Source organism: Pieris brassicae, chromosome 11, assembly GCF_905147105.1.
Source record: "Pieris brassicae chromosome 11, ilPieBrab1.1, whole genome shotgun sequence".
Lineage (NCBI taxonomy): Eukaryota > Metazoa > Arthropoda > Insecta > Lepidoptera > Pieridae > Pieris > Pieris brassicae.
Genome location: NC_059675.1, coordinates 6,490,501 through 6,778,858, shown reverse-complemented (window position 1 = coordinate 6,778,858; position 288,358 = coordinate 6,490,501). Strand labels below are relative to the sequence as shown.

The following is a 288,358-nucleotide window of genomic DNA, read 5'->3' as shown; positions in this document are numbered from 1 at the left end:
GAAAAAAAAGATAAAGAACTTAATTTAAGATACAGTAAAGTTTATCAAAGTAAATCCACTTCCTCATACATTATTTATCAGCTTCGCCCATTAATTTTATATCTAAATTGTTATTAGAGGCGGGGAAATATAGTTTCGCTTGGCGATTTTACCATACGCTGAATCATTTCATGAGATTATCAATTGTATTATAGGGCAACAACATTTCTACTATTCTATTTCCAGTGCATTTTCGAAAAAAAATACGTAGTGGTTGTATTGTATATTTACTGTATAGACCTGTATTTCCCGATGGGGCTGAATTATCTATGCGTCAAAAAGTTCAAACCAAAAACTATTGATTCCCGCGAATCTCCGGTTTGTATACCACGCCGTGTGAAGCACTTAGCCAGTGAGGCGACTATAACAAGTTGAAGTCGACTTAATTAATTTTTAAATAATAATGTTTTAACCGTGGTAAAATCCGTGTGAAATTAGAAAAGCTGTTCATTCACCAAACAATCTTTCGTGAATTATTATCACGACACTTTTAAACGCTCGGTCACACTCAGTTGCAGTTTTTCCTCACGACTTTCATTTATTATATTTTATTTTTTAGTTGGTTTTGGTAAACGAAAGCTAATTTGTTTGATTAAAGTATCGATTATTAATGATACAAGCGTTCAGGACATTATATTTAATTTTGTTTTATAGAATAGGGTACAGACGGCCAGCTGGCTCATCTGATGTTAAGAAAAACACCGTCTATGGATACCAGACGGCACGTAAGTGTGTTGCCAGCCTTTAGGAATTGGTATGTTCTTTTCTTGAAGGACCCTAAGTCATATATGTTCGGAAATACTTTAGTGGAGTAACTGGTTCCACAAAGTGGTGTTAAGCCGCAAAAACTGCCTGAAAAAAACGCTTAGTTGTGGAACGAAGTGTGGTCGAGAAGTTCGAACGTAGTGTCGAAGAGAGGAGTAGTGACAAAGGGTATTTTCTTTATCGACCATTTTAATCGATTTAATTAAGTAGTATAATATTGTAGATATTAATCGAAGATCATGGCACTTTCTTAGTTGATACAATATTTCCTGTACTGTATGTTTTTTATTGAATACTTTATGCTCAGTATCAAATATTGAAAATTAGTCGTAGGACATGCTTGGTGCCTTATGCAATCAATTTCTTTTGATTCATATTGTGCTACGTATCACCAAAATTTGAGAACAAGTTGCGAGACTGAGACAGACTCAGGTAAGCTTGTTTATAGGTATACATGCAATAATTATATGTGCAACTTTTTCTCGGTAAAGCAATTACGAAAGTTTCTCGATGTGTTATCATTAAACTGCATTCATGACTTGCTACTAACATTTCCTGCACTGAGATCAAGGTATTTATATTTACTTTATGTCTTTCATAATTCTACAATAACATTTCATTGTTTGGGTCTAGTTTAATTAATTCATAATTTACCATAAATTCTATTAGTTTTTAATAATAGATTTTTTAATGTTTTCATTAACACTTGCTTCAATGTATTTAGTTTAAAGTAATTAAATGATTGACTTATCCTCTACATAAATTGTGTATGTTGTATATAGTTTTTTATCAATACATACACGATTACAGATTATCTATCGTCACTTTTATCTAATTTCATTTTTTTTAAAAGAAACGCTTGTAAAAATATCTGTGAAATCTGCAAATTTTTTAACTCCCATTCAGAAGTTGCGAAATTATAGGAAATTACAGCTAACTAAATTTTGCATTTACACAGCGGCGTTTATGCAAAATTTTATTCGAGTTCGAATGAAGTTGGAATATGGTATATAATCAAGTTGCACTTCACTTGTAAGGCGACAGTCGACGCAGGGCGGCGCTTGCGACCTCTCCTGACACGGAAGCTTCGTCCACCATAGCCTCCATTCCTATGTAAATTAAGTAAAGCGTCTAACAGATAAAACTAATTTGCATATCCCATTTGTCTCTCCTATGTCTGTTTCCTGGCAAGGCGAAATTGGCGTATCACAACCATATGAATGTCAAACGAAATATAGACAATGGGTTATTGAACAAAGTGATTTGGCATTCATTGTAGGCTGTGGCAAGCGGGTAGCGGTACGGGAAGATGTGTACGTACTGTTGAATGTGACGTGGATGGAATAATTTAGGTGCCTGGCACAGATAAGATACTTACAAAGCGATATCAATCACATTAATATTCAATTGAGTTCGTTTTTATGGGGTAATTAACTTAGACTATTGTACGTTTGGGTTCTAATTTAGGGATGACCCATTCTTGGGGTCATTTGCGTAATTGCGGTAAACACATAATGTAATACGCTACTTTCAGACATTCTTAATTTAAATTGTTTGAATAGAAAAAAAATATATATTTTTTGAAATATTGCCTTATGCGGCGCTTCGATCTCATAAGCTGCAATTAGTATTAATAAAAACATGTTCTCCATAATATTAATTTAAACGTTTTTAATATTACATGTTATATAATTACACATATTATGCTATTATATATCTTACATCGCATGCTATTAGTCTAGTTGGTCAAGGTACTTAAACTTGAACTAGAGTTAAAGTTTTTTCACGGATGCACCATATCGACTCATTAAGTCTTCTTAAGGCAGTGACCAAACCCGTCTAGAAATTACATAGAATCAATTATATCGGCTGTCAAGTTGCACCAGCATCCGTTGGCTTCGGTGTCCAGTTTTTATAATACGTGTACCTAGTATATTTTTTTCTTTAAGTGTTAGAGTCCAGCCGTAAACGAGTTTACTAGCTAACTTTTAAAGGCGTTAACTTTGAAGGCTTAACTTGGAAAATCTGAGAGACACTTAAGAATATTTGGGCGTTTGAAATAATTTCCAATTTGGAAATAATATTAGTCGCTTCGAAAATAAATATATAAGTGTTGATGTGTTATGTTGTTGTATTGATACTACATTATAGCCAAACGACTTTAAAAGAATTAGCGAGATTCTTAGGAACAAATTTAAAGGAGCCTTTCCCATTGTTTTTTGGGTTATAATGATTCTGTTCACAATATATTATTTTATTCAAGTATTAGGTATATAAAAGTAAAAACATTAGTTTCTGCGTGTTTTAGTTTTTATCAAAATTATTTGAAGAAACAATGTTTCAAACAACAATTTGGAAGGGAAGGCTAAATTAGCCTCCAAAAAGCTCGGTGTGCTCCGCAAGGCGAGACGGTACTTCACTCCGGCCCACCGCTTGCAACTCTATAAAGCGCAAATTCGGCCCCACATGGAATACTGTTCTCACCTCTGGGCGGGAGCTCCCCAGTACCAGCTCCTTCCACTTGACCGTATTCAACGAAGAGCGGTTCGAATCGTCGACGACCAATCACTTTCCGTGCGGCTTGTTCCCTTGGCGTTGCGTAGAGATGTTGGGTCTCTCTGCATCTTTTACCGCATTTACCATGGGGAGTGTTCAGAAGAGTTGTTCGGTCTAATACCCGCAGCTGAGTTTCATTATCGGACGTCAAGGCAAAATACAAAATACCATCCGTATCACCTCGACGTCCATCGTTCCACAACTGAGCGTTTTCTAAGGCAGTTTTTGCCGCGCACCACCACTATGTGGAACCAGCTGCCCACTGAATTATTTCCGAACCAATTCAACTTAGGGTCCTTCAAGAAAAGAGCGTACCAATTCTTGAAAGGCCGGCAACGCACTTGCGAGCCTTCTGGCAATGTGAGTGTCCATGGGCGGCGGTATCGCTTTACATCAGGTGAGCCTCTTGCCCGTTTGCCTGCTATTACATTAAAAAAAAATAAAAAAATGTTTGACATAACATAATGGTACAAAAAAGCTCAGAATCGTCCATTCTGTTACCGCTTCTGTGATAAAGGTTAACGCACGTTAACGAAACCGGAGCAATATTTTTTGTCAGTCACACAAGGAATATAGGTAAGTATGCTTTATTAAATTAAATAATAATATTAATAAAAATTATGTATTTCTATTCTAATTAATAACAGTTGATGGGATGGATGAAGTAATGTCTTAGTGCTCCACACGAAAAATTACTAACATAATATACATAATATACATAATAGATAATCTGATCTGCAATAATGTTAATTAGGAACAAAGCGTTAGAATACTACAACCATATCATTGGCTATTGTCCAGTCTGTGTAAAATGTGAATTTCAAATTCCAAACTGGATTAGTCGCTGTCGATCCACAGATAACTGAAATAACTTTAGAAGCAGTATTGGCCTGAATAGTGGCGACCTTGTTTACATTTCCTGAACCGAACTCGAACAATAAATGAGTATCTGTTTACGTGATGAGATTCATAACGACCGCTTTTATTCTGAGCTGAGTGACTCGGAATAACTGTTCAATGCACCCGCAGTTGGCGTATTTTCGATAGCCATTATAATAGTTATATTAAATTGTGTTAATTGTAAATATTACCTTTTTAAAAAATATCATAGGGTCTGAACGCTAGCGATCACTTTCAGTCAACCCTTTCAGGAATTAAAAAAAGTAATGATATAAAATATTTGATTTACTAATATTTTTAAAATATTTATTAATTATTAAGCAAAACGCTGACACCACCGCAGGGTAATTGCGTTAATAACAATTCTCCCACTCATGGTGACATAAAGATTCATTCCTGAAATACTGTCCAAAATTTGAAAACTTAAGCAACTAAGATAAGCAAACTTTAAAGCGAAGTTCAGATCTTACGAATCTCAAAGTCCAACGCTATATTACAAAACAGAACTATCTTACAATACCATATGAAATGTAAAGATAAGGTTGTAAAGGCAAAATTTTTCTCATCCTTAAGGTCTCTACCCATTACACCATATCATACCATGCTAGGAACCACCGTGCTAGGAAATTAGTATTTCTTCTCAAAATGACATTGTGAATGTTATTTACAGTAATATATTAAATTGGAACTGAGCTATTCCTTCTTAAATAATGGCTAATATTGGTTTTCCGTTCTTTTAAAGAATCGTGAATCCAGTAGCGTCAAGTTTTCTTCTTCTGCATCCAATATTATGTTCTTTTCTGTTCTCTAGCGGTTTATCTAATAGCCATACGTACTTATTTTGTGACATGAAAGACGTCTGCATGCATGAGTCTGATATGCACATGAGAATTTTCCGTGTCTGATACGTGCATAGCACGTTCATGTTACGATAGGGTTTTTTTTAAAATGTAATAGCAGGCAAATGGGCAAGAGGCTCACCTGATGTGAAGCGATACCGCCGCCACTCACATTGCCAGAAGGCTCGCAAGTGCGTTGCCGGCCTTTCAAGAATTGGTACGCTCTTTTCTTGAAGGACCCTTAGTCGAACTGGTTCGGAAATAATTCAGTGGGCAGCTGGTTCCACATAGTGATGGTGCGCGGCAAAAACTGCCTTATAAAACGCTCAGTTGTGGAACGACGGACGTCGAGGTGATACGGATGGTATTTTGTATTTTGCCTTGACGTCCGATAATGAAACTCAGCGGCGGGTATTAGACCGAACAACTCTTCTTTTTTTATATAAAATAGGGGGCAAACGGGCAGGAGGCTCACCTGATGTTAAGTGATACCGCCGCCCATGGACACTCTCAATGCCAGAGGGCTCGCGAGTGCGTTGCCGGCCTTTTAAGAATTTGTACGCTCTTTTCTTGAAGGACCCTAAGTCGAATTGGTTCGGAAATACTTCAGTGGGCAGCTGGTTCCACATAGCGGTGGTGCGCGGCAAAAATTGCCTTGAAAAACGCTCAGTCGTGGAACGTCGGACGTCGAGGTGATACGGATGGAATTTTGTATTTTGCCTCGACGTCCGATGCTGAAACTCAGCTGCAGGTATTAATCCGAACTACTCCTCTGAACACTCCCCATGGTAAATGCGGTAAAAGATGCAGAGAGACCCAAAATCTCTACGCAACGCCAAGGAATCAAGCCGCACGGTAAGTGATTGGTCGTCGACGATTTGAATCGCTCTTCGTTGAATACGGTCAAGTGCAAGGAGCTGGTACTGGGGAGTTGCCACCCAGAGGTGAGAACAGTATTCCATGTGGGGCCGAATTTGCGCTTTATAGAGTTGCAAGCGGTGGCCCGGAGTGAAGTACCGTCTCGCCTTGCTGAACACACCAAGCTTTTTGAAGGCTAATTTAGCCTTCCCTTCCAAATGACCGCGATACTGAACGTCGATATATGTCATATCGAATATATGTCAACGCCCAATATTCCGATGTTAGCTGAGGCTTTAAGGAGAGTGCCTTCAAGGAGGGGAGTAGCGACAAAGGGAGTTGTTTAAGCTAAAAATGCGCAGACTTGTGTCTTCTTGGGGTTAAATTGGACAAGATTTAGTCTACCTCAGTCCGAGACTCCACGTAAAAGAGTTTCGACGTCAGACACAAGTTTATTCCGGCACCCAACGACAACAGCCCGAGAAATACCTGCCCGGCCAGTGTAAAAAGTATCCCCAGTGCTGTCGTCCGCATAGCAATGAATGTTGCCAAGTTGCAACATATCATTGATATGCAGAATAAACAGGGTCGGGGATAGGACACAGCCTTGTGGGACACCAGCATTGACGGGTTTAAGGTCGGAGCATGCTCCGTTGATGACGACCTTAATGCTCCGATCAGCGAGAAAGCTGGAAATCCAGTTGCATCATTTCTCGGGGAGCCCATAGGCTGGAAGCTTCGAGAGCAGTGCTCTGTGCCACATCCAATGGAAGGCTTTCGCTATGTTCAAACTTACCGCCAGCGCCTCCCCCTTGGACTCAATTGCCTCTGCCCACCTATGTGTAAGGTATACAAGGAGGTTACTAGCTGAGCGACCACGACGGAAGCCGTACTGAGAATCGCTAATCAGCTGGTTGCCCTCTAGATACCTCAAGAGCTGGCCGTTAATAATGGTTTCCATTATTTTGGAGAACAAGGAGGTTATTGCGATTGGGCGATAGTTGGACGGATCAGAGCGATCGCCTTTTTTAGGGTAAAGGGCGCGTGAGCGGCACAATGCTCCGTACCACACAATGATCTGATGAACCCAATGGTGGGTCAACAGAGACTTGGTAGGTCTCCGGATGTGAAGTCAGCAGAAGGTGCAACAAAGAAGGTTTATGACCATCCACATCTGGTATTTGCGTAATCGCAGTGACCATTTGCGTCAAGTCGTAGGCTAAAGCAAAGTCGTGAAAGGATCTTCCCGCGTGATCGGTGGATTCAGAGCTGAGCCAATCGGCATGGTGGGCGTTAAAATCGCCAAGTATCACGATTTCAGCGGTAGGAATCCTTTCGAGCAGGGTGTAATGGTTGTGTACCTTAATTCAAATTACTTTATGATAGACGCACAGACTGCTAATTTTCTCACGTTTCAGCTTTATAAAAGATATTTTCTGACTTTATAAAAACAACATAAGTAAGTAGAATGAGTCATGAGATTTCTATATTGCAAGGAAAATGTTATTTTATTTGAAGTAGTTCGGAAGCGAGTGACTCAATTCCCTTCGAAGATAAATCACTTTTTTCCACAAACACGCTGAGCGACGCAAAAAGTAATTGATACCAACAATTTATTACTGAAAGCTGTGAGCGACTACTATTTCGTACGAAAAACTTTTCATAAATGGTGTTGTGGCTTACGAAATGTGATTTAAATTTAAAATTAAAGTTATGAAATATTTGTAGTACTCAAATAATCCTTTCGACGTTGATTTACCCAAAAGTTTGCAAAATTCTTTGAATAACGTTTAAATTTAAATTGCATCAAGTAAGAAATAAGTTTTTCTGCCAACATAGAGTCAGTTTAAGTTGCAATGAACTTGTTCCAAGGGCGGGCGGTGAAATTTGCCGCCCGCCCAGTATTGTGAAAGCCGCCCTCCGCAACTAACGTGTGTTGAGTTCGGCTTGATTTTACTCCGCTAACGTAACATATGGTAACTATAATTACCAAGTGAAATAATATGAGCGTATTAATTAACGAATTAATTCTATCTGCAGGACTAAGCCAAGTATTTGGAAATATTTAAAATAATATCTAAATCAATAAAAGTTTGTAAATTAATTGTTTTATATGACTTATTTTTTGCCTCAACGTCTTTAGGTGCATTAAGGCATTTAAGGTAAGTAAGATTAAAAATATAAACTATTTTTGTTACTTATTAGTAGCTTTGTTAGTTTAATTATGTATTCCTGTGCCATTCCTACTCGTGCTACATAATTCCACAAGTGAACTGGGAAATAACAGAAATTAACATTATAAAAATGGTCCAATTACAGACATCTTGCAAAATGTTTTGCCATCTATATTATTTCCCGGAAAACATTTTTTTTAGTTCAATAAAAATAACCTATCTGCTATAATAAAAAATAGGCATTGATCGTAGAGGGATGACAATTAAGGGTTGTATGTATTTTTGTATGCTGAATCATAAAAATATAAAAACAAAATAGTCTATAAATTAAAAAAAATTGGGGTGGACACCCCTTATAACTTAGGGGTTTGAAAAATAGATAGTAGCCGATTCTTAGACTTATTGAAAAAAGTCATAAGCATCGGTTGAGCCGTTTCGTAGGAGTATGGGAACAAACATTCTGACACGAGAATTTTATATTATAAATTAATAATGAAGAAACAATCAAAGTACTATGCCCAACATTTAACTACAAATATGAAACCAGCCTACTACTACAGTATTGCAAATATTGGTAAATGAGCTTTATCATACCGTATTCAGCGGTCAAATGCTCCCCACTCGGAGTGTTGTGTCTCACTCTCCGGACTCAAGAGTCGTGGAAAAACAAATAACCCTTGTTAACGACTACTCGTCCCTAGCTAAAATGTCAAAAGTCGAGTAACGTTCCTGTAGTATCTTTCATATCACGTTCTAAGATGTTATATGAAAGATAGCCGACCAGGTCAAGTCCTTGGCCTTGAATCTAAGTTGTTGATTCAAGTAACATAACATTGTATGTTTAGGATTATGGTCATTAAACATCCTTTAAAAATTCTCACGTAAATTAGTGTCCATAGATAATTATGACCGCTTTGTTATTTTGTAAGTTTGACATTGAATTAGTAATTTTGGTGTTGCTTAATTTAATGGACGTAGTCAGTATATCGTGGGCTAAATTCCCATACTGACTAAAAATCAACTCGGGGTATTTGGAAATAGTTATTAAAAGTTTATTAGTTCGCAATAGTATTTAAATACATAATACAACGTAGCAACTGTCTATAATTTCTAACATTTAAAAGTGGTTTAAGTTCGTTCAATTTCTCATCAATTAATAAATAAATACATAAATGGAAAGTATTCACTTATTACTCAAGTATACTTTTCTATGTATTTTGAAGATAAAAATTCGTTTTCCAACGCGTTCTTCCATACTTAAATTGGATAAAGCTATCGCCCTCTCAGCCCTCTCCCTATTCAAATGGTCGCATCAACCGTGTCCATTTCCGTTTAGTAACAGTTTCCTTCCAAACCTATAAGCTCAGTCCCAACATAAAGCGCATTTGAACTCTTTTACAAAATAATGTATGCATGGAGTGCTTGTAAGGACTTAAAAGTAACAACTTAAACCGGTTCTTTACCACGTCGACCACCGGATGAAAAGTCTTTATTTCTGTTTCTTTTCGGTTCAGTGATCTGATCAAAAGTATCGCGTATCCCATAGGAGAGAAAGGGACAGAATGTTTCTATGACACAAAAACGAAGATAAACGATGCCACCCGATGCGCCAGCGCTGGTTTGCTTGTCTCAACTGAACTAGAGTTTCTACTATCAGGCTTAGTTATAAGGAAACAAACGTTATAAATTTAATTGTGACGTAGTTCATTGATGTTTTGAGCTATTGATTTTTTTATCAGCGCCTGAGCCAATATATAAAAACTGACTATGTCGTGAAATGTGTTGTCAACTTTTTGGAGACTCTTTATTTAATAACGTAAAAAATTATAAACACTAAGTAACTTTCGAGGAATTTGAAAAATTGAGTCAAAGGGAGAATGTAAAGGTTGCACGCTATACACGACTAACATTGAACGTGAAGCAAGGAGGTGAGGTCCAATTTACTTAATTTTATAGTCGCCTACAGCTCTATTATAAACTATTTTGAAGTAGATTCGTTCACCGTAGGTGTAGTTTTTTAATTAGAAAACTGTTTTCAAAGTTTAAATTATTAAATTAATGTGATTTACGGTCTTTACGATTTGAATTAGTGTTTTGAAAAATGATTCTGATATTTTATATTTGTCATTGATAACGAAACATTAGTTAAATCGGAGTCTTTCTTTTTTTACCAAGAAATCTTTAGAATATTTTAAATATGACAAAACTTATTCATAATTTAACATCCTAACCTAAACATTAGAGAATATTAGATGTCTTTCCAAACACTTATTACATAATAATGAAGGAAGCTAGACATTTAAGCGCTGTCTTGTTTCATTGGAGTAGGCCAATAGACTACGGGAAAGATGCGCTGTGACCCGCAAGTCAAGACCTCAAACCTTGCTATCATGACATTTATAAAACAACCTTAATTATCTCGAATTTATACGACCAATAAATTCATTTCCTGAATTTCGTTGCGTAATGCGTTATAAGATTATGTAGGTAAATTGATATGCAATCGCTTACGTTTGGCCATTGGCAAATAACAATTCGCTTTTATTACTCTCATATCATTATATTTACCAATGGATAAATTATACGCTGAGTATCGGCGATCAAACAATTGAAGAGCAACTTAACCAATTAATTTTCTTATATATGTGTATCAATAACCAGCATTTTTATTTAAAGGCACGAGGTATAACGGAAGTTATTATATTGTTTTACTTGAAAAATATTTTTATTATTTAATCATAATCAAAGCTTATTTTAAAAACACAATAAAAAAAATAGTAATGTTTATGCATAGCTTACGAACTTACTAAGGAAATAAAAATGTTTCATAATAGTTTTAACTAACTAAATTTTATATTATAATGTGGGAGAAAGGTGAACTTGAGTAATAATACCTTACACCAAACCTTGCATTTACTTCGCTAAGCTGAAAATGTAAGCCACTTGTATAAATTCGTTGCATACAGCTTTTACTCTGACATTTAAGTACTCACTATCCGTGAAATGCACATTTTGTTCATGTTGCACTTGTAAATGTCGATGGGATTCGCGACTGTAGCAGAAACACGTTCGGTTAACTGTTATTCCGCGATCATTAATCTTAAACAGCATTCGCAACTATTACATGATTATGTAACTATGTCTATTACATGTTTAAAAACTACTGTATATGATTATATACAGTAGCTGAGGATTGTTGGCTGTGTTGCTCTGGTAACTAGACGAGCGACTCCCAATCATCGTGTGTTCGAATGACTGCGGTGCAGTTGTATTAAAAAAAATCATCAAGAAACGAATACAGAATGGATTATGCTGGTACATATAAATGTGTCTGTCCCATTGTGGGTTCTGTTTATACATAAGGAGGATTAGTATTTTAACGTCATTGATTTAAAGTCTAAAGTGGTTGCCTCACGAAGTTTTTACTTCAATAGACAAGCAAATGTTATGTGCAGTATAAATTGGTTGAGAATTCCACTAGTTAACATTTATCATTGATGATGGATTAATAGACTAATATATTAGGCCCATACACAAAATAGAAATGAGCATAGACGAAATAATATAAAGCTTATTTTCATTATAGAGTTGAAGTAATACCAAGAACTAGCTAAAAAAAATATTTTTCTCCTCTAAAATACCAAGAAGCAACAACATTAAAGATTTGTGAACACGATTCCGTGCTATCAAATATATGCATTAACGATACATCGTACACGTCTATCAGAAATCTGACCTCTCGGCAAACAGCATCTTGGGACGTGACGATATAATAATGACTACATGCAGTGTTGCAGTTTCTGAATGTGGATTCTAGATAGTTCTCAAACACAATAAGGACATTTTAGTGGTCGGAGACGCTGCGGGACATTTTCTACAAAATTCACGACTAAATAGAATCCCGAATCGCAATATTTTATGTATTGGCTTTGGCTGTCCAACCGACTCCACTTCGGTTTAACATATACTAGACTGATTTAGATTTTAAATTCGAGATAATAAATATGAATTTTAAGACATCGATAAGTTTGAATGCAGATACCAATAAGAAATAAAAGTACCTGTCTCATCTGTCAAATGGTTCTAGTGGTCTAAAGTAGCAGTGTGACGAATTTTGACAGTTATGCCAACTGTCAACTATCAGTTTGCACTTAGGGTAAGATTCAGAGAATTAGCGCTGAGAACAAGAAAGTAACGAATTAGTTGTTGAGTTACGGAAGTCATAGTCTCGATTCTAAATCGAGCCGTACTCGTCGTCATCCATAAAATTATCTTTAATCATGAATAAATATGTTTTGTTGTATATCTAAAAAACACTGCAACTCTGCTACAAAATTTAATCACTCAAATACACATAAGAATTCAACAAGCGAGACATATAGGTTTGAGTAAAGGTTAATCAAGATATTTATAAACCATATTTAATCATAATACTTCAAAATATCCGTATAATACAATAAACGACCGCGAGTTGCCCCAGGATTACACTTAATAAATTAAAACAATGTTTCCGGTTTAGCTAGTTAATAAATAACACAATTAAAAACATGAAGAAAGATTTGTATAAAATTAAAATATTTATGTTTAATTTCAAGAACTATAACAAATATACCATTGTTGAATTATAGATGTATTCTGTTTCTCGTCCTTTTTAGACAGCAGAGCAGCTCAGATTTAATATATTTTATTCATATAAGTTTCAGAGAAGTCAGTGTTGCCTTTCAAAGTTATTTAATTAATATTTATGAGATACAATTGTCATGTCTCACAAGTCGTAATAAAAGCAGTTGAACTTGGTCTTTACCTTTCTAATAACAACGCTACAAGATCTATCATTTATTAAGCGTTTCAATTCCAGATTATTTTAAATCGAACACAGATTTACAGCGTTAAACCTTTGTTAAAATATATTATATTCAACGTTGTATATGGAATATGATTTATTGTTACTTTTTTTTAAATTTATTATTTGTCTTTGTTAAAGGTACATCGCCACCAGGGACCAACCTTTTTCAATTTCATTTTATTTTTCTATTATAGTTATTAATATTGTGAATACTCTAAAAAAAGTCTTACGATTTAATTATAGAATATTTAAATATCCTGAGGCTAAAAATAAAGCAGATAATGTTGTTATTTTATAATAAAACTATATAGAGGTAAATGTTTTCCTTTATTTAATATAAGATAAACATAACGTACATTTTTCATCCAAAAGTAAGACAGACGAGGTCATGGATGTATTTTTTTTATAAGACCGTAGGCAAACAACGAGGCGGGAATCGCTTAGAATCAAGTGCTTCCCACCACCTGGCTTGCAAGTGCTTGCCGGCCTTAAAAGTACTACGCTCTTTTCTTAAAAACCCCCTACCTGGAAACGTGGGATGTTTTATTTCATATAATGGTGCGCGACAGTGTCCTAGTGCTCTATCGTGGAACGCCAAACGTCAGGGTGGACTGGGTGGAATTTCGCATCCTTTCTTGACGTTCCATGGCGAAATTATTATACAGTACTATGTAATGGACACACTGTACAGTCGTTACATAAACATTAATCTATTTGTTTGTCTCTTCAAATACAGGAGCATATTTTATCTTTTATACAGGGCAATGATTAGTTATATTTATACTTTACGTATCTTCGTCGTTTAGGTTGTCATATGTTGGTTGATCCTCAATGCCAAATTAACTTATTCAAGGAAACCCCAAAAATGTCTCACCGAATATACAATTGGATATAATGAATTCCAATGGTGAAAATTATTGTAATCTGGGTAAAGCTTATGAAGAAGCCTCTTCAGTAACTATACCTACTTAATTTTGTTATATTACAAGTACGATGAATTGCAAGTATGCTGATCGATGAACAACATAAATCTTTGCCCGATAAACCCTTTTTTATTTATGAAACTATTTTTGTTTAATTGTCTCTGTACATACATCATTTAACTTAAGTATAACTAAATTTACAAAAAAAAATTATTACATAGTAGAAAGTGTCCAATAACACTACATGTGTGTGTAGCACTGAAGACTTATTTAAGAGTCACATTAATTCAGTAATTCAAATGGTTTTGTCCTTTTTAATCTTCTCTCTAGGTTCGTGGTGTCAAAAAGATGAATAGCCTCGACATTCTAGTGTTGGTTGAGCCTTTTTTCGTGGGCTCTAGCAATCTTTTTGATTAAGGTGACAACGTCCTCTACATTAAGGCCCCATGGAGGTCATTTAAATAAGAAAACAAAGGCAGATAGACTACTTATTTTAAACACTCATTATGTAAAATCGTTTTTGACACATGAGTAATTACAATAGTTAAAGTATTTCAATTGTCCACCAGCGTATCCAGTCTGTATCTTAAAAATATTCGCTATTATATTTTATGTAACTCAATAGCGAGCACTTATTGTTTCAAAGTTTCTCATTGATGAAGCAGTATTTATATACAGTTGTGACTAGTTTTATAATATTTCAAATTAAATATTACTATGGTCAAAATTGTAAAGTGTATAGTGCTAATTTAGTGATACCGCACTTTAGGGCTAGAGTCCTTATGGTTTTTCCTTATGGTCCACTTGCCTTGCAGTCTTTTGTCTTTACTTTAAGTCAGGTGTATCTACATTAAACAGGGGACATTACAAAGGACGAGAATTATTGTTTGACTTTGTGGTTAGCAGAGAGGCACTGGCTTTTTATTATGCACTAAGTTAGTTGAGGGAAAATAGCTTTATAAACTGTTCTAAAATTTTGTTTCTTAGTTTTCTAAAGACTACAATTGCTCAGGACTGTGAATATAGAGATAAACTTTTTCTAAATACCACCAACAAACTATCATCGCGCTAATAAAAACGTGATTAGTAAAATAGATGTAGAAAATAGATAGAGCAGTGTTGGCCTAGCGGCCTCAGCGTGCAACTCTCATCCCTGAGTTCGTAGGTTCGATGCCCGGCTGTGCACCAATGGACATCCTTTCTATGTGCGCATTAAACATTCGCTCGAACGGTGAAACGAAACATCGTGAGGAAACCGGCATGCCTTACACCCAAAATGACGATGGCGTGCGTCAGGCACATAAGGCTGATCGCCTACTTGCCTATTAGATTAACAAATGATCCTGAATAAGATACAGAAATCTGAGACTAAGACCTAAAAACGTTGTAGCGCCATTGATTCATTCATAAAATAGATGTAGGAACATCTACGTTATGGTATAGTATAGTAAACAGCATATGTGTACTCTAGTGTATACATATATACTGATTCGAGACTTATCGAAGCGAGTTAAAACCAAGAAAACATTTTGAATTTTAGTTTTTCTATGTAAGCTTACGAATAGGAATTTGTTATGTATTATGAAGCCAAATTTATTTAGGTACAGCATTGGCCTAAATTAAGTATAAAATATGTATCGATGAGCTTTTAACATACTATTATGTTAATTAAGGACCTGCTTCTTGACCTACTTAGAACAATACTGTTGTCTCCAAGCCTACGTTATGCTTGTCGTGGTAACTTTACGCCAACACATCACAAACTATTTTCTTGTTTGGGTGTCATGTAATTCTGATATATTGAGGGGCTTATTATGTAGATTATGATAATTAATTCATATCTGCATGGGTGTGGTCCTTTATGGTGACAATGTAGGGACCAGAAAATCTAGCTTTACATTTTAGAATGCAAAGTTTACGATTAACTGAACTTAATAATTTCTTAAAATGCATTCATTATTTCTACTAACATATTTACAAACAAAAAAACGCTTAAACAATAATAGTTTTTTATTCGATATTTGTGTCAAACGTAAATATTTCCCATTAAAGTGAAATACATATCAGTCAAACCTTATCGTATCATCTCTGGCTTTGAGTCTTTACCAACTTGAAAGGCAGCTTTGCCTTTCGATATTTTTTTTTTAATTTCTTTGAATTATAAAATCAGCAGTCGTCTGAGAGAACTTTTATTTAATTAGAAGATGACTTCTAATAACTTCATTTAATGATATTTTTACGTATTCGAAATCATGTTTGACCAAAAGTTTTTACTCAAAACTATAATCAGCCATAGGCACATAGTGGGAAAAAGTCATATATTATACGCCCTATGAACGCACTTAAAGTACTGGTATGCCTTATCTCCAAGCTTTCCTGAGCATGGCCATCAAACTCGAGAAACTGCTCATTAATTACACCATGAAACACATTACTTAAGAATTCATTTACGTCTCGATAATAACTCATATCATATTTGAAAGGTTAATGTATGTCTATGTGTTACGTTTTTGATAACTATTAGTATTTTTGACCCAAATTCTAAGGCTGGTGATTAACATTTTCATAAATAATATTCTGTCACCGTTGGATCCTATGTTGTATAGAAGAACCTACATTTGTGTATATAGGAAAATGATTAAGTTAACAGATATAGAAGTTAACCCCAAATTTGCAGCATTTGTTTTAAATAAAAATGTGCATTTATTTCTTAACAACATCGGGGTTTTATTATGTACAAACAATGTGTTTTGGTTCGAATAACACAATGGCTACTTATGTTACAGCGAAGCTTCTTTGTATTTAGGTCCAGGCAATGGCAATTTTCAAAAGGATATTTGCTTTACTGATGATAAAGTCCAGAAATCTTATGTACATAATAGAATCGTTATATAATTTCATGTACGCTATCTTATGTAATTTAATAAAAAAAAATTATTTACTCACAGTGGTTGCCTGGAAGAGATCGCTCGAAAGCGATAAGGCCGCCAGTTGCCCTCCTTTTGATTTAATTATGTTCATTTTTTTATTTTCTGTATTGTAACGAAGTGTTAATAAATATATAAATAATTTAACGGTTGTGAATTGCACACTAAATTGTTTCTAAATAATCTTAAATATTCTTTAATATTATTAATTTTAACTTTAGCTCTGTCAGTAAAAATGGATTAAACACCAAACTAAACATACAAAATAATCAATATTAATTTATTTAAATGCATGAAGTTGTTTCATTACGGCAACAGCCATCCAAACATATCGCGCGAAACGTTTTTTTTTCGGAAACATGGAGTCGGAAATCGACTACCAAGTCGGTTTGGTGGACCAACCCTAGATTTCAAGTTATGTGGTATATCATTTGGACTTTTGAGTGTTTTGGATTAATCAATAAATAGTAGTGGCCTATTGTTATCGCTGATTATAGAAGGTCTATTATGTGTCAACTAGAACAATGAGCTCGCGTGACAAAGTCTGCACAAGAAAATAGAAACTGAGTGCGATTTACCATGATTTATCGTGCCGCTATAAACCAACCTGGAAAACTTTGAAATAAAATATAAAATGGCTTTTTGCTATTGCGGTTAATTACTTGCTTACTTAAGCTGCTTAATAAATACTTAGTGCTTTCATTACTCCCATTTTAATACTGACTGTATTTCAAATATTTTTATATTATTTTGAAGACATTGAAATATATAATTATACCATGTTTAGTAAAGGTTTCGTAAGCAGTTTATTTAAATGGATAAAATAAATTCTTTTAATTTTTCTGTAATTTATGTTGTTCTTGATTGATCGGTCCATACGTACATGAATTGTTGTTTGATTGTAATTGTTCAACAGCTACTATAGTCCTGTATTATACCCGTTTTTTTAACATACACGCTCAAACTACTGGTGCGCATCAATCAACAATATAGATAATTCACGAATAACTCAAAGTTTTGTATACGTATCACATATCTCCATCGCATACATAGTTGAAATAAATTTGTACAATAAGTTTCATCTATAAAAGGAAAATTAAGTCGTAATAAATAACCCTTAAGTAAATTCAACCGTAGGACACTGAACTGAGCAAATTTACCTTATGATGGCAAGCAACTACGAGTTGCCGTTTGGAGATACTGCTCCCATCCAATTAAGAGCCAAGATCGACTGGATTGCTTCCAGCGTTTTGTCGTTTTTCTAATTGTCTTCTCATACCTTTTTCAAAGAATAGTATGGCTTTGTTGTATTCTTGGCATTAACCAGGTAGATAGTAACATTTATGTGGTTAAAACGAGTTAAATATAATTATATTTCTGTTTATAATATTCTTTTGATAAATATAAAATACATAAATACATTATTAATTAAATCGTATTGTATTGTTTCATTATTTACGTTGCTCCTCTCACTGGGACATTCCTATGTTGTATACAATGAAAAAAAACGTATGTATTACTTAAATATATGCAATAGAAAACCAAATGTACAGGGATAAAACACTACATAAACATATTGTTCAGATATTTTTATTTTTCTTTAACTTGTGACTTTTTCGTACTTTTTGCGTAGCTATTATTCATATGAATATAATCGCTATCGTTTATAAACGAACAATTTAATATTAAATAATTCGATAACTGTTGGTCTTGATCTACTAACAACCATACGGAAGTGCTTTAATTATGACAATTAAAAACGTAAAAAGGTCAAACAGATGCCAAACACAGTACCGTTATACACATATAAATATAGACATCATACTAATCGCCCTGGAGTGGCATGGGCAGATACGTTAACACTGTTTTAACAATATTGAGTCAGAAATATATAATACCATGGGTAGTTTGATGATTTTCTTTTATTCTGATATAATAACTATTGGGTAAATACGTAACACGTTACTGGAAAATTTTGCAAATATTTGATAGGATTAAACCATTGTCAAAAATATATATATATTTTATTTTTTTAGCTCTCTTTTAGAATATATTGGTTTTACTTTGTGTTGACTTTGAGCAGTGTTGGCTTGTGTGTTGTGATTTCAGCTTACGTGTGCACCAATGGATGTGCGCATTTAACACTCGCTCTTACGGTTAAATGGACAAAGTGAGGAAACCGGTATGTCAAAATGTCGCCGGCGTATCAAGCACAGACCACTGATATTATCTAATTGCTTATAAAATAAAACCGATGATTCCGAAGTAGATATAGAAATCCGATGCCGATGCCTAAAAGGTTGTAGCGCCACTGGTTTTTCTTTAATCACTAATAATATAACAATATTTTTCATCTATAGATAAAAAAAATGAAATTTAGTTACCTTTCTCCAAATACAAACATCGGGTCTTTACTCTTTTTATAACGGATAGCGTGATATATGTAGGTTTAGTATTCACTTTTATAAGGTCTTGTGGTAGCTTTCAGTGCGAGTGTCATGTAAGGGCGGTATTAGGTACACGGTAGCACTGAGTGGAATATGTAAATGAAGTAGAATTGTAAGTGATACCGTCGTACGTTCGCAGTGCACGACGGGTGCCATTGTCGACGTTAGGGTTGTCACCCCCCTTGTTCAGGACCTCCCAAAATTAGGAGACCCACTCGAAAAGCCAGACAGTGTTTTTGTTATAGGTGACGAAAAATTTTTATAGGAAATTTTACCGCACTTTCTGTAGAATTTTTCGTAGGTATTTCCTAAATTTCTCTGACACTTATTGACAACTTAGTTAAAGCTGTGGTAGGTATTTAAAACTGGTCATTACTTATTATGGTTTTTTAATTAATTTATAAAAATACAACTACTTACGTAATTTGTGTTACAAAATTGTTTTTTGGCCATTTGTGTCTTAAAAACCATGGTGGTCTTAATTATTAAATTAGTATAATGAACTGCCTGCCTCAAGTATAAAAGCTAATTATACTTATTACACTGGACCAAACGGAAAGCATTGAGCTACAAAGATATTCTATTTCTTGTTAGTAAATTAAAATGATACTCAGAGATTATTGTCCGAACGTTAGTACAATACAATTAGGCACTAAACGTTCGTAATAACTAGTGAGAAGGATCAAATGTAATTCATACAAAGGATTGACGAACGCAGTAGCCAGTATTGGAGCGTGTACTGTTCAAATAGTTATACTTATGGAAGTCATGACAATTTGGCATAATAGCAAATAATGCTTAAGAGCTTTGTTGTATGCATTTATCTGCAGTCAAAAACCGTTAGAGCCCGTGCCTAGTCGTGCCAAATCTCTTCATTAAACTAGTCGGCGAAGGCGCGCCGTTGGCGGTTTATCCCGTTGTTTACATTACAGTGCTCTCCGACCACTGCTCTTGTTATCTATGGCATCCTATTGCCGTGACACTGAACTTGCCATTCGAGCTTAATCGGCGTAAAATGATATCAACCTGGGTTCCTTTACCTACGTCGCCGCTTACAAATATTTATAAATAGCATTTAATTATATTCTAAATGTATTGTAGCATATGAAAAATTTATTATGTTGATAGAAATCAACACCGTGGGTCACGTATACATTTATAAATATTTAATAGTACGCAGCGACTGCTTACAAAACCATTTTAATTCTTAACAGGTTAGGAGGTGAGTACATAAGTATGCGCCGTCTCACAACGTCATTGTTTTTGAGCATATTACCATCGAGAACATAAAATTAAAGGCTCATCCGTACCCTAGAGGGGTGCGTAAGCTGATTTGGATGCCGTTCGAGGATAGTGTGCGCCGTCACAGGGACGGCTGCGTGGGGAGAATGCCAATGCGTAATTATATTTAGCGACCATCACGATTACAACTTGGTGAATTAAATAGAATCTATGTCAGAGTCCCAACGTGGCGTCTACACTTGTCTGGTTATTAGCTTACCTCCAGCTGAGGTATAAATCCAGATGTTTCCTCATCTGAATTGTTTAACTATTTTTTGTTTGAATTTTACTTATTTAACATGACTGGTTAACATTCTTGTTACTTTATTGTTACCATGAAAAAAAATTCTTACGTTTATGGGCTGATAATACGTGAAGATCAGTCAGGCCGCTACACAAACTTAAGAAAGAAATGTTAAATGTAACAAAAACTACAAGAAAGTTTAAGACAGACCATGTAGATTAGAAAATTTTAAATTGTAAAATCAGTAAATTTAAGTAACCATTGAGTATAAACGGCATAAAACAAAACTAATAATGTTCCGAACGTTGCATTTGCAAGTGAACTTGGCAGACGTCCATTTGTAACGAAGACAAACTGAAGAGCCGCCGACCAATATCGTACTGTAGTAACGACCTCAAACACCTCGGGATTCGGAAACACAGACACGTAATGTACACTGTCCTTGCTTATTGTTTCCAACTCGATTAATATAATAATATTATAATCAATCATTTACGGCTACTAGAAATAGTGATTTCAGAGGTAATAATTGAAAGGACTGGAATTGGAATATACATATAGGGCATATTATATATAATGTAAGAGAGTGGTGACGTAATATACTCATAAAGTCCTTCTGTACATAGAGGAGGCGACGTCCAGTAAACGCACTATCTGTTACCCTGTAAATACGCGGGTTTAACGTCCGTGCGTGGAAGCCAGCCAAGTAATAAAACTTCATGTTTATTGTGTCCAATGTCTGCTACGTTGTTTATATATCGGTTCTAGTACAAATTATAGGTAGGCGCAGCCTTCGGGGGACCGGTTGGGAATGTTGCAACTGTCGAACAATATTAAGCGAATGTCTAAATGAGATCATAAATCGAGTTCGGACTGTCTGGGTTTCAATTTTTATTGAATAGCCTTACAATAGGCGAAGGGTTTGAGTCTGGTTATTGTTACAAGTAATTAAAGTCCGGTGCCGTCGGTGAGCCGAATTAAAATGGATGGTATCAATTATTATTAATACTCCAGTTAAAATATTTAAACTTTAAGTATTGTCTTTTGTTAACATAGCGTTTAAATATTGAAAGAAAACAATTTTTTTAACCGGATTAAAGCTCTTTGTAAGTTTCGCGTGCTTTATAGCGTGCGTGGTCACGGTGACCACGGAAAAATTTAAATTTAAAATTATATAAAATAATTATAAGTTAATTACAAATAGCCTTAATCCGGTTAAAAAAATTGTTTTCTTTTAATATTTAAACTTTTTAAACAAATTGTTTTCAATATTCAAGAACTTCCGTAATACTAATTTGTGATGAAGCCGTACGAGCTTAAAGCAATATACGAAAACCATATTTTTAATCGAATATGATTCATTGTATAATTGAAAACAATATTTCTGTCAGTGGTCACGGGTGCGTGCTTTCCCGATGGCATGGCGTGCGTGTATAATTCGAGATATTATTTTAATTACTATAAATGCGTAGGTAATATCTGATACAGATGGATTAAAAAATACGCATGAAGTGATCTGTATAAGTCGACTTTTAATTACAGGTCATTATATGATTCGATTTTGAACTTAGTAAGTAAATGCAAATGTGTAGCAGAAATATTTGTTTTAACGAAATTTAAATATATTTGTTATCATGTATATACCTTGTATTTTTATATAAAACTTTTAAACTTCTTAGCCTTCGCCATAATACTCTATCACCATACCAACTACGGCGAATGAAACCAAATGATTAATTTTATGGAATAATTTTCTGTTAGACTGTGCAAGCTCTTCTATATGGCCTTCGCAATTGTAGCTGTTCTAAAATATAGTACAATTTTTATGTTGATAACCAACAATTTCCTTTGTCATTTATCGTGCATGTAGGAAGGTCTTACATATGAGCTGCTGCATGAAATACACGTAGTTTCACAGGTTTGATATAACAAGCTTTTACCGGCGGTTTCGTAGGTGCTAAACAAAGTAGACCTTTAAGTGTGTTTAGTAAAGCGATTAGCCAGCGTAGGTGGTCATTGCCCGTAATTTGTAAACTGGAAATGCAAAACATGATGTTTTCAGCGTATTTGCTTAGGCAACAAAGGACCTCTAATAAATCATTCCGGTCCCAAATGAGTTTTCACCGTATATTTTTACACATTGAGAGAATACGTTTTTTAATATGTATTCTTAGGGGAAGTCTATTCATCACGCTACATAATAAATGAACGTATAGCTCGATTAACCGGTAATGATGTATAATGTATTATTTACGAAAGAATTCGAAAGCTTCAATAAAAGAGTATAGGTACCAATTTCTTCATAAACCCGGTACTCTCTCGCAATGTTCTGTGAGTAAAAGTATTTGCCCGCTAGATATATAAATAAAAAGTAATCTCCGGGCTGCTAATCGGTCACAGCAGCTAATCCATTTTGAGACTAACCTTGTATTATTAACCAGAAATTTATATGAATGAGTAATATTATAGCATATATTGCTTCACTTTGTCCTAATCCTTTAAGCACAATTATTTTGTATAATGGAGGTCCTGAATAATCGCGATTCCTTGTTGTCGTAAACACCACCACCACACCACACAGCCCCTTGTCCGTCACTTTGAATTCCCCTAACGGTTCATCTAAAGCTTTCACTTTGATTCAGAATCATTAAACCCAGTGATAATTAATTTAAAGTAAACTATTTAGTCCGTGCAATAACGGTTGTCGCGCTGAGTGAGTTTTTAAAGCATGAAATTATGTTTAATTTAGAAATTATTAATTAAAGTTTATTTTGTTGTAACTAACGTAACGTTTCAAACTAAAACTAGTTGAGCCCGATAGGAATTGCAAAGGCGGTTCCTGAATACGTGTTTTTTATATTTATATTTTGATTGAGGTTCGATTTTAACGGGTTGGGTTGGATAATATATAAAATATACCCAATAAATATCTACGCTTAACTATAGTTCTAATAATAAAATACTAGTCAATCCCCATCCTGGTTAAATCGTAACTTGCATTATGTGAGTTTGATTCGCGGCGAAAAATCGAAAATGTGGACACAGAAGTATATCGACTATAAGTGAGTTATAAAAACTATGGCGATATGTCAGTTCTATCTTCAAAAATGCATTCTGCAGATAAAAAATTGAGTATAAAATATTGTTACAAAGTTTGATTCTACGATATTTCAATGTTTATTTTTATTATTGTCCAAAACTCGAAGGCTAAACACAAACTTGTTTCGTACTAGGTCATCAGGTATCATCATTTGATATTACAAATTATGTTTTTGTGTAAGGTTGATTATGATAAACATGAAGGTTACCTATTCACATGCTAGTCTGCGCCTGTTATTAAACTGCAGTAGTATTTTATATCCATAAATTTGTACTAATTCCATATTAAAAATTGGTGGACTAAGGGTGAAAAATAAGGGCTATATATATTTTAATACAAAATTAAATATAAAAATGAACATAAAAACAACAATAAAATGTTTTGGGTTGGATACCCTTAAATGTATAAACATTTCCTTAAACGTACAAACAATAGTTTACGACTTATTCTCAGAACATCATAACAAACACAAAACAATTAAAATTTTTATGTATTTTCTAATTTCTATAACTCTGTATATAAATATTAAATAAATAAATACATTTAAAACTAAATGCGTTGGTGTTAAACAAGATTATCTGTCTATCTAAAAACTTTTAATAAATATGTATTACTAAATCTTTAAGGTATTCATTAAACCCTAACCATTCACCTACAAAGTCTTATTATATTCATCAAATACTAATGAACGTTGTGTCAGAACAAGTTATTTACAACATTGAAAATAAGCCACGTCAGTTAGTACTTGGTAGGTATCAATACTAATATAATAGTTTTTGATGTGGAATGCGTTGGCTGATGCAACTGGACACCTGCACAAACGACGCCACGCGGTCTTCTAACGGCAATTAGTTTCATATCTAGAATTCCTCTAAGGAATTTAAAGTAAATGCAGTATATGTTGAATGATCTGGGAAGGCCTTAATTATCGGCATGTGGTTGTAATGAAAATAAATGTTATTTCAAGGCCATACAAACGTCACTGATATTCTGAATATTTCTTTAGTACCAAATAATAATGTGTATATTTGCAGGTACCTTTGTAGATATTGAAATTAAGATTAAAGATAATGTAGTTATTAGGGTGTCCCATTTTTGTGATTTATATCATATTTGTACCCTTTATTGTCTGATGCCGCTAACTGCTATAGAGTCAAATAGTTTCAGGTTTCTCCGTTCTATCACAAAATTTACTCGTTTCTATACTTATACTTGAATATAATTTATTACACGCCTTTAATTCACATACTATTATACTTACTGACACACTCACAAATGTTCAACACCCACAACCACTCATGCTTTAGTTATATTATGTTTGTTATTTTAGCTTAGTACCTATTTATTTTTCTCTGTAATGATGAGTATTTACTATCCGCGGTGGAAGGGGTAACCTTTTACCACAGGACTTCTATAGTAGAAAGATAACCAGTACAAGTATTACATTTTGAATATATTCAAAATGATAAAGTGATTATTATTACTAATCCTGAACAAATATACAACCTATAACAGATTGGCAAGCAGTAACGCAAGGTAGGCGAAGATAGCGTTTTCTGGTTTTGGAGACGACTCAATTTCGGTCGCAGCGTCAACGATGAGGCAAAACAACAATGTTTAATGTAATTCACCTCCTGTATACACAATAGTTTGTTTAATTGTTTCAAATTGTGCAAAGTTTATATTTCGAGGAATAGGTTTATGAGAACTTCCTATAGGTTCAGTTCCATTGTTTCAATATAGAGTGATTAGTTTATTTAGTAGATGTAAGTCAGACGCTAACTATGAACGTAATCTAATATTTACATTTTTCGTTTTCTATTATGCACTGCTCTATTTATTGGTGTTTATTATACAACGGTTATTGTATAACAAAGATCGGTATAGTAAATAACAGGTTTGCATTTTATCGGAGATTATTTTGATTTAACTGTGAGTGCGCCATTCAACACAACGGGTCCTGGGTAATAATCATCATTTATATTGATAAAGATTTAATAGCCGCTTTCCCATCGCCACTCAAATTTGGCTCTTCTATTGTTATATTGTTTAAAATTTATTGACACACGAAAAAGGCTGCGAAAAAAATTGCTATAGCGAGATTTAATGGCGAAGTTATCACAGGTCGTATAAAAAATTAATCCATGTAATTGTTCCTTATCAGCATAACCAATAAATACACATATACGTTACATATATCTATATATATATATATATATAGCCCTTGACGTTGAATAATAGGTGCGTTTTAGGTCTGCATTAAAACAGGGGCGACTTTGTTACGCATTGATACAATAAAAGGATATTGGCTGGATATCCCATTAAAGTAAATCTAAGAAAATGATAGAAGTATTATAAAATTACGTATTTAAAGAATACTCAAATTTTGGAGAAAAAAAACAAATTCCCCTAAATTGCAGATGACTTGGGTGTGTTTAACCTTATCTGACGGGTCGAAATTTAACCGCAGCGAAGTCATATCTTTTTACTGCTGATTGTGCTCTCTGAACACCTGTGCCGTCTGATTCAAGTAATATAACCACGAGGAAATTGTGTACATGTACATGTATCATCGATTCACACTATGTGTAAATATTTCTTGAAATGTAACGTGTTATTTTTTATACAATTGTAGTTGTCTAAAATAGTTATTATTTACGGATTATAATTAATACTTAATGTAAACGCGCATCTAGTTCGTAAGTTGTGTTCGGTGCAAACGAGATATCTATGCCCAGGGAATCCCCACGTTTTATTCAGTTTGTTGTCTCTATCACTCGCTTTGTCCCCGAGTATTTCTTCCCCTTTTAAATGCTACCGCGCGTAGTATTTTTTCGAAAACAAATAAAATAAAATACAGCTTTACAAAAAATCTTATTAATTTTAAATGTTACCAGTTATTTATTTTATTATAATTTAATTATTACTCTTAATTTTAATGACTAAAGCGTTAATGGTGTTCAAAGATTGAGACTGTTTATATTTTTTAATAAAAATTTAACCAAACTTGATTTTTAGATGCAATAAGTAGTCAAGTCAAAGTCAAAAATCATTTATTCATATAGGTAACACAATGTACATTTATGAACGTCAACCCCATTGAATGCTTCTAATTTTACATTTACTGTATTTCTCATATCAAGGGCGTAGAACGGAAGAGATTAAATCGAGAAGCAATAAACTCTCCGCCACTCTTTTTAATCGCCAAGTTTTTTTTGTATTACACAACGTTTGTAAGGAGCTGCAACCATTACACCATGTTCCACATGACATCAGCAGGAGGCATGGTGAAATAGCAGCAAGCACTTACATTCACGTGGGAACAACACGCAAAGTAGTATCGGTATCGGCGATATTTCTATAAGAATATCGGCATCGGTATCGTATCGGTAAAAAGGCGTATCGATTCATCCTTATTTACAACCTTAAAGGTACAATACAAACCTTATCCAACTACATAACAGACTACAGTAATAAATACAGCAATGACATGCCTTTATAATTAGGTGATAAGATTAACGTTTCGAAGTGTCTTGGATTTCTTTTATATGTTAGCCCAAAATGCACTGTATAATTTACTTACCTTGTAATACTTAAACTTAAGATAAAAGTTAAAACGAAGTTCACATTCAAATAACAACGATTTCCATGCATTAAGCTTACCGTGTAAAGATGGCACGTAGATCCATTAGAACTTCCTTTAACGGCAGGTGCGCATTCGAGTGTTGCGCTCTCCCATTGGCTAGTTCTCTCAGGATGCGCGGGCGCTGATTTAAAGACAGCTGCTACTTCACCGATGCAAACGCGCTGGAATTATCGAGGAAGTCACTATTTAGATAACTATAAAAACATAAGAAACATGATGTGTACACCACCTTGCATTGGACTACAATGCTGTTACACTTTATAAACTGTAATCAACTATTTTTTGTGCTATGCAATGTCTGCTAACATAAAATAATTTACATAAAAAATTTAATTAAAAATAATTACCTTTAAGAGCAACCTTACAGGAAACTCGTTCGTTGATAAGACGAACATTAGAACGAGTCGTCAAGACTTATCAGATCTCTTAACAAGCAATTAGACAAGCCAGAGCCCGATTAATTGACTGGTGAAGCGTTTCAAAAAGGTATGGAGGGCGAGGCTGGCGTGACCAAAGACATGACGAGTCGAGACATAAGCGCCCTGGCACCAATAGTACCGGACTCTTTCCGGCACGCGACGTCGCATGAAAATTGGACGAAAACTGAATTTATAGAACCCTGGAATGACGTACATTTATTAATAATATTTATTGTGCGAAGTTGTAAATATCAAATAATATTAATGTCAATATTGATTGATTGTGTTCCTTACTCGAAACGATGGCTTTAAAATATCCTATTCTAGATTATATGACATACAAATTTTTACTGTGATCGCTATAATGTAATTAAGGCACTTTGTCTTTTATGCATTAACTGTACAATTATATTAGACAAACCAACATTACAACAAGTTGTAACACAACATTTCTGACAGCAGAGATTAGGACTTATACATATTTCGAAGCATCTTATAATCAAGATTTATAACTTTTTTTACAACAAAGCTTGATAACCCTTTTGCTTCATAATTTAATGAGTGTCATTAGTTAAATCTGATGCTCACAATTAATCTGTTAGACATTTACATCTATTTGATAAATGTTGATTACAACTTGACTACAAAACTATTTTATTTTTGATGACTAGAACTTGGAGTATTATTTTCTAATGAATGTCTACGTAGAATTGATATGTAGGTCTATATTCGAGTAAATGTATATTAAATTTTATGGAAATCCCACGATTACCTATAGGCATTCAAATTACTCTAACAGAATTACGGTTATATTATTGTAGTCTGACACGCCATTTTAAATAGACTAGATTTTGGTATTAACCAGCTTCATTAATTTGTTTGTAATGAAGATTTATGAGTTTAGTCTTTGAAGGAATCACTTACGTTCGAAAATTAATTTCAAATGATGAAAACTCTTTTAATAATATAATATAAATAAGCAACATTTACTTAGCATTTTCACGTCGTGTATTCCGTTGGCGTCTCACGACCTCATTTCATTTAATTTCATAATTAGGGTTAGTCTTAAGAGTCGCTGCGGGACGAATAAAGAAATTATTTATACTTTATTTATGTGAATAGACCGTACTTTCTAAGAAAAGACTCAGAGTCAAGACTAAGCGGGAACTATGACACCCAAATGTCAAAAACGTGATAGATTTTGACGTGTCATTTAGGATAATAACTAGGTTTTTAACAGATTCGTTGCATAAACCGTGCGCAACAGGCCAAGAAAGGAAAAAAAATAGATTCGTTATACGCGTCGTATACGTTGACTCCTACCGTAAAAATACGCAGAACACGTATTCTACGACGAAAAGTAGTTTGTATCGTTTTGTATTCCCCATAAGATTAAATATTGGGTTCAAAATATCTTGCTTAAAAACATCCAATGCGTTAAAGTAAACACAATTGCAATTTCTTAGCTAAGTAAATATATAATTTCGAAATTAAAAAGTAGGTTTGCAAGATTGCGAATGAAGGTTACGTAAAAGTTATCTTGGTTAATAATCGTGAGGTGACCCAAGTACGGTTCACTAGTTTGTCACAAGTCACAACTCAACAAAACTTTTTTTATTATCTCAAATTACCGTGAAACTCGATTTACCGACCACAAAGCGCGTTGAAATGAAAACGACAGTTGCTTCAAGCTAAATTTCGCAATACTACATGTAATTTCTCTTTCATTTCATGTGTTTAGTATCAGGTATATTGTTTTTAAGGTGATATTTTTATTGGCCACAAATATAGTCAACTAAATTATTACAAAGTTATGTTACTGTAGTTCTCATATACATAACTTTGTCTTGTTTCAACAACAGCAACTACAAAACAACCGAGGAAAAATTGTACATGACAATGCTAACTGATGTGATTCAAATTGAAATTGTAGAATCAAAAAAATTTAAACAAAAAAACGAAATAGGCTGAGCGATCATACATAGAAAAACATTATACCCCGACGATTAACTAACCCTATATAAGGTCATACATTCAGGCTTCACTTTATACTAAAAGCGATAGGCAATTGTTATTAACATCTTTGAAAAAAGAATATGACGTGTAATTACAAACATCTTTACACCAACGAGATAAAAAATAATAAACAAGCACATCTTGAAGTTATATAAAAATAATCATATCTCACCTGCCTCGTTAAATATGTTAAAAGTATGAACCTATATTAACCCAATTGCCGTGTAGGTGGAAAAGCCACCTGCTCGTTCATGTTTACTTCTTGTGGACCAGCCCACGCAAGCTCCAGTCCCGACACCAATAAAATTATTAGCATTACTTCCGCCGGACAGTAGGCGTGATGAAGATTTCTTTACAAATTGTCATTTTGTTGTTACAGTTCAGTTGATACGTTAGCTGATGTTAATGTACCAGATATAACAATGATTCTGGACGACGCTATACTAATCATAAATCATCTGTTACATTCATATAAGTTCTAATATGACCACTTAGGCTAGATCAGTGAAGAATCAGTACTTTAAAAAAGTAAAGCATGAAAATGTAAATACCAATTTATTCCTTGGTTTTACATTATCGAAGTAATAATAACGATAATAACTTTGCACTCCATGACACGTAACAAGAGCAGCTCTAGTCAGTTGTATGAAAACCTCAAGAAATAAATACAACATATATAAATCTTTTATCCAGACTAGATCGTGAATTATAACTTTGGACATTATCATACCTATAAATTTTTAAACGGCATATATTCAGAAATGTCTTTTTTATGTAATAGGAACGGGCTCACCTGATCTGTCTGATCTGAAAGCAGGAACTTTCAGAATAAATCGAGGATTCGGGTCACTCCTGTCACGGCAAAGACAAAAGAACATTCCAAATATGTATAGTGTTTGATTAGTATATTGATGGTGATTAATGTTGATTTGCAATACAATAATTACGTGCATAGAATGTTTCCACGTGCAATGTTAACTTTAAATTGGAATGTCTCAAGGCAAACTGACATCATCGCTTTTGGAAAATATTACGGTAATCTAATACTTAAGAAAATATATGAAATTTATTGTTATTATTATGGAAAATTTGTTGTATTTAATAACTAAATATTAGGTCCTTACATATGAAATTGGCGTTTTGTATGGGAGGAACAAAAAGACGAATATTTTTAAATATAATATATTTAATTAATCAAAGTATGAACCATTGTTTTCTATGCATTTTTGCCATCTCATGGGTAGTTCATTTATCCCTTTATTAAAAAAAACCAGTCGGACGGGAATCAATAAAATCTGTGAAGGCGATTTTGACTGCCCCATCAGAGTTACATTTTTTCCCTTGCAAGAAGTTGTCCGAATTTTGAAAAAAATGGTAATCTGTTGGAGCAAGGTCCGGGGAGTACGGAGGATGTCTTAGACATTCCAATTGAAGCTCTTCTAATTTGGTAGCCGTCTGTTGTGCAGTGTGTGGTCTAGCGTTGTCGTGAAGTAGGTGTGGCGTGGAGCGATTGACCAGCCTAGGTTGTTTAGCCGCTAGCATTTCCATCATGGTTTGCAATTGCTGACAATAAACATCAGCCGTAATATTCTGGCCAGATTTGAGAAAACTGCAATGAACAATACCGGCACTGGTCCACCAAACACTTACAAGTAACTTTTTTGGGGTTAATTTTCGCTTGGGGCAGGATTTGGCTGGCTGGCCAGCATCCAACCATTGCGCTGAGCGCTTCCGATTATCGTAAAGAATCCATTTTTCATCACAGGTAATGATTCGGTTTAAAATACCTTCATTATTGTGCCGGTTCAGTAATGTAACGCAGCAGTCGACGCGCGTTTGCCGGTTTGCTTCAGTCAATTCGTGAGGTACCCACCTTTCAAGCTTTTTAATCTTCCCAATTTGCTTCAAGTGAATTAAAACAGTTTTATCACTAACACCGCAGCCTGCAGCTAACTCGGACGTGGTTTACGATGGATCCGCTTCCACAATAGCCTTCAATACTTCATTATCAACTTGGGTCTCAGGCCGACCACGGGGCTTGTTCTGCAGGTCGAAATTTCCAGAACGAAAACGTTGGAACCAAAAACGAACTGTGTTTTCTTTTGTAACATGACCGCCATACACATCATTCACCCTTCGAGTCGTTTCCGCAGCACTAGTGCCACGGCGGAACTCGTACTCGTAAATAATGCGATACTTTAAGTTTTCCATTTTGTAAAATGAGTGACGCAAACAGAAAAAAAACAGAAGAAAAAAACAAATGAATGACGGTCATCGAAGCACAAATACATGAGTAAATAGCTGTACAAATTTGAATTTGGAATTCCATACCAAAGAGAAGAACATCGTGATTAAAGTGGCCAGTACGAAATACGCCAATTTCATATGTAAGGACCTAATATTAAAAAAGTTTACCAAGTATTACCAAGCCTATATTAAGTAGGTAAAATAAATTAATAATAATAATCGTTTATTGGTACAATGGTGGTACAGTGGCTAGATCGATCAACTACAAATATCCGCACAATATCATATAATTTTTTACAATGTATACAACTACAATAATAAGTTTTACAAGAACATTTATAAATAATCGTGTGCGGCGGATATCAATACGTCAATTCAGTCCAGTTGTGTTAATGGTCATTTTATAGAGCTGTTAATGGCTAGTCAAAACATTCAACTGAAAAACGTTTTAATTAAACAAAAACAACTGCTTTTTAATGTTACTTTAAAGCGGTATTTAACCAACTGCAAATTAACTGCCGAATTATATGGCGCTGAATTACAAAATCAACTTGAAGCATTGTTTCTACTATGCTACGTAAATATCTTATCTGTAATTTGCTTTTTGATACTGCTCTACTAAGTTTCTTATGACTTTATACTAATTAAATTAGTTTTTTTTCTTATAATTTTAAAGAAGAAAGAAAATTTTTTTATCATATTGTTAAATATTGTTTATATAACAATGTCCTTATAGATGACTACTTCTTTTTCCTATTTTTAATAGGTAGTTTTTACTTTTTTAATTGAAATACTAACATAATTCGTCTATATGGTACACACGAAGTTTGTAGTATTATTATCTACAAGGATTATTTATTTAACTACAATAAAATATATTTGATATATTTTACCTTTTCTAGCTGTAATTATTCCATATCCAATATGTACAATATGTAAATAATTTAAAATTTGCGAAACATCTGCCGATGCACCTGCAATAGCATATAGGGCGAAGCGACCTCCACCGACCTTTGTCCATCTGGCTTGTACTATTAATATTCTAAAACAGGTTACAAATAAGTATAATGTGTTTAAGGGTCTTCTTTACATAGTAAGATCCAATTAAATAACGCTAAATATAGCGTTATTTAATTGGACCAATAGGTCTTTGCCATAGAAATGAGACTTCCTCAAGATTCCATCGCAGATAAAAAATTCTATACATAGTACAATATTTTCTGATCATTGCGAAAAATAAAAACGCAAAATACAGTTAATTTAAAAAACCTACCTTTTTTAGTTGAAAATAATATAACTTTCACTGAATGGGGTGAAATAACTAGCTAATTATAGGTAACATTTAAGACGTATTATCTTAACATTGTAGCAGAAATAATTTAGAGCGTCGCTAACAAAATACTTGCCTATATACTAATTTTAATTAATTAATTTTATTTAACAGTTTTAAAAATACTTCTGATGATCCAAACTAACGGTGTAAACAATAATTTGTAATAAGTCTCCGCTGTTTAAATATGTGCAACAGTAAATTGAGAATTACTCATCTACAGTCTGAATATTTCAACCAAACAATATTAATCATTTTATTCTACCGCCACCGCCACAAACTTTTATGGATATTTTTTATCTGTTTGGCCACGAATCTATGGATTGACACACTGTTTCCAATTTCAATTTCGCGACTTCTTGCTCTAAAGATTTTTTAAGAGACTCAAAGTCCGGAACGTTGGTTTCAAGCCAGGCTCGGGTAGTTCGTGCGTTGTGACCAGAATCCTACTGGAAAGTCCACGGTATATATTTAAAAAGTGTATTGCTGAGTGGTTTCGCAACATGATCCAATACTGTATCTTGATACATTTTGGCTAAAGTTTTCACTCTTTTTTCACAAAAATGTAGTTTTGTGACTTCTCGTGTCTTACACGAACCATCATTGACGCAGGACGATGACCACGTTCTACCATTCCGACCACTCGAGCAGCTTGTTTAGTACTGTGACCGTAAACTTTATCATTTTGCTTGTTGTAGTGTTCTTCAATCGTGAAGATCCTCACCTGGGCGTCGCGACAAAAGGCGTTTTGATGGATCCACTCTCTTTAATTGTAAAAATTGATTTAAGGCATATCCAGTATATCGACGATAAGCACCGAGATTTAGGTCTTGTTTTATAATACACTACAGAATCCTAGCGGGAATCTTAATTACTCGAGATAAGATTTTTGCCTTCCTAATAGTGTTTCGACGAATTCTGGCTTTAACAGCATTAACTACCTTTGCAGTTCTAACAGCACGCGACCGCCCCGATTATTCTGGTCTTCGACAGACGAAGAGTTGTATTATCATTACCACCCCATTCCATAATCTAATTTTATAATGAACACGAAAAAATATGTGAAATGGTAAAAAAAATAAAGAAGTTTTTAAAATAATATAAGTGTTCCAAATTCAAAATAATTAAAAAGATGAAAAAAAAAGAAAAGTTTTTATGTAACAGTTTGTATTTATGGCCAGACTAGTTATATGTATATAAATATAAATTCATATTGTAATGTTAAATTCTAATACATTATGTAGTATTTTATTTTAAGGGAATATTTGTAATGTCAAACAAAGTCCAGAGTGATCCATGATTATTTTCCCAAAGGCTGACCCTACTCATATTCTTAATTCCCACTGGTCGTACTTACGTGACCTCTTTGTAATTTGTACATACATACTGACATGCTGGTCCTTTTAAGGAGACTTTCTTGTTCCCAGCAGACATAAGGGTTGCTCCTGAATATCTGAAGGTAAGCAATCATATTATAATCAATTACTTAGTAGTTGTGGGAGTATTAATCCAATTTTGCAATTTCTATGAATTTGGTAAAATTATTCTGTTTTAAATAAACTAAATTGAAGTTAGTAGTTACTACTGGAGAGTATAAAAGTATAAAATCGTAACACATCTAAGGAATTACATACAGATTTATTAAATTCCATAATAAATACAAATAGAGGGACATAAACAGCTAGTAATTTAAATTCACCTTAAAATTCAATTAAAACCTCCTCCAAAGTTAAGTATTTTTTAATTTAATCATCTGCCGAACAAGCATCTGGCCGGCCTCTCGATATTATACCTCATGGACCCGCCAGTCTTGTAAATGGAGTAATATGTTATAAGTGTAAGCTGTTTCTCATCCAACATCATACAGTTCTACTAAACAAGTTAATGTGTCATTTTTTAATACCATATTTAGTCTAATTTATACCACGGATATACCGTATATTCATTACTGTGCCTGTTTCCACGCAATTAAGTTTAAAGGGAAGTAATATAATGAGGGAAAAGAGCTTTAATTGTTTACAAAAGCTCCATTCTACAGAATTGATGTAAAGGACAATAAAAGAATATTATGGAAAGCATATTTACGAAATACCATCCTTGAACGACAACTGAAATACCAAGGTCTGACACGAGACCTTAATGAGTTGGTAATTTATATGTGTTTATTTATTTAATTTATATGTGTAGAGTGCAAATATTTCCAAATATTTGTATGCACTGGACATAAATACTTTATTTATATATTGGGAGATATACTTTTATTAATTAATATACTTTCATATCATGCCGTCGATTCTTGAGTCTTAAATATATCGGATTTCGTAATGATATTTTCTTTACCAAGCTATACATATTAAGAAAACACTTTTTAAATGGATTGAAGCTATGTATAATTATTATAAACTTATAATTATTTACATAATTTTAAATTTTCCGACGTTTCGCGTGCTTTACGATGACTGAAGACAAAAGGTGTTGAATGTCAAAAATATCACAGCTGTAGAGTAAGTTGTGTTTATTGTATTTATTATTAAATAAATACAGATATATATATAACAATTATCGACTAAAAGATGACGGGTTTTTGCAGAAATGACTCAACATAATTATAAGCTTCAATCCGTTTAAAAAGTGTTTTCTTAATGTGTAAAAGCTATGTTAACAAAATACAATACTGAGCTATACATATCTAAAGCAAGAAAGGATTCAAAGAATTGTGAGATTCAAGAAACGGTGAATTGAAAATGGTTGACGAATATAACATTCACATATTATTCTTATATGTAACTATAATAATTGTCTTAGTAACCGGTTACAAAACCTAGTTCCGCAATAATCACTATGAATAACATCAGACAATGTTTCACAGTGACGTCAATAAAATCGTAAAACATTCGTGGAAATGCACATTTGCGATGTTGTTTCAGACTGTTAAACAAAGATCTAGGAATAAATGCAGTTCAAGAGCGCGAAAACTTTACTGTAAGAATATCTAGTTACTAAGTTATTGTTTCAAATACACTTCTTCAAAATATTTGGTACCTTATCAGTAATTTAAAGTTTCCTATTTACGAAGTAGTGAGTTTTAAAACAACAGTAGAATCATTCTACCGTATTTTTTTATGCATGTGTTATAAGACCTCATGGAACATTACGATCCAATCTAACGTTCTTGTGTTCTATTATTTCACTTCCTACTGTTTAACACTTAAGACTAACGGCCACTTATACTAATTCAAATGGGTTTGTCCTTTTCAGTCTTCTCACTAGGCCCGTGTTGGAAGTTGAATAGCCTCGACATTCACCTGATGGTGGAGCTTATATTCGTAGACTCCAGCAGTCTTTATTTTTGTGGTGACGTCCACGACATTAAGGTCCAGATGGAGGTCGTTCTAGCGAATGTACTAGGAAGCATGGACTATTTCCCTGAGCACTTTGTTACTGAATCGTTGGATTATTTGGATGTGGCTGGTACGGCTCCAGAGCTGGCTACCATAAGTCCATACAGTACTGTCTGTTCTTGTTTGTAGATCAATAATTTATTTTGTACTGATAACGGCCTAGGTACTTCATTCAGGTCATTCCTAGGTACTTAGCTGAATTTTATGTATTTCACAAATAAGTGGCGGAGATCCTAAACGACTTTCCTAAAAAGGATAGGAAAAGAACTGAGAGGTGGCATTTCCAAAAAGCATGTATTAGAAAGGCGTAATATGTATATAGGACCTGAGAATTTAAATTCATTTTTAAGATATGCAGGAGGATTGAAAATAATTGAGTATAGAGAAGTTGAAGGAGCTGTGTCACATCGGAGTCGAATAGGTGCCACCCGAGCTGCCTGCGGAATTCAGACACATGGTTAAACAAATATTATACTGCCCAATTAATTCAAATCATTAATATTGTTAATGATTTGACTACTATAATATCATATATAATATAATGCTTTGAATGTATTAGTACATTTTAGATATTTTAACCTATACTTAAATAATAAAGTTGATTTATGTTTGAACGCCCTTATACCTCAGTACAAACCAGATCCCATTGCAAAATTAATTTTAAGTTTCATATTTTTTATTCAAAAAAATTGGTTATACGAAGCACACAGCAGGTACAGCATCTTGTTTTTTATCAATAACAAGTTAATTTTGATGTATAAAAAATCAAATCCGTTATACTGTTTAGGCGTGATATTTAGCAGACGAGTCAATTTCAATAGGAAATACCGAAGGATATATATTTGTTTTATATTTAATCAATAAATTCGTTATGTAGTTCATCAACATTATCGTCAAGACATCGCTAAAACTACGATACTTATTTCATGCTAACTTATATTTACCTAAAAGTTTTATTTCAAATTAAACTTATTGTTCTAGGAAATTATTAAGTAATTGCTTTTTATAATCGATGCGTAGAGATAATAATTAATATTTTATTAATTAACAAGTTCTTCATCTGTTATAAGAATACAACTTATTGAAACAGACATCTATACCAATCACCAATATTGCACTTAGAATCCAATGTTTCTTTACATTAATTCAAAGAAAAGACATCTACGTACATCTAATTACAGTGAAAATAAAAGATAAAAATACTTTTTTGCTGTTTTTCTTAATTCGCTAACTGGTCGCGTAGCGTACTATATGTATATATATTTTATTAAACTTAAAGTTTGTGTGCACATTTTATTTATATTAACAAGCCCTTCATCTATTCCAAGAATACAAGAACAAATAAATACTTTACTACATCTTGATCTGAATACACTTATGAGCTATTCGTAGAAGTGTAATTTTGAATTATCATTATACTATAAGATACGTCTCTGTTCATTCTCAGACCCATCTTATCACTTAGACCAGTTTCGGGACGCCTGTATAATCTCTGAAGCGCATTCAGATTTCTTGGTCATACTTGTGCAATTGACTACTATATGATCGATTCTATAATCATAATCTATGGTCGTCTCAAGTAGTAACGTGTGATATATTTAATGGCCTGAGACGTGAGTGAAAATATCCATTAAGACAGGTAATGGCTGGTGACATTAAACTGTTGAGGTCGAAGTATATTTTATTATTATTGGCTTTCAGTAACGCGACTTTATTGTTTCACCATTACGGTTATGTACCATTTAATGTTTCGTTGAAAGAGAAAAGTTTTAGGCAAGAAGCGATACGGTAAAAAAAATTATATCGAGTTTTACGTAACGTCACGTCAAGTTACATCGGCAAGGTCGTTCATGTTAACCTAAATTTAATTATCAATTAATATTTTAATAGATAAAACACAGAAAATTAGAAAACATTACATGAAAAATTCGAATAATTCAATAGACACATTGTCACAGCAATAAATTGTTAAATTGTAAAAAATATTTGAAGCTGCTTGATAAAAAATAGTCTTTTAAATTACTACAAAATATTGTAGTATCAGCGTTCTTTTGTTTCTTCAAAAGTTAAAAAGTTCTTAATAAAAACCTAAATTTATGCAGAACGTGGATTCTGCTGATTAAACTGTTTATTATGTTTTTAAACAAAAAGTGAATTGTTTCAGACAATGTTACAATTTATATTGTGAGAGAGCATTGAACGGAGCGAAAGTTTCTTAAGCTATATTTGCAGTGCATGTTGGAGCCGCGGGCCGTTGTATTCAAAGGAAACTAAAAATATATTATTAAACACTATCTTGAGTTTCATTACTGAATAAATGTAAAAAATTAAACAATAGAATCTCGTTCTGTAGCTTTTAGTATTTTTTAATGCAATACAACAACAGAAACTGTAAAATAAGTCAAAGTTTTACTGTCTTAATATTGCTTTGAATCATAGCGAAAACTATTACATTTCTTAATAACACCCAAAAACATTGATTCTGTTTAAAGATTTGTAGACAGTGTCGCAACATTAATAATGTCGTGCGTCTGGGCACATTTTCAATCTATAAAAAGATTGCTAATGCTCTAGTCTAGCGCGGTGTCTACCATCAACTTCCTTTTTAATTTAATGTACCACTCTTGGCACTATATCAATATGTTAATATATGTGTATTAAAAAAGTTGTACGCAAATATTTCTTTTAACTTTTTCGTTCATATTCACAATTCACACTTTATGAAGTTAATTCTATTAACTTATTTTTTTTAAGCAGTAATTGAATACACGTACATTTTTATAAGATATTACTTCATTCAATAAAAAATTTAAAAACACTTTCACCGGATTAAACTTCAATTATTTATTTAATTTAACTCTCTATAACTCTGATGGCTCTAACCCTCGTTCAGAGAGATCGCGCTGAGATTGAATCTCATATGTCAAAAACTTTATAACTAATTTCGGGAGTCATACTTAAGGTCTAAGTATTTAAATTGTTATACATTGATCCTGATGAATATAAATTCCATATCCTTTAAGGTTTATGTACCAATGTTTAGCGTATATGAATTCAGAAGCTTAGCATTTTTAATGTCTACAGATCAGGTATTAGTCTAAGTGCCTAGCATCGGGATCCTAACCGCAAACAGATTTCTGTATCCGTTTGCACACAAGTGTAATATATTCTCTGCTGCTTGCAATATCTTATAGCAACAATTACGTTATGCATGTACGTATTTCTTCAAGATATTCCTGTTTGTAACATTTTAAACCAATATAAAAGGATGTTTTTTGTAATTTTATAGTAAATATTTTTAAAGAAAACTTTATAAGAGATAAGATTATACTAGTTATAAACTAGATTAAATTGAAATAGTTACCAAAAATGATTTAATGCGAAGAGCTAGAGTTTATTGAACTGTCTAAAAAGGGAACCTAATAAGATATTTACGTCACTCATCAGACCGTAAAACCGGCAAACCTTGAAAAACGGGATCGGGAGCGTAATAGTGAATTTGAACAAGTAATTGCTATTTTAAAGAAAGCGCAAAGATAGTTAACTGGCGCCGTCTGGCCGCGTGACTCACTGGACTCTCCACCGAGTTCCCCTTTACAATTTACCCCATAATTAGTACCCACACATATAACCTACCCTCATTTATGTAACGTTATCGATTTCGTGCTGAGATAAACAAAACGTTCGGCTAAAACAATACGTAAATTGTGCAAGCGACTTTGCAATTTGTCTCAAGGTAAAGGTGCTTGTGAACGTTTTAAATCTTAAATTCACGAACGTGATTAGATATACCGTGATTACACAGTTTCAAAGAAGTAAATCCCACCCATATACTCCTTTTTAATAATAAGTATATCAGCGCAAGCTTATAAAGTAAATAGTGGTTCGTTTTCATCACGATTTTAATTCATTTTTGTGTTTTCAGTAACCAATTTTATTTTCGTCTTTTTTAAATTTTCAGTTTAGATTGCTTAAAACTATGGACATTACTATAATAATTACCTTACCTTAATTACCTATTATTAAAATAATTATATATATATATATATATATATATTATTATATATTATATATATATATATATATTAAATAATTATATATATATATATATATATATATATAATTATTTAATATAGCCGAAATAACACAGCCTTGTATCGTCAATATTTTTCGATATAATATAGAAAAAAGAGTTTCTATAGAATTTACTTTTAATAATTATTTTGAATACTGTTATAGAACACTGTACACATAAACATGCCCCTTTAAATAGAGGCAATAGCTATTACATATATATGTATATTATACTCGCATGACGTACCCCTCCAGCTTTACACGCAAACAGATTTGGATTCTCAAGTAATTACTCCGAATAATTAATTTCTGTATATTCATAATTATTATTAGTAGAAAATCTGTGTAAATTATTTTAATACCATGACGTACTAAAAATAAGTTTGTGTTCTGTAATACGTGTTCATAAAAAATACTTAACTAGAACTTTTTAATTTATTAATTATAAAAATAATATAATTTTTTTTATTGCCGATTGGCGTTTGAAAGTATTGAAGTAAAAAATACACTATTTCTTATAACAACAAATATATGCCATGTTTACTTTCATCAAAATCAGTATTGGTTTATTAGTATAGGAAAAATTTACTTTTATTGTTTACACCTTATATATATCACGTACAAATAATTATTAAATTAAAACGTTGCCTTGTTCGGCAACAAAATCGAGGTCTGTTTTGCATTTAAATTCATCTGAATTACTTTCGAAAACAAGCTAAACTGAAACAGGTCTGCGCGCGTGGCTGACCAACTTTTTGCAAATGATACACAACAATACATTGTATTAAAAGTACTATACACCTGCCGAGACCATGTGACCTTTAGTTGACCCCAGTTTTAAAAAGTACGAATAGGCTCAATCAAGTGTATATTTCGGACTGCTTGAAATAGGGATCAAAGTATATCTTCAAATTTCTGTCGAAAACGTCCAATTTCGATATATTAAAGGCTTGTTGAATAACTCAAATGGAGATTAAATTTTTCAATGACGGCATTTAATTTTTAGGTAGTAATTAGGTTTTGAAGTTACTACCATTATTAAAGGTACACTTAGGTACACTGTTGATCCAGAACAAAAACACATACGAATACCACCCAACCATGCCAAAAAAATAGCTTAATAATTGGAGACAACAAACAATTTTGCTTTGAATTCGACACCAGGCGAATGTTAAAGGATTTTCGCGTTTTAACATCGTTATTTGACAGTTATTTATATGCGGTGTATAATTGCGTTTACTAACGAAAGTTTCAAATAACGCACGCCATTCCCCGGAGTAACCACTTTTTATAATACACACTGAACGATTACGTTTGACCTTCAACAGTTTGACAGAATAAAACATTTTAACGTGCTGGTTTTTGAGAAATGGGACGTTTTCGTGGTAAGACGATTAAGAATATATCCAATTCTCAAGATAGTTTTATAAATATGATGAGTTATTTCTTAGATTACCTCTCGTTTTAATAAATGGGGATTCAGTAAATGTAGGATAAAAATAATCAATATGTTTAACGGTTTTCCTTAAAAAAGCTAATCAAAACAAGAAATTTCTGTTGAACTAGTTTACAGAAGGAAAACTTAAACTAAATCAACTTAATTACACAATCCAACCAAAGTATAATTCAATTTACTTTCAGGCGAATGAGAAAATACACAAATATTTATAGAAAACTAGGTTAAATTGGAAACAAAATCCATTTGCTTACGGTAAATATTTCGCCATGAATGCGTATAACCGAAAAATGGTTTTCTTAACCGTGATATTTCCTTGGAGAGACATAGCAATTTTCTTCAAGAGATGGCCTATCTTCGAAGACTCCTTAGAAAGACAATATAATGTATGATAATAACTTATTGTGTTAAGATAAACATTCTGTCAAAATTATACTTAGGTACATAGTTTCTACCATTTCCATATGCATTTTATACACTAGAAATCCTTTTTTATTTTTAGCAGTAAATTTCTTTATTTAAATACGCATGCTGATGATTTTATTTTAATTAAAGCTAGCCTATGCTATATATGCGACTATATATGTAAGTAATATACGTGTTACTAAATTTACATAGAATGTATATAGTACGAGTATGTATAGTAAAATAACTGTCGTTGCTGGTAATGATTGTTAAAACAGTTGTATAATAGATACTTATATAGAAAACGTTTAATCGTGAACATTTAATCGATTTTAAAACTATACTATAAACGAAATAGAACAAATTCAATATACAACAAACCCATCGTATTAACTGTATTGCCTTATATGTGATACTGTCTAGGCTAATAACAGTTTTCACATTTTAAGCTACTTTAAACGGAGCTAGTTTTCTAGAAAACAGTTAAACATTTAAATTCTACAAATGCAAGGAATATTTAAATCAAGCTTTTAAATAATAGAGCGAGTAAAATGTCCCGTTTGAATTGTTAGTGTGAAATATGGCTATGCAACATAATATGCCATAATAAAAATGTAACTGGCTACTGTTCCTTAAATGTACCATACTGTTATAACCATTATTTGACGTACGTAAATTTACGTTTACGTACATATACGTATACGTCCGTTATATTATACGGACGTAATATATTTTTGTTTATAAGTCTGTATTGCCTCTTTTGTTAAAATCGCAATTTTTATTAAAGTCAGACGAAGATATATATAAAATGTGGCTCAAGTAAAGCCTACATTTCCCTTTGCGATAAAATATTAACAATGTATAATGAGAAATATCCCACAAAGGCGTGGGACGTGAAAATGTCCTTAGATACTTTATTATGATTTAGCACAATAATATCGTTGTACATAGATGTTACATAGATAGGAAATAGTTAGTTACCAGGACGAATCGATGTGAGAATTTTCGATTAAAATTTAAAATGTCTGCTTCCTCAGGTGTTTTAGCCTCTATTCAGTAATTAGTCTCGTACAATAAAACTGTATAAGACATCGTAAAACCTTAAGCTAGTGAAAATCCGATAGCCAACGTAAGAACTTTTAAACTTTATAAATCATAAAAGAATATTCACACAGTAAGTTACTTTCAAACTGGTTTAAACGCAAGCAAGTTTCGTGATAGAGATTTGCATGTCGATAGAGACTTTTGATAGTAAAAATAGCTCACAGATAGCCACTTACTCTGTCTGCTCCTGGGCACGGCCTGCGATAGTCATCTATAGCATTTTTGTGTTACTAGCTGACTTTTTCATATTCTCTTTATTTACGCAAGTACAGCTTGCGATAGGGGAAATAGTAGCATACCCGTACCGTATACGTCTGGGAAGATGATACAGGTTGATAGACTTTGATGCAGTAATGCGAACGACGGCGGTTTGATATATTTGAACTTATTATGTGTTATAAAAATCTGATGCAAATGTTTATAGGAAGGAAAATAAACTTCTTTAACGCATCAAAAGTATCACTCATTTAAAGATAAATTTATACATAATTAATTTAAAACTAGCTTTAATAAAAGTGAACTTTTATCAAGGCAAACAACTGTTTTAATCAAATGCTTTTTAGATATTTATGAAACGATCAATTCAATAACAGCATTTCTATCTATTCTAAAATTTGATTATTTGTGGAACCGAAATCCTCGTTGGAGTATTTTTAATATTAGTATGACGATCAGTATACTACTTAATGTAGGGTAAACTCAACCAAAACCGCGAGAAAGTTTTTTTTTAATTTACAGTATTGATATATACATTTATTTCATACATTTTAAGAGCTTGGATATCAATTTCATTGTCAATCCACCTATTTCAGCTTTACGTGGATTGTGAATTGTGGACAGGCTTGACAACACGTCGACGTCGACTAAAGAAGTCTTAGCAAAGATAGCCTTAGATTTTGAATCAGAAAACATAGCATAGATGACTGAAATCATTAATTTAATTAATTAATTGCGAATTAATTAATTAAATTATATTAAAGAGTCTTAAGCTAATAGCTATTATATAATTAATTTTGATTAATGTCGTGATCCTAAGATTCTATCCTGTTATATCTATTGGAATATGTGCGAATAGCTTTGAGTATCAAAACGTTTCCTTAAAAGTAATATTTTACCTAAACGCAATGCAACCTAACGTATAAACAATAAACGTAATTTCCTCGAAATATTGCTACGTCTTACAGATAAGATCTTATTGTTTGGACTTTGGGAGAGGACATGGCGCGGGACGCTTTTCGCATATCGACGGGCACCAAATAACCGCAGTATTCAAGTCTGTACGAGATAAGCTGAATTAAGGGTGTTACCCGCATAGTAACGTTCTATTGTAGGGTATTCCCCAAGGGAGAGCTAAATCAGGCATTGTATAACCACATCGGTAACAAACAGCCTCGAGAGTGTCACGTACAGAGCAGCTATCTGCAGTGCACTGTCTTGACGTTATCGTGAGTGAATTGCTAAATATTGCTCCAAGGTAACTGATATTTATATAACTAACTTATAACTCATATTCAGCCTCCGTAATTGCTTAGGTTTTGTATAAAGTTATACAATTAAAGAAAATTAACCAAGTAAAAAGTCGTTTTACTACCTCAATTTTGAAATTGTTTATTTAGATTTGTAAATCTATCTACAGTAGCGAGCATCACCACGAGTTAATTTGAAGACAGTTTGATAAATTTATTTGTTACAATACCAATTTTCCATTATAATGAAATAATCATTATAGTAAAATATATTATAATTGATACCTATATGCCAACTAAGCCGAGATGCGAGCGTGTTATTATAAAATAATTAAACGTCAAAAGCAGAACAATAGTTGATTTAATTAGCATATGTAAATTAATTAATTGACAAAGCCGTTTATTAAAATTAAAGTAAGTGTGGCGTGGAACTAGGAAGATTAATGATCCCTTGAACGCGAAGTTATGTAAAGCGCAAATGGAGTGGGGCTCGACAGGCCCCATCTTGGCATCATTCCAATATCACTTGTCTCCCTTTATATCGCACCCAAACATAAGCTATAAGTAATGCTGAGTCAATGCTTCAATTCATACTTTTTATCTTTAAATTATATATTTGGATACAACGCGATCACTGATACAAATGACGATATAGTCTGTGCACCTTGTCCTATATGAACAGGTGAAAATATTGTTGGGATATGTATTATTCACGATAAATAATGAATTCACAAGTATGAATTTACAAACGTGGAAGACCGCATTGCTTAACAATACTAACATACTAATGTATTATATGCTCTGTACTATGTTTACACAATTTATGCCTTACTTGAGGCGGTGTACTTAAAACTACATATAGTTAGTTTGTTACGCAAAATTTTACGCGTCCTGCCAACAGTCCGATTTTGGCATATGTATATTTAACAAAAAAGTTTTCTTAGTACCCCCACTAGATAGTCCTCTGAATGGAGGCTAAATTTATGTGCCAAGTAGTCGAATTATCGTCGATACGATTTTAGCTTATACTTTACCTATTATTATAAATATCAAGTTTGCGTCATGCAATAAATGTTTATTTCTTATTGTTACAGCGCATCTGGAGCTCGTTCTAAACACAGGTGGGAAGGATTAACAATTCCTGAGAATTTTGTTATTTTGCTACAGCTTTTGCACGTGAGTACCTATTTAGGAATTAGCGATCTACCAGGTTTAAAATAAATATTTCTAACTACGAACTGGGGAAGTAACTTAAATTATAATAACCTTAAATCGAGTTGCAGGAGACGTAGTCCAAAATAGTTTTAAAAGGGTTTAAGATATCAAGTGACAAAAGAACATTCAAATTATTAACAAGGTATCCCCATAGTAGATGTCGTCAAATGAAACATCGCTCCGACTGCAAAGAGACGACGTGCAATTCACAATACACTTGTTTCGAGAAAACTTGGTTAGTCCGCGCTTCAAGTTATATTGTTCCCAAGGGAGTGGAGTAAATGGGAAACAAGCAAAAACAATAAAAATAGTTCACGGCATCCGTTGGCTGGGGACAAATTCCGACCAAATTACGTGAGGAAATTAGACATTCCGGGATATTGTCGGGAATAATTGAGAGTCCCCGATGCGACTCATTTGACAACGCAAGTACCGTACAGACAATACTAAGCTTTTAAGTATACTTTGAATAAGCTCAGCATTAGGCTTTCGAGCGTTTGCTTTTTAGAGATTTTATTATATTTTATATGCCCCTTGCATATCAGAAAGAAATCTGATATACTTTAAATATATATAAAATTTGTCGAATTGAATATGATCCAGTCTCGAGTTGTTTACCTAAGCTAAAACAGTTCTTTTAGTTAAAGATTTATGTAATAAACAGCCTTGTTACTACTTATATTCATTGCCTAGCTCTGCGTGTATACCTTTGTGGTATAAAAGTAATGATCTAGAGTACAGAAAAGGAAGTTGCATTTATAATCTTTTTAAACATAATTTTACATTGTATTACCTCATGAGTAACAGTTGTCTACACTGAAACATATTTGTTTAAAAGTGCTAAATTAAAACGTGTACAATTTTTTTATAAGAAACATAATTGTATATAATATATGCCGTATGATAATGACTATCTGTGACATTTTCTGCAGGAAATATTAACTATAAACATGATAATAGCTCGAATAAATATTGGTAACCTGTTTCGAAATCTCGTTTTGTATAAAGTGGTTATAACACTCATTGTGAAACCAGTCTTGGCCTCAGTAAGCTGTTTACATACAGTATGTAGATAGGTACAAATAATTAAGTAAGTTAAACAATATATAACGATTTTATGGCTTATTTGATAAACTGACGGCAGTGTTGGCGTAGGGGTAAAAGGTTCGATAGGTACTGTGCCCTGAGGTTGAGTGTTCGAAGTCTAGATGTGTGGTAATGAATTTTTATCTGATCGTAGGGCGAAGACAACGTGAGGAAATCATCAGTTTGAGGCTCGAAAATCGGCGATGTGACATAAAAAGCATTCTCTTTTCTTTTCTTACTTCATAACTATATAAGATAAATTGTCAATGAAACTGTGGTTGAAATAAGAAGCAGACACCCACAAAAGTTGGTGTCACCACTATATTATTACTCAATTAACTTGTAAACAATATCCTATATAAAGTATTGATAATCAAAGTCAAAGGCAAAAATCATTTATTCATATAGGTAACGCAATGTACACTTATGAACGTCAAAAAAGACACATACATTAAATGCTTCTAATTTTACATTTATTGCCAGTTCTCAAATCAGGTGCATAGAACGGAAAAAAAACTGGCAATAAACTCTCCGCCACTCTTTTTTTGTCAGATCCTTATTAATTAGACTTCTGTATGATATGAAAAATACAGTACTTAAACTAATTCTATGTTACTCAATATTTATCATAGCTAGTTTGATTTATGATGTATCATACAAAATAAATACAAATCTTGATTAACAATACATAAACTTACTTGACAGTCATCTTATTACTTTAATTATATTTGCTACCTCTACGTATTATTTCCATGGGAAATAACATTTTCATGTCCCAGACTATAAAATTACCAGAGTTTTCACGTCTCTGTTCAGTAAAGCGTGTCCTACATGCTTGGCCAGGCTTGAACTATCAAGTTCTATTGCGTGTTCTCAACGTGCCATGTCATGTATCCACTAACAACATCTGAAGCTTTGGAAAATTCACACTGCTTAATTTTTCCGAGTCTCATATGGTTAAGCTTATATTTTCCAAGATTTTGTGTTAAGTTGAGATACAAAATATACGCCCATTTGAAATATAAAATATTGAACGTAAAGGTTATTGTTTTAAGTAACAATTTTGTTTTAAGCACATATACTAAAATTGGTTAAAATGCTAGAAAACAAATCTTACAATATATACATTGCTCGTGCAATCTAGCAAATTAACTTTAACGCCTCAATTTTATATTACCTACTTCAGGAAACGTAGTGAAAACGTTAATATATTTATTGTCAAAGGGATGTCACGATTCACGAGTCAATAGTCTTTACAAGTTTTTTTTACAATAACGAACTCTCGGAAGCTCTTTAAGAGGCATGCGTTCAAGTCACGACTACACTCCAAATCTAAAATTGATTACAAAAAAGGTACCCTACACCGGTCCTACAAAAATCAGGCCCACTCGCCATTAAATATAATTTATTCATGGTAATACTATTCGAGTCTAAAATAATTGCTTCTACCTATAAAAAGCTCGAACGATATTCGGCTGAATTCGAAGAACCGTGTTGAATAATTAACGAAATATACACAGTGCGAATATTTTTATATTTACATCGAGTTTTACAAATATTTTGTATGGACGCAAACAAAAGATATCCTTAATAGGCAGGAACAACCAATTAACTGCGCTGGCGCGTAAATTTATGTTGTAAAGATGGCAGGTTTCTGTACAAACACTGTACAGATGTGTCTCTTATTGTGATTGTTAAGTATAGTTTGTAGTAGAATTATAGAAGGACGCCCCAAGAGTCTCGTGATACAAGACTATATAAATAATAACATAACCAATAACGAAAAGCTTTAGTTACATAAATTTAATATAATAATAATATAGAATTTGTCTAATACAGAACTCTAGACAACTTTTCTCACACTTCTTACCGCACATTACGTTAAAATAACTCTGTTAGAACTTTGCGGTTTAAAGCACTATAGCATAACTCGTCTTTAATTTATTGTTCGACTTTATTTAAAAATAAATATCCTTTACATTCATGATAATAGTTTAGAAACGGCATGATGATATTAAAATAATGGTTAAAAATATTACACTACAATAAGCGTGATAATCGAAAACGTACACCATTCACGATCTTGATCCAAATAAATAACCTTGAATTGGTTCTAATCGCTAGGCAATTATCACACATACTACAGCTTAAATGTTTTTGCATTTGATTACGTAATGTCTTTGCATGTCAAAAGTAGGCTATGTTTCATATAATAATCACATACATCTACCTAGAGACGATCAATTAACTACCGAATCCGCAAAACTACCTTATGGATGAGTTTATGCTAATAGTTTAATAAATTTAAATTACAAAATTCTATCTCTAATTATCTCGAAGTCATTGACGAAATCTATTATGGAAATAAAAGTCTCGAAAGAAACAAGTTTTCCAGTATCAGCTAGTATTCATGAGGCTGAGGTTGAATCGTTAATGAGTGCATAATGCTAATGAAGTATTGCAACAATAGTGATCGCAAACAAGCTACAAAACCGTCAAATTGTTGGCCTCGACAACTCAAAACTACCTTGTCCACCGGCCTACCTGTCACCCGATGTCTCCTTGCCTAAATGCCTTACGTCCTAGTCAAACTATTGTTTTATTTACCCTATTGTTCAGCTACAAAAAACGGTGCCAATGTCAATAAGTCGTCGGCTAGACGGTGTGCTATAACACTCGGAGCTGGACTCGCTGACATCCAATTAACCCACTCCCCCGCACCCCATTCCCTTCCAACCCGCACTTCCATTTATCTTTATTCGACAGAATCTCCCTTCGACGCTCTTTATCCCTTCTAGTACCGATGTCGATTGATCCTGATATAACTCATACAGGACTTCACAAGTGTCAGAGACATTTCCGAGTGCGGTTAAATAACGCCTATTGATATGGGTTATGATCAATTAAAAATATCGTTAACATTATTCAACGGCTCATAAATTATTGCGGAATTGTGTTGAACTTGACAAAGGGTTTTATATATCTTATTAAAAAGTCGCAGACAATAAATAGTTTTTGTATTTTTTTGTTAATTTATGCTCACTGAACTGACAATACCACAACCTAATTTGTGGCCACACTAAAAAACGTTTAGAACATAATTGTATTTTCAATGACTTTATTTGAGTTCATTTACAGCGATATTTGCGTCTGCAATGAAACAACTACACGTTATTCAGTGAGCTTGAACGAGTAACCAATCTACTTCTGATTGTCAAGGTTATTTGCTATTCTGAGAACATCTTTTAGCGCTGCCCATGAGTCAGTATAAAGCATGGCTTAGCCATGATTCATTTACAATTAACCACCATCTTGGTGAAATACCTACAATTCTGGCTGACTTGACCAAAAACCCTTCATTACCTTGAAAAACATTTTACTGCACGTCACAGGTGTATGACGGTCGTTAAATGGTTTTATTTTACTTGTAGGTATATAAAACCTGCTGCTTCGGATTTTTAAATTCGATGAAACGTAGCTTTCATATGACGTGAATATTTTAATGTGCTACATGAAAATACCATTTAAAGAATACTTTTAATGTTATATTCTCATACTGTTATTTGTAAGTAGACAAAGTCATTGTATTCAAAGTTAACGATTGTTTGAAGACAATACCCCTTGAAATGTCAGAGTGTGAACATCAATAGCAATTATGATTAATTTTCACAAATCATAGCAATAAGTGTCGGGTGCATACAATAAAATCTCGGCTTGAACAAGCATTTATTAAAGACGTCTCGGCCTCGAAGTTGACATTCAGCGTGACTGCAATAGAGCGTTATGTAAAGTGGGTATGATGCAAACGGAGTGGTAAGACGGTAACTGGTAACATCTTCATTGGGAGTATGTCGTCATGCTATTCACGTCCGAGGCAGCCGCGGGCTCACGAGCTCAAATCTTAAGTCTCATGTCTCAGCGTTTGCGATAGTCCGCCGAGATTAGAAGTAAACGAAAATAGACCGTTTCTACGTGCAAAGCCTTTGACGCTTTCATTTTCAGAATAAAAATGAGTAATTCATATCTAATTTTTCCATTCGCTTCTTTCGCCAAGTAAAGAGATCTAATAACTTTCAAAAACATTGCATTATTTTGTTGCCTAGTTATTTCAGTTATACAAAAATGTAAGTAAATTACGAATCTAACTTTTAATTAGATAGTAAATAAAGGAATAAATTAACTTTTAATACCTTAATTGCTTTTAGAGGCTGAAACCATAACATATTTAAACGCCATTCTACAGCATTATGAACCCAAATACGTTTTCAAAAAGTTTGTTTTCAAATAAATGGATATTCTCTAAATAGGATGAATCTCGAACGTAATCTGGCGAATAATGGAGGAAGAAAAGCGACTGATAAATAATGGTCGGTTGACTGATCGCGACATTACTGATATCCAATGAAAAAGAATCTGTACGTTGAGTAATAGCTTCCGCAGTAGGGCGTTGAGCTATTTTAGTGACTGGCCCTAGGCGACAAGAAAGTGCGTGAGCGACCGCGGTCAACCAGAGATTTCAAGGCTAAACCGAACCTAACGCGGTCAAGTAACAAATAGCCAAGCTCAATTGAAACGTCCTCTTTGAAGAGCCCTTCTTCGACCCATCATTAATTTTAGGTGCCATTACTATCTTGGGTAATCATCAAAGAATCCTTTGAATCTGGGACATTTAGTTTAAACCTTTAGATTAATATTCTATTCGAGAAGGCAGTGTATATGAATTGGGCCAAGTATACTTCATTCGTCAGTTGAACTCCGCACAAGCAGCATAATAAACCCAAGTCAAACAAATGTCGAATAAACAATACTCGTGAACGGCAATTCTCTGAATAACATCCACTTGTGAATAACAAATAAGAGTGTATAGTTTAATGTCAGTCTTCGGCCCGTTACCACTTTTATAATTATTATAATTTATTCATAACACACTTACAGAGGGTAACATACATTTAATATCAATTCATAACGCATTCATATACTCAATGTGGATTCTTCATTTTCATACAACAATAAACATTTTCCAAGAGAAATATAATAAATTATGAGAGACTAAGTACTGCTCTTTACGCGATCCACTTCCGTCGACACTACATAGTACATCGTTTTAATGCCAAGATATGCAAACTCCGGTGCAAAGTAGGATACTTTAAATTACATTAAAATTCCTTCTTTGTGCACATGGCTTATGAATGTAACATCAAGTTTGGAAGCTATTGTCAAGAATGAAGGCAATTTCCTCAAAAAAAGAACGACACTGAATAAGGTATCGAGATCGTTAGCGGCGTGACCTCACGTATCCCTAGAAAATTTGGAATCCATTTTCTGTGTACGTGCGTGAAAGCAACTATGTGTACTTACTAATATTGCCTGTATCCCAACGGGGCTTGATCATTATAATCATACTGAAAAAAAAGCGCATGAATAAAGTTCCTTTATGGTCTAAATTTTGAGAATTTTATTTGAAATTTACATTGTCTTAAAATTAATATGAATTCAAAAAAATATAATCCTTGCGTCATTAATTTATTTGGCATTTTCACTCACATGTTCCATGTTTAGACTAAAAATATAACCAAAAACTGAATTACGAACAAATGAGCTTGTCTGAACAAATGATAACAATACTACTTTGGATACCATAGTTCACATAAGGTATACGAGTATGTGAACTTATTTCCTAGAACCGAGCACCCGGAGGTACGAAAAGGTACTTCCTCATCCAATATTAATTTTAATCTACAAGGGCGACACTATTGCACGTAGGTATATTACGTGAAGCTTAAAATGTGTTGAGTAAAATACCAAAAAAAATTCGAATTTTAATAAAAAATCCCATGTGTATTAAATTCTCATTTCATATAATTAATTTATAAGGCTATTATAAACAGGGTACTTAAAAACCTACTGTACCACAAAGAACAGTTTGGTGGCCGTCGATACATAATCTTATACTAGAATAATAAGTCCTGAGTACATATCTTCTTACCAGGAAGAAAGGCACACAATATCAGCCATAAGGATTTGGAGAAATTCTATTAGTTTGGGAACAAAGAAAGGTTAGACTGATGCTAATACCTTGCCTCACGATAGTTACATAGCCTCAAAAACGCACTAAACACTGACTATAAAATTCTAAATAGTGGACGTAACTATTATCAATTAAAATTAACAAAAAGTATATATCAAAATAAAAATGTGTCTAACGTAACCCTAGTAAATCTCAACAATGACTTAACTAATAAAAAATAAGAAAAAATGTTTGGGATCATCAAAAATTATTAAATTGGAATTATGTATTTCGAACACCTACTATTCAATTGACTTCAATGCTAGATGACGATATGAGGGCACTGCTGAAAACTTACAGGGCAGGATTGGTAGATAGTGAAACATAATAAAAATACATAAATTTAAGAAAAATAACAATCACCATTTCATTAAATGGGTTGATTTTAAAATGTTATTTGTAGTTTTGTAAATGTTTGAGCACAACATAACTGTTTCATACGTTTAAACAATTGTTTTACGCCTATTGGTAATATTTTAATGCGACAGTAAATCATTAAAAAAACACAATATATTCAGAAATAACAAACATACTCAGTGAGCCAGAGTGAGAGGGAAACATCACAACTCGTTTGATGCATAAGTGATCGAATGGGCTCCATTCATTGCGGGTCGATGGTATATTGCGTAAAGAACCGTTACCTATCTGTTTAAATTGGAACCAAATTGGTTTCTTGGCCCCAACTAGGCTTAACTATATTCTAATAACAAGAGACATGATTGGTCAAGAATTAACTACGTTCATGTAACAACTATCTTGATAATAATGGAATTTTACAATTTAAAAATATAAAGGAAATTTGATGGACATTTTAAATCTACTTTGATTGATATTATCGCTTACTACAGCGATTTTATAGTGAAATCCGTTCACAATTTGGCAGACTATTGTGAAATCATTATTATATTTGTCGTTCTTAATTAATACGAGTTATTTTGAATTCTATATTACAATGTGTACCAAAAATATTCTTGTTTTCCTCTATTATTCAGAGAGCCGGATAACATTACCCACTGAAACCAGCTCGGGTAGGTAACTTACAACACTACTAGAGCAGTCTTTTAAATCTCTTGGGATCGCTTAAAATTCTACCAGACTAATCAATTTCATCTTACACAACAAAAATGAAAGGAAAGTTGTCTTGACTATTTTGTTAAAAAGCCTTTTTGCTCTTATTCATTTCTATCTTGCGGTTCTAGTCCTTTGATGTTTTTTATAAATAAAATCTTATTTCTTTAACTTGAAGACAAGAATCGCTTAGGTTGTATAAAAGACAATAATCCAGTGGCGCTACAACTCTTTAATATGCTTTATTCAAATTCCAGTACTGTTTTGTAACTCACATTAATAATATACAAAATGTACGTTCTATGAAATAATTCTAAACATTTTCAGAAACTATCAATCTATATCATTAATGAGATTCAAACGGCCAGCGTGATTACGTCCACCAATTTGCGCGTCATACCTACCTAATCCTAATCCCTACCGCATCTACCTAATGAAATGCCATAAACTCATGTTCACCTTTTAATATTGGACAGGCTATTTCAGTAATAACATTTTATATCGACCCAAAATTAAGCGCTGTTAACGAAGGACGTATCTCTATATGTATATCTTAGTCCAATGCAAACAATTAAATTTTCAAATGTTTTTTAGTAGGTAACCATATAGGAGTTTAGTTTCTGCCGAGAAGAGACGGCTAGAAATTTGATACTCTTTTAAGCTAAACTTAGAGTTGGGCGTTGGTCAGCTATAACGCAGTTTGCTTACTCCATGCATATAGCCAGAAAATTACAGGTGTGAAAAACAAAGGATTACAATTTGAAAAATATATATCGCACAGAAGTGTAAAGCCTAGAGGAAATCGCGTAATTGGAGTCATATTTTCAGTTTATTTCTCAAAGAAAATGATCTAACCGGAAAAATTTAAAGGTAGAATTATCCAGAGGAAAGTATAAACTAATGGCAAGCTGGCCCTTATTATTTATATGACGAAGTTGTAACTTATAACCTCAGCTTTCTCCAAGTCAACGTCATCGACCTTAACTGGCGAGCAATAAACATTCATCCAATATAAATACAAATTTTCAGCGCATCAAAATTGTCACTACCTCCATCAAAAAACATTGAAATCGTAAAACCCGTATAGTTTTATAGCTAAACGTAAATAATGCCAATAGAACTCATATTGCCGAATATTTATAATATTTATAAACAACAGTTGCAACAGATAAAATAATTTCGTAAAACATTAAAATAATCACATGTTAGATTTGTTACAAGCATTTATCACAGCGAAATCATGTTATGTATACTTGTAATAACATCACAGTCGTAACATTGCTGATTCATTTGCAAACAATAGGAACACCGGAAACATTAGTACTTTCTCCAAATCATTTTGACGAAATAAAGAAATCGTACATTGTCTCTTGTAGTTTTTTTTATTATAAAATAGAAGGCAAGCGAGCTGGCTAATCTCATGTAAAGCGACGTCACAATTATAATACAAAAATAAAAATCTGCTTAATAACGTGTAATGGAATACCTTTTTCAGACTACTCGCTTCAATATTCAATCCAGTCAGTATATTCATAATACCATTGCTGTATTATGTATACATTTATGTTGTACTTCATTGGAAACATATGTTTTGTTTGTTTGTTAAAAGCCTAGATTCATAGGCTAATCAGAGAATTTCAATTATACTATAACCTCCAATAATCATAAGTTTCAATTTAAGCGTATCCTGTATTTCTGACATCTCAATTGCTCTTTTACAATCATCTATTTGTGCAGGCACTCGAAGAAAAGCTTCCGTCGCACACATTCAATAACAGCGTGATTGAATTCCTTGCTATTTTTACTACCACAACGTTATTGGTGATTATGAAATTTGGTTTCATAAAGCGATCTAATAAGTAATGTATAACGTAGCCGTCTTGGCGGCGTAGTGCATAAACATAATAAGCTATTATGTATATTATGACATCAACCAAATTATCCATTTATTGTATACATATTTTTTTAAATAAACTAGACATAGTTTTCCTTTCCACCAGGACGTCGATTAAATGTAAAACTTGTATACTGAAACCAATGATATATTAAACATAAAATTATTATTATTATTATTACTATGTTGCGTATAATACGACGGTACATTATTACTAAGCCAATATTTATTCATAATAGGTAACCATGCAAGGACCTGTTGGAAATAAAAACGAAATCCTTATAATTACACTGTTTAAATACACTTTGACAGAAAGAGAAAAAAAGGGTACTTATATAAACGAAATTAATAAGGGATTTTATGAAATAATATAAGTCCAAAATGTTCGTTTATTACGCAATAATATTAAAATACTAGAAATTATACAAAAGGCATTCTTTTAGGTGATTGAACAATAGTCTTCAAACTCAAACAATAGATGTAACTGTCACGTTTATAATAATTTGTGACGTTATATTTTTTTGTAAATTGTTGACAAAGTAAAAGTATGTGTTGTATGAAGAAATTCCACACCCATTATGTATTACAAATAACTAATCGTTATACGTCTGAAACCAGTGTACTCTATTGTCTGCACGCAGCAATTTGTTTGGCCATTGCAATCGCGGTAAAACGATTCTGTTACTAATTCGTTCCCACTACGTAACTAACATTAAAAGTGCATTAAATTCTATTTAAGCAACTTCAATGTTTAGCTTGTTAAATTGAAGTCTAGTGCAATGCAAAATTTCCTACATAATGCCTACTTTCATTTTTACTAATATAATATATATTCGAAGAGTTTGTTTATTTGAATCGTTATTTTACTAAAAATAATATAAAGGTTGAGTAGGATGAAAACAAAATCGAATAATTTATCAGTTTTGAAAAAGTGCAAATCATAAAGACGGGACACTAGATTTTTACCTATGCACAGATAAAATCTACACTAACATAGATGCAAATTATAGATGTTAGTAGTAGTAGTTAATAATAAACCTAGTCAAATTGTTTACAAAAATGTGTGGTAATCTTTTTAATTTCTTAATTAGATATTGTTTCGAATTCATTATCATCGCCCTTTGAATGACCCTTTTAAATAACAATCTTGTAACATTGTATGGTATAACAATGCATAATAATTATTCTTTTATGGAGTAATTACAAATATCACAGTTGACGGGAACAAAATGCTGATAGGTCACGCAACTCAATAGATCGATCACGGCACACGTGCTTGTGGACTCAGCTCCGACAAGTACTTTGATAAAAGCCTTAACTTTACTCTTGTTTTTCTAACGTGTTTTTGAACCCGTTTTGGAAGTGGTTTCAAGCCGTCAATTGCTTTTAGAGTAAAGAGCGAGAAGTCTAGAGTTGAGATATTAATTCCAATGCGTTGTAGGAAAAATAAATAAGTTTATTACTACGTTATTGAAAACGTTCACTTGAGAACATTTCGGTTCTTTTAATAAACGCAACACCGCAAAAAGTGATTTTTCTTTTTAATTTTTATATTAACAAATTAAAATCAATTTGTATCGTTGCGCGTCGCATCTTCGTTTATTGTATACAATTTTCCTTTATAGTGGAGATTATAGTGTCACTGAACTAGGAATAGTGCGTTAAAGGATTTATAGGAATGTTAAGAACCGGTTCTTATTTCCGATAGCAGAAGCTACTTGCACAGCAAGATGCGTTAAAGAAAACTAGCTAACTTCATAAAAACATATTCTACCTATAACCCAATGCCGTAAATTGTTAAAATTGAAAGGAACAAAACAAGCAACATAAAAACAAGTCTTTAATGACAATGTTTTGAAAACAAGCCCTGACGATATTTTAAAAATATCTTCCATATGCCAAAAAATATTTTGAAAAGGAAATGCTGCAAATAGAATCAATTTTCATGACACTAAAGTTGATTTTCCATTAGCAAGCTTTTAGTGCTAGTGGATGTATTTTGATCATGACTAGTACTGCAGACTGTTCGATAGCGGATGCCGGCGATTGTAGATTATTTTTGTCCCGGAAAGTAGACGCATGAACTGCGAATGTAGTCTGCAACTCTAACCCATAAGGAAGAGTCTGGTAACAGCTTACTTTATATATTCCACGAACTATGTTACACGGCTATCGCAACGTTCTTCACGGAATAAATAAATGTAAAATAATTATTGACGATAGGACCGCTTGTAACAGTATATTTTCTCATCTTAGTTGGTAGGGCAGTATTGTCTGGCTTCAGGGTGCGCTTCTCATCCCTGAAGTTGTAAGGTCAATTCCCGCCTCTGCAACAATCGATTTTCTGTTTAAATGCATGTTTACCGTTCGTACGGGCGAGCGTGAAGAAAAACGTGAGGAAACCAACATGGTGTCTGTGAAGTTAACAGAGCACTTACCAGCAGAGCACAGCAAATTTAGAGTTCTCGTAGCACACACTAGTTCTAATAGTTCTATCATTCCTGATAATTTTTAGAAATGACGTTTAAGTCCAGATAATTGGCATTTTTTTCACTTACATTTAAAAAAAAAATAACTTTAATCTATTTTTTTGTGCTCTACTGGTATGTACTTTGCTAACTTCACAGACACACCAACAAGGTCCTAAAAGGTCGACGGCGTATGATTGATCACCTGCTTGCCTATTAAAAAAAAAGTATCACGAAACATCTGAGTCAATACTAAGTTTTTTATATAAAACACCTTTAATATGTATAAAGTATATATTATGAGTAAAATATATATTGTACAGAAATAAATGTACGTATGTACCGAAAGAAAATAATTGTTAAAATATAGTGAAAATTTACAAGAATAGTAGATCATATTAAAACGTTATCTAAGAAATCGGTAATATAATTTCTGTTAAGGAATTTTCCGTCTAAAGAAAACAAAGTTTTAAATTAAATTAATAAGACAGCATACATTCATCGCACGCTCCCAAAAAATACAACTGCATCGCTATATTCATTTCCTAAAATAACTAGCAAGAACGTTATACGTCGAAGTACTTGCAAATACTCAACCGGACGTATAATACTTGTATCAGAATATAATCTAATACAAGTTTAATTTAGCTCTTTTGGTGCCAGAATACATAGTTTATATTAAAACACGCAATATCCGCAACGGAAGTAGAGCACGTAATTAAAAGCAAAAGTAAATATTTGTTATAGCTTAAAACACTTTTTGACTAACAAAATTCAAATTTATTAAAATAGGCAAGTAGTGTATTGAGTGAAAAATAGCCTCGATTACATTTTTATTAAACCGAATGGGCCAATATTTTTGCACAATGAAAATGTTTTAGCCTACTTTAACGGTTTGATTATGCAGTTGTTGCGACGCTATGGGCTTCCGTTGTCAATAGAAGTAATATTGCCAAATGCCACAAAAGGACCACGTTCGCGGATGTCCAATGTATGTTCACTGTATGTAGGTAATTAGAGCCGTGCGTGAGATCGTTGTCGCTAGTTAACACACTTTCAAATTAATTTTGCGATTGTTGAACCTGCATCGGTGCCATTACGTGACATATAATTAGATATTACAAACGAATACATACGACTTTCACTTCCTTCAGTTTCTATGCTGCTTCATTAAGCCGTGACTATATATTATTACGAAGCTATTGATATGGAAAAGAAAATCGAAATAAAATTTGTATGAACGTTATTTTGGTAGTACTGAAGGTAACTAAAGTAAGCGTGCTATATTTGCCTGAGATCGTATGTTCGTTTTTAATTTTAACAGCGCAATTTATTTATACTCGTTTTAAAAACAGCGAGTGTCAGGACAGATTCTTAAGCTAATAAATTATTCTTAAGATATTATAATAAAAATATATCTGATAGTGATATGTCTGTCACATAGGCATAACCTACCTAAAAACAAGGCGATATTATATAATACCACTTTATAATCTATAGATCTAATTCACACTTGATTCGGGAAATATATTAGGATTAGCAAGAAGCCTTTTAAAAATCTGCCTCATACTTCAAAAGGGTAAACAAAACAATTGCAGCTAACATGACTATTGTACAAAATCCTTCAAAAAAACCTTAGCTTTTGATTTCTGGGAATATTCTTATCTCAGTCCTAGCTGATAATTAACTAATGTTGTATCGTTGACAAAGAATTTCCCAACAAATATTTATAGCTTGTGGGAAAATGCATTTTGCGAGCTACTTTTGTTGTTGCGACCTCACGGCCGTTGACTTTGGTTTTTTCTCACGCTCGCTGTTTAAGATTGATTATACGCGTCTTGTTCCTGTGCAAACGGAAGCCGCTAGATATTGTAATTAGATTTTATATTTTATTTATTACAGTCTACCCCTTATATACATAGCGGATTTATGTATATGAACTATTTTACGAACATGGTAAAACAAAGATAAACAAAAATATGATACGAACACCAAACAGCAAAGCAATTATCTCGTTTTACTGAAAACAAACAAATGAATGATTATGTTTCTTGTTTACTTTAAGACTTGAATATCAATTATCAAATCTGTAGTTAATTGGACTGCTAGACTGACTTAATCCTTTGAACTAGATTTCAAATAACATACAATAATAATTAAAGCACTAGAATACACATGCCTAATACAATTTACACAAATACTTTATTTTGCGAATAAAAGTTTATGTTTTACAATTGAAAAATTCCCAATTTTATTAAAAAATTTAAACGGATTTAATATTATTTATTTTAGAACACAATTATACGGTACATATGGCAAGTAACCCAGAAAATAAACAATAAACTGCAAAACACAGATTTATGTATTTGTTACAATAACTGATGAATCATATGAGATATTCTTGATGTAGTTAAGTGTCGAGATACCTCCTATTTAGAAGTATTTGGATATGACCCGCGTAAATTAGTAAAGAAGGCGACAAAAGGTCCCGTCAGAGCGGGTCAAAGCGATTTAATTGTTACAAGAGTCGTATTCTGTGTGGGAAGATCCGAAGTATAGTATCATTGAAATTATAATTACGTTTTTTGTTCCCAGAGCTATTTACCGCGGAAATACTGTATGCATTGACGGAAACACAAGAATGAGATGTTTAACACGATATATTTGCTTATTAAAACGTTAATATTTTCAAATAAATTTGTTATTATTCTGTCCTGCAATAGTTAGTTCTACATTTATATAATTTTCTACACTACTATTGAAATAATTGAACATGAGCTTATAACTAAGATTACATTAGAGGTAGTAGGGGTTGCGACGCTAGATTAACAAAAAACTAACTTGAGTTCGTCAATCTAGTAACACTTATTTGACATTATCGGAAACGAGAATGTTAAATTACTTTTACGAGTGTGGTAAAAACTAAGGGGCTCATATTCAAGTGTGCGATAATTTTTTACTTTTTGTGTACGCTTCTTATTATTAACTAAAATATATATATATGTACATTAACTAATTTTAGGTAACATAACTCTCGGCAGTGCTTAAACATGTTTAAGAACTATCTAAACTTTAATTTGAGTCGGTTCATTCTGATTGCGCCATAGGTGAGCAGTGCCGAAAATAAAATTGGTTGTTAAATAGGATATGATATCTCTGAGTTATTATGTGATAAGTAGCAGTAGCCAACGTTTAATATTACGATGAGCACGGGTCACCGCGATGTACAATGAGCAATTTCCTGTGGACATCAACCAGAACATGAACAAGGACGTGTGTTAATAATATCTATCTGATTCGCACCGTATATCATCACGAAACTAATGACCTAATGACTTTACAATTTAGATTTCATTCATTTAGCCGAAACGAAAATAGTGATACTCCATAAATCGCTATCGATTTGGCCCGAGTTAAAAAGTATTAGAAATCCAGGTGAGCCGTATGACCGTTTGTGACCTCGGAACAATTACCCGGCCATTAGCGAAACGAACACAATGCTCAGCCATTAAGCGGATGTCCAGCTAGCTACCCGCACCAGCTCAATTTGCATTTGTTTGGAATTAGAGCGTCAGCAGCAGCGGACACGAGCCGCGCTTTGTGTCACCTGTAATATCTCTCAACATAATGCTTTGATCCGCTTAACTGACCTCAGATAGATCATTACAACGCTCTATTTCAGAAATTCACGTACAATTTAGACAGGTATTATCTAAATTAGAAGGAATGTTGCCATTTTCGTAGAAAGATAATTTGAGCGAACGGCGCACAACGGCGTCGTGAGATGGTAATGACAAATGGCGCACAAGGCGTCTTATCTCGCTGAGAAAAGATGTAGCCGAGGTTTCTTGGCGTGCTTGAATCACGGACGATGTCGTTAGGAAAACCCCGTCTTGCTGATATCTCTACACCCCTAATTGTCAACGATACGGCCGGAAATAACTATTTTAGCTTATCGAAGTCAACACTAACTACCTTGCGCTTAAAATGAACTTACATTTTATCGTGAAATATAATTTATAATCTTCAAGTTTTAGTTGTTTTGGTATTACTGCTGTAGTTTTTATTTATAATAGTTTAATCGATATGTACTTTTAAGTGTATAATAAGTTACATAAAATGTTGCCTAATTTAACATATAAACGAGCATTACAGTGGCGCCTTGCAATCCACGCTTAAATATCTAAACGTAATGGCAATTCGCCAGTATTCTGTACTTTTCTTGGTACTATTTTGTACTGGGGGAGATAGCTACGTCTTCCTCTAAAATATATTGTCCCCTTTAGCTTATAGCGAGCTCGGAAACCGCACCCGCCGCTGATATGCAAATAGGCTGTATAGACTGTCTATGAGCCGTAATTCGTAAATCGTATTAAAGGCAACTTGATACTTGGAGCACTTTAAAAATTACAAAAAATATAGTAAGATTATACTAAACAGAAAATGCCAATAGAGAAACTCAGGAAGATGGTAAGATAGCGTTGAAAAGAATGGTGTGTAGCTAGGTCTCGTTCTTTAGATATATAAGTTGCTTGATACACAGTGAGTCGTTAATGTGTTTTTATTTTGTTTGCAGTGGACGAAAAGGCTGTAAATTATTAAAAGGCTAGCTTCTGAACCACACCGAACTATGTTTACTAGTAAACAAATTGTAACCGCTGGCGTGCTACTATGCATATACACTAAGATCATATTTTATGCTGATAAAATGTATCCTGTTAATACGCCTAGGCCTTGGATCGTCTTTGAACCGATGTATTTCACAATGTAAATATAAGAACCGGCTTTGATATTCTATTCTGTAGGATAGTTTTAAAGATTGTCAATTGCTGAAACGAATAGTTAATAAAACTCTAGTATACCCAATGCTATAAAACAAGAGTATTTGTTGGAAGACAATAAGTTACGCAGTTTTAAATACCTTTAGCATAGCAAGTTACTGCTAGTCATGTTTTATTTGATCACTGTCACAATAAAGTTCTGATATATAGCATTAATCAAGTTTTATATTAAACCATACCTTAGTTCTGTATAGGAATAATATTGGCGGAAACCTATGCACAGAACAGTAGACGTTACGTCAACGTTATATTTCACGTTGGGTAAGCAATGAAACTATATCAAGCCAAGTTTGCTTTTTAAATGTCGTTGACTGATAAGACGACAAACGGGGACGCTAATTGTTAACATGATTTTGTTTTTGGCTGATATGTGAAATATAAACACCCGATAAATTAGTAAAATTAAACAAAGTTTTGCTAATTAGAAGATAAGTAATCTTTAAAAGTTAGTAAACCACGCAAATAAGACACATTTTTTATTAAGATAGATTTTATCTTAAATCAATATAGCATTGGGCCATTCCGTGGCTTCGACTACGAAGTCTCTTTTAAATACTAATACCACAACAATTGTGGTTATAACATAACGACGTTACCATACATAACTTTATTGATTCCTGAATTATTCATTGTATAATTGCCGACCACCCAGATGTTTAAGTACACATTTACTGATATACCAAAGTTCTCTTATGACATAATGTATCTAATTACCAAATAGGCGTTCGTTCTACTGACTACACTCAGCAATAGAGTGCGTTGCTACCGTACGAGTTCAAACAAAAACTGGTTTTGACCCACATTCACCGCGTTGTAATCTGTTCAATAAAACCTATGTCTTGTCGACACTTTGTATTTGTAAACTAAAACAACTGTACGTACGTATGCCTTTTTATTATTTTGTTATGAAAAATGTTGGTTTAGTGACTTGAGCTTGCGACTCTTATCCCTGAGCTCGTATGTTAAATTTCCGACTGTGCTGAAATGAACTTTCTTTCAATGTGGGCATTTAACTCGCTCGTTCGGTGAAGGATAACATCACAAGGAAAACAGAATGCCTTAGACCCAAAAAGTCAACGACATATCACGTCACACCTCTGAGGCCTAGACCTTAAACGTTGTAGCGCTACTGGATTTTATTATTTGTGATAGACTGGACTTGAAATTGTTTAACATTGAATTATATCATTCATTTAACTTTCATATTTTGGCCATGTTAATTATAATAATAGGCCTTTAAGACTGACACACAAGTATAACTTCTACATATGTGAGTTGATTTTACAAAACGAATTTAATTTTGCTAAGCCGTTTGGGATTATGGCGGATTAAGGAACTAATTTAATTTCAAGTTTTTATATATTTAACCAGATATTTTGTTCTTTTAATTAAACGACGAAAGGTTAACAACTCTTTTGTATACATTATGTATACATAAAACATTTTTCTTTGCGTTAAAGAAACCAGCTTTACTCAAGCGATCGCCTATTTTAAACGTGTTCAATAAATAATCTAATTCTGGCATCTCATAAAAGTAACATTAAGATCGAGCAGATGCGTCTTATAAATGGCAGGAGCACTATCTACTCTGCAATAAAATAACAATTTTATCACTAAATAAATGTATTCATATATTTGATATCATTATGTACACAAATCTGAATATGTGAACGTTTCAATGATAAAATTGAAACCTTCACATATTATGTTTTCCATTTCTTTTACTCGTTTAGTAAGCCGAGTACAAAAGGTTCATTTTAATAAATCCAATAATAATACTAAAGGGTAGGAAGCAGGTATGAATCCATGTGGTAGCACCTGACACGTTCCCCAATATCGGACCCGGAGATAAAGCGCCCCGTCTACCTTAGATAAGGGATTCGAATATCTAATGCGTTGTAAGCTTGTGCCGCATTATTTTTCTTTAAGATATTTCACTTATATATAATTATAATACCACTTCAATTCCATACTATAAGAATTACAAATCAAATGGGTATTAGTTTTATTATTATATACTTAGTCTACGTTATTATATATTTATTGTTATTTCTATTACTTCGTGTTCTGTAGTATGGATCCCTTTTAGGCAATGGCCTCTAACTGAACTTTCCATTTGGATCTGTTCTTTGCTTCCTAGATCCTCTATATATCGTAATTTGTATTAAAACGGCAATAAAATTAAGTAAGTAGAATGCTTAGCGAAGTAGTAGCCTGTAGACGTATTGACAGTTTAATCGACACATTTTACGGTAGAAAGTTTGAGGCAGGTCAACCGGAAGAGCAACGCGTAAACTCAAAGCTCTGCTCATAAAAGCTTTATTTGTATAAATATTTCACACAAGAAGTACTTGAAACCTAAAATACAGTTATTGACTTCCCTCAGCTCGTACAAAGGAGTCTATCTACATTATCTTGTCTCTCTTAAAGCATTCGACGAAATACATTTCTATTTTATGGGTCCATTTAGAAGCGTCAAAACAAAATAAAAAATAAAGTAGAACTGGCAACACTACGAGCTGAAAGGTAAACGTGGCAACGGCGCACGCGCATGTTGTTAAAGAATAAAAGAGATAGAAAAGCTAGTCGGGCGAGTTAAGATTCGAAACAAAGTTACACAGGAGAGCGGGGAGCCCGCGTCTCTCAGACTTCAAACGAACTAAGCGCACATAGCGCTGTATCCGTATTTATTATAATCAAACGACTAGAAAAGAATATTAAATTTATAATACAAAATAGCTGCAACAATTATTAGTTTATTTAAATATATATATTTAGCATCTGATTAATGGTTAAAGTTTTTTTAGTATAGAATAAAATACAACGTTAAGAAGTTGCATTTTTCGACATCACGTGGTACCTACAAGTTCCATTATAGAAATGATAATCTCTGATAATGAGTTAGTACTCATTATATCCAACACGCGAACAGTGATATGAATATTCATGTCACAGTTCGCGTTATTATAAAATCACATAATTCGCTGTATAATACACGAAAAATCAATACATAATAAAATATAACCCGTATACTATATTACTGACGCGTTTTCTTTGTAAACTTATTCGTGGTGTTTACTAGCATTCAAGCGCTTGCATAGCTAGAAGTGTTAATAACTCACGCTCGTAGAGTAGCGGGCAAGCCAGTGCCGGTTTTGTGTGCGTCGCGAGTGTACGTTGGTGCGTTCGTAGCTTGAACCACGTCGACAGCGCGTTCAGTGTAAACAACACAAGCTAAGTCTACACCTACTTAAGAACCGGTTACTACTTTGTGATCTCGGAGCTATACGAGTTATATTGATGTGGTTGGTGAACCATTTATATGAAAAGAGAACAGTGTTAATTTGTGCGAGTGATAATTTTACTAACGATGCGATGACCTGTGAGCTAAAAACAGTGATACAGTTGTCTTTGGATTATTTACAGCGGTGAATTAAAAATTCAAACGGTAAGTCCACATAGTTCGTCATAAATATTGTAGAGTGGAGCAAGACACGTTACAAAAAGCCCTAGCTGTAGGGTAGCAAGGAGAGCGGGCATTGTTGACACTGGCTAGGTTAACACTGATTTATGGATTCAATGGATATGTTTAATATTATGTAATTTAATACGCCGCGGTTACACAAAAAAAGACGGAGTAACATGTATAGTCCACATCGTGTTAATTATTTATGTAATTACTATTTCGTACACGAATTATCCAAAAGGTTAGTTATAATATACTTCATATTGTTTTCAAAGGAATGAGACAAATCATTAAAAAAATTACTATTGTGTAAATATTAAAAAATTATTTCTTATCCCACTTTGATGACAAAGAGCAAGCAAAACTTGATTATTTTTTATTATTTTATTCACCCATGACAAAATATATACCAAGTCCGTAATGGTCATATGTTATGGTCACCTTACAACAGCAATTGGGCCCGTTGCAGAGGGACGCATCACGCAGCGAGGCGCAGTCAACGCTCCACGGGGTAAACCGAACAGTTTGAAGCACAAAAGTTTTTGTTCGACTTTAACTATTATAGGATACCCTTAGCCTTTGCTCGTGATATTTGTTTTCAAGGATTTTACTATTGAAAACGTAAAGTTAGTGAACTTTTAGTCAAATTTAAATCCTTTTATGTATAGAGAACATTGTATCAGCGACAGAAAAAGAATACTGTCACCATGACTTGTAAAATAAGCGAACTCCGAGTAAAATTTTAACCTTTAGCTGTCTTAATCCTGTAATATCTTTGTAAAGCATTTTCAACGTGATAAGGTGTGGTTATATATATGTATATATTTAATCTGTTGGCTTGTAAATAAAAACCGATGAATGTTATAAAAGCTGTGCCAGCATTTTTATTGTAACTTGAAAGACACGAAGCATATATATCTTACTACATGCCGTGTTGTAATTTTGTTTTCCTTATATGTATGTTCCATGACACGCGATCGTATGACATAAAAAGTTACCAATGTCGAAATATCAACGTGCCTATTTCTAAATTAATTAGGCCCTAAATGACAAGGTATCCGAGTAAATAATAATTAACACTCATTCATCCAAATGCTTTGGTTTTTGCTATAACACTCCTTTAAAGGCCGACAACGCACCCGCGAACCAAATGGTATTCTGTAGTGTCTATGAGCGACGTGACTTAATTACATGGTCAATACAAAAACGATTTTGATAGATACAATGATGTCGTCAAGAGTTTGTTGCTGTTTACTTTTCTATTACTAAATATGTGTAGTAATTTTACCTACTGAAGTACGTAATTGGTAGGTAATTTAAAATGACCCATAATGTCTGTATGTATAGCTATGGACTTATCATTTCTGATAAGTGTTATTCAACTGATAAACACATTTATTGCATTATCAGATTGTTTTTATTACATTTATGACGAGACAAAGAAGTCAAAATTTTCGAAATTGGGACCATATTGCATTTGGCTTTATACAACAATGTTACTGAAATCATATAAGTAACTATTAATAACCCAATATGATGTCAAGAATATTGCCTTATATTGTAGTATACTTACTTCTACAAGTACCCTAGTGGCTAGGTACCACTGGTACTAAAAATGGATACAGAAATGTAAGTCAAAGACCGAGGGGACGAGCCACTTTTTTCCGACAAACTATTTCGTTACAAATATAAAACTTACTATACAGATTTAGGACAAGTTGTCTATATTTTACTTATAAAAGCTCCCTGTCACTAATGAAACCGAGTGAAAGAGTTACTAATTGTGTTCTATTTCAGGGATTTTCAAATTCGCAATTCTCTAAAAATATGGAGCACATAAAACGCTCTTATTTGCATTATATTTAAAAACCAAATAAATGTAGTGTAAAATAGGGTAGTGGTTCATGTTTGTGACCTGCAATTATACTCTTTTCAAGCGTCGTTCTATTTTAAATGTTAAATAACGACTTAACCTCACAGAACTTACAATTAGCATTACTTTCACTTAAAATAAGTAATCGCCCCTAACCTATTGATCAACTGTTTCTATTATATTCGTTTTATAAAATCAAGCTCATATATAAAAAAATTTAATACAATAAAGACGTCGTGTATTTGATACGATTTTAATATTGATGATATGAGAATTGAAAAGTAATTCTAGCTGAACTGGAAACCATTTATGTTATCTAAATATTAGACATTTATAACGAGCCTAAGCAGATGTCTATTCATAGATGCAGCATTTCAAAGACAATAAATCAAATAAAACAAGTTCCTCTGTTATAAATGGAAGTTGTAAAATCATTACGAACTTACATCTTAATGAATGAATGACATTATCTGATGTCCTGCGCAACGCATGCGTCATGCGCTCACACAAAACACTATATACTAACTATACTATATACTAACTAAATATTTAATTACTTCAACTTTTGTCTTTTGTTAAAATAGCTTTTACACATTAAGAAAAACACTTTTTGAACGGATTAAAGTTATGTATTATTATTATAAACTTATAATTATTTACATAATTCTAAATTTTAATTTTTTCCGACGTTTCGCGTGCTTTTCAGCGTCCGTGGTCACGGTGAGTTTTTAATAATAATACATAGCTTTAATCCGTTCAAAAAGTGTTTTTCTTACTTCAAGTCTCTTATGAGATATTAAAACAGTATTCTTAATTACTTTATATTATTTATTACTTAGCACGTAAATAGAATTAAAAATCATAAATTAATTAATTTGTATACATCTCTTTTTCTAATCAACTTCAAACTCGAAATGTAAAGGTTATGTTACTGGTACGTATAACATTATTCATGTTAAATTATGGATAACAAATGCCATTATTAGTAATAAATTATAGAATTAAATTTGTCATGCCATTACCCTACCTATTAAACTAATATGTTAACAATAATAATACTTAACTAAAAAAATCTATGACTAATTAAATATGCGTAACTAAATTCATTTGAAAATTTAGAAACTAACAACACTTTACAAATCTACATTTGAGTAATGGAGTGTGGTAATTTGTATACCTATTACCGCATTATGTATTTACGTAATTTCAACTTACGAGTGGACTGCATAAACTATAACGAGTTACAGAAAATTATTGGGTTTAATTTACCATTTGTCTACCTCAGGACCGTATTCCAGAACATATTTAAATTTCTATCTGTACACTGATAGGTGACGTTGACAGGCCATGATGAAACGTCAAACTATGACCACATCAGATTTGACTTATTTGTAAACAAGCTATTTATTTTATTGTTTAATGTTAGCTTAAAAAATATGCAGTATATTTTTTAAGCTAACATTAAACAATTTTTTTTATACACTACACTTTTTACCATAATTCCCGGAAAATAAAAGAAAATATGTATAACCGCAGCTTCCCGAGTCTCGTGGGATTTTGTCGACCACTACGGCTAGCCCGAGGCTCGTATGTCAACCGCATCTACGTAATAACAGCCCTATCTGGAACACGCTACACGCATCCTTACGAATCCGATTAAGAAGCCATAATGACGTATAAAACAATTGAAATACAGTTTCGACGACGCGGTAGAGAGAAAAATAACTTTTTTTACAATTATCTGCGGACAAATTTATTAATACCTATTGATCGTTAAGAATGTGTTGAATCTTCTGATAGGATAATTTTTTTTATATGTAGCTATTGTAGACATGCGTAATTTGATTAAGCTTTTCTAAAATTTATACATAAAGGGAACGAAATAACCAACCTTAATCAAAAAGTTATTATATACCTATAATAACTTTTTGATTAAGCATACACTTAGTCTAAACTCAAATATCCACATCGGTAGAGAAATATAAAAGATATATTATTATATTTTTTGTACACTAGAGATCAAAGTATCCTCTAAGATCTCTAGTGTACAAACATTACCTGTCCACATTGTATCCCTAACTTTCGTACAAACTGATCTAAAATTATCGTGATTCAAGTGCACTTTTTCACACTGGTTGTCTGGAAGAGATTACTCAAAGCCGCCGGTTGCCCTCCTTTCCATTTAATTGTGTCAATTGTATTATGTTTCTGCAACGCAGTGTTTTTAGTAAATAATATTGATAATAATGAAATATGTACACAGTACAGGTACAAATATAGACACCTAGATATCCATTCTATTTTATTCGTTATCATTATGTATTCGATGCCAGTAAGCGAAACGTCGTATATTTTATTAGTTTTACTATTACGCTTCATAGCAGATGTCGTTGTCTGCAGAGAACTCGTTGTAAGAATAATTAATTTCATACAAAGTTATTATGCACCAACTGTATTATTCTATTATTTTATGAAAATTTAAGTAAAGTGGGAGGTAAAGGATACAACAACAAGCTCAAATACTTGCAATTCTGTGCTTAATATACAAGTGTAAAATAATTTTCATACCAAGGAATTTGACATAAAATTTTGTTTAACTATATTTGAAACATAAAAAAACCTTCAAAACTTTTTACCAGTGAGAGAAAAGACCTATTTAGCAGCTATATTCCTTATATACGTTGACTCTTTAAACGTATGATATTCTCTATACGACAAAATGTTTTTAATTATAAATAAACACACACCTATAAGCTTAAAGGGAACTGAATGTTCAATAACCATTCGTTTATTTAACCAAGTAATTTGTGCCACCAGATCCTTCGATAAATTACAAGTTCGCGGTCGTCGGTATTTGTAGGCGACTTACCTAAGTACTGGCTGTGTTAAGCTAAATTATAATCAGCTCGTTAACGCCTACTCTCTCGTTAGTTTTAACCGAGCACAAGGCCAAAAAGAATCGTGCATGTTACACAACTCATTCCCCTTCCTATATTCACCGGCTACAGGTGCTTCAGTCGCGACCGGTGCGCCCTTCTATGTGAGAAACGTCGATCTCCACCACGACCTGGAGCTCCCTACCATAGCCCAATGGATGAAGTTGGCGTCCACACGCCACTTTGACAAGGCTAAACACCATCCCAATCCGCTGGTGCGTAATAGCATCAACTATTACCCCTTCCCGACAAAAAGGGCTCGTAGGAGGCCCCGACACATTCTAACGGATCCGGACGATCCAATTACTGTAGCAAACAATAAATTAAATGCCGCCCGCGCGGCCAATAATAAAAATAGAAATTCACAGATTAGGGTAAAAAACCGCCTTCACCGGGGAAGGCAAGGACCTTTACTTCGCACTTCGCTCACTCCAGTGAGCTTCCGTCCTGCCCTTCAGGCGATTGACCACCCCGCGACGGCCCAAGCCGAGGTTCGAGTCTCACAGGAGACGCCCTTGCGCTAGCCGCGGGATAAAACGCCATTCTGGCCGAGCTACGCTCGCCAAAACAGCCCGAGCTGAGCTGTAAAGGCCCTTAAGGCCAACAGCGAGATTCCATAAAAAAAAACAACTCATTATATAAATGACGGCATTAACCATTAGGGATGTAGAAAGACCTACAGCATTAACCGTGAATCTGGCCTCTCTGCACCTAGAGAAAATAATTTCATCTGTGTCACACATCTTCTACCCTTCCACTACATATATACTATATATATTCGGAACATAGATTTCACCTTAATAAACCTTTAGCGTCGAATAATAATAATAATCTGTGCTATAAGACTTTGCCATTTACAAAAAAAAAACAGATTGAAAACTCCAAATATATTACTTAATAGTTTAGCTTAAAAGGTATTTCTCTATAGTATGGAAATCAACCCTGCACTATAATTTTGGTGTCAACATCTGTGGGCTAACGCCCGAACGCACGCCTTCTGTTACGGTTGTTTCCCTATCCTTTCTATTCATAACAAACATTTTACATTACATTATTGCATTAGGGAGCATGTGACCTTTACCGCACACATTATTATCATTTACTGTATGTATGATTCAGTACGTAAATATTGCGCAGAACGGCGTCATTAAGTCTGACCCGACGTATTGATTATAATATACGCGATTCTGAATACAAAGAATATTATATGACTTCATAATCATGACATATAGGGCCTCCAATCACGCTTAATTTCATAACGTTACTGCTAACGATGAAGAGTAATATCACAAAGCAGTAGCAGGTAGAAATTCATATTAAATTGAAAAAAGCGAGCATAGGTTCTCACGATTACAAGAATAGATGTAAAAAAACTCGAATGCGAATCCTGACTGACGTGCTCGGATGCATATTGCGTGCCTCATATGGTCTGATGGTAGGTACTACGAAGTTGATTTCACATGGTAATAATGTACGCATTATTATATGCGTTATTAAAATAAGATCTGCGTCTTTCGGATGACGTAAATGAAAAACGATTCCTTTAAATATGAATGTTTTTACTTAGAGTTATAATTACTTTTCGCGTTAACAAAGAATTATTGCTATTATCATGTAATAGTGGTATTCGTGTTCGCGTTCTGCTAATGATAAATACTTATCATAACCCACCTGCTTGATATATTCTGATAAATATCAAATTTTAGTGCGAAAAGCACGGTGATTTATGATAAAATATATGGAAAAGTGGAAATGCATTTTCAGAATTATAATATCAATTCCTGCGTTCCCTGCTTAGTATAATTCTAAAAACTGCATAATGTATGTGAGTTTCGATCGAATGAGGCGTAATACATTCAACGAAGGATAACCCTATCCAGCAAACATCAGAGGCAGTCTTTGAATTATTTATAAGACAATTTCATGATTAAACCTTCAGACATTTAAAAGGGTGATACATTTGTTACAGACTGTTCAAAAAGATGGAGCCAATAAGATCTTCTTACTAAACCAAAATGGCCGTCGCTCGCGCGGTCTTGGTTCTTCTAGCGTCCTCAGCACAAGCATGGATGCCCGATGCAAATGCCCGAATCCATGTCAAATATGGTAAGTTCTATTTATAATTGAACGAATTTGATACATTGAAATTCACATATTACGAAATATTGTCTATTTTAAAACATACATTAAGCGAGAAGCTTATTACGAAAATAAAGTCACAACGGGGATTCAAAATGAAGAGAAAGAATGTAGAAACCAGTACTAATGTTCCGCAGTATTTGAATGTTTATAAAGTTATCATGATGACCTACATTATACATAGGTATGAGTTAAACCGATTTCTTAGGACATACACTAAATTTAGTAGATAGGACATGAACAACCACACAAAATTCGCGCCTCGCCTATCCAAATTGTACACTACATAGTATTCCTTATGTAGATAAATCATTTTATTATTGCATAGGATAAACATATTAACTAGAATATCTCTGATTGACACGTGAGAACTACACCCAATTGTTATGAAATCGAAATCTTTCATTGTTATTTTAACGCCATACAATGGATGTATTGTTACTGCCGAGACGTGGATAAGTGGGGTTTTTAACCTATATAAAGTTATCAACTCGATATACTGAACTCTTTCAGAGATTTAATAAGAGACCCTATGAATTTGTATTATTTATTTGAAGCAACATTTTGTGTAGTTTGTTGCGTTCAATTACGTAGTCTGAAAATACATGCCAGATACTTTTAATGACCTGATATATCATATGATTTGACATTAACAAAAACTAAAACCATTAAATAAAAACCATTAATTTAAAAATGTATATTCTTCGTTGTTAAATAAAAACTTTAAACTTTACCAAATGTGATTTTGCAACAGTATTGGCACGTTTTATTTGGATATGAACTTCCAGAGCAGTTGACTGTGAGGGCAATAAACTATGCGTGCCAAATCAATGAGGCGTAATATTGGCAACCCTAAGCGAAACATGCAATACTGTAACTGAATCCAAATAATATGGTTAGACTGTTGCAGGCCAACTGGACACACATGGTCTATTAACTTGTTCATTTACTGAGCAAATAATTCACAAGCATTGTAGGAATTTCACAATCATTATCAATAACTATATAATAATTGGTGGTTAAATTCAAATCAAAGGTACGATCATTCTACAATTTACTTAATTAATCACTTTGTTACAGGTGACGAAACTTCTGAACAGTTTGCGGGTAATACAACTGGACCAAACCACTTCCGCATTTTAGACAGAGATGACTTCTCACTATTGGTAGGAGGAAGGTGAGTTTATCAAATATTACCAAGTAAAACTGATATATTATATTGTTCGGTACCTACTCCAAAATTTGATAAGTCAAATTATAAAATGCATGCACATTTTGCTTATCGGGAAGTTAAGGTGTGGTTTCCCAATGTTTTCAATATGCCCACGAATATTTCAAATACCAATGTCTATTCAAAGACTAAATATTATTCTTACCGAGCAGCTGCGCGAAACCACTTTTGTGCATCTGTATTGAAATGTTCTCGTTGTTTTTACATAATTGCCTATATCGAATGCCTTTATTGGAATTTCTATTGAGTTGATTTTAAATACACGATATGGTCAAGAATGTTCAACATTTTACTAATTTTATAGTTAAAATTTTATTATTTCTTTTTCAGGAGTACGGTGTATAATTTAAGCTTATATGATCTCTCTGAAAATATAGATCAGGTATGTAATAAATAATTGTCATCAATTAATATATAAATGCTAGTTAAACAAATACACATAAGCATCATGGCATATAGTAGTGCAGTAGCCAAGTACTATGACATAATATTATTATCATTTAGACTTCAAAGGCTCAAAGGCTGACATTAATTTTGCTCAGTTTGCAATCTAGGTGACAAGTAAAGCCGGCACTTAGCTGCTGGTTTATGTCTCTAATCTTGTGCAAATACAAACAGTAACTCCGTGTATCCTGATATCACCGAAGTTTATTCTGTATCGCAAGTCATACTGGTGACTGTGTGACATTAAGTTTATTTCCGGTGTACAACAAAACGTGCGTACTAAATATACAAAATTGCTGAATTTTTCAAGACATTCCTGTCAGCGTATTGATAAATAACACGTTTCACTTGCGATAATTTGAAAATAAAAGTTTTATTATAATTTTACATTATGTTAAAATTTCCTTTCATATTACAGTGGCCGTATCTCGACTCTATGATTTTACATTCTTTAGCGTCCCACACGTAGCATAGATCTAAACGCGACGCATTCAATATAATAGATTATAATACGGAACGTTAGAACTTGGAACTGTCCTATAGAGTAAAGAAGCGATATCGCCATGATGCCTGCGCAATCATTGATGGAATAACCGAGTCACGTTATATGATAATGATTGTTACACTCCATGAAATTGCACAACCGTCGCAATAGTTTAAGGAATTTCGACTTAACGTATCGACGCATGTGATAAATTTCACGTTTGGTAAACATTTGGCACAGGTCCATTCTATTCAGCAGTTAATTTAAAATACCTGCTTAAATCTATACTATTTAACTGATTTAATTTCCGCCTCGAGTTAAACTTGATTTTAGCAGTTATACCTTAACATCACCTCGCGTCATTTAATTTTAATATAACTAATTAAATGATTTTATGAATAACAAATAGAAACATTTTTTTTAAAGTAAGTAAGTACATTGTAGAATAAAACTAAAATCTGTTTTAACTTTCACCGTTGTAAAGTGATTACATGCTACAAAAACACTCGCTTCGTGTTAGGCTTTAATAACGAATACAAAACAGGGCCTACGTAATTTAATTTATTTGTGTAATCCACGCGAAAATTAGCTTTTTATTTCAACTGACCATATTTTATTATTTTTTGCAGCGACTGGAGTGGCAATCAACAGATGCGCACAGAGAACTATGTCAGTTAAAAGGAAAATCAGCTGATGAGTGCCAGAACTACTTGCGAGTTGCAGCAAGGGCCCAGGGTAGGCTGCTTGTATGTGGGACGAATGCTTTCAAACCCATGTGTCGCAGATACGCGCGGCATCCACCAAATCATCATTTAGAGGAGTTCGATGGAACTGGCCGCTGTCCATATAGTCCACAGCACAACTCCACTGCCATATTTACAGGTGATTATTATAAGTTAATATGATTGGTTGACTTTTATATAGAACGAAATTCGAACGGAAAATATGACTTTGTCATACAAATACGGCGCACTAAGATTAATTAAATATTCATTAAAAAATTACAGATGGTCAACTATACACTGCAACGGCAGCAGATTTCTCAGGAACCGATCCATTAATTTATAGAGAACCAGTACGAACCGAACATTCCGATTTACGTTTATTGAATGATCCCTCCTTCGTTGGAGCTGTTGCTTCAACAAGCCATGTCTACTTCTTCTACCGCGAGACAGCAGTAGAATTTATGAACTGTGGCAAAGTAAGTAAAAATTCCTAGTCCAATAGTATTAGTATATCTGTAATATTATACACGATCTAATATTTCGAATATTTTTAAAGGCTGTATATTCAAGAGTAGCAAGAGTTTGTTTAAACGATAAAGGTGGACCACATACATTTAGCGATCGATGGACCTCATTCCTTAAAACTAGATTGAATTGCTCGATTCCTGGAGAATATCCATTCTACTTTGACGAAATACGTAAGTTAATAATAGCAAATCAAATATGATCACTACACTTTTACTTAAAGATGGATAAACAATTTTTCTGTTACTTATTTTACAGAGGCTACAACTGAGATTATTAACGGAATCTATGGTAATGGCGGAAATAGAAATGATATCTTATACGCAGTTTTTACTACACCCCAAAATGCGATAGGAGGCTCAGCTGTGTGTGCATTCGCCATGAGAGATATATTAGACGCGTTCGATGGGTCATTTAAAGGTCAGGAAAGCATGAACTCAAACTGGCTGCAACTTGAAAAAGAAAAATTACCGCATCCTCAACCTGGTGCATGCGTAGAAGATAGTAGAACACTTGCTGATTCGACCGTGAATTTCATCAAAACGCACCCCCTTATGGATAAAGCCGTTCCATCGTTTTTGGCTCGACCAATTCTCATAAGAGTAAGCCTACAGTACAGATTCTCTGCTATTGCCATACATCCCCAAGTGCAATCTATGAACGGAAATAAATTTGATGTTATGTATGTCGGCACGGACGACGGTAGAGTGATTAAAGCCGTGAACGTAGCGTCAAACGAGGGAGTGTTCGATGCAAGTGTAGAGGAATACAGCAAAAACCCAGTTAGGACTGCTGTAATATCCGAAGTGCAAGTTTTACCGCCGGGCGTTCCTATTAGACAAATGCACGTTGCTCTTACAACGGAAAAACTTATAGTCGCATCCGGAGATATTATACGAGCAGTCAGCTTATCACATTGCACGAACGTGCAGTCTTGCAGGTAAGAAATTCAACTTCACTATTTAAATATTGAATTTCACACGTATAGAACCAATTTGCTGGTTGACGGTCTCACTTAAATGCATACTTTTACTCTACCTACTCCGATTAAAATTTATTTCAGACCCGCGTCCTTTTTATTTATAACTCATATAAAACAATGAAAACCAGATATAATAAAGCCTTTCTAGTTAAACATATAAAAATAGGTGAAAATTGATTTTGTTTATTATTCACAGGGAGTGTGTGGCTTTGCAAGACCCGCACTGTGCGTGGGATTCAAAGCAACAACAGTGTTCATGGGTTGGAAATAGACAATTTCCCAATCCGGAGCGATTTTTACAAAATGTAGAGTATGGAAAGACTGATATATGTAATAAATTGCCAGCTTTGCTGCCAAATGATAGACATAGTAATCGAAGTCCGGCTACTAAAAAACCGACACAATCCGAATCTAATCTGCGGCACAAACCAGACGACATACAAAATGAAATACTCATAGAGGTCGTCGAAACGAACGTTATGTCCGAAGAAAAGAATGTTAATAATAATAAACATGAAACAGGTAATAATACAATTCAATGATTTTATAGCTATGTTATGATTTCAAGTTTATAAATAAGTAATGCAAACCTAAAATAAAAATTGTAAGAAAAGCAACAGGTTTTCGTAATCTAACTCTATAGCTCTACAAACTTTTTTTAATTTAACATACTGATTGACTGAAAACAATTCAAGGAAAAAGATTTTTAATTTCATTTTCAAAGACATCCTTAACAAAGTAATATCATTAATATATTTAAACCTGTATCAATTTAACAGATCTACTAACGGTAGAAGCTGCCGAGGGCAACATTTACAGCGCACAGGCATTGCTGACGGCTGTCGTTGCGTCTTGTCTAGTCACGCTGATGGTTGGATTTGTCATCGGTTACCTGTTCTCTCGGAGATTTCGCCACCCATTTTTTACTGACACCTCGCCCTTCAATGAACAACACAATCATTTAAATAGGTAAATATGCTATAAAAATAAAAACAAATATAATAATTTCTGGACGGATTAATTTAATTTTCAGAACGAAGCAAACAATTTTAATCAAAAATATAAAGTTAAAATTCAAATGTATCGTATTTTTACAGGTTGAATCCCTTGGAGACTCCTCTGAACGTGAACTCTGGATATATGCCTCCGCGCTCAAAAAACGTGAACATGGTTGCGAACGTGTGTCCACTCGCAAAACAAGACAATCTACACATCGAACTCGGAAAAGACCGAGCACTAGATCTACGAAATTCCACAGAATCCCTCGATAAGGATCTTAAGTGCGGCACCTTGCAAAAAGTTAAAAAGACTTACATATGAAATATACCTCAGAAGACAGTGTATGGAACTATTTCAAAGTGATTGTTATGTGTGCTAAGTCTTCCGAGTAGATCGGCTAGGACTACGAATGATGTTGATCGCGGGGATTAGACTTTTGTAAATATTATATTTTATATTGTTGTACAGTATACCTTGTAGTTCTGTTTTCGAAAGCTGCAAACGTAAACATTAGTGATATTACTTAGGTAGTTTAAATATTAGCAGCTCGAACATTTCAAAGGTCCATTTTAAATTTTAATGTACAATAATTTATAAAGCATGACTTTTTTTTAAATATTAAAAATTAAATATAGTAAGATGTTTCAACTTTCACATGTTTATAAAATGAGATTATGTAAAGGATAGAAAAAACGCATGATATAATTTTGTATAACCTGTAATCGATTGATCGACGAAGATGATCTTGCAAATATTTTCTTTTCAGTATTAAGAATTTTATAACATTATTTTTCACATTCCACCTTATCATTATCGTTGTGTAGTCATAACTTCACTGCGCAGCTATTTTTGTAAATATAAATATGTATATAAAGGCTAAGAAGTTACAGAATTTAGAAACATAGGACTTCATAAAATATAGTATTTAGAAGAAAGTAGATAAAATATGATACAAAATAATGAATAGGTACTATGCTCCATAGTAAATTTAAATAATATTTTCGTCAAAAAATAGGACAAGCTATAAGCAATGCATAAAATGGAGATCAATGAATTTGAAGGAAAACAAGTGTTATTGTTATTATAGGTAAATTGCTGTGCTAAGTGCATAGTGCCTTGTAGGTTGCCAATTTAGTGCCTAATATATTTTAGGAAGCATTAAATGATATATGTTTAGTCACCCGTTAATGATTTGAATGTTTGTAAAGCTTATAAGCTATTACTTTAGAGGTCCTAATGTTTTTTATCTCATACTCATTTACAAATACCTGACTAATTAGCAACTCCTATGATAGCTTTTCAATAAATCTTTAACATAGACTACTTCCCTCTTAGAGTGGAAAATCTATATTGAATATTTTGTTAATTGTATTATACTATAATATAATAAGTGCTATCCTGTGAATGTATTTTAATATTTTTTTAAACTGTAGTAAAGGCTTAATATACCACCTGAAAATCAGAGATCTATGAAATGAAGTGTTCCCACCGTGAATCTATCAAAGTTTATTTAAATATACTGAACTTTTCCCGAGATACATTTTGGATTTTTTTTCTTTAGATTTATCAAGTTAGATAAATTATTAGTATCGATCTTAGAAAAATTCTAAAATTATAAGTAAATAAAATAATTTTGAGAGCTTTTCATATCAATTATTATGTGGTTTTTACATTGTTAAATAATCATACTACATTTTTAATGAGTTGAAATGACTGCATACTCCAAGAATATGTATTATTTATATTCTTTTTATTAAAGAAATCAATTTTAAAAATTACAAACATTCTTTTATTCACCCTAGAACGGAAAAGATTAAATATGAAAAATGCAGTACAAATGGGACTTACCATTTTACACTGCACAGAAGCAAAATTTTAAAAAATATTGAAGATACTGATGAAGATAAAAAGATCTTTAGTTTGGGTTAAGCCTTACAGTATTTAAATCTTCATAATATTTTCGGAGATTATTAAATTGATGATGGTTAAGATCAAATAAAACACTATGCACCATCCATGTAATTAATATAACTACATAGAAATTTACGCTTTTCTGCAGCTGTCTTAACTAAATTTGGATCTATGGTGACACCATCATTATTAATGACTGCCTCTTCCTTTAAGTAGTTACTACCTTCATGTAATAATACAAAGTTATGTAATACACATGCTGCACAAATCAAGGTATTTATAGCATCTGTCTTGTTTATGTCAATGGAATTTAGTTTCTTGAATCTATCCTTAAGTATCTCAAAGGCATGTCCAATATATGTGCTAGCTTTCCAGTGTATTTCATTGAATTTTGTTTCTTCACTTGTCAGTGGAATATCACTTGTGAAGGGAGTAATCAAATTTTTTTTTAGCTTGTACTCTGAATTTCCCAATATGTGGTTGTCAAAATCAATAAAATTTTTCATTTCATGAGCCAACTGGCTTTCTCTATACACCCTATTCTTATGTGTACTTCCAATCTGTCCTATATGGATATCAAAAAACATAAGTGTTTCATCACATACTGCTTGTAAAAGTATGATTTCTGGTTTGCCCTTCTGATTGGTTTTTGACCTGACTCGTAGGCGACAAGCATCTATGAAGCCAACACAATTGGGAAAACCAAATCTACTATTTACTTTGATCCTAGTCACATGCTGTTCTTCCAAAGAAGGCCAATTTATAAAGTGATATTTTTGTTCAGATAGCAGAGTGGCAAGTTCATGAAAGATATAGCTTACAGATGATTTGTGCATGCCAAATAATTCAGCAACATCACTATAAGAAGAATCAGATGTGAGAAGCCATAAAAATATGTGAACTTTCTTATCCAATGGTATAACTGATGAGCAAGGTTTTATATATTCTCGAAGGTGATTGATTAGGGCCTGTAATGATATAAAGAAAGAAATCAGTAGTGTCAGAGAAAAAAATGTACAAATTACTAGGGTGTGAGCCATACAGGATTTTTGATATGTTTTAAAAGCAACAGCTTTATACCAAACAATAGGTAACTTATAATAAATATTATTACCCACATCCACAAATAATATTATGCCTATAAATAAGTACTTTTTATTTGGCACTTAGGTCTTCTATCAGAATTTAGATAGCAAAAGAAATTACATAGTTTCTTTAAAAGGTCTACTTTAATTATGCCAATTTTATTAAACAATGAAATACTTCCATAAAGAGTTAAAAATATATTTCCAAATAGTAAAAAACACTTTTGTTTAACATAATGCTTCTTAAACTTTCCCAACCAGAACCTTATTACTTCGCATGAAATCTAAGAATATGCAAGATATGAAGTATAAAAAAAAAGTTGACTGTTTATAGTAAAATACAGAAATCTGCCTGAATTTATTTAAACTATTTACCCATAACTGTCAACATGGACAGCGAATGAAGAGTATGTCTGGCAAGTGGAGATTTGGGGTCTCTACCAACCACTTTGAGAACAAGACACGAGTTTATAGATAGATCATAATTAAATACCTGTATAGTAGTCTTTTTCATCTTGAATTTTTCAGCATAATCTTCATCAGTATACTTAACTACTATATCTTCATAAAAGTTTTTACTCCTATAAGAAAGTGAACGCCTAACAAATTCTCTGGTTTCAGTCTTTATTATTTGATTAGCATCTTCTTTCATAATTATTTCATTCATACTAGAAATATTTTCGTTATTTTCGTTAATAACATTGGCAGCAGCTACGATCAATCTGTTTATATTTGACACATTATCATCCAGAAACAGCTCCATCAAAAGTTCTTTATCAAAATCCATAATTTTTGCTGTGTAAAGTTTTTATTCAAAGCCAAAAATTTGTCGACAGTCCTTCTTAGAGAAATATAAACAAACAAATCTGAATAAAATGAAATAGTATTACTGTCATTCATTATTTTCACTGTACACATTACACTGCACAGACTAAAGACAATTTTTTTATATTATGGCAATAGTTTTGACTTTATGCCAGTTTCAGGTAAAAGGTTGGGAAACTACACGCGAGAAAAAATTAACAGAGACATCAAAAGTAAACAAAGGTATAAGCTAGTAATTATATTACACCCGCTGGTGCACCCAAAAAAAAATTATTACGAACTAATTTATTATAAATTACAAATTAATATACTGCTCTTAAGCGCGATGCTTATAAGAGTGCAATTCTATAAACTAAGTGAGATATCGAAGCGACGCCGGTGGCCTCCTTCTTCAGCAGAAATCGTATATTGTTAGGTGCATGGCTGGCACAAAACTTAGTTATAAACAAATTATATACATGAACATATTACATCTTAATATTATTATTGCTTATGAAAGAAGATAATACATTATAATACAATAAAGGAATTAAAGTACTTTATCTTCGCCTGTAATTTTTTTAAATGTTGATGATAATGATAACTTTACAAGGGACAAAAATCGTCACAAAAAGGCGGATCTGGCGGATACTTAATTTTTTTAAATAGAATATGGTCAAACTGGCAGGATACCTGATGTTAAATGATACCGCCGCCCGTTTACACATAATAAGAGCTTGCGAGTACGTTGCCGGCCTTTGAAGTATTGGTTCTCTTTTCTTGACGGACCCAAATATGTTCAAAAATACTTCAATGGGCAGCTGGTTCCACGTAGTGGTGGTGCGCGCAAAAACTGCCTTAAAAATGCTCAGTTGTGGATCGCACGATACGAATAAATTTCGTATTCTGCCTCGACATCTGCTAATGAAACTCAGCTGCAGGTATTAGACCGAACAACTCTCTGAACACTCTTCATCTGACCACATCTCTACACAACGCCAAGGGATCAAGCCGCTCGGAGAGGGATTAGAAGAGATTCGAACCGCCCTTCGTTGAATACGGTCAAGTGGAAGGAGCTGGCACTGGCGAGCTCCCGCCCAGAGAATGAGAACAGTACTCCATGTGGGGCCGAATTTGCGATTTATACAGTTGTAAACGTTGGCCCGGAGTGAAATACCGTCTTTTCTTGCTAAGCACACCAAGCTTTTTGGAGGCTAATTTAGCCATAATCTTAATCATGTTTACAAAAATATGAGAGGGTGTGATGTAAGAACCTAACAACCCGACGGATCCCTAAAGGGTAGGATCAAAGGTTCAAGGTGGTGGAATTATCTCAAAGCAGGCTCATCACGATAATTAAGGGCTTGAAGGTGTCTTCGCCACTTATAGGAATCGAGAAATTAATAAGACAGAGCAATATTCAAGCACCATCTTAATCACTATATATGAATTATAAAAATTATACATACGCGTATACGCATACATCGTATTATTCTTGTAAGCTGCTGGGGTAATGCACATCTTCAGCTGTTAAAATTTAGATGAACCGCGTTAGCCACCTAGCCAATGGCGAATGTGCAAATAATATATATTTAAAGAAGTGAAGAAGCTCTTGTGAGCTGTCGGTGAATCACATCTTCAGCTATAAAACAGACACGTCAGCAATTGGTTAATCTTTAAATGAATTAATCTGAACATTCTCAAACTTATTTTACAAGATTTATATATACACTTAAAATGTAATATTACCTACCTGCTTTCACAGATTTGATTATGTAGCAGTGTTCGCAGCCATATGATAATGTCATAACTTACGTACGAGGATAGTAGCATATCATCCTACTTATAGTAAAAAATTGTTGCCCTGATACGATAGAGGCATAGATTCAGATTGTGAACATGATTATGCAATTAAATCTGTTCAGTTTATTAATTAACAATAACTAATTGCACCATTATATGTTTCAAGTTTAAAACAATCACATTTTTAACCTATACTTTATTTAATCAAGGTACATTCCAATATGCAGAATTTTCTATATATTTATGGATAACAATTTATCTAATAAACAATAATCTATACAAAAGTCAGACTTCAGTACACTGTTACAATAAATGTAATTTCTTTACCATAAAATGTGAAAACTTACATATATGTTGTCAATAATGCCAATACAGTATGGCCCAACATTATACAATTATGTCAGACAATTGGTATTTCACATAATTATTTAGCACATCTAAATAACTTTCAAAAAATCTGTAATTTTTACAATTTCCATTAATCTTTTTTCCATATCAATGTCAAATTGTTAGCAGGCATCTCTACTGTATCAATAAGAGAAACATTATTATTTTCAGCCAATTTTATCAAATCATTTATATCTCTTAGGCCCCAAGATGGGTTTCTTGCTCTTAAAGATGTATCAAAGTCAACATTGCTCTGTGGTGTAATGATTCCATCTTTACTGTAAGGTCCATAAGTAATCATTAATGCCTCGGACTTTAAATAATCACCAGCATTTTGGAATAAGCCTACAGTACATTCATAAGGGCTTATGTGTATAAGATTTGCCGAGTACATATAATCTAATGATTCTTCTTTAAACCCATAGTTGGAGAAACTTTTCCTTATGTCTATTAACAATGGCTGTAAAATATTCTTAGTTGGGCAAGCTGAAGCATAGTAAGAGATACTACCCAATAAATTACTATCAACTTCACTAGGTTGAAATATGACATTAGGAAAATTAGGTGCAAAGTGTGCCAAATGTTGGCCAGATCCTGAGGCAATTTCCAAAAATAATTGATTTTCATCTTCATTTTGATCAAAATCAGACACAATAAATCTTTTTAGAACTTGCAGTATAGGGTCTTGATTTCGAGTTGCTGCTGGATAAACAAGCTTTTCCCCAGTATATCTGTAATAGTTTTGTAATATATATAATTTAAATTTTTAATTTTATTCACTTCGTAATTTTATAGCGTAAAACTCAAATTGTATAAGGAAGCTCTTACCCATCATTTTCGTGGAAATTCGAAGAAAAGTCTCTGGATTTAGACATAGTGTTCAGTGCAGCCCAAACACAGGGCTTTATTTTAAACACTCGATGAAGGAAAATTTTTTCAATCTTAGTGAAACGGTTTTATACCTTGCTATTAGACTTGGTTTACTTGCTTTTTTCAAAACGTTGTAAAACCACTTTCGGATGCATAAAATAAAGTATAGCAGGAGATAATTATAATACTTGCTAACATGTATGAACCCACTTGTATTACCTAATAATTATGTCATAACAGCACAGCGTTTAATATTTTTAAATTATTAAAGCGCTAGCCGGTAGAAAACGATTAAAAGAGACACAGGTGTATTACTTTATTTTCCGGTTAAGAATTTGACTTTTGGTGTCCACAGAAAGACATACCAAATATAGATATGTCATTATTTCATGGGTTATCATAGGACATGACTGACTGACCACTGAAATATGGAGGCACAGACTAGAAAGGTATATCTAGATTTATATTCCACATAAATCTGGATATTTCCCAACCTTTTACTTGAAACTGGCATAAAGTTAAAACTATTGCTATATTTAAAAAAAAAATCTGCATATAACAATATCGTTAACAAAAGTATGGCTTCCAAGCAAGTTTTGAAATACGTACATTATGCTTTAAAACTTAGATAGTGTGTCTTATTTAGATTCAATATGATTACATTCAGAAAATCCCTTGCTGTGTTTCATACGTAATGGAAGTTTTATGATTTTGAACTTTAGCCAGCTCTACCTGTAACTTGGAATCGTGTCTCAAGATTCTATAAGCAGAATCTGAAATTTCCAAGGCTTATTAGTTCAAAGAAATTTTGTCTAGTCCATCGACAAAGGACCAATTCTTAAAACGCCGGCAACGCAGTTGCAAGCCTTCTATCTAAGGGGCTTTATTTATATTCAATCTTATAAAATATTGTATTTTAATAACAACGCTATTTTTAAACACCCCTTTATCAAACCTTGCGACAGCGAGATCCTGAAACTCTAACTAACTCTAGAAACTGAACATGTTCAGGCTTGAACTTCGTAAGCGCTTTACCGGACTTCACGCCGACAATGACTCAATAGACGGAGAACAGAAACGCATCAAAGTGGCCTACACAGAGACCAGCTTTTCGTCTTAGGTCACACTAGGCACACGCGCGAGGATTGGATGTAACAAGCTACTTGGCAGCTGATACGTTTATCAGCTGCCGCAGGGTCGTTACCCTAGGGAACTCCACCTTAAACTGTTAAGAACCAACGACGAGCTACTATACCTACCTCAGGCAGCAGTATCGACAGATTCGTAAGAAAATCTATCGGAAAAAAATCTTGGCAGGAAAGACTTCTCTTTAACGAACTGAACGTAAAAAGCCTCTAAAATCAAAAGTTGGTCAGCTTATCGTAACATCAGAAGGGCAACTACGACGCTGGCGTGAACACTTTGAGGAAACCTTTCATCCCACAGAATTAGCCACATGTGGTGCCATGCAAGACACATTTCCACCACCCAGGCCACTAGACATCGTTATCGAACCACCTTCACGTGACAAAGTAGCGAGAGCAGTCTTAACTCTGGCACCAGGGCTTGACTTAATAGCTGCAGAAATGTTAAAAGCGGACTTGGCTACTACCGTCGACACGCTGACACTTTTGATTAGCAAAATTTGGACCACCGAGAAGCTTCCGAAGGACTGGAATAGGGGCCTTCTTATTACTGTGACCAAATAAGGTGATCTAAGCCTTGCTCTCGGCCCCTTCCAAGGTTTTCTGCAGAACTATCTTGGACAGTTTGTCTGCAGCCGTCGAGCCTCTCCTTCGCAAAGAACCAGCTGGCTTCCGGCCTAACCGCTCGTGTAGCGAATTAATACTCTTCGTATCATACTGGAACAGGCATCAGAATGGCAGAGGGAGATTTATCTTACCTTTGTTTACTTCGAAAAAAGCCTTCGATACGCTGAGATGGAGTAGCATAAGGTCGCGACTATCTAACATTGGTGTCCGGCCAAAGATAGTTAACCTAGTTAAGGCCAGCTATAGGAACTATTCTTGCAGACTCACGATGGCGGCGAGGCGGGATTTACGGGACTCAAAATCAACACGCGGAAAACGATAGTAATGCGTGTTGGAGTTGAGAATCGCACGCCATTGCGGATGGGTGTAGAGGACGTAGAAAGCATTCAAAAATTTGTTTACCTCGGAAGCATCGTGTCTGAAACTGGAGGTACATAAGAGGACATCACTTCACGCATTGCAAAGGCCCGAGCAACCTTTGCACAACTTCGGCCTGTATGGCAGTCACAGATGTTAACGCGTCGAATCAAGGTTAAAATATTCGGATCCAACGTCAAATCTGTGCTGCTCTATGGGTGTGAATCGTGGAAGGTGACCAATAACATCTCGCACTGACTCCAAGTCTTCGTTAACCGCTGTCTTCGCCGTATTTTGGGCATCTACTGGCCTAAAACGATCTCTAACGAGCAACTTTGGGAGCGCTGCTGAGAAAACCCAAACAGCCAGCAGATCAAGCGACGTAAATGGAATTGGATAAGCCATACACTCCGAAGGAGTCAAATACCTATATAACTCATATTCCCAAGCAGGCGCTTGATTTGAATCCGCAAGGAAAACGGAAGCGTGGCCGTCCCAATCAAACCTGGCGCCGAACAGTTAACAGAGAGCTCAAGACCGAACGCGATGGACTCACTGTGGACGCCCTCTGCCCCATCTTGGGGTTATAAGACATTAAGTAAGTAAGTTTTCAAACCTTCCGATTCTATGACCATAAACATTTTACATACTTGCATTTTAATTAGAAAACCTACTATGCATTATTTAAATGATTAACATCTCCTTGTGTGAATAGACTCTCATACTTTTATATGCCTACAGATACAGGGCCATTGTGATTATCTGTCGGATAAAAGAACTTAATAAAAAACAATATATTTTATACATATTTCTTTCTATTTTTAAATAATTTTATAAGTAATTGAAATATATCGACGTATGTTAGTAGTTTTGCTAGCTGATTGATAAGTACAATTATCAATGTTAATATTTGTACTATGACAAATTGGGATATAGATGTGCCGATTTCAAGCCAGCTTCCAGTGTTCGTTACACAGTACAATAATAACAAACCCATTATATTTGAGTATATCAGCACAATTATGTGTGTATATCCAATTGGTGCCTGTAACAATAAATTCAATTCTACAATAATATTTAAACAATTTGATTAATTCCCTAACAATGAAAAACTTTGTTGATGGTTAATCATTTTATGATTAAGTTTATATTTACATACTATTGGTTTGGCTAAGCTTTCAGATTATCAAATTTTATATTTATTGTTTTCTTGTGCAAAGAAGTGTCAATAAATAATCTGTCAATAATAACAACTATTGAATCACCACTTTTCACTGAGTAATATAAAAAACCATATTACTGAATAACATTTCATTGAATCTCATAATTAATGGTTGGAGTTGTAGTCTCTTCTATGATAGTTTAAATAGTACGACTAATACAGACTAATAAAGACGATTAATCAAGTAGTAAGCTATTAATATACATCTCTCATATAAGGTAATTTACCCCACAGTTGCAAAAAATACATGGGGTATTTATTACAACTCCAATCAGAAAGAAACAACACGAACGAAAAAAGTTACGTTATTTTTGTACTTTGGTTGCAATTCATATACCGAGTTCAACCCACAAAATTCTTAAAAAACCAAAAAACTTAAGCCAACCATTTCAGGGGCTTGAGACAAAATTACTTTGTGACAGGCGTGACCCACTATTGCTAAACGAATGTGTATTGTAAAGTTCACGTGCTAAAACGTAAGCTAATGTTTCACACATATCTTTGGCGGTAGTGGGTCACGCATGTCGTAACTGATTCCGTCTCATAATGACTGAGTACATACCTTAGTTAAGTTTTGTATAGCTCTAAAACAGCAAGCAACACTTAGCTGTGTCGACAATGTCTTCATGACTATTAAACCTGTGATTAGGAATGGTTGGAACGAAGTTGTAAAGCACAAAACCCATCTCACTTCATATGAATTTAACGAGTCTATGTTCCCTGTGCCAAAATATGACAAAACAATATATAATAACTGTATACATTTAAGGAAATGTGTTTACTTAATAAGTTTCCTAAAATATACGGCTTTTGTGGCTTTATTTATAACAGAAGACATTTAAAGTAATAGACCATAAATGTTCGTATAAAAATAAATATACTGAAAGTTCAAAATACCGTTCTGGTTATAGTGTGATGGCGGTACAGATATGCTTATTTATCAATATACAGATTTTATTTTACAACGAATATATATCTAAAACATTTTTAAATTCATAACATCATATACCCAGAATGTTCAACATTAGTAAATTTAAAAATACTCTACAGGTATTGAAAAATTATTGATTTCAAGTAGGTTACGAAGATTTTTAGACGAATTTAAAGTTTCCACAGCGCACGGGATACAGATTTTTTAATGGATATTTTTTTCTCACCTTGGGTTATATTATTGCATTTTTATTCGGTATCCGTATTTATTTTTTGAAAATATAGCAGTCATTCAGTGAGATGAAGCTTTCTAATTCTGAATGAATTTTTGAAATCGTAGCTTTCTCCAGTAGATTTTGTGTGAAAACATTACAAACATACACGCAAACAGTGGCGTAACTATACCATCTGGGGTAGATTAACTAGAGAAATAAACCTTATTAAATTGAGATATAAAGTTTATTAACTTGAGCAATAAACTTTATCAACTTGAACAATACACTTTGCCAACCTGAGATATAAACTTTATCAACTTGAGAAATAAACTTTATTAGCTTGAGATATAAACTTTATTAGATTGAGATATAAACTTTATTAACTTGAGACAAACTTTATTAGATTGAGATATAAACTTTATTAACTTGAGAGAAACTTTATTAGATTGAGATATTAACTTTATTAAATTGAGATAAAAACGTTAACAACTTGAGATACAAGTAGCTTAACAACAGGGTAGCAGAGCTGGCAAAATGCCACGGGCCCCCGACCCAAGACCCAAGACCCTGCCCAACAGGACCCGAGCTCAAAAAAATGGTATTTTTATTTCATTATAAATGTATGCAGGGTTCCTCACGTTTCCTACACCGAAAAGCTAGCGAATAAATAATGAATGTATTGAGATGTTATGTGTTATGGATGAATGCAATACGCATTGGGCTAGCGTGGGGACTACAAACCATTGCCTCTCGCCTAAGAGAGGAGTTATTATTGTGGAGTTAGTAGGACTTATACAACGTGTATTACGTACGCTGAAAATCTCGAAGTTTATTAAAATTAAACTGAGTTCAACGTGACGATTTTCACTGATAAGGCCCCATCAAAATTAAACCTTTTTCTTTAAAAAAATTGATATCTCTCTATTATTATTCTTTTTTTAATTATTTTTATTTTTTGATTACTGTTATTTTATGTGTTTCTGCGTGTGTATTTTGCTAGTAATAAATTGTATGTCTTTGTCTAAAAAAATTGCCACGGGCCCCAGATGGTATAGTTATGCCACTGCACACAAAAACACAAATGTTACCTCTTTATAACATTGGTATAGATAAAACAGCTATTAAATTTTATTTGGTCGAGCGTTTCTTTGAGAGGTGAATTCATACGTCTAGTTTTGGTTAGAATATATGTTATAAAGGATACGAAGAAGAAAGCTCTTCTAAAATCATCACTGCTAATACTCCTTTCGAACGATGTCAAATGCTTCTGATTTCTTTTTTCATCTGATTCAAAATAGCAGTCTATAATCTGAAAATGGAATAATTAATATTAAGAAACTTCTCTCACATTAATAAGAAAATACACCAAACTTAAATAAAGTTTCAAAGGCGGTCAATCCATTTTTTTTTTCATATGACATTTGACACATTGTCACATTCAAATATTATCAGGATATCTATAATCTATATCCTCCTTTGACTAAAAATAAAAAGACGTGGGTCAGAATCAAAAGGTAATAATAAAGCAAGGTTACCAATGAAACAAATACCTACAGGCCAAGACTAAACGGTACTGGCGCCACTGGATACTTAATAATAATTATTATACGTCGCAATACGATTAATAATAATGATATATGGTTTGTTCAAAGTACCAAGTCATTGTTTAGTGAGACATCCAAAATTAAAGTTGCCATGATTATCAACAACGAATCAAAGACGAATTATATGGACCTTTAAAAAGTATCAATTTGTCCTTCATCCTATCCTATCCTATCCTGTCCTATCATTTTTAATCCCAAAAAAGTTAAACGAAACTAGCAAATTGTTAGACCTCCCAAAATCCATTTATATCATGTTTCAATTAAATATAAAATAAAACAATGGCGCTATAAGGTCTCAGACTTTGTTATCTGCTTCTTGATCATTTGTTAATCTAATAGGCAAGCAGGTGATCAGCCGTCTGTCCTTGACGCACGCCGTCAACATTTTGTGTCTAATGCAAACCCATTTCCTCACGATGTTTTTCTTCTCCGTTCGAGCAAATGTTAAAAGCGCAAAAAGACAATTGGTGCACAGCCAATCCAACTTACGACTTCAGGAATCCTTCAATGAGTAATATTAAATCAGGAAGAATAACCCGCAGTTTTCTACAAGATAATAACCCACACAAAACCGTGTTCACTTGGCATGGGACCGTGTACCAGAATCTTCAATCGATCTTGAGTTAAAGTAAACAGCTTACAATAATTAAAATTAAACGTCGGAATACGATTAATAATAATAATTATATAGCACAAAAAATATTATTAGTCTTAAAACATGAATGATACCTCTTTATTGCCGATATCAAGTAATTTAAACTCGATATACATCCAGCAAGTGATATTAAATATTAATGCGATGATAAAGAGTCCTTCATGCGCCACGGACATTAGCAAATAAAATATTATAGTTGACGAATTAATTCCAAGAATACGGTTATTCATTTTCCTTGTATACATCAGAGGTAATATGGGTAAAAGGGCTAAAATAAAATACATTAAACATTGTATAAACGGTATTTTGGTTACAAAACTGGATCGCCATTTTAATCATCTTGTATCGACAATTTAAGGCGTATAAAGAGATCCCGAGCTTAATAAAATCCATTCTGAGAATTCTTCAAAACTTAAATATGAAACAAAAATTTGTAATAGTGGTGTTCAATATCCATTGCTTTTCCGTACTGAACATTTACTACGTGACTTCTTAAAACAATAGCGATTTCTAGCTCAATGTGTGTGTTTTATTGCGCGATATCTAGATAAACGATAAGTGCTATTGATATTGAAAAAATGATATCGAATCGCATAGGTTACGCTACAATTTATAATTTAATAAAGCATTGCTACACATATTTATAATACTTACCACCAATAAACCAACAAACTGTTTGCAAAACCTGTGAAATGGGAGCGCCATGAGCAAATCTCTTTGACTGGATGTATATAATCTGTAGTGCTATAGTCAGTACGACCATATGGACAATACTAAGTATTACATCTCGTATACCATGTTCGTTATCAGTATGGGGGCTAAATATAAACCATACGTGATACAAAAGTACCAGTAGCCAAAGAAATCCTCCCAGAAATCTGCAAATAAATACATTTATGGTTGTTCAGCATCATAATCTTGATATCAAATAAATGAACAAGTTATTTAAACCTGTAACATTTGTGCTCTTTAAAATTATAATATTATGGGGATGTAAATTACCCCCTTATTCATAAAAATAAAATCTAGTCTAAATATAGTACAGATAATATACAGAAGTAATATTTTTCTCTTTCTGTCAAAATGTATTTACGGTGTGATGAAAGAGACAACTGAGTAACTTGATTAAAACAATGGAATTGCACTTATTATTTTTTATGGGTGTAGGGTATTTTTTTTTAATATTTATTATTTTTAGTTTTGTTTTAAAAGGGATTGTGATGTTGTGACCATTTTACCCCTGAATTTATATTTGGAAGTCCAGATAAAACTTAAAAAATAAGTAAAATTTTTCCTAGGTAATTAGGATGTAAAATCATAATATTCGCGTTATAATATGCAAGGATACTTACACTAATTCAATAAATACATCCTTTCCTACAACAGGACTAAATGAAAAAATGCTCAATAATAAGCATCCAGTGGGCCACGACAAGTATAGTATTGTTTTTATATTATGTTTGAATCTGGAAAATGTTGGCCATAAACTTATTCCCAAAAGTGGAATACTAAGAACCCATCTGTAGGAAAAGGAAAAGCCCTGAAAATAAATAACATTACTCTATTTATGAGCTCAATTATATTAAATTGACTTAAAATTATGATACCAATTTATAATCAAATAAACCCCTTGCCTTCAATCAAATAATAGGACTTTACTAAAATCGACACATCTAGGCCAAATTTATAATAATGTTTAAGGTAACCATACAGACTATAGAGGTTTACCCTTTTACTAATTTTTTTAGGTAAGCTTTATTTAATTTTATGAGGGCCTCAACAAGTTTAAAGCAGTGGATTCAAGCAGTAGTATTTTTTTCTAACTTACTATTGCAATTGATCCTATTGTATAGCATAGAACACCAATAATCAAGGTCCAGAAATGCCTCCTCTGAATAAACATATTATATGTTTGTATCCACAATTCTATGGGCGATAATGAATGATACCAAAGAAATATTGGCAAATTAAAGTATATATAATACTGTATAGGTAAACTTTGTGCTAAAACAAATGAGCCTATTTAAAAAATAATGAATTCAGAGTATACCTATGTCTATAGCAGAACTGAAGGGAATCCTAATGTCATCTTTCACGCACTTTTTGTTTATCTGGTTATGAAACATTATTTCATATAATTAAAGAAGAAATTTACTTACCATAAATTATAATACTGGATAATATAGTTGTAAATATTGATAATCCTAAAATACTCTTATCTACAGTCTTATAGACATTAGCTGTCACTTGATATTTTTTATTTGAAACATCAATTTGTGAAAATACTGATTGTTCCATCAAAATCCTCAATAAATATGTTATCCATCCTAGGAAGGACACTGTTATTGTAATCAACAATGGAGTTTGATAATAATTGTGGTAATAAATAAGTCCCAAAAGACTAAGGTTCATTATCTCTTCACTAAATATAATCAATTGTTCATACTCTTCATGTTTTAACAGCATTTCTGTAAAATGTAATAACTCATCAACTTTTCGTCCATCCAGAGGTTTGTAAGGATTATATAAAATAGATAAGGCATTAGCTTCAACATCAAGCCTCTTTTGATTGTATTGTGAAAGGAGCTGTCTACTGTTACTATAGACTGCTTTAGCTTTATTTGATAATGTTAGATTCATCAGATTTGGTTTAAGCTGACCCTAAAAAAAAACAATATTTTTCAGTAAAACATATTTAAATAAAAAATATACAAAAATTATAATTGAGTACATGTACACATTTTCTACTCTATATGCACATTGCACATATTATTTCAAGGATATGAGATATGTTAATAATTTACTTTCAAGTAAATTTTAATAGATGAATTAATAAAAAAAATAATTCTGTACAATACAATAATCTGACTTTACAGTGAGTCATAAACTAATATTTTAATGAGTCAGTGAACTTACAATAGAATTGACTGGAACTGGAATAGAGAGAAATGTAGCCATTAGTGGTGTCAAATCAGCTTGATTCAGATCAAATCTATGTTCATAAAACATTGTGTTAGTTTCTTGATCTATATTCTTCTCACCCCATATTTTTTCCACTCCTGATCCCCAGAGAACATAGGGTGTTTTAGTCTCATGTTCATATCCAGTGCCATGAGAACCTAAGACATAACATAATTATGCCACAACACAATTTTAAAACATATCTAAATATTTTATCTTTATTCTAATATATTACCATTTTAGGAATTGTAAACATTTCCATAATCAAACAAAATAATTTATTTGTATTAAAAACAATACTCTCAGCTCATCTTTAATTTTCGTTTATATATTAGTAAAATTGTTAGGCCATGTACTTTTTTTAAATATCCATACATTTTAATTACTATTATTTATGTACTTTAAGTACATATAATTTTGGTATAAGTAAAATTTTACCCCAATCAGTCATTCCATGATCAGCAGTCATAAGAAATGTGGTCCTTCCATCATCCTTATAGAAATCTCTGATTAACTTTTCTATATCTTTAATTCCTTCATCAACATATTTTAAAGTAGTCAAGAAGTTTCTGTAAATGATAATAATTTATAAATTACAATGAAAAAAATAAACTAAATTATGGTATTAGGAAATTAATGGTTTAATCTTTATTTATGATAGGTACTTACTGAGTCTTGGGTTTGTGTGTATGACCAGCTGTATCAGTACCTAATAGATGCAGAAAAAATACTATCTTATTGCTATGTAGTTGTTCCATAAGTTGCCCATTATGTTTTGCATTTGTAAAGAAATGTTTCACAGAAACAAACACCCATTTGTCTAAAAGGGTTGTGTTTTTATCAGAACTATAAGTTTGGTCATATGGATCAAACTTTTGAACAAAAATATGGTCTTCTAGCTTTGGATCCTTTGTAAATATATCCACAATATCATATGTACCCCAGCACCAGGTATAAGAGCTTTGATTAAATATGGAATCAAAGTCTACTGGGTTTTCTTTCCAGCCTTTAGCTACAGCTGAGGGATCTTCATAGAATCCAGCAATTATTGCTACATGGCCTGGCCTGCTCTCAGTTGGTACTCTAGTATTTGAAATTCCCCAACGCCCCTTATTATTAGCAACTGATCTGAAATAAATTTCCAGTAAATAACATATATCTTTCTATCTTAAAACAATCAAAGCCAATACTACCAAAATTTTACGTACCTCAAATATGGCATTGTCGTATAGTTAAGAAATGATTCCGCTCTTAATCCATCAACCACAAATAAGACAAGTCTATCAGAGAGGGGTTCATGTGTTGGGTGGTAAGGTCTTACATTTTTAACAATAGGTGATTTAAAATAAATGTCGAAAATTGAATAGAGAAATACGATATGTATAAAAATACCCAGCAAAAACATTGTTTTTGAGGAATTATACAAACATTAATTTCCTCTCATGATTATCGCCTAGGATGCTTCCACCACAAATCATAATGCACTAAATAATAAATAAATTCGCTTGTATTGGAAACCGCAATAAAGATACAAAAAACTAATTTTAAAATTTTAACTTTTTTATTATAGCAAAATTTAAAGATTAACACCGCCCTGTTTTAATAGTGTAATATACAACCTTAAACCATAAATATTATTTCTGTATTCTGCAAACTTCGCCCACAGACTACTGGAGATACTAATGCATAGACTACAATTACTACTCCTTGTTGTAAGTATTAGGTTTTACGTTATAGACTAGCCGGAGACTACAATACTATGTAGGTACGTAAAACAAAGGTAAAATTTATGGTACCGTTATAAAGATAATCACAACGAATACTGTGAATAACCTATAACCTGACCTACAGTCGCGAAACATCAACAAAGTATATGAACCGTAGCGTAATAGTAAGATGTCGACATATATTGAATACAATTAAGCGAAGAAAAAAATAAAAGTTAAATGTTAGAGCTTTGATCAGACTTAAAATAATCGCTACTGATATCAGGCGCTGCTCCAGCCGAGAGTAAATCATACATTTCTTCTTCTTGGCATATTTTCAATTTATCGAGAACTTCATCACATGACGTTCTTTCCTCTAAAACTTCGGAAAACTGTAGTCCTAAAGTGGTATAAAGTCTTCGAATTTGTCCTGCGCTTAGCCAACCTCGATTACATGGATCAAAACTTTTGATTACTGCTTCCAGATGTCTGGAACCATTTAATATATTAAAATACATTTAATTTACATACAAGCTTTACAAAAGTTTAGGTATATTTCTATAACCTGGCTTCATATAAAACTGGCGCTGATCCATGTCCTGATCGAAACAACATACAATCATCGATTAGCTTCTCCAAAAATACAACTGGTTTTTTTGGAGCATGAGATATTAATTTAGTAAGCAGAAATCGTATAATCTCTGGAATACGACGTTCCCTTAAATATTTTTCTGTTCTTGATACTGTACTAAGCATATATTCCTTGCGCACTGAAATCAGTTCATGTTCAGAGGGTGTACCGGGTTCAAGATAACATTTGCAAATAGGATACGAGGTAAATTCATTGTATTTTTCATATACGCTTTCTTCTTCCATTGTCTTACAAAAAGTTTTATAATACAGGCGTATATTCAAGATATCTGAAAGTAAACCTATTTTTGATAAATAATTAATTTTGGTATATTTTTATTGACCAAGAAAATGCATTGAAAACATTGTTTATATAAGTGTCAATGTCTTATATTTAGTTTTCTTATTCTACGTTCAAAATAGGTACCACATAATAATTACCTAATCACATATAGTGTCGATTTTTTATTTTTTTATTGTCCTCGTAGTTAATAATTTTATTTTCACAATTTGTTAGAAAAATGAGGTGAGATGGTAATAATGATTTCAGAAACTCTACATAATATATTATATATAATAATAAATTTCCCAGTATGTTGAGAAGATTAAAAATGAGTATTTTTTTCATTATCCGTCTTTATCATAGAGTATTTATAAGGTTTTCAAAATGTTTATTCAGGATTTAGGCTTTAACGAAATGCAACCTCTATCGAAATTAATTCTCAGCAAATTCAGATTACTTCAAATTGATAATAAAATATTGGCCAGTAATTACTAAATGTAAAATGACTGATGTCTTAATAGCGTAGAGATTTAAAGCTAATGCCCGGTTCACATAGCATTCCAGCGCTAGACTGGAATAATGTGAACCTGCACTGGAATGTACCATTCCAGTGATCAATCCAGTCCAGTTGACTGGAATGACGGTCTATTTTTCATTCCAGCTATCCCAATCCAGCGCCACTGGAATAGTGTTGTAGGTGATTAGTACATGTCGTAATGAAACAGTGAAGTGTCCTGACAAGGACAGTTGTTAAACGTTATCGTCATGAAACAATAAAATGTTCTGAAAAGAACAGTTAATTGGCGTTATCGTAAGACCACGATATGGAACTGTTCTGAGAAGAACACGTTCGTACCCTTCGACGGTTGCGCGCAGAAAACGACAACTTTTTGCCGCGGCTCGATTTTATCGTCTACGCACCCTTCGCATTTTGGTACCACATGTTACCACTAGTGGCCAGTGTAGGATAATTTTTGTATATAAGTGTACAGTTTTTAAAAATTAAACACATTCCACATTCCATCTTCACCTCTTCTCAACGAATTATTAGGAAGTTTTATTTTAACCAAATAAGGACCAATCAACCTAAACCAAACGACCCTAAAGTGTGAACGGCCAATCCAGTGCTTGAATATTCGTTTAACAGTGAACAAACATTGTTGTTATTTTATGGAATTTTATAGGTAATTACGAACAATGAAGTTAACTGAAAACCAAACTCTTCAATTTATTTCTTTATACAGAGAACATGTGTGTTTGTGGGATATCACTTCGGAATTTTATAAACACAAAGGCATGCGCCAATCCGCCCTGCACAAAATTTGTGGTGGTATGCAAATAGAAGGTTTTACAGTAGAGGATGCAAAAAATCAAATCAAAATCTGTATTCCAAGGGATCTTCTAATTTTAGCTGTTGCAAAAGCATTGCTGAGCCTCCTTTTTCATTTCTTTCGCTTATCCAAGTTCTCACCCAAATCCGCTTTTTTCTTTTTAGTTCTTCTTCCACTTCATCAACTACTTCTTCTAACAGTAATAATTGAACAGTTTTAAAACAATTCCTAAACTTCTTTCTTGAAAGCATTGTTACTGTAGTGTTACCGATCTAACAGCTTTTGAATGACTGGAATGACTCACTGGATTACTGGACTGGAATAATGTGAACCGAGCATAAGGGTGACTCTATTAGGTATGTCATAAACTGCTTGGTTATTGGATATTGGAGTCCAACACTACATGGAGTGATATTTCCTGCTACATGATATCGGCTCTGAAGCTTAGGTTGAATCGAAAATAAAGATTTTACAAATTTAATATAAAAAAATGTTTCGAATTCCCAATTTTAGCTGCTGTCAAATAGTCAAATACTTTATATTTGGTCAAATGACCAAATATGCATACTTAAAGAAATCATTATCCTTCGTAATATGTTTGTATATAATATCGCGGTCTCCCTTTCCTTACTATTATTATTTTAAACAGTGACTGACCGGATATAGAGCGTTGTTATTATTTTGTCAATGATCAGTTTGCTTGAGTGTTTGACATTGATGTTTTAAAATTTAATTTTGTAACCGCTTTTCAATTTCGGCTAGTAGGTATACTACCGCCTGTTCATTGTTAGTAAAATGATTGTTTACGAAAAAAATATATTGTTTTCTTAACAACAGATATGTGATATTTTTTCAATTTAATAGTGAGTGTCTTCTAAATATTTAGTCTAGTGGTGATATGTTAAAATACTACCGTAATTTAGTTTTGCTGGATTCGTTATAAATGTGTGTTTATTTAAAAAAAAAACATCTAAAATAATTAACACCATCAAATATGGGAAAAGACCTTAACGAGACCCTTATAGGGAAAATAGACGACGGTAAGTTAATATCCACTTGTCTGTCTTCTTTTAAAGATTTGCGTATTAATTTTTGCACTGACATTTAGAAATCCTAAATATCGAGTAAAACTTATAAACTATGTATAATCGTTATTTCAAGCAATCGATAATGATGTACGCAAAACTGCCCAGGAGATGGATACTATTCGGCAAAGAACAATTGCATATGAATATTTATGTCGCCTTGAAGAAGCGAAAACATGGATGGAGGCATGTATTAAAGAAACACTTCCTCCTGCTGTGGAATTTGAGGAATGTCTTAGAAATGGTGTATATTTAGCTAAGTTAGGCCACTTTATTGCACCTGATGTGCTCCCTTTTAATAAAATTTATGACATTGATCAACGCAGATACAAGGTACTAAATTTCTTAAAATTGTTGTTGAACGTATCCAATATTGACGTACATTGAATGTAATGAAATGTCATAAATATTTCAGGTACTTGGGCTGCAGTTTAAACATACTGATAATATTAATAAATTTTTACAAGTACTGAAGTTAACAGAACTACCTGTGGTAAGAGATAGTTGTAGATTATCTATTCCATATAAAGCCAAACTTAATTTTAATAATCATAATATTTTTCCAGACTTTCCAACCAGAAACAACGGATATTTATGATAACAAAAATATGCCAAGGGTGATCTATTGTCTACATGCATTAAGTTCTCACTTGTTCAAAATAGGCAAGGCACCCCTTATTAATGATGTTTTCGGTAAAGCTGTTTTTACAGGTATGCACATAACTTTAGCCAGATAAATAGTTGATTTCTATGTAAACATTTTTAAATTTATTTTCGTTTTAGATGAACAACTTGATTTGGTTTCTAAAGACCTGCAAAAGTTTAAACACCCTCTGCCAGCATTTCAGAAAATAAGTGGACTCTTATCTGGTAACAATAATGATGGTAGTATTACCTATAAAGCACTAGTTGAACTTAATGATATTTTGGACTCTGAAAAACCTATAACAGCAGCTTTGTTAAACCCTCAACTTAAGTTAAAGCACATCCAAAATAAGTTAGTTGATGAATATAAAAATGTATTAAAAACTGCCAAGCAACAAAAAATGCAAGTTGCCCTTAATCATTCTTTAAATGATAGCTATGTCCCTGATGAATATAATGAGATATTGACATTAGTTGAGATACAGGGATACATAACAGCAACTAATTTTAAATATGCATGGAAGTCAGTATGTAAAGCATGTGAAAGGAATGATATCAACAGTTTACACAAAACATTTAATGAAGACTGGATTAAATTAAAAAGTTACAGTCCTGATAATCTTGATTTTTATTGTGATGTTATAAAAGAATTAACCGAAAACAGCAAAGATGTTGATGTTGAAAGTATAACAAATTGGCACAAAATATTTCAAAATATTATTAACGATGGCAACAGAAAATCACTTGAACATGTTGGACATAAAACAGCGATCGCAGATGTAAACAATGCTCTGGATGAAGGAACAACCGATGATTTGTACAGATCATTGACAAATCCCCATTTGGGACTAAGATTTAAAATAAACAGGTTTGCCATGCCTCTTTTATATGAAGAGATGAGGCTAGAGAAGTGTGAATTAGAAAAGAATCTGAATGAAAGTGAAATTGCAGCATCTGTGTCATATTTGACAGCAATAGCATCAATATCAGAAGCTTTAGAGAGGGGTGATGAAAATGCTGTATGGAAGACATTGAACTCAAATCAGGTTCATCTAGAAATGTTGCGTCCTCATTGCCGCCGCCGATACTTTTCAGCTTTAGTTTCAGCCCTTGAAGTAAAGTTTAGGGAGCAATGTGAATGTCCACTCTTAACTTTAGAAGATATTCGTGATACCATTGAAATGGTCAATGTTAAAGATGATGATAATGACGAATGTATGTATATTTTTTTAATATATATATTGCATATACCATTTTCTAGGACATATTTCAGTTGTAATGACTTTTCTATACAATATTTATTAAAATTGCTCTTTGCTTTATAAACATAACATATATTATTTCTTTCAGTGGTTCAGTTAGTAGATAGTATCAATAAGGCTGTTTCTGACGAGAATGTTGATGTGTTAATAAATTTATTGAAAAATCCTGCCTTAAAACTAACACTACCTTTGCATAAAGAGGAATATCATCTCTATATGAGGGTATTAAAGAAAAGACTCCTACTAAAAGAGGCCGAAAATCTGTGGTTAGACGATATTATTAAAGCTATTGATGACGTAAATGACGAATCGATTAAAGTAAAAGAATTCACTGAAGCTATTGTTGAATTCAATTCGTCTATATTAAGAAATGACGTAAACACATTTTGGGAATTGTTAACTTGTCCTTTACTATGTAATTCAAGTTTAGTGGAGAACTCGTGTCGAGACATGTATTTCCAAATGTTTTCTAAAGCACTGAAGAAAAAAGGTCATAATATATGTCCATGGATAGTCTGCCATACAGATGCTGGGAATACTGTGTATATAGATATGGAATCATTCACATATAGCTGGACGACACCAAAAGATTTTGTGCCTTATGCACGTTACTTGACTAAAAAAGATATACTACATGTTGTTCAGAAAACAAACAAACACCACATAAACACATATAAGCAGAAACATTTTGAGAAAACAGTATCAAAATTCCAAGCTCATTGTCGAGGATTCTTAATAAGGCAGAGAGTGAGAAGGCATCAGTACTTAAAAAATAATGTGGAAGCAATTATATATATACAGTCATGGTGGAGGCAGATTTTAGCCCGTCAAAAGTATGGTACACTTATAAAAATGAAGACAATTGAAGCAAAACTAAAACAAGAGAGGAAGCTTAACCCCTTAGTTTGGTATAAAGTGCAGGTAAAATTATTTATTCTTAAATGTTTTTTTGTAATGTTAATAATAAAATAAATCAATGGCGCTACTACCTTTTTAGGTCTGGGCCTCAGATTTCTGTATCTGTTTCATAATCATTTGTTAATCGAATAGGCAAGTAGGTGATCAGCCTTCTGTGCCTGACGCACGCCGTCGACTTTTTGGGTCTAAGGCCAGTCGGTTTCCTCACGATGTTATTCACCGTTCGAGCTAATGTTAAATGCGCACTTAGAAAGAAAATCACATGATGAATGGTGCACAGCCGGGGATCGAACCTAGAGTCGCATGCTGTAGCCACTAGGCCAAAACTGCTCAAATATTAATAATACATCATTATAATTCAGTAGTAATCTTGTTTAAATATCTATAAAATCATAAGAATACATATTTTTAAAATTTTAGCAAATAAACGCCAGATTCTTATGACGTCTTTATCAACAAATCAACGTTGATTAGTCGTTGGCGAAAGAGTACTTTGCCTCACAAACGGCAGGCTGCACGCGCTTGTAAACATTTTTATAATGTATACTAAGCAAAAACAATTATGTTATTGAAATTTAAGAATAATTTCTTAAGAAATAATATTAAATATAATTAAATAATAAAATAGGATTTTTTTAAAAGGGTTGTACATAAACGCAATGACGCAGATTTTATCTTTAGAAGTTCATGTAAATTTATTTCTGTTACTTGCGATTACGTGGTCATTAAATAAAATTGATCAACATCTACAAAATAAAAATTATGTTGCTGAAACCTTTTTAACTACTTCCCGTCAAGAATGGTGATTTTATTATAACCTTTTTGTAATAAATTAATTTCGTTTCAGGAGCAAAAAATAGTTAAAATTCAAGCCTTGTGGCGTGGACGACGTGCGAGACAAGCATTTACCTCCTTATTCCACTCTGACAATCCTCCACTTAGGGTTGTCAAAAAGTTCATTCACATGCTGGATTTCACTACAGAGGACTATGACAGAGAAATCGAATTGCAAACCCTTAAATCGGAAGTCGTGCATTCCATACGAAAAAATCAAGAATTATCAAAACAAATTGACGATATGGATCTAAAAATTGGTTTACTCGTTCAAAATCGAATCGCGTTACAAGAAGTTGCAGCACATGGGTTAAAACTCAATCATATGGTTAAGCATACGTCAATTACGAAGCTGGCTGTAAATAAAGATTCTAAGGGGACTTTAATGACTATTTCCTCAGCTGTTAAAGGGTTAAAGTCGTTAACCAAGGAGAGTAAGCGACTGTTAGATGGTTACCAACATCTATTTTACGAACTGCAGACCAATCCGACATATCTATCAAAACTTCTTTTTTGTATACCACAGAATAAGACAAATTCTTTTCTTCAGAATGTTGTATTGAGTCTGTACAACTTTGGGGCGTATACAAGGGATGAATATTTACTGTTAAAATTATTTAGGTTTACATTAGAGGAGGAAATCAGTTGTAAAGTAGCGAAACCATTTGATATTATAGCGTCAACACCCTTAGTACTTAAGATGGCTGTCAGTTTGTCCCGGCAACTGTCAGGGCTGAATAGTCTTCAAACAATAATTGGGCCCTTAGTTGAGAAAATTATTAAAGATAGAGAGTTAAATATCGAGACTGGGCCTATTGAGATTTATAAAGCGTGGAGGAATGAGACGGAAATGAAAACTGGTCAGATATCGTAAGTAAATTAGTATTCATTAAAATTGCAATGTTACACAGGATTAAAACAAAACACATCCACTTAATACACTAAATTTCCTATAGGCAAAAGGCGTTGTGTACGCTTTTAACATAAGTATTATAAATGATTATTAAATCTGTTTAATTATTCATTATCGACTATTTTCTCCAAGAGCAATATCTATGTAAAGTATCCTATTTTAACCCTAAAGTCGTGCGTTTAAACCTCTGCTCCGCTTCAATCAAAAATGAAAAAAAAAACGCGTTTCGTAATGTCGATCACGTACTTGCTTAACCAAGCCTATCCTAGCTGGGCTATTATGGAATATATTTTTAAAATAAATGCAAATAACAGGGATATAATTTTTTTAAAACACATCTATATTAGTATAAGTTTTTATATGTGCATTCTAACTACTTATAAATGGTTCAAATCCGTTCTCTGAAACTTAAAGACGCAATAAAAAAATCTGAAAATTCTATAAAAATACAGAGGCATCACAACCTTTTAGGTCTAGGATTCAGATTTCTGCATCTGTTTCGTGATAATTTGTTCTTTTTCTAACAGGCAAGTGCCGTAATACCGATTTTCACACGATGTTTTCCTATCTTATCATACCTAAGTGTATGATTGCGTACATAGAAAGTCATAAGTGAACAGCCTGGATTCGATCCTACGACCAGGCTTAATAGTCGCGCGCTAAAGCCACTAGGCCAACACTGCTGCCATGGTAAAAACATACCAATCCTATACCCATAGTTATATTACAGGAAACTTCCATACACAGTTACACAAGAGGAAGCATTGACATATCCAGAAGTCCAAACTCGCTTAGAAAAAGCTTTGACTCAATTAAAAAGTGTAGTTCTCATGTTCCTTGATAAAATTACTTCCTCGACCGACTTACTACCATTTTGTATTACGTATATGGCGAGAGTATTACACCGATCGCTGACCACTAAGTTCCCTCATACGCCTGAAAAGGATATTTTGAAGGTTGGTATTATTGTCGGACTTCAAGAAAAAGCAGTTTGACCTGTATGTGATATTGCTGGAATTGAACAATATTTCTTTTAATTAATTTCTAAGTAAAAGTATGTTTGTATGATTGGCCACAATAGTTTAGTGATATCGAGGTAACCCTTTTTGTTTAAAATTATATATTATATATTCCAACTGACGTTTTTGACGTTTGGGAGATATACACGCATTTCTAGAGGGGACATGTATTATATAGCAACATAGTTAAATAATGTCGATAGGTATTTGAAGTTGATTTAATTTTTTACCTTTAATATCGTCAATCATTTTTAATTGACTATGGTCCCTTATATCGTGTCATGTGGCTACTGATGTAGATCACTCGCCACTAGACAGAGACTGAGTGGCTATTCACTGATCCTTTTTTATAATATCCCTTTTTTTCTATTTTAACCAGCCAATACTGAACTGAAACAAAAAGATTCGTTATATTACATTTAGCATTATATTCGTTTCAAAGCGGGATAATTTAACTGAAATGAATTATTGTTTGTATTTATCTGTAAACAACAATTTGACAAACGGATATTATAGCATTATTATTATAAGTTAAATACAAAAATAGATACCGTTAACGCTAGTTATATCAGAATCCCAAGAACGCTAGATTAAAAGCATTGGCTTTATTTAACATGATGTGTTATTTAATATAAAGCTTTGAAGCATACAAAGCTCCAAAAGACATTAGTGTATTTCGAAAGGATGAGAAAATTATCGCTAAAATCCGTTTTCTATTACAGGTTATAGGAAATTTAGTATATTATCAGTTCTTTAATGCTGCTATTGTGGCCCCTGATGCATTCCACATAATAAACATGTCGAATGGTAGCAGTCTTACTACTGATCAACGGAAAAATTTGGCTTCCATTGCCAAGATATTGCATTTTTCGGCGGCGAATAAAGGGGTAAGAGGTTTTTTACGAATCAATTATATTGAAAACTTGAAAAGAATTAAGAAATTACATTATGTAGATAATTTAACAGCACTAATTTCCTTTATTCGTTTTTTATTTATAACTTTTTTTGTAGACACTCATCCACAATCTTATAAATTTTGGTTAATGGTTTAGTTTATTTGCACAGTGAAGATTGTCTTAATTCGCCTAGCCTAAAATCCTAAGATAAAAGGTTTCCTGTGTCTTATATCTAGATTATATAATTATGTATGAAAACATTAGTATAGACAAATGGTCGATTACATTTCCTCCTTAATAACTCTTAAATAGCATATTATTTTTGTAATATTTAGTTTCAATATCAAAGTGACACGATGCACAGAATCTTAAACAAAATGAGTCATAGGTGGAACCAATTGTTAGCGGTAGTTGATTTAGTTCTTAGGGTAGGAAATTAAACACTTCAATGATGACTTAATTCACTATAATTTACTTCACTGATTTTACGTGAACTGTATAACTTCAAACTTGTACGAAGAAAATGCCCGTGCGCATGTGTCACAACCTCTTTTATAATCACAACTCCCTCCTCCGACTCGACCATCCCACTTCGGGAAAATAGTCGAGTCATTCGTAACAACTCGTAAACAACCGAACGAGTGAAATGAGTAAATATTGCATATGCGCACTTGTAGCAAGATTCTTAAGAATATGTTTCATAAAAATGTTTAGAATTTAATTAAATTAATATTAGAAGCTAACACAATGTTGGTCAAAATCGGGAATTACGTTTAATAAATTCAAAAATTTCTAGTTTGGTGAAGAGTCAAGTCACCTCCGTTGCCTGAATCCGTTTATAGTGGACTGTCACGAGAAGATGAAGGAGCTGTTTAGACGATGCTGCCGTGGACCAACCCTAGAGGAATACTTCGCAGTTGACGAATACACCGAGGCCACGCTCATACACCAACCACATATTTATATTACTGTTCAGGTGACGTAACGGCTCTTTCGTCTTCTTCATATTATATAATTTTTTTGTGGTTGTTAACATTATACAGGTATAAGCTTCGTCAAATGTGGTACGCTTCTAAGGTCTAATAAGATGGTTGAAGCCGCCAATAGTGCACGAGATAGATAGATATTATTGATAGATATTCTTGTTTTTTTAAACCCGTAACAGTTATTGATTCGCCGGTAATTCGATCTAGGATCTTGCTGTTTTTATTTAGGCGGTGGTAGTACTCTAACTCGTTAGATTTTTCTAGTATTGATAGACGATTAAATTGTATTTTTTTTCAGTGTGTATGTGCTGACTAAAATATAACGTACACGTGTAAAAACGCGTAAAAACACACTTAGACGTACTGTAGGCACAATTTCTTTATAATTGGCACTAGACATGACAAAATTACTTCTCCTTGTCATATATATATCATGTTATACGTGTAATCGTTTTTACATTTGACAATATAAAATTTTAATTTAAATTAACAGGAAATAGTGGACACTCACGCCCTATTAATAGAGTACCAAGATGTGATTGCGCCGGACCCTGATGATCGACTCAACATATTACTTGACGACTTGGGAGAAGTACCCAGTGTGGCACACCTTGCTTCTAGGGACCTTAATTCGGTAAGTTTTTACCGCTTACCTATGAACACAAATGAAGAAAAAATCTAAAAATCTGTTCATTTTAAACTTGTTTAAATTTTTAATTAAAATTATCTACACGAGACCATCGTCGAAACGGTATGATAGTGATTATTTAATTTTGCTTCTTAAAATATTTTATTACTAGATGTGTCCCGAGTTAGTATGATCGGAGCGCAAATTTATATCACCCCTAACCTTTATATAATCCTCCATGACACAAAGACACTTTATCATATTAGTATAGATTTTCAAAAGCAGAGACGGAGACAATTCCCCAGATTATGGATTGTAGTTTAAATTTATGTCAAACGATTTTGATTTATTTTTCCATATTCCCTTGACGTTTACTTCAAAGCTTCGCTCACCTGCTAATAAGACAAGTCCACCGCTTTTATTTCCTCGCTTTTGTCCATTAAAATTCCTTTTCCTACTTCAATCTCTATCCTTCTATCTAATATAAATATTGATGTATATAGAATTTTAGCCAGTTTCATTTATCATAACAATTTAAAATTATAATCATTTATGTACTTATTATATACCTAATTTATCTGATCCTTTTCAAAATTCCGATCCAATTTCCAAACCAATAAAATAAATCTAATAACACATTTCCTCCCTTTTTTGCATGGCTGACGCGCAAACCGTGCAGGCCAAGAAAGGAAAAAAATGACAAGTCTAAATGTCAATTAACAACTTTGAAACATACGTCTAATAACAAAACCGCGGATATATATCTTTTTAATTTTTCAGACGGCTGACACAGAAGAGAACGCTCGACTAGAAGTGTGTTTGGCTCTTGTTAATAAATTTCAAACGCTCGCTGATGATATGACGGATGTGAATAAGCTGTTTATCAAAACCAAGGAGCTTTGCGTCGCCATAATACCTTTCCTCGGTGGTAAGTAAAAAATATCAGTATACCTTGGTATTACACCTTCATGTTTACCTTTTAAACCTAAACTCTATACTAATCATTAAATCCATTTATTATATATGTATTAAGTCTGATAATGAGTGAAAGTTATAATCGTTAAATAACCAGAACTTAATAATCGCAATATTTCTAGGTGAACATCTTTTAGAAGCCATATGTATAGGAACTACAAAAGAACAACAAGAGAAATACAATGAGAAAGTACAAAGACGAATATATTCGGGCCAAGCGCGTGCCGATGAAGCGATGTCTTTAAGAGAACATATCGCTAAACTAAGACGCAATCTTCAAATGCTTGAAGATGAAGGCTACGTGACGAGGGAAGATGGTTATCAAGCCCTAATAACATCTATAGCGTTAGATCTTTGTAATAAAGGGAAGTATCGACAAGCGCAGAGGCGCGCTCTAGCGACACTTACCCGAACTAAACAAAGTCTATCAGAGAAGACAAAGTACTATGAGGAGAAATGCAAGTCTTACGATCAGTATATTAAGTCATGTCTTGCTAATCTTCATGCTGGGAAAAGGTACTTTTTGAATTATTATTTTATATATGTAGGTAGTATAATAAATATGTTCATTGAATTAATTTTTTTTTTAATATGCTGCATGAATCTCAATAAGACTAACAAATTACCAAAAATGTATGTTATTTATTAAATACACAATAATATTGTACTTGACCATTGGTTTTTAGGAGCGTTCACGCCTGTTTAAGATCCGGGAAAGATATAAAGAAATTGAAGTCGAAATTGACTGTAAAGTATTCTGGTGCAAAATTGTTAGAACGGGGTATACTTCTTGAAATAGATGGACTTTCGACGTCGCAATTCAAAAACGTTCAATTTGAAATCGCACCTACTAATCATAATGGCGTATTTACGATTAAAGGAAAGTTCATGGGTGTCGAAATGGAATCTGTTGATATTGATATCCAGGATCTGCTGCAAAAACAATATGAGGGTAGTGCGATAATGGACATGTTTGGAAAAGCAAAAATCAATGTCAACCTACTAATATTTTTATTGAACAGTAAATTTTATAAATGACTAAGAATAAAAATCACTTTGCAATTGATTTTTATGTATTTGAGTATAATTCAAGCATGTGTGCTATACTACCCACACTTATCGGCCCATATTTTAAGTTATAACTTATACTAATGGTATATAGTAAATATCAGAACGTGTCCTTGTATGCGCTTTTATTCTTACAGCAGACTGACGAATTTTACCAAAAGGGGGTGAGAATGTAAAACGAAGGACGCAAAACGCAACGTTGCGTTCGATTGTGATAGGTCGAATGGATGTAATGCATTAAGTATCATGTTGCGTGTACGCGTATGGTACTAGAAACGCTGTTCCCCAATCACAATCGAATGGTACGTAGAATCGTTTCGTCGTTCGTTTTATATTCTCACTCCCCTGCTCACGTGATGAGTCAGTGTTAGTCTTGAAAAAACTGAAGGACAATAATTGGAGGTGTATGTTTTAATGAATCAAATGACAAATGAAATTTTCCATGTGATAATGTTAATTAGATTTTATGTATTTTTAGATGTTAATTTACTTTCCTGAGCAAGCCTATTTTTAGGTTTGATTTAAATACGTAATTTTGACCGTATTTGTTTTAATAATTTTATTTAATTTATGCATTATTGTGATTTTGAACATAAATTAAACTATGTACCTTTTTACACCAAAATATTATTATCTACTAAATTACTTATTGTGTTTTTGTTATATGATGAAATATCATTATACATCAAGCTTAATGATTGAATTTGAGAAAACGAATGTTTTATTATTTTTAAAACTTTCGTGATTTTAAAGTATTAATCAATTTTTTTTTTATATTTTTGTATTGGGTTTGTAACAACCACACCTTTTTATACTTTTTAAAATAAATGAGGCTAATATTAATTTGTTTTTTTCGACGTTCTTCTTTGGTTTTAATATCAATAGGATATACTATATACATAGTATGGTGAATAAACACAACATATTACATATTTTAGGGTTTCAACAATTAAGGAAAAGCTCTTGCTATATTCAATGAAACCAGATTTTAATATCTCAATTTTGATCTTCAGCTATCCAAAGATATATAAATATATCCGAAAAACAAATGTTAAGGTCGTTTATACCTATGTAGAAAAGAGTAGAAAATTCGCGCACAAGTAAAGGATGTATGAGTCTGAAAACGTTTATGTAAGAATTCATAATCATTAATATAGTTCTCGTAACGTAAAAGACCGCGGACGTGGAGACAATGTATCTACTCGGGAGTACAGTTCTCAAGAACTAGGCTAAGTTCTTTAGTCTAAGTTTGATTATAGAATCATAATAAGTAATTGCTTGTACTTTGGAAGACGTAAACGATCGCATCTATAATAAAAATGAGTAAAAAATCATATGAAACATGACAATAATATGTTGCACATACGTTTTAGTATAAATCCTGTAGACTTCACTTTTTCCATTAATTTATAAAATATTCAATCAGTGTTCCACGTATAGCCCAGACCCTTCCTTCTATAAGTGAAATAAACGTGCTAACATTTTTCTTGTGTAAAAAATATGAAATCAAGCGTAATTTTCTAAATTTTAACTAAATAGACATTCTATATCTACACTCACTTACAGTTTAAACTTTTCGTAAAAGCGGATCAAAAATTCGCGACGAACGATACTGTATACTTTTTGAACGATATGGTGAAATCATAAATATTTGCATCATAGTGGAAATTATCGTACAATTTACGTACGATAGTAATGTGTGTACCGTCGAACATCGTACGTAGTTGAAATGAAAGTACTCTGTAGTGTGTCAACAATATTTGATGGTAACTCAGATTTGATATATATGAGTGTGTGTTTGAGAAAAAGAAATTTCCATTGAATCTATAAATTTCTTGGATTTTTCTATAAAAAGAAGTTGAATGAAGGGCCTTTTTTAATGAAGGGCCAAGTCTTGCTTACTACTAGGACTACGAATAACAATAATATTAAGTAATGACACTGACATTAGACAGATGTCAGCAGATGCTAGACATAAAAGGTTCTTTCACATTATAATTTGAAATTTTGAACAAAATTCAAATTCTTTTACTTTTTTTATTATATTTCTGAGATTTTGTATTCTGTTTTGAACTTTGTTATCAATGATAACTGATAACTAATCAAATAGATACCTCTTTCTAAGTTTTTGGTTCACAGTTCACACTTCGCAGTAAATACTATTAGTATAATATTATGTATACTATATAAAAGAAAAATTACTGCCGGGTTTTCAAACTTTAGTGGCTGTATGCGTTCAATTAGGTTTAAGGTCGTAAATGAGTTTCACACGAAAAAATGCGAAGAGTTACTAAAAAGTTATTGAATTTAATTGTTGGCTTGGCGTTGATTGGATTATATTGCGAATTTGTTATATATTATATAGTTATCGCTCAGGTAATTCTCTCCATAAAAAAATATTACTGCTTATACTTTCATAAGCTTGTTAAATAATGGCAATGTAATAATTTTACAGTGTAGTTGGCCAACGTTAACAAATACTAGTAATAAGGAAGTTCTTAAGGCATTCATATTGGCAGATACACATTTATTAGGGCCTTTCAGAGGGCACTGGCTAGATAAGCTAAGACGAGAATGGCAAATGCATCAGGCATTTCAAGCAGTTATTAATATACATAGGCCTGATGTTGTATTTGTATTGGGTAAGTAATATAAATAGTCACAAAATTTGTTACAATTAGTATTCTAAACAACATTAACTAATATTTTAAATTTAATTTACAGGAGACCTGTTTGATGAAGGTGAATGGACTAATGACCAACAATTTAATGAATATGTGGATCGCTTCTATAGTCTCTTTGCATTACCAAAAGATATTAAAATGTATATGGCAGTTGGGAACCATGATATTGGTTTCCATAATAGGTTGGTATCTGTTGTCATTACCACATTTGGTTTTTTTTAATATATTTCTTACTGAAGAATTTGTACATAATTAGTTATCTGTATCACTGGTCTTTGCTGCCCTGTAGACAGATGGGGATAGATTATAATGACTATAAACTTAACCCAATAATCAATGCTGACTAAATTTTTTTAGTCAGTAGGTTGTAAAGCTTAACATTTTTGCTTTATGTCTACTATACTGTATAAAAGTATGTACCTATCTTGAATTTTTATTATTTATTATAGGATCAGAAGAAAGGCCTTACAAAGATTTACTGACCGTTTAAAATCTCCTTTGGTGCAACATGTGGTATTGAAAAATAATCACATTATTGTCATAAACTCTATGGCAATGGAGGGTGATTCCTGTAATATGTGCACCGAAGCTCGAAGACAGATATCACTTATATCCAGTAGGTAGTATAAATATAATGTGTTATGAGACATCAAAAATTGTTTGTTTGAAGAAAACAGCGTTTGTTGGCTTTTAAGTCATATTTAACCTTTGAAGAATGGATTAATATTCTTAAAGCTTTTAATTAATCCATATAATAATTGTGTTACTTTAAGTTTTAATAAGTAAGATAGTTTTGTTAGTTTTTTAGTACTTGTATTTGTATGGGTCTTTTGAGGGTATGTTTGGAAGGGCAAATATATTGGTAAGTATTACCATGAGCTGTTATATGTTTCAGATAAACTTATGAAATGTTCCAAAAATGTTGAAAATTGTGAAAATAACAACTATAATTACTCCCAACCTATTCTTATGCAGGTAATATTATTTTTATATTTTCTTTGTCTTTGTTTACTGTTATCAAACATAACTTTAATTACTTTTTTATTTCTTAGCACTTTCCACTATACCGAAAATCTGATGCCATATGTACAGAACCAGATGCACCTCCTTTGCCAGAACGAAATAAATTGTTTCGTTTAAAAATAGATGCCTTATCAAAAGAAGCAACCGAGTACCTCATTAGTAAAATACAACCTAGAGCAGTATTTGGTGGTCACACACATCATGGATGTTTGGTGAAACATTCTTATAAAAGTAATGAATTTTTGGAATATTCAGTACCCTCTTTCTCATGGAGGAACAGGCCTGATCCTAAGTTTATGTTGGTAAGTTTATTTTAACACAGGGTCTTTGCATATATTGTCTGTCATATCTTTACACAAACTAGCATTTTGAATACAATTAACATATTGCCAAAATACTGCACATTTTACAATATGTATATTTTCATTAATTATCATCCCTTTTGACCATTACAGGTTTCCATAACCAACGATGAGTATTCTGTTAATAAATGTGGTCTTCCAAAAGAAGCAACTTTGATAAGTTCTGCTGTGATAATGTCATTATTATTATTCTTTTATGTATTTACTATAAGGAAAATAGGTGCATAATTTAAAGATTGTAATTAAATTTCATGTTATATTTTGGTAATAAATATGTTGACAAGATCAAGCACTTTTTACACTATACAATAATAATTAGGCAAATTGAGCCTTATTTCTTCAACAGTCAAAGTTAAACTGATGTAACAGCACAGGTTAAAACAATGCTCCTAATAAATTAGTCTTATTTCTACTAAATAAGAGGTAGATGAAAAGTAGAAATGAGATTCCTATTACAAGAATACTGATATTGGTAATAAAATAAAATGTACCACTTCTTTAAAAGATTTAAATTAATATAGAAGGGTATTGTTTAAGTACACAAGAATGAAATAGTTCTAACAAAAATATACAAATCTTACAAAGCACCTAACACTTACATACTAAGTCAGTCTCTAACTCTTAAACGAGTCTTTACAAAATACATTATCTTATGAGCATTCTCAAACTGTGCAATATTTAGGTATTATAACAGTAAAGAAAGAGATAATTTTGGAACAAACAGTTAAGGCACTTTTGCTAAATGCTCTAAAAATAAATACTTCGACTAACCACTACTTATGTAACTTTCAATAAATATGTAATACTTAGTTACAAAACATTGATTACATACAAGCTGTAATAAATACGGACTATTCATGTCTGGATAAAATAAATACTGAAATTATATACATAATAGTTATATATAAACATGTGGAATGCTGACATACTCAGGACATGCTTCTTTGTATAGAATGTATATGTCCACTGCAGTGTTGTCTATTAAATTTCCAGCAATGTTTGGTTTAAACTTACACATAAGTTGGTAACGACATTGTCTGATTTACAAAAGTTAAAGGACCATCCTTGACGGTTTGCCCTTAAATGAATTCTATAAAAATATTATCTGAAGAACTCTTGGTTGCTGCGATGGTGATGCAAGTTCATGTGATCGTGATCTAGGATTAGGTAGATGTGATGCGCGCCCGTGTCGTGTAGTTGCATTCTGTTTCTGATGGTAGCCAGTATGTGCATGTTTTGCTGATGAGCATATAACAGCATGAAGATACCGATCATATCGGCATAAGTTAGAATCGCCTCCGCTCGCAAGATCCAAATAACCATTTGCTGAATGCTCTGTCTTAACTTTATGATATAAATTGGGCTTTTCGTTTACTGTATGCGACCTATTTCGAATCCTATAATATTTACTCGAAATTTCTTCGTTGGCTACAGGACTGCTGGGCTTTCTGGAAAGACATAATATTTTGGTTAAAAATAATTCAAGTACTAAAATTAGCCATAATTTGTATATCAGGGATATTTAAAGCTGTATAAAATTAAGCTAATAAACGATTATGATTGATGTCTGTGTGTGAATTCCAAAAAATAATATTTTTATTCACCAATAAAATATATTTAGGCTTACTTCCTTAATCACGTACAGACTAAGATGGAAGATGGTTTACTGACCATAGACAAATACATCACAGATATAGTGCGAGGTATTTACAAATAAAATGGCGAGTTATTTTAATTAAGTTACCTTGAAGCTTGAAAGCTCAGGTGATTTTTCTCCATATTAGCCTGAATAATCTCGAGTAATTCACGTCTTTGTAGACTACCGGATCTCTTTTTAGTGTATTTACGTTCTCGGTGTTCCTTTCGTGTATGACGATGCCTCTGGCGTAAAATTGGTGGCGGCCTCTGTGGGGGAGGCTTCCGATCTCCTGAACATGATGATTTCGATGACACATCATCGTCGTGAGATAATCTATCATGTTGTTCATTATCGCTGTTGTCAGCGTGAGTCGTGGCAGAATTTAAGGCTTCTTGTTCCTTTCTCCGTCTCCTTCTAGCTTTTTCTCTTTGTGTACGCGTCTGGCCATTTTCAGGCACAACAGTTAATCGTACTTGAATGGTTTTAGAACCATAATGCGGAACTGTGACCGACTTTCCTATAGATTCATAGATTGTTGACACAATTCCAGCTATATCCTGTAATAAAGAATTTTATGTTAATCCGATTTTCAATTTCTTATAGACGTAATTTAATTTATCATATTTTTTTAAAATAATAAGATGAAACTTACGTCTTTAGTCATTCGACCATGTCCATCAAGGTCGTATAAAGTAAATGAAAACTGTAGTGGTTGTTGTTTGGATGATTCGGGATGCTGAAGCTCTACGTCACACGTCAACTCCTAAAAAAATGTAATTATTAACAATACGTTTACGCACTAGGTGGTCAATTATTCGGCTTAAGTATGATCATTAGTAGGTACGTTTAAAATGTAGATAACTACCGGCGCGGCGCCGAGAATCGACCGCATGTCGGCTGATGGGGACCGGCGCCCTTATCATTCACTTTTAAAGGAAACTAGTCGCGCCTTTACGTTCTTTGATTATGAAACAAAGCGAGCCGCCTGGACGCAGATAGAACGTAAATAGATGATGCATCTTGCATTAATGCTTTATAATGAGTGGAGGTGATATCGATTGTTATTATACAAAAATGAATGGAGCGTTAAGTAAGGTTATGGATGGATTAAACGTAAAAAATAAACCCGTTTTATCATTATTTTAAACAATTTAAATTGTTTACATTAATTAAATAATCGTAGTTACCTCAAAACGTAATCTAGGTTTGTTATCGTCGTAGTCTGGAGTTTGTGTCGGCATAGATGACTTTTTAGAGCAAGGTTCAGATGTTCGCTGAGGAATTGGTGGTGGAGTGGAAGGCTGAAGTAGTGCTCTAGCTTCACTTGGAAGCAAATCTGGTGGAGCAGAGCATTGGGAAGCCGCTCGTCCAACTAATTCTTCAGTATCTGTGCGCTCGCACTCAGTACCAACTGAAAAAATAAATTGTTTTTTTTTTTTAAATAGCGCCATACATGTTTCCGTAAATATTTTGCTTTACGACAGCGATAGTACCACATAAGAAATAATAACTTGTAAAAATAATTTTAAAAATTTATCAGAAAAACGGTCGGCAAAACATAAACGATTTTTACAAAGCGAGCGGGACGTGATCCAAAGAGTGCAGGCACAGGGGCTCGCAGGGCGGGCTTAGTTATTTCCTGGAAGGCCTCGTGAGCCCGGATCGACGTCGGTCCAATGCCTTAATACCCGAGTTTGCCAACGAACATCTGCCACTGATTTTGTTTCTTCTTAAAATATTTAACGTACATATTTACTTAGATTGCAAAGCACAAGTTATGCTACTATGTAATACTTATACCTATTTGAGCGTTTATTAATAAAATATTTTTTACTCTACTTGAATTCTTTTTAGAAGTGTACAGATTTTCAGTTCAATTTAAAACGTGCTGACGTTATCCTTTAATGTGTTTAATAGAGTTAATTATTATAATGTTCTGATAATTATACGCGTTCAAATTTGGATAGCAAAAATCGTCTTTTTACTTTTATAAATAAATATCTCAACGGATAACCAGCTAATACTAGGAATTTAACTATGTTAGGGTGTTTGCGGATTTAATTTGGAAATAAAGAATCATTTATCAGTTAATCCTACACGATCTGAGAAACTGGAAACAACATAGTGTACCTTCTATCATAAGCTGGACCATTAGTGGCGATTAGTAAAAGCTTTAAATGACCGCATTCCTAAAGTGCTTTTACCTAAGCCATTTGTGTAAGTGTCAGTTTTATTTTTATAATTTATTTATATTTTTAGTACTCGTTTAAGTTAAACAAAGTATTTTAAACGATAGAGCCAACGAAATAAAATTTATAATTACACTCTGAAGTACTCGTCTTTCATTGCTATGAATGAACAGCTTTATCAGGAGTAAAGTTTCTCGTGTAAACAGATATAGTATATCGTAAGTGATTATTCAGTACATATTCGTACAATTGTTCCAAGAGGGTTATCGTGTTCATTTACAAGCCTTTTGATCTCCACCTGGCCTGGCCCTGATTTATTAATTAGCCCTGATTTTAATTGCTTCCATCTCAGTCCACAACATTTCCAGTCATTACAACCATAAAGTTTTAACAATAAAAGTATAAAATTCTAGAATTTTTAATGAAATCATACTAAATTGTATACTTTGTTCAAATTATAGCACAACTAATTGAAAATTAAAATGTTTCTACCAATTTTACTTGAAATGCACGCATATCATGAATGACTAATAAAGACGACAAATGAATAACGCTTTAACCATATTCATGCCCTCATTACGTCCATTACGAGGACAGAATGTTGAAGAACGCAGAATATAGAACCGTGAGATATATATATGATGTTATTTTTTGCCACTTATCTAGGTCTAGCTATAAGATTAAGCTTTGTAGTCCTTTAACGTCGTTATTCAAATATATCGACATATAGATTTAGAAATATCATTGCCCATGATATAAAAAATGATCAAAAGATTTTCCATATTCCAGAGTAATACAGCCTCCGTAAACAGACAATAACCGCTTGCTAAGGGCATGTTAAAATTATGCAACAAAAGCCCAACCTCTGAAAAAGCGCTTTGTGTCTGCCGCTTACTATAAATTGAAGTAAGTTATACATTTATACATAATATTCTAAAAGAAAAGTTTAAAGCATGTGGCGGGGAATTCTTTGATGTCAAATAAAAGGTATCATTGTCTCCGCTTCGGCGAGTGCTTTTAACTTTTCTCTTTGAAGTTAATCAAATGAGCGCGGCTCGGTTTGAATTTGAAACTATATTACAAACCAAGGGCTTGACGTAGATACGTTACGAAATAAAAAGTATCTACTAATTGAAATAGGAACAAGATCAAAAGGATATCTGATCACTTTGATGTATTACAAATGTGCGTTTCCAGAGCGGAAGTTTCATTATTTTCATGTATATTGGCTACTTAGTATTCAGTGTTAGATGGGTTTGAAGTTGTTTTTTAGTATCAATAAGATCAAAGTGACTAAATAGCCTACATAATAGAGTTTAATCATGGTCGTTCCTGTAAGACGGAGTATTGCTAATAAATAATTTTATATTAATAAATAATTTTAATGAATGATTCTAAATAACTCGTGCTTGTTTCATTGTTATCATATCATATCTAATTCTCATTGCTATAACAAGCTGTAATATTACAACTACTTATTCAATCAACATTGTTCAACATTGATAGACTCGGGAGGTAGCACCCGCATTTTTATTTCATAAAATCTTAGTAGATTAATGATAATGAATCCTCAAAAACTACAAGTGTCATAATATTTTCGTCCTAAGGAACAATGCCTCAGCTGATCTCGCACTGCACACCCGTACGTTAAGGGTATTACGGTTAAGCATTCATTAAATATATTTACGATACACAACGATCTATATTGTTCTAGTTCTATATATTATTAAATTACTTTTGTTTATGTTGGTGGCTAATGAAGATTTGTAGGTAAAACATTTCAGTTACATTTTTTATATTTAAGAAGATATCTCATAACTACCCACTTACATCATCATACGGTTTAATAAAAGTATAATTATATATTTATTAAATTATATGAATAGGTACAATACCTAATAACAAGACACAAACGAAATGTACGACGGCCTTCCCGTTAAGGTAAGATAAACGACCTCAGCTCTTGAATGAACTTCACAAGTTCATACACTTGGGAATTTTTACAATGTATTTTTACTTACTGCTAAATTTCTTATATCCACTCCTAAACTTGTTGCGCCACCACTTGACGAAGTGGTGCGCCATGGGGGCGTCCGCCGCCGGTGCCGAAGCTCTCAACGTTTCGTAGCACGTCATGCGCTGCGCTCACGCACACATCACGTACACATCAAAAGCGCCGATGTTTTAATATAACACTAAATGCACAGCCACTACGATCATTCACAACACTAAGTAAATCGAAGCGTCAACTCGTAAACAGACCTCGTGACCTAGTTGTACGCGTGAATGTCGGGCACTGTTAGCGAGAGCACAACCGCCTCTCACAATGTTTATTAAGTGACTGACTGATGGATGGAAGGGAAGGGGCAACCACGAAACAGCGCGGGCAGGCGCGGTGCGGTTCCGTAGTCCGTACCAGTGATTGTTCCTATTGTGCTTGGATTTTATACCTAGTGGTAGCTAGTGAGAAAAAACGATTTGCACTTGCCGGCTGTGATTTTACCGAATCAATTAAAGAATTCAGAATAATTTTAATATCGTTTTGGTCAAACAACATATTATATATCACATGTTTAGTAATATTTTAATTTCCAAAATTAAGACATTATTTTTTTTAATGTATTTTTACTAATTTTCCAGAAAATTTATTGCTTTATATTTCTCTTTTTATAATAGAAATGTTGGGATAGATTTATGAGAAAGAGAATAAATTAAGATCGGTCCTCAAGACTCCATTACACTTTGAAATATACGTTATGTTTTTAGAGCTAAGGCTAGCTGCAATTGTTCTTTAAAGTTATGGAATCTCTTTCTAGGCCAAAGAAAGCACAAGTATGTATAGGGCAGAATCAAGATAGAGGGGGCACACGAGCATAGGTCCGCTAGTCGCTGGCATCCTCCGGTCGACGACCCAGGTACGACCATTATAAAAAAGATTAAATTGTACGGAGATACAAATTTAAACTAATGCACATGATAGGTACATAAATGGTAGTATGGCTTACTATGATCTGTTATATCTATAAGATTATTTATTATATAAGCGTGTCATAATTCGATTTATTATGAATTAATGACAGACTTTTAAAAAAATCTTCTGATTATTATGTATATTTGTTACAGGAAACTACAATTTATAGAAGTTGTTACATGAAAAACTAAAATACTAACGATGTAATCAGTTGTGTTATTTAAAAATACATGTTAACAAAGTTTGAATAAATGTCGATTATTATATATACCAAATCCGAATTTGGTTGTAGTATTATTAGATAATTATACTTAAGTATTTTGTTGCGCAACCTAAATAATCGGTATCTCCAAATTCATTAAGGCACGACTGGCGAGGAACATTTTTGAAATATCTTAAAAAACGGTTAAAAACGAGCATAGATTCAGGTAGCAGTTGCCTTATTTACGAAGTGAGAAAACAGTAAACACATTTACCTTTACAAATCTAAGTCCCCGGCTAATCGTTATGGTAAACAACTCCATGTTATACGCATACAAGAACAGATAGTTTAAAGAGCATTAACTAATTTGTAGGAAGTTACTTAATCTGATTAAAAGCTTTGCTAATCCGCTGACGTTTACCTGCCTAATGTTTAAAAAAAGCAAAGGTATTTGTTCTGGAATTGAGGCTTATTCACTATTTACAGTTAAGTTTTCGTAAATACCATAGGTATGGTTGTAAAATGTGATGATAGGCGCCTCCACGACATGGCAGTCGAGATGGGAAACGAAAAGACGCCACGCTCGCTTTCAAATTAGAATTTTACGATCTCTTCGTGTTAGGTTTATTGTCGAGGATTTATCTGCGACCGAGATGAGGTCGTTTTCCAAAAATGACTCACAACAAACATAGGGTTTAATTATGATTATACATAACTTAAAAAGTCAAAACATTTCCTAATAAAGTTTGGAGTTATATCTAACTCGCCGTAATTGCTTTACAATGTAGGAACAATTTTCATACTTGATTGCTAAACTGAATTGCATTAAATATGGCATTGTGATAAAGAAAAAAAAGACATCAGAATTCCTTCGAATGGTCAAAAGGTATTTTGATGCAAAATGTATACATACTTCATTTTATTTAAATGAATAACAAGAGGCTACCTACGTTGGCTAGATAAGAAACGTTCTTTTTTAAGAATTCGGATCAACTTGGGTGGCATTCTTGAAGTTCGGGCGTTGAAGCTGCCAACTTGCGTTTATTGATAAACATCCGTGAATACTCAGTTTTCATAATACTCTATCATCTATTATATCCATATAGCCTGTGAGTGTAATTGAATCTGTCATCTACATCTGTTGTTATCATTATTATGCGCGACCCTTCCTGTAAATTGTGAAATCGAATGCATCACAGTTTAGAATATTTACGAACATGTCTACTCGGTAGTATTGTTTTTACATAGAATGTAATATTTTTGTACACGTTAAGTTTACGCACCACTACAAATTTTACTTTTATTAATATAAAACTACACTCGATTATGCATACAAAATTCTGTTGATATTATCCTCAGATACCCTTGAAAACAATCAATAGTAATAATAAGTCATACAAAATAAAAAATGTAATAGAAAATGTTTTTATCAATATAATACTTCGTATTGTTATTAAAATCGTGTTAGTTTTTCTATAAAATGTGTAAAATGTGAGTGGGCATTGCCTACGCAGCAGAAGTAGAGCGACCACAGCATCTGGCCCACGGCCAACTGAATAGCAGAAATAAAACGTTAAACTATCAACATTCCAGGCCAATTCATACGATTATCTTTTCGTTTTGATATATGTATTATGTTAATATATATGATTATTTAAATCCTCTCACATAATTGGCACTTAATCAACCTGTCCAATAAACACGCAGTTACACTAAATACTTCGAGTAATGTTCGCATTTCATACAATAATCAAAAATAGTAGGTAGGTACTATTAGTGTTTATAAGAAAAACGTTTCACAATTAACATTAAATTCGTAAGGTGCGGTACTTCAAAGCTGTAATAATGTACGATTACGTCTCCGCTTAATCGTCTTAGGTACCCACTTCGCGGCGAGAATGTTTCGTTTTACATCAAAACCAGTTTCTTATGTATCGGTCTATCTCAAAAGTGATTCCGCTTTAATAACTTCCAAGTGATTATCTGTTACGTTATGATTTGAGATCCTGTAGTAACTAGTGATATGAAAAAGTCCTCATGTTTTCCTGTTAACAACAACTAGGACTGCTTGAATAGGTACTTATGAAATACGGTGAGTTATAATCAATAACATAATTAAAACAGTTTTTGAAAAGCTATCGCCTTATGACTGGACACGATTATATATAACACAAGTGTTAGTACCAAGTATATATTTAGGTAGACAGATACGACCTTCGAAAATTCTACGCTACACTAGGAACAATATCAAAGTCGATTTAAAATAATACATACTCTTTTTGTCCACAGTCCAATGAACAGGATTTGCTTTTGGAATCACAAATCATGAAGTTTATGGTGCATTAAATTATACGGGGGTTGATTTTGTTTCAAAGCTTTTCACATAGGGTTGCATCGTGTCGGCGAGTATCAAAGGGATTTAAATGATACCAATAGCTTTGTGCTACCGCGTCCCTTTGTCGGCATCACTTTTGGTTCCTTCTATAGGACTACGTACTACTGTCTCCGTAGCGAATGACATGTTGCCGATAAGTTTAAAGGATGCTGGGAACCGCAAGCGTCAAACAAGGTTGAGTTGTTAGAAGTGTATCAAATATCTACAAAATGTGTAAATTTTGTTTCAAGTTACAAGGAAACCCAGTCAGGCCTACTGTTCGATTTCATTTAACCGACAATTAAGTGGTTTTTCAGAATGCAAATAATCAATCACTATTATTAATAGCTTTCGTAAGCTTTCACTAGTTTCGGTACAAGTTGTGTATCTGCAGTAAAACATCTATCATATCATATATAGTTTTAAACCTATAAGTACTGCTGTAGGAACCTAATGAAGACATATTTTAATTCCATGATTTTTATTATAAGGGAGAAGATATTTTTAGCGGCAATAAAAGTGCTATACATCTATAAAACAGATAAGACTCAAACTGTTAAATGTATCCAAAAATAGGGGCGTGGGCTCTCCGCGGCTGCGCCGGAGCATTGATACTTATCTCAAGCCTTTGATCTGTCCGCTATTATGGCGGACCGCCTACATCACATTGTTTTGTATTTGAAAAACTCTTGGCGTAAAATCTTATTTGCTTCACTCCGTAAAAGATTCAGTTTTAAGCCGTTAACTTCGCAAAATGTAAGACTAAATGAAAATAAGCTTTGTAATAAAGTATACATTTTTATTTCCCGGCTAAGTATATATTTTTGTATTGACGACATTGGTATTGTTCAATTAGTGACATAAGAAATTGGCAATACGTAGATCTAACCTAATTATTTGTTGTCTATCAGTAATGACCGTATGCTTTATTGGAGTCTTTTAAAAATCGACTTAGTATACGTCGTGAATAAATAGTGTAAGACATTTTAGTGTTACCTAAGACAAGATGGCGTATTTTATGAAAGAAAACATAAACATAACTGAATGTATTTTATATTATTTTTATTTGCTACAGCTTCATTATTACCAACAATATCATTCAATGCGATGTCTCTAGAATAATACAAAAGTTGTTGTCATTGTTCGTTGTATCATTTGTTTATGAAAGGATATTACGATGAGTACTGAGTTCGTCGTTCAATTAAGTACTTCTTGCAGGAAGAAGCTAAGGATTAAATAGGCCAACATTACTAAATATATACCTAATGATTTCAAAATTTTGAAAGCTATCTCTTTACATTACGAAAATGTACAGAAAAGTTTTTGGGAAAGTTCTTTTTTATCTGTGTTCATGCTTAATTAGACATTTCAAATGTTATAATCATTTCCTCATGACTAGTTACTACCCGCGCGTTCGCGTTAAAACAGCAAAGCCTTTATTAATAGATAATAGCTATATACAAATAATTTCCAAGATGAAAGGTTTATTACCTAAAGTATTTTTGTAGCCTTTTTTAAATCTAGGTTATCTATTGGTGAAATAAGATGAACACGTTTTGTTCTGTGTAAATTGATGGAAATCTTTTTCTCAGTTACATTCAGTTATTTTTTTTATCCTGTGAGAATCGTTGAAATTTGTTGCTTTAGAAGTAAAACCCAGGACCATTGAGAGAGGCATCAAGTGCGTAAACAAGTATGCTATACAGCGCTACCCGAATACTTTTTGGCCTATGGGCACGACTCGCAACTCCGCTTCGTCCGCGCGATTAAATTAATTGGCTCTATATTTCATCCCTTTGTCGGCTACCGCTTAAAAGTTATATGTTTTCTACAATCTCCATTAGCTTCACCTTTGCTACATCGACAATTAAGAGATACGGCAAAGCTAAACAATTTTGAACTTAAAATGATTTTAAGATAATTCTAGTAAAAAGCATAAATATGTAGTTTATTTATTAAAAGTTCTGTGTAACGGCTCCGACTCCAATGTGATATTTACATTGTCCTTTATTTACACCAATATGAAGTATTAAAAAAAAAAATCTAAGCAGGGGTCTTAGTCAAGATGCCTTACGCTACTAGCGTATGTAGAAAGTCGAAAACTAAAATTGTATGAAAATGACAGTTCGTGTCGACAATTCTTCATACAAATTTAGTTTTCAAATTTCTTAATACACGACTGTTGAGGCATCTTGACTAAGCCCCCATTATACTAACCCGAGTTTCTAGCTTACAGAGTTACAGAACACGTATAGAAACGTCTAAAAAAATACGGCAATTATGATGTAACAATAAGCGTTATAATAAACGTTCCTCAAACTTTAATAACAAAACAATAACAGATGCATATTTGGACATACGAATACGTACAATGTATGTTAATAAAACTGTAGAAAACAATAACAGATGCACATTTTTTATGGTTTGATTTAAATAAGAGTCCCTCGATATTTAAGAATGAATAATAAATAGCAAAAGTTAAATTTGTCTTAAGTCGCTTATAGAGGTATTGCTATATATGTATTAGTCTCACTTATAGAGGTTCACGCGTGAAAAATGACTCATTTATACATGTTTCATATTTCATGTTTCATGTTTCATGTTTCATGTTTCTTACTGATAGAGGTTTTAGGGGGGAAAATGACGGGACCCGGTTAATATACCCATTAATAGAGTTTCTCGCATACCCGTTCTCGTTTAGTTATCACTTACTCAGGTTTGATTACATTTCATTGGAATAGTAAATTAATAACTATAGTCTTTGTTTACAATCCGAAGGATTCGCAAATACGTACGTTTTAACGTGCTTACTTGAAGCACAACATTATGTTGCCCTAAATATAGTAACGTAATATCAACAATTTTTTTTGTGAGCTTATAAAAAGTGTCCAAATTGACTATTTCGAGGCGTGCCCTGCGGAGGCGGCGGCAGTCAAAGGCTTCATCGTGATCAAAGCGCCGACAGTGAATAGCCGCCGCTTTGATCTTGCCGCACGAAGTGCAAATTATGTTGTAAAGACAGAGAGTGGCGTGCCCGCCAACCGGTACCCTTGTAATTAATTCAATTCAATGTAGCATGCCCCTGGCTCATTCAATCATCATCTTAAACGCCACGAAAACATAGTTTACAGATTTTACTGACCACAAATAAATTTAAGTGCCTAATTATAACATTGTTACCGTGTAATTTATTTTTATTTTAAAGCAACGTTGCCTGTAAGCTGTAACCAGTAGCTGTCGAACAGTGACCAGAAAGGTGTAACTGCATTTTATTTTAAAGCGCCGACGTCACTTAAGGCAGTTGCCCAAGCGACTTGAATAAAAGTGAAGAAATACAAATCCATGATTTCCATGAAACTTACAAGAGCAACAAAATTTCGTTGGGGCAATTGATGGCCATTATGCACTGGTCGTTTGTAAACAATAACCGGTTCAAAGAGGTACGTTCTCTTTGAGCGTATTTTGCGCGCCGACGGACGGAGCATTGCTTACAAGTTGCCGTTCCGACCGGTGCATAGCCGGCCACACGGAACGAACCGAAGATATCTCGTGAAAGGGCGGACGCGGCGCGGGCTGCGGGAGGATCGAGAATCGAGAGCCGCGTGCGTCGACCCTCGCTTCTTTGATGGTGCCGCGTACGTCGTCGATGCCGCAAAGGTCCGAAGATGCCGCTCGGCTCTCCAGTTACCACGCACACCTGCCCATTGCGGCTTACAATCTTTATCGCACTCAATTCGTATTATTACTTTAAATACAAAACCAATTAGCAAACAGCTTGAATTACTTAGATTCATAACTAATGTTATGAAAATGAAATGTATTGGGAATGTGTGTGTATCTTTCTGATGGCAGTCATCAGATTAGTGCAGGTATAAATAAATTCGAGACGAGCGACAAGAAATCGGAGTCAAGAGTACTCAGAAACGCTATTTCCGACATTCCAAGAAGATGCAACTTGTACATTCAAGAGTGACAGACGAAAATACCTCTCAAATACATAATAGCGACTTTGTTCTAGGAATACTATAGCAATGATTCTTAGTTCCTGTAAATGTAAGTGTTTTGCTTATTTCTCCAGTTGAGAATATCAAGATTTAGATTTATCTTAGAATACAGATAAAGTTAGAATAACATAGACCTACTTGCCTACATAACAATATCAATGCATAAAAAATTATTATTAACAATAACATTTTAATTTCCATTCAATATTTAACAAAACTTGGCACACCTGTCAATTGTTGTAAACTTTTACTCTTAATAAATAGATTGAAAACGATTCATAGTTAGTTAGTCATTAATATATTCTATTTAATATATTTGGTATTATACATTTGCATAAAAATACTATTAGATTCCTTCATTTCAATTTATCGCCACAAACACGGCAGGCAAATCAATATCTCTTCAATATCCTGCTATAAATTGGAAATCGACAAATTCTGCGTTCTACGGCGAAATCTCATTTCTTGTGGGACAAATTCTATTAACGGTAAAACCTTTCGTATTTCTCCGAGGTATACCTACACTGCTATCTTTTCGTTAGGCTGTCATCGAGGAGCGTATTGATCGTTAAAGCCGGAAATGGAGATCTTGAACTTTTAACCACAATTTGCAAGGAAACTTTGGATTCGAACCGTGAAATCGTATAAAAAGTGAAGTTGTATTCTACTTAACTTTTTAGTGTAGTAGTCTCCACTAGTTTCGTCTGCACTTGCAAAACTTTTTAAGTTTTCCATCCTTGCATACTGTACGTATTGTAAAAAATAATATGCTTCGACATGTGACTAAAAATTTGGTACTTTATTAAAATTTTAACGAACGTTAAGAACTACAACAGCGATAATATATTTCATAAAAAATACGAATTTAATATAAAATATATAAGTATATGACTAAAAAACGTACGTTATCTTTTCCTATTAAAGTGGTCTCATTGTTTACTTTATAAAAGTTACCCCCGGTGTTACACAGCGAAGCTAGGAACCCGGATTTCTCTATTTGTTCTATTTTTTATTTCTTGACAAGAGCGCCGCTTTGGTATCGCTCTTTATCTATCAACTTGTGTAAATAAAGCCGAGAATCATTGCTGTAGCGTAAATAGAAGAAAGAAATATTATCGAGTTACGTAAACTTCGAAGGAATTATCACCGACACATGTAAAATAATTAAATAAAACCAGCCAGGACCGTGCCCCGTCTAATAAGAATTATAAACTAAACCAATATATTAAAATTATGTATGTTCTATAAAAGGCCACATTGTAATCAATTCAGCTTTTCTAAAATAACAAAAAACTATCAGACAGATTTTTGTTATTTTTAGTTATTGGGTAAAGGCTCACTTTTAATATTTGTCATTCACATTAAGACTTACATTGATTTGATTACGATTATTAGCCTTTCTCTTGTTGCTGTCTGTAATTTTTCAACATCTAAGATAAATTATAACCAGCTGCCCACTGAAATATTTCCGAACTATTTCGTCTTAGGGTCCTTCAAGAAAAGAGCGTACCAATTCTTAAAAGGCCGGTAACGCACTCGCGAGGCCTCTGGCATTGAGAGTGTCTATGGGCGTCGGTATCAGTTAACATCAGGTGAGCCTTCTGCCCGTTTGCCCCTTGTTCTATAAAAAAAATATAGGGTCTAAAAACGTGGTCAGTAGATATGTACCTTTCTTTTGCAAATTTGGTGAGGGAGGATTCACCAACAGAACTTGAAGACGTCTTAATGGCGCCATAGGGGAATGGCCCCACGGAGAATAACAGTAATTGTATTTACCTAACTTTTCCATTAGGGACGAGTCAAGAAAATGTTATTTTGTGGATTGTGTGGGCTAATGTATAGTAAACATATATGTTTTTAATAAAAAGTAATACATATATTCATAGATATTATATTAACGTCATTTTTAGAAGCTTTTTACGACCAACTATAATTATTGCACTACGGAAGTGTACATGAGCGTTGATACCTATTCAATGGGAAATCGGAGCGCTATTCAACAAGAAAGGTTTCGATTTCCGATCGAACAATACTATCGAATACGAGTTAAAAGAGAATAAACGCACTTTTTATTGGTATTTTGACAGGATAACGCTGAGAACGGACGAGTTAACATGATTCCGTCGAATATCTCATCCTGCCTTATACGTTTATTAGCGCCAAGCAACGCGAGGGAGCGTATTCGCGTCCGGTCGAGCTTAATCAATTCTGTCTAAATATTGATCTTTTTTACATTTCCTTTTTATTATACTCATACAAAAGAGATTGAGAAGGCAGATTTCCATTGTCGAGTAAATTATAATCAAAGCTGTTTTGAACCCCTTAATGTATATTATACCTTGAATAGGGACTTTTAAATACATACTTAAGTAGAATTTCCTACCCCAGTCTATTATATTGATAAGTTTTTTGTAAATTGTTCTAAATAGGTAATATCTATATAAAAATAATTCGTAAGAGAAATAATCAAGTGACTATGAATTACGAATATAAACAATATTTTAAGAACATTTCTTAAACAATTGGGCCACATTTAAAATTGACTTAATTAATATAAATAATAACAATTCCAAACTAAAGACTTCACCTGCTACAGCAGGTTGTTACTATTGTATAGTAAAAAATAAACTTTCTTATAATTCTGTAGAACAATACAATACTTATTCACATATTTTAATCTTGTTCGGGGATATTGAAGAACTTTTAACGTTACAGTCGCTGCATTGTCAAATGAAACGAAGCGAACGATAATGGAATTTCTGAGAACAACCCTTGTGTTGGGGCTCGGCTTGCCGCTTGTGCGAGAGGGTGCAGTATGCATAGGGTGGGGCTTCGGCCATCCATCACGCCACAGGGGTGCAATTAGACGAAGTATATGTGCTGACACGCCGCGCCGCCGCCGACTTGCATACGCCAACTCACCATCTCTGATTATCCTTGAAATTAATGTCTAGATTTGTCATTATGTTGATGACCTAGGTAGTTAAAGTAATATAAATATGCTTATTCTTATAATAAAATAGATATTTGTTATGTTAGCTACTCAATATTCGGGATAAATTGTTAGTACAGTAATTTAGGTAGTCATAGTCGGTCACATAATTTACTTCAACACGTAAGACTTTACTTCGCTATGCTTTTTTAAATAGCTTGTTCTCTAATCTGTCATAAAAGTTTGTGGCTGAGTCCATTCTTTAAATAGTATTTGGTTACATATATTTCAATTATTGATATACTCTTAGAAATTATTCTATAGGCGACCCTGAGTGCAGCTGTTTGTGTATTTTCTTTAATCCATATTAATTATGTTAGGGAATTCAATCTGTTATTTAACTAAACCGATAAGAATTTATTTATTAATTTTAATAATAAATATAACTAATTTATAAACGCATATATTATGTTTTACGGAAAATACAAAACGAATGTCTTGAGAAATCGAGGCTCGCGCGGATGATTCCGTCAAAGCTTGAACTGCTACCGTATACCGCTGATTATTGGCAGATAAGGAATAAAAACTTGATTTATGTTTAAAATTGGCTACCGACGTGCTAATGCGCTGTGAAAACCGAACGATGAATTAGTATCGAATGAAGTTTAATGTTGATGTTAAGAGACTGAAATAAATAATTATTACTTAACAACACGTAGGCTACATTACATGTATACTGTGGTCTACATGAAACCAAATTGGACCTATTTTATTATATTAAAATCAGGTTAAAATTCTTTCCAACCATTATTTATACCCGATACACAACCCTGAAAGATAGGCCCTACTAGTTTAAACCCTAAAAATGTATTAAAAAATATTAAGTAATTTAATACCTCCCCGATAGACAGTCAGAGTGATCGTAAACTATTGATTTACTTACCGACAGCCGGCAGGCATGCGGTCTTGATAGTTATTTAATACTTCATTATCATCAGATCAAAGTCAAATGTTTTAATCATATTTACTTAACAATACAGACAAATTATTGTTGTGGTACTGAATGACTTGTGTCCACGGTCATGTAATAAATAAAAAAATTGCGGTCATTGGTTAAAGATTTATGTAACTTGAACATTTAAAATAATCAGTAATAACATTATATTTATTAGTCGAGAAGCTTATTGGCAAAAAATAATTTACGTTTTAAATTTGTCTTTTTTGGTGGTTTGAATTTCTTGTTAATTTGATCGAAGTTAACATTATCAACTATCTCAGATTGATAGTTTAAAGTAACAATTAAAGAAGTAATAAATCAAATTATGTGGTTAATAACGTGCCTAACAGGCTATTTGACAAGGCTTACATTTCAGATTATTTATTTCAGATTATAGGAGTTATACTTATTGTTCTGTTTAGATGTTCGATTCTGTTTGTGTTGACTTTAAAAATTTAAATGAATCAATCATAATTTCACGAACCCGCCAAAACGATTTTCTAGGCAAGATGGCGTCGCTACTGAAGTCTGAAGCATGAACATCCGTAGAAATGTCAAATTGGTATTGACAACCAAAAAATATAAACGTAACCACAGTTTATGTAGTTGCTTTATAACTGCATAATAGGTATAACTTCAATCATAAGGCGTGATCTGTCAACTGTCAATTGTTGAAAGTTCGATGTTCAATGTTCATTGTGGAAGTAAATTAACAAATTCTCATCAAGTTGAAAGTTGAAACGTGTTGTTTTTAGGTTAAGTTTCTAAAATGGGAAAAATAAGAAAACGCAGGCCAAATAAAAGCCAAGCTCCAGAAGTTGTTGAATCTATTGAACATGAACTTCCGTTAGAGTCAAATGAAAATGCTATTCAGACAATAATAGATCAGTTGCAGGTTCGTAAAACATAATTGTTATCAAACTTATTTACATATATAAATGTTTTTCAATTATATCTTACATATTCCAGACTGTTAATGTAGAGGAGAAGTATTGTGGACTTCAGACATTTGCTATGCTGATTGAAAGTCCTGAGAATATTGAGAAAATTTTTGAACAAAGTCTCATAAAAATAGTTGCACCTCTTCTTCTTGACCCCTCTGTGTCTGTCAGAAATGCAGCTGCAGGTTCGCTGCGCAACCTATCAGTTTTACAACATGTATGTGAAGCTTTAATGGAGCAAGATGTTATGACACCTCTAGTCTGCTATTTTCATCAGGTAAAATTACATTGCATTCCATTGTAATGATTTAAAACTTTGCTTTGCTTTGAAACAATTTTTTCTGATATATTATAACAGTTTACAGAGACATGGACTCCAGATGTAAACTCAAAAACAAAAGATGAAGAAATTGATACATTCATTCAGTGTGTCAATCTCCTGTTGAATTTGTGTGAAAGTTCAGGTAGGTGTTCATATTCAATTAAATAATTGAAACTCCTTTTAAATTAGTTAATTTTTTTATTGTTAATTTCAGATCTGGCAGTCAAATATTTAACTGAATCACGAATACTGGATATTTTACCAAGATATTTAGACATAGCTACATTTGGAAGTGATATTGTTATAGCTGTTTTGCAATGCATATTGGTAGTAGTAGAAGACAATAATGTAGGAATCAAAAAAATTCATTTGGCAACTGAACAAAATTTTAAGGGATTTTTGTTATTAGATAGCAATGAACCTCAAATATTACTGATAAAAACACTAGCAGCTGGAATAGTTATAAATATTTGTAATGGGAATATTGCATCATTACCAGTGGATGTAGTTAGCCAAATAATGCAAATACTAGCAAAAACATTATTAATTGATCACAGAATGGCATGTAACCAATTATCAAGCTCTGTTCCTTTACAAAATGGTGCAGGGAAAATTGTCCAGACAAAAGGAAAAGACACTCTTGTTTTACAGAATCAGATTAAAGCAGTGACACACATGTTAGATGCCCAACAAAGTGCTATTGAAATATTAGCTAATATTTGTTCATGTGAAGGTACGCTTATACTACCAGTTATCACAGATGTCACCTCAGGAGAGTACAACTGTGTTAATTAAATGGGTCATTAAATTTTCCTTTACACCTTAAAATGTTGTTATGCATCTAGCCTGTAGGATGTTAACAAAATCTTCAGAATCTTTACAATAATCCTTAGTTACTTACTGCCCAAATATCTTTATCAGGCTTAGGTTGCTTTAAAAAACAAACATTGTTCCTATGATGATTAAAAGTTTTTTTGGCATTATAGATGATGATGAAATGGAAGGTGATGAATCATCAGAGAGTGAAGAAAACATTGAAGATGATCTTATTACCAATGGAGAAACACTACACTCTGAAGACAAATTACCCCCAGAGGTTCTAGAAGCAATGATCTCCCTTGAACTATTTGATAAAGTTTGGTCACGGACTCAATTACCAGCAGAAAATGTTCTATTAATTTTAAAAGAATATGAGGAATCTTTGCTTGTTTACAAAAAGTAAGGATAAATTAAAAAATGTATTGATCCTGCTAATACACCACCAGACCCCTACAATACATACAAGCCTTCAGTATACTAGTACTATCTATACTACAGATTTTTGTGATTAATTATTTTCAATTTTCTAAGTTAAGGATGTCAAATATCATCTATGTAATAGCATAATTTTGCCTTTCACTATATATATATATATATATACAGTGTAAACTCTATATAGCGACACTGACGGGACTACATTTTAGTAGTTATGTACATAAAAAAGAGTCCTTATTTGAATGCCATTGCGTATAGTCAGTTACTTTTCTCTGACGTCTTTTGCTGCACCATTAATTTGGTTGTACTTTTTTACTTATTTTATTTATATCTTGCGATATTTATACATCTTGGTGATAAGTATTTTTCCAATAATTAAGGTGCTACCAAAGCATTCATGCTCGGTGGAGGCTTAGTCTAATCTATTAGAAAGTTCGTATGCATGATGCCGACAGTCGAGTTTATTGCCGGAGTTCGTCGATAAATGGAGGGCCGTTACATGGAGTTTACACTATACATATTATTATTATTGAAATATTATATACATTTTAGAGCCAAAGTAACATGACACTCCTATTTAATTTATAAAATTTCTTAATATTAATATATTAAAAAGCCATTATTTTATTTACAGAATCCACAACCTTCAAACTCGAGCATTATTATGTGTAAATAATATCCTTATGGCTTTACCAATAGACAAGCTTGGTGGAGTAAACAGTGTATATAGGATATGGGTGGATGCTGGAAAATTGGTATTCAAACAAAACTCGGATAATCTTAACTTAGTTGAGTCAGCCACAGCGGTAATGAGAGCTGCCCTGGATAAAATTAAATTTAGAGAAAATGGCAATATTAATAACGACAGTGGTTTGTTTAGTGATTTGGCTTTGACCGATATTGAGGTAAGATGTAATTAAGATGCTTTTTTGTTTCTTTTTCTTTTAGTTAAATAAAAACAATGCTTTTTATTTTAATGATATCTAATATATTTCACATAGACCGACAATATTTCGGTGTTAGTTGTCTTATTTTTTAAGTATCTCATTGGCCTGAGCCTTTGCCATTGTAACTTGATATTGATTAAATTAAAATATATTGATAATTTAATTCGTGAAGTAATAATGATTGATTTCTACCTTTCTAGATAATGTTAAATGGAATAAAGGACTGCCAAGTCCCAGAAATTAGATCTAACCTTATTCGTATGATTGGTATATTGGCTCTCCTGTTAGTAAATAATATAAATGATACAACTACTACAGTTATATGTACAATAACTGAATTTTTATTGGATCAAGCACATAAAGAGAATGAAGTGTGGGTTCTGGCTGAAGCTATAGATACCCTTGTAGATTTATACTCGGAAGATGAGACAGATGAAATAGCAGCAAAAGTGAAACTTGTTGAGAAATTAAGCATTTTAAGTCCAATATTGAAAAATAAAGTAAGTGATTAAATATTGTTTATCTTCCTTTTACATATATTGCATTCTTAATTTTGTAAAATTATAATTATAATAATCACATTTTATAAAAAAAATTGAGAGTGTGTTAAATGTCAAAGGTGTTAATTATTGTATATTAGTTATTGATCAAACCGAATTCGTGCAAACCTCTAAGCCATGCAGGCAGGATGGCTTAAGAGGTTACTGAGGTTACTGCATATGGCTTAGAGACTCTAAACCCTTGGTTTGATTCCTGGACCAACCAATATTTATTGTTATGGAATGTTTGGTAGAGAAGGCACCTACGGGCCTTAAAATTCGTTTGAAGAAGTAATATTTTATAAAAAAATTAGATTTCAAATATATATCAAAATTTATTATAACGTCATCGAAGGGACTACATATTTGGTCTTAAAAACCGATAGTCGGAACAGCCGATCACGTTTTTATTAAGTACCTAATACTTATACCCGCTGGGACCTTTGATTTTGGCCAATATAACCCATATGTTGTTCTAAACGATGTGGTAAACGGTTTTGACTAGATATATTTTTTTCTTTTTCAGTCACGACAGCAGCGAAAGCTCCCAAAGGAATACAAAGTTTTGGTCTCTACAGTTAGTTCTAACCTTCCCAGGTTTATTAAATATAAAAAAGCAAGGATTTGTAGCTTATAGGAAATGCTTAAGTAGCAGATTATTTATAATGTTTACATTTATACATTAAAATTATTTTATACATATAAAACATATCTTTTTGTTTCAAAATCATAATTTATTAAATAACAAACTGTTAAAACCCAACATTATATAAATAGAAATCTATACATCACATTGGTTAAATATTATCAAAAACACATGTATTTATAAATATAATATTTTCCAATTAAATAATACATGCTTTGGTTTTAAAAAATGTGATATAGTCTGAATATAATAAGGTAATTATCACAAGGTCTTAATCTACTTTGTATTATGAATTTATGACTTATATAGGTAACTTGTTCTGAAATGAGTTTCAAAAGTAGTGATTATGTTAGTAATTTTTTTGTCTAATACAAAATAGCGAAAAATTTAACAATTACGTCTTCTATCCAGGAATGAAAATGGTAAATTTATTAAATTTACGCGACAATTACATTTACGTAATAGGCATAACCGCTTGTGTATTTCTAAAAAATCATTTTCTAACCGTAAATAGCCATATATACTACATTAACAAAATTCCAAAGGAATCTATTTTTAATGGATATTAAAAACCTCTTTTATATTAAATTGTAAAACTTTTCTTAATAAGGTTATTAGTATTACTTTTATTGGTCATTAACTAGATATAAATTATCAGTTCAATTTAAAACGCATTAGTTTATCGTCGATAAATAGATTGGCTTAGTAATTGTTATTTAATTAAATTTACATTATTTTTTGTCAAAAACCAAAATTGAGATCTAAACATTACTCATGTAACAAAAATTAAGTTTTTTTATATTAATATTTGCATAAATATGTCAATGTACTATAATTCTGTTTATGTTTCTGGATTATTAATCGGTGAACTAGATCCACCGTAGTGACTTCTTCTGGGCTTTGGTATCGGGTTCGGTGATGACATGTCACTTCGATCGAATTTACGTTTTATATCAGAAACGGAAAGACGTCCATCGTTGATCGATAAGTCATCGTCGTTTAACGCTGAATTTAATTTACTGATTTCCCTTTCGAGTTCTCTAGTAGCTTTATCTATTTCTATAAATTCCTTTTCGGTGCTCGATACGGAATTATCGATACTTTGCTTGCGATCCTCATACAATTTACAAATAACTTTCTGTGGTTCTTGGTTACTATTTTCGTCAACTTTGTTATCATTTAAATTGATGTCGTAGATGGCATAACTTCCATCGATTGTATTTGTTAAGCTTTTGCTCCGTTTATTCGAAAGATTGTAATCTTCCAAGTTACCTCTTCGCAATCTTATATCATCTTCATTAACGCTAGAGTTTCTTCTATATCTATTAATATTAACTTTTGGAAATGAAACTTTATTTAGAATATCCTCTTCGAAATCAGAATTATTCACTATGTCTAAATTCTCTGTTGTTTTTTCCCCTTTCACCTCTGTCTCCGTTATATTATTATTATTTAGACTCGTTTGAAGAGAGGATTCACTTTCGTCTGTATAAGCAACTTTGCTTGCTGTCTGTGATTGATCTTCATCCTCAACTATTTTAAGCTCAATTTTAAGGTTTAACTCATCTAAATCCTCAACAACAACATCCGTTTTCTTATTTTCAGTTTCAGTAATGCGCAGTTCTGAATCAACCGACGAGTTAATCTGTAATGTTTCAAAAAAAAATTAAATCTAACTGTCTACTTAAGTACAGCTCTTAGTAGTAAAATTTAATTTTTAAAAGCAATAGCGAAAAGAACAATTTTTTTACTCAGAGTTCCAAACCTAAGTATAGGAAATAGGTAATTTACCGAATCGTCTGCAGCAACCTCGGTAGCTGGAGGCGGTGGCGGAGCACGGTTCTTCTTTCTTCTAGAAGCGCGAACGGGGGGTATCGGCGGTTCCTCGAAGGGATTGGTGCTTACTATACTCAATCTGGAACCCATTATATCACTGCGAGCCATTCGTGGCGTATCACTGTAAAACAATTTTGTGGTACATTAGTTATCGTATTCTTATTATGTCACTATCAGGAAATCTGTTTTGACGAATAGTAGAACTTCGCTCATAGATCTAATGCCGGTACACTGCAATTGTGAATAAAGTTAAATTTGTTCTTTTGAAATATTATATAATTAACAACCTAGGAGAAATGTTAACATCTTGGTGTGAACTTCGTAGACGTTCTTGAAACCGTGAACGTGGCAATGGCGTTATGGAACCGCCATACACATAGCGGTCAGCTCCCGGTGAAGTAATTGTACTTCTGGACATTGAAGAGTCTGAAAATATGAAAGAAATAATGAATATAGGTAAAGAGGAGTTAATCAAAATTATCGTTGTTATAATTGTTTAATTATGTTTGTGTTGTTCTCCTATTATGTTTTTATTTTATTTTAGTTGTTTTAGTTATCTTATCTCTGAATGAAAACGTCAAGAAAAGTTCTATAAATATAACTTGTAGTATTTATATATATTGTTTATTTTCATATTGAAAAAAAGATAAACAACGGTGTTATTAATCTATGTTGAATACTGTTTGATTATTGCACAAATGTAATTTTATTATGCTATCAGAAATCAATTAGGTTATATATCTTTCACCCTCTATCATTAGCTTTCCTAATAAGCGTAAAAATACATTTGAAGATCGTTTAAGTCAATAGTTGTGGTTGTTTAGTCTTATAGATATAATTTAATAAAAAACATCTTACACTGCATAGCTCTTCTGAAGACTATAGGACTGCTATCTCCATTTAATTGGTTAGTAGGCTTACTTGGTGTAGATATGGGAATAGGTGTTTGCTCACTCTTTTTCCCTTTTTTCATAAAGGATCGCAGGGTCCTGAAAAATCAAAACAACGTTTTATATAAAAATAATATAATGAATACCAAGGGCGCATCAATTTGAACTAAACATCTTATTTCATAGATTATGCTATAATAACGAATTTGCACGTGCGAAACTAAGTTGTGAGAGTCGAAGTGCCATCTCTTATTGTAGTATAAAATTCAGTAAATTTATGGTACACATATATATATGAATAATTACACTGTCAAAATTGAAAAATAATTCTTAAAGTTCTTATTTATTAAGCTTATGTTATACACATATACACATTTTTAATCTCCGTGTAAATCTTAATTTAAATTTAAGCGACGTAAAAGTTCGTGGAAGAGCGGTTACAATAAATGAAACCTTTTATCCGCACCTGTTTCTTGGTAACAACAAATACTTAGTAGTAATTAATATGCCTTTCTGGCAACATCTCAACATAATTCAAATACAATGTGGTATTATAAAATGTTCAGGATTAAATGAAAAAATTGCGCTATTATTTGTGCGTCCAATTTTCATTGTTGAGAAAGAAGATCCCACAGTCCGGTGAGCGGATGCCTGTAGGCGTAACTCTGACAAAAGTAATGGAAGTTTAGTGCACTTGATTCCACTTGAGCGGTCACAATTGTGCCGTGACGGATCGGCAGATTAACGGCCGAGAACCCAAAGCTTTGGGTGCCCTGATAACCCAATATGGATGTTTATTTTTAGCAATTTTATAAATTCAATAAATAATTTTATTATGTTTTGTTTAGGATATAGTTTAAAAAGAACTCCCGGACAGACCACCACACTCCTTGCGTTACTTTCATACGTTCTAACATTGAAACAAAAGATTTTAAAATGAAAGTCTCATAAATCAAATCGATTTATATCACGATTATTAGAAACCTACTATATTTTGTGGCAATAATAAAATCCTTCTAGATACAAAATACTCATGATATGTATAGATATAATAGTTAAGTTCAACAGTTAATTTTTCTTTGACATTTAAGAAGCGCTTGAGAACGTCCTCTGCATGCGCCATTAATACTAGGTTACTAAAAATAATGTAATATACTAAGCATTTGGAAAGACAAGACAATAGATAACAAATAACATAACATTTCGAAATAAGAGTCTAACAATAAGAAATTAGGAAATTCTGTTAATTTATTAAATATTCGAATGCCCTCAGTCGGTTATGTCCGTGACCAAATTGATTGCGTGTATCAATGCATGATATGTTACAAACAATGAACGTGTTTTACCTACTTTTCAATTGATTTCTTCTGGTTTAAAGAATTGAGTATTACACTAATTTAAAAGTTAATTTCCATGCTGTCAGAATAAAACGCAGTTGAATTTGTTATATTTTAACTGAAATTAAGGACACAATTTTAAATTATGCTTTTAAGTTTACCTTAATATCATATATATATATCTGTTTTGTGATCATTCTTCCTTAACAGGCCTTTTGTAAATTTTGAGTCTTCCTTCACCGTACGAATGAATGTTAAATAGAAGGAAAATAACAGAGAAATTGTAATTTTTTCATACATTTAGTATATAAGGGTAACATCTTGCCGTATTTGTGGAATGAAGATAGATAAGCGTGCGAGCCTAAATAAACATATAGCAGATGCTTGCAAAGACGACGTCATAGTCTGAACAATTTAAAATTCCATTTAACGGATTACTACGTGATTATAACATTTGTTACGGGATCGTGACAAATAAACTAATCGAGATTTATATAATAATTTGTAAAATTGTGATAACTAAACGCGTATCTAGTAATCTAGTAATTAAATGGCTTCCTTGTAACGTATACCTTCCAACTGAAAACTACACTCTTTCGCCGGGAATATCAACCGGATATTTTTGAGCTTAATGATACGCAAAGCAAGGTTCGCAACCTTTTAATGCGACTTTCCCTTCTCCCCGTTTAAATATTATACACATTTTAACAGTACATTCTTTTGGGCAGAACGACATCGTTTTGACATCTAAAACTTTAATAAGACTGCCATATGTCAACGTGAGAGTGACATTAAATCGAACAAGGTCGTACGATAATACGTGATTTGACCTGTTATTGAAGTTGCTCTTTTATCCTTCAATAACGATAACGGAATAATTACAATAATTATATGCAATTTAAACGACTCGAATATGACGTAAGTTACAGCCTCAAACCCCTGACCCGCGTGAAGTTCTTATTGTAATGTTTAGTTGTAGTTTGAATATGTTTAGTTGTACTTACTTAGTTAATAATATGACAATGCAGTAATTACTAGCTTCGACTCGAACAATAATTGCTCTGCCAGGCTTTGCCTTGTTAAATGATTACAATAAGCAAAAACTTATTTGTTCCATGAACATGAATAACGATATCGATAAACCGGCGATGATTATTAATCAATAAATTATTATTTTCCGTTGATTTTAAGCCAGTATGTGGCTCCCGAGGCTAGGACCTTCCAAATGTAGGCAAATATAGTGATAATGAATGCCTGAAGTAGCTCTAACCAAACAGTGACCCACTTTCCAGTGTTTAGGAATTTACGATGAATCATTAGAGTAAATAATTACTTTAACAATATGCTTTAAAACGTATTCTTATAAAATCTTTAAAGGTTATCTTAGATTAATTAGGATGAATTATTCCATCCATTTTATTTTCGTTTTGCAGTTAGTTTTCGTACTTTCAATGTTGTATTAGGAGTAAGAAGAACCATGTTCATAAAAAATAAGTAAAAAAATTCAATTGTAATTGGTTCAAAATTCGATGAAAGATGCGTATATATAATATATGAAACTAGCTTTTACAGTGTACTAAATTACGGCGCACACATGCAGTTAATATTAATAAACTGCCATTTAGTTTAGTAATAAGATATACTTGAATGAATATGAAGGCCACAACAGATTATTTATATAATTTTAATGGATGGAAACCTTTTCCGTAAACTGAAACTCACACGGAAAATCAATAGAACTTGCATGCAACCATTTGCTTCATTTGGTACTCTACCGCATAAAGACGGGAAAGATTTTAGATTTCGATTTGCCTGCGGCGTAAACAGGCTAAGCAATAAAAAAATTGTTAGTTAAGTTCCTGGCTAAAACCAAATATACACATTAGATTTACTCAACCGTAATATTTTGTGCAACAGTTTCTTCAGTAGCAAGGTAAATGTTTCCTTATATTCTAAAACAACCAATAGTAGTAGTAGGACATGCTTTTATGAAGAAAACATCACCATAAGAATATATATCAATGTATAAAGGTTAATGTTACCTGTAATGAGACAAACGCGTTTTGGGTCTACGGTTTTGAAAGGTGAAGGACATGATTGTTTATGAACGTTACTTATGCAGGTTGAGCATCTTATCTACGATTGGTTTTGTTGGACTCGGCACACCAGACCTCGAACTTAAATAAATTAATGTTATCCACGAACTTCTTCAAAAAATCATGAACACACTAGGTTTGAAAGTATACATTATGCGTTCATTTATAACGCATTAAGAAACATAAATTGCATATTACATTAAGTACCTAATTAAACAAACAGATCCTGCAGAAAATAAACCAAATGAAATCTTTGGATATTTGCCAAGACACGTTCAGGAACAACCATATCCATTTCCGTTTGTTGCGTTGCTAAGTCAATTTTGAACTCTAAAATGGGGTCCTGAAAAATAACTTGTATATCCCTAATTCATATTTCACTATGAGATTCTTTAAAAAGTTCGTACACACCATTTATTTTTTATTAAAACGTTAATTTAAAACCTTTCTTCATATTAACAAATATAAATAATCGATTTTTTTTATTAAATCCATAATATATTGGGAATATTGAAAATACATTTTTTTTCTTCGACAAACAATTCACCTATACTACTGAAAAATAAGAGTGTAGTTTGTAAGCGAAATGGAGTACTGAGGGTATGAAACTTATACATTTTATGCATGTGTTTTTTTGTCATACTCTACCGTGCCCACCTTATATGTTTGTAATTTATTAAGTATAATGTTTGTAATTATATTTATTGGGTCCTTAACCCTCTCGAACGGTGACTTTGAAATACATTTATATGTTGAATATGTCATTGGCGGTATCGGGGTACTCTTTTATTTGCAGAGGCCAATAAAATGACATCAACTCTATAAATATCGTAACTTCAAGACGTGCATATGTATATTTAAAAGTTACATGCACATACTTGAACAAAATATCTTGTTTGTTGTTTTAGCGTAGAACATTATTCAAAAGAAATAAATTTTCAGCCTTGATATGAAAAGTTATAAGAACCTGTTATATCAGTTATATGATAAATAAACGCTTTGTTTAACAGATATTTGATAAAAATTCTAAAAAAAACACAACATACTTGAGTGTTTCTATATTCTGCGTACGTTAATGCAGTGAACCTATTGCCTGTTGATTTATATTTATATATATAGTAGAATTAATTATATATTTTATATCCAGCTCATTTGCTATAATGAGATTTATTAGAGTGTGACATAAACAATTTCGCAACACATGACTCATTACTTATTCCCAATGTATTTGTGATTCCATAGGTTGTTACCGGATAAATAATGTTACATTGATATTATATTTCAATTCTTAATAGAAGATAGCGGGCGAGGCAAATAATAAAACATGGATAATTTTAACGTCTCAAATTATTCATTATTCAAGGTTGTACATGAAACATAATTTAAGATGACGCATACTGCAGTTATTAACAACCGGACACATTACCGTGTACAAACATTAAACCTTTGAACAATCCTTACTTAACCAAAGTTACCTTCGTGCGGTCGAAAACCGCACAAATTTTCCCTTTTCGACTTCTGGTTGATGTAATTGTTATTTAAAATGTATTACGTTATTATTCCGATATAATATACCGGAGTTATATGTCGAAATTGTTTAGGCTTGCTTATTCTTTAATAAAATCTTCACGGAAACTTACCAAGAATTTCTCAACTCCTTTATCCCCGTGAAATTAATGCTATTAGATCTCTTACGTCCTATTGTCCAGAACCTTATTTTATTGTGGTTATCGTCTTCTCGGAAGGGATTCAGGTGCTCCGGATAATCGTGGATAGATATGGTCTTTCTGGAAGCCATGGTCGTCATTTTACCACTTTAATTTTACATAATGGTTACACAGAACAGGCGTCGACCAATTGGTTTTATCTTATATCACTGGTTAGTTATCACGCACTGATAGCAAGCTGTTATCACTTTGAGATAATTGCGTTTGTTTTCCGAGGCGGAAAATAAGACCGCGCTCCTCGCACGTTAGGAGGCACACTACTTGTAGTTGAAACTTCGAGGTAGTTAGCACTAACTCTGAGCCGCGTAACTATCCTCAGTCACACTTTACAACAGAATTATTAACACAGAACAGATAAATAGGAAGTTTTATAAACAATTTTATGAGCGATCTCATAATTATTAAACAATTTTCACGATATACACATGCGCTCAACGAGAAAGCGATTTGTAAACTGTTCATTTAATACATTTATTCGTATACAAAACTTCCAAATTAATTACTGTTTTAGAGGTACGTAATACTTTAAATGGTTATTAAGAACACGATTTGTTGTTGGTTGGCGATTAATTCTGAATTGTGTTCGGGAGAAATTAGGTTAGACTATAGAAAATTGGAAACACCACGTTGTTAGTTCAAGTTTTTCCTGACGTCAGCGGTGAATCGCCTTCAAATGCCAAAGGTCGCGTTAGAATGCTTACAAGAAACAAAATGCAATTTGTACAATGGAATAATCGAAAATATAATTACTTAAAAATAGTACAACGTGGTAAATGTTCTTCAATTATATCCTATCTAAATTTTATCCCTGATTTTCCCCTCCGAAAATCACCAAAAGATGCTTATATTGAAATGTATTGGAATCCTAAATAATCATTATTATGTTAACAATGCGAATCACATCCTCCTGAGTATACATTTGTTTATATGATGCCACTGTTTGATGACACAAAATCTATTTAAAACGATCACGCTATACTAAATGTTTTACTGGTATATTTATATACATATTACAGCAAATCAATTTACGAGCCTCGAGCAGTGGTTCTTATCGACTGAGTTCTATTTTAGAATCTATATTGTCCCTGTATATAAAAAGTAAAGTCTATAGTGGTATATGATTGCAAAATTGTATTTTATATTGAACTTCGCTTGAAACCTTTACATTTTAATAGTACCGAAATATGTTTTACATATATAGAGTTAAGACCGTATGTTTGCTAAACTCTTTATCAAATCTACTAGTGTAGCTTTGACATAGGATCGTAAAATCAATAGGTACTTATAGTTAGATATAAGCTGTATTTGTAAGGATTGGGGACAGATGCAAAGTGGGTATTATAAAATGAATGTGTGAAAGTTGTGTTATTATCGCGAGATAAACATTTGAGTCAGTCTTTGTTTTTGTTCTGTTGTTCATTTAATTAAAGACATTGTTTTGTAACGTATTCATTATGACGATCGACACATTCGCAATGGAATAATGCGTTGTAGAGTAACCATCATAACATAATATTGAAGAAATCAATAAATGAATAAACTGGTCACTGACCTGTGTCAATTTAACAAGGCGACAATTTATGTCTTTATATTACTAAAGTCCCTTGAATTGAGTGATCACAGCCTATCATGTTTTGAATAGGGTCCCTGCTATATAAAACAGACTTCATAACCGTCTGCAAATAACTCACAAGCAACACAAAGATTCGTATAAGCATCAGTATTTGAACACGGTACTTCTTTACTACAATCCTCCATCCTACTTTCGTTGCTAAATTAGTACACGGCGTACAACCCAACGGTATCAGCCTTATTACGCCCATTATTACAGGTCTTACAATACTAAGGTACGGGTGATAGCCGAAGTACTCTAATCATTGACTTTTGATTATTTAATTCAGCTTTCTTTGTGATTTTATATATCAGTAACATAAATACAAGCCCAATCATTGCCTTGGCATTATAAATCTTAAATAGAATCTCACGCAATAAATTGGACAGTCTTCTATTGATCTGTTTTTGGCGAATCACACGTAGTTTTTGTAATAATTCAAATAAAAGGAATCGAATATCGAGGAATTAAATAAACCTCTTATTTCAAATAAAAGCGATCTGCTACTCGTGTGAATAAAATACAGTTTTCATATTCGTTCTTGCGATGCACTGTTAATTGCTCTAGATATCGCAAATTCATTGACTGGGTCGCTCGGTAATTAATCGTTATCAATATTGGAATATCTACGTATAATTGTTGACTAAGTACTTATATAAAGAGTTTTAACAGCATATTGTACCTTAGTTAAGTAGTTTTTGGCTGTGGTTACGATAACTTAATTAATTTATAACAAAAGTTCTGCATTAGTTTTTTTATATGAAAATCAATTATACGTTTACAATCCAGGTAAAATATAAGTTTTTTCAACAATAAGCTTAATATTATAATGTATTGTATTGATTGTTTAATAAATAGTAATGTATTACCTGCGAGGGATTGTTTTTTATATTACCAAGTAATTACTTATGTAATCACTAATTATATTTTAATTTTAGTCGCTCGTAACTAATATAGTTGCAAGTTATTTTAAAAACTTATTGAATATAATTATTTACTAATTAAATTAATTAGTCTTGATTAAATTTTTTGTTAAATAATTTGAATTTTGCTTCTATAATATTCTGCCAATATGATTTGCAATACATTGAAAACACAATGTTATGAATATTCTGTGTAAGCAGGCTATGCAAATAAAAGTAATAAGTGAAACCAGAGCACTGTACCGGTGTAAAGTCTAGATTCTACCATTCAAATTAGCCATCGATTTGCCGCATTACAAACTTCCATGACCTTATTCCAACTACGATTTTCACCTACCAGGGTTACATTCGTAAATCTGGTATTTTATAGTGAAAATGGGGCAACTTTTTTTATAAATTTATAAATTATATTATATTTCTTTTTTAAGTTTTTATAACCTTACTAAGGTTGACTGGAAAACATCGCACGTTAGCGATAAAGCATCCCGTTGCATTCCTAATAATTTATGTTACTTATTTTTATTTGTAATGTTACGAAGTTTAAATAAATATATTATTCTAAAGATATAAAGAAACACTCAGCAAAGCATTCTAGACATACTAGTTTCGTATATCTATTCCTCACAGATAAGCCTTGCATCTTGGAAAGTCAAATATCATATTAATCATTCTCGAAATCCCACACTTTAATATTAAACGAATTAAATAAGCTAAGGCATTGTTCAACTGGGACATGTGAAACATCTTCAGAATGTGGCTGTGTAAGTTTAATAGGAGTGACAATCAATAATGAATTCTATTTATCAAAAATTATTCGATAATTAATTTGATTATTACTAATTCCGGTCCATGCTAGAAAATGTCAAGTAACTCGAGTATTATGAAGATAACGGCGTGAGCGACGAAAGGAAACTGTGACTTACCTCGGAAATTGCAAATAGGATGCTCTACTACAGATGACATTGAGCACCAATCATACAACTCGAGCTAAATGGCAAACATTGAGTAAAATAATGCACATTTTGCTTCGCACCAGTATTAACCCCTTACTTATATAAATACCCATTTACTATTATTACTATCGTTTTGCTATTCTTGCGTTAGCAGATATCTTACATGTTTAAATTATAATATCATAAGTACAACAAAAAATGGTTGCAGGCCACCCAAAAAACAAGTGCGGGTAAGAACCAACATTTTTACAGTAAATATTCCCCAATTATAATTCCTAAAATAACTAACAAAGAGTAAGAAACCGTGTGGGTGATATTTTCACAAAACAATTAGTGGCATAACTACCAGCTGGGGCCCGTGGCATTTTTTTTGATGGGCCCCATCAATTTTAATTCGTCACGTTGTACTCAGTCAGTTTAATTTTAATAAACTTCGAGATTTTCAGCGAACTCAATTACACGTTGTATATTTCTCTTCTATAACTCCTCTCTTAGGCCAAAGGGAATGGTTTGTAGTGCCCACGATAGCCCAGTGCGTCTTGCATTCATCCATAGAACATAATATCTCAATGCATTAATCATCTATTCGCTAGCTTTTCGGTGAAGTAAACATGAGGAAACCTGCATACATTTTACAATTTTTTGAGCTCGCGGCCTCTTGGGCAGGGGCCCTCTTGGGTCGGGGGCCCATTGCATTTTGCCAGGCCTATTGTTACGCCACTGAATATAATATACCTAACACAGGCATGCCTGCTGTATCTATTTGACCAATAGCGTAAGTTTACCCGCGCTACCGTGGAGTATGAAAAGAAGCGGCTAACAACATTGTCTGATATTGATATCTCTGCAATATATTTCCATGTACTTTTATATAGTTCAGTCATTAGCAATACGTTTAGTTCGAAGCAAAACAACTTATAGATTCTACCAGATTTTTAACTAATATTTTAGTTAAAAAACAACACATAATTAAACTGTTGTCCTTTAATAAAAAGTCAATAACCTATCGATTAAGGCATTTTTAATTTCTTCGCTATTTGACCTACTTTGTATCTTTGATATACCTGTTTGACTCGAGAATCGAAGACAATTACGTTGTCATAGTTACAACGGCAGCTTATAAGCAGTGTTGTGTCAACTTCCAAGAAAACGTTTGAAGATATTTTAAAAGCAGATCGAAGTACGAAATGGCGGTAAATACCCCGCCTCATATATCAGCGAGAGTTTATTATGGATTACGTACAGATATTCAGTAAGTGTTGTTATTTCCTAAGCTCTATTTAAGTTAAAACCTATTGAAATTGATTATTATTACAAGGCTTTCTCAGACATACATCATCACTTCAGTCGTTAAATAATCGCATTGTAAATTTCGTAGCTGAACTATACTTATGGTATTATTTCGCTAAAAGATTGTTTGGTTGTAGAGGCTTATCTCTCAAGAACTACTCTTATAAATTGAAAAATATATTTTTCTAGACTATTTTTCTATACCTATAATAACGAATAAAACGGTAATAATTTTATGACTGAGTATTTAACTATACCGACTAGATCAGAACCCTTTGTCCGTTTCGGGGGCTGTACTAGGATAATCGTAATGTACACGTAAATAAAAATTTGATGTAAGCAAAGTTTTAATATTGTTTTAGATACAATGCACACTACCTAACTGATTCGGAGATTATTTATCCTGCTGGCGGTGTTATTGTAATTCATAATCATCTTCAGAAGAAACAAAAGTTTATCCGTTTGCAAGATAAACATAAACCGATTAAGTCATTGGTATTAGCGCCGAATAGGTAAGCCTTTGAAAGCTTTAAAAATGTTTACGACTTAATCCTAGGCATAGATTTAAATTAAATACCTTTTTGTGATATTTAAGCCTTATATATTATTTTGTACACGTAAACAAACAGTAATTTTTATTAAGATTTTTATTACTTCCTAGTAGATTATCCTAGTGGTAAGGCATTCGATCGTGATCCTGAGGTTGGGGATTCAAATTCGGGCTATGCTTAAAGTAATCATTTATTATTTGACTCAAAACTGGACTTTGGTTTAATTACCTTTCGTGACTCGTAATTGGAAAAAATAAAAAGCGACCAATTACGAGTCGGGACTCGTAAAAATCTTAAGTCAAAACCTTTAATTTAATATGATTACACCCGTTGTTATTGATATTTCAGGAGATGGCTGGCTCTTAATGAAATAGCCGAAGAGGGACAAAAGCCTTACATAACAATTTATGATCTAACAACTTATAAGCGACGCAAGATACTAACCGTTCCGTTCGAAAACTCCACAGCCAGGGAATTTGCATGTGTTCAGTTTACGTTTGATTCTAAATACCTAGTCGCGATAACAGGAGAGCCAGATTGGTATTTGTATTATTATAACTGGGATAAAGGGAAAGTTGAGAGTCACGCTAAGGCGCAGAATCCTAGCGGGCAAGGTATTGTTGAGAGTGTAAGTAAGATGATGATTTTTACGGATATAGAGGCCTTCTGCTATTTAGGTCCTTTGGCAAAACGAACGAACTAAGTAGTTTAATAGTTTATAGTGTACTACAAACTTTTTTATTAAGGGCACGTGATGGTTTTAATACTTTTTAATAAATATACCACAAGTTACGTTTTGCTATTTCAAACAGATTAAATATACGCATTTTGGTATATTGAATAACTCAAAATAGCATTTCCCGTTATCCTTTATGCGTTTTCTGTGAAATATGTACCTATATGAAATTAGCCTTAGGACGTATTTAATTTTAAAGGTACAATGTAATCCGGCTGATGCGACTCTTGTTGTTATAACTGGTCCTTACACATTTCGTATTATGAACGTTGCTGAAACAGTTTGGCGACAATGGGGTTGGTGTAAGGCAGAGAATGTAAGTATGAAAATATTTGATAAATCGTTTTAAGGGATTCGCCTCCTGATGTGATTTAACGAAATAGTGATATATCTCAAAATTGTTTGTTTAAAGACACAGACAGCATCCTGATCATGTAACTGAAATTCCCTTAAACATTCATCAACGTAAAATTAATTATAAATAAACATCATACAAACATCGATCTTATGATTAATTTAATGGCAACATTCAAGTATTTTTCCTCTTGTTTGAGCTTCGATTCTGAATCATTTAAATGGGTATATATTATAAGTGATTTATTTAAGCTTATGTTTTTATCAACAGATTGTTATAACAAGTTGTATGTGGTTAACACCGGATCGCATAATGTTTGGTACGGACACCGGGACTATAATGCTAGTGGAAAATGGCGAATTGAGACAAAATTGCATCTTCCGGGCATCGGAAGTTATGGAAATGTCGCTTAAAAAGGTGGAGGCTGAGTAAGTTTCACATTTCTTTTGAATCTTTAGAAATTACGTATAAGATGCATTTAAATTCAATTAAAATATTGCAGTGTTCTAAAATAAAAAGGTAAATCACGTCTTAGAAAGACCTTAGTAACATTCAGACTTGCAATGCTTGCTGAAACTATGAATTCCGTTCTTATGTCAAAAACGTTTTAGATTTTGTCATAAGCGAGTCATACTTTGCGTTATTACTCGTTTATTAATATTACCTTTTTGAGTCTTTTTCTCTTATTGTTAAGCAAAAGAGTGGCTATGTAAAATTCGTTTTCAGGATACATACGCCTTTGAGTTCCATTACGCAATATTAGTAATTTACAAAAATATACATAAACGCAATAAATTTAAATATAAAACCTTGTATACATTTGCTACTTACATTAACACCTAGATATTAAAAATACAGTGCCGAGGAAGGTGACAAGGCCAGTGTATCGAGTAAACAAGACGCGAGCAGTGAACAGAGCTCCACAGACAATTCAAGCCACCCTGTCACTTGCTTTGTTAATTTTCCTAAAGGTTATCAATTTACTAATTATAACACCATTTATATTAAATATTAATAGAACATCTTGATACCCGCAACGGTAACGCTCATCAATTCAGTACATTAATTTTAGCACATATAACTAAAAATAGCTGTGATCCTTTTTATGAGGTTCTCATTTAGATACCTGTTTATGTTGTAAATTATAGTTTAGTTAGTTTATTGATACTGAAACAAACTCGTGAAAAAAGTTCGTCATTCATTTTAACATGTAAACAGGATTCGTTTACGCGTGTGGCCAGGGCTATGTCCACATGTTTGAGAAGGAAACTCCTCATCATTGGAGAAAGAGGAACCTCTTCCGAATATCCAGGAATTCCTATAAGTGAGTTTGAACTGAACTGTTTTTCTTAGTTTAAGTTAAAACGTAACTATCTTATAAGCTTTTTAAAATTATATTATTTTATATTTCGACTTAACATCCTAGACACACTCGAGAGCATCCAATATGGTCGCCACTTGACGCCATTCAACACATCACAGTAGATCCTAATCAAGAAACACTGCTTATCACAACGCTAAGAATTCAACTATATTACGTTAAGTTGTTTGGGCTGCATATGTTACAGGTATGTGTTTTTGCGTGTAAAAAAAGGTATTCCATTTGGAGTATAAATTTTTTTTTAATGTTGGACTTTTATTCACTTATAGTTTTTAATACAACTATACAAGTTAGTCTTTTGAAACTTTCTTTCCTCTTGGGTTCATATATTTTTGTGGTTTGGATTCTGCTGGGCAAATAGTACTTGATGAAAGACAATGATTACTCGATTCAATCGAACTCGATCGAACTCGATCAATCTTAATTCTTATTATTCTACCTCGGTTTATTCTTGTAATAATATATCTTTGGGAACTTTTTCAGCATCCAGAGCTACCATTCATAGAGCTCGGTCCAGCGATGCATTACGGACGAATTAATTCATTGTCAATGTGCGCCTGGAAGCCAATTTTCATGACGTCTGGAGAGCAGGACAAAAGTATACGCATCTGGAACTATATGACTGATGATGTGGAATTGATAAAGCTGTATCAAGAAGAGATTCATTGTGTTTCTTTACATCCTACAGGTATTTTTTTGTGTTACACATTCTTCAACTCGAGGTTCACTTCGAGCACACTTCATTTGGAGCAGAATTTTTTCAGTGTGACTTTTGAAAAAAATGTCATTTGATGGCAGGTCAGTCACTTTGACCGGAAAGTTTTGGCTCAGTCACGTGATTAGCTCAATTTTATTTACATGCCTTAGATGAAAAATATATGTTCCATAAATGCCAGTTCATATTAAACATAAATAGATAGATAAATTTACATGGACATGTATTTTATTTGTAAATTTACCTAATTACAGGTCTATTTGCAATAGTGGGATTCTCTGACAAACTAAGATATATGGTGGTTTTAATTGACGATTTCGAAGTAGTTAGAGAATTTCCGATACGAAATTGTAAGCGCGCTAAGTTCAGCACCAACGGCCATCTTTTTGCCGCTGTCAACGTTCAAATTATTCAAGTCTTTTCTTCGGTATCCTTTCAAAATGTGTACAACTTAAAAGGACATAATGGGAAGGTAAATACTGAAGTTATAAAAAATGTCAATACCTATACGTTTCTGACGTATGAGAGTCAGACTTTGCATTAAATGTCGTTTCTACATATAATAGACAGCCTAGGTAAGGAGGTAAACTGAATTCCTTAAATGTCGTTGAACATATTTTCTTTTAATTTGTTATATATTCATTAAATATTACGTTACAATAGTATATGCAAAACTTCGAATACACTGTTTTCAAGCTTAAATTATAGAACCCTTTTCGAAGATTTTATTTATTGTAGACACGAATTCATGAAATAAAAATCATATAAAGAATCGTTTGTGCTAAGATTTTTGAAGCATAATTCTGATCTTGTAAAAAAATTCTGTGTTAGTGCATTGATAGTAATGAACGGATTTTTAAAGGTTACAGGTCTTGCGTGGTCAGCAAACGATTTGACCCTTGTCTCTTGCGGTTCCGAAGGAGCTGTCTATGAGTGGAATATGTCAAATGGTCAACGAGTTGGAGAGGTTATACTAAAGACAAACCAATTCAGCGCATGCGCCGTAAACAAGTAATTATATGCGAATCTGTTTAACCAGTATATGTATTTTCTTTATATTCATTAATTTTATCCACCGAAGTGAATAAAGAATTAGCAAATGTATGACAAAAAACGGAAGACCTTTGGTTTCCTTCATCGTTTTTCTGATGAGGCAAGTTGGTGATTAGCAGCTTGTGCCTGTGTACACACAACTTCCAATTTTTTTTCGTATCTGAGACTCTGAGTTTTCCTTTACCGTATCAGCAAGTCCACATAGAAAATATCCAATTAGTGCAACCGGGGTTCAACTTAATACAACTGTTAAAAATGTTGGATAGGTCTGCAATATCTATTAAATTAACCAAAATGTTTGTATGTAACTTTCAAGTAACGGAAAAACTACATACGCGGTTGGCAGTGATGGAGAGCTCAAAGAAATTGGGGCGAATACTATAAGACGAAACCTAACTCTCATAGGATGCGGTCTCGACACCATCATTCTTTCACGCTCTGACCTGATGCTATTCATAACTGGGGGAGCGGGAGGTGTGACCGCCGTTCAACTGCCACTTCTAGACAAAGCTATATTTAATGAGTATCACATGCATAATAAGAAAATAACAGGGGCTACTTTGTCTTACGATGACCAGACATTGGTGTCGGTGGCTGAAGATTCGTCAATATGTGTATGGAGATTAACAAATGCAGATGGTAGAGCAATTGCGTTGGACAAAGATTTTGCCTACTCGAAAGAGATTTTGATTAGCAAAAAGGATTTGCAAGAGAAGATTAATAGTATTAATGTGAGTTAAAATTGTTAGAAAACGTTTTTATTTGAGGAGACATATTCGGAGAATTTAAATTTTATTACCAGTTATTTCTTCTTCATATTAAGTAAAGGCTTATTAACTTTTTTTGTTTGATATTTGACATTAATCAACTTCCATATTAATTTCAACTCCTCTATTTCATCTGCTTTTTTACGATAAAATGTTTCCCAAGAGCAACTCTATACTGTATTTGAAATTTAATATAAATGTGTTCTATTGTAAAACGTAATACAGAGAGTTACTTTTGACCATGGTAATATTACTAGGGGATATCTCTTTAAGCGCCTTAATTGCTGATTAATTGAGCAATGCCCTTCTATTTATAATTTAAAATTTGTTTTAAGTTGCTCAGTACACGAATGAGTGAACTGGAAACTGAACATACATATCAACTGCGGCAAGCTGAAGCTACTCAAGCAGAAAAGCTAAAAGAAGTCCATGAAGGCTATTGTGCGGCTATTGAGGAGCTAAAAGAGAAAAACGAGGTAATAACTTAAAAAATCCAATTCACTTTTCCATAATTTATTGCTTTCAAGATGTCAATCGGTTGTGTTAGACAGGCGCTTGATTTGTGGTTATCGCGGTTGCACTGAGATTCAAAGGGAAACAAATAGAAGTGCCTAAGACATATCTAATGTAATGGGGCATAGGGCAGTCTAATTTCTCAATATTTTTATATATTTTTTTAAAATCTGTAAATACCAAACGGAAATATCATTTCACCGGTAATCTGAACTAGGACCTCTTGCCATGTTATTAAGTGGTTTAATTATTTATTATTTTATTCATTTTGCACAAGAAATTAATAATAATGTTAATAAAAACATAGCGCAACGGTCATCCTTATCGCTGCTAAACGATCTCTTCCAGGGAACGTAATTTATACTAAGTACAAAAAATCGTATGCCTACTTATCTATAAAGAATTTAGCAATACAATGCCGCAGTTATGTAGATATAACCATCGCAGACTTTTAGTTTACGTACCATTATCTGTTAAGTGTGTTTTTTTTTAAAATAGGGGGCAAACGGGCAGAAGGCTCATCTGATGTTAAGTGATATGGACCGCCCATGGACACTCTCAATGCTAGAGGGCTCGCGAGTGTTTGTCTAATAAGCAGTGAAGCCCAGTAGAAACCCCGCTGTCAAGTCTGGTGGTGTGTTCGCACCTCAATTGAGCCGCAAGTGTTTATTGCGTCTCAATAGGCCGAAATACTCGGGTATAAATAATGAACTTAACAGTTGCAGGAATCTAATTCTTTTGATTGTTGCACGAACGGATAATAGTAATACTGAATGCTTAATCTAATTAAAACGTTTTAGCAAATGGAAAATGAACACACACACGAAATCGGTATGATACAACAAGATATTGCCAAGCTGCGTTCAGGCCACGAGAGGACTTTGCAAGCCTTGGAAGCGGACTTTAACATAAGACTAATAAGCGAATATGATAGATATCAGGTAAGTACTTTTCACTAAGATTTTGAGTCGCGACTTAACGTTAAGTAAAATAAGAAGAGTATTATTGTGAGCAAAAATTATTAGTGAAACTGGATATTCTTTGCTTTGGCGCTGTTTTTTAACCTACATGACCGTTATATCTCTTATTTTTATATAATTGAAAACACTTTATTTTTTAGTAACATGTGTTTATTCTTTGACTCCTTTTGACCCTTAATTAAAATACATATATTTTAAGAATTGTTACTTTTAGAGCCTAGAGGATAAGACAGCAAGAATGCGAAAAGATTACGAAGAACGACTTGAACAATTAGCTGAAAGTAAACGTCAGGCGCTTCGGGAAATCAACAACATGTTCGAAGCAAAGTTAGAAGAGAAGGACTTGCTTTTACAAGAGGTAATTTATATTTAACACTTATCTTTATATAGGGATCAGAAAACTATTATTTTTTGGTACCGAACTTATCGCTACTGTCAGGCAGATGTTTAATGTATAATAGTCTATACACTCAGCCACCTAGTCAGACATTATCTACGTCTCTTATCTTTTAGTATACATAATAATAATATTACACTGATCGAGGTTTTGGTAAAACGTATTAGACTGCTTATTATATTGATTTCAGGACCACTTTAATTTCGGCTTTTATTGGTCACTTTGCGCTTATCGGCTAAATCGTATTTACTAAATTTATATTATTCATGTTATCTAGTAACATTCTATAATTTATATTATTCATAATTGTAAAATGTATTTGTATTTTCCCTTGTATACACTGTGGCTATTCTATAGACTATATTTTGTATAAAATTTCAAGCTAGCACAGACTAAAATAAGATATAACATTAAAAAATATGTCAGTTACAAGAGCAAACGGACATGGAAAAAAAGGAACACGAAACGATCAAAGGTTCTATAGAAGAGGATGCTGATCGTGAAATTATAGAAATAAGAACCGCATATGAAGTGCAACTGAAAGAGGAGAAAGATGCTAATGTGCGTCTTAAAGGGGAGACAGGGCTTATGAAAAAAAAGTTAATCACTGCTCATAAGGAAATCGATGACTTTAAACACCAAGTGTTGCAGCTTAAAGGTTAATAAGTTTATTTATTACTATTATTTTTGTTTACGACGTAGAAAGTTCTGCCTAGTATTGATCGGATCTCAACCTAGAAATACGACGTGTATAACATATGAATGACATTTTGATAAAGAAAGCTACCCACTATTTTAAATTATCCGGTACTTACTTCTACTTTTATCTTGGGTTAATTCATTTTTCATCGTATTTAATCGCTTACTCGGTTTTTTGTGATAATTTATATTCAAAGCGAATTGACTATTGTGCTAAATACTGTTGATACTTTATTTATTTAGTTTTCCTACAGCTAAAAAAATATATATTAACAAACAATTACACTAGAAATATAGACAGAGATGGATAACATAATATTTAAGTACAAAAATGTTCAAATATTTACAAAAGGAAACAAACAACTATTAACAATTATTTAATACATATAACTAAATGGTACTTAATTTCGCTGTGTTGTGTGTTGTAGTAATAGTGAGGGTAAATATGCGATGGTGTCTTAGTGGGGTATACTCATGATTCAGGTGATTTTGCTCTATGGATATTCTTAATACTCCTTTTAATCATATTCCGCGATAGCTTAAACAAGTCAAGGCTTAAATATTGGTCGTTGTATGTCTGGGCTGCGCGATACAAAACTTAGTTTTTTTATATAGTTAGTGTTGATGTCAGGAAATATATTCTACAGCTGAACATAAGCAGTTTCAAAAAGTAATATCGACGTTGGAAAGAGATGTTGCGGATTTAAAGAAAGAAATAGCAGAGAGGGACAGTACAATACAGGACAAAGAAAAGAGAATCTACGAATTAAAACGGAAAAAGCAAGAATTGGAAAAATACAAATTTGTCTTGAACTTTAAGATTACCGAACTTAAAAATCAGGTTAGTTTTTTTTACGTTCATAATTTAATATTGATTACGGTGTAATCAATGGAGATTATTTCTTAATTGGCTTTATGACTTTAAAGTTACTTTATAGTTAAATCAGGATTCGTAAATGCCGAATTTATGAAGTAACGTTGAGTACAACCCTGTGGATTATGATGCGTGGTAAAGGTCACCTGGCTTAAAAATATTTTTTATCCCTGAAAGCGAATGGAAGGAATTCCATAAGAATCTTTTAATATATAGGCTTTTAAATGATATGTTAAAAGGTCTCTTTTGTATAATAAAACACCCTGTTTCATTACCGCTCCTAACAACTGGCAGCACATATTCTTTCAAACACTACTGATTAACCTTACTGTCCTGCGATTTTTATCCGGCAATGTTTGCAATGTACAAAAGCAACAATAATTCCTATATTGAAATTATACCTAAACTATATTCACTGGATTTTGGTGACGGTCTTTCCATATCCGATTATTTTAATAATTTTATCAAAACCAAATAAGTGTTATTCAATAATATATTGAGGTACCTACTCATACTTTTCTAAAATATCTAGATTGAACCAAAAGAGCGTGCAATACGTGAATTAAAAGTGCAAATACAAGATATGGAGAATGAAGAATTAAAATTACTTAATGTTAAACACGACCTCGGTATGATATGATAGACCTATTCATTAAAATTACAGCTGCAAAATATAACAATTTAAATTTCTCTAGATTGCCCCGTTAGAACGCGAGATCAAAGAGAAAAAGATGCGTATTCTAGATTTGGAGGTGTCGTTAGAAACACTTTTAAAGCAAAAGGACTTTCGCGGTAATTTAATAATTATATTTTTCAGTTGTAATTTTATTACATTAATTTTTTTCCACGTTACACGCGTATTTGCTGTTTTGTTACTTCCTTATTTGACATCGATATCATAGATTAAGTATTTTTAATATTAATTTGTAGTGTAGTTACATTATTTTTTATGATAAGTTATCTTATTCTATCATATTTTGATTTTTATTCTCATGATAATTTAAGTAGCTGCGTTAGTAATTAGATAAGATAGTTTAATGCACATTTAATAATAAAGTGATGTATCCCTAAGGATACTTTTAATTAACTTTTAAAATATAACAATAGGACATACGTGTCACACGATATAGAAAACTTAACTAAACATATAAAACATAATCTCCTATATTCATATTTTTTGTTTAACAGCAGAAATTAAAAATATATAGCTTATTAATTTATAAAAAAAAATTTTCTGAACATTTTAGAACTCAAGATCTCTCAATTAAACGAAAAGTTAACATCAGCTAAAAAGGACTTCACAACTGAGGCTGAAAGAAATTTGACATTAAAGAATACCCTCAAAAAAATAAAAATAGATCTCCATAATATGACTGCCAATTTTCAAGATCCTATGAAATTGAAATTAAGTGTGAAGGTTAGCTATCTTTTATTAAAGTCCTGAAAAATCACACTCTGAATGTATGTAACAGTATCTATTAAAGATTCTTAGGTAAGAATATTATTACCTACTTTCAGATTGTGACTTAGGTAAGTGATTTTTAGCATTAAGAATAGGGTAAATTACATATAGATCATATATTTAGAAGCTGTGCCTTCCTCAAAAAATGACCTAATAGAAAACTATTAATTTTAACCAGTTCTTCAAATAGCATGATATTTATATAGTACGTGTAGTGTAATCCAGTTCATACAATGTATGTATGTATTGTTCATACAATTTGTATCCACTACATTCAATGTATAACTAGTATATGCCTATTTTATATCTTTTTAGGAATTGTTCCAAAAATATGTAGAGGACATAGACTTCGTGCGTAGTCGCATGGCTGAAGATGAAGCGATACGTGAATTTAATAGACAACGAGATCATTTAGAAAAGCAAGTTGCTGCGCTTAAAATGCAGCTGTCTAAATCTCTAGATGGCTCTAAAAGCGATATTGGAAGGATAATGGACGTAAATATTTCTTATAAATAGGCGAGACTGTTTGACAGAAAATTCATTCAAAAACATTTTAATGTTTTTTTCTCTGTATATAAACTGTTATTGAACCCAAACAAATGTGGCATTAAGATTGTCAACAGCCTTTATAATTATCCCATTGCATTGGACTAGTGGGGTTTGGCGGATAATTTATTATTTCTATATAATATTATTTACTATTTTGTTACAGGAAAACTGTACCCTACTCACGGAAATAAACAACTTACGTACGGAACTGAAATCGACGCGGACGCGATGTTTTCAAATGGAATCTATATTGGGATTGTCTGCGAGGTACATTCCTCCTGCCACTGCTCGATCCAAACTAAAGCATGTTACAGAAGATAGGGAGAAACTGGATGATAGATTCAAACAGAAAATCGAGGTAAATGCCACAATACTAATGAATGATATTGTAAATACTTAATTTTTCTGTTATTACAGTTCTTTAAGTTATATTTTTATTCTCTGCCTTAATATATTGCTCAGGTCTAGTAATTGGCGAAAAGTATGAAAAAAAGACAATATTGTAAAAAATATAAAACGAAAGGATATATTATTACATAATAAGATTGTAAAAAATGTTTAGTCCCATTTATATTATGTAAAATGACACAAGATTGACAAGAATGTATGAAGTACCTTAGCATAAAAGCTAAAAACCCCTGTTTTTATGAAAAATAAATCTATATGCTAGTGACAACTTTGTAGTTGTACTCCGTTAGTATAATATATATTGAGGAATAGAATCACGTTTTACGGTCGTGATTGACCTCAGTTTAAGAATCTATGTTAATACAAGAAAATATAAATTACTAAAACGTTGAAAATGTAATTAGAATGATAATCCGTTATGTTAATCAAAAACGGCATTATTTAGTTAAAATTTATTATATATTAATGCCTATGAAAACACAGTTTAAAGTATAATGGGTTTTTGATTACTTTTGATCTGTCGTATTCTTTAAAATAAATCTTTTCACCACCAATCTCGTTTTGTTCTCAAAATATTAGCCATGGGATCTTTACACAAGACCTCTGCTGGCACTTTTCATCATGATACTTGTTTATGTTTGCCGTGATTAATCAGTTTTATATTTTAACTGAAGGAGAGAGAAGAAATTATTGTTGCTTTAAAAGAAGAAAATGAACGATTACTTGGGAAAATGCGATGCTTAGATGATGATATGCAGAAAGATGCGGAAGCCGGCGCTCAAGGGGATTCAGTAAATTGAGTATTTAATTTTAATTATTGTTTTTAATCATTTGATTAAATGAAACAAATTACGTTTGTCTATAATTTTATTTAAATTAAATATTGAGTCGTATTCATAAAAAAATCTAATTGGATGATTGCTAAATAGCAAAAACTCATTTCTGGTTTTTGCGGGCATAAATATATTTTAAATCTTTCCAACAGATTTTTTTATGTAAAGAAAAAAAACAACAAATGCATAAATTGAGCGCAAAATAACAGTCGGACATTAACAAAAAATAATCCCAAATTAAACATACACCATTTAATAAACATTCTTACCCTAATATAATAGCATTAATATACGAACTTGTTCACCTTCAACGGCATAAACGAATTAATTAATAAAAAAAGATAGCCTACCAGAAACCATCACTATTTACGTCACATTTAATAAAGTAGACTGCTTAAACGTACTTTACACTTATATGTTGCTGACCTTAGTGTGACGTAACTTTAGATTACACAATTATGTTTTTATAGCATGAAAGGCAAGATAGCTTTTCTACTCTTTGGGTAGTCAGAGAATTCCTTCTTGTAGTTGCGGTGTTTGCCAAGAGCCCATACTGACATCTGGTATAAACCAACCACTGCAAAAATACCAGCTGCAAAGAAAGCATATGTAATAGCATATTAAGAGCAGTATTATTGGTTTAGATTTTCACTTTAATGACGCGCATTAAAGGATTTATTATTTATTTATTAGACCAAGTATGACATGACCTAGACCAAGAATCGAGATGTGTTGGCAGCCATATAAGTCGCATAATAATAAAACATGCCAATATATTTCCACGCCATTGGGAGGTTACCGTTATCAATATAACACAAATGAATGATTTCTTTAAAATACAATTCTCCTAATAATTAGTTAGTTACAATATTTGGTGGAATGGTATTTCAGCTGCTTATCTGTGGTGACCTTAGTACTTTTACCAACAAGTAGGGTGTAGGAAAAACGTTAAATAAATAAAAAGTAGTAGGACATACCTGGAGCACATTTGGTCAGGATTGTAAAGAAGAGCCATGATCCAAATTCATAAGTGTAATTAGGGCACGACACAAAGTTGAAGAGTTGAGAGAAAGGGTTGCTATCTGGTACAGGAATGCGTCTGACCTTGGTGCCAGGTGGTCGGAGGTTCTTGAGTAAAATATGGATGCTCAAATTCCCCAATTCACAAATCTAAAATGATGTTGTATAAAATTTTATTTTGAAAATCTCAAAGAGTATAGAGTTGAATGAACAAAATGAAATATACTCTATGTTAACAATCAGATCCTCTAGAGAAAAAATACTTAAGTTTATTTGCAATTTACATACATTAAAAAACATATTGTTAAACTTGGACATTAATGTCTAATTGATTAAATTTATTACTGTTAAAGTAATGCATTTTAATTTTTGAATAATATTATAAAATATAACTATAAAATTTAGTAATAAATTTAAAAATAAACTATAAAAAAAATTTAATTATTGAGTAATTTACTTACAGTGAATCCAATTAATCCAACATAGACACAAATGTTACACGGAGCTGTGTATAGGGGATGGTTAATGTGGTATGCAATGTATAATGCAAACAGCCAATAATATGAACAATTTTTAAACAAATTTCTTAAGGGCATAGTACCGTGTGAGAAACGGTGAACAAACAAAGTTTCCAAGAGTCTCTTAGCATAGTGCACTGACCAGCAAATAGCCGCAATACTGCAAACAATCATTAAATAAAATATTGAAAAAATATATCACATTTTTATCTTAGGTCAGAACTCTGAAACCCTCTAAAGATTGCAATATAACCAATATTATCCAATGAAATATTTTGACAGTAAAAAAACTATATCAATTATTAATCAAATGTGATAGATATACCTTGCTACAAAATATATAACTACCAAAAAGCTATGATAAATATACCTTGCTACAGTTCCAGGTGTCGAAGTTTGCTCTCCATACAGAAGCCATGGTCTTTGATACGCCCAAAGGTACATAAATAATGGGCCTGCATACTCAGCTAAAAATACATTCTTCCAAGACACTTGAGGTCCAAGATCTTGAAGATAGAGCTTGGCACCGTTTGCTATGTTTAAAGACTGTAATGTAGCCTCATCTTTCAATGATTTACCTTTTAACTCAGTTTTTATTGATTGCCTGTCTGGATAAAGATTTTTCTTTAAATTTTTATAAATCTTCTGTTTAACGTCTTTTACAGTGGCAGAATCGTTTACATTCACCTTTCCAATAGGTTTTGATCCAGACACACTTAGGATTTCAAGCTTAAAACATAATATTTTTGATGGTTTATGAATTAAATCAAAACAAATACAGAAGTCAATATAGAATTGTACATACCTCCATCTTAAAAAAATACCGAATCACTTAATTATTGCGCTAGCATGAACTGCTGGACACTGGCTGTATTGAATATGAACAAATAAAGGCAAAGGTCACAGAGGAAATTGTAAAAGGAATTTTAATTGACTAATGCAAGCAAATTTAAAATTGGAGTTACTAACGCACCTGTTGGAAAAATATACACTTATATATTTTTATATTTCCAGATAAACAATTAAGTAGTTAAAATTTAGCAATTTTCTATTAGAAATAATTAAAAACACCAAATCATCGGACAAGACCGGCTACCATAGATAATCTATATAAAGCTACACATATAATACCTAGATATTCCGCCTATCATATTATATACATTACTAACGCAGCTGAGAGTGTTGCCAACTCTGAAACGTACATAAAAATACGGTAGATCTTCCGAAATTATGTTGTAGTATGTTAAAGAGTCAGAGTAGAAAAATAAGACATACAGTGAAAACTGCAACTCAGACACTGAAAGGACTGTGCATTTTATGGCAGAAAATAATTCTATAAGGTTGTCGTTAAATAGAGAGAAGAAAAATCTTAATTATCAAGTTATGTACATAAAAAATTATCTTATTTGAATACTATCGCGTCTATATATAAATATGTATCCTATTATAGTCTGTTATGTTTTTGTCTGACGTCTTTTGCTGCACCAGTAATTCTGTTATTTTTTTTGACTTATTTTATCTTGCGATATTGAGGCATGTTGGTGATAAATGTATTTTTCCAATAATTTAGCTGCTACCAGAGCTTGTTTAATGCTCGGCGGAGGCTCAGACTCATCTGTCAGTTTGAAAGTTGGTGAGCAATTAAGAATATGATAATCTATGACTCCTACTTATTAGTCATGGTCAACAACAGTCTACACGTACAAGCAATCCCAATTTGTAAACAAAATAACGAATTTCTTGGAAATTTCGTATGCATGATGCCGACAGTCGAGTTCATTATGGGCTAGGATAATAAAGCGACAAAAGAACGTAGACAGCTGCGTAGCTTTTACTAATTTATAAGTCAATTGTTGTCGTTATTGAGAGTGGATCTAATGCTATGTAGGGTGTATCATTGTATGGAAAACATGCTAAACCAACCAAAGCCAATTGATTTCGATGCTTCAGTTAGTTCGTCATTAAATCGAGGGATGTTACATGGAGTTTACACAGTATTTTTTGTCAGAAACAGACAGTATAATTGTTTCAATATTTTTATACATATCAATATTGTTTTTCAATCATAGAGGGGGTTGGATTAAAATTAACACAGTTTTTCCGTGTCCGTGTTCCGTGTGTTAAATAGCTAAACACGATATTCACAGTAGCGAATCTTACATAGCCCTTACACACTACGCTGTCGCGCCACGTACTGTTGTTATTTGTTTAGTTGTTAAATAAAACTATGGCGATACTACACTGTAACTATTGAGTATAGCTAAACACATCCAGTATATCTAACGTCCCATGTTACAGCGCTGCTAATTTATTTCAACCTCTTGCATATGATTGTAACTTTTTAAAATTAAACTATTGGTATGGAAAATAAACGTCAGTGAGAATATAATGTAAGAATATTAAGTCTATTTAGAAATTTTATTCATCAAGAAATTGACTTGTGTTTAAGGACCTAATATTAGGATTTTAGGAACATAGCTTGAGCCAATATAATAAAATAACCTTATTTTTTTTAAATATTTTTGTTGGTAGCCATGGTAAATTGTACATTGACAGATAGTTGTGTTATCTGTAGACTGGGTACGATTTTTTGTCAATGTGTGAGTTTTAAGTGTATTAAATGGCGAGTCGTGCATAGTTATGCGTATCTCAGAAAAATAAATAATTTACACAAAAAATTCCATTTAAAAACTTTGTTATTTTCAGTTTCAAGTATTCAAAATGCGTTCTGTAGTAGAAATAGGAGCCAGTGTCCCAGCATTTTTGGGTAAATTGTGGAAACTGGTCAATGATTCAGAGACCAACCATCTGATATCGTGGAGCCCTGTAAGCATATTTCTGTAGTAAATAAACAATAAAACTGTAATAATAAACATTAATTAATTAGAAAGAAAAATAAACTGTTTAAATTTTTTATAGTAGCTATTGAAAAGTACATCCTTTCTATTTAAGACAACCAGGTGACGACAACAACGTCATTGGGAATGAAATAAATAAATAGTTTCGTGTCACGTTTTATACCATGCTTAAGGACTGGAAATGCAAATAAACAAGAATTATCTAAAAGATCACAATCCTTTATATATTTGCACCAGCTTTAATAAATTACAACTAGAATTTTGTATACATATTTGATTTTATAATTAAGTGTTAAAAGACAATTGCTTGTTCATATATAGCTATTAAAACTAAAGAAATATATGGCAATAATAATTATATGAATTATGTATTTTTTATTATTTCATATATTTTATGAGTATGTAACATTTTATAGGGAGGAAAGACTTTTGTTATAAAAAATCAAGCTGATTTTGCTCGGGAGTTGCTACCTTTATACTATAAACACAATAATATGGCAAGCTTTATTCGACAGCTAAATATGTATGGTTTTCATAAAATTACATCTGTTGAAAATGGGGGCCTGAGATATGAGAAAGATGAAATTGAGTTTTCACATCCTTGCTTTATGAGGGGTCATGCTTATTTACTTGAACACATTAAAAGAAAGATTGCAAATCCTAAATCAATTGTTGCAAGTAGTGAAGGTGGAGAAAAAATTATCTTTAAACCAGAGCTTATGAATAAAGTGTTAGCTGATGTTAAACAAATGAAAGGAAAACAGGAAAGTCTAGATGCAAAATTTAGTGCAATGAAACAGGAGAATGAAGCTTTGTGGAGAGAAGTAGCCATACTTAGACAGAAACATATAAAACAACAACAAATTGTAAACAATGTCAGTCAATTGGTAACATATCATAAATTGTAATTTTAATTTTCTTAAGAATATTGTACATAATCTTCATTTTATTTGCAGTTGATTCAATTCTTAATGTCACTAGTTCAGCCAGCTAGAGCACCAGCTGCTAGTGGTAACAATGTAGGTGTAAAGAGACCCTATCAATTAATGATAAATAGTGCAGCACACAATGCCAATGATGCATACCCAGGGACAATTAAGAATATTAAACTAGATAAAGAAAACTTATTAGAAGAAATAAATGAGGATAATTTGGTTTGTTATTAATTGTTATACTGTATAAATATATAAATTTTAAATATAAAAAAACATATTTTTATAATTGTAAATGTTATTTGATATTTTAGGAAGATGGACCAACAATACATGAATTAGCACATGACGACATTCTAAATAATGATACTTCACAAGACTCCTTAGATGCAACTGGCTTTGTAACTGTTAATTTATCATCTGTACCTATTATCAATTCTGGCAATTCTGATGGTACAACATTACCCACTCAATACCATGTTACAATGGAAGATGATGAAGATACTGAAACAGGTGATATTTTAATACATAGTACAATAAACTATATATATATATATATATATATATATATATATATATATATATATATATATAATATAACATGTTTTGTTAAGAATACATTCTACCTTTTCTGCTTTTAACATATTTAGATGGAATAAGACTAAGGTATCCCAACAATTGTACCAATGGCATGTTAAGAAGTCCCAACACTCAACCAATTGTAACTTCACCATCACCTACAATTTCTTCTGCATCTCCAATGGAACAAATTTTTGTTACTGTACCAAGCACTTCAAAACCTAAAACAAAAACCTGCAAGAAAAATGTGTCCAATACGAAGAATATAAACAACATAACATTAAACAATTATAATACAATCAATCCAACTGCTGATTTTAAGCTTCCTGCTGAAATATTTGCAAGTGATGATTCTATAAGTGATGCTGGAGCTGGCGGGACTGATGACATAAATAATTTCAATGAACTTAATGGAAATGATTTAGTTATGTCTACATCAAAAGACAAGATGCTAGGAGGAATTAATATTAAGGTGGAAAGTGCTGATCCTGTTCCAAGTAGTACAGAGAAGAAAGCTAAGAAATCCAAAGATAATACAAATAATTTTAATTTAGCTGATATAAAGACTGAACTTCAAGATGATTTTGATTGGAATAACATGACCTTGGCTACAGTACATAACAATCCAAACTTAAATAAGTTACAAACAATGTGAGTATTTTTAGTTTTTTTTTTAGTTCATTATTAATTATGATGATGGTCTGAGGGAGTAAAATAAAAAATGAGTAAACAACTGATTTTTTGTGGTGTGTCAACAAAATTTACAATCAATATTTTCAATATTCAGGTGTAGGAGGGATAACATCAACCAAAATCGAGAGGATTATTCTCTTTTTGCATCAAACTCAAACAAGTATGTGAAAACTGATGCTAATTTTTTGAAAATGTGTTGCTGTAGTATAAATATTTATTTAGACTAGTACAAAATTATAAAAAAATAAGTTTAAATTCAATAAGTATTTATAAAAGTCTGTCCTTTAAAATGCTTGGTAGGTTTTACATATGTTAAAAATGTTGTTGATACTTAATTAAATATAACATTTAAATATTTTTTTTTTTTTAGGAATGATATTGATGACCATTTAGACTCGATGCAAACGGATCTGGAATCTTTGCGAGAACTCCTAAGGAGTGATTCTTATTCATTTGACACCAACACATTGCTAGGGGTAAGTGTTATGTATAATATTTAATTTATATTTCTACTTGATGTACTTTAACGTATATATAGGAAAATATATGTATGTACATATTTGTATTTGAAACAATACATTAGTTTGAAAGGTTGTAAATTTATACAAAGATGTATTAAGTAAGAGTTCGATACTTTATGAATTGCACAACAAAATTTCGATGTGCCGCCTTTATTTCAAGATGAAGTGTGCTTGCGAATGCTGAGTTCTGACATAACGCACACAAACGTGTACCGGTGTAAACAGTGACGTATTACGCGGTGATGTTGGCACTCCTGGCGCGAGTCACGTTGCACCTAACGTGTAGGGGCCGCGTGCGAAGCCTTGTGCGAGCTACCACTCCACTTCCTCACACCGCTCTCTTGCCCTTGTTGTTGTCCCGCGACTGGATTGTATATAATTATCGTATCGATATAGATAGTAGTAATATCATGTTTGTGTGGATTGATTGCGTCGATATAATCAGTGCAATGCATAATTAGATTTTGATTTATTTAAATAAAATATATTTTATTTTAGAATATTATCTAGTCATTTTGGTATTTATTAATCAGTCACATATAAGTGTATCTGTTTAATTTTTTATACTGCAAGTTGCTAATCATTTGTAACATTAAGATACTTTGTATCGTTTATTTACTAATAATATAGGGGCTGTTCAAGTATTACGTGAGCACTATATAGGGTTTTATTTATTTATTTTTTTACATATTACGCACACATTGTCTCTGCTTGAAAACGAAAACCATATTCGGGGATTTCTATATAAAATTAATATGTTTATATACTATTATTTTTGAGAGCTTTGCTTACTTTTGCTTATAAGAGGGAGAGGGGGATAAATTGCAGTGAATCTGTTTACGTAATACTTGAACGGCCCCTTATGCAACTGTAACATATTTACGTTTATTAAAATAGTAGTGGGCTTCTGTTATTTTTAGGATTGATCCTAATAAATAAAAGGTGAATATAAGATGACGAGTAAAAGTGCCAAACTTGCTCGGCCCTTACGTAACCTTACCGTCCGCGATACCGATCCCAATAATGAGATATTGTTTCCCGCGATTCCAAGGTTGCGACACCAGCGATAGCGATATTGAGAAAACTAAAATATAAATTTGGGATCACTATCACTGTCAGACGGACAAGAGATTAGAATATAATGGCAAAACGCTTCGTAGAAACAAATATATATTAAAAACACCTTGATCACACAAACTGTGGTAACCTTTTATTTTATTGAACTTTTTCGGACATTTTGAATTTTATATACGATATAGTATATATATAGGTGTACTATAGTAACAGAACACTTTCCAGTTTTGCTTTTAATTATAATAAGATTATATATTGAATTGTGCAGCTTGCACTTTTTAATAATTATTGCAGGAATATAGCAAGGCCGCATCCCATGTGTATAACTAAAACTTTTAGGTGTCTTATATAGGATACTTTAAGGGGGCAGAAGGAGCAGCCATATTTCCAACTTCACGGCTGATATTAGTAGGACCTGTATCGGTCCAGACTGATAAGTGTTATATAAATAGCATATTTTTGTGTAATACAACTAGGATTTCGACGGCGATTTTATTAGCATTTAAGTGACGTATGTACTATTGTCCGTAGACTCCTGATACAAGCTTGCAAACAACGCTGTCTTTCAACCCATCTTTGCATCAACACATACAAAATGGACATGTAATAACAGATTTTGAACAATATTAATTTATCATTTACGATCTGTAATAAATTTTGTAAAGATCGTAAAGCAAACGGACTATGAATTATTAAAATGTTTTACTTTAACTTTTCAGTTGTTTGGATCAGATGACCCATTCTACGGCTTGTCTTACAATGCCGATGAGCGAGCTAAAGCTACCAATGGTAAGTTAGACGGTATGTGACTTGACTGTGTATTTTTTATACGAACATTCATTACAGTCCTAGTTTTCATATCGTAACCACTAAAATTAATATACAGTGTAGATAGCTAGTATTGTAGATTAATTATGCAAAATATGTTAAAAGTCAACATATCTAAATTTGTATAAAGCGATTATTGACTTCATAGGTGTGGCCTACCTTTTGCAATAACAGGTCCAGAACTTTCCAGATCAACAATCTTATACTCGATGGCAAAAGTATTGTTTAGTTTATTTCAGTTGTTTTTATGTTAAATTGTAGATACATCCAAACAGTATCCGATGATTGATTTTGATTGGCTGATTGGTAACAGCGAAACATCACAACCAGCAAAGTAACTACTTCATCTCACAAGATTATCACACCTGACGCCGCATAATCCTATATCGGATGTTAATTCTTGGTGAACTTTGTAGACATAAGTTAGGTTTCTTAAACATGTGTGATTATTATCTGTACACATCCTTTTGTTACATAGGCTAGACGTACCATAAGAGATATTATTGAGCATACTACGTTTTGATTAACCGTTATAAGTTCAAAGGTTGATTTCGTGGGGTGATTTTAATTGTTTTAATTGTTAATTAAAGCGAAGAAGATGAAAGGTGAGATTTCGAATGTAACCTGTGACGAGACTCGCGTCCAGAGCCCTTTCAATGAGGATGATGGTAGTAATTATTATTATATAATTTTATTTGATCGCGTAGGTATGTGGTTTATTTGCACGTAATTAGAGTATTAAGCTTATGAAGCCCAAACGCATGACATTTCGGCTGCTGAAGCTATCTTCAGTTAGCTTTTACGCATGTGCGCCGAAGGTATGTTTGGGGAAGGTTTTATGTGTGTAGTGAAATCGATATCTAGTAAAATTACAGCGTTTTACATTTTTTTACAGACATATTTGTATTTATCTATGTATATAATACAACAGTAATAATAATTATATTTTTTAAAATAATTAAAGCGTACATTTTTGACTATTTATATCAACTCAATTTTATTGCACTGTGTTAACAAAGGTATTCTTATGTTTCTTTCCGTCAAAGCCGGAGCTTTAGTTTGTATGAATAAGGAAGTTATTCTTAAGAGATTTATATTTTGTAAATAATGCTTGCTTTTCAAAATACATATATGAAAGCTATTATTTGTGTACAGTATTGCTTATTTTGACATATTTATAGTCTAGTGTCGATAATCTTGTTTGAGTCTACATAATTAATGCAATATTTGCATTTAGTCAGAGTGAACTTAAACCTTCTCCAAAAGAATAAAACATTTTTATCTTATTGAGAAAACTTCTAGTGTACGTTTTTATGGCAATAGAGGTCTATTTACGCTTGGATATTTATATTATGGTTTTGTATCAACGTATTAGACACGATATCGATGAGTATTGTCTTTGCACTCTCTATACTAGGTTAATGTAGACTGTTGAATAGTGTAGTACTCGAACAAATAACATACTAATCTTTTTCTTGGGCAACTTTCAGCTGAAGGGAATCAGTTAATCTCGTATACAGGGAATATTCCAGACTTTGAAGACATTTCAATACCAGATTTGGATGCAGATAATAATTCCATGCCACCGAGCCCGAGTAGATCCACCCTTAATACACCGCAAATCGAACTTCGGTCGCCATCTTTTGTTTTGAAGCACTGAATACACGTGTTGTTCTTATTATAGTACCTAAAATTTATCTGGCCCAGTGCGATTGGCTTGCTTTCGAACGCCATCTGTCTTCGAACGTAAAAGGTTGGACCATTGTGTCAGATAAGTTGAAGGCACTGTTAACAGAAACATCATCTCGTACTCTCAATTTATACAAAGGAGGCTATTGTTAAAGCCGCCCTGAAATACTGTGCTATAATGTTACACCTCCCTAATATAACCCTATGTATATACAGTGTAAGAAAGTCTCGTCATTTTTATTTATCATTACCTTCTATGGGAAAGCGTTGAAAAATATCCAATGTAAACAGTTAGGACTAGTTTAATAATTAATATTCGAAATTCAATATGATCGCGAAGTACTGAAGAAAACAACACACAATAACTACTTATGTATCCTAAACATAGAAACACTATTGCCTTTAATATCATTCAAAAAAATCATAAGCATAACATACGTACCGTCACCATTGAGAGTTTATAGACTGGGCACGTCATGTTCATTTACAAAATACGAATATTCATAGGTTATCGATGCGAAATATTCTCAGCTAAGTTATTTTTTTTGAGTGAATGTATTATTCAGATTCGTGTGCCGATTATTAGATGTAAATACCATACTGTTAATTTAGCATAGATTTTTGTAGATATAGTACTAGGCATTACAGTACAATTTTTTAAAATTTCTGCTGGGGGCCTTAAAGAAAACAATTATTTTTATACATCCAATATGAAATGTGGAGTTTATCTAAAGTTTTTCAAATTTTGTATCGATGTTGTAATTTTTTTATTGGCGATTTAGAAACCGCATGAATTATAATCGAAATAAGAACGTTTGAACGCACGAAATTTATATCTTATTTGTGAAATAGATAGTTATAAGCAACATCTTCTAGAAGTTGTCTATTGAAAAGTTAGTGGCGCTATCTGTTATTGCAACAGTTATTGTTTCCTACATATATGAAAAATACTTGGCATGGGTAAGTTATGCCTACATGTGTATTTAACAAATATTGAGACATTATTGAGCATTTCGTGCCATTTACATAAATCAACAAATACAGATCTAAAGTATTTCATGTTTTTATTATTACGTATAAGGAAGGAATTTGTACATTTTCCGTTTAATTTACATCACTTGCATTTATGTACTATTATAGATTTGTAACGGCAGTTGTTTTATAAATTTTTACCTAATATGTCTGGCAGTGTAACTGCTAGTTAGTGCTGTATTCCCTAAGATTTTACTTATATATAAGTTCTATAATTAGAAGAATGTTTAATTCTACTTTGCAACCATTGTTAAAATTTTCAAGAGTTTATTGGGTGTTTACATCCGGATTAATTTGGTTATGTTATCTTGTAATTTTCGTGTATATAACTATATGTATCAAATTATATTTATGAGTATTATATAAAAAAAATTAGTAAGCCAAATAAATCAAATTTCTCAGATTTATTTTCAAAAAATTGCTTATAATTTGTGTACGAATTACTTTCATAGCGCCATCTCGTTAATTTGATAGACAATCATTTCAGAAGATACAAAAACAACTTTTCTTGTTTTGTCATAATTAAAAATAATTGTATCTCATGTTAAGATAAATAAGAGATATGAACAAAATACGCTGTTGGTATAATATACAAATGTATAGGCATAAATTAAGTTAGTTATTTTTAAATATAATGTAATGAAACAAATATTGGGTTTTATTAGTCTGTCCAATATTTATTAAAAATTTTAACACTGTTGACGCGAAAGTGACCTCTCAAATGAAAATGGAAGTACCGAAGATACATTTAGCAGAGGATAATTCTAAATTGACGTACAAAATATTGACTACTGACAAAAAGTTGTACTTGTATAAGGTTATACTGGGAACTCATCTGGTTCTTTTTAACAGTGGCTGTATTTCGTTTGATGTGAGAGAATTTTATTGTACCTAACAATAATTATTTTAATACCTTTAAATTATTATATTTATGTCCTGAAATACAGTTAAGTATATACCTAATTAACTTTTTTTCTCATCATATGAGTATAAGTTTTCTTGGTGCTTGCCACAAGAATATTATAACAAATTATTTATCTATATACATATTATATTAATATTTTTAACACATATATTTTTACATTTACACAAAATTTAGTTTAATTTGTATTGCCAGCTTGCCAGCTTAATTGTCTCTTTAGACATTAAAAAAAAACAGTTAGCCAAATTTTATGACAAAAATTTTCAGAAATGTATATATTAGTCCACTATTAGCACCACATACAATTGTTTAATTGAGAGGTGGAATTCAGTGTATTTTTGAACTAATGAATACGTAATTTACGCATTAGGGTAGGTAAAAAAGTTGGTGCTGGTGATCTATTTTTAACCCCATCATCAATGTAGGGACCTGGTTTTGAAAAAAGTACTGTGTGGAGGTTTGGCAATTCCATTCCTAACGTACAAACTAGTTCTGCCGACATATTACGACAGCCCTGAACATCAAGAAATGTTAACTTCTTGCAATTACTGATAATCCCTTTAATTGTAGTGTCTGTTAACTGATTGCAACCCTGTAATTAAAAAAAAAATGTGGTAACACTGAGTTGACAAATAAAACATTATTTAATTACCATAGTTCTAAGTAATAGTGATTTTTTTAAATCTATTTTAGCAATACATACCCTTAATTCCAAGTGCCTCAATCTCTTGAGCCCTCTGACAATTTCAATTACAGCATCATCTTTTAAGTTATAACAGTCAGTCAGGTTAAAATATTCAATACTAGGGCAGTTTTTGACTAGATACATTATCCCTTCATGAGTTATTTGTTGGCATCGGCTTAGGTTAAGACATACAAGTTCTTTAAATGAAAAGGCATATGTTAGACTTACATCTGTTATTCTATTACAGCCACTCATATTTAACTCTCTGAGACTCCTAAAGCGTGCCAAAGAATATCCACTATATGATTCCATGGATAATTTTTCACACAAAAGCATGACTTCATATTTCCGCTTGGCATCTCGCACAATTTCTTCTTCAGCCCTCGAGCCAAGATAGATCTTGTTGCTTGTCATGGAGCCATCATAACTTGATGTTATATTACCATCTTTTTGCCCTTCTGTTTCCACTTTACCCATACCCGTAAGGCCAGCATCCGATACTTTATCACAGTGACTTAACTTTAAAGTGTGCAAATATATTTGATTCTTGAAAATAACTTGGATTGAAGTGTCTGTCACCGCATTGAAACAATAGCTGATATCTAGCATACGAAGATTGGGCAACTTTTCAGAAATCATAATCAAACCACTCTGTTCCAAGTTAAGAGAATTTATATCTAACTGTTCCAAAATATTATTTTCATATGAACAGATACCTTTCTCTATACCTTCTTTGCTGATGAGGTCACATTGGGATATATTAAGTTGCTTTAGCTTCTTTAGTTTCTGTAATTCAGCTACTCCTAAATCTGTAACAGCTCTACATCTTTGAATGTTTAAGCATTCTAGATGTACTAAATTACTACAAATATACACTAAAGACTGATCAGTTACTCTAGTGCAGAGTCCAATATCGAGCTCTCTTAAGCAATGCTGATAGTTTGATAGTGAAGATATGCCAACATTAGTAAGTTGATCACAAGAGTGCACTTGAAGATATTGCAATTTTAGGTGTTCTGTTTCTGCTAGTGATTTAAGAGCTACACCATCAATTAATGTCTTAGAAAACAAAAGTCTTTTTATATTCTTAGCTCTTGCTGTTAAAAACTGATGTACAAAGTAAAATGTTAAGACACTTTCGGATGGATTATCATATATATTAGATCCCAGGGGATAGAATCTTTTAACAAGACCCAAATGAAATTGCAGTGAGCATCCTGATAAATTAAGTTCTTCTAATTCAGGAGCTGTCTCAACAAACCGACTGAATAATGCATCTGTAAGGTATTGGTTTCCTGCCAAACTTAAACATTTCAATTTCTTTAGACTTGTTGTGAGTAGACCTTCAGTTTTGCCTTCTAATAGGCACCCGGACATAAACAAGTCTTTACAGTTTTCAATATTAAGAATCTCTAAGTTTGTACATTTTTGTAAAATATAAACAAAAACTTTTTCTCTTATATCACAGTTTTGTAGTGTTAGGCATCTTATGTTCACACCATTTCTATCCCAAAAGCTGTTTAATTTATTAGACAATTCAACTTCACAAAATAAAAAGTTGTCATAAATAATATCAGAGTCTTCAAAGATTTGAAGTGGAGAAACTTCATCATTTAAATCTGCTTTATATAGTACCACAGTTTTATTTTTTAGGAAACTATAATCATTAGCTGCCAAGTACCAAGATCGACATGTTTCACTTGCAGGTTTTCGGTCAGATTTTGGTAAATACTTAAATATGTACACTAGTACCTGTTGAAAAACCAACGATTAAGATTATCAAGAGATTTATAATTTATATTATTATTAATTATAATTAATATAAATTATAAAACATTAAAATTGTTCATTGCGATTTGGACGTTCTAATTGCAATTTTATATTAATTAGAACAACAAATGAAGTCTTTCGTTTTCTATTTTTTTTATCTCAAGCAGGAAGATCTCGATTATGATACGTCAAGAGATAGTAGGTATCAAGGTGGTAAAAAATCACGTGAAAATAATATAGGCGAACAAAGAAAAATCACTTTGCAATGCGGAAGGAAACTCAAGCAGGTACTTACCTCGTATGGTAATTCCATTTTAAACTTTATACGGAAAACTTAAACTTGCCTTAAACATGTTGTTATACAACCTTATGATGCTTGTTTTGTTGTCACTATATAATTTTATAATTTAAATTTAACATCGGAATCTTGATGATTGTAAAGTCATAGGACTGAACAATAAGTCCGAACGTCAGTTGAAATATTAATGTTGTGACAGCTGGACGGAGTTCTACTATGACTATAAGCTGGTATTGATTGCACAGACTATAATATATATTCAACAATTACGATAATTGTCTTGAAGTATCGGATTACTAGCTTATCCCTTTGTTTAGTTTTGATGTCTTTGTTTATTTTTTCTGACGTGTAGTTTCCCAACCTTTTACTTAAAACTGGCATAAAGTCAAAACTATTGCCATAAAATAAAATAAAAAGTATCGGATTGAAAGAAAACCTTATGGGCTAATAAATATATATTATTTTGTCAAGTGGAACGTTAGAATAACATGTGAATTAGTGACCGAAAATAAGACTTGGCTTAAGGGTATTTTATAGCTGCTTGTAGTTAATAGAGGGTGGTTCGGAATAATTATTTTTTGGAAAACTGGCTATTACGTCTTTAGGATCGAAAGTTCTGTCTTTTCGAATTAAAAACAATTTATTTCACAAAAATTAAATCGCTTGCAGTCATATTATCATGTCTAAGCTATTTTTAATGGTGTTATATATCTATATACGTAATCTATATTTTTTAATGTGCCCATGCATTGATCTAAGAATTTTTTTTGTACCTAATAATAAAAATAATATAATAAGATTACTAGTAGAAATAATATTATGTACTTTTATTAAGTAACCATATCTGTTTATTGGAAAACGATACAAAATAGGTCATCGCCAATATTCTAAAAAAGTGATTATGTTAGTAGATAAAAATACTTTTCTTTCGAAATAGGTATATGTATGTACCAACATTGCATATAAAATTTATATTCTCGACTCTTGAAAAGGTTAAATTTTCGAAAATAAAAATATTATGGTATTTGTATGTTCGTAGTAGTTTAACTAAATAGTCTAAAGTTTAATTACACTAACTCCATTTCAAATGTTGTTTACAACGATGCCTCCAAATTCACCCTTACTCAGGCAATGGGTGCAAGAAACATACGGATATCTCCGACTTATGTGAGTTTGCGCGGCAGGAAATAATATTGTTATTGCCACTTGTTGGGCGCCAGTAAGCACAGAGTTGGCGGGGTGAAAGCTGTGTTTTCTAGTGAAATTTTCACGAGAAAAGCATGCGTACTTATTCCGAAAAACTTTCATATGTTTCCAAAGTTGTGTAACGGTAAAAATGAATGTAAATGTACTAAACTGAGGTTTAGATGTGGGAACATTGCAGGGAAACAACGATAGTGATTTAAAAAGTAATAAACATAATTTTGAGATGTCCAGGCGAAAGCAGGCAAAACCGAGGTCTCTTAAACGTAAGTACCAAATTACTACCACCAATCCTCGACCCCTTTTTTATTATAATTTAACTTCGTGCTCCCATTAGTTATTAGCTATAATATAATAATATTAGAAAATACCTTAAATAAGCTCGTGTCTTCATAAATACAGTTTTTAAACGAAATTAAATCTATAATTAAATACAAGTTGCCGTGTTTCCTTATAATTTCATGGTACCCATTCCTTAGTTCTAACTCATGTAACCGCGTTGTAATTACCTTTGCGTTGTACTGCAAAGGTAATTAAACGGCCCAGCGTAAAGAAGTGTAGAAATACGTCATTGTCATTTAGGCTGTAGCGTTTACCAACGGCAACTGGCTAAAAATTAACGAGCACGTCACCGGAAGGTCTAAAGTGGCGGGTGATGGACAGGCTGTGCTGCGGCTGTAGCGCCCTAATATCAACGTTTTATCAGCGACGAGACTGGCATGCGTCGCGGTTTGGCACACACACATCGGAAGATTGTTTAATTTTGTCCAAGTATGCACTAAGCACTTACTACAACTTTCATGGAGTTGATAATTAACTAAAAATGTATATAAACTGTTGATACTTTTTTAGCCCATAAACAGCGCATTTTTTAGCGCAAAAAACAATTGATCTGTTTGATGCGAGCTATCCAAATACGTTTAAGCAATTCAAGCACTATATATCCTTTTTGAATTGAAATTTTAAATTTAAATGCACAAAAATCATCGATTGACAGTAATATTTATAATAATGAATTCATCGCCTTTGTCTGCCATGTCTAGTGATTTAATTTATAAAAGAAACAAAAAATCTACGTGTTTGAACGATATAATGTTGTTAACTTAAGGTATTGATCTAGTAGAGTCTAGTACTTTCGTAATGTGTCCCGCGGGTGGCGCGGGATGCTGCGACTACTGTTGGCTCTAGGGACACCTAATGCAATACCTCTCGGTCACTCGTCTATACTTAACCAAAACATATTAAGATTCTGTATTTTTTTATAGTTTATTATTATATATTTTTTTATACTGTTATATGTTAATTAAACACTGACGGTCTTATTTATCAACGTACATTTTAGTCTCAATTATAATCTATATAACACGTACGTCTCAGTGTGAATACGCCTGTCCAATCTGGAATCCCCGTTACGCACATATACATATATATCGCACAACTGGATACTGTACAAAATATTTTTTTATGTATTTTAAATAATAGAATGAATGGCGGTAGGACTAAATACAAGGAACTTTTAATATAACTTACTTTTTTTGAGTATACACTTGAAAAACATGTGTAGATGAATTAACTTGCTCAGATTTTTTTAACTCATAACATTCAATGTTCCTGCCAGAAACTTTAACCTTCCGACTCCCAGAACTAACATTGGGTTCTGCGAGCCTCTTCACAGAATGTGTTCTACTTTGGATTATGCCACTAATATCGACCTTTATTCGCACTCCTTTACTGCTTTATTTAAGAATAAGCTAAAGCAACTATTAATGTCCTAACCCTTGTATCTTTCTTCTTTTGTTTGTCGTTGTCCTGATTTATAAACTTTGTGTTGTATTGTCTACTTAGTTATCGTTCTGCTGTCATGTTTTGCTCTGTATCTAATTTTTTTATCAGTGAAACTGTTTGTGGATATATTTCAATGTGTTCATTTTATGTTTTTATATTTTACATATGTATCTCTTTTGATTCCTAAATAAATACGTACGTACGTGCCGCGAAGTATGGATATGTCAGTGGGAGTAATTAGGGGTAATCTTTTTCAGGGCGATTATTTAATTAATTATTTCCTCATTACCTACCTTTTTTCTGTACTTATTGTACATTATTATTGTTTAATATTTAGCATGGCTATATAAAATTAGTTGGACTGCTTCCGCAACTCCGTCTCCGCAGAAAGAATAAGGTGTATCAATTAGTATAGAAGAAATTCGGTCAAAGGGTTTGTAAAGTAATTTTTTTTTAAGCTCCCTTAGATTTTATTGTATTGAAGACTTACCTACCTACCTTACCTAGAGTAAGTCATGTGGGTGCATTAACATGTCAATTTCAGTGGGGGTCCCTCATGTAATCGAATTAAAATTTTACATTCACTGAAAACGTTAATCCTTCGCTGTCCCCGGCTGACTATAAAAACAAATTGGCCCGTCTTGAATTGTTAATAACGAGAACAATGGCAAAAGGTATTCCTAAATCTACTAATACTTCCTACACGAGGCTCACGAACTTTTCAAAAAATAGCAGAATGTTGTTTTTGGAAAATATTTATAAAATTGTCTATAACCTCGTTGTTTATAGTCATCAAAAGTAAATTGCAGATGTGTTAAACAATGTTGCACGGGTTATAATTTACATTTCCCGATACAAGTCTTTGAAATTGTTAAAAAAGTCGCGCAATACATGTGCTTAGGCTAAGATGGAGATTTTCATTAATAATTAAACTAAATTTTTGCAAGACTTGAACGATAAGGTTGCGGGTGGGGTTGCGCGTCCATAAAACTTGTTCAGGCTCCGCTGAGGACTCCCGCGAAATTTCCCTTGGGTGGCGCGCACCTCCCGCCTTTGGGAAATACTGTGAGGCCATATCATAACAGTTTTATGTAGATTACGACCTAGTCTATTGCTAGGCACTAATCATTTAATTTTCTATTATGAAAAAAAAATTTCCTAAATACCTTGATAGATATGATTTTAATGTTTTTCAAGTTGCATTTATTTTCCTACTAAAATTTCTAAATCAGCCATGTAACAAAGCGATTTACCAACACACACACAAGAAAATGGAATTTAAAATCTCACGCACTGTCACGGCAACCTAGTGGTTTCGCCTTGCCTCGTTCTTTTTTTTAATTAATGGGGGATTTTGAATATTGTGAGCTAATTTTTAAAGAAAAAAAAAAATAAAAATATATTAATGCAATCTGTAAAACCAGTCAAGTATTCTTTTTGCATTCCCAAGCGAGCACAATAAATCACTCACGTGTTTTCACGCAAAAAATCCATAAAGGTACCGCTACCGTGAGGTCTGACACATTTACAAATACGTATAAAACCTCATTGTGTATTCGCTTTTAAATTAATTAAAAATCTAATAAGTAATTACACAATCAAGTTGTATTAAATCGCGGTTACATTTCGTGGCCTATTTTTTACACCTTTCTTGTTATTTTTTATTTACCTGGTTTTTGGTCTGGTTTGAACTTGAAAAGTAACCGAAATAGGAATTAGAAAACATGATAACAACTAGGTTTAATATCAAGATCGTAAGTGCTACGTAGATATAAGTTTAGATAATATAATAATAATTATGAAGCAATGAATGACTGGATCGTAAGATTATATAAGGGATTTCATAAATGTTAAAAGTTTGTATCATATTGTCACTTTTAGGTATATTAAACTACGCCTTAGATAGGGAGCTTCTTTCATCTATTGTTACACCATTACTAATTATATACATAAATAAGCGAAGGCACGCCTCGAAACTAATTTTCTTTTTATACACTATGTAAATCGAAATCCACTAGTGCAACATGATAACAAAGTTTTCATTTGATATTAGGTATCACGCTAAAACTACTTTAAAGAAAATGGTTGAATCTTGTATAGTAATTAATGTACAACGTAATTCCACGTACGTACACAACGTACTTCTAGTCGCCAAAAACAGTATTAAAATATATAAAAGCTAGATTAAGGAGTGTAAGAGAGATATTGTTTAAAAATATCACGATCTCCCCCAGCGTGGTGGGGTCCCAGTGGATGCGAAGTTGCCGCCCGCCCACGCCCCGTCCTTGGGGACGTGGCCCGCCAGGTCCCAGGAGACCCCACTCCCTACACCCCATCCCTGAATCCCGGCAAAACAACCTTCATATTCCATTTTTAATTGAGAACTACTCTTTTGAAAGAACCTTTAAATTCAGGTTAACAAAATTTATCTTTTAATATCTTTACGCCAGTTTATCTTAATTAGGATTTTCTAACTGACCGAACCGTCTTAACGTGGTACTCTTGGTCAGCTGCGTTAAATTCTTGGGGCGTGAATGTTTCGGTTGGACGTTACAGAAGGTTCAAAATAGCTTGTTTGCAGGCGCTAAATCTTTAGTCCCGAATGTGAATCTTACCCACATTGCGCTCAGGTGTCCCTCTAGGTATTCTATTTAATAGGCCTAAGCAATACCACTCACGAGAGAATTGCTGCGTGCTGTTAAGTTCTAGTCTCTAACAAGGCCACTGTTACGTCAAAGACGTATTCTTAAGTCTATTCCGTAGGGCATTGTCCTAGAAATTTTAGACCAATAATCATGTACTACACTAAAAGCGAACTTAAGGGTATATTCCTTTAATAGTTATTGTTAAAACAACGTGTTTATCGTATGCCATTTGACCGTTCTTTGTGGTGCATACCGTGCGAGAGAATTAACTATTCAGGAAATTTTTAGCGCCACTGTTTTTTTTATAAAAGCTGTCCTCACAACACTAACAATACCATGCAGTACTGACGTCATTTCATGTACAAAGAATAATATAGATATATCAGGCAGTTGCACTTTCCATAGATTTTTTTTTTATTAATCTTCAGAACTAGAGAAATTACCATTAACCGGAGTGGTCACATAACAGTTTGAAGTGATCCAAGATAATTCAAGGGCCCCGAAGGATGCTCGACAACATTAAAATTACAGTTTCCAAGGTATTAAAGGAAATGAGCTGGGCTGGAGCGTTATTATTCCTTTGTGTTCCTTCATTGTGGATACTTAATCATAGTTATTAGTATTACATACATCTAAACGGGTGCCTGTGGAATAGGTCGTTTCTAAACTGTTTTAGTACTAACTTATGTAGTCTGAGTAGAAGCCTGTAAATATTATCGTCATAGATCTAGACGAACAGTTATGATTTGTTTTCTTTTGTTTGTTTAGCTAACAATTACGAGTAAGTTATGTATGGAAAAAAAACTGAGAGAACTTATTGATTTTTGTTTGCACGAATTTCCGCCAAAGTAGTGAGCTTCAGTTCTGTATAATAGTTATTAGTTTACACATTATCCTTTAATTTTGATTGGTCTTATTTTCTTTTAAATTGATAATGATAATAAGGCTGAGATTCAGAGAGGGTATTGTGAATTGTGAGTCGGTCGTAGCCAGTGCTAAGCTGAGTCGCGGCCTAGCCGAGTTAACATAATCTTATTAAGAAACATCCTTCTTGTCAAACTTCGAAGTCTGGCTTCTATTGTTTTTTGGTATGATTACACAGACTTTTATAAATTTTTTTATACAAATCTGTGAAACCAGATAAAAGTGTAATAGTCTTTCTTGGCAAAACGTATTTAAACATATTAGGTTCACTTGAAACTGCAAGAAACATCCGTTTGAGAGAATAGTACTGTAAGGAGATAATAATTTCAAGTATAAAGGATGTAAAAAGTTTTTTTATAAATAAATTAAAAAGACGTGCGAATTTTTATTTCTTAAATTTATTTTTTGTACAATTTGATAAACATTAAATCCCCCATCATTATCTATATTTGTAATGATGATTGTTTTCGTTTGCAGCTTAGTTTCACTGAAGTCACCAATTACTTTATATTATAAACTAAAGGTAAATTAAGTCTTATCTGAATTGACTTTAAGCGTTTCTAAGTACAAATATGAACATGTAAAAGTATAGGGAAACTACGGGAGTCTTAGTTCGCGTTTAATCTCGCTCATGAGTAAATACTTCATATAAGAAAATAACTTATGCCGCTCATAATCACGTGATACAATTGCATTTTAATGCAATTATTAATTAGTTTAAGAAAAACACTTTTTGAACGGATTGAAGCTATGTATTATTATTAAAAAGTAATAATTATTTACATATTTCTGCACGCTGGAAAGCACGCGAAACGTCGTTTTTTTTTTTAAATATAGAATTATGTAAATAATTATAAGTTTTTAATAATAATACATAGCTTCAATCCGTTCAAAAAGTGTTTTTCTTAATGTGTAACAGCTATGTCAACAAAAGATAATACTATTAATTTTTTCAATAATATTTTATTATAGATTTTACAATACATATTTTCACCAATATGTGGTCAAAATTGAATTGGCAATAGCATTGCTGATGTTTTGGTGCAATTCATCCCTTGTGGCATATTTCGGTTGGTGCTAGTATGTTTATAACTCGAGGGTCCTATATGCTATATTACACCTATTTGTTTGTATTGGCGGAAGTAGCATTGAGGCTTTATAGTCGATTGATGGAACGTTTTTTGATCACAAATATTTTAACTTTATACTGCTATTATTATACTTTGCTGCTGTATTTCTTATTTCGTACCTAATAGTTATAAAGTTATGTTTTTAGTAAATAAACTACAGACGTGCTAAATTAAAACATTTTATATAAGTATTATATAATGTCGTACATTTGGCAGCAAATTAATTATATTAAAAACTTCGTTAAATATTACATTTATTTAACGAAACGTAATGACGCGATCCGCGTAATTTTGTGGACAATGTTAAGTCTTTAATAGTCTAATCAAAGTAGATGTACAAGTATGACAGTTTATGCTTAACAATACGGTTAATAAGTTGGGCTCGATAGGTTGATTAAGGCATGGGGTTAGATTTAAAGAAAATTCCGTAGCCTGTGCATAGCAACTATTTTTTTTTTATTATTATTGAAAGCAAATTATATTTAATCACCATTCTACATCTGGTAATATTCTTTTTATAAGTGTAACTTTTTAAAACGTGATTTTATATAACTTCAAAACATTAATTCTATACGTAACACAAACGCTTAACAGTATTTGCAACATCCTTTGCTACAGAATCTTCTAAATACCTAAGTTAGCATCATAACTGAAATTATTGATGGTTTTCACAATAACTGAAATCGAAAACGTGTAACGATGTTAGGAACATTAAAGGGATTTGCTCCCGCAGTCCCGAGCCATTCCTGTTATTGTGCAATGCAATGCTCAAATTTCTGGAAAACCCTCGCTTAAATAAACCTTATGACTTGAGCAAAAATAAAATTATCTTTCATTCGTTTCGCTTTAAACCAAGGGTTATGGGAGCAATTCAATGCCGTTGAATAAGCCTTAGTAAGCGGCACGTAATATTTTATAAAAGCTAGTATGTTTATAAGATGGGTTAAACATTAAGTTACTTACCTTAATTCTCAGCTGATGAAGACGACTGGCCAGGAGGAACATTGGATGGTGTTGATAATGATGTCGAAGAAAGAACAAAAGCAAAAGCCTGTGGTAGCGGCGAACAAGAAGTATCCAATGAAAGTGAGGTAGCAGCCGACTCGGACCACGATGAAGAAATATTTGATGGTGTGTATTTTTTATTTCTGCTTTAGTTTTATCAAGATTTATTTCTATTTAGAAGAAGAAACCAGAGGCATTTTGTCTGGTCCTCCGATTTCTATGTGCCATTTACGTCGTCGGTTTTTTAGGTCTCAGGCATGCCCGTTTCCTCACGCTATTTTACTTCACCATACGAGCGAATGTTAAAGGCGCATATACTAGAGATTTGTTCCCGCAGTCCCGAGCCTTTCCTGACAGAAAGTCCATTGGTGTAGCGCCGGGATTCGAACCTACGACTTCAGGGATGAATTCAGTGTTCTCTACAAATAATTGCTTATTTAAATTGTGTAGAAAGAGCAGGTTCTACGTTGATCCAAAAGTTCAAGCAGAAAAGTCATCTAGCTACTTAGTCCATCTTTTAGAAGATTTAGAGGATACTAATTTTATTGTGATAATGAAAGATTATTGTTTATGTTGTGATAACCATATGAAATTGGCGTTTTGTATGGGAGGAACAATAAGTCGATGTTTTTTTTAAATATAATATTAATCGACGTATGTCCCATTGCTATCTTAGATGCACTTTAGCCATCTTATTAGGTAGTTAATTGATCCCTTTACCAAAACACTAAAATCAATAAATCAATAAAATCTTTGAAGGCCGTTTCGACTGCCTCATCAGAGTAGAATTTTGTACCTTGCAAAAAGTTATCCAATCTGTTGGAACAACGTTGGCTTGGCTGGGTTCAGCCATTGCCTTGAGCTCTTTAGATTATCGTACAGGATCCACTTTTCATCACAGGTAATGATTCAATTTAAAATCCCTTCATTATTGTGCCTGTTGAGTAATGTAACGCAGCAGTCGACGTACGTTTGTTGATTTGCTTCACTCATTTTGTGAGACCCACCTTTCAGGCGTTTTCACAAACACTGCAGTTACCTCAGATGAAGTTTGTGTTGTATCCGCCTACAATTCTTCGTTATCAACTTTGGTCTTCGGCCGTCCACGGGGCTTGTTCTGCAGTCGAAATTTCCAGAACGAAAAAGTTGGAACAAAAAAATGTACTGTGTTTTCTGCGACACCGCCGCCATACTCATTATTTATACTTTGAGTTGTTTCTGCAGCACTTTTTTACATTCGCACATTATTTTATATTATCCATTTTATAAACGGAATGACGTAAAGAAAAAAATAAATAAAACGGCAAAATTAAATGAATCATGATTTACGAAAAACGAATGCACGAGTAAATAGCTGTTAAAAATTTAATTTTGAATTCCTAACCAAAGGAACATTTGTTAATAACATTTCCATATGTAAGGTCCTAATGTTATGGTAGACATCCCGTCTATAATTATTCCCCATAAGATAGCAATAGATTGAATATCATTATCGGCCCTTTCAATTCATATGAACGCGAACTATTATATATTTTTTTAGAATAGATCAGAAATATGCCTAACTCCATAATTTTAATAGAGGCATAAAGGAGTGGTTGACAGTTGACACTGACGTACGGCCACGGATAAGAGATGACATACGAGTCTCGCAACTGCAATGGGTGCGAACATGGAAAACTATTATACTAGAAATACTTCATGTTTAAGACGTCTCTAACTCCAATTTTTAAATACATGTTGTTAGAGTTTTATACCAATAGTAGCAGTTAGACTGACAATACATACAACAAGGCTGGTTTAAGATAATGCTTTAATATTAGCGCTACAAATAAACACAATGTTGAATTTTGGTACTGTTTGATAGGTTGTCCTATACCAAATAAACAGTAAAATTCTAAAAAAACTAACGAAGATTTATTCATTTATATACCGGGTTTGTTACTGAAAACTAAAGTAGCTTATTTACAGCATAACTATATATTGCGAGCAAAGCCGCATATAGAGTTCTATAGATACATATATACATAGATCTATCAGAAGCCCTTCTAGTAGTCTCTACATTCTATGATCGGTGCCTGTAATGCACTGACAGAGTCCCGCTCTATTATTTTGAGAATGTACTGCAGTGGTCAGTTAGCTTAGCGGCTTGCTATTTTCCAAGCTATAATTGCTATATACACCAACAATATGAACTAATAACTACGTATATTACAAATCCTACCAAAGTATGATATTAATTTAAAAACAAAATATAGTTTTTTTATATTTATTTAAGAAAATATTAAAATTAATCAAATTGCAAAAGTTATTGATTTAAAGTTATCTACTTATACTATATTATAAAATCTCTCAATCCGTAATTGCAGCTGACTTTTGATGCGTAAAAACAACTTATTTAAGCAATATATTAGATACTTTTGTGAAATTTTATTGTCAATGATAAGTTTTTAAAATAACTATTTTATGATTACACATTAAAAATCTTGTTGATTAAAGGGCTTAGGTGTCCCAAATTGCTTTAATAACTTAAACAGCCAGTGTTATAACTCAATGGAGATTGATTTAGTCGCTGTTGCGGCAACGTCTGCACCCAGCACTTAGTCAACTGTCAGTTACAGGCGCACTTCAGTCACGGTCACCAGAGGTCATTTATCGTCAGATTAGAGTATTGACGAGCGAATGCATGACTTATGTCTATCATACAGCTCTATGTCGTCACTCGACATGTGTTCCTTTTTAAAGCTCCTGAATAAAAACCACAGAATATTTCTTTATATAATTTCAATTATTTAACGGTACAGTGTTTCGTGTAGGTTAATTATAGATATTATGTATTCTCGAGAAATACAGAAATCGATAAACCGCTGATAATTTGTAGATGCTGTGAGAGATATTGTACCGAATAATATAATTTATTGTAGCATAAAGAAAGTGAGCTGCAATTACGTATTGAATTGAATGATTGTATTTTTAATATATATGTTGTTACAGATATAGAAGATGATTGTCCAAATAAATCTTCGGAAGCACTGGACTTAGGAGTAGCAGGTAATTAGAACCATATCTGTTTATATGCTTAAAATATTGTCGGCAAGAATAAATTAAGAATTATATCACGCCCGAGGCCAAGGCGATTATATATCTCCTTTAAGTATCCCTCTTAGAGACCAAAAGTGCGTCATTTTATCCACAAGTTCGTTGAAATTCATAAGGCTACTAAAATAAAGAGCAGTTTTTCCGTGCTCTCCTTAGAGCGTCGCTATGCGTTTTTACTGCGGTTTAACGCTCTTTTTACAACTTCGTCAAAGGGTGTGTTGCCTCGCCGCCCGCCCGGTGCTTTACGACTCTGTCCTCGCTTATCTCGACACCATTTGTGGTAAATCTCCACAACTCCTTGGACTTCAAATATTTACATGCTAATTCATAGTCGATGGGCCCGAGATTATAAATAAATTGGCCGCAAAGGTCCATCATAGACCTCCGCGTACTTTATCTACGTCGACTTGAAACTTTTGAACAGCCCTGGAGGCACTTTATTACAAACGTTGTTCATTACGGCGTTTTTATGCCAAGGTATAGTGCCTTCTATCTTTGAGAAACGTCAGAACTGTGTATTTTATAGGCACCTAACAATCGAAGATTTACGAAGAACACACTTTAAACAAACGAACTCCGATTCAGCACCCTCAGAAGTACATATTGTTCATTCTTGTCTATTGTGATGACGGAGATATGTTTTAAAACGTCCTTTGTTTCATAACTCGCACATTTATTTGTATGTTTCGAAAAATGAGTAATTTTTACTACTGAAGGATTTACGTTGTCGCAGTACTGTTGTTAGGCCAACACGAGCGGTGCGCAAATGTATTCTCTGCGGGGGTGATGGGAGGCGTGTGCGGGGAGAAGGGGGCCGCCGGCGCCGCTGAGCCCGAAGTTGGGCGCGTGGGCTTATTCCCAAGGGAACCTGATGCCGGGACCGCACTCGGTTCCTTGGCGATCGTGTCGAAAAACAGAACGTATTGTAAAAATACTAATATAAGAAGTACACAGAATGAACCTATAAATAAAGTTAATAATTTTAGTTGTATATAATAAAATGTTTATTGTTATAATTTACAAGGAAATCTACTGTTTTTTAAGTTCATGTAGAAGAGTAAGATTCAGTATGCGACTCTCATTCATGAGGTCGTAGGTTCGATCCCGCGCTGTGCACCCATGGACATTCTTTCTATGTGCGCATTTAATATTTCTCGAATGGTGAAGGAAAACATCGTGAGGAAACCGGCTTGCCTTAGGCCGAAAACGTTGGCGGCATGTCAGGCACAGGAGGCTGATCACCTGTAGCGCCACTGTTTATTTTTTACTTTAGAAGAGTAATAGGAAACTGGATTCAGGAATCCAAAAAAGTTGTTAATCTAAGTCAAAATGCAATGGCATTTAGATGTTAACTAAGATGAGCAATCCGAATAATTTCGGTCGGGCGACGGACGCCTCAGTAGGAACGTGGCTAATTAAATGCCGATCGGTATTAGGACGGGTGTTTCAGAATTCCGTCCGGTGATAAACCGGCAACACCGCACAACATGCCTGCAACTCCACAATCCTAAATTCTTCGCGAACTTGTCTCAAATTTGCCAACAATAGAGATATGTTTCATAACAATTATATTATAAGCACCATAGTATGGACGCTATTATATTGCATCCCAAACAAAATTTTATAGCTTACCTTCTTCGTAGTTATATATCTCTTTTATGTTAAAAATAGATTATATTTTTTAGTTTCTTTTTATTTTATTTTATTAAATTATTCCTACACCTACTCATTAAACAATATTCAAACAATTACATTATACACAAAAGCCGAAAAAGGAATACACATTCAAACATAAACATAAAGCATAGTTTTACCTATTTATACAAAAAATATAACCAAGTACAAATTCATACTAAATTCTAGATTATAAGTTCTAAGATTCATTGATCATTATAATAAATATTTAATATAAAGGAAGAATAACAAAGCCAATATTAATAAAAGATACCAGAGTTTTTTAAATATTTTTAAAGCATTCTTTAGTCACATTAAATATATCTATATTAATAAAGTATATACATATGTATGTAGGTTCTGTGCAGTGTTAGAGGAGCCAGTTTTGGTATTCAAATGTATGCGACCTATGAGCGACTGCTGCATGAAAAATTAAGAAGAGTAGAAAGTACTCATTTAAGTTTCTTTTTGTTATTTTATGTAACACAATGGCAGTTCGGCCCTGGTAGATCCCAGGTGGCGCGGCCGCAGCGTTTGGAATTATCACATAGTGGAGAGGCGAGCGGGCGGCGCGCGGGGGGTGGACCCAATACATTCGTCACAGGCCCACCATTAGGCATTTAGATATTATCAGCACCCGCCAGGGATAACCCGCGACCTGATGCCATCATTGTTCCAATGCTTAATTACTAAAAGTGGTTAACTTTAGGCAAAAAGTCAATTGTCTGCTTAATGGCCTGTCGCTTCATGTGTCCCACCCCAGATCCCAGGTGACGGGACGGGCACACTTTCCACCGTCTCAGGGGATTAGCCGCACACACTCGCATGTCTGTAGCTCTATCTGTAGCTAGGTAGTTTCTTGTGGAGAATGGAACCTACTCCCAAGACATTTTCACTTAATGATATTGTCTAGTACGAACCTAGTTAACGGAGCGTTGTTACTGATTATTTAACTGCTCTTTTATTAAACAGTTAAATGAAGGTTTATTAGTTATAAACAAATAAATATATTTCATTCACCTTGATTTTTATCGAGCCATCGTATCTGTTATTTCCTTAATCATTCTAATTGGTAAATAAAAAAAAATCATTCCATATATCCAACAAAGTATATACAACAATATTTATACTAAATATTTGTACTTGCAAAAAATATATGCAAATATGATAACGACGCCCAGTCAAAATTCCATATTTCTTTCTATTATTCAGCGGTATCTATAATAATGACAGACGATGTAAAATAAGTTAATAAAGTGGTCGTTTTTAACGTGTACGCAAACTATTTATCTTAAACGTGACTGAGGAAAGTTTTATAGTATGTGTCAAATAAACATATAACTTATCTAAGTTAATTAAGTTAACCTAGAAAACCTCAAAGGAGGTTATCAATGCCACGTATATTATTTTAAATATCATCTCACGATTATTTCGATTTTTTATAATGGTTTTGGTTTTAAATAGGTACACTATTACGTGTCCTATGTAGAGCCCGACTTGTGATTAATACAGCCGCCGGGGAATCCCAGCTGATTGCTGAGCCTCCCTGGACATTAGACTAGGGTAACATTCCACTTTGTTATCTAGTAATTAATATTTAGGAGGGATATTTTCGGAAATATGCGTTTTTAGAGACTACAATGGTGCGTTGTAATATATATTATAATGAATGGCGTTTATTTTTAAAATAATAATAAATAAATTTTCAGTAATATTCGTATAGAATGAGCAGTGTTGGCCAAGTGGTTTTAGCGTGAGACTCTCATCCCTGAGGTCGTAGGTTCGGTCCTGGACTGTGTGCTTTTTTTTCTTCTTTCTTTCTATGTGCGCATTTAACACCCGCTCGAACAGTGAAGGAAAACATCGTGAGGCTTGCCTTAGACCTAAAAAGTCGACGGCGTGCGTCAGGCACAGCAGGCTGATCTTCTACTTGCCTATGAAACAGATACAGAAATCTGAGGCCCAGATCTAAAAAGGTTGTAGCGCACGAAGTTGTAGCATTCGGTACAGTACAAGCTATACATTAAACTTACGTATAGTAGCGTTACCCCTCATTGGGTCTTTGTCTCAAACTTATAATCAGTCTTAGCCTGACATACATCGTTGACTATTGGGTCTACTACTATAATGTGTCAGTTGTCTTACGAAGTTTTATTTCACCGCATGAACAAGTTATTGTATATGTATTATTGGTTGAAGACATAGAAGTCTATCTGCTCACAAGCTCAGAGTACTTGCACGCTTCAACACTATTCACTACGTTGTACGTACAATCATCGAGTATCTTTATTTATATAAAACATGAAATGTATAGTTTAAAATATTTATTCTATAATTACTTTATATTAATAGTATACAAAAAATGCAATAATTTATAGTTTCCACATAATTACTCACCTGTGTCACAAGCTAATTTAATAAAACTAATTTACTTAAAATCAAATATTTGACTTTTCTACGAGGATATTTTCTACATAATCCCATATAAATGTTAATATTGTTTCGATACTACGTTAAAGTACAACTTTTGATTATATTTGTAAAGTGTTTGAATTGTGTTTTATACACGTGGTACAGAAATTTAATGCAATCGATTTCAATGTTAAATTCCAAAACGTCTTTATTTTGATCAAAGGATGAATACATACATAATTACATTAACATACATAGACCATGAAATGCTATCATTAAAATAAAATATTGGTATTATTTTAATTAATTAATAAAACCTATTTCCGATACAAAATATGAAATACTTTGAGTTCCGTTCTCCGGGCATACTGAATGGTAATCTGCCCGTCAGAATAACACCTTCAGACTGAATGGCTACGCGAAAGGTAGATTCCCCTGGGGGCAGTATGCTCAAGGCGGCAGAAAATTAACGGTCTCCCTTGGGAAATCTAGCGGGAGCCAGAGAGCCTCAAACCGGCCGCGCCCACTCTACTGGGATCTATTTAATATCCTATATTGCAGTGCACCTGAACATAATAATATTTCAATACTCTTTATTTATAATTGGCTCATTGGTTTGCGGTATACGTTCTTTTACGTTCAAACGTCGTGGGTTCTAAGAGAAACATAAATAAGAAACATTGAATGTTAATAATAAACAATGTTATATATTTATATTTTTTTTCCAAAGCTAAAATTCCTATTTAAAAATATCCTCTTCCTGATTTCTTAAATAATCGTGTACCGCGGCGACAACTGCGACCTCATCTTCAGATTGATCGCCCCTGAGATGTTCCTTTAACCACGTAAATAGGTAGAAATCAATAGGAGCTTCATCCAGAGAATATGGAGGATGTTCCATCAATGTTTTTCGTTTCCGGGTCAGAATGGTGAAGCCATGTTTCGTTTGAACTTAACACACCAACACGCAATTGTAGAATATGGAGGAGCATGGACCCCTAATGTTAATTTGAAATCTTAATTTTTCCAGCTCCGTAGTAATTTTTTTTAAGAAGAGGTAGTTTATAAACGCGTGAACTTGAAGTTTATCTATTCCAACACAACGCAAACGACTTTAATCATAAAAAAAGGGAAATGCTTTCAGTATTATTATTATATCTAATGTCTGTGGCTATTGCTGTCAGTATTTTTGTTTCTTTCCAAGGAGAATGTAATGAATTTCATTATTATATTTAATAAATATCCCTCATTAGTGTGTTAATAATTTAGGCCTTAATTTGTTAACGGTTAAAAATGTAACGAAACAAAAAATTACACATAGCACTTCGACCAATCTTTCATATTTTAGAAGTCGATTACAAATGGAACAAGTGTAGCTACCTTTAATGTAAAATGGATCCTTTTTTGTAATTCATAAAGTAATCTTGTTCTCTTTTTATAACATTATACTGAGAAAATCTTTTCCACAGTGGGATTTTCTATTACGAGGTGAAACTTTAAATAGGATTGGCTTTTCGAATTTTAAACAAGGGAACATTGACAGGCATGGTGAAAAGCCCACAACTGGATTACAGGAGACCCCACTGAGCTTAGAATTTTTACATAGTGTGAGCACTCTTTGACGTATGTCAAGTTGCATTATCGTCACCACTAAAATAGATTTTACTTTAAAAAATTGTAAAAACACGTAATTATTGTATCCCTTCGCTGTCTATTACGTGTCTGTACAGAGGTAAACGGTTTAATTCCTTTAAAACAATTTATTAAAAATACGTAAAATAACAAGAAACAATACAATTTGAACATGTAATAACTATCAACCATCACTTTCAGGCAACCCGAAAGGAGGAAAAATGGTAGTAAATTGTGAAAAATTACAGGAGTCCAAAACTTATCTTAAACTAATCATTAGATTACAATATAATTTAAAAAATCATAAAATAAACAATAACAATTATAAATAATTAAAATAATTTATTAAAACATGAAAGTCTCACGGAATAAGACAGAAGATAGCTGAACAGGAGAAACGCTAGCTTAGAATGTTTATATTATGAAATGGAATTTTGTCCGATAAAAAAACGATTGCTTGCGATTCTAGAGCGTAACTGAAATTCTAAGTGAATTTTTGGGTGTGCGCACAATCTGTACTTGTATGAAGTAGATCACATGAATTATGAGTGAATTCTCATAATTTTAAATCACTTATTACGCCTTAGAAGTGATAGGCATGTGACAATGCAATGTGATAATTGAAAACAAGGTACATGCGTGTGTCCCACACCACATTACATTGCACCTTCTTAATTCTTTACGTCAATAAGGAAGCTGTGTAAGCTAGTAGAGACATCTTTATCAGCGAATAGAATCAATATTCACCTATCACCTCTAAAAATTAATAATTTAATAGGCTACCATTTGACATTTCTAAAATAATATTTGTGTTTCAGATGAAGATATCAAATCAGAAAGCCGAGACAGTTTCGAATCTGGTGAGTTTTCATTTCATAAATATTAATTACTCGAAGTTGTTTTATGGACATTGAGTTGAGGATCGCGAATTAGAATTTTGATAAGTAAATGGCTATGATATATCTCCCATGTTACATAGTATTTCTAACACCTACTATTAGTAGGTATTATATATACCTACTTTACGCGAGTACTGCACATTGTACTGAATTAAAGGATAACGTTAATGTAAACATAACTCGAATGATTTACATTTTTTGCATAACTCCACGTTTCAAGTGCTTTAGAGACTGGTAATGAGTTATATTCGCGTTTATATCTGTTTAAAAAGTTTTGTTTCCATGTTTTAACTGTAACACTAATATTTTGTAAAGGAATAAAACAGTAGCAAATATCTTCTTAATAGAAACAGATCTTTAGTTATGAATACAAACTATCCTTCTATGTATCCTCTTTACGGACGATTTTTTTTCGAAGTTATGTAATATTATTAAAATGTATACCTACATAATTTTTAAAGTTTTAACAAAAAACAAAAAATAAATTTCATCGGTAAAGAGGATATTTTATTATTTAGGGCATGTTCTGTATATCGACGATAAGCACCGCGATTCAGGTCTTGTTTTGTAATATGCCACAGAGTCCTAGCGGGAATCTTGTTTTCTCGCGATAAGATTTTTTGCTTCCTAATGGGGTTTCGACGAATTTTGGAGTTAACAGCATTAACAGCCTTTGTAGTTCTAACAGCCCACCGCTGCTCCGATCTTTTCTGGTCTTCGACAGACGAAGTGTTGTTGTATCTGTTGATATTACGATATACGAACATATGGTTGATACCAAGCTTTGAATAATGAATAAAAATAATGTCTGGAATATGACCGACGGCTCCATCGTTATGTAAGGCGATTCCTGCAATCCTATTTTTAGCACCCCATTCCGTATTCTAATTTGATAATGGACAGGAAAAAATATGTGAAATGGCGCAAATCGATTAAAAAAAATATACGTGTTTCAAATTCAAAAAATAATTGAATAGTTAAAAAGTTAAGTTAGTTAAGTATTTATGACTAGTTATATAAATTTAAAAAAAGTTTTATCATCTACCGCATTTAATGATGTGTTTTTTTATTTAAAAGAGTTGTATAAGTGTACGCTTAGCCTGGTCGCAATACAGACGAAAAGATAAAATGAACATAAAGTTGAGGAACAGATATCCGCGCTCAGAGGAATCGTAGTTTCTCTCTGGGCGACACTAAACCGTGTCTATGACTTGAAACACGCCGTTGTGAAACCAGCTCATTTTACAGCTTAACCTCGATGTCCAGTAGAATCGTTTACTAGAACGACCAGATACATTATTTAATTGGCAAAACATGGGATGTTTATAATAGTAAAACTCACTTCTGGTTAGTTTTATGTCAAAAGTCCTTATTGAGATTTGCGGCTCAGGAATAATATATGACACAAACTGGCTTATACTTAATATATAAGTTTTGTCTTAGATATTCAAACTTTACTATTGTAAATTTCTTCTTAAGACTTCTGTTTAACCATATTTCAACTACATTAATTAAGATTTTTTTAAATTTGACTTTTAAATGTCTTTATTTAAATCGTCAATAGATTATTTATTTATTCCTGTTTTTATTGAATAGGGAGCGTTCAAATATTACGTCACGTTTACGTACGCAAGTTTTAGAGATTCTTGACCCCCCCTCCTCTCATAACCCAATAGCAAAACGTTTCGTGATCACCCTGTGGCTCTTTATACCTAAAAGTTACCATTAAAAAAAAGTACAGGTGTAAAGTACTGGAAAGTTGATTATTTTCAATAACGCGTATCTCAATCCCCGCCCCGCTTCGTACAACAAGATTTTACAAGAGAACCCCCTCCCCCAAATACTTGAACGCTCCCATATATCTTTTACAGTTTTCTGCGAAATTCAAAGTTAAAATCATTCTACTTTGGTGGGATCTAGAAATCATATAAAATCAAATAATAGAATTGAATTGCTAAAACAGCAAAAGGGCGCATCGGCAGGCGGTTGGGAAGTTAGAATTAAAACGGACGCCCGAAATTGTGTACAACGTTCGTCACTTAGCGATGACCGAAGTAGCCTTCTAGTCACACCTTTATATTTAGTAAGTTTTTAATTTGATCAACAATCGGAATCTAAAATAGAAAATAGAATAGCTACGTTCTATACAACTGCATATTTTGTAAAATTATATTTTTGTTAAAATGATGGTTCATCAGGTAGATAATAATCAGTCAACTTATGTTTAGATGGTGCCATGGTTTGTCCGAGATTAGCACGACTAGGTTGTTTTTTAAATCCAAGGATTATTTACCATTCTAATAAAGGCTTTCTCAAATCAGTCCAAAAGTTTATTACGAATATATATTTCTTTATATAATGTTATAGGTATATTTTAGAAGATAGTTTTGACGATGTCGTTACCAACCAATAGTTCAAATAATTTAGTGATATATGTATGACAATATGTATATGTAAAATATATATGTATTTCGAATTCCGCTATTAGGAATGATCCTTAAGATATTTATGCTACTTTACCATTATTACTTAATCTCATAAGTGGTGTCAAGTAGAAACGTAACGTACTTTTGAATTCCTAGGTCCCTAAAACGTATAAGCAAACAAACGCGTAATTCGAGATAGGCATTTACCTTATATAAAATGACTTTTGCTAGATTGAATAGTGACATGATTCCGCAATCAAGTGGAGTTTAAAATGTGCATTTGCAATGTGGTATGGTGCTTCGGGAGCAGGGCGCGGACGGAAATGCATTTTCAATAATTGAGGGTCAGACGGGGTGGTGGGAGTGCATTAAAATGTTCACGTTTAACTTTCCAATCGTCACTGAGCTTCATGAGTTCTACCGTAACAAGATTTTCAGCTATTTTAGAATAGCTAATTGAAGGCTTGCATCATGCAGTGATACTTAGCTTCATGAGATTTTAAAGATACTATAGTTTATAACCGCCAATGCAAATATACGTCGCAAGGCAAGAGAAGCGAACCAACCGTTTGTTGGTTGTTGCAATGTGCAATGTTTTGACGGTTGGTCTGTCCCACGCAACCCACACATCCAACACACACAAAAGCGAAAAAAAGATACGAATGTGACTATGATATACAATATGTAGAAATATTCAATTAAACTATTACTCTTAAACGTGTACAACTTATTTATCTAAAACTTTCAAATGTGGTTATAGCTCTGCGACAACGTGAAGAATACTTTTGCGTGACACAATGATCTTATACAACGTATATAAATAATAAAAAAAAATTGTGTGTGAATAACAAAAGACGCAGCGAATTTGATGTGAACAAATAAATATCAAATATAATATTCGAGACGTCTCTGTTTTGATAATTAGTTAGTGTTCGTGTCAAGAACTAAAGGAGGTGATTGAAATCACAATATTTGTTAAAGTAAAATCATGGCGTTACGGTGTACGGTTAAGAGCTTGTTAAGATCTTTTATGCCTAAGAAAACTATGCTATTGTTGAAAGAAAACTCTTTTTACCGGATTGAAGCTATGTATTATTATAAATTTATAATAATTTTACATAATTTTAAATTTTTCCGACGTTTCGCGTGTTTTACAGCGAACCTTCAATCCGGTAAAAAAGTGTTTTCTTTCAATGTGTAAAGACTATGTTAACAAAAGACAATACTATATGCTATTGTTTTCAAGATTGTTGATACTATCACGTAAGCTACTCGTACGTAGATACATTACTAAATTAGTATAGCTCCCTATAGATTCACTATATTGTAATTTTCTTCGTGAGGCATGGCTGTGTAAGGTAATTTAAACGTAAGCATTCTCCTAGGAATTCTAGTTAGAAGGATGTAATGTTTGGTTAACTATTTTTAGTGATTTATATTTATTTTATTTCGATTAATATACGCACAGTAACCTGCCATTCTCTTTTTGAGCTTCATACATTAATTTATTTACAAAGAACGAGGTCTCGCTAACTTCAACTGCTGTAAAGAACTTGAAACGTCAATTTATACAAATAATAAAATAAATACTCGATTACAACCGTATAAACATATTTTTTATGTGTTGTTAACAAAAAACGAAAACAATAATTGCTTTTAGTAGTGGATTATTTTTGAAATTAAATTTAACAAATAAATAAAGAATTTATGAGAAGTATTTATCAGTTGCTTATAACATCGTGTTAAATCTAATTTGTAAAAGAAACACAAAAGTATTCTTGGTTATAGTCTTAGGGAACACGCGGCACCTCATCTGTGGCGCTCCCTGTTCGACAATAAAAATTTAAAATTCAAGGCCATGTTAACGAACCGGCCTCGCGAAGAAATTGATATTCAAATGTAAGATCCCATATTAACATTTATGGCAACTTTGCGGGGACGAGACAAAGGCTGCACAGCCCCCACGGAGACTTTGTGCCTTGACAGTCCGCCGAGTCGCGATCACTCGCTATAATATGCATGCGAGGACTACAAGAACTCTTAGAACATTCGAAATTTCACGCTCAATTTTCCAACTTATTAATGCCAAAACTTTCGATTTGGATAATTATCATAACCACTGAATATCAACAAAGGCCTCGTATTATTTTGCACCATTCATAACAAATAAAACTTTTGAAGAAAACAAATCAAAATCCCAATTTCAGTGGCTGCATTATTTATGTGATAGCTCCTTGACTGTCAACTCCCCTTTCTATGAAGTTGTGGAAATGTTTTGTTTTTATAACTTTGTGAAATCTGATCCTAAACTATCAGCTATAACTGACATGGGATTTTTTGATATAGTGGAGGTATAAGAATTTCGTTACGTTTGCTGTTCACGTTTCTTATTAATATCGGTCGGTTGGAATGGCCAGAGTCGTCCCAAGTGCCAGTTCTCTCCCAAATAAAATTGCTGCTATCTAAACAAAGAGCCCTAATTATTCGGCCGTGGCGGGCGGGGTCTCTCTCTTATGGGTGTTCTGGGGCCCATTTCGTATCTCGTATAGGGCCCTTGGGAACGGCGGGCGCCGCCTAGCCAATCGGTGGATGGTATAGCAAGCGATTCGCAACCTTTTTATAAATGACTTGTTCCTAGAGCTTACTATAATGTTTATCTTTAGGCACTAGAATTCTTATAAAAGAGTACAAAAGCTAACGTTATTGTGAAGTACCTAGTATAGTTAGTGTAGATATAATAATAATAAAATATGTGTTTATTCATTTTAAGTACAATTGCATTACCATGTGTATGATTTGGGAACCCTTTTAAGTAAAAAATACCTGTGTCAGGGTTTCCAGCTCTTTTATAACAAACTTAATTATACATTCCTTAAAATATTTAATTTATATATAATTTAGTTACATCTTTTATTTTATTTATTTTTGTTATTGATTTTTAACTGTTATCAACACGCTTGAGTGTATAAGTAAGTGTGTGAATGCAAATGTGTGAGTGAGTCAGTGAGTGAATGAATACAGTGTGTAACTACATACTAGGCCTCAGAAGAAGCTCTAACTCTGCGTAGGGTATGTTCACGAGCCAGTCCTTTAGTCGTATTTTTAGATTGTATAAGGTGAGCGGGTAGATGTTAAGCTGCCCATTTAATTTATTATAGATGTATAGAAATATTAAGTTATTTCAGTTAAGAATGTACAAAGTAATTAAAGGCTCAGGTACCACATATTGGTAGTAAAAAAACCGTCGTATTCATCGATTGTGGGCTATAGAATTTATTTTAATTTGCACCCGATATTATTCAAAGACAAAAGTCTGTTATAAAGGGTTTCCGAGCCGTTTTGCCTCCGGGCGCATTGTCATCACCCTACGCCTTTCAAAGATTTTATTGTGTTGAAATTATGAAATAAAAAGGCGATATCGTGTGTCGGGAGCGGTGCCGTGTGGGCGACGACACCCGACACCGGCCCGCGCCGCTCCAGACTCAGCCAGCATTGTGCCTGCCCGTTTGCCCGCCCGCTATTCACCCGCCACCATAAACTCATATTCGATTGCAGTGTTTAAGCATTCGATTGCCTTCGCCGGCATTAAAGGGTTCCCAAGAAGCACAAATAATAGCCGTCCCTTTTTACTTTTTTAGTATTTTACTGGAGCGAAGGGAACGCGTATTGTTTATATTTTGAATTGCGAGGAGTGAATGGGTCCTGAGCATTCATGGCTTTGGCACTTGGAGATCGTAAGGAGATAATAATGAGCGGGCGGACAAGGGCGGTACAGGGTCACCCGAGGTGGCAAAACAAACCACCCACCCTCTTGTGGTTTGCGTCTTCGACGGCATAATTATTTATAATTATTTTGGTACTCACTGCACCCTGTTAGTACACAACTTGGTATTCAAGCCTTCTAATACCGTGAAATCGAAACTCTAAGTATTGTTTTAAATTTTATAATTATTTATTAAACGTTAGCTACATGGTGTAAAGTCTTATTCTATAAAACTATTTATAAAAATATCTTAGGTTTTAACTTATCTTATTAGTCTAGTTAAATGTTTGCAAACAACTTTTAAAACATTCGTTAATAAAGGTCATTTGCCTTAATGCGTGTCGTCGGTCAAGAGTTAAACTTGAGTTAAACTTCAGCCCTGGGGAAGTTTTCATATTGCGTCAACACTTGACTCAGATGCACTTAACTTATGCATGGTTAGAGATATCTAGGCTCCCAATCTAAATAACTTGCCAAACTATCATAGACATAATAAGAGAATTAAAATCGAACGAAAATTGTGAATTTAGTTTTTCCTTCTTGATACACTTGTTATGCAATAGTTTGTTTAAAAGTATTTATCTGTATAGATAATTCCTAAATTGAAGCTATAATGGTATTAGTGGCATGGCGTGAAATTACAATCTACATCGATTTTCACCTTGAACGACCACTACTTTGCGTGCGGTGTATTGTTTGTTCAAAAGCGGAACTTGATGGCAGTTTTCAAGATGGCGCAGTAACTGCTTCACTGATCACCGCAGTGGTCGCAGCGGGCACTGAGCTAAATAAATGAATAAGCATGTCGACGATACTTCGCGAGAAATGGCAGGGTCGCGGAGTGCGTGGGAATCATGACCATATCGCGTGTAACTGTAAATTTAGTTCGATTTTTCAATTTTGTAACAGATTTGCGTACTGATGAAATACGAGACGAGCTGTGTGTTATCACCGATTAGATGCAAGGCTCTTGGCCGCGGCGGCGAGGTGTCGCAAAGCGGCGTTGATTGTATCGCCCTCCTTCATCTCGCCGCCAAGCCACCGTTGCGAGCCACTGATATTAGAACATACAAATCTAGCCTATTTTAATCTTGTTCATGACTATAATCGTAATTTACGTAGACTTACGTAACCTTGGAATTCCTCTTCCATGTATTAAGGTAGTTACTTAGGAACAGCGCACTCTATCGAGAACGAATGTATTCAGGGCGGCATTTTTAGGGGTTGAACTCTCGTTTGCACCCTGAAGATTGTACCGACATCTATTGGAGGGCGCTAGAAATAGAGATTTAATTTGCGTTTACTTCATGAAATAACTAAAATTATATTGGTCTAAAGATGATTTAGTACGGTTACGTTTTAACTATTATAAAGGATTCTACATGTGCATTGAAACTAAACTAATTGTTTAAACAACGTAATTAATAAATTATGTATATACTAAGGCTATCGACATACACATAATAATAATATAGAAATCGATAGAAGAAATTAAAGATCTGAACGATAACTACCTTAAAATATAATATATTAACTAAAATATATTACTATAAGGAGTCCCTTTACGAAAGGTTTCCGAAGATACTGGCAGCATTCCCCCTTTGAATAGCTAGACTAATTCTTTGTCCAAGGTAGCTGCCAGCTCTTCGGTCTCCTGTGATGTAGTAAATACCTTTTAGCTATTTCCTTAAAAAGCCTTATAGGCCTAGGAATCCACGGACCAAGGGTCTCGAAACCGAAAGAGACAAAATCATACTTGGAGCCTAGACTCCTGTATTTACAAGCTTTACCTTTTTCGCCGCTTCACAAGCCGCATCAGTTCTGTTGTTGGTTCCATGTAGATGGGAAGGGGTCAGCGTGGCTGAACAGGTTGCATCCCATACCAGAACGCGGCCCATTTTACATGGAATCAAACTCATACCGTCCGGTCTCTTGCAATACCTGTTAGCTCAATAGACTTGACACGTTGGCGGTGGCAAGGGACCGGTGCATGATAAACGTAAAGTGCCGCATGTCTCGAGAAGCAGCCTGCACTTTTTTGGCATCACAGTCCTAGCTTGTTAACATCACTGCCATAGGGGCATTTTTGAGGAGCGCAGACCGGAGCCCCAAGCCGTAGACAGGTTGAGATTCACAGCGTGTCAGGGTCAAGAAATGTTTCTGTATTTGACGAAGCCAAAAGCCTAGCACGTGCCGAACAATGTTATTGATTGATATTTTATATAATTTGAGAGTATGACTTTAATTTTATATCACAACTGTAAATTATTAACATATTTTATCCTAAAACAACTTTGCATTGAGCAAGTTATACGACCGTGGAGAAGTTATATATATAGGTCATATATTTATATATATATATAAGACCTATAGCTCTTATCAAAGTCAAATAAATTTATATAAATATTTTCGCGAAACTTTTACCGGCACATTAAGACTCAGTTCAAAATAGACTTCCATTACGAAATAATCCAGCCGACGTAGTGTCACTTATTGTGAAGGTTTTTGGTTGAAGTTGAAACGTGAAAAACTTAAAATAGTCTGTGGTAATGCTGTAGTGCATTATGAGCTGGGCGTGTTAGTTGGGCGGGAAGGTGGGCGGTCTAGCTCCGCCCCAGGCACCCACGTGGGCACCCAAACCTTATTATAATAAAGTCTATTTAATATTAAAATATAAAGCCTTAGAAATATTAAAGAGTTTCTTATTTTTAAAAATTCAGTTTCAGCTTATAAGATGTCATGAGATACACTTTACAGGTGTCATGATTTTATTGATGTGTATTTGAGGGTATTCCTATAATAAACCAGTCGTTGACTGAACGCGTAGTGACCATGACATGGTGTCAGATGTGGGATACGAACCCACGCCCATTTCTCTCTTTCTTTTCTTTATTGTAACTGTGATAATTCAACGCCTAAGATCCGAGATATTTCTTGTTATATCCAACCAACATTTAAAACAACCATTATTTAAAAATGTCACAACTAACACTTTCTATTTTTAGGCAACCCTTTAAGCAGGTGATGACTTAAAATGCATGAAATTAATCAATGATAAACTATCGACCACCCACACAACGTATACGTAACACGAAGAATTTTTCTTCTCATTTAGTCATCCCCACGAAGGAATCCTGGCCAAATATCCTTGTATTCATTCATTCTTCATCCATCATCATAGTGCAAATTTAAAATGTTGCTCCAAATATTACAAATGAAGCATTTAAATGCAATTGATTATTTTTTTACTATTATTTAATATATTAATATCAATTGAGAATGGGTGTTATTTACACTTCAAAAATGAAACTAATATTTAATTATAAAACGAAAGTTTTCTTATTACTTTCATTCAACGATATATTTATCACCTAAATGTTTGTTTATTCCTAAGAAATCGTCTTAAAACTTAAAAAATTAAATTGGTTAATATTAAAGTTAATAAACGAATCTATTTAATGACATTGCAATTATTACTTGCTAAGCCGAGCAAAAATATTGCTTTCATCGCAAAATTACATCTCGACAACATGACATAATGACTATTATTATATACGTACTAGCATTATTAAAAATTAATCTAGCATTGATTTCGTTAAGTTAAAATAATTGAATAAATTGGCAGGTGAAATAGTAAAACCAGAAGCAGGTGAACGTTTTACAAGATGTCTTCATTGACGCGTGCGCGTCTAATTTCGTAATTCCGGTTAAAGTTTACATTAACCAATAATTTTTGAGTTTTTTTTAAAACCATTATAAATCCGGTAATACGAAAAAGTTTCATTAAAAGTTATCTCTTTAGTGGAGTTAAACGAATTCACCCAAAATAGAATATCTTGACAAAGCCCTGTTCTACCTGCACTATAATTTACAAAATTTGCTTCAAGATTACAGGATTGCCATGCCATTAATCACAAATTAATTAATTAAGAATAAACAAATTAAATTTACCTAACATAGTCACATTAAATCGATACAAGAACCTTCACACAGAAATCTACAAAATTTTGTTAATGATTGTCACGTATTTGTCACGTCTTATATTAATATTACGTACGTACGTACATACGTATATACGTACTTTGAGATAGAAACAATCGAATGACGCAAATCTAATTTTGTTATTCCTATTGTACGAGATAGTTTATTTTGCGTCTTGGCTTCCTCGGCATTTCCTCTCCGGGTCTATTGTATTTACTAAAATACGTCGGCTTCGGCTTAGTTTATAGTTTAACATTCTCTTGTACAGTAATTTGCAAGTAATTCTTGGTTTATTTAGAAACAAGTAGCCTGCCTATCCTATACATCGGAATACGGATTTTCTAATAATATACATAATTATTAGTTATATAAATTTAAACTTTACTTTAACGATGTCAATTAGATAATCATTTGAAACGATGTATGCTATTATATTGGTGAAGTATCTATACAATAAATGGTGTGATGTCATAGTGAATTTGACCGTTTAGTGAGAACTCAATCTAAAAACTCAATCAAAATAAAAACTAGCCTGTTATTGTTTGTAAGCATCCCTCAACGGCAATATTAACGAGGTAACTCTTGTAGAAGCAGTTAAGGGGCGGAAATCCATCTAAGTCGCTGTTGTAAGTGGTGGCCGGATGTGCGCGCCACTACCGGACTTTAAGGGGCTTAACTTCCTGTCCGAGCCCTCACTTTTCACGAGGCCCATATATTACTATTAAATGCAAATAATTCTTACAGATAAATGTTTGTAAATTTGTGATATAGAGACAATAGAAAAACGTGAGATTGTTTTTTTTTGGGAATTCCTAAAAATACGTTGGAATTTTAAGATTTTGAAATTATAGTGACTTGTCGATCTAAACAATTATATTAGCCCTCCTATTGGCTGGTTGTTCATGGGGCAGGTGATGTCGATACTCAACCGCAGCATCAGATCACCTGCAGAGGGCAGACGCCGGAACTACGTGCCGATTCGCCTTGCGCGCGCGACTGCATTCCCCCTAAAGGGAATATAGCAATTTATAGACTCTAAACTAAAGTTTAGAGTCTATAAATTGCTATGTTCGTATTATTACTATTATTATTTATTAAAAAAAAGAAATATGTATATAAAATGTATGTATGATGAATGTATGTATGTATTTATTTATATAAAATGGAGCTGCAACACAATTGCAGTTAGCATCTAATAACATGGCAAAACACTATAATACAGTCACTAACAAACATAAATTCACACTAGAATTCATGTATCTTATTCTCGAATCATCGTGAAAAATCGTTTTTCGGTCAGTGATTAGCGAAACGTGATCAGTGTTTTTTTTTGAGGGTCGTGGTGACTAATTCAGCATAACCCACCTAGAGGTGATAAAAAGCTGCATGACGCGCCGTGGCAATCGTTGGTCACGAGCGACCGTGGGCCGTGTTCTAAGTTTGCCGATTTCTCTACGCTGACCATGAGTTTTGATTATTTAGAATTTTATAAGCAAACTACGAAAGCTACTAAAATCAGTTACTAAAGTGTAGCATAAACTATTGCAAATTTGTACATTCTTAATATATGAAACAACACATTACAATCCTATACCCGATATTTATCAGGTATTCCTGATCATCATCAGTGACAAAGGCCCATTAGGGGGTACAGCCCCTTACTGCAAGTATCTTTCGGTATCGTACTCGATCTCGTGCTTCTTGCGACCAATTTTGAACATTAATTGTTACGAGGTTCTTGACAACTTCCACCCACGAACGCATAGATCATGCGTTCTGGGCATCGCTAATTCAATATAAAAACATGTTCGAATATGGCAGTTAGGAATTTTGAAATCTTTAACTATATCAAAAACGGATTCCAAGATCTAAAATCTCCTGATTCATACAGATTCGCTTTGAGATAAACAGAAAATAAATATATCTCTATATATTTATACAAGACTCGTTTTTACTCACCATTGATAGATATGACAGTAATTTCTTTACTTAGATAAATATGGCAATAAAATTGTTTTAAAGTTTGAATTATCCTTTAATACAAAAATAATGGCGACAATCTAAAGTTTCCGATAACCTCTGCGTAGTAGGCGCTAAGTTGCGGAACTATCACCAAACTGGGCATGCCTCCCGCTTCGATACACCAGGGGAGATGTCAGTCATGCTTTGACATAACGCACAGTTATTGAATGAATATTCCCACGGGGCTGGATCACTGAACTTCTAGGAATTTTATTAGATCATTTAATACCTTTGGCTTTGTACTAAACTAATTTATTATTAAAGTATTCAAACGTAATATTTTACAGCAATTAATATTTACAGTGGTAAATAGTGAACTCTGAAATTAAATGTTTAAGCTAAGATTACCAATACAGCATGCCATTTTTGCGTGACGCTCAATTCGTATTGCAAGTAGCACAAATGAGTTTTTACGAGGTCATAATCACGGCCCGACATGATGATAAATAAAGGCGTCAAACACCGCTATCTGCTAAGATCAGGCGTTACGGTCACGTATCCCTCACTCCCACGTCTTAATTGACCTATTTCGTCTCAGCGTACGTAAAACCCGCCGCCTCTAGGATACAATCGCGCCGCACGACGTGACTTACCGTATCACAACTCAATTCTTGTCACATATTTGACAAGCTATGTTTACGAATATTACGAAATTCGCCTCAGAATATTTGGAAAAGGCTCTTTGTTCTGAAAGGTCCTTGTTTTGCAATTATCCTGTCTGCGTTCTACATGATTGGGCAAGGCTCTCGAACCATATAATCTTTATTCATTTAATAAAATACTTTTGTTGCAATAATTACTTAAAGAACTCTAAAAACAATAACGCAAGCTGAGCAAAATTAGATATTTACTGCTTGGGGTTACCAAGTCACTTTCTAACGACGTGAAGTTAAAAGGTGTTGGTGCTAACAAAGTCGTTATAATGATGATATCAACAGACACATTTGTTGAGTGTTTATTACGATCGTGTTGGAATCTCACACGTTTGTGGTTAAAAGTGTTAAATTATGTCACGATTAAATCTGGTTCAAGATTGTCCCTAATAGAGGTTCTACTTCTGAAGTATAGATTATATCAAGGCTCTATAGGATTGGTAGTATTACGTGTACAGTGATCTATGGGAATTAATCAAATGCTGCAACCGGCAAATAAAATAATTAATTCATAATTTGCCAATAGTGTAGGTTCTTTAAGTATATATTCTCTGGTTTACCCGAGTACTACATTTAAAAAATCTGTTAATCGAAAGGTTTATGTTTACAACTATTTCGGCAAACCCTGACTATCACCGATATATCGGCATCGGTATCGTATCGGCATAAAGGCGTATCAATGCATCACTATTTACAAACTTTAGAATGTAGGTACACAATGTAATTGTTTTTGCGTCAAATAAAGTGACGTTTTGTTTTTTATAAGGTTTAAAGTTATGTAAATAATATGATAAATTCGCGTAAGAGAAATTACTTATATATAAGAACGTGTTATGTCAATGCATTATAATGATATTCTGTCAATTTTTGAACGGCATTATATGACATTATTTTGATCTAATGAAACGTTTTTTGTTTAACAAACGAGATCAGGTTATCGTCATTTTAGCCTCATAGAAATCAAATATGTACTATGTGCTTCTAACTTTTCCATAATAAATGTTCATCCATACGAGTTACAGACTCCTTTAGAGAGTAGATTAGGATGAGCATCAATCATACTATGACCTTGTACAAAACTAAGTATCCTTTAAGGTACTGCAATTGGCATAATATAACTGTAACTAGTGTACCTTTATTTTCATTTAAAACAAAATCTTTTAATTTTGTAAAAATTGATATTTTATTGTTTTTCAAATACCTGTCCGATTATGGCGCAGTCACTTTAGTATCTCTTACAAACCCTATGGATAATTCATAGATATCTTTTTTTCACATAAAACCCATATTCCGTATCAGGTGAAATGGCGAAATAAACAATGCGAACGTTGTGACATTACCCCAGGGACCACCCTGCAGTCACATCTCACGCTGCGATCTTCATAGATAAACGCCCTAATCAATTTGTTTATCTTGTGTGGCCTTCATTTTACGCCTATTGAGATGAGATTGCTTTAAATCTCACCTTAAAACCTTCTTAAAGTTACGTGATTGCGTAACTTAAAAACGTTTATAATAAGAATTCTGAATTCAGTTTATCATTATTACTTCAATACTTCCCTTGAATAAAAGAACATTTATAGATACAGATTTATTTAATTATAATGAACAATTTGATTGCTGCATTACTATACCTATTAGTGCCTTTTAGTCTGTGTCTACTATAATCGAATGAACTAAATGAATGAATGAAAATAAATGAACGAATAATTTTCCCATTTAATTATATATAATGTTATAGAAATTACTAATACACCAACATATTTTTAAATATTAAGAGTCAAAATATATAACTAACAAATTAATTTTGCTTGTTTTGCATTGTTTATGCTCTTAACAAAAAATGCTTGAATATCGATTAAATGCTTTAGGTGTATAACGACGTTTGACTCAATTCGCCACACCAAAAAAAAAATTCGAAGCTAACAAATGACGATTGAAATTACGCTATAGATAGTTCGCTATTATAAATGGCTCACTTAATATGCGTTAATGTATCTTAATGGTGTAAATTATTATTTCATACACTTATATATTGAAAGTACTTTCAAGTAGATTTGAGTCAATATATATCTCTCTAATTATTAGTCTACAGGTTATTCAGTAACAAATATGTTATTAATGACAATATTTCAAAAATAGGGGACTGTACTCACTTTCGTTAGTCTTAGGAAAGTCTTATTTGCGTGTTACCTGTGGATTTCTTCACGATCCACTTTCGATTTTTTACAGAATGGTTATAGAATCTTTATTACTGTATTAACTTCTGAATTAGTCAATGAATTAACTGTGCTTGACCAACTGAAACTTGAACCACATTGAAAATGTCAGTATGAAAATTTCTTTTAGGATGGTCTGACCCATCTCCATGCATTTATTATGTATCTAACACATACAGAAGTTTAACAGAAGGGTACCAAGTGCAAATGTAGCTTAGACCCTCATCATTGGTGGCAGTGGGCTTTCGAAGATAAGAAATGCTCGCTTTTTCATAATACTTTATTCAAGACCAGAGATTCAGTTCAGTGACAGACTAATCGGTGGTGTCAGAGAGGTGCGGGACACTTAAGTATTAATGTTTAACCCTTCCGTACCCGACGCCTGTCAATCCTTTATTCAATGTAACTTCGCTTGAATATTTTATGTTCATTAATTTGTCAGATCTTACGTCCGTTTAGTTAACAATACGTTAATGTAACATTGTTTATTAGGTTGTATTGAGCCATTTTAAAATATTATTATATGGCGACACAATCTTGCATTTACTATTAGCTATAGTTAACTTTTTATGATAGGTGTAATTTGAATATTTAAATATATATATATATGCGGGATGTTGTCAAGAGCCAATAGAGCTATAGTTAACTTTTTATGATAGGTGTAATTTGAATATTTAAATATATATATGCGGGATGTTGTCAAGAGCCAATGCTATAAGTTTTTTAAAGTATGGTAAGTAAGTTATGTAATTTTTTTTTAAATTATTTCAGCTTCGTAACATTTTATTTAACGGTTTATCAAATCGCTAGAGGGTCTTAAAATGCAGATGTTTCTCAAGTTGATCCGCAAAATGACCGCGGTTGGTGTCGCCAGTAATCTCCGTAATATATTCACAACTAAAAGGTAGAAAGTCCAGCAACTGTATTACTCCCTATGGTCCAATCGGGAGACATTGGTGGGAGGAATTTTATGAAATATATTCTATCGTTTTGTATTACTTAATATATTTACAATGAAATAGGTGATAAAGGAAAATCGGTTGTAGCGTATTTATAGTTTCTCTAATCGTTAAAAAATACTTTAACGTAAATTAAACAAATTATTTGAATAACTAGAGGACATTATTCATTTATTCAGTCAGCAAGACTCATGTATACATTTGTTTAGTATAGTTAGAGAGAAACTAGCATTCAGGTTGCAAGCATGTCCACCTGAACACCACCCTCGTTAACACTGTCGTATAAACACTGTAATATTTATAGATTCCATTTTGTGGGAGGCATTGGCGCCCATTGGTCGCGCTACTCATAACAAAAGCGAAAAGAAAAAGCTCGGGAAAACCGTACACCGTATTCAAAAAGCTTTTAGTGTCATCCCGCTGTCATATTTCACGTTTGTGAATATCGACTCTCTCATTTGAGACGAAATGAATGCGTGGAATTGTCAACGATTGATTACGTGTGGGATTTTACGAAGTTCCATTAAGATTTATCATTTCCATTCTTGTCTTAAAGTATTGTGTTTGTTTAGTAAATTTTTGAAACCGTTTATGAGATGTTATATTCCCTTTGTTAAAATCGAAACACTGTCTTGGCAAAAGTATAGTAAAACTTATAGTTGGGTGCAAGGGGGGAAGGGGGAAGCAGTAGGCGGGGCGTCCACTAGGCCTAGGCGGGGCGAACGGGTGCTGAGGTGCAAAGGCCCGGGCACACTGCCTTCGACGCCCATTAGAACCTCACAGTCGCATCGAAAAGCTCAACGGTGTCGCGCGCGTTGCACAACTGCATTAAATCTTCGCTCACCTGACATTAAAGACTTGAATGTAAAGGTGCGCTCCGATTACTGCTAATTACCCGGTCAATAACAGTCACCTAAATAATTGGCGGAAAGGAACCGTATTTAGCAGAACGGGCACCCCTTCAATTAGTGCCACCTGTCGGACACGCGTTGCGCATTAATTTGCACTTGCGATAACTTTGCCCTCAAAAAACATCAAAATTTTGACGTCAATGCACCTGCGGGAATTCTGACAAAACAAACACCAGGGAACCGATGTAGTCCCGCTGAGAGGGTGCCGACGATATGATCATGCTATTTAAAGGCAATAGTAGTAGATTAGAACATTTGATAGAGAAAATTCAAGCTAATAAAGAAAATCACGACGTGTCGACCGACGATATTAAAGGTGAGTTTCATTTTTTCTATTTTTTTAACTGTTCATATAGTATAGTTAGGTGACACAAATAAGGCATACCTTATTTTATTTATTATCAAACCAGCGGGTTTATAATAACGATGCACTGGTAAAAAGTGTAATAAGTATATTTATTTATTAAACTTTGTAATTAATGAAACAAAACTAAAATGTCACTTAGGCTTTATTGGGAACCTTGTGTCTTAATAATGCCTTAATAAAAACTAGTAAACATTCCACTTATTAAGGTATACAAAACGTTCATCAATACTTATATTTAATCTAATGAGATCCTATTAATGACTTTTGATCATTTTAGATCAGATTTAATAATTTCTCATCATGTAAAAGTACTATTAATCAGCCTTTTTTCATCTTGTTTTTTAAACAATCTCGTAAACAGTAACATATAGATATAGATTTTTTGTAAATCGAGTTATATAATGTAGTATATAATAAGTTAAAGCTAAAATAATTTAAAAATATAAGATTTTAATCAAGGTAAATAAAACCTCTTCTACCGTCAATAAGTTATTCATTATTTGTAACGTGAACACAACATAAACTTTGCTACTTGTAAAAAAGGTATGTATAATTATTACATTTCATATAGCTTTTCTTGTCTACGTAGAGTACGATTTAAACGCGTGGTTATACTATGACAGTATAATTAACGAGATTCTCGTCAGTAAAGTATCATTTGTTATATTGCTTTGATAAGGTTAGGTATGTGTGTATTTTGATGTAGTATATTCAGTTTTCGCTGTACCTAGAGTTTTTTATAGCATATCTTTTCGTCCGGAGACACGTCGATCCTGGTTGCATTTTTAATCTGTGCGTTATATAGCCATCCTTGATAAATCGGCCTCCATTCCTCAAACAACCTCTTCATGATAATTAGCAGATTATAAAATGTATAAATGTTAAACGAAGTCCAGTTAGTTCCACAATTTAACTCCAGAAATATGGCATAAAAGTTGAAATATATAACGTATAAAATATATTTTAGATAGACTGACGAAATAAAATTCGTATTCAAATGTAATTAAAAATACAAAACACAATAATAACTTGACAAACGTAAAAATATATTTAATAAACAAATGAAAACAGATGCAGAAATTCTTAAAATATACATACTGGTGTCCCTTGTTCTAATTGGCTTGAAACTAGTGTCCTAATATGTATATATTAATAATAGTGTAAACAATTATACCCCTGATTAATTGTAATGACAAGGTTCTATCGAAGCGTAAATAAATAATTACTTCATACTAACCCGTATATACCCTTCAAATTATTCACAGTGATTTTACAATAGCTACAAAATTTCAATTTAGCTTATAAAATACCTACTCAATGGGCTGGAAAATTAATCAACTAATTAATTTGTAAATTAGGCTTAGTGCGGAATAATTAGTGTGTTAAAGATTTTAAATAGCTTATCAAAATGTCAGAAATGTTTATGGCAAGACTCATCATATATTTGCGATATTTGTTTTAAAATAAGTGTTTGATGATTTGCTATTTCAAAAGAGTACCGAAAGTTTTTTTACGCCGGCTTTTTCTCTCGGCCAACATCCTCCGTCTTCTTTGCCGATGAGTAGGGATATCTACTTATTTAAATTTAATGACGTGGAGTAAGTGATACTTGAAGTTCCGTAATAAACATATTTGTTTTTCATAGGTCTATCTATGTTTTCTACTCCCCAGAGAGATCATGTTATTGAAGAATACGAGCTGATCTGTAAAGGCCCTTGAGGCCAACAGCGAGATTGCATAACAAAAAATAAATATTGTAGAAGTCATTTATTGATCAAGTCTAATAAAAACAAGTATAATGATTGTTGTTTGAACATATCAGATGTTTAAAATTCCTTAAATTCAAAATATTATTAAATTAAACAGACATATAAATCCAATATAAGAACTTCGTTTCTTCGTATTTAAAGTCCACTTTGAATTTTACTTTAGCTACAGAAAGTTTTTTAAATAATTATCTACTAATTTATTGTAAAACTCTCTATAACCAGACGTCGTAGTAAGTTTATCTCACAATTACCGAGAGATAGAAATCGAATTAGGAATAAGCATATTTAAATGTTTATAGTAAAGCTTCTTCAATTTTTAGCATGAACTCATTTAACGCTCACTTCGCGTGCCGTAATATTGGCGATCAGACAACCCAGCCCGGTGCATGACAACGGTCAGTGTGGGCTGAGGTTTTCACGCCAGCATTTGGCGATTGGCGCTGATTGTCGAGGCGCCGGTTGAGGTGTCTCATACGACGCAATTAGGAAGTCAGCTTCCGCCGCCCACCACGGCGCTAAGTCACCCGAAGAATTGTCAACAATCATTGTTAATTACATATACAGAATAGATATACAACGAGGTATACTAATCTAAAGAATTGACACAAAGAATTTTGTAAATATACCGGGTGTATACTTCGAATTTCAAATTGTATTAATTATAAATTTAAATAATATGAGAAACACTTTCAATAGTAAGTGTTGTATTTCGCCCTTTATTTTTATTATTATAATGTTGCACATGAAACTATATAACTTAGTTACATAACAAACCTCCTAAAATAGTACATATAAAACGACACTCAAATGCCAACGCAAATACACATAAACATATACGTACGCCCAGACACACCAATATTTATATTTTATGACAATTCTTTATTAATATATACATTTGCTTTTGTCATTATTATAAAAGCTGTTGGCTATCTAAATAAAGAATTAAATAGTTATATCAACCATACAATGCTGAAGCTAGTTTATAACCAATTCATTATAATAATGCAAGCTACTTAATTAAGCTGTCTTACTTCATGGCTGGATTCAATTGTCATTATTTTCTCCATTACGGTCGTTACGCGTATCCGGGGCGTGAAGGAAGATAGATTGATATAAATAGTTTCCCTTATTACACGCGATATAAAGTAAGAAAATAGCTGGTTACGTCGTAAAAGGAAAATTATACGAGATATTTGCGGTTACTTTTAGAATATGAATTTTTAAAGTAAATTTATTGATTATTTAGTATTATTATTAAAAAGGCCTTATTAATTTTAATGACCATAATAAATTAATAACACATATAAGAAGTAAAACTGTTTGTAAAATAGTATATTAAATTAAAGCGTCTCCTAAGATATTTAATTTTGAGTGTTGCGTGCGATTGTCCACCATGAGGTCGTTCACTTGCTTGTACGGTGAAAGAAATCAAAATTATTATCATTTATTGTAAATGGCTAGAAAAATAAAATAGTAATTGATAATTTCATATGAAACAAACTATTCTATCTATAAAGAATTTTTTTTCTAATCATGAAGTGCTATAGGAAAGCTGAAAATTATATTAAAATTTGTTTCAATAACACTCATCGGGGTGAAATTCGCCACCGCCATAGATCCTGATCTCATCTCACATTACTCATCATTTGCGTGCTCCTCATAGCGGCACATTCAATTTGTTTATATTTCGGAAATCTGCCGTAACCATATAACGTATATTATGCCTTCAAATAACTTGGGCTTTTAGAATAATTGTCTTCCATTTTGGCAGACTGTACATTACTATTTCAAAGTGTTACTTCCACCTACCTTCAATACATAAATACATATGGTAACTTACTATAGTCATTGTTTTAGGGTGGTTTTAATTGTATTTATAATGGTTATTTAAATACTGCTACTATAATATTTATCGAAGTAACCTTCATCCTCTAGGCTCACTATAGTAATTACATAATTTGCAACCTTTAACGTATTATTTAATTGTAACAGAGGCACTGGGCAGCGTAGGTAGCGCAGCAGCAAGCTCTTGGCCATCCTCCACACCGGAACCATCACCTTCTCCAACCTCTACACCAACATCTGCTGACGCTGCTGATCCTGAAGCCGAAGGAGATCCACCCTTTACGCTCGGCGCAACTGAGCACACGCCCTACCAGTGTCAGTTCTGTGATAAGGCGTTTCCCAGGCTGTCCTACTTAAAGAAACATGAACAGGTTCGTACACTATTGCAAAATGGTATTTTTTAATATTAAGATAATATCTCCAACAATACAGTCTAAGGTTAACTTGTAACACAACAAGCTTGACTAGAATAGCTATTAAAATAGTCATATCTACGAATTCTCCGGTTCTATCATACAAATTTCGAGCTTCATTAGCAAGTGTATGTCCAAAACGGCCCATTTGGAAAGCCAGTGCGTATAGATATGCATCGTAGTTGCGAGCCAGTCCACGGCCCTCACAGGCTGACGTCTGGCCCATTACAGAGGCCGTATATCTCGGCTCCTTTGTGCAACGCCACTGTAACCGCACCACGATCGGCCGACACACGCCGGGACAGATGTAGACTAGATAAGGCAAATAGAACCGTCACTTTGCATAATCCCTACCACAGTTCAACTAGATTTGCATCTAGCTGTGTCAAAAGTTCTGCAGATGTTCCGAGAAAGCATTCTTTTATATGGAAAAATCGTAAAAGGATTCTATTAGATAATCGGCATGCAATTGCAGTCACCTTTGCAGATATCAATCTCAAGGCGAGGTGTGTGCCGACAAATGTATCGGCAAGATCGCGTCTTAGCTAAGAGACAGTCTGTGACGGCCGGAAATAGGCTCGAGATAAATCCCTGACTACACTCAGCTATTTCTTTATCTGTTATCATATTTTAATCAGTGCTTTCGAAAAGTATTCCCTCAGGTTCCATTCTATTTGTTGGGAGCAAACTGAATAAAGCATACGTGTATTAAATAGCAATTTAGTGGTCCGTAATACAGTATATATTTTAATTTAAAAATTACTTTAACAAATTAAAGTTGGTATGTAGAATAATGAGGGACTGGGACTATTATCCGAGCCTGTACTGATGACCTCTGGGCAGCGGCTGTGTGAACCGGCGATGACATCGCATTACGGCACCTGGGAAAGTCTCGGTAGCCCGTCATTTCGGTGCTTTATTGGCTATCAAGCCGCTTAAACTAGTTTCGAATGTCTTTTGGTGCGCTTTACTCGGAAAACTTAACAACGTATGAACATTTATGTCTGACTCTCCCACGGCGTATGTTGTTATAAATTAAGTTGAATATTCGCGTGTAGTTTCGCTATAAAGTGTGTTACGGTATCTTATCGTACGCGCATCGGGGATGCTTGTGCAGTCAGCACCCAGGGGCCAGCTCCCGTCGAGTATTTGTAATTTAAATACTGCTTATTGATTCTTTGCACGAAGTCGTGAATAATATAGTCACTAGTTGGGTCAAACAACACTTAGCTACTTAATCAATTACCATGTCCCGTACCATGTGTGATTGATATAACCGATATATATGTATATGTAATTAGATATATATTTTAATGTGGCTTTAATTTTATACTACGAATTATATGTTTTATTGTATTAAGTATTTTTATTTAAAAAAATGTATCTATTTTTGTAATAGGAGGCAAACGGATAGGAGGCTCTTCTGATATTAAATGATACCGCCGCCCATGGACACTCACATTTCCAGAAGGCTAGCAAGTGCGTTGCCGGCATTACAAGAATTGGAACGCTCTTTTCTTGAAAGATATTATCATTATTGCCTTCAATCATTTAAAACGTATTTGATTTTATTTTATTGTATTTATAAAATATAGATTACGATGAACGAAAATATATTTTAACAGATATATTCTGCTTTAGGATGCTCCTATAAATGGAAACTACGCAACATTTATGCCCTAGCGCTAATACGTATGCATGTCAATAGCTGATAAAATCATAACAAGTGTTTCAATTACAATTTACAACTTTGCTAACGAGGTCTGTAATATTGTAGGCATTATAAATTTTCGCCAAAGCTTTAAACTAGAAATAATGCTCATTGAGACGTTAGTTTTATTTTTTAATTAATTCTCTTAATAAAAACACTTAATATAATTTCTTATGTTTAATATTCTACTCCACAGTCATTGTAACCATGGACTATGAAATAGTCTTAATAATCTCGTTAATCTATAGACCTATTAATGTAGGCAAAACGAATAAAGCACAAATTGTATTAACTGTTTTCAACTAATAAAACTTTGATGTTGTTAATTTATAACCTCAGTTACTTATAATGACAGCTGACAATAATAACATTGCTCCGACATGTTCAGTTACAGTGCTTGCTATGCCTTAACACGTCAACAAAATTACAAGTCTTGGTTAGAGTAGTAATAACAATGGCCAAGTAGCAATATTTCTAGGTAAGTTCTTACGTTTAAACAATGAACTCCTTTTGATAAAATCTCAATATTTGTATTAATTAGTTAGGTGTTAGTCCAATACAAATTTAGCATACCACTTATCACAGGTCAGATATTTTAATAATATGAGTCTATATAACCTCAACCAAACTAAAGATTGGAGCTATATATATATATATAAGCTACTCTATTGCAATATTCGCAATAGAGTAGCTTATATTCGTACAAACGGTCCTGACAGATGAACAGCATTCTAGAATTTACTTGAATATAAACAAAAAAATAGTTAGAAATCGGTCCAGCCATTTACGAGGAAATTAAATAGAAACACACGTACAAAAGATTTACATATATGTAAAGATAGTCTTAAATTTGTGTATCTACTGGCTTTTTGAAGGCTGACCTCTATATCGCAATTACTTATAAAACAGACAGGTCTGGGTATTCATGTTTCTGTAGTATTACGATTTCTTGCTTTAAAAAACATATTACAAGTATACTTCATGGATAAGTTAAGCCATGCCGTGAAAATTAGATATAAAAAAGGTAATTGTGTATCATTATTACTATACATGTGTTCAAACAGACATTTATAATAATTATATTCTGCTGCGATTGTTAGATGAGTTTTGATTCATTTGTTTGAAAAAATAAGTGTAATGGAATAGGCAATCATAAGTACTGTAACATTCTTAACATATTTTTGGAATGTCTCGTATCGATTTTTTGGGAATATTTTCAACACAGTTTTCACTATAGTAACTGTCGTAGATCGCGAGTGATTACGGCACTCACGTAAAGTGGTTGAAATTCCATAATTCTCTTTAGATAAGTAGGATTAGAAAAATGTAAATATTTAAACATTTTTGTACAGTAAGTACTTACTTGTCGTTTAAAAAAATAACAGCATACAAAAATTGACAGGCCGCTTTATCGAACACATATGCCAGATTAAAAAAACAATCTACTATTTGGCCTATTGGCCTTCAGTTGCATCATCATTGTTTTTCCCCAGTTTTGGCCTAGTAGTTTATACGTAGACTCATCCCTGGGGTCGTAGGTTTGATCCCCGGATCCCCCGCGATCAGCGGAAGGAAAACATTGTGAAGAAACCGGCATGCCTAAGACCCAAAAAGTCGACGGTGTGTTTCAGGCACAGAAGGTTGATCAACTTCTTGCCAATTAGAAATGATTACGGAACTCATGCAGAAATTTGAGGCCCAGACCTAAAAAGTTTGTAGCTCCATTGGTATGTAAACATTGTAAATCTCTAATAGTACTCTACTAGTAGTAGTAAGATATAATAGTAGTTTTTGATCCACGTTTTACGGGGCCGGAAAAACATTGTATGAGTAATGTCGATCATTCAAATGTTAAGACTTAACGTCTAAACCATAATCGCTAAAGCAATTTAGTAAAAGCGTGAAACGTTGTCAGTTTTGGACAGAACCTTAAGTCAGGTTCAGTGGTGTGAAGGCCAGCGCTATTCTTCCACTTCCAACGACTGTACACCCATTTCCATAATTAGCTTATGAATAATCCTTTGTTTATCTGTAGACATTTTTACAAATAGATACTTATTTTAACTAATTCAATGGTAATACAGAAATGTCATGTAAACTAAAAAGTTATTAGTCTACTTGTAGAACATTCTTTCCTTTAGTCAGGTTTTGTTTTTATTCATTTTTTTTATTAATCGTAAAGTCGTGGTCGCTGCATAAATTTAAGATAGAAAGGTGTCAATCATTTCTATTTGTTCGATTCTTTATTAGATAATTGCTACAGCTCCCGGCTCGGAATTTAATCATAGAATCTATTCGCCGTACTGCTGCTAACAATAATTTAGTGATGGTAAATCGATATTTTATCTTCCTTCGGGTTATTGTAATTCAGTTAATTATATCTCGTAAAGCATCGTTTCGAAGTATATTTGGTATTTCCCTACATACGTAAAGTTTCCCCCCAAAGCAAAATCATACTAATGAACACACCGAGGCCTATACGTTATATATTAAAGGTAGGTGCAGTAGATAGGTATGCCATTCGAATTCATAGTTAAGTTTAAATAAATTTGTATCTATTAGATATAATGGCTTAATAATGTCCGATTTTCATGGTGAATAACAATTTTTATTAGATATATAATACAATTAAACAATATTTTCAATTTAACCTACAAAGTAATAATTTAAATTATTAAAAAGAAAATCAAAACAAATAGAAAAAGTTTGTTAAACCTTGTGTACCTTACGTATACTTGATGTTTTGCGATACATATTCGTTGAGCTAGGAAAGTACCAGTTCTGGAGTCACCGCTACTAACTACCAGGCGCCAACTTAAATGTTTAATAAGCGGCTATGGACTTGAACCCCACGTAAAAGTTAGTATATACTTCCTGGGTACTATCAAATTAGCATAGAAAAGACATGATAAATGTTTTGGAAATATGCGTGTTCAGATTGACCAACTGTTGACACGGTTTACGTGATTACTCCAAATTTGAATCGCTGAAAGTGCACGATGCACTAACAGCTTACGAGAATAATTTTATATATTCGTGAATAGGTGTATTTAAAATGTTTTTTATAACAATAAATCAGTTTTGAATATTGCTCTCAAAAAGGCGAAGCCTCCTTCAAGCCCTTAATTATCGTGGTCAGCCTGCCAGATGGCTTTGAGAAAATCTCATTGCCTTAAACATCTTATCCTGCCCATAGGTCTCCGTTTCGCACCTTAGGCCTCTTGGTGCAGATATCCCGTACTAATATATTTTTTATTATTCACAATTCATGTGGTAAGGTACATCTTAAGGATCCGTAGGGTATACGGGGTTCTTAGGTCTCACCATATCATATATTTAGTTATCTAACGCAGCTTGCTAATACGTACACTACATATACTATATAGATACTTCTGGCATTTATTACATATATAAATTTGAATACACATTTCACAGTTCACTGGCTGGCAAGCTGAACTGGTATATGGTAAATATGGTGTTATTATCCAATTATTAATAAATGTACCAAACGAAGTAATATTATCGTTCACGTATTTAATTTTAAATTATTGGTACTAATTCTTAGTTAGAACCTACATAATAACGATCATGTAGGATGTATAATATATATTTGTTTCTACATTTTGCAGACTCATTCGGATCAAATGCCGTTTCGTTGCGAATTCTGCGCAAGATTATTCAAACACAAGAGGTCCCGGGATCGCCACGTCAAGTTGCACACTGGTGACAGAAAGTATCGTTGCGCACATTGCGAATCTGCATTCTCGCGAAGGTAAATTAACGATATTTTTTACGATATTTAACGATATTTTTATGAATCTTAGCTAGTTTAATTATTAACTTTTGAGTTTGAGCCATTATGCTTTATCATTAAAAACAATGTTATCATAATAAATTATACATATAAGTATATGTATATACATATGTATATGTTATAATACTAAAAAGAATATCACTCAATGAGATGATTGTTGAGTATAAGTTTTTAAAGATAACAATAATAATATCTCGAAGATTATATCGTTAATATTTTTATAGACACAAGACAACATATCTAATCTAAGTGAATAGCAAGTCCTCAAATCCATTTTCTTAATTCTAAATATAAGCTCATACAAAACGAAAAAAAGAGTTTTTTCACAATGAAATTCCATATGAGTTAAATACTCAAAAGGTTAAAGAATTAAATACAAATGAAGATGCTTGCATAACAATGACCGCGGAGTAAGATTGATCACCATAAGTCACGCCACAAAACACGATTTACGGGCAAGAAACGACGCGTCACCTTTTTCGTCACCTCTCTGTGGTCATGTGACTAATTCCACGCAATTTGTCGACTCAACGAAGAAGCAAATGAAAAGAGATGATGCGCTGACAAATGGCGGCGAGGGTCTTACAAAAATAAATGTCCGTACCTAAACGGGCATGCCAGTGCCCATTAGTGGAGGTGTTTGGGCGAACGCCTCTATTCTGTAGTTTGCATGAAAAGCCCCTTTGTTAGTTCTATTTAGTCCGTGCTTTATGTGAGTACTTGTATCTCAGATGACAAATTACACTGTCACAATGATGATTTATTTTATTCAATTTTAACATTCTCGTCTCTCATGTACTTAAAACGCATTAGTGGCTTTATAATGTTTATAATGCTTTCAAAGACGTGAATCATTACATACCAAACGTTTAATGTCTGATAAAGGTTTTTTTATGAAATAAATAATTTATTTATAGGTTAATTAAAATTAAAAAAATTATTACATTAAAAGTTTAGAATGAACCAAGCATTCGTGAACCGTGTCTTGTACGAACTTTATAATATATTTTTAATTTTAATTGTATCCCTATTGCATATTTCAGTGATCACCTGAAAATTCATATGAAAACTCACGACAACCAAAAGCCATTCCAATGTACGGTGTGCAATCGGGGGTACAATACAGCGGCAGCTCTGACCTCTCACATGCAGGGTCACAAGAGAGACAGAGATGGGCGGGAGGTTGACCGTAAAAGGGCACTGAGATGTATCCGATGTGGAGAAACATTCCGACGGCCAGATATGTTACAAGTAATTGAACTAATATTGAAATATTAGAATAATTTAGTAATATTATAACTTAATGAATAGCGATTTGGAGCTAATTTATTTCAAACATCTTAGTAGATTTGGTGTGGCTTAGAAGGCTACGTATTTAGATGCCTATATGAAAGCTATAAACTATAAATGAATCAACCCCAAAAAATTTCATAAGAAAAGTGGATTGAAGTGCAATAACTAATAAAGTCAAGACAAATACGTAAAAATGAAATCAAATATTAAAAAATTGTTTCATATATATATCACCTAGATTGGATTGGTTAACCTTATCTTAACATAATCCTTGGTTTTATTTCAGGCGCACATGACGACAGCGCACGGTAACATGACTCCACCTCGCCGAGTCGCGTCGCAACCACCACCAACTCTCCTAGCTTGCATTTATTGCACACGTGACTCCTTTACTAGCATGGAGCAACTGCAACTTCACGTACGCTCATCACACTCAGCACTGTTAAATGGTGAAAGCCCTGTAGATCAACCAGCCCCTACAGATCTCAGCCAACGCGGGTCCGACGAAACGCCTCCAATGAAAAGGCCACGATCAAGTGCAAGTGTAATTCCGCAAACGGTATTATCACCAAGCACTTTGTTGTGCAATCAATGCGACGCTGCATTGCCCGATTTTGAAGCCTTCCGCGCACATTTGAAAGGACACCTCGAAGAAGGAAACGATATAAGTAAATCAGGACCCACGCCATGTTTGCATTGTGGCGCTACATTCACAGACCCGGTGGCATCAGAAAGGCATTTGGCAGCTCATTACTTAGCGGTGTCTTGCGAGTACACGTGTAATAGTTGCTCCCGAAGTTTTTCAACACCGGATGATTTACAGAAACACTTATTTGAACATCATGCACACAGTCTATACCGTTGCACCCTGTGTAAGGAAGTCTTCGAATCCAAAGTTGCCATTCAGGTGAGTTGATCTTCATCTATATTAACGTGGTTTTAATTTTATATATTTCTAACGTAACTGTACTTCTAAAAACTAGATTGAGAAAGATTATTTTCCTGTATATCCTAGAGCCTTAGCCACAGCCTCGCATTCCAGGACTACGCGCCTACGACCAAAAGATGTTTATTAAGGAGACTATGGCCCGTTCTGTTTAGGTTTAGCAGTTGCTTTGTCAATTGCGGGTTAACCGCTGGCAGAGCCATATTAGACTGCCTGCAGTCCGCGCTTCGCGACCATCGTTGATGTTGGAGTTCTGCAGATCTTTGGCGAATCCAGGTTCGCGAGAATGGCAAGGGAAGGAGTGGATACAGGCCAGCAGGCATCATTTCGGATCCTCTCCTCGGAAGTTCGTCGCCAGCATCATTGCCGAGGGATGCACAGTGTCCCTTTATCCGCAGTAGGGTAACTCTGTTTGTCAGGGTTTTTGCCTCCAGTGAATTGTGACACTTTAGTATGCTGTTTGTCTTTGTTTACTTACGCCATCAGCACAAACGCACTGTCGGATACGATCTTAATACAAAAGTTATTAATTCCTAACCGCTGCACGGCTCTGCCTGCTTCGAGTAGAGCGACACATTCACGTCGATAAATATTATATATAACTTTATATTTAATTATTGAAGTAAATTTAATTATATATTAATATATATAATAAAATAAAAAGTTTGCCGAAAATTTCATTATAAGTAATAACGAGCTTATTTGCTTCAGGTCCACTTTGCAGTAGCACATAGTGGGGAAAGCAAAATTTGGGTTTGCCGTTCATGTGGCACCAATGGTGGGGCTTTGCGGTCAGAAGCAGAATGTACTGCTCACGTACGAAATAGGCATGCTGCAGCAAGATGTGCATGTGGGGCTGTGCTGGCTGGAGCCAGGGCCTTAAGAGAACACGCAGCAGCCCATCATACGTATAGATGCCCTGTACCGACCTGTTCTGATACTTTTGCCGTTCAGTACTTGCTAGAGCGACACATGCAAGTCCATCATGCTATTCCTCAGGTTGATAAATCAATTGATAAATAAAGATATGCCAAATATTATAACTAGCTCGTCGATTGCTTACATTAATATCTAGATCGGTTATTGTGTGGTTTTTATTCATACTTTTTAAGTGCGATTAGGAGAATAATGTACAATGTTATCAACTATTTTTAGGATTTAAATGGTGACTTATCGAGAAAGCGTTCTGAAAATAACAACGCTGTAGAAGAGACATGTTCGCCATGTCACACAGTCGAAAATCAAGGAACGGAAGATCGTCGTCGTAAGAATGGGGCTGTGGCATTACAATGTGCATATTGCGGGGAGCGAACTCGAAGTCGAGCCGAACTTGAAGCCCATACGAGGGCTCATTCTGGAACAACTGTTGCGAGACACAAGTGCCTGATTTGTGACGAAGTATTACCTTCCGCTGCCGTGCTTGCTGAACATAAGCTCACACACTGCAAGGTACTAATTAATCTTTAGGGTAGTTTTACTTTAGGTTGTTTTGGTCCTTATTTCGTTAAAATAAAACTTCCTAATAATTCGTTGAGAAAAGGTGAAGATGGAATGTGGAATGTGTTTAATTTTTAAAAACTGTAGATTTATATACAAAAATTATCCTACCTGGCCACTAGTGGTAAACATGTGGTACCAAGATGCGAAGGGTGCGTAGACAATAAAATCGAGGCGCGGCAAAAAGTTGTCCTAACGGTAACGCAATTAACTGTTCTTTTCAGAACGAATTATTGTTTCATGACGACACGTACTAATCACCTACAGGATTCCCCCTCTAGCGAAGCGTACCGGCAGGCGTATAACGCGGCCTCGGCGAGTTGTTCTTGTAGGTATTGAGGTGTTCCCAGTGTCTTGTTGTTTCAGGTTGTTGTCATTTTGATGTTTCAGGCTATTTGATGGTTCATGTAGTTCGCTCGCACTTGATGTGTTTTGCTTGTTGCAGGTACTCGTTGTTGTATCAGTAGGCACATCTTGCTCGGTGATAGTGTAGGCAGGTTTGAGTCTGTCGATAGAGATATTCATTTCACGGTTAGGTAACTGCAGCGTGAATATCTTACTGTCTCGTTTCAGCACGCGATAGGGTCCGTCGTAAGGTGCTTGTAATGGCTTCTTTACGGCGTCTATGCGTACGAATACGTATTCACATGATTGCAGGTCGCGGTGAACGAATATGGGTTTTGTGTTGCTGTGTGGTTGACTCGGCATTGGTTGCAAGTTACGTATTGCGTCGCGCAGCTGATCGATGTAGCCAGAGTCCATGATGACGTCATTGCAGGTCGTTGATAACAAATCACCGGGTAAGCGTATGTTGCAACCGTAGGTAAGCTGAGCGGCGCTTACGCCGGGGTCACTTCGCATAGCGGCGCGTAATCCGAGTAGGACGGTTGGGAGCTCGTTGATCCAGCTTCTTGCGGTCTGTAGTCTTGCTTTTAATGCGGCTTTAAGGACACGGTGCCATCGTTCGATGATACCGTTACACTGTGCGTGGTATGAAGTTGTACGCGTTTTTTCGATTCCTAGTAAGCGAGAAAGAGATGCAAATACTCTGCTTTCAAATTGGCGTCCTTGGTCCGTTGTTATTGTTACAGGACAACCGAAACGGGAAATCCAACCTTCGTATACCGCTTTGGCGACGTCTTCAGCTGATATTTCGCATAATGGGTATGCTTCGGGCCATCTTGTTGCTCTGTCGATCATTGTCACGAGGTATCGATGACCGCTGGCCGCGGTAGGTAGCGGACCAACGATATCGATGTGAACGTGTTCGAATCGTTCGGTTGGTGAAAAAATTGATAATTGACTTGATGTGTGGCGTTGTATTTTGGCGCGCTGACACTGTAGGCATACTTTTGCCCACTTGCCGACGTCTGCGTTCATTGAGGGCCAAAAGTAACGTTGCGTAATTAATTTTCTCGTAGTCTTGATTCCAGGGTGGCTAACGTTATGTACTGCGTTGAATGCGGTATTCTTCTGGTAGGTACGGACGTAACTGTGAGGTTGAAGTTTCGCAGTGTAATTTGATATTTGAGACGGGCAGGTTGACTTTCTTGAAACATAAGTTGCTCTGTAGACTGAGTGCTTTAATGGTATCGCTATCGCGTTCTTGAGCTTCTGCAAGTAGATTGTAGTCAATCGGCGATGGACAGGTGATTGCTTCGACACGTGATAATGCATCTGCGGCTGCATTTTGAGATCCACTGACGTGTCGTATATCAGTGGTAAATTCGCTGATATAAAGTAGCTGTCGGGTGCGTCTCGGTGATTCGCTGTTTGTATTTGTTTTTGTGTAAGCGAAAGTTAGCGGCTTGTGGTCGGTGAATATTATTATTTCTCGTCCCTCGAACATTTTGCGGAAATGTTTGACAGCCATGTAGATGGCGAGTAGCTCTCGATCGTAGGTACTGTAGCGAGTCTGTGCATCGGTGAATTTCTTCGAGAAATAGCCGAGTGGTTGCCATGAGTTGTTGATAAATTGGTTGAGTGCGGCACCAGCTGTTTTGTCGCTAGCGTCGCTGAATATAGCAAGTGTCGCCTGGTGAGACGGATGAGCAAGTAAAGCGGCGTTTTTTATGCTCTCTTTACATGCTTCATAAGCTTGCGTTGATTCAGTGGTCCAGTCGATCTTAGTTTTGTCACGCTTCTTGACGTTGTGCAGGTAGGTATTTAACGGCGCTTGTATGGTGGCGGCATCTTTGATATTTTCACGGTAAAAGTTTATCATACCGAGAAAACGTCGTAGTTCTTCTACGGTTTGTGGTTTTGGAAAGTCTGTAATAGCTTGTACCTTCTCTTGGGGTGGCTGTATTCCTTCCGCTGTGACTTGGTGACCGAGGAATTTCACAGTTCGCTGGCCGAAAACACATTTTGATGGGTTGATGGTGATGCCGTATTCTTCTAGTCGCTGTAATACGATGCGTAGATGTTTTCGGTGCTCTTCCTCGTCGATTGATGCTATGAGTATATCATCAACGAAAGGGAATACGAAGTTGAGTTCGCGCAGTACTTCGTGAATAAAGCGTTGGAAAGTCTGTCCGGCGTTCTTTAGACCAGGACACATGCGCGGAAACTCGAAAAGACCAAAAGGTGTGATGATAGCGGTTTTCTCCACATCTTGCTCGCTGACTGGCAGTTGTTGGTACGCGCGATTGAGGTCAAGTGTGGAGAAAATTTTCTTCCCTGCGAGTTGGTATGTGAAGTCACGTATACGTGGTATGGGATACCGATCGGGCTTGGTTATGGCGTTGAGCCTTCGGTAATCGCCACACACGCGTAGGTCTCCATTCTTCTTTGGCACGACGTGAAGAGGTGATGCCCAAGGGCTTTTGCTTGGTCTGCATAACCCTTGATCGATCATGTTTTGGAATTCCTTCCTGACCATTTCGTAACGATGCGGTGCAATGGGGCGTGGCTTGCAGTGAAGGGGCGGTCCATTTGTTTCAATGAAGTGTTCAACCGAATGTTTGGGACTAAGCTTCATTGAAGTGATTCTGGTTGTGCCTGGGAAATCTGCTAGTATGCTGTGGTAATTTTGCTCAATGTCAATACTACGAACTGTAGGTATGTCTGCAGTACGGAGTTGAGCGTTTGTTACCAGTTTTGTTTTCCCGTCGATCAGTCTTCTGTTTTTTACGTCGACAATGAGGTGGTGGTACTGCAAGAAATCTGCTCCCAGGATTGCCTTAGACACGTCTGCTACGACGAATTTCCATGTATATGGTCTTCGGAGGTTAAGATCGAGTTGGAGTCACTTCTCTCCGTATGTTGGAATGACCGTGTTGTTGGCGGCGTAGAGTTGAAATGGCAGTGGTTTTTCACGTGAGCCTTTTGCCTTTGGTAGCACGGAGATATTGGCTCCTGTGTCGACCAAAAAGGTAAGTTTCGTTACCCTGTCGGTAACGAAAAGGCGGTGTGATGATTCGGTAACGCCGGTTCCCGCCGCGGCCAGCGTTACTTTTAGTTTTCCGACTGATTTATGGGCTTGAAACTGCATGGTGGTGTGCATTTCTTCGCGTCCATACCGTAGCGATGATGGTAATAGCAGTACGGCATTGGAGATTTTTTCCGGCTTCGATCTTCCATCTGCGACTCTCGTCGGTTTTCGTTGCGCTTTGTTGATGCGTTCCGCGAGCGTGATTGTGAATGTGAATGGTAGCGAGAACGACTGTTGCGGTAGTTGTCGCGCGGTTGTACTCGTAGCTCGGCAACTTCCAAAGACAACCTTCTTATTTCACCGATGAGGGTGTCGATGGTTGGTTGTTGTTCTGGAGTTGGTGGCGATGCTACAGGTGTGAAAGGCGTCGCGACGGCAGCGATGTATTGCGACGGCGTGTGGACTTCCATCATTTTGTCCGCGAGCAAGGTCAGGTCGTCAAGCGTCGTTTTGATTTTAAACGCTTCGCTGACGGCTAGCACGGAACGAATGTGTGGCGGCAGATGCTCGAGCCACATCATTTTGATGGTGCTCTCGGGAAATTTGTCCTTCTTAAGCTGCTTCATTTGCCTCATCAGCTGGCTGGGTTTCTGGTCTCCAAGCTCAACTTGCGACAGTAGCTTCTTCGTTTGTGCGCTGTTAGATTCTTCGTATAGCGATATTAAACGGTCTTTAATGGCGTTGTAGTAATCTGCTTCCGGCGGCGAGCAAATGAGATCAGCGATGTTTTGGATATCTTGCTTTTCAAGCTGTGCGATGACCATCTGGGCGAGCTGGGCCTGGCTTCGTTTTAGATCGGCGGTTGCTGCTTCGAAACTGCAGAACCAGAGGAGCGGCTGGTCGCGCCAGAATGGTGGCACACGGAGCGACAGTGAGATACCGGAGACTTCTTGGCTCGACGGTTGTGATGAAACTTGACGCTCTGCACCGGAATTTTCTGTGTTCGTCATCTTCAATTTTCTTGGTATCACGTCGGGGTCACCACTTTAGGGTAGTTTTACTTTAGGTTGTTTTGGTCCTTATTTCGTTAAAATAAAACTTCCTAATAATTCGTTGAGAAAAGGTGAAGATGGAATGTGGAATGTGTTTAATTTTTAAAAACTGTAGATTTATATACAAAAATTATCCTACCTGGCCACTAGTGGTAAACATGTGGTACCAAGATGCGAAGGGTGCGTAGACAATAAAATCGAGGCGCGGCAAAAAGTTGTCCTAACGGTAATGCAAATTAACTGTTCTTTTCAGAACGAATTATTGTTTCATGACGACACGTACTAATCACCTACAAATCCTTAAAGATATGAATTCTAATAAGTCTGCATTGATGACATGTACCTTCTATTTTAGAACTATATAAATAAACACTACACGTTCATGAAATACTGTCCATTTTTGCTGTTACTTCCACGTGTATTGTTATTTTAATCCAGATTTTGTCTTTGCAGGTGGTTGCCGGTGACACCTGTGCGAGATGCCGTTCAAGGCTACCCTCTGAAGAGGCCTTCTTAACTCATATGGCTCGGCATCATCCTAGTTTACCTGCTCCTTGTATTATATGCAGACAGACTTTAGCTTCAGAACCAGAGGCACGTCTACACGCAAGATTCCATTTACGACCCAATGAAGATGAGCAAAGGTGCGCTATTTGTTTAAAAACCCTATCAGAGAGTGAGGCCGGTGAAGGTGTGAGAGCCTGTTCCTCATGTTATGCAAGGCATGCTGCGCCAAGGCCTCCTCCGCCGTCAGATAATGACTGTAGACTTTGTCGGCGAGCCTTAGAGTCTCCTACTCGTCTTCAAACACATCTTATTGAACATACCTTCGCTGGCATTGGTTCTTTCAGTTGTTACCTTTGTTCTGCTGTGTTCACGAGTGCAGCTGGTCTTCAAAGGCATTTGCCAGAACATCCAGCCGCTACAAGGCCCTATGATTGCGGCCGTTGCGGTCTGAAATTCTTCTTCAGAGCGGAGTTGGATAATCATGCATTAATCCACCTCGAGGAAGCTGAATTAGCTCAAAGAGCATTCTATGAAGCGTACGCCAGGGGTGCTGCATCAGCGTGGGTCGCGCTTCAGTCCGATACGTCCCCTAAAATTTTGTCTTCACCAGTTGCCGAAGTTCAAGTTAAACAAGAGAGTGAGGTTAAAGAGGAGAAGAATGATGAATATATTGAAGTATCTTCTCCACCTCCTATTCCGCCAACGTCCACAGAATCTTTATCGCCTATAGTGAAACAAGAAAAACCTGATGAGGAATAAAATCGTGCATGGAGTATATGTCAAACACATGAAACAAATAAGTGTAATAGATATTAAGATTTAGTACATACATATATAGCTATGAATGATATCGTCCTTCGTGGGCCAGGCTCCCGCTGCAATACTAGATGACGTCCTAGGTATATTCTAGTTAATTGAACTGTTAATGTTAATTCTTAACTATATTTTGTTATTGAGCGTTTAGAACGCCATATACGTTAGTATATACAAGTAATCTTAGTAGATTTCGTCTTTTTAATTTCGCCTCAAACGTGTTTTACAAATTTTTTGTAAATCGTTATTAAAAACTGTTATGTTTATTAGTTAAGCTTCACTATATGTTTTAGAGTATTATACAAAATAATAACATGTTACGTACGTTTTATTTTTTAAATTAAGCAAAATTAAAATCCACTGGTTTACGTATTTAATATAAATAAAAAATAATTGTACAGTAAGTGACTTAAACATAAAAATACATCAGGCCGTAGCGACTTGTTGTTGTATCCAAGGTAATAAGGCGGCTACATTTACATAGGCAGCGGGAACGTTTGCGCTGGCGCAGCCCAGTCCCCACGCAACCAGCCCCACAACGACCCACTGCCCCTGCACTTGACATACCAGACCTGATCCTCCATCACCCTAAAAATAAATTGTGTAAATTTTTATTCTGCGTTGACTTTTAGATATTTGTATTTTCTACCACAGTGTTTCCCAACGTAAGGTCCACACCCCACAAGGGGACAATTTGATTAGTAAGGGGGCAATTCGAAAATAGACTCGAAGAAAATATACTTACTGTGTTTCTTAAGCATTTCTTCCTAAAATCTATTATTTAAGTTTCATAAGTTAACAATTCAATTTTTATACATAATACTTACAGTACAAGAATCCTTATTAGCTTCGCCTCCAGCACAAACAAAAGATGTAGTGTCTAGAACGTATGTCGGTCCCAGACGTGCACCCTGCAACTGCGCCTGACAAGTGGCAGGAGCAACTATCGGTACATCTACTTCTTTCAGGATCTGCTGGAATTGCCCTTGCATTCCAAACATATCTTTTCCCCATCCTGCTACCCAACATCTAAAAGAAAATAATATAAAAGTCTCGTGTTTTCTAAGTTACATAACTATAGAGGATTAAATAATAAAACCTACATAGACCATATTAAAGTATGAATGGCGACAATTATTTCGTAATTTTATTTTTAACAATACTATTACGAACTATCACGCGAGAAGTTTTTGAGCGTATATAAATAATATAATGTTATTATACGTGGCTACGGATAACAATTTTATCATACCATTATATTATACATTATTAATCAAAAATAAATATACCTTTGGCCTGTGTATGTAGTAGTTGATGTTGGCGGAAGACATGCTCTATTAATGGTCATCGTTGAACCCGTCATGGGTGTCAGAGGTACAGATGCTGACAAACGTAAAACTGCAATATCGTATTGCAGCGTATTGGGGTTGAAGGAGGGGTGAGTAAACACCTTTGTTACTGTATATTCCTGGAAAGGTACAGGTTCGTAGGTACCAACAGCATCCCATTCACCTAAACGCACCTTGACATTAGGAGCAGTTCCCGAAACTCTGAAATTGTTTAAATCTTAGTAAAACCTTTACTTGTGGAATTTAAATTATAAGAGTGACACCTCGATACTTACATGTATGTGGAAAGCCTATGTATAACCGTTATAACGTTACGTTGATCTATTAATACACCACCGGCAATATAGTCATTCTGTTTCGTTAAAATTAATGCCTGCAAATTAAATTAAATTAAATTAATTAAATATAATGTCAATTATTGTAATAATGTATTTCATTTCATGTACCTGCCAAGGATATTCTCCAAAACTAGCTTGCCCAGCAGCTGGCGTTACTACAGGTGATGGTGGCGTCTGCAGAGTCCCACATGCAATTGTTGCGGTCGTGGTAGCACCACAACAATATTCTTGCCCTGCAGGGCAAGGCATCATGGTCTAAAAACAAATAAAACAATTAAAAACATGAACATTACCGAGAATATTACGAATATTAATTGTACTTACGGGTGTAACTATTCTTATATCGATCATGCCATTACCCGACGATCTGATACAAGTGCCAGAAGGTACACATCGGCAGTTGCTTTGCCTCTTTCGAATTCTGTGATTGTTTAAATTACTGTACACGTAATCCGCAACTTGGTTCTCTTTTATACTTCTCTTCTCACGAGGAAATTTAACAGCACTGTCAAACGAAGGGTTTGCTTGACTGTATTCTATAGCTGGTAGTCGGAATTCTGCCGCTGGTGTAGAGCCAAGTCTGGGATCAATCGGCAGCTGCCCTGTAGTATTGTCATCAGGATTAGAAACACATATCGCATCAGGATTATCACAAAACACAATCATTCCATCAGATATATTTGAAGAAATAGTCGAAGGCGTAGAACTTATGTTAAATGAATTCGGCAATGTTGATGGACTAGCAATTGTGGTACGCATAGTACTCGTTGTTTGTAACGTAGATGAGACTGTATTACCAGGAGAAGTAGCTCGTGTTGTAGGTGCGGTTGTGGGAGCAGCAGTAGTTGGAGCGACGGTTACAGTTGTCGGTTGCGCTGTGGTCATCATGGTTGTCATTGGGGTTGGTGGTGCCGAACTCATTGTTGCATTTGTCGGCGATGGCGACGGCATTCTCGTCGTCGCCATTGTGGTAGCTGCTGTAGCTGTCACTGTGGTAGCAGCAGTAGCGGTCGCTGTAGTCGCTACTGTAGTTGGGGCTGCAGTTGGGGCTGCAGTTGGGGCTGCCGTTGGCTGCAAGATTGGTGCTGGAACACCTTGCACTATAACTATTTGTGCATTTTGTGTGGGATTTGAAGGCAATAATCCTAAACACGCTGTCAATAACCAAAGACACATGATGAACCATTCGACCCACTATCGCAACAAGGCCCGCAATAAAATGTAATCTGTATTATAGACATACGTTCAGGCAGTGATGGGCCGACATTAAATACGTCCTTAGTAAGCAATTGGTGGTATTCCCCAACAATTGCAGCCTTCATGGTATATAACTGTGATCATATGGCGGTAAATTGATCCAATGCGTCAAGTGCGGATTAAATGTTAATCTGCTACAATTTTAATATGAAGTAGTATTTTTTTTTAATACTTCTGCATCAAAACTTAGCGCATATTTACATAGCACATATTGTAATTAACGTTACGTGTAATAATCTGATCTTACTTACAGCAAAGATATTTTGACAAACGTGATAACCTACAACATTATATCAATATATAATAAACAACGAGTCCGTGACTCCGTTTACCTCATATTGCCATATTATTGTCGAGAAAGTAGTATAAAGAAAGGTATGATTAAATGGTAATGCAATACAAGTTAACATTTGTTAGTACTTAGTTAAAACATTAGAACACTGTAAAAGTAATGTTTATGAGACTATGGAAACTCGGCTACTCAGCACACTCTACTCTCGGTATATCTTTTGTATGTACATACTTTTCCTAAAATCCATGTCCATATCGAGGCTATCCAAAATTATGCACGATGATGTGATGTAATTTCCATTTTATTATGGAAATATTTTAGAGTTGTCAGACCGAATAATAATAGAAAACATACATAATCAAATGTGTGAATCATTTTGCTCTATGTAAATAATCATAATTATCTATTCTATTATACAAACCTAAAATTATTGAATGACAATTGCTTACATTATATCAATAAATTTATATTTTCTTGTTTATATACATATATATATATATATATATATATATATAAGTGTGTATTTATGCCTATGAATGTTTTTAAAAGAATTGTGGCTCACAAATTTTAATTTTAATATTATGTAGATAAGACAAATAAAACATGTATTATTTGTAATCGTATAAAATATATAGGTTTGTCAATCCTCTGTGGAGTGAACTCCTTCTTGAGAGTATAACTAAAATCACTCATTGTAGATTTTATCAAAGTATCACAGTAGTATTCACTATAGTATAAATTGTTGACTATAGTAAAAAGTTAAAAACACAATACGATATAAATTCCTGGCAACAAAAAAAACACAAGTCACCTCCCAGAATTTGTTCTAATTTCGTTTTTATTTCATCATGGCAAGTGTTATAGAGACAAAAATTTATTGAATTAAAGCACATTAGTTTGGTCGAGAGATGTTTTCAGCGATTTTATTAAATATTGCATATTGTACGAGTTTAAAATAACTCGTAAATAAAAAGCACATGGCGGCTACTTCATTTTTATTCCGCGATCATTACGCTTCTTAGCGCCAGCGCTCGCTATAATATAGTATATACCATATCTATATTATACCAACTAAATTTCCGGGAGTAAAATAAAAACCACGACCAAAACCTAAACCTAAACACTTTAGCATTTATAATATTAGTAAGAATATATAAAACATAATTATTCAATTAACAACAAAGATTACGTAAACTAAACAGATAAAAAAAAAACTAAAAATGTTTATTGTGTCTCAAATTTTACATATAATACATGAGTTGAAACAGCCCCCGTAAGTATTCAGAGACACTTGTGTTAGAAAACAGATGCTCATTTATGATTATTTTTATTATAATTTAATTTATAAAAATAAATAAATAAAACAAATCAATTAATACTAACAATGGTTAAAAATAATAGACGAAAACAATTCATTCTTGTAATTTTTGCTAGCTAATATATAATATAACACACAGACAGTGTCATCATTATCGAAGTAATTGTTAGAATCGGTTTAGTAGTTATAGAGATTACTCTTACAAACATACTAAAAAATTAAAGTTTTAAGTTTTTATCATACGTATTAGTATAGGTAATGTTGGACTCAAACAATTACAAATAAATACACGAAGGCCCAAATGAGAAGGGTTTGCATATGCAGTGCTTCCTTTAGTATGGGGCTACTCTTTCCACGTCTATAATCAGGCACCCGTTAAGTAAACCGCATGTTGTTAATAATAGATTAGAGAAAAAGTTTCTTCGCATTTTTTAAGAAAATTCACAACATTTTTTAATATAGTTTATTTACATTTAACTAAAGTATATAGGTAGCATTTTGTTCGACAAGTTTTCGTCATCTTGTAGGTAGGGTAAGGTAAGGTAAGGTAATGGAAAAGGACATGATCCCGTTGCTATACAAATTTTGGAGCTTCTGATCAAAATACCGCGACAATTGGTTATGGCAGTCCTCTCGTGCTGATAATCTGACACTGCCTAAAGAATTCTGAAGAGACCGAAACAGGTGGAAATCTGAAGCTGCAGGTCTTTCGTTGTCGGCTAAGACGACAGTACTTATTGTACGTTCTTCCTTTTGTGTACAACCACATATTTATTCAAAACTTAAATCACCTGTATACTATTTATGTTTATAATGCAATGAATGTTTATAAAACTACACGACATATAACATTTTATTTATTTTTAATACTTTCCGGCTGCCTTTTGTTTGTTTTTTTTGGTGCCCGGCTTACGAGTATAATGCACTAAAAACAACATTTATATAACCTAGTACCCTACCAATATAAGCTATTTACAATATGTTTTGGGTTTTTATTTTTCACAGGCTCTAGTTTTAAACAAGGTCGTCTAATCCAATCGAACCTAATGTATTTAGTGAATCGTTAGTAAGAAATATATTATAAGCTAAATAGCATTTTAGGTCCATAATTCCAGTCCAGAAATACATGGTGGATCGTAAAAGAAATACATACATTCTTATTATTTTATTCGAGCAGTTCTCGAATAATAGTTATAGCGACATCTATCAAATACAAACTAAACTACCTTCTTAGTTTTATTTTGAGTTTCGCACGCGACTATCATGTAACTAGCTATGACGCAGCAAGGCAATAATAATGTAGTTCTAGAAATAGCCACACCGGGGCGTTGCTCAACATGAAATTACATCGCGCATGCTTACTTTATATTGATACAAACAAGAAGTGTACAATCGAGTCCGTTAAATATAGCTATAGTATGATGACAGCGGTACTCGGCAGCCGCTAGCGAGTGTTTAGTGTTCAGTTTGCGCACACTGCCCGAGTTTATACGAGGTTGATTGTGTTTCGTTTTGACGCATAATAATCCGTGGTGTTTCTGCGGCTTATGATCGATTTGCATAATCTATTTTCATAAACACACATAATTTTCTTTGCGATTTCAGTGCGCCGCAGTTATTATGAAAGTGATACATTTTAACATCGATCATAACCATGAGCTTAGGCACATACGAGTAGCTATATAGTGAGGAATTGCCACACCAAAATATAAAATGTAAGATTCGTGTAGTATTTGGGATCACTATGTTTATAAATGTGTGTGAAATTAACGGAAAAAAATCATCATAAACTATGACTTAAGTTATCGTGTAAAATGACATCACAATAATTATTTTTGAAAGTAGGTAGATATAAAATTGTCAGAATGCCTTCACAAAGCCAAGAAATAAATATTGATATAAACTCTAATGAGGATTCGTCTTCCATAAGTGAACCGAAGGATGACAGAAACCAGGAAGTTAAATATGTGGCTACAGAGAATGTTGGAAGCATTGCTCCAGTGGGCCTTAGTTCCGACCAAAAGCTGGCATTTGCCTTAAGAGATTTCTTGGGACCTTCTAGCATGGTACCCTCTGATGATACACCATCTCCGTCCATCACCGAGCAAAAGCTGCCTTATATAGATGAAGTTTTAGGTGCTGATCTTGCGAATTCCGACGAAGAGCTTAAAACGTGTCAGGAGACCGAGGAAGTTTTAAATAACGCGGCATGCAGGTTGAGACGATGGCGTGCAGCATCTCGAAAGCTTCGAAGACCTCGTATAATCGATAACCTGTGTAGTAGTAAAGAGTGTGGTAGTGGAAAGGCTTTTAGTGGTGGTCATACGGATTTAGCTGACCGTTTGAGAAGTTTGGAGGCAGCCGGCGGCATGTCAGCATCGGCTGGGGAGCTGATGTCCTTGGCGCCACCACCTCCTGCTGCCACTGCCCCATCTTCACCAGGATGCTTGCTCATACCAACTCTTGCTGACCAGAGTTCTGCTGAATATTTTGTAAGTTTAATAATATTTATACGATATTTTGTATGCTTATTTTGTTCTAATTTTTGGTTTGTGTACATAATTGATTGGTTCTGTTAAAACGGCCGTTGTTATGTGCGCTTAACTAGCAAATCTACAAAGTTTTATTGTTTTTCTTATTTGTAAATTGTTTTTACTACTATTAACAATGTAGGCAATAAGATGTTTCCAGGAAATTTTAACAATGCTCTTTTAAACGATTTCAATGTTTCTTTTTGACGTCAAAAGCATTAAATTACGCACTTTGACTTGTATTTTTCCATATCTAACAGCCATTTCTTTAATGTTTACTACCTCTCACTGTTTTATGCACTAGCTACTCGCGTCTTGCTTCCCGTTGACGTTTTCTTCATTTTATGTGTTAAAATGTCATTCTCAAAATAAAATGCACTGAATTATGCAGACTTTAAAGAGGATAAGTAGTCAGGATACGTGACTATTTAATTATGTAATTGTGTGTACTAACCACATTAGTAATTACACTTAATTTTTCTCTTTTGAAACTAACCTGAATGATAACTAAAATAGGCATTTAGGCAATTAGGGATCGACAATGTTTAATAAGATTAGTAGAATACTTTGTATGTTGAAACTAACAATTTCAATAAAATTTTCGATTTTTTTAATTTATGGTATCTTTCAATAAAATATTTAGACCTAATTAAAATTCTGAAGTAATAAAACAAACACACAAACATGAATAACATTTTATACGTCTGTAAATAAAATAAATACGCTGATAATAGCAATCGTTTATTAAATAATAACTTACATTACATAGGGTCCTTCAAGAAAAGTGCAAAAAAAGCAACGAAAAGGCGCACTTACGAGCTTTCTGGTAGTGTGAGTGTTTATAGAGGTATCCAACGTTTAAAAGCATTAAGTCACTGATCAATTGATAACGCTTACAGGTTGTTATTTTTCTACATCCACGGTCACACCTAGATAAATGTTTTTATTTTTGGTAAGTTTTCAACTGCATTATGACTAAACATACTCTGTGCTTAAGTTCTTAATCAGAGGCTTCAACTCAGACTCTTATCATTAAAAGCATAGTACATATTATATGCGTAGTACTAAATCAATATTTAATAATATTGATTTAGTACTACAATATTACATCAACTAGCCTTTAAAAAGTTTTTAATAAGAATTCTTTTTTAGAGTCAGATTTATAGTTATTCAAAATAAATGTGAAATAAATTATCTTTAGTTGAACAATTTAACTTTTTAAGTTAACAAATGATAATTCGATTAAAATTATGGACAAATATGGAGAACGTACATCTTTGATAAGTCAGTAAAACATGCAATAACCTTATGGCACCCGCGTGCAAGCTGCAAATCTCTCCGTGAATATCAATCCGATACACTATACAATCAATACAGAGAAAACTTCATATTTTAAACCAAAAAACGGACTTAGAATACGCACGGAATGTTATACCAGACAATGCATTGCAATATTTATTTTCATCATTTTCCCTGTTTTTTTTTTTCAGCTGTGATATACTAATGTGTGTAATTGTATGGGCCTGGGTATACGGAAGCTATATCCAGGATGCTTCCTTCCCTCGGTGAAATAATATGCGCTGTTTCGGCTGTCGCGCGTCAGTATAATAAAAAAAAGGAATCCATTAATCGATAAGACTAAAACTAGCACTTACCATCAACGGTGGCGTATCTCACTCCAAACACTGGATCCTTCAATGATGAATCAAAAAAAAGTAAATGGTATACTGTATGCGGTATACATTTAGTGCGCACGCGACAGCGGTTAAAATTTAACTCCTTTGCGCCATTACGTCGGGACACCACCTACCATCTCCGGTTCGTGTGTAAATGTCAAATCGACAATTGTCATCCTTCTTTGACTGACACCGATTTAACGCGAACAGTAATAATTGAAATCGGTAAACGTAGGAATGCGTAAAAAATCTATTCGATGTTTTGTAACGTGATTTTAGTTCTATTTATTTTCCACTCGGATTAAAAGTAAATGAGTTATTTGTAAAACTGTTCCTTGTAAGCAATATTAGGGCTATAATTTAGTTGTTTATGGTTAGGCAGTTCTTCCAGTTGATAAGTATTCATGCTACCCAAATAAGATACATTTTTACAAAAAGTAATTACTAAGTCGCGGGGATTCATGTCGCTTAAGATCAGTTTTGAAAGACAAATGACTAACACAAAAAATAATCAGATTTTTTGCTAAGTTAATGCCGAAACCGCCATTTATAAAGTGCAAAATAATAATTATGCTTAAATACTATAAATACTTTTATGTTGGGTTATAAAGATATTCAATATTTAAGATAGATACACGTTTTTGCATGGTCATGATTAATGATTTTTTTTATCGACGATAGGCTAAGCAATTCCTCTTACCTCAGGCGCCCTCATGACCCAAATAATACAAGTGACGTCATCAAACAGGAAGGTTAGAAAGTGGGTCGCTTGTACCGTGTCACCACACCCCCGACCTCGTCGTTGAATAGTAGCCTAAGGTAAAGTTTTATTAGCAGCAAAACTAAACATACAATTAGTGTAGAGTCTTTTAAATTCAAATTTAGATAAATTGAAAATATATTGTTATATATATATATAGGTCCTTACATATGAAATTGGCGTATTTCGTACTGGCCACTTTAATCACGATGTTCTCCTCTTTGGTAAGGAATTCCAAATTCAAATTTGTACAGCTATTTACTCATGTATTTGTGCTTCGATGCCCGTAATTTATTTGTTTTTTTCTGTTTGCGTCGCTCATTTTACAAAATGGAAAACTTAAAGTATCGCATTATTTACGAGTACGAGTTCCGCCGTGGCACTAGTGCTGCGGAAACGACTCGAAGGGTGAATGATGTGTATGGCGGTCATGTTGCAAAAGAAAACATAGTTCGTTTTTGGTTCCAACGTTTTCGTTCTGGAAATTTAGACCTGCAGAACAAGCCCCGTGGGCGGCCTGAGACCCAAGTTGATAATGAATTATTGAAGGCTATTGTGGAAGCGGATCCATCGCAAAACAAGTCCGAGTTAGCTGCAGGCTTAGTGATAAAACTTAGGTATTAGTGATAAAACTGTTTTAATTCACTTGAAGCAAATTGGGAAGATTAAAAAGCTTGAAAGATGGGTACCTCACGAATTGACTGAAGCAAACCGGCAAACGCGCGTCGACTGCTGCGTTACATTACTGAACCGGCACAATAATGAAGGTATTTTAAACCGAATCATTACCTGTGACATTGCAAACCATGATGGAAAAGCTAGCGGCTAAACAACCTAGGCTGGTCAATCGCTCCACGCCACTGCTACTTCACGACAACGCTAGACCACACACTGCACAACAGACGGCTACCAAATTAGAAGAGCTTCAATTGGAATGTCTAAGACATCCTCCGTACTCCCCGGACCTTGCTCCAACAGATTACCATTTTTTTTTAAATTTGGACAACTTCTTGCAAGGGAAAAAATTTAACTCTGATGGGGCAGTCCAAATCGCCTTCACAGATTTTATTGTTTCCCGTCCGACTAGTTTTTTTAGTAAAGGTATCAATGAACTACCTATGAGATGGCAAAAGTGCATAGAAAACAATGGTTCATACTTTGATTAATTAAATTTATTATATTTAAAAATATTTGACTTTTTGTTACTACCATACAAAACGCCAATTTCATATGTAAGGACCTAATATTACTACATTGACTAGGCCTACAGTCGATCCACCGTCTATCAAACTATTAACAGTAATTTACGCATCTTTACAACTCCCATAACTTCAAAATTATAAGTACTAAGCCAGAATTAGATAACGAATGTTTCTGTTAGGTTGTTTTAGCTAGGTATTTGAAATCATTAAAAGTACCCGTATTGTTAGATTTTGTGTTATATTTTATTGTGTGTGTTAAGATCCGTATATAAAGAAAAATATGAAACCGCTTCTCTAAACATCTTGGACAGTTAGGAAATATTTAGAAATGTCGGCTTTTATTATTTTTTTTAAATCATGTTCACATTGGCGTTGGTTTGTACGTACAAAACATCTTTTACAATTTTTATTGCATTTGCTTTGACATGTCTACTGCAAACGTGTCACATAGTCATATGAATTCTAAACAAAAAAATCCACTTCTAAACCTCAATGTTTTACAATCAATCGGCATTTACGATGCACGAGGAATCCCCTCAGCCGCAATCAAAACTCTTTAAAAGTGATTGAATAAAATATCCATATTTAATAATTAGTAATAGCTGAAGCATTGGTCCTAACAAAATGTTATATTTATTAGTAACACACATTCCCAGAACACTACATTTATAAGTGTGTACAACAATACATTAATAAAACTCATTCATTTTTAATAGGCCCGGTTAAATATTAATAAATTAATAGGATTATGTATATAAATTATATACACGTAGATTCCGAAGAATGAAAGGCTGGCGCAATTTTTTTCCGGAGCTCTGCGTAATCTCTTTCTCTCTTATATCTACAGTCCAGCCTAGAATTTTCAAACAGTAACCCGACATCCTGAAGCGAATACTTACCATCGAACCCTCCTCTATGTATGCCTCTAAAAGCTAAAAAAATATATAATTATTAATTAATGTATGTACTCATTAATATAATTGTCTAATTCTTTGGGATAATAGGATACGGATAATACGGGATAAATTTATTTGCAATACCATATCTAATCTGCAAGCTGTTTCATGAAGTTGAAATGTTAAAACTAATATAACATATCAATGGTACATTTCGTATTTGCTCGGCTCATAGACACGTAAAAGATATCTTGAGACACACAAACCCAATAACCTCAATAAACTTACGACCGCAATAAATCCATAGAACTGAAATTTTGTTCAAGAATAGTATATAATGGTTAAACCATTTCATCGATAACAATATTTTATACCGTAACGAAACCTACCATAACATAAGGATTGCGTAAGCGATGTATAAAAACGTTGTGATAAGGTATCAAAGGTCCCTGTGTTTGTAAACTAGGTGCCTAATATATTCATACAAGGCGGGAAAAACTGATAAAAATGTACACTCCTTGGTATTTGATTAACTTATATTCTACATTTAAATATGCGCGGTTCAGAAAATTCTTAAGATTCTTATGTAAACTATATTTAAAGCTACAGACTACGTGAAGCCGAAATAAAAAATTTAGATTTTACAGTGTAAGTGCTTCGACCTTTTCTGGATCGGATTATACAGACCACGAAGTGCACTAGACGCTGTCGTTATATATGATTTATTCAAGTACCTACAATACACACGACATGTTAATACCATTGTTTATTATCAACTAAAAAAATATCTGTTATACAAGGTCACCTGTGACGTCAAGAGAGGCATTTTGTTAGTGCGCTGCATGGATATTATTGTTCCCTTTCGCCATTTCAATTTGCACAAAACTCACCTTCTATTAATAACGTGTTAGATACGATACAGTCGGGTTTAAAGAGCAAGTTGCAGCGTCCCTAGTAAATTCGGGCACGCCTACGATTCTGGTTAGAAATCAATGTCCATTTCGATACTGACATTTCTTTATTGCTGATTTTACGTAACAGTATAGATTTCTTCGCTACATGCTATGACGCAAACGTAGTTGTTAAATACTTAATTAAGATTAATAATTGATGTTTTCAAACTACATTACATAGCTGTATTTACTAGAAAAGTTAAATGTTACCAGATTAAGATTAACGTAAAAACGCTTTTTCACCCATGGATGGCGGTTTTTGGAATGTGAGAAGTATATTTATTTCAACATATATTTAATTTAAAATTGGATTTTATTGAATGTAAATTTTCATCAAAAATCAATATGGGCGCATACAAAAGTAATTATTTAGTGGTAAATTAAATAACGTCCCACTTGCTATAGTGCGTACAATCAATATGTTGTTTTTATCTATTTATTATGACTAATATGTAGTATATAATTAATGCGTATTTTTTGTTCAAAGACCGGTAAAGTATGACATAAAGAAATGTGTAATGCAATTGTCCTTAAATTCTATTTATGAACTTAAGTTTCGTTAAATGTATATTTAATGTTTCTTTATTATATAATATGTTAACAGATTAACATTTAATCAAATTTATTTAAAATTAGTTTTTCTAATTACCGGATGTTACACTATAACGTTACAATATAAAAAAGAACTTCAACGGGAAGTCGATTCAATAAAAAATTATGAGAAAATTAATTAAATATTGAAACGATCACCGATAATTGTTTTTCCCACAGTCATAAATTGTAATATAACATTCTCGCTTCCGATAATGTCTAATAATTCGACAACACTTATATTATTTATATCTAACATAAGTGTCACTTAGATTTAAAACCATAAAAAAATGAATTTGTTAGTTTTTTGTTAATTCAGCGTCGCAAACCCACTACCCCAAATTGTATGTTAGTAAAAAGCTCATGTTTTAAACGATTCAAGCCAGTTGATACCCAGCTTCATTAAACATACATTTGAACATCCCAGCAACAAACGCCAACGCACTTAACTCTCTTAACTATCGAGTTCCAGTACACCGCGCACATAATCATGTCTGCCTACACTTTGGCTCATAATCACGTCTGCCTACACTTTTGCACAACGAACTACGACTATCCAGGTTTGGGGGTGGTTAATTAATATACATACCTTGGTTTCATGACAGTCATTTTCACTGGAAACATCATAATGAACATACTTGTAATTAATTAAGCAACCTTGCAACTATTTTAAATAAACGTATTCCTTATAAACTTAAGATAATTCTTTTTCAAGCGCTAGCTGAGTCAAAAGTGATTTTAACGTGGGATGTGATTTCCTTGGCTCCATAAATTTAAGATATTTAAAAAAAATCGTTTTTGTTTTGATTGAACTTTCTTTTTTATTCTTTTAACTCTAGTAATATGTTCTTTACATTTATACTGTTACTGAATACAGGCACCAAGATTAAACCGACTAGTGGTTTTTGTTGCACTCTTCGTTTATGTATGTTTTAGCAATAAAATAAAATTAACAAAAAAACTACTCAAAATCTGTTAAATAATTTTAAATCTATACGTAGTAATTTAAATATTGGCATTCAATCCTTTGTAATATTTTATATGTAAATATTGAAATAATTCTTATTTACTGTATATAAAAATAAAATACTTATTTCAATACCTTGGTTGTTATTTGTATATCTCAAATGTATTTTTAGTTTTTGAAACGTTGCCAAATCTATGTATTATAGAGGTTGGTCGACAGAAAGTAGATGTTAAAACGATACTATTCTTTAGTTAGACCCATTTATTCTTCCCGTATACTTACAAGTACATAAAAAACGATATTAAATTCATCAATATATTATGGCAATGACCTTCAACAAAAAAGAAAATGTAATGTTTTCAAATTATACTACATAATTCTCAAATAATCTTTGATAGGCATAATTATACAACAACATTGAGTTTTGGCATTTGGGAAAACCCATGTCTGACGTATACAACGATTTTCCAAGAAGAAACGTTTAAAATGTAGCGTTTCCAGACTAACAATCGTTGCTACGAGCACACGCAGTAACACAGTAGCACAGCGCAAGAAGTAAGCTAAAAATGTAGACGTACTTTAATGTCGAAACATAAATATAAACATTATTTGGTCCCTTCGTGCGAGAAATGTATATGTCGCAGCCAACTAGCTTAATTACAATTAGCCTTCAATTAACAGCCTAGCCTTTTAACTAAACAGCGCCGTTTAACTAGTGGCCTGAAAGTCGTAGCGGTTGTTATAACATTTAATTAACTGGCCATGGCTTGGGCCATTCGCACAATAGAGTAACGATGTGACACAAATATATAAAAAAAGATAAAACATATCACATAAAAATATTTATTTAAAAATTAATTGCTCGAGTCAGTCACTGCTAAATTCACATTATTGTCACTACACTTGTCCATTGTACTTAATGTATTTCATTAAACTTTGGAAAATACTATCAAGGTGGTGGTTTTCCGACGCATATTTACAGCTTGAAGTGTTTTCACGATAGGCTAAGCCTAGGGCAGAAAGTTGAACTAAATTTAAATTAACAGTCAACAGGCTAGGCAAGTAATGAAACGTCATCGATCCAAGTGAATGCCTAGCAGTTCGATCAACTAGCTGAATCTCTTTCAGACCGCTAGTTAAAAGGCGCTGTTTAGTTAATAGGCTAGGCCGTTAATTAAACTGCTAATTGCTGCAATATTGGCTGCGATATAATTATTAATATTTTTACTAATTTCGAATACGCCGTTAGATTAAAACATTACGAAAGATGGTATTTTACATACACTGAAAGTAACAATGGCTTGAAAAAAATCAGGCTTGGTAGTAGATTAATATAAATGTATGATATAAATATTCAACTATTAATAACTAATTATCCGTCTGCAACAATACAGAAAGAGCATGTGTAGAATAATTAACAGCCTTCAAGTATATATTGAATATTGAATGATCGATATGGCTATTAAACCAATTTCGTATGTTGTCAGATATTTTCCTTTACGACAGTGTTTTAATACAAAGAAAATTCCAATGTCTTCTTTACACTAAGGCTAATGAACATTATTACTTTCATTGTAGTGCCGACATATTAAGATATTAGTATAATATTCATTTTATAATGTAATAAAATGTTTACTATCCAGAATAATCTTTCTATGATTTTTGATGTTTCGTACTGCTTAATTATTTATTCACAAAAATGCATACACTATCCTTACAGTAGGTAGTGAGCTAATACGATAATGACGAAATTGTAATAAAATCGACTCAGTTGGTCAGTGATATAAAAAGTTGGGTTGTATCATTTAGGAATGTTACACCACACACAGGTATTATTGCAAATTAATACATAGCCTTGTATTAATTTGCAATGCTTCAATGGATTCATTTTTCTAATGACAATGTTTTCTAATGACAAGTATAATTTGAAGTATTCGTTTAGCGTTTAACATTATCTGTGAAGTATAATGACCGTGACGCAAATCGATGATTTATCTATAATTTTATTTTAATTACTTTTAGAATACTTGACCTTTTTCGTCTATGAAATGTGTATATTTAGGATGCCTAGTCCAGATATATATATAAGCTTTACAAATAAGTTCTAAAATTTAACCAGATTTAAATTGTTTTTTAAATCGAAAATTTCTACATTTTTCGTTTAGGTATTAGTTACCTAAAAATCTATATTATCACACTAGTAAAAAAGTATCTTAATATAGTAAATTAGTTTTATGAAAAATAATTATGAAGTACATCTAGAATTCCGACTTTTCTTACTTTTGGTTATTTTATTTTTTAGGCATCAGAAATAAGACTACTACTTGATAAAAATATTTTCTTTCTTTCAGGGGTCAAGTCCTGAGTGCTGTATAGATGTTATCGGGACCAAAGTAACAAACTCGTCTGGTACGCCCGTGCCACCCCCGGGACCGAGGTACAAGTTGGCTACAGAAGGGACTTTGAGAATATGTTCCTTTCAACATACAAGGACGGTGGTTGACAAAATCCTAGCAGCCAAATTTTTCAGGAGATGGGAGAGCCACGTTCTGTGTTTACTGGACGACCACATCCTCTCAAAAACTGTAAGTACTAATTCAATTATTGCTTTTCATGTTTGCTATGGGTATGGTCATATATTTATTTTTTGTGCAACGTTACGAAACATAAAAATGTTTATAGGTTCAAAACAAAAACTAACATTATAAAGAGGATGTTAAAAAATGCACGAAAAATACATTAGTTTTTTACTCTAAATATCTGTAAAAAAATTAAATTGTATTTCACATCTTTCGCATTGAAGTTAAATACCTTCTTGAAAACAACTGTTTAAATATTTGTTATAATATTTTCGATTAAACTATAGCAACGCATTCCACATCGGCATAACAATTCATGTATATTGTAATTAATTGTTTTTCTCTGGAATTTAGTACTGTTTGAACGAACATTCGCCAGAATCATTTTTACCTGTTACATTTATGATGATCTGCGCAAGTAGGTGTTTAGCCCTTTGACCTTCACATATTCCAATGCCCGACCACCTGAGCAACGGAGTCGGTAATGTATATTTAACTTAAAAGAACTGAGTAATAATACGAGTTAATATTAAAAATACTTCATGATATCTTATCAAGCAAGATAAAAGAGATGCATACTTATCTGCTGTATATTTTGTTTTCTGCCAATAGGAGTTAAGTTACATAGTATTTACAATATACTTAGATGAGATTCTTTAATACGAATATTTTAAAGGAATGTTGGACGAACGAACAACTGTTCATACAATAGTTTTCAACTCAAAACGTCACACGAAAATTATTTATAAGTACGTCATTGCAGTATTTTCGTTAATAAATCAATTGTTATTATATCAATTATAAATTGACTGTCCTGTAATAATTGAAATACTAATAATGAATCACAACAAAACTTGTTTTAGGTTTTTAATCAATGTTACGAGGTCAGTTTCAGAATTGGTAATCTAGATAAATTAGTACGTGCGTCACTGTTCACTAATAAAAATAATTAAGTATTCTTTAGACTCGTAAAACTTAATAAGTAGGTATATGTATCGTTGGTTGCATTCCATTTAAATAAATCTGTTCGTCCTAACATAATTATGACAACTAGAGCTTAAATCACACAGATTCGATTAATTACCGAACGCGTTTAGTTTAATAGAATGTTACTCCGAATAAGAAACAGACCAACTAATTCAAGCCTGTACATATACGAAATTACTTTTTAAAGCAGCGGATAACATTCTCCTCCTTTGAAGATATGGAGGAAATATATATTTATATATTTCCATGTCCATGTCACTGATATTTGTTTGAAAACTTTGACAGTACAATTGTGCGGGATTCTTTAATTGTTGTAAGGACTTTTAACTTTCGTACGATTTGAAAAACAATAAAATCAATTCATAAAAAGGTATATGTCCCATGAAAATTTTCTAAATTAGTTACATTATCGGTCCGATTACATCCGTTTCTTTAATCATTTTTATTTCATACACAAGTCACCTACTTGCCTTCAGTCTTATCAGCCTTCTGTTAAACACATGTCGTCGTCTTTTTTGTTTGCGACATGATTTCAACGTACGAGCGAGTGTTAGATGGGCACATATACAAAAAGTCCATTAGAATGCTAAGGAATACGACGACCTTCAGGAATGAGAGTTGCACCCTGAAGACACTAGGACAACACTGCTCTGATACAAGATGAGTAATTTATTAGTTTGTCTAAATTTAAAATTATTTATGTTTATTAGTTAACTATGACCACTTACTGATGATATTAGATTGGGGAAAAAGTCTTTTCGCATTATAATATGTATGAACTTAATAAAATCTGTAGTAATAAATCTCTATATCTAAAAGTAATAAAATCTCTTTGGCTAAACTATTTGTATCTATGTATTTGTATATATGGTTTTGGTATCATTAAAATTTATATTAGGAAAATGTGTGATTTTTATTTATTTTTCGTACTATCAAGATGAGTGAATCTAATGAAGAAATTCGAAGGTAAAAATGCAAGGCAAGCCGCGAAAAAAATGTGCAGTGTCTGTAAGAGTAGCACAAATTGGGTTTAAGCGTTTTCTATCCGGAAATTTTGATAATAAGCACGTCGCTCTGGTCGCCCATCTGGTCTGGTAGCCATTTTTGAAAAAAATGGGGTAAGATATCAGTAGTTAAGACGTAGCCAAAGAACTTATGAGCTCACTGAAAGAAACCCTAATGAATGAATGAAATCATTTGTGATTCTTTATTACGACGTAATGAAACGGAACCATTTTTGAACATGCTGATAACTGATGATGAAAAAAGGATCACGTACGACAAGAACGAGCAAAAAAGGACGTGGTGAAAGGCCGGTCAGGCTTCACAGACTATGGCGAAACCCGGGTTAACTCGCAACAAGGTGATGCTGTGTGTGGTGGAATTGGATGGGCATTATTGTTTATGAGCTCTTCCCACTAGGCAGGACCATTCATTCTGAACTCTACTGCGAACAACTGATGAGATTAAAGCAAGAAGTTGAGAGAAAACGGCTGGAATTAATCAACAGAAGGGGTGTGGTTTTTCATCATGATAACGCTAGACCTCACACATCTTTAGCCTCTCAGCAAAAATAAAGATAGCTTGGCTGGGAGGTGTTAATGCATCAACCTTGCACCTTCAGACTTCCACCTGTTTTGGTCTCTAACAATTCTTTAGGCAGTGTCAGGTTAACATCATGAGAGGACTGCCAAAACCATTTGTCGCGGTATTTTGATCAGAAGCCCCGAAATTTCTATAGCAATGGGATCATGTCCCTACCTACAAGATGGCAATAAGTTATCTAACAAAATGGTACCTACATACTTTAGTTAAATGTAAATAAACTATATGAAAAAATGTGTATTTTCTTAAAATATGCGAAGAAACTTTTTCCCCAACCTATTATTTAATAGTTTTAGTGTGTCCTAAATAATTTCAAGATACTTTAAAAACTGAAAAATCAACATTCACATCATAGTTTTATCAATACTGCATGTCAGATAAGAAAATCAGGTTCAATAATTGAGCAATTTTTTTTTTGTTTTTTTTTAATGAAGTCGCCGTTTTTCTTATAGGAATAAACTTGATCTTATCACATTCTTTCTGCCATAGCTAGTAGAATAATTCAGAGGAACCATTTCTGATATGATATTGAGTGATTGAAGATGATAAATAGTGATTGCGTGTTTTAGATATTTTTGTTTTAAAGCTAAACTCGAATTCGAGTTCAACAATCACGTATTAAAATAAACAAAAAAGCTATTTTTTTTCATCGCCCACATCGCGTGTCTATTTTTCATTGCTCAAAATTACTTTCGCTCTTACAGCGGTCTATCATCTAAAATGTCGTTCTAAGAAGGAATAGGCAAAAGGGAAATTTTCGTGAGAACCCATGACATGAAGCGAATCCAAAAGCATCACTAGCCAATTCACCGTTAAAAATGGTCAAATATTAAAAGCACCAATATAATTAAAACAATTATACACAGAATAATAGAAAGGAAACTATGTATCTCAATATGTAAACGTGTTATGTGCGTCAATGCCGATAGTAATAATTGTCTTTATATATACAGAAAATAAAGATAATAATATTAACATTTAATGTTATATAGCAATTGATATATTAATATTTTTTTCTACTTATGTATACTACAAATTAAACAACCAGCTGCCTAAGACGGAAAATAAGAAAACTTTATTCGACATAATTATAAATAATTCTTTAAAGAGGAAATACGTCACAAGTAAGATAAGAGATACATACATAAAGAGCAGTTCATTTAATAAACATAAAGTTCCAATTAATTCAGTTATTTTCTTTATATCTTAAATGGCCTAAGTAACTTTTAATAAACGACCCTGCGTACAGTTGTAAGTGCTATTGCTATTTTTATGTTAATGAAACTGCTCTAAAAAGGATTCCGTGCGTAATGCAAATAAATACTTTAATTTCTTACTCGATCGCATTCTTAAGTCAATGTTAATATTACTATGTTGATTACAGAGACCAGAAACATACGTGATGCCTTTGCATGCAACCTCTGCAACCTTTATTAACGAAATAATTATTATTAATTGAAACAGTAATTTTTGTAATTAGCACTTCATTATCTTTACACTAATTGGTGTATATTACGTATAACTTAAAGTAATTAGAATATCTTAGAATCCCCCACAATTAATCTAATACGAACTGACTCACTTCTCTGTTTAATCAAATCAAATCTGTTTAATTCGAAATTAGGATACAATATTGAATAGTCCCCTTTTTATAGTCCGTATTGTTATAAATATTACATAAGACCCCGAAGACATTAATGTAAATGTGTACATATAGCATCGCCGCATAGGTAAGAGGTGCTTAAAAGGCACATAGGGGCCGCGGCCTGTGATTTCATGACGTCACGAGTAACCTCGCGCGCTGGCCCACTGGGCCAATGCCCGCAACCGCTATCGACGTCATACTGAACATTACACAGATAACTGCTAGTTCGTGCTTTGTTCTTAATTTTTTAACAGCAGATGGCCGCTATATAGCTTAACGGACGTGACTTTCAAGCATGCTGTCGTTTGTTTTTAGATAGTCACACTTTACTGAAACCGTCGAAAGGGAGATCCCGGGGCGAATTAACAAATGTAAGAAATTAAAAAAAAATCATTAGGCACTTTTAATTTTGGAATGATTATCAAAATTACTTGGTTGATTAAGTAAAATTAATTATTAAATTGTTAATAACACCAAAGATTTATATTATATTAAATAATTTATGTAACGTTTTCCAAACAAATAAAACGTAAATCGTTATACGTAAGTAGTTATTACGACGATAGAATACAAAACAAGATAACCAGCCACAATGTATATTGATAATTGCACTTTGTATCTATAACAATAGCAATGATTTCATTTGATAATCATGAGTTTTAGAATAAGATACCATGAATAGAGTCTATAATAATTAAAAGCGTGTATACACGGTCCTAAAATCAGTGGCGTTATCGGGACAATGGTGGTGGAAACAAAATCTGCTCATAGTGTGTGAATCTTACTCAAATTAGGTTACGATTCACCTACACACGAGGCGATCTAGGGTGCTCACCACCACTTTCTCGAATTGCCTCAGATTTTAGGGCCGTGTAAGACACTTTAAGGCGTTTTGGTTATTTTGAAATTATTAGTGGATTATATTGGTATATTTTTTCTAAATCAACTGTATCTCTGAAAAATATAACTAGCGTATATAAAATAATATATACAAGCTTAAAGAAATAGTAGAATAGCTTTCATGTGTCTATTCATCTACTATGATGATAAACGATTACACATATTATATATATGCCATTTGGCCTCTGTATGTTTTCTTAACAGTAGGTATTTCATTATAAGCAAGTAGGTGATCCTGTCCCACCGACGCTGTCAATAATTCTGTCTTAGATCGGTTTTCTTACGATATCACGATATATCTTCATCAATGATTGCGCAAATAGAAAAATCCATTGTTCTGGTTAAATCTCACGACGGCGGAGTTGAGAGATGCGTTCTAAACTAACTATTTCCATTTCATATAGATCCTAGAATAAAATAAGTTGTTGTCTAAGGACCTCTATAACAGTATAGCATATAGCATAGATAAAGTACGGCAAGTAATATTTATTAGCTTCAAAGCAAAACTAAGGTCTCAATTAAATAACAATAAGAAAAGATTCCTTATTAAACAACATTTGTTCTACTTGTACAATTTTTTAAATAGTTTTCGGGGGTTGCCTTTCCTATTTCGGCTTGACGTTGATTTATATACTTGTATATGCCAAAGAATACAATAGGTACAGTTATATTACAATGACTATGATTTTGAAAGAGCAGATTTACTTGCATAAGCTCCATGACTCAACCGCTCTAGTTTTATTATTTTCCTGCTTTCTAATACGTCTTCTTACTTTCTTTTTTTCTGTAGTCGCTGAATCATTATGATTCGCAATTCCTTTGTTTCTACTTCAAACAAAAAAGACAACATCGGTCTGGCATTGCCCCATTTAGTATGGTAATACAAGACCATACGTATGAATAAACAAAATCATATACATATGATATACAATGTACATGATATGTATGCATGTATATCCTACGCATGGTTTAATGCGAAAGAAAAATGTTTTGTAAAGCAGTGCGAAATATATAAATTTTATACCAATGTTAGGCTAGGCTAATATGTATAAAACATGGCTTAGAAAAGCGTTTTGGAATAAAGTAATTAATTTCCTCATGTTCCACGAAGTTTCTAAACGCCTTCATAGCTCAGTAGGTCATGTATTCGTTTACTCTAGATGAAAACAAATCGATACAAATTAATAAAACGCTGATCCTTGTGATTGGAAAATAGTTAACCATTTGTCCTAATGTATGTGACATGAATTTCATATTTTATATCATCGGAATCATCATTATTGGTTATACAGCTCCTTGTGGGCCTTAGCCTTCTTAAGTACACATCGCCAACTAGTTCTTCCCGCGTCCAATTTCGAACCACTATTGTTTCGAGGTCCTTGACACCTCCATCCCACCACCGTAGGTCTACCGGGTTTTCTCTTGCCACCGGGTTGTGAGTTCAATAAGGTCCTTGGGATTAGTCGTTCGCCATTCGGTCCCAGCCAGTTAATCCTGTTGCACTTTATGATGTGGATGTTGGCGTCGTCTAGGATGTTATAATGTTCTTCATTGTAGCGAATACGGTAAACACCGTCGTCGCAAACAGGAACAAAGATTCTTCGATGAATCTTCCGTTCGAAAATAAGGAGATAAATCTTTCTTGCTAAGGGGCCAGGTTACATAACTATAAGTGAGCACTAGTCGCAGCAGATTTTTGTACAGAACAGGCTTGGAATTCTTTCTGAGACGTCGCGATTGGAAGTATCTTCGAAGACCATAGTAACAGCGATTTGCCATCATGATGTGTCTACTGATCTCTCGGTTAGGATTACTATCACTGGTCACCAATGAGCCCTAGTAAACAAACTCCTCGCATTGTTCAAAGCTTACGTCTTCCACGACAAAGGGATTTCTAGCTCCTAATGGTGTCGTCGTCATGTACTTTGTTTTTTTCCAAATTTACTGACAGGCCTACATTTCGCAGGATTTTAAAACATTCCGCTAAGTGGTTTTTGTTTGGCGTGACTAGAGCCAAGTCGTCTGCATACCCCACTAATTTGGTGGACTTATAAAATATATATATATAAGGTACTATATTTTCGGCATCTCTAATGCATTTCTCCAATGAGTTTCTTAGTTGAGCAGTAGGCATGCAAGCCGGTCACCCTGTCTAAGGTACCCATGTATGTGGTAAATGCGGGGATATGTCACTTTGTATCTTTACACAATTAGTGGCATCATTGTCGTCATTTTAATCTTAAGGGCTCTTAAACACTGCCACCGGGTGCATATTGTAAATTAACCTGACACCCCCCCCCCCCCCAAATCATATTAAAACATCTTTTAATAGTAATATGGCGTATTGTGTGAAACGGCGTATTAAAATCTACTAGATATTACTACTACAAAATACACCAAAAAATAATTAACTATTACAAGTAAAATTTTAGATTAAAATTAACGACTACAATATTTTTTTAAAAATTATAATTAAAATTATGTTATAAGTAAGTCCTTTGTGGCACTATGAATTTTGCGTTCTCAACGTTAAACCATAAATATTTTGTTTTAGCCTTGCGGTCAAATGGAACGACCATTGACGTACAACTGCATGCAGGAAGTATACTGTATATCGAGATGGGATCCCGCCAGAAAGTACTGTCTGCGAATTGTAATGCCTCATGGATCGTTATTATTACAGGTTTGGCATTTCTCACACAGCTTAAAGTTCTCTTTTACGTACTTTGAAATATTTTTAACGATAGAATCAAACTTTGAATAAGTAATCCGCTGTATTATTAAAATAATGGATATTTGTATAACAAATTTACCAACTTATAACTTAACATATTGGATTCTTAATTAAGAAATAATGGCAATTGAAACCAATCGCCAACATCGTCCAATTCACAATATCCATTAGACTCAAGTGGTTAAAACATGTGCTCAGTGCAGTCATGGCAGATGACAAGGTCCTTACTTACAACCTGTAGGCAGGGGAAAACCCGAACACGCCAACGTTGGTTTGGCGTTCTCAGGCAACTCGAAACAATAGGTGTTCGAAATTAGACACAAGAGATAGATTGTGATGGCAAAAGATACTTACTTGGTGCTGTCGCATGGTACTTGTGTGCTGGAAGGGGAGGGGTAGTTGGTTTACAATTTAAAGCATCTACTAATAACAGCGAAAAGTAATTAAGGACAAATTAATTACACTTCAATAACTTTCTAAAATGTTTATAATAGGCCGTGTTGTAACTAAGTGCTAATATCGAAAAGACGAAAATGCAAATAGCAGAAAATAGTCTTTTATTTCCTAATTGTTCAATACTTGATGAAGTTAATAACTGATGTAAGCTAGGAAGTGGAGTTAAAAGTGCAAAAACTGAATAAAGTGAAGTGCGTTACGGAAAAAAGAATATACTTAACAAAATATAAAAACAGGAATCTGGTCATTTATACATCAGTATACAGAAAGTTTGCTACGGGAAATTGTTGGAAACTAATTTCAATTACTGTGAAATGAAGATGCAGAAACAGACCGCTGATATGGCCGAAACACTAACAAAAACCGTATTGGATGAAACTAATTCCACTAGCTAACGAAAGTGATAAATTTAAATACACAATTGCTAATATAGAAAGAGAGGAACTATTTCAGAAGATCAAGCATAATTTCTGAGATGACCTATACAGTCAATTAGAAAAAGTGAATATAAAACAAAATATTGTAAGGAATAACAAAGGGAATAAACAGAATCCTGTGTTATGTTCTTTTGTAAACAGATGGAAAAAGAAGCAAATCATGAAAATAGAAAGAGCTAGAAGCAAATCTATATAATGGAAAATTATACGAAAGAAGCGATATAAAAGAGAAAAGCGCTGCAGTCAAGCAGGCAAAAAGCAACATAGCGTACTTAAAAGCAGACAAGCTTATTATAAAGGATGCCACGTTTCACCACACTAAAAGGAGCCACAACTTCAATCTAACACTCAATTAAATAAACTATCCACGAAAAAAGCTACACAATTTTTTTTAAAGTCAACAAGACAAATGCATTCGAATTAATAAGTTTCCGGTCAAACACCCTAAACAAAATTCTTCCACATATAAACCAATATCTACCGAAAACCGAGAATTGTAACTGAAGAAAAAAACCAATGTAGCGCAACTATTTCAATCTATCTCCCTCAAGCCGCTGGTCCTCGTGGAACCACAGCCACAACCTTCTAACATACAAATAAATATATAATTAAAATTGCAAAGTGAGAACTTTGTCATCAGCAACCAGATTCATGGAACTTATTCATGCGCTTGATACTATAGCTGTTGACATATTAGGACTAGCAGTAGTACAAAGAATGGTATGTATCATAGATGAACACAAAGTATATATATTCAACCACAGCGGAAAGACAACCGGCATGGTTTGGATTTTCTTAATAAAGAAGAAATTTAAAAATAACATAGTAATAATATAATCTTTTAACACTCTTCTACATTTCTTAACCATATCCTATCCTGCACAATCGACTCGACAATACAATTTTTTTTAATGCATTGCAATTCATGAATCCGTGAGATTAGCTTCTTAGTTTTTTTATTATTTTAGATTAAGGTTGATTTGGATATGCGCTTCTTGCACTTTACCTATGATATTTATTTTTTTAGTTTATATTCCTTACTAGTGTTGCCTGGAAGAGATCCAAATATTTTTCATGTATTATGTTTTTTTTCCACAAATGTAACGAATACTAAATAAATAATGTACCAATAAAGCGTTCTCGGAGCGCATCGAAATACAAAACCATTATCTATCTGTTATACAAGTGTATATGGAAGTGTCAAAAACCAAGATGAATGGCGTAAGTTGGAGGAGGCCTATACGCAAGATATATAACTAGCCATTTGGCTAGTTGGCTGTTATATAAATATATTCCAAGCACACACTACAGACCCAAACAAAAACGAAACATTATATAATTTATTCAAAATTCAATTCAACTGTATATAAAATACACCATAAAAGTAAAAAGTTAAATATTATTTAATTAAAAGTTAAGTTAAATATTTTTTGTGTTGTATTATATTTTTTTCAAGGTTAGAAATAAATAAAAGGGGTTGTAGAGCCCAGTATTCATAATAGTGAATGGCTATTTAAAAAAACCAAAAATAACACTACAATCGTATTCCTGACCATACAATTAATGCTCTGAGTGAAAGTAATTCCTCAGATAAGCGAAGTAGGTTGTGATGAGTATATGTATTTTTATTACTTATTATTTTTTAGGCTAACGATGCATACACAAGGGACCAGTGGTACTACTCAATAGTGTGGAGGGTGAGTTTTCTTTAGTTGAGATGACTTTTTCATACCTATGAAGATTAATATAATAATATTTTTTTGTGTTACAGAGAAACATGCTGCGTTACCGTAATATATTAACAAAATCTGTGAGGAAGGAATTAGTAGTAAAAGAGTTAAAGGTGCGTATTTGAAAGTGCAATACTTCAAAATGGTTAGCCGCATGTTTTATTTCATAAAACTGTAAAGAATCCAAAGTAGCAATGAAAATATGCTTATATATTATGGTATAAGTACACTAGAGTAAGTAATAAAACTAATAAAAAAATATACTCACTTCGAACACGTATCAAACTTCACTTTGCAGTTCAAAAATGCGTGGAACCATATCGCAAAAAGCTTTTGGTTCGTCAGTAATTTGACTGATTAGAATCCTAAATAGGTAGATTATCTAACTCCACAAAGGTCAAACTAGGAATTTCAATTTTTTATGTTGCTTGATACAGCAATCACCGATAAAACATAAACCTAGGCAAGGTTACCTGTGAAAAATATCGTTTCCTTCTTATTGCTATAACTCAATTTTTAGAACATGGTGGATTTCGTGATGACTACACCCTTGCAGGATGAGAGTGTGACGAGGACACCCTTGTCGCTGCTAACTAATTTACTCTCTGAGGTAATGTTTGAATATTTAGGTACTATATTATATTAAAATTGTTTCAATATTTTAAGTTATTTTATGTACAAGATTTTCTACATGTGTAAAATCTAAACACCTCAAAGATAGCATTTTAAAGAAGAAATAAACAATTTAAAAATATTTAATTGATTAAAGTTTTCGTTAGGATTTTTGTTCTAAAACACTAAACGTAACAATTTTCCTATTAGTCTAATAATACGGATAATTTTATCAATGACATTCATAGCATATTAAATGCATGATTATAAGTAGATATTATCATACATTTACCTATCAAGTGAATATATATACGAGGAAAATTACAAGAAGTCGGTAATTATTCTGCTCCATGCCGAGACGTTACGCATTCGTGTCGAGAGAAAGAGGACCCAAATTTTTTACGGTATACATCAAGTACTATTGACGTAATTAGTGTGAGTTCTGTTTACATACATTTCTATAATGTATTATTAAATAAACAGCCAATGTGTTTCGTGTCTCACAAAGGAATTATAATACGCTGGTTCTTCCATAATTCTAATCCGTAGGTTCTTGTAGGTGATTCGAAAACCCAAAACATTTTTTCGCTGTGAATCTCAATCTAGGAAATGTCTACCGCGCGAGTAAGGTCAACAAAAACAGGTCATAATTTGCGTGTTGCTATTTGGCAAAACGAAATCACTTTCCTCAACCAGGTTGCATTTATACACAAGTTTATTTGTATATATACGCACATTTATTCATTCGGTTCCGATTATACATAAAGATTAAAAGATATCCTCGAAATCAAGTATATTTTAATGGATAATATGGTAGAAGAATATTCGTCAAACGGGGACTGCCTTTTTGTATTTATAGTATTTCAGTCCTTCTATACAAAAGTATTAAAAGTGAAAGTCCGTTCGCCGTGCCTTTATTCAGGAACATAATAAATTCCTCATTCTTTAACTTTCCCCTTGACCCTTCGACGAGAAAATACTTGACACCTACAGTAATTTATTATTCATTAAGTACGTACTCGTAAACTGGTGAAGTACTTGTGGTCAGATTCAAATTGCTTTGCGGTTTCATTATAATCGACTACTCCCTGTTGTACATCAGTACGCTTTTATAATAATATTTTAACGTATATTTTGTTTCACTAGCATTCAGACAGTTGAAAGATTGGTATTTTATTCATAACTCATAAAAAAAGCTAAAAATTTGCTTTACAATTAAATCACCTTAATTTATATTTTATATTTATAAACTCCTTGATATAAAAATGTAAAGCGTGTAACATAGGGCCAGGTTAGGTTTTATTATTTACAAAAAGACTAACATATAAATGTTTACATCTAGTAAAAGTTTCGTAATGCAAATAGTTTAATAAGTTCTTTCGCGCTTCTGATTATAAGTAAACTTTCGTTGTCGAAATTTGAATAATACTTCTGATCTAGGGTTTAGTTTTTAATAATTATATACAGAGCAACCTTCTACATGATATTAAAATCAGAAATTTCTTTCAAATTCCTCCTACAAAAACCAAACTAGGAGTCCATACACCTCTCTTTCGAATTCTTCGCGATTTTAACGGATTTAACAGTGCTTATCCGGATATATTCGGTAGTGGGCTGATCGGTTTTAGAGAAAGCCTTGTTGGATGCCTATCTCGAACCTAATTCGCTGCTGATTGTTTAATTTTGAATTTCTTTTATTTCTATTTTTTCTTCTGATTTTATTGTGTGCTTATTTTATCTTGTATATCACAAGATATAAATAATTTTGGTTTGGCTTTTTTGAAACACTTATGTTTACTTCCATTGTGATACATTTTAGATGGAAGATTTTGTAAAATATTCGGTAAATTTAGTATTGTGTTTGATGTAGTAACTATAATAAATAAAAACAAAATAATTTTTATTCTTCTTAAGTCGTTTCACATTACTTGCGATTCAGACCATCGTGTGAAATGAAATGACCATTTACGTTTTTAAATATCCGCTTTTACAACACATTCCTAACTACTTGGATGAATAAAAAACAAACTGTAAACATTCCAAAAAAATTGTACTTGCAATATTTTAAAGTTTCTTGTTAATCAATAGGAATGTCGTAATTATAGGCGGAAAATTATATATGCATCATCTAACGTATAGAAGTTTCAAGAATAAATATTGTTTGTAATTATTATTTGTTATACAATTCCTATTTACCTGCTTATCATTATTACCACTTCCGTAGGTTGTTGATTAGAATATAGTTGGTCTGAAAACTAGGGTAAATAAAGTTAAAAGATGTTTGGTTATTACTTTAACAAGTCGAATAAATTTTCATTTGCCTATTAAACGGATGCAGAAATATATCTTAAGAGGAATTTCAGCTTTAAGTAAGTATTTGTTATGCCCGGAAACTATTATTCCGCAAGAATAAATATTATTATGACGATAAACGGTAAAATTCATTATTATTAATTATTGTCAATTTGGAAGCAGTTAAACAATGCTTTACTGGTTATTATAATGAAATATTATATAATGTAAGTTGTTGGTATTTCCTATCATTTATAAGAGCATTTATATCAACGCTAGAAGTAATTTGTTATTAAATTTCTTTAATTGTACAATATAAGTGCTTTCTCTCATTGTTGCTTTTGTTAGTTTCGCGTATGCCTTGCATAACCGTAACTAATTAAAAAGTCATAATATTGTTGTACCAAGATATAAAAATTTATAAATGTTTTGTATTTTTAATTACCTTAGAAAATGTCATGAATGTAACTCATTAAACGTTTTTTAATCATTTAAGTTTTTTTTATTTTAGAACAATGACAGTCCTGACTGGGAGGAATGGGCTGAAACAACAACAAGCGTGGCTGCACCACTTTTAGCAGAGAGAGGTGTCAACGGTGAGCTGTGTGCCCTGCTCGCGCGGTTATGTAGACGCAGACCTCGGTCTGCTCCTTTACCAGCACTGGCACCGCCTGTTAGGCGCGTGCTAACTAGAAACGTTGATTTCGGAAAGGCACCTCATGCACGACAGTTCGTTAGAGACTATATAAGGTTAGTAACCACTTTGTATAATATTCACTGTGGTTTGTTTGTGACATTATTACATTACAATATTATTAAACGAATAATAATATTTTTGTTTGGGCATGTCATAATACTGAATGAATATCTCGTATTTCTAACAAAAAATTTACTTAAGCGAAAGTAAAAATGCAACATAATAGTAAAGTAACTGCATTATATATTAAGATAAACATAAATATGTAAATACAAAGTAATGCTAAGAACAATAGTTCGGTTAATCTGTTTCGTCAGTATTGTAAGTAACGCGGGCGTGATCAGAAAGATACGTCATTTCTTACCTTCGTGATGGTGCAATTTCTGTTTATCACTTGATTTCTAAGAATAGTATTGTTATCCTCCCGGTAAGGAAGTTCTAATATTAAAGGGCATAGTACATTCCTGATTAGACCGAGTTTCTTTTAGAGTTGGTATTTCAGTTTTTTATTTATGGTTTCTTTTTTTGATATCTGTTACGTAATTAACGTTAGAGAGCGTTAACATGGCGTCATGGTTACGAATCACGGCTGTGCATCAAAAGATTTTAAATCTATGTGCGCATTTCGCGTGGCATGAACTCAAAAATCTCAGAAAGCCGATCACCTACTTGTCTATAGAAAAAAAAATATCGAAGAAACGGATAATCTGAGACCAAGACCCACATGGGGTTAGCGCTTCTATACACCGAATTGATGTACAGAAATAAAATTATACATAATTGATTTTCAAATAATCAATTTTCATTTATTACATCTATCGCTCTGGTTTAGATTACCATTGCAGGCACATATTACTATGATATGATTATATATTCACTGGAATATGTATCATATGTATTATGTATCATAGTAAAGTTAGAAAGTACAATGATAATTTTAAAGTACGATATATAATGATAAAAGTCAAATACGTACTACTAAGTTATAACCACTTGAACTGTTAATATCTTTGATTAAATTATTATTTGATGGTGTCTTTCAGTGCCTTAAGCGCTCATAACTCTGGACCTAGCTTAGTTCGACGCTTTGTGGAGGTCACACATGGAAATCGTGCCACGTGTCCCCATCCTAGAGCTGCTCCCAACTTGGCAGCAGTGGTCTTGGCAGCTATTGACGATCACTACAGGAATTACACCACACCCCACCAGTGCGATGATACTGAATACGACGTACTATGCTTTGCGGATATCTTGGAGCACATGTAAGTTAAAGAGAAGCGCAGGAATTGAATTTAGATATTAAACTAATTATACAAGTCAATGCCGCATTTCTGCTCTGATAGGACTTTTGATAGTTTTTATTACATCATATTGATGTATGCGAATGGATACGTACAATACAATTTACTTTTCTATAATTTACGAACCCGACACTTACGAACCGTACACTAATAAAAAATATTGTCAAAACACTTACTTAATCAAATAACAAAGGTAGTTAAATGTATCCAAATACTTATTTCTAAAGCTAAAACTGCAAAACGCCAGGTACGTTACATTTCGGCTACTTTTAGGACTCTATATGGTATAATATGTATCGTATCTACTACACATTTACCGATTTAATTAAAAAAAAAACAGCAACATTATGAACAACCAGGAACATGTATGCATGCATTCCAGCAATTTCTGTCTATCATGTCTAACCGTTTTAGAGGTTTCCTTTTCTAAAAAACCTTTCTTCCTAATCATGGAAAAACCGTCTTGACGTTTTAATCTCAAGAATCGTAAAGTTTAGACTTTGTACTTTGAACCGGAAGTGGTCGCAGCACAAATATTAATGATATAAGGAAAGTCAATTTGAAATTTTATTCTAAGACTTATTGCAAAATTAGTTTAACAATCAATGAGTCCATCGAAACATTAAAAAATGCTTATATCGTTTCAATCAAGGAAAACCATAAGAACTATTGATAAATTATACGTGTTTCGACTTTGAACTGCTAAGTGTTGGCACCCAGTGAACCAAAACAATAACATCGCCGCATTTTTTTAATGTTATTTATTTGTTTTATTTACCCTGTCCTATGCCCTTATTCCAGGAACATAACTAACTTAAGTTCACCTTTTTTATCCTATTAAAATATTAATATGACCAAATAAAAGACCCTTAAATAGAACTTATGTTAATTAAAATATTTAGAACTTTTAAATTTGAACATTTTAATGAAAAAACCTTTACCGAAATAAAATTCGTTTGAATATAACTATTTTTTACGATACGAGACGGCTTACGGCCATAGACCTACTTAAATACTTACGGTTATGTTGCCCTTAACAGACTTCAAAAAACCGAAAGAGGATACTTTTTACTCTGTGGAACAAAAACAAATGTTAAGGCAACGCAATTAATTTACTTTTTTCTTATTATGGTACATTAATTCGCATTATAGACTGACTTTTACTTGACAAAACAAAAGAACGTTTATTTTTATTTTTTACGTAAGCAATGTATGATTTATAGGTGCGAGTACGAAGACTGGCTGACAATAGTAGGTGGAGTGTTACAGCCTGTTCCTATACGAGCTAGTGCCATGGCGTGTCCACGAGTTGCATTCCGCTTGGGAAATGTACTGAATGCATTATCTCGGGATCAGCGTTGCTCTGTACACAGTTGTGTGGCATCTGCCCGAGCTGCTCGACCCTGCCCGCCGTCTTGGTTGCGAGCCGCGGCACCTTCAGAACCAATTTTGTCATTGCCACATGCGAAGCTGTGTCGAGTTTGGGGAGATATGGTAGGTTAAGAAAACTTAATATTTGGAAAGTATTATGTGTAGTTTGTCTGATTATCTTTATTTACCTGAATAGGTATGGTTTCTAAGCAGAAATATTTATTGTATTGTTAGCAAGCGAAACCATTAAATATATAAAATAGTTGAATATTTGTGCCTGAGAAAAAGTAAAGCTCCTAAATGCTCGCGTAGATTTTTAAATGGAATGTTATACTATTATGTAATAGGAGGCAAACGGTCAGGAGGCTCATCTGATGTTAAGTGATACCGCCGCCCATAGACATTGCCAGAGGGCTCGCAAGTGCATCGCCGGCCTTTTAAGTTGGGAAGATCTTTTGTTGAAGGAGTCGAATTAGTTCAGAAATACTTCAGAGGGCAGCTGGTTCCATATAGTGGCGGCAAAAATTGCCTTAAGAAACGCAAGTTGTGGAACGACGGACGTTTGATGATGAAACTCAGCTACAGGTCCGAACAACACGAACACTCCATGGTAAATGTGGTAGAAAATACATAGATATATCACATCTCTACGCAACGCCAAGGGATCAATCCGCACGAAAAGTGACTGGTCGTTGACGATTCGAATCGCTCTTCTTTGAATACGGTTGAGCGGAAGAAGCTGGTTCTGGGGAGCTCCCGTCCATGTGGGGCCAAATTTGCTTTTAGAGTTGCAAGCGGTGGCCCGGAGTGAAGTACCGCCTCGCCTTGCTGAGCACACCAAGCTTCATAGAGGCTAATTTAGCTTTCCCTTCCAAATAACCGCAAAACTGATCATCATTCGATATTCAACGCCCAGTATTCCGATGCTAGCTGAGGCTTTAAGGAGAGTGTGTTCAAGAGGGGAGTACCGACAAAGGAAGTTATTTTTTAACGGAAAGCGCGCAAACTTGTACCTTCTTGGAGTTAAATTGGACAAGATTTAATCTGAGCCATTCCGAGACTCCACGTAGCAGAGTTTCGACTTCGTTCCGGTACTTATCGACTCCCGAGAAATACCTGCCCGGCCAGTGTAAAGACTATCTAAAGTGCTGTTGTCCACATAACAATAAATGTTGCTAAGTTGGAAAGTAGCATTCATATGCAGAATAAATAGGACACAGTCTTGTGGGACGGACATTCACGTGTTTAAGGTTGGAACATGCTCCGTCAACGACCTTCATGCACCGACCAGCGAGAAACTAAAAATCCAGCTTCATAATTTCTTGTGAAGCCCATAGGCTGGAAGCTTCGAGAGCAGTGCTCTGTGTAACATCCGATCGAAGGTTTTCGCTATGTCCAAACTTACCGCCAGCGCCTCCCCCTTGGACTCAATTGCCTCTGCCCACCTATGTGTAAGGTATACAAGGAAGTTATCAGTTGAGCGACCACGGCGAAAGCCGTACTGATAATCGGTAATCAGCTGGTGGCCCTTTAAATACCTCAGAAGCTAACTGTTAAAAACAGTTTCCATTATTTTGGAGAACACAGAGGTTATAGCTATTGGACGATAGTTGGACGAATCAGAGCGATTGCCATATTTAGGGATTGCATGTATGGAAGCGATCTTCCAGCACTCATCGTCCGTGTGTAGTTGTGCAATGGAGAGCTGACCGAAAGTCCCTTTGCAAGCAAAACAGCTTTGGCAAGAGACCAGAAGGCTCGATTCCCCGATGAGAGGTGGGCCGTATCCTGCAATATGCTCTGACTTTTCCTTAGAGATTTCCTGTTTGAAGGACCTGACCTTTCTTACGTTCGCCCATAGTCGCATCACAGGATGTTGCCGCTTCTGCCCGGGTTTAAAACATTCTCACTTATGCTGCGAATTAACTGTCAGCTCTGGTATCACGCCCTCGCGGTCAAAGACTATATATTACAGGCAGTACATATAAGGCAATAACATAAAAAGAATTTATTATATATATTTTATATTTCGTATTCATATAAATAAATAATTTAATATTTTTATAGGTACAAGCTTTACTAAATTGTTGCTGCAAAAGAAAAAGCTTCCTGCAAAGTATGAGTAAACAATTGCCGGACTTCATGATAGTTGCCTTGACTGAACACGTATGTATACATTTAAAATTATATGTGATTACTAATTTTCCTTTGAAGGATTAAAGAAGAAACTACACGTTAAAAATAAAGGATTTTTGACGTGGGTTTCTTATTAAAGATTGCGGAATATACCTAATGCGTTCGAATATAACTCTTCTTATATTTTTATTATATTAAATACGTTTATTTTAAAACTGTAATTGCTCGCTACGCGCCGGTCTTATTTAAAGCGATATGTTATAATATTTAAAAGCGCTAATGTTAAATTTTGATTCCTTAAAATTTATTATATTCGCCTAAGTTATAAAGCATAGTGAAGCTAATTAATTTTTAACATTACTATTTTTTATTCATGAAACAAGTTCTATAACATTTCGACATAACATACATACCTAATTAAACCATATATTTTTTCATATAGCCGGCAGCTCTAGAAGCTTTATGCTTGATGCTCGAATGGGAGGTGGCCAGCGGGGAACAAACTCAATTGGAGATTATTGCTGCCTTACAGGGAACTGAACTAGGAAAGCAGTATTATACAGATCTATGTGAAAGACAGAAAACATTGCAACGACTTGTAAGTTCTAATATGACTAATTATGTATATACTAATCGTATTATTTACCGAATAAGCGATATTCATTAATTACCCTTTTACTTTATGGGCATTTAGTGAAGTAGAATTCAAAGGAGTAATTCTATTTTACAATTTTGTTCTAGAACTAAGGACTAACTAGATTAAAATTTTCTTCACGTTCGCAATACATAAACGACACAGTTAGTTAGTCATTAAACGGCGAAAAAACCCCAGATTTATTAATGCTAATTTTAATCATCTTAACATGCAAAAAATTTTCATGTTCTGTGAATATTTAAATTATACATATGTTAATTTCAGCAAGCACATGGAGGTCCGAAACGGTTAGCCTTGCCAGTGCGTGCGACAGATGAAGATGTAGCTGCATTACTGGAAGCAGGAGCTCTTGGGAACCTTGAATGTTTGAGCCTTGCATTTACTAGCGTCACCAGCGCTTGCGCACATCATTTAATAAAGGTATTAAATATTTTGATTTACTAGCTAAAATATCTATTTTATTCATAAACTAACGGGCTTAAAAAAATTTAAACCTTATATTGCTAACAGAAAACATAAAAGGACTATCGTTATATTCCTATAAATATTCCTTGCGATTGTATTATATATAAAAAGATATATTTTTTACGAAATAATTATACATTCATATATTTCAACATGTTTTCGTAAACTTTTACCTGTTTCCTACAGTCGGTTTCTTATGTTCATAGTTACGAGTTACGACTTCTATAATCGTATTTTTACAGCTACCATCACTTCGCTACCTTAACCTATGGGCAACAAAGTTCGGAGATAGTGGCGTTCAACTGATTGCGGAACATTTGCCGCGCCTGCAAGTCCTCAACCTATGCGAAACTCCCGTCTCCGATAAGGGCATAGAGGCATTATCAGGTACCATGTTGTTTGTAGAACTACCCATAACCACCAAAAAGAGTACATATACAGCGGATACTTCTGGATTTTAAACTTACAAAGCCTTATTATTTGTGTCTTATTTGGCGGCAAATAAGTTGACAATGTTGTTGATATTAACAGAAAACCACAAGCGAAGATTTTGAAGTGATTTATCGGCGTTGGAAAAAAAAATACCGTCACATTTTTCGTTTACGCGCCATCTTTTTCTTGTTCCTAATATATATTAACGATAACAATTCTAGTAATAATTCTATTACAATTAATGAAATAATCTTACTTGTAATAAGGTAAAATGAAATAATTGTATTATTTGTATATCATAATAAAAGCCTTTTGTTAAACTTTATATAATTTAACTATATTTAACCAATTTCTGTAAGTTGCATATAGTATATCATTTTTAGAAAAATAAGATCATAAAGTCTCACTTCTTTATGATTACGTATGTACACTAGTACACGCATACATTTTATAAAGACAGAATATTATTTTATAGGCTTAAAATAAATATATAAGTGCCTTAAAATCTAAACAAGCAAACTTTGAAGAGGTGTCTTATTAAGAATGAAATATATTTTCAGGTCTATCCAGTCTTAGAAGAATAAATCTTAACAGCACCAAACTATCTGCCGAAGCCTTCGATACTCTACGTCAAAGGTTACCCCAGCTTCAAGAATATGACGTTCGCTATACTGAGGCTTGGTGACGAAATAACTTTTCATAAGTTAATATAGTACCCACAGGTTTTTATCAAGGTACAAATAAGTGTCTCGTCAGAAATCCATGTGCCATGACAACATTTAACATAATTATTTACGACTTCGAAATTTTTGTTTTTTGCAACTGTATATATTTAAATAATAATTCATAATAGAAATCTCCTAAAGTCCGAAATCCTTTGAAGTCGGTTAATAAAATTGTTATTTCAAACGCAATGGTTCCTATAGATATAGAACGTGTTCCAACACTATTCCGCCCTTTACATTTAATATAATCAAACTGATATATAATGTCATAATCTGTCAAATTATTTTGCAAATTTTGATAGGACTTGAGACAATTTTGTGACATCAAATAAGTGTTGGAATATGATCCTTTCAGCGAGACGAATTTGGAATACCTAATATATCAACATTAAATTAAATGCATTTATTACAAAACCTTTCCTGATCTATAAATTTCTTTATATATTAAGTTTTATTCCTAAGAATATACTACTATAGTTATTAGGATTCTTTACCGATTAAGTATTATAGTATTAAAATAAATGTATGCCAGACTTATCTCGAATTTATTCTACATACTGCATTTGTACATTACAGGTATTATGTAAATCAAAATTCTTTAAAATAACAAACTTTCTGGTCCCCCTTTTTATTTGACAATTAAGAAATCTGACTGCGTGTTGTCGAAACGGTTTTAATAAAGATGAAAATATTTTGTTGATACTCATTGGCATAATACTCAAATACTATATTGAGTATTATGCCAACTTGAATCTCTATAATACATTTTCGGTAAAAAGATTGGTTATCACAAAATTTAAATCAACTTTAACTGCTAATATATTCAGGTTCTTCTTAAAAATGAAAATTAAATAAGAATAATTTAATAATGATAAATGTTGGTGCGATCATTATATTGAGATATCATTTAAATAATTAGGACTAAAGTCAGGTTTAACTTCAAATTAAGGGTATTAAAACTAGAATTGGTAAAAATCGGATACAGAGTAATGAATTTTAACACCAACTGCCATTTGGTAGAAAAAATTGTCCTAACAAGTATTATTTTAGATATAGGTAGTTGTTATGTTAGGCTGTGAGACCTGATGAAAATTTGTATGATTGAGATACTGCGAATGTGTTCTCGTATGTTAAGTCGATAGAGCTCTCCCGCCGTTTTAGATAAAAACCGGCAAAATGCTTACGTTGCTACATCATTTTTTAACATACACACATTACTGCTATGAATGTAATTCATTTTGACATGTAATTGTTACTGATTGCTATTGAATGAGAGTTTAATAAACAAACTACATTTTTTTTTCTACTAGTACAAGATGCTTATTGAGTTATTCTTTAAAAATTGCGCATTTCCATTGATTCAAAAAGCCAATGAATATTATCCATCTGGTTATATTAGGTACCTGCCTAGAAGCTCCAGTTAGCTGCTGTGATATTTGACTTGGATACCCAATTGCTATTATTTCTATAATCAGCTTCAACCACGTATTTCTTGGTCTTTTGTATCATTCCCATTTTCGAAGTCAGTTCATATTATCAAAGTAGTTGTTACAATCTGATATCGTACATTTATGGTCCTGCAGGTAAAATTGTAAATATATAAAGGTTTTGCTGTTAGACCACGACTATAAGCATATTCTGTCACGTAATGTAAGAAATCTTGTGGATGCACTTTGTCAGATTATTAACTGTTTTTTTTAACACAATCTACTTAGTCATCAAGATGCGAGGCCTAATTATGAGATCACACAACAAAAAATTAAATGAGCTTGTGAAATATTTCGAACAAGTGTGACATCTTAATGAACATTGTTTATTAAGTTGACGTCAGAGAGTTTAAAATCTAATCATTCATTGAAGATCTAATACAAATATTAGAAAATTTTGTTTATTCATGATCTACGCAATAGTTAATCCCTGTTCTTGTACATTACACGTTTCGTAGATTTAATGAAGAGGTTAAGACTTGTTCAGCGTTGTAAGTATACGTTTGTAATAAAACATATTAATGGAACACTGAATTTTATTTATTTCCATCCAAGTATCATCTCATTACATTAATTAAAAAAATATACATAGTTTTTTTTTTATAGAAAGATCTTAAAAGAAATGATTACCCTATACATATATAGATATATTTTTGTCGTATTTCTTACACCGCCCAATTCTGAATACATAATATATACATATTTTAGGACATTTATGCCATGCTGTGGGATTTATCATTTTAATACATTATTCTGTATGTGCCTTATTCAAATGTCCATCCAATAACGTAAATTAAATAAAACCTACTTTTAATATGGTATTTATATTTATTATATTATAACAGTTGATCAAAACTTTAAAACCGGGTCAAATAAGGAATCAGCATTTGTAGTTACTTATTTTTATAATTATACATTTTTTACAAAAAAAATTGGATAGCTCCCAGCACGTAAGTCTAGCGATTTGCCGGTGCCGGCGCTTGCACATATGCGCGGTTATCGTTCGTCGGTAAACTTTCGTTTCGCTACTCTGTAAGTGTATTCGTTAATTTAAGAGACGCACTCATATTTATAAAACTTATTATGTACTCTAATTACATATAAGTTTACAATAGACTTTATTTTTAAAATATTCTCTATTTTCGAAAAATAATTTAATAATACAAAAAAAATTATAATGAGCTGTTGTGTAAAATTTTATCCGAGCTACCAGACTAACTATAGTGAATAATTTCGAGTAAACTAAAAAAGTAGTTATTTAAAAAATGTATTCAACACAGGAATGCATAAATAAATTAAAACTAAAGACAAAAATTCTAGCTATATTTATATTGTTTAGTGAAACAATGTACAAAAAAAACTATAAATGTTTCTTCTCATATTGTAATATTTGAGGGTTTTTATAACTCGAACATGATTAGATAGACATAAAACATATAATTTACCAAAAACGTAAATTAATATAAGATATATGGACTTACCAACAGGAAATAGATATATACTTCAAATCTAAATAAATCTTATCTAGTCTAAAAATAATGGCGTCATAGGCATACAATAAATTTCATTACATACATATGAACTTCCGGTAATAATTTAATCTCAATTTATTTCCGCTTTAAATAATCAAACATATCTAGTCTAATTTAGATATACATTTTTACTAACCAAAAGACTAATACACACATGTAACCTCCGGTTATAGTAACTACAAGATAATTAATTATATTGATTAACATAACAAATCAATTAAAATAATAAAATAACTAAAAATAAGTAATGCAGACTTTAAGAATTTAAGAATAAATTAACCTAAATTAAATAGTCATGTGTTATATAATATATATATGATGGTATAAAGGTCTGATTTAATATGGGCTTTGTACTATAGTGAATATAATTCAGATCATTGTTAAATTACACATGTTATCTCGTAGGAACAGCTCAAAATTGAAGAAATTAGTAGAATATTTTTGTATAGAATGTGTCATTTAAGCTATTTTTAATAAAAATAAGACACTATTGTTAAAATATTTAATGCATTTAGAAACCATTATATTATATGGCCAATTTACATTAACTTTATATTAAATTACCCAAATGAAAATACTAAACATAGTTAATTTAACAATAGTATAAAAACAATATACCTATAGATATGAAAAAAAGAGGATTACACGTACAATGTTTATATTATATACAAAAATAGATTAACAAAAACCTAGCACACTTAAGGATATAAATTCATAACAAATCCTCCACTATTCATATGGAATCACACACTTTGTGCCACATCTAGGTATTTAAATTATGAGACGTGGGGCGCAGAGACAGCAATTAAAACATCTATACTTTTGTATTATTAGAAGCCTAAGCACGAACAATACCTTAAATCGAACACCTATCGCAATATAAAAGAAACGATAGATTTTTGTAAACAAAACGTAGGCGCTCCGAGAGCGTATTTGGAGGTAAAAGCATGAACATGCATAACTCGAATGGAATACGTGTCAAGTATTAAAATAAAATTTTTATAGATGTCTACATTCAAGCTTTAAAAAAATATCTTTCAATATCGTGCTGAGGCCTCTAATGTTTACATAACGAAAGGAACGCCATTGCTTTATGCTTCTGTCAAGGTTACTCGTAGGCGCTGTCGTTGTCAAAAACAGGCGCGAAAACAAGACGTTGTAAACTTCTTGATCTTGAACTTTTAAAAGAGCTTGTAGTGAAGGATGACAGTACTTCATTTTTACTCAAGATATTATTTTAACAGGTTTAGACCTCCGGGCATTATAATTCCGTTCAACGTCCAATTGATATAAATAGTAGTTTCAGGATAATTCCAACAGTTGAATTAAACAAGTGTCTTACTCTTAGACAAAGACTTTTTGAAACACTGGCTAAATATTGTTGAATTTAATACTGGTTTGACGTATATACGAATTTGTGATTTTCACAATAGTCTATTTTGTCACAAAAAAATAATTTTGAATTGTATTCCTATTCATTTTATTTGGTGAACGCGGCGAACACTGCCCACATAATATCGCAGGCCTCTGGGCGCATAGCTTCAGCCTCGAAGTCTAGATCTAATAATGCGCGTACACGCCGCGTGGCTAGTTCGTAGTCTTCATCTGAGAGTGGTCCGAACGCGTTTTCGAGTACGTCAGCGGAATGTGCAAGCATTAAGAGCGCGAGCGATCTTTTGTCCGCGTGAGCCACGTCTGTTATTGAGCGACGCAGTGCCGCTTCTTGTACCTAGAGGGATTGAAAATTATAAATCATCGACATAAAATCGCTCACCAGCCTTCTGGCAAGTGTCCATTAGTAGCAGTATCATTTTAGGTGATCCTCCTGCCTGTTCTATAATCATATATTACTCACAAAATATATGTATTTCAGGCACTATAATGCTATATAAATTTTCATAACTTTAGAAATTAACGAAAAATATTTAGGTTAATTAGTTATCTATTACTTTTATCAGATATTTATAATATAATGGAGTTTGTGTTACATGATTACCATATAATTCTAAACAAATATGGTTCTCTATATAAATATAAAAACCTTGATGTTTTTTTAAAATAGATGAACACATGATGAGCCTTGTTTCTCTTTCAACCCAAAATACAACAAATTATGTACACTTAATCATGCATTGACCAATTGATGCAAGCAGGCAGCATTCACGAAATTAATTTAAATAAAAATGCGGGTCTACTGCTCAAAAAGGTATTGAGAAATAGGTATATAAGAACAAGTTTTCATGTGTTCCAACTTCGAAGCAATAGCTCAGTAGCCTGGATACATAATTTCAAAAATAACTTTCTAATTCAACTATCCAATGGTAAAGATTTTCTTATGCATAATTCCAGATATGCAAATGATTTAATTTAGTTATGTGGTGGAATTGTATGGACCAATCCAATCCAATAAATCTCCAATTTTTGTATTGCTTTGATAATTTAAGGAGATTTATTGTTTTACCGGGAATCAAAGTTTAGAAAATCCGTATCATATGTTGTTCTAAGTCCTATTTTATATGATGTTTATACATTAAAATGTTATTTATCACTTTCCTTGAATATGAATAAAAATTACAACATAACTAGATAAGATTCCCATAAGGTTGTTCAAATATTAAGTTACCTTTAATAGACAATTGAAAGAAATGCAATAATTGCAAATGGTAATATAGAATTGAAGAAAAAGAAATATACCTTTTTAACTAAGCGGCATTTGATGGTATTGTCTGTGAGAGGGTGAGTTGTCATATCAAATAGTAAGAAATTTTGCTTTTCAGTTGTTAAAACCCCTTTCTCGACTAGGTTTTTGGCAAGCCTTTCTCGGACATTTTTCAATTGATATTTCAGCTTCATTGGATTCCATGTTTCACCTAAAATAACAACTTTCTTTCAGCACGATATTTTTCTATCTTATAAAAAGTAGTTATGATTGCTTTCTAATGAACAATAAAAACTATTTTAAAAGATGCTTTTTCATACCAGTAATGAAAACTAAATAATTTCTAAGCAGTCATATCAGTAAAGAAAAAAGTCAAAACCCTTTACGACGACATCGTTTAGAACAACATACCAGATATATTGACCAAAATCGAAGGTCCTCGAGGGTCAATGTATTTGGTACTTAATAACAACGTCACCGGCTGTTACGACTGTCAGTTTTTTCGACCAAATATGTGTAGTCCCTTCGATGTCGTTATAACAGATTATGACTGTATTATATTACTACTTTAAAAATCTGTTTAATTGCACATTTTCATCTTTTTCTGTTTAATTGTGTTTACACTATGGTAAGAATTAGCAGTTTTTATAAGTATTTTGGAAATTAATTCTTACAATATATTGTCTCAAATTACAATTTAAGACAAATCACAACATGTATGGTATATGTGCAATTGTATGGACAATAATGGATTAAATCTTAATTCCAAAGGATACATCTTTAAAATTAATCAATGAAATCCATGCTGGTCTAATGAGTATATGAATAAACCAACTCATTTAAGCAACATAAATAGTTATATTTCTTTTGAATTTAATAAAAAAAATTGAGCTTTGCCCAATATCACTATAATTTTTAAAGCACCAATTTTATTAAGACACAAATGAAAAATGTAAACTACAATACATATTGCTTACCACTCAGGTATTCTATCCAGCTTTGAACTGATTCTGGGGGATCTGTGTCCTTCATGTGTTTTAAGGCTTCATCTAATAGTACATCACCTGTAGGTGTGTCTAAAAATAAAATCACCTTAATATTAATAATATAGTTACAAAGCAAAGTTATTACCTTTGCTGTAAAGATGTTAATCATTTTAGGTTACTTTTGATGGACACGCAATAAGCAATTGACTAAGTTGATGAAATTAAACAAATATTTTGGAAACTATTAAACTGGTAATTGTATTACCCTAATTATGTGAACATTGTATTTCAACTAAAATAGAAATAGCAAATAATACTGTTTGTCTTAAGTAGCTTTGTTATCCATTTGTAATTTGTTTACATTAAGAGAACATTGTTCAGTTTAAAAACACATTATACAATACATAACAGATTTACTATTGAAGTAAATTTAAGAAACAAATTTCATGTTGTTATTTAGACATCATTATTAAAGATAAATAGTCACTCACCACTTTTTACAATAACTTTTCTTGACAATAAACCTTTACGCCTCATACCAACTCTTTCTAATTCTATGCGACCTCTTAATGCCAATTCAATCAAGATGCAACCTCTAAGTCCACTAGAAATGCAGTCATTCCAAAATGATGTATAACCCTGAAAACAAAAAATAACATCAGTATGGGTCATGTACAAATAAATTAGGTACACAATTTGGATTGCTCTTATTTCCAGCACTTACTTCTTTATCTTTTAGTCCTAAAAGTAAAACTTCTTCCATCAATGTTAATCGCGTTTCCTTTGAATCTCCGTCATCAAATATTTTATCATTCTTCTTATCATCTGCATCCTGATTTTCTTTCACAGAACCATCGGAATTTTCTTTGACGACGTGTTTTCGTTGCACTAAGCCTTCAGTGCGGTTCATTTTAACATCTGAAGTTATTATTATTTTATTAATTTAAATTCTTACAATAATAATTTTAGGATTAGTAAACAGGGGAAATAAACGAAATTTATGTTGACGTTTGCAACACGACGTATTTCAATTTGTGAGAGGATATATTAAATATGGCCGAATTCCGATAAAGTGTTGCTCACGTTAAAAACACTTTCGGTCATTACATTAATGTTATAAAATATAAACTCTTAAAAACATTACTAAAGGAAGTTTATAGTATATTTTCAGAAATGTTCTCTGTTTATATTCTAATGAATTATTTAGTAATGCATTAGTACCGTATGATGGTAAGCTGCTGATGTAATGCATAGTTATTTTAAAAACTAACTTAATTTTTAAATGCGATTTTTTTAACGATTATATTATAGAACAACAAAACAAAAATATCGTTGTATAAACATTTTAACAAAACGTACTATGCACTTTCCTACTCACATCGCATCGTAAACATAGAAAGAGCCTGAAAAGATTTCTTCCTTCTGAAAAAGATTTTGCAGATTATGTTGTGATGATGTTACTGTTACCTGGTATAATAGTCGTATTCTTAGCCGAGGGCTTAGTCAAGATGTCTTAACAACACAGTGTATATATGTAGAAAGTCTAAAACTAAATTTTTATGAAAATGTCGTGTCTGAAATCGATAGCCTAGGCTTGGGCCTAGGCGTGAGGCCTGAGCATGGGCACGAGCTGAGGCTAACTAAAAGGCGTGAGTCGGAATACAATACGCGACGCCACGACCACACATTGAAGGCTTCTTCAAAACAGAACACGTACTTAGCTCTGCGTAATAGCGATATAGCGTCAATGTTTACGGTCACAGAAGAAAACACAGTTCGTTTTTGGTTCCAACGTTTTCTTTCTGGAAAATTCGACCTGCAAAACAAGCCCCGTGGACGGCCTGAGACCCAAGTTGATAATGAAGTATTGAAGGCTATTGTGTATGCGGATCCATCGCAAACCACGTCAGAGTTAGCTGCAGGCTGCGGTGTTAGTGATAAAACTGTTTTAATTCACTTGAAGCAAATTGAGAAGATTAAAAATCTTGAAAGGTGGGTACCTCACGAATTGACTGAAGCAAACCGGCAAACGCGCGTCGACTGCTGCGTTACATTACTGAACCGGCACAATAATGAAGGTATTTTAAACCGAATCATTACCTGTGTTGAACAATGGATACTTTACGATAATCGGAAGCGCTCAACGCAATGGTTGGATCCTGGCCAGCCAGCCAAATCCTGCCCCAAGCGAAAATTAACCCCAAAAAAGTTACTTGTAAGTTTATTGCAGTTTTCTCAAAACTGGCCAGACTATTACGGCTGATGTCTATTATCAGCAATTGCAAACCATGATGGAAAAGCTAGTGGCTAAGCAACCGACGCTGGTTAATCGCTCCACGCCACTGCTATTTTACGACAACGCTAGACCACACACTGCACAACAGACGGCTACCAAATTAGAAAAGTTTCAATTGGAATGTCTAAGACATCCTCCGTACTCCCCGGTCCTTGCTCCAACAGATTACCATTTTTTTCGAAATTTGGACAACTTCTTGCAAGGGAAAAAATTTAACTCTGACGGGGCAGTCCGAATCGCCTTCACAGATTTTATTGATTCCCGTCCCACTGTTTTTTTTAGTAAAGGGATCAATGAACTACCTATGAGATGGCAAAAGTGCATAGAAAACAATGAAATGAAACAATCATACTTTGATTAATTAAATATATTATATTTAAAAATATGCGACTTTTTGTTCCTCCCATACAAATCGCCAATTTCATATGTAAGGATTTTTGGGAGGAGTTTTAAGGAGTTGCGGCGGGAGATTGTCGTGCCGATCGCGTGATTGGTAAATCTGTTGACGTTTGTGTCGTGCGCTGTGTACGATGCGTAAACTTCCCTACTCCCTTGTTTAATGCTCAAGAAGTTTGCCGGTATCAGTTATTTTTATTGTTTGAAAAAATACATTATACGGAACTCGTAAGCTAAAGATACTGGTTTGTTGTAAACATTTATTAATAACATTCAAGTGTATTGCTAATAATCATAAAGTAAAATGATCGTACATTTTACTTAAAACTCTCAAGTATATAATATTAATTATATTAGAAGCTAATGATATAGTATTGATATAAATTTATCAAATCAAGTTGTGTATGTTCATGAATTAATTACTAAGTAATGCTAGGCAGTTAACAGACATTATCTTTAGTTAGGTATTTATTTCTATCTTATTATAATATTTATTTATTTATTTATTAACACTTCGTTGCATTACAATATAAAAAATTGAACAAAATTAAATGAAAAGGAGGGCAACTGGCAGCCTTATCGCTTTCGATATCTTCCAGGCAACCACTATGAGATTTTTTAAATTAGATAAGGTAGGGCAGATGTGGAAAAATCCATGGTAATTAAGAGAAAACTATACAGGAAAAAAAAGAGAAAACTAAACTAAAAAGGATACATGAAAAAAAATGTGCATATGCAGCACAATAATTTAAGATCAGTCTCACGTCAGTTAGTAGTTAGTACGAAAGTTAGGGATACAATGTGGACAGGTAATGTTTGTACAGAAGAAATTTAAAGGAAGATAGAAAAGAAGCTGAGTGAATAGGGACGGGAAGTGAATTCCATAGCCTAACTGCTGAGACCTTAAAGGATTCGCCAAGAACTCCTCCGAGTTATGAGATGGGATTTCAAGGATATAGTTTTAAGAATATTGATAATGAATGAGAAGTTTAAATTCAAACCAATTTAATTGCAGACATTGTTTGGTTATTAAAAACTAAAGTTTCAAAGTGACAAGTTATGAACATTTTTTTTGAGTTACCAGCAGGTGTGCATCAATGTTACAAATTTAATTTTCAAACTACCTTAGACCTACCTTACCTAGTGAATAAAACTTAGTGCGATCTTACACAAGTTTGTCAGTATTCTATTTGATCAAAGTACTAACAAAATAAATATTATCTTTTTAGAAAAAGAAAAACAACTAAAAGTATTAACATAATCTCCAATGGACAAATTGTATTAATATCTTAGCTGAAGTGTTATATTATGTACCTGAAAATGAATATGATAATGAGGCATGAAGTATATGATTCTATATCAGTTCTTTATATCAGGGAGTAAAAAAATATGGTTGGTTAAGGAACATTACTACCTCAAGAATAGGATAAGTTCAGGACTTTTAATGTGAATGAGATATTTATTATAAACAAAATGTATATTTTGTAGATTTTGGGAAGAATTATATAATTACAACTATTTTTATAGTATTGTCTTTTGTTAAAATAGCTTTTACACATTAAGAAAAACACTTTTTGAATGGATTAAAGCTATGTATTACGTCGGGAAAAAAAATTTAAAATTTTGAATTATGTAAATAACTATATGTTTTAATAATAATACATAGATTTAATCCGTTCAAAAAGTGTTTTTCTTAACTATTTTTATTTACAATTACAACAATTAAGGAAATAATCACTAATTTATTTTTTTATAGAACAGGATGAATCTTATAATAGTAACTGGATCACTTTTTCTATGTTGTGTCAAATGCATAAGGTATATAACCTTACAAAGCACCTAAGCAATTTTATCAAATATTCACAACATCTAACATTAGATTTTATGTATTGAATAATGTGGTAATAGAACACCACACAAACAACATATTAAGTTTTATTGTGGCCCATAAACACTTGTTTTTTAGTTAATAATGATTTTTCGGTTTTTAACTACATATATAAATATGAATACATGTGCATTAATAATGCTTTTCATTTGATTTACCTTGGTAACATTTGGTTATATTTCTTATTTGTACTATGTTAAGATAGTCAACAAAAATGACTAATTCAAATAAAAAATAACTATGACAGAAACATTTTATATATTACTACCAGTATGTTTAATATAAATCAATTCTTAACTATTAGTAAGTACAAGTCATTCATATATACATTTGATATACAATACTTGTTTATTAGGAGGGATTAAGTAGGAGGGTAATGTGAAGCAATTCAATGGCTTTTCCTACTAAACAAGACATTGGCCCATTAATGCAATTGCCAAAACTAAAAGTTTTATTCATTTGTCATAGTAGCAAAGCACATATAAACTTGTTATGAAATAAGTTAATTGATATAAAAATTACAATTCAAACTAGTAGAATATCACTAATAAAAACTAGATTTATTTGATGATGATTATAATTATACCTCCAAACATACATTAAAAATTTTTAAGCACTAATACGAAACCCAAAGCTTTAATTTAACTGCTAATAATAATTTCAGTGTTCACACTGGTCTGTTTTTTTCACATTGTATTTTAATTCCTTGGACTTTATCAACTGCTAATTAAACTTGTCTTAACTCTTTATTTATCAATCTGCAGTACTGTTTCTATTGTTTCTTCAAAGCGGTAACTAAATATGTTGCTTATTCATTTTGTTAGGGTTTCTAAAATTGTATAACGAGTATGTTACTATATCTACCGCTAGATCACCCTTTCACGTTTAATAAAACGTAAATAATACTTAAAACATAGTGTTTATTTGTATATATGAGAAAAAATATATTTATGACGCCGTACATCAAAAGTAAAAAAAACAATCCTAATTCAAATGCAGTGCATCAAAGACAGCATCATGACCTTGCAACAATATGATATATTTGATTTATACTTATTGTATTTAATAATAAGAATATAAATAACACTTCTATTGAAAGCCTCACTATATTTGCCTCAATACAGGGGGGGAACAGTCTCATACAACGTGATTTTTCTTTCGATGGTAGCGCCCTCTATAGACGATCTCCTAGATTCTACTGTGCTCAAGAGATGCCGCTTTAATGAAAAATATGATTACCATTTCAAACGTTCAACTAAATTATACAATTTATTATGCAAAATATTTCTAAAGGATATTTCCTAAAATTTTCACATGAAAAATAATGTTATATAAGGTATTTGAATGCCAACTCCCAACGGCAAAAGTGTCAAAACAAAAATTTCAAATTACAAACTGACTCCTGCTTGTTGCGTTACCATTTTGCTGTAGTTAATTTTGTATTTTTCCTGTTTTCTGTATTGTGAGATACTCTAGTAAGCACGTCGAGTCGAGCTTTTAGTTTCTCTAGCATACTGTCGGGATTCTGCACTTGGTTGTACAATCTAAATTGGTGTTTTAAGACATTTCGAAAGGACGCTATTTCGTGGTATTTTTGTGATTTCAGTGACAATGTGTTTGGTTGTTCACCTGGTAAGTGATGCATTTACTATAATAGAAAGTATATAGTATAAGTATGAGTGAAAACTAAGCGATAGAAATACCAAGGAAAGTGGAGATCCATATATTATCTGCTTGCAGGAGACAGTCTTACTAGCATACTCTACATGCAGATTGCATGCAGACATAGGCAAGACAGCCTTTAAGGCATGTCTACTATTCAGATTATTATAGTTAATTGCTAGATCTATATGCCTCTCCTAGCGATCCGCCACCCTAAAGGGCTCATTTCGATGTGCAAAAACTTCGGACTATTCTATGGATACTACCTGTAATAAAAATCACATAATCGATTCCAGAAACAAAAATAACATATCTTTCCGGGACCTTTCCTTGCCTAAAAGCGCTTAATTTATAGGGCTCTTATATAATAAATTAACTGACAAAGTAACAGAAATACCTGGAAATAAATTTAAGATATACATCTTAAGCAAACTCGTTGTAATAAAGCAATGCACTTGCCTATCCAGTAAGGGATTAAGATTAACATAAGTGCTTATGTTTATGAATGTATTGTTTAAATTCATATTATAGGCAGCGGCACGTAAGTCTAGCGCTGGCCGATACGTGGAGGGGATTGCTGCGCATGTGTACTGTCGCGCACGCAATACATTATATGCCACTTTGATTAATGATTACCTAAATAACGATATTGAGCTGAACGAAATGTGAGGGATAGCTGCTGCTCATGATTACTGTCGCGCATGTAAGTAATATTATCTATCTATAAGATATAATAAGACAGTAAAAAAGTGTCTGTACATAGAACGTATTTCCAAAAAAGACCTAAGATATTTTAACAAGTTTATGGGATGTAGAAAAATAAAAACATTATCTTTTAATTTGTAATCTTTTATTAATCTGAATCAGAGAATGGTATCACGCCTTCAATGGTCTCGCGACAAGGCTTTTGCTTACGGAGGGCCCGGGCTCAGGACTGCTTCGTTCGTCGGCACTAGCGTCATCTTCATTGCTATCCTCGTAACTATCTCCATCGACATGAATAATGAATTGTTCTGTTACCAAATCCACGACATGATCACTCTTTGCATATTGCTCTTCTATATCCTTCACCTTTTTACACAAATTTTGCCAATCCCATGTACCCATTAGTAAAACCTTTTCTTGTATTAGGTCTATACATTTACTGACACTGCATTTTATATTTTTGCTGCCTACATATTGTTTAATATCCGACCATCCCATTTCAATCGGATTTAGGTCGGGGTGGTATGGTGGTAGTCTCAGTACCTGATGACCTCGTTCAGCTAGGATTCGATCAATCGAAAATGTTTTAAATTTATCTTTGTTGATCTTTATTAAATTGTATAACAGGTTTCAAATGTGTTTCCTCGTACTGTACTTTTTCAGTGAGCCAGGCCTGCATGACAGATTTTTTAGAATTAGAGGTTGGTGCGCGATACTGCTTATTATGATAGGACGCGTTGTCGACTACCACGACGGAACTGAATTGAGGGTTGGGCATTAATTGGGTTCAGAGCCATTTTTCGTAGTTTTCAAAATTGATATTGTCGTGGTAGTCACCTGATTTGGTACCAGCTTTAAAAGTCAGCAACGCATTAGGTATAAACCCAGTATCAGACCCTGCGTGGACAATGACAACTCGCTGTCCTTTCGAAATAGGTTTCTTAAGCCCCTTAGTAATACCATCGGTCATCTTGTGAAGAAGAGTGCGATGAATCTACGTAAGATTCCTCTGTATAAACAATAGGCTTTCCCTCTTGGCGATATTGCTTTATTTTTCTTAAATATTCGATACGTTGCAAACGTATATTAGAAGTCTCAATCAGCACTTCCCGGTTGTTTTCGATGTTTTTCCACCGAAATCCCAAACTCTTAACTATTCGCCGAAGACTTCGTCCTGAACCTTTGAAATTTATGTCATCATTCTAGCTGCTTTTTAAGCTTTCCGATGGTAGGAAGTTCATTATTTGTCTTGTGAAAGTTATGAATTGTCCTCTTTATTACTCCTTGGTCGTAGTTATCGATATTTGTGACCGGTTTTGTTCTGGAACGTTTTTTTTCAGGTGTTCTGAACACTGTGATCAAATCAGAACTTTTGGCTTGATTGGAGATGTTTCTTACCGTTGCAATTGACGTTTTTGTTGACTCTGCTGTCCTTTTTTGGATTTTACCTAATTCGCTGATTATACTATTAAATTTTATGTTTCCTGCCTTAATGATTTCGGCAGTTGGTTTTATCTGGCTTAAATTTACAATGTTGCTGTCCGAATGACTGAACAAAGTATTTGTAGCTTCGTCAATCTCACTTTGGATTTGTTTCAAAGAATCAATTAATTCGTTAGATTCCCTTTTTAAAAAACAATTGACGTCATAAACCATTTTCCTGGCTTTTCTTTTCAAAACAGTATTTATTCTAGGCATATTCACTTTAAAGTCACAAACAAACATAAAAACAAATAACAAAACACTAACAAATTAAATCATAACAAAAAACAACAAAAATTAACAACAGTAACAATAATATTAATGACGCGACTGTACACGGCACGTGCGCGGGGCGTTGTATCGGTGCGGGGGACGGAATGCGACTGGAGAGCCAATCGACGCTACGCGCGCCCGCTCTTCATTCCGCTAGCACCCCTCAGGTACCTTATTTTTTACTTCTGCGCAATAACGGTCAGCGGTAGAGTTTCGTGCCGCTACTTATAACAGAACAGATTATTTCAATTACGAAATTGCGTGGTCTTATCCATCTCAGCATCAGCAGAAATTTAATTTTATTTCTTTCAGTACACAAAGCCACTATGATACATATTATTTCATGATTTAATGTTGAATCTTAAAACTTTATCAACATATTGACATGCATATTTTATCTTATTTTTCAGATGACAGCCTTCATTCATTTCCAAACCCTAAAAGATTTCGTCAGCAATTGAATTCTTGGGTTAATCTTGCTGGTGATTTTGGATTGACCAATGAAGAGATATTCAAAAACAAAAAAGTTTGTGATGTTCATTTAAAGAACATCACAAACCTCACAGAGATCATAATCGTAATAAGCGATTAAATGCTTTAGCCATTCCATCTCTTCATTTGAATGGTAAGTAATTGAAATATTAATTAATTTACTTAACCCTTGGATGGTTGAGAAACCAATATATTGTCAATAGCAATTGAATTTTCATTGTCTTACTTATTTGTCCATGAAAAGGTTAACTATTGTGTGTTACTCAATGTCTTATAAAGATTTTAGTAAATTGTTTAACTTTTTTCAGGCTTTCATTGAAAACTTCCTTACCCTAGTGAAATGGTCAGTCAGGAAATGGAACTGAACACCCAATTAGACGCAGGTAATTAAAATAATTTAGTTTTTAAGGGACTACAAAAAAAAGAGATTTATAATTTGCCTGTATTTCTTTTTTGTGTGTATCCTACTGGATTTCTCTATCAATCAGCAATAACAATTAATTTAATAGTTTCTGTATTGACGTTGGTTCTTCTTTCTTAATTTCAGGTTGTTCTGGACTGGACTATTTTAACACTTGAACATATACCAGGACAAAGCTACCACCAGGTGCACAATTGAAGATATCAATATTAAGTTAGCCATATCAGGTAATAACAATATAGCTTTTTGAATGAGTACTAAGAGACAACTGACTGCTACTGTACATGTAGACAAGAGTTGCTACGTGTTTGTTTAGCTATAGAGGTCATTGCAACAGCAATACTTTCATAAAATAGCTGTTTTTCAAAAGTATCATATCCTCTTACGGTTTTGTATTAGAAGTGGAGCGCTGCAAGGTTTATTTTGCACAAACACACACATAACACTTTATTTTTCATTAAAATAATTATCCAGATATCTGACATCATTTCAGTTGCCTGTGGTTCAGCATCTACTTCTGCTGTACCACTCAACAGAATGTTAAGCACAACATAAAAAGATCATCAAAAAGGCATTTAGAATATGCTGCTATACTGCTGGGCCATGGTTATTGCAAGAAAAGATCTTCAAAAGGTTGGTGATATGATATTTTAGTCTTTATAGTGAGTTGGAACAGTTGAGTTCGATTAAGTAATAATGCGTTAAGTTAATCATAGAGTATGCTGGCTATACGCCTTCCAGCTAGTTGTGACTTCCACTTGCGAAAGAAAAACTGGCACAGAAGAGTCGTGCCTTGGGAGAGTGCCAGTGAAGAGCTTTTTTCGCAGGCTGTAGCAGGGTCATCATGTCTATTGTATGGGAGCCTTAAATATTTATTCCCATACAATAGATATAATTTTCTTTGCTGTTTTTATAGATACAGAACCCTTATTGCGCGAGTTTGACTTGCAATTTATTTAATTGTATGGCTGATTTTATTTAATTACATTTTTTGTTACAGCTTCAGAAAGAACGTCGCCGTCCAAATTGACAGTCAATAACCACGTACGTAATAAGCACTTACCAAAAACAAATTTGTAACTTGAAAAGAGAAATCTACAGGCGAAAAAGTGGCGCGGCTTGCAAAAGCCGAAAAAATTGGATGCCAACACTACTTTTGAAAAAGTAGTTAAAGGTATGAACACAAGCCAAATTGTTTACCGCCATGCAGATGCAAACGGCGAAAAAACAAAAGCGTCGTCGTTTTTGTTTGGAAGAAAAAGTATTGTCCTTGTCTTTGTATAAGAGGAGTCCCAAGTGTTATGCCTTGATGGCCTTGGTGCCGAATGGAAAAATCTTTAAAGGGCCTGTGAAAAGAAATTCATGACACCATCAGCTGTGGCAAAAAGCACTCCAACTTAACAACAAC

At 33.4% G+C, this 288,358-nt stretch overlaps 17 protein-coding genes and 1 long non-coding RNA gene across 38 annotated transcripts; 9 read left to right on the top strand and 9 right to left on the bottom strand.

Annotated features, from left to right (window-relative positions):
- Positions 1-67,138: 67,138 nt before the first annotated feature.
- LOC123716015 (semaphorin-1A) lies at positions 67,139-81,511 on the top strand. The gene is made up of 11 exons (XM_045671483.1): positions 67,139-67,550; positions 74,347-74,483; positions 75,597-75,693; positions 76,078-76,129; positions 77,305-77,557; positions 77,683-77,876; positions 77,957-78,098; positions 78,184-78,865; positions 79,104-79,429; positions 79,687-79,876; positions 80,005-81,511. The coding sequence occupies exons 2-11, from the start codon at positions 74,393-74,395 to the stop codon at positions 80,225-80,227; spliced, it is 2,250 nt and encodes a 749-aa protein (XP_045527439.1). The 5' UTR covers positions 67,139-67,550; positions 74,347-74,392; the 3' UTR covers positions 80,228-81,511.
- A 130-nt stretch (positions 81,512-81,641) lies between these two features.
- On the bottom strand, positions 81,642-83,797 carry LOC123716016 (protein ANTAGONIST OF LIKE HETEROCHROMATIN PROTEIN 1-like). The gene is made up of 2 exons (XM_045671484.1): positions 83,396-83,797; positions 81,642-82,785 (listed from the first exon to the last, which is right to left on the bottom strand). Exons 1-2 carry the CDS (start codon positions 83,687-83,689, stop codon positions 81,910-81,912), a joined length of 1,170 nt encoding a protein of 389 aa, XP_045527440.1. The 5' UTR covers positions 83,690-83,797; the 3' UTR covers positions 81,642-81,909.
- Positions 83,798-85,683: 1,886 nt separating this feature from the next.
- On the bottom strand, positions 85,684-87,162 carry LOC123716636 (methyltransferase-like 26). The gene is made up of 2 exons (XM_045672478.1): positions 86,725-87,162; positions 85,684-86,627 (listed from the first exon to the last, which is right to left on the bottom strand). The coding sequence occupies exons 1-2, from the start codon at positions 86,769-86,771 to the stop codon at positions 85,988-85,990; spliced, it is 687 nt and encodes a 228-aa protein (XP_045528434.1). The 5' UTR covers positions 86,772-87,162; the 3' UTR covers positions 85,684-85,987.
- Positions 87,163-89,694: 2,532 nt separating this feature from the next.
- On the bottom strand, positions 89,695-98,409 carry LOC123716083 (GPI ethanolamine phosphate transferase 1). 4 transcript variants are annotated; one of them, XM_045671625.1, is made up of 12 exons: positions 97,691-98,409; positions 97,152-97,610; positions 96,921-97,051; positions 96,438-96,640; positions 95,681-96,182; positions 95,350-95,525; positions 94,874-95,061; positions 94,176-94,399; positions 93,596-93,789; positions 92,467-92,571; positions 90,680-90,871; positions 89,695-89,940 (listed from the first exon to the last, which is right to left on the bottom strand). In XM_045671625.1, exons 1-12 carry the CDS (start codon positions 97,885-97,887, stop codon positions 89,695-89,697), a joined length of 2,817 nt encoding a protein of 938 aa, XP_045527581.1. In that variant the 5' UTR covers positions 97,888-98,409. The 4 variants fall into 4 exon arrangements, 3 of the variants coding, with proteins under 3 accessions (XP_045527581.1, XP_045527583.1, XP_045527584.1); XR_006754512.1 differs by lacking the exons at positions 89,695-89,940; positions 93,596-93,789 and having other exon boundaries at positions 90,732-90,871; XM_045671627.1 differs by lacking the exons at positions 89,695-89,940; positions 90,680-90,871; positions 92,467-92,571; ... (1 more) ...; positions 94,176-94,399; positions 95,350-95,525 and having other exon boundaries at positions 94,891-95,061.
- Positions 98,410-101,161: 2,752 nt separating this feature from the next.
- On the top strand, positions 101,162-112,291 carry LOC123716146 (ras GTPase-activating-like protein IQGAP1). Of its 2 annotated transcripts, none has more exons than XM_045671726.1 (14): positions 101,162-101,295; positions 101,594-101,850; positions 101,933-102,010; positions 102,084-102,228; positions 102,301-103,377; positions 103,513-104,345; positions 105,190-106,046; positions 106,820-107,045; positions 107,831-107,995; positions 108,801-108,980; positions 109,484-109,624; positions 110,399-110,546; positions 110,716-111,109; positions 111,280-112,291. In XM_045671726.1, exons 2-14 carry the CDS (start codon positions 101,629-101,631, stop codon positions 111,629-111,631), a joined length of 4,818 nt encoding a protein of 1,605 aa, XP_045527682.1. In that variant the 5' UTR covers positions 101,162-101,295; positions 101,594-101,628; the 3' UTR covers positions 111,632-112,291. The 2 variants fall into 2 exon arrangements, with proteins under 2 accessions (XP_045527682.1, XP_045527681.1); XM_045671725.1 differs by having other exon boundaries at positions 101,169-101,472.
- Positions 112,292-113,702: 1,411 nt separating this feature from the next.
- Positions 113,703-116,016, top strand: LOC123716433 (metallophosphoesterase 1-like). The gene is made up of 7 exons (XM_045672180.1): positions 113,703-114,037; positions 114,117-114,303; positions 114,386-114,527; positions 114,795-114,961; positions 115,241-115,320; positions 115,398-115,670; positions 115,824-116,016. Exons 1-7 carry the CDS (start codon positions 113,939-113,941, stop codon positions 115,956-115,958), a joined length of 1,083 nt encoding a protein of 360 aa, XP_045528136.1. The 5' UTR covers positions 113,703-113,938; the 3' UTR covers positions 115,959-116,016.
- LOC123716432 (protein naked cuticle homolog) lies at positions 115,973-121,881 on the bottom strand. Its single transcript, XM_045672179.1, has 5 exons — positions 121,580-121,881; positions 118,557-118,780; positions 118,022-118,132; positions 117,475-117,926; positions 115,973-117,178 (listed from the first exon to the last, which is right to left on the bottom strand). The coding sequence occupies exons 1-5, from the start codon at positions 121,692-121,694 to the stop codon at positions 116,821-116,823; spliced, it is 1,260 nt and encodes a 419-aa protein (XP_045528135.1). The 5' UTR covers positions 121,695-121,881; the 3' UTR covers positions 115,973-116,820.
- A 2,740-nt stretch (positions 121,882-124,621) lies between these two features.
- Positions 124,622-137,735, top strand: LOC123716582 (HEAT repeat-containing protein 3). 2 transcript variants are annotated; one of them, XM_045672395.1, is made up of 9 exons: positions 124,622-124,823; positions 133,794-133,933; positions 134,008-134,256; positions 134,338-134,443; positions 134,516-135,034; positions 135,288-135,519; positions 136,190-136,460; positions 136,703-137,002; positions 137,568-137,735. In XM_045672395.1, the coding sequence occupies exons 2-9, from the start codon at positions 133,808-133,810 to the stop codon at positions 137,676-137,678; spliced, it is 1,914 nt and encodes a 637-aa protein (XP_045528351.1). In that variant the 5' UTR covers positions 124,622-124,823; positions 133,794-133,807; the 3' UTR covers positions 137,679-137,735. The 2 variants fall into 2 exon arrangements, with proteins under 2 accessions (XP_045528351.1, XP_045528350.1); XM_045672394.1 differs by lacking the exon at positions 124,622-124,823 and having other exon boundaries at positions 133,733-133,933.
- A 146-nt stretch (positions 137,736-137,881) lies between these two features.
- LOC123716583 lies at positions 137,882-146,005 on the bottom strand. The gene is made up of 5 exons (XM_045672396.1): positions 145,487-146,005; positions 140,382-140,512; positions 139,811-139,949; positions 139,479-139,644; positions 137,882-139,332 (listed from the first exon to the last, which is right to left on the bottom strand). Exons 1-5 carry the CDS (start codon positions 145,651-145,653, stop codon positions 138,529-138,531), a joined length of 1,407 nt encoding a protein of 468 aa, XP_045528352.1. The 5' UTR covers positions 145,654-146,005; the 3' UTR covers positions 137,882-138,528.
- A 4,189-nt stretch (positions 146,006-150,194) lies between these two features.
- LOC123716580 (cilia- and flagella-associated protein 57) lies at positions 150,195-162,650 on the top strand. 3 transcript variants are annotated; one of them, XM_045672391.1, is made up of 22 exons: positions 150,195-150,313; positions 150,714-150,863; positions 151,251-151,530; positions 151,838-151,954; positions 152,264-152,421; positions 152,852-152,964; positions 153,212-153,317; positions 153,420-153,561; positions 153,858-154,062; positions 154,344-154,561; positions 154,952-155,100; positions 155,459-155,873; positions 156,245-156,385; positions 157,223-157,363; positions 157,617-157,760; positions 158,226-158,457; positions 159,146-159,339; positions 160,068-160,164; positions 160,620-160,789; positions 161,150-161,329; positions 161,547-161,741; positions 162,466-162,650. In XM_045672391.1, exons 1-22 carry the CDS (start codon positions 150,249-150,251, stop codon positions 162,589-162,591), a joined length of 3,738 nt encoding a protein of 1,245 aa, XP_045528347.1. In that variant the 5' UTR covers positions 150,195-150,248; the 3' UTR covers positions 162,592-162,650. The 3 variants fall into 3 exon arrangements, with proteins under 3 accessions (XP_045528347.1, XP_045528348.1, XP_045528349.1); XM_045672392.1 differs by lacking the exon at positions 160,068-160,164 and adding an exon at positions 159,905-160,001; XM_045672393.1 differs by lacking the exons at positions 160,068-160,164; positions 161,150-161,329; positions 161,547-161,741; positions 162,466-162,650 and having other exon boundaries at positions 160,620-160,754.
- LOC123716584 (very-long-chain enoyl-CoA reductase) lies at positions 162,645-165,305 on the bottom strand. 2 transcript variants are annotated; one of them, XM_045672399.1, is made up of 6 exons: positions 165,136-165,305; positions 164,968-165,030; positions 164,533-164,891; positions 164,106-164,322; positions 163,602-163,794; positions 162,645-163,216 (listed from the first exon to the last, which is right to left on the bottom strand). In XM_045672399.1, exons 2-6 carry the CDS (start codon positions 164,971-164,973, stop codon positions 163,089-163,091), a joined length of 903 nt encoding a protein of 300 aa, XP_045528355.1. In that variant the 5' UTR covers positions 164,974-165,030; positions 165,136-165,305; the 3' UTR covers positions 162,645-163,088. The 2 variants fall into 2 exon arrangements, with proteins under 2 accessions (XP_045528355.1, XP_045528353.1); XM_045672397.1 differs by having other exon boundaries at positions 164,968-165,305.
- Positions 165,306-166,756: 1,451 nt separating this feature from the next.
- On the top strand, positions 166,757-173,562 carry LOC123716310 (heat shock factor protein). 13 transcript variants are annotated; one of them, XM_045671985.1, is made up of 11 exons: positions 166,757-166,988; positions 167,437-167,895; positions 167,977-168,174; positions 168,267-168,465; positions 168,603-169,182; positions 169,319-169,384; positions 169,595-169,700; positions 171,351-171,422; positions 171,539-171,608; positions 172,238-172,315; positions 173,138-173,562. In XM_045671985.1, exons 1-11 carry the CDS (start codon positions 166,884-166,886, stop codon positions 173,305-173,307), a joined length of 2,103 nt encoding a protein of 700 aa, XP_045527941.1. In that variant the 5' UTR covers positions 166,757-166,883; the 3' UTR covers positions 173,308-173,562. The 13 variants fall into 13 exon arrangements, with proteins under 13 accessions (XP_045527941.1, XP_045527940.1, XP_045527944.1 ...); XM_045671984.1 differs by having other exon boundaries at positions 167,437-167,907; XM_045671988.1 differs by lacking the exon at positions 169,319-169,384.
- A 551-nt stretch (positions 173,563-174,113) lies between these two features.
- On the bottom strand, positions 174,114-178,227 carry LOC123716312 (F-box/LRR-repeat protein 20-like). Its single transcript, XM_045671998.1, has 3 exons — positions 178,041-178,227; positions 175,994-177,727; positions 174,114-175,882 (listed from the first exon to the last, which is right to left on the bottom strand). Exons 1-3 carry the CDS (start codon positions 178,056-178,058, stop codon positions 175,634-175,636), a joined length of 2,001 nt encoding a protein of 666 aa, XP_045527954.1. The 5' UTR covers positions 178,059-178,227; the 3' UTR covers positions 174,114-175,633.
- Positions 178,228-179,472: 1,245 nt separating this feature from the next.
- On the top strand, positions 179,473-233,008 carry LOC123716472 (zinc finger protein 423 homolog). Its single transcript, XM_045672236.1, has 11 exons — positions 179,473-179,512; positions 186,706-186,861; positions 189,727-189,783; positions 196,368-196,409; positions 217,511-217,734; positions 223,117-223,259; positions 224,345-224,552; positions 224,881-225,501; positions 226,252-226,539; positions 226,696-226,989; positions 231,916-233,008. Exons 1-11 carry the CDS (start codon positions 179,473-179,475, stop codon positions 232,726-232,728), a joined length of 2,886 nt encoding a protein of 961 aa, XP_045528192.1. The 3' UTR covers positions 232,729-233,008.
- Positions 233,009-233,208: 200 nt separating this feature from the next.
- LOC123716403 (phenoloxidase-activating factor 2-like) lies at positions 233,209-235,645 on the bottom strand. The gene is made up of 7 exons (XM_045672132.1): positions 235,267-235,645; positions 234,794-235,071; positions 234,578-234,724; positions 234,407-234,504; positions 234,072-234,332; positions 233,610-233,811; positions 233,209-233,370 (listed from the first exon to the last, which is right to left on the bottom strand). Exons 1-7 carry the CDS (start codon positions 235,643-235,645, stop codon positions 233,209-233,211), a joined length of 1,527 nt encoding a protein of 508 aa, XP_045528088.1.
- A 3,125-nt stretch (positions 235,646-238,770) lies between these two features.
- LOC123716570 (C-Maf-inducing protein-like) lies at positions 238,771-272,685 on the top strand. The gene is made up of 14 exons (XM_045672376.1): positions 238,771-239,828; positions 249,264-249,497; positions 257,183-257,311; positions 259,902-259,952; positions 260,027-260,098; positions 260,506-260,595; positions 263,401-263,639; positions 264,630-264,848; positions 266,111-266,381; positions 268,326-268,424; positions 268,837-268,992; positions 269,314-269,469; positions 269,757-269,901; positions 270,507-272,685. Exons 1-14 carry the CDS (start codon positions 239,202-239,204, stop codon positions 270,629-270,631), a joined length of 2,613 nt encoding a protein of 870 aa, XP_045528332.1. The 5' UTR covers positions 238,771-239,201; the 3' UTR covers positions 270,632-272,685.
- Positions 272,686-275,062: 2,377 nt separating this feature from the next.
- On the bottom strand, positions 275,063-278,370 carry LOC123716571 (Golgi phosphoprotein 3 homolog sauron). The gene is made up of 5 exons (XM_045672377.1): positions 278,060-278,370; positions 277,827-277,974; positions 277,327-277,425; positions 276,385-276,560; positions 275,063-275,419 (listed from the first exon to the last, which is right to left on the bottom strand). Exons 1-5 carry the CDS (start codon positions 278,243-278,245, stop codon positions 275,171-275,173), a joined length of 858 nt encoding a protein of 285 aa, XP_045528333.1. The 5' UTR covers positions 278,246-278,370; the 3' UTR covers positions 275,063-275,170.
- A 7,871-nt stretch (positions 278,371-286,241) lies between these two features.
- LOC123716322 lies at positions 286,242-288,138 on the top strand. Its single transcript, XR_006754557.1, has 5 exons — positions 286,242-286,662; positions 286,838-286,912; positions 287,077-287,177; positions 287,444-287,583; positions 287,951-288,138. It is a non-coding gene; the product is annotated as an uncharacterized LOC123716322 (long non-coding RNA).
- The last annotated feature ends 220 nt before the right edge of the window (positions 288,139-288,358 follow it).

Bases quoted from the DNA above. Each gene is read 5' to 3' on its own strand.
- LOC123716015 (XM_045671483.1), top strand. From the start codon at position 74,393: ATGGCCGTCGCTCGCGCGGTCTTGGTTCTTCTAGCGTCCTCAGCACAA. The intron at 76,130-77,304 runs GTATGTAATAAA...TATTTTTTGCAG, and splicing joins TCTCTGAAAATATAGATCAG to CGACTGGAGTGGCAATCAAC. The intron at 77,877-77,956 runs GTAAGTAAAAAT...ATATTTTTAAAG, and splicing joins AATTTATGAACTGTGGCAAA to GCTGTATATTCAAGAGTAGC.
- LOC123716016 (XM_045671484.1), bottom strand. From the start codon at position 83,689: ATGGATTTTGATAAAGAACTTTTGATGGAGCTGTTTCTGGATGATAAT. The intron at 82,786-83,395 runs GTATTTAATTAT...ATATCATTACAG, and splicing joins TGAAAAAGACTACTATACAG to GCCCTAATCAATCACCTTCG.
- LOC123716636 (XM_045672478.1), bottom strand. From the start codon at position 86,771: ATGTCTAAATCCAGAGACTTTTCTTCGAATTTCCACGAAAATGATGG. The intron at 86,628-86,724 runs GTAAGAGCTTCC...AAACTATTACAG, and splicing joins AATTTCCACGAAAATGATGG to ATATACTGGGGAAAAGCTTG.
- LOC123716083 (XM_045671625.1), bottom strand. From the start codon at position 97,887: ATGTTTTTGCTGGGTATTTTTATACATATCGTATTTCTCTATTCAATT. The intron at 97,052-97,151 runs GTAAGTACCTAT...TATCATTTACAG, and splicing joins ACACACAAACCCAAGACTCA to AAACTTCTTGACTACTTTAA. The intron at 95,526-95,680 runs GTAAGTAAATTT...CATTTGTTTTAG, and splicing joins ATCCAGTATTATAATTTATG to CACAAAGTTTACCTATACAG.
- LOC123716146 (XM_045671725.1), top strand. From the start codon at position 101,427: ATGGGAAAAGACCTTAACGAGACCCTTATAGGGAAAATAGACGACG. The intron at 104,346-105,189 runs GTAAAATTATTT...ATTTCGTTTCAG, and splicing joins TAGTTTGGTATAAAGTGCAG to GAGCAAAAAATAGTTAAAAT. The intron at 111,110-111,279 runs GTACTTTTTGAA...ATTGGTTTTTAG, and splicing joins AATCTTCATGCTGGGAAAAG to GAGCGTTCACGCCTGTTTAA.
- LOC123716433 (XM_045672180.1), top strand. From the start codon at position 113,939: ATGCGAAGAGTTACTAAAAAGTTATTGAATTTAATTGTTGGCTTGGCG. The intron at 115,321-115,397 runs GTAATATTATTT...TTTATTTCTTAG, and splicing joins CCCAACCTATTCTTATGCAG to CACTTTCCACTATACCGAAA. The intron at 115,671-115,823 runs GTAAGTTTATTT...TGACCATTACAG, and splicing joins CTGATCCTAAGTTTATGTTG to GTTTCCATAACCAACGATGA.
- LOC123716432 (XM_045672179.1), bottom strand. From the start codon at position 121,694: ATGACGTGCTACGAAACGTTGAGAGCTTCGGCACCGGCGGCGGACGCC. The intron at 118,133-118,556 runs GTAACTACGATT...ACATTTTTTTAG, and splicing joins AACCTAGATTACGTTTTGAG to GAGTTGACGTGTGACGTAGA. The intron at 117,927-118,021 runs GTAAGTTTCATC...TCTTTATTACAG, and splicing joins ATGGTCGAATGACTAAAGAC to GATATAGCTGGAATTGTGTC.
- LOC123716582 (XM_045672395.1), top strand. From the start codon at position 133,808: ATGGGAAAAATAAGAAAACGCAGGCCAAATAAAAGCCAAGCTCCAGAA. The intron at 136,461-136,702 runs GTAAGATGTAAT...CTACCTTTCTAG, and splicing joins TGGCTTTGACCGATATTGAG to ATAATGTTAAATGGAATAAA. The intron at 137,003-137,567 runs GTAAGTGATTAA...TTTCTTTTTCAG, and splicing joins GTCCAATATTGAAAAATAAA to TCACGACAGCAGCGAAAGCT.
- LOC123716583 (XM_045672396.1), bottom strand. From the start codon at position 145,653: ATGACGACCATGGCTTCCAGAAAGACCATATCTATCCACGATTATCCG. The intron at 140,513-145,486 runs GTAAGTTTCCGT...TTGATTTTTCAG, and splicing joins AAGGAGTTGAGAAATTCTTG to GACCCTGCGATCCTTTATGA. The intron at 139,333-139,478 runs GTAAATTACCTA...GAAACATTACAG, and splicing joins AGGTTGCTGCAGACGATTCG to ATTAACTCGTCGGTTGATTC.
- LOC123716580 (XM_045672391.1), top strand. From the start codon at position 150,249: ATGGCGGTAAATACCCCGCCTCATATATCAGCGAGAGTTTATTATGGA. The intron at 154,562-154,951 runs GTAAATACTGAA...GGATTTTTAAAG, and splicing joins TAAAAGGACATAATGGGAAG to GTTACAGGTCTTGCGTGGTC. The intron at 157,364-157,616 runs GTAAGTACTTTT...TGTTACTTTTAG, and splicing joins GCGAATATGATAGATATCAG to AGCCTAGAGGATAAGACAGC.
- LOC123716584 (XM_045672397.1), bottom strand. The intron at 164,323-164,532 runs GTATATTTATCA...GATTGTTTGCAG, and splicing joins ACACCTGGAACTGTAGCAAG to TATTGCGGCTATTTGCTGGT. The intron at 163,795-164,105 runs GTAAGTAAATTA...ACATCATTTTAG, and splicing joins TTGGATTAATTGGATTCACT to ATTTGTGAATTGGGGAATTT.
- LOC123716310 (XM_045671984.1), top strand. From the start codon at position 166,884: ATGCGTTCTGTAGTAGAAATAGGAGCCAGTGTCCCAGCATTTTTGGGT. The intron at 166,989-167,436 runs GTAAGCATATTT...AACATTTTATAG, and splicing joins ATCTGATATCGTGGAGCCCT to GGAGGAAAGACTTTTGTTAT. The intron at 168,466-168,602 runs GTGATATTTTAA...TAACATATTTAG, and splicing joins TGATGAAGATACTGAAACAG to ATGGAATAAGACTAAGGTAT.
- LOC123716312 (XM_045671998.1), bottom strand. The intron at 175,883-175,993 runs GTATGTATTGCT...TTTTAATTACAG, and splicing joins TGAGGCACTTGGAATTAAGG to GGTTGCAATCAGTTAACAGA.
- LOC123716472 (XM_045672236.1), top strand. From the start codon at position 179,473: ATGTCCAGGCGAAAGCAGGCAAAACCGAGGTCTCTTAAAC. The intron at 189,784-196,367 runs GTAATTAGAACC...TTTGTGTTTCAG, and splicing joins ACTGGACTTAGGAGTAGCAG to ATGAAGATATCAAATCAGAA. The intron at 217,735-223,116 runs GTTCGTACACTA...TACATTTTGCAG, and splicing joins ACTTAAAGAAACATGAACAG to ACTCATTCGGATCAAATGCC.
- LOC123716403 (XM_045672132.1), bottom strand. From the start codon at position 235,645: ATGTGTCTTTGGTTATTGACAGCGTGTTTAGGATTATTGCCTTCAAAT. The intron at 235,072-235,266 runs GTAATACAGTCT...ACAATACTACAG, and splicing joins AACACGAGCTACTTCTCCTG to GGCAGCTGCCGATTGATCCC. The intron at 233,371-233,609 runs GTAAGTATTATG...ATTTATTTTTAG, and splicing joins CTAATAAGGATTCTTGTACT to GGTGATGGAGGATCAGGTCT.
- LOC123716570 (XM_045672376.1), top strand. From the start codon at position 239,202: ATGCCTTCACAAAGCCAAGAAATAAATATTGATATAAACTCTAATGAG. The intron at 259,953-260,026 runs GTGAGTTTTCTT...TTTGTGTTACAG, and splicing joins ACTACTCAATAGTGTGGAGG to AGAAACATGCTGCGTTACCG. The intron at 263,640-264,629 runs GTTAGTAACCAC...GGTGTCTTTCAG, and splicing joins TTCGTTAGAGACTATATAAG to TGCCTTAAGCGCTCATAACT.
- LOC123716571 (XM_045672377.1), bottom strand. From the start codon at position 278,245: ATGAACCGCACTGAAGGCTTAGTGCAACGAAAACACGTCGTCAAAGAA. The intron at 277,975-278,059 runs GTAAGTGCTGGA...TTTTGTTTTCAG, and splicing joins TAGGACTAAAAGATAAAGAA to GGTTATACATCATTTTGGAA. The intron at 276,561-277,326 runs GTAAGCAATATG...TTGTTATTTTAG, and splicing joins CTGGATAGAATACCTGAGTG to GTGAAACATGGAATCCAATG.